The 275,000-nt window shown below is 40.2% G+C and overlaps 12 protein-coding genes across 15 annotated transcripts in view; 5 read left to right on the plus strand and 7 right to left on the minus strand.

Moving 5' to 3' along the window:
• Nucleotides 1–177, minus strand: part of mtnr1c (melatonin receptor 1C) — a 9,378-nt gene extending 9,201 nt beyond the window's left edge. Inside the window, exon 1 of the mRNA XM_068325849.1 lies at nt 1–177. This exon is cut by the window's left edge and continues 304 nt beyond it. The gene's annotated coding sequence lies outside the window, so the exon portion shown is untranslated.
• Nucleotides 178–5,296: 5,119 nt separating this feature from the next.
• On the minus strand, nt 5,297–15,159 carry neurl1b (neuralized E3 ubiquitin protein ligase 1B). The gene is made up of 6 exons (XM_068325848.1): nt 14,881–15,159; nt 11,199–11,443; nt 10,789–11,122; nt 8,549–9,295; nt 7,867–7,992; nt 5,297–6,914 (listed from the first exon to the last, which is right to left on the minus strand). The coding sequence occupies exons 1-6, from the start codon at nt 14,909–14,911 to the stop codon at nt 6,667–6,669; spliced, it is 1,731 nt and encodes a 576-aa protein (XP_068181949.1). The 5' UTR covers nt 14,912–15,159; the 3' UTR covers nt 5,297–6,666.
• Nucleotides 15,160–35,288: 20,129 nt separating this feature from the next.
• Nucleotides 35,289–38,624, minus strand: dusp1 (dual specificity phosphatase 1). Its single transcript, XM_068325323.1, has 4 exons — nt 37,948–38,624; nt 37,533–37,678; nt 37,209–37,428; nt 35,289–36,535 (listed from the first exon to the last, which is right to left on the minus strand). Exons 1-4 carry the CDS (start codon nt 38,354–38,356, stop codon nt 36,180–36,182), a joined length of 1,131 nt encoding a protein of 376 aa, XP_068181424.1. The 5' UTR covers nt 38,357–38,624; the 3' UTR covers nt 35,289–36,179.
• A 3,927-nt stretch (nt 38,625–42,551) lies between these two features.
• On the plus strand, nt 42,552–63,091 carry ergic1 (endoplasmic reticulum-golgi intermediate compartment 1). 2 transcript variants are annotated; one of them, XM_068325658.1, is made up of 10 exons: nt 42,552–42,685; nt 50,592–50,653; nt 54,166–54,238; nt 54,679–54,773; nt 57,550–57,674; nt 58,618–58,722; nt 58,816–58,876; nt 59,616–59,716; nt 60,434–60,556; nt 61,706–63,091. In XM_068325658.1, the coding sequence occupies exons 1-10, from the start codon at nt 42,666–42,668 to the stop codon at nt 61,811–61,813; spliced, it is 873 nt and encodes a 290-aa protein (XP_068181759.1). In that variant the 5' UTR covers nt 42,552–42,665; the 3' UTR covers nt 61,814–63,091. The 2 variants fall into 2 exon arrangements, with proteins under 2 accessions (XP_068181759.1, XP_068181760.1); XM_068325659.1 differs by lacking the exon at nt 42,552–42,685 and adding an exon at nt 42,691–42,773.
• Nucleotides 63,092–63,231: 140 nt separating this feature from the next.
• flt4 (fms related receptor tyrosine kinase 4) lies at nt 63,232–105,761 on the minus strand. 2 transcript variants are annotated; one of them, XM_068325656.1, is made up of 30 exons: nt 105,411–105,761; nt 89,114–89,210; nt 87,403–87,674; nt 85,382–85,506; nt 85,102–85,267; nt 84,001–84,140; nt 83,759–83,930; nt 81,036–81,153; nt 80,691–80,875; nt 79,892–80,057; nt 78,182–78,317; nt 77,474–77,582; nt 76,465–76,824; nt 75,829–75,975; nt 74,896–75,027; nt 74,333–74,439; nt 72,855–72,990; nt 72,278–72,376; nt 71,989–72,102; nt 71,276–71,364; nt 69,460–69,598; nt 69,266–69,360; nt 68,366–68,488; nt 68,106–68,217; nt 67,777–67,876; nt 67,497–67,602; nt 67,288–67,412; nt 65,660–65,780; nt 65,416–65,501; nt 63,232–64,163 (listed from the first exon to the last, which is right to left on the minus strand). In XM_068325656.1, exons 1-30 carry the CDS (start codon nt 105,466–105,468, stop codon nt 63,944–63,946), a joined length of 4,155 nt encoding a protein of 1,384 aa, XP_068181757.1. In that variant the 5' UTR covers nt 105,469–105,761; the 3' UTR covers nt 63,232–63,943. The 2 variants fall into 2 exon arrangements, with proteins under 2 accessions (XP_068181757.1, XP_068181758.1); XM_068325657.1 differs by lacking the exon at nt 105,411–105,761 and adding an exon at nt 103,942–103,962.
• A 5,271-nt stretch (nt 105,762–111,032) lies between these two features.
• Nucleotides 111,033–118,308, minus strand: trim105 (tripartite motif containing 105). The gene is made up of 7 exons (XM_068325831.1): nt 118,231–118,308; nt 117,457–117,772; nt 116,372–116,467; nt 112,886–113,119; nt 112,772–112,785; nt 112,569–112,684; nt 111,033–112,341 (listed from the first exon to the last, which is right to left on the minus strand). The coding sequence occupies exons 2-7, from the start codon at nt 117,736–117,738 to the stop codon at nt 111,782–111,784; spliced, it is 1,302 nt and encodes a 433-aa protein (XP_068181932.1). The 5' UTR covers nt 117,739–117,772; nt 118,231–118,308; the 3' UTR covers nt 111,033–111,781.
• Nucleotides 118,309–119,966: 1,658 nt separating this feature from the next.
• On the plus strand, nt 119,967–128,641 carry npy7r (neuropeptide Y receptor Y7). Of its 2 annotated transcripts, none has more exons than XM_068326073.1 (2): nt 119,967–119,975; nt 125,928–128,641. In XM_068326073.1, the coding sequence occupies exon 2, from the start codon at nt 125,928–125,930 to the stop codon at nt 127,041–127,043; it is 1,116 nt and encodes a 371-aa protein (XP_068182174.1). In that variant the 5' UTR covers nt 119,967–119,975; the 3' UTR covers nt 127,044–128,641. The 2 variants fall into 2 exon arrangements, with proteins under 2 accessions (XP_068182174.1, XP_068182173.1); XM_068326072.1 differs by lacking the exon at nt 119,967–119,975 and adding an exon at nt 123,398–123,442 and having other exon boundaries at nt 125,891–128,641.
• Nucleotides 128,642–130,011: 1,370 nt separating this feature from the next.
• On the plus strand, nt 130,012–134,566 carry prelid1a (PRELI domain containing 1a). Its single transcript, XM_068325681.1, has 6 exons — nt 130,012–130,121; nt 130,515–130,633; nt 132,283–132,508; nt 132,590–132,703; nt 133,381–133,459; nt 133,838–134,566. Exons 2-6 carry the CDS (start codon nt 130,542–130,544, stop codon nt 133,957–133,959), a joined length of 633 nt encoding a protein of 210 aa, XP_068181782.1. The 5' UTR covers nt 130,012–130,121; nt 130,515–130,541; the 3' UTR covers nt 133,960–134,566.
• Nucleotides 134,567–134,862: 296 nt separating this feature from the next.
• Nucleotides 134,863–138,287, minus strand: mxd3 (MAX dimerization protein 3). The gene is made up of 6 exons (XM_068325928.1): nt 138,145–138,287; nt 137,454–137,553; nt 137,244–137,273; nt 136,433–136,547; nt 136,110–136,275; nt 134,863–135,945 (listed from the first exon to the last, which is right to left on the minus strand). Exons 1-6 carry the CDS (start codon nt 138,212–138,214, stop codon nt 135,827–135,829), a joined length of 600 nt encoding a protein of 199 aa, XP_068182029.1. The 5' UTR covers nt 138,215–138,287; the 3' UTR covers nt 134,863–135,826.
• Nucleotides 138,288–139,343: 1,056 nt separating this feature from the next.
• On the plus strand, nt 139,344–151,278 carry fam193b (family with sequence similarity 193 member B). Its single transcript, XM_068325347.1, has 10 exons — nt 139,344–139,604; nt 140,608–140,886; nt 141,904–142,087; nt 145,207–145,425; nt 146,720–147,131; nt 147,249–147,432; nt 147,544–147,777; nt 148,195–149,248; nt 149,342–149,417; nt 149,580–151,278. The coding sequence occupies exons 1-10, from the start codon at nt 139,452–139,454 to the stop codon at nt 149,674–149,676; spliced, it is 2,892 nt and encodes a 963-aa protein (XP_068181448.1). The 5' UTR covers nt 139,344–139,451; the 3' UTR covers nt 149,677–151,278.
• Nucleotides 151,279–151,566: 288 nt separating this feature from the next.
• ddx41 (DEAD (Asp-Glu-Ala-Asp) box polypeptide 41) lies at nt 151,567–157,531 on the plus strand. Its single transcript, XM_068325585.1, has 17 exons — nt 151,567–151,780; nt 152,465–152,560; nt 152,842–152,992; nt 153,121–153,195; nt 153,299–153,359; nt 153,443–153,579; nt 153,663–153,735; nt 153,844–153,997; nt 154,208–154,344; nt 154,533–154,695; nt 154,985–155,116; nt 155,193–155,264; nt 155,356–155,452; nt 156,452–156,601; nt 156,689–156,760; nt 156,888–156,998; nt 157,143–157,531. The coding sequence occupies exons 1-17, from the start codon at nt 151,754–151,756 to the stop codon at nt 157,277–157,279; spliced, it is 1,845 nt and encodes a 614-aa protein (XP_068181686.1). The 5' UTR covers nt 151,567–151,753; the 3' UTR covers nt 157,280–157,531.
• A 4,541-nt stretch (nt 157,532–162,072) lies between these two features.
• Nucleotides 162,073–162,816, minus strand: atoh1b (atonal bHLH transcription factor 1b). The gene has a single exon (XM_068326490.1). The coding sequence runs from the start codon at nt 162,814–162,816 to the stop codon at nt 162,073–162,075; it is 744 nt and encodes a 247-aa protein (XP_068182591.1).
• Nucleotides 162,817–275,000: the final 112,184 nt, after the last annotated feature.

Raw genomic sequence — 275,000 nt, forward strand, 5'->3', positions numbered from 1 at the left:
TTTTTGATGAACGATGCCACACTCCTCCTCCGTCTGCGGAGTGGTAGGAGGAACGCACGAAGCATGACACTGGCATCAAAAGACCAATAGGTTTTACGCGTTGGAGGAATATTTAATTTACAGGTTGATGAAAAAGCCAAGTGATCTTGTTTCTCCCTGCTTAATACGCGGGGTCCTCACCAGTGACCGGGGCTTTTCTTGCGCGTTCCTCCACTGTGCCACACTCCCAGATCAGAGGAGGTGTGAGAGGCGCGTTACGCGTCACGGAAATGTGAGGATGTAAAGCTCATCCACGAACAGTCCCGTGTTGGCTGTCAAGAGCATGCTCTGATATATTGCAGGAAAACAGACTGAATGTTTTATTACAAATCTGTCCGTTAACAAAAACTACCATTCAAACCAAACGTGTGTTTGTGTCCCGACTCTCTTCTCTCTCTACACCAGTTTTCTTATTATCACTTGATCTAAAACTAACCTTTAGAAAGTCTTCCCCAGAAAACTATCTTGTCTTTTTAACAATGTTTATAACGTTATCTGTTAAACAACCTGTCAGCTTTCTTACAGAAGCATCATTAAAACTTGGGAGTTTCACCATTCACATGCATGGAAATGGCGCCTTCACGTGTCCAAGTATAAGAAACGTTAAATGTATAATTTAAAGAGATTCAGTAGGTCTTGTGTTCTTCATTTCTAAAACAGTGCTTTTTCAATGAGGCCATCTGAGTTCAGAGAATATTCTACGCCTTACGTTGCAATAATGCTACCAGAGGGAGCTTCATGTGATGTACAGTATTTGGTTTTATTCCCAATTAGATTCAGGGTTTTGTTTTGTTTTTTTTGTTTTTGTTTGATCTGTAAAAAATGAGGAAAAACATCACACAATGTCCATGACATATCTCAAAGTTATGAGAAAAGTTCTCAATTTTTTTTATTTTGTCTAAGTCCCGGTTATACAACAGCCAATTGTGCCAACTGTGACTAACTGTGTTTGACATTGTTATGTACCTCATAGAACTGACCTGGTTCCTTAATTTTTGTCTTATGTTTGTGTTCAATTTCATTTATTTTTAAATAAAGTCATGTGAAAACTAAAACATCTTAAATGACATACCAACATGTTGCCTGCGGAGGAAGGTTGTTTTCCAAGCAAAATATAATTAAGATGCCATCTTTAATCTGTTGTGTGCACTGTGTGGTTCAGCTGGGCCTGACAGCACTCCTTTGTCTGACGGGACCACAAACTGGACAATTTGCTAAGAGTCTTTGTTTCATTTAACCCAAAAGATAATCTGTTCGATATGGATTCATTCTGAGACGCTTCAGCTAAACTAAAATTACAAGCCTATTGTTGTTTTTCTTTACCAAGCAGTCAAGTTGCATTCCTGTAGACAGTAGACTGCTGTAATGTAATAAAGTATAATAAACACTGTTCTTGGTGAAAACAGATGCGGTAATTACATTAGCATAGATGTTCCACTGAAATATGAAATGTTTTTAATCATGTTGAAAAACAGAGGACTAGAGATTTTAATAGTCAAATACAGCTCAGTAGCAACAAAACCAACAACGACTGCCGAATATCTGCTGGTGTGTAAATCCTTTGACACGAACGAGACACAAATTCCTTTTGGGTGTTTTAGCAAGCTTGGTCAAAAAGGATGTCTTTCAACACAAATACTATAAAACAAATTGTGAAATGGAGATGTTTAACACAACAGTATAGAAGTTACATAATATAACTACAGCTTCAAGGTGGGAGCAAGCATGTCTAAAGGGCCATGTGACAGAGAGCAGAAGACATACCACAGCCGGTGTGCATACACCCATATGCAGCATGAAGCTGACTTCAACCTGCTTAATGGATGCATGCATGAATATCGACATGACCTGATTTGAAAGGAATATTTGCACAAAGTGAGAAAAGTATGTATGGCAGCATAACAGATGTACAATGACTTTGTGAGTTATTTTGTAAACTTAAATCCAATCCAAAGGCTTTCATTCGGCTCTCAGCATGGGACAACACTTGAAAATCTCCTCGACACCTTTGAAGAAATCCTGAGTGGATGAACCGTTTATCGTTACAGGTATAACATACCATGACTGACAAAGAAAATGAGTTCTGAAAAGAGCAACTCCCTCGAATTATACATGTGGCCTGCAGCAATCAGCAGTCCTCACCTCACTTCCTGCTCTGTGGGTGACTGCTTCACCTCCCTGTGGAACCCCTGTGGAGGTTATCAGAGAAAATGAGCCTGGTGGCACACAAACATGCTAAAAAAGGGGTATGAAAAGATGTCAGAAGGTGACGGGGCTTGTGTTTGAGTATTTAGGACTTGCAATTTGTGAAAATACAGACAGAATTGAATATATTTTGTCTCTGTATAAGTTACATATAATCTAGCGTTTCTCATCCAGAAGGGGACAACAAGGGAAAACCTGTAAATAAATCTGCTGTTACTGGTCATTTATTCACTAGTTTAAGTGAAACTAAGTGATGCAACCTTAAATGACCTATTCATTTTCAGATCTTTGACTCTTGCGATGAGTCAGGAATAGGTAGCTAGTCTAGGGTTGTTGAGACAACAGCTGTCCCTGAAGGACAAGCAGCAAAAATAGATCATACATTAATACATTAATCTTTTTTTTAAGAGGAAACTTCAGATGTTACTTTTATCGGTGGGTGGGTGCAGTGCTCGTAAAGTTGTGTGACAAAATCCATGTGACAATCATTAGGGATTGTTGTCGATAATAATTTGGGTCTTACATGTGCGAGTGTTCTTGTTACTCCCCTTTAATCTGCTGGGTACACATTACTACTCATCCTAACATTAGCCTTTAATTAACATTGCATAATAATAACAGGCTAATGAATACACAGAGGTAATTTATTTACCATTCCGTCACCCAGTATCAAACAGATAATGTGCGATCAGCATCAAACAGAAAACGAAGGGCTGGTGATCATTAGCAAGCATCTACAAACTACAGATTTGTTTTATGGGACTGAGAAGAAAAAGTAGTGGTGGTCTCATGGAAAATTGGACATTGGATAATCAGATTGGATTGTTTTTTGTTATGTTTCTTTCAGATTCATCAGATGACTTGCACCAATAAAAGTTGGCAGAATATGTTTGCTGCCAATCATTTCTTTGGGGGGTTTGCAAATCCAATGGATTTACATGTTCGTGTTTGAATTAATATTCAACACAAGGTCTTCAAAGCAAACCGACACTGACAAAATAAGTGGATTTTGTGAAGCTACTCATAACTAAGAGGACTTTTGTCTAATCAGCCTGCATTCACATGCGCCAAACACCACAGAAATTAGTTTGTCATAACCCTATTAGAAATAATTGTCTGGTAAGGTAACAAACTGAAGATAACACAAAACATAAAATAGAGATGAAAACAGTCAGACCTAGTAGACCATCTTAATAGTTCAATCTACTATATCTGAATATGTTTCCAAACAGTTCGGATTTAGAAGAAGTTTGGGCGTCAGATGCACACACACAAACCATTCATGCTCACATCTACACCTACAGGCAATTTCAGAGTCACCAGTTAACCCATATTGCATGGTTTTGGAGGAAGCCACTGGTCCCAGATGTAACCCGCACAGACGGATGAATAGCTTCCTCCACACAGAGAGGCCTGTGTTGCCTTTTAGTAGTGGGCTTTTAAAGTAAGTCCAATAACAGTTAACAGAGTGGGAAACGCTATCGGCTAAAAAAAGTAGTAGTAACCACGTTACATCACTGTCCTTTTTTTTCTCTTTTGCTCTTCTTGTGCTGAACCGAGACAGAATTGCAGGAAAGTGTGTTTGACCGGGGTATGGGCATGTTTTACGACAACAGGGCCAGTAGTTTTTCTATAATCCTGACAAACAGAAACAGAACAACAACCTGGATGGAAAATTGCTTTCACTTACCGATTGAATAAAGTAGTAAATTTTAAATGACATTAAACATAAAAACAGGTAACAGTAATTAACGTTCTGATGTGTTTTGACTTATTAAAAAATGAGTGATTGTCAAAGCAGTGGTTTATGATTTTAAAAAATGCTTGAGGGTCCTGAGTGTGGTCATCATAGCATCTGAGGATACTTTTCATTTTTTTATTTGTCTATAACCTAATGTTTTTCTGCTGCTGCTAATAAAAAAAAGGATGTCAGCCTCCCTTGAAGATGCTGCACCATATACTTTTACAGTTTGGCATGTCGTCTCAACAATTATACATGGATATTTACAAGTACAGTGAAGCACCTTCCTCAAATGATGGCATTCAAATTACCTTCTGGACAGAACACATTGTTTTAATGACTTATATGACATTGAATCTATTCCTAACTGTCAGTCAGTGTAAATGATTTGTCAGTATCTGTGTGTTTCAGTGCGTGATCTCTCACTGTGTGCACCTCAGGTGTTCATTTCCATAACAGCACAGCAAAACAGAGGCCTTTAGGAAATGTAGATGTGCATACACAAGTTAATGACTATAAAGACACTTAAATTATCAGAAATTCCATCCACTCTGCCAGTAATTGCATCATTCCGTTGTGATGACTGCAGGGATCCGGACAGGTTTTAATAGTTGGGACAGGATGAAGACATCCTTGACTGTGCAAAACCAATATGTACAACAACTGTGCCCTACTTTCACCTCCCTGTTGTCTCTTTCATGGTACATTCCTAAACAGAGTAAGGGTTTTCTACTATATATTAAACAAAGAAAAGAAATTATCTTGTCCAAAAAAATACCTTAGAATATTCAAACAGAATAAAAACGTCAGCCAGACTTTCACAGATCACATCCTGCAGCGATCCTGTAGCGACACACAGGACTGGCTGTCAGAGGATCAACATAGCCTACTCAAGTTCCCTCAGTATGTTGCTAAGACCACCTTCAGACATCATCCTGGTGTCACAGACGATGAAGGACATCACCATGCTTGAGCTGACAATGACACAGAAGAGTGCATGGAGGAGGCCTTTAAGCAGAGGCACCGCCCAGTCAGTCCTCCTGTAAGGGAGCACAGCAAGCTATGGAACACAGACAAGAAGTTGATCTTCATCAACCCCCCTGGTTTTGTGCAGAACATACTACAAAGTCTGTCAAAGATTCTGCACCGGCGATGGAAGATCTTGACCGTGTTACGACCCGTCTAAGAAGAGGAAGCAATATAGAAATTACCCAGCTGGATTAATGGTAAAGTATTTTATTAAAGAATAAAAATTGCAGAATTGGTTAACAGAGAAAAAAAAAAGAAAAACAAGCCAAAATGAAAAAGATAACAAAAGAGGACTCACTACGAGTTACAAAAGCCCAACAGCTAAATCAAAAGAATGAGAGAAATAAAATACAGTATTTTCTGCTTGTACTATTCTACTCATGTGGAGAATGGAAAAACTGCACAGCGGTGGTGTTTTACTAGAGTGTGGATCACTCAAGAGGAGGACGCTTAGATCATCAGCCAGTTCTCTATCATCTTGCTGCTCGGCATTGAAGAGAAGATTGAAAGGAGGTGTTTGTGTGGTTCAGGGTATTTAGAGCACAGGAGTGTGGTCAGCCAGCTGGGGAAAACTGGGAAATTCACAAGAAATTCACAAGATTCTTGGATCCTCCAATTTGCACCTTTACAGATGGCCTGAAAGTGGCCATCAAGAGGGTGTCTGGAGGCAGATGGGTCTTGAAGGAGTTGCAGATGCTGATGGGATGGGCCCGGATGATCAAGCCAATAAAATCACGATCTGTGGTCTTGAAGAATCCCAACCATCTCTGAGAAGACGATAGTGAGCTTGGGAAAGGTCTTTGGCAGGGTTGGCTGAGGGATGTCAGATGGTCTGTCCTTCTAAGAAAACTAAAGGATGCTTTGGTAGGTTTGTTACAAAAGTGACAAAAAATAGTAGCCGGGGTTGAAACCTGCTCTGTTTTGTTGCCTCTGTTCTATTTTGTTGGAAAAATGCAGTTTACTTTTTTTTAAAAAGTTGCTCAGCAAAACATCACACAATAACAGCAACTACACGTTTTATTATTTTTCTTTCAATGTGCAAAACCAGATTCTTTATTTAGTACTTTACACACACACTTTTCCTAAAGCACACCACTGAACACACTTAACATACATTTACATCTTTCCACTTACTTCACTTAATCTGTGCCTTTTCCCCCAAAGCATTTGGTGCTGTACATTTAAAATATGGCTAAGATTATTATCATAATTATTTAGACACACACTGTGACAAATCTAAGGCACTAGAAGTAAAAGCCTACAGTCAGCATGTTCTGCTGAAGCTCACATACATCTAGGGCAACAACGGTAAAGACAAAATATATACAGCAGGCTTTTTTGCTCAACGAGTACATCTGACAGAAAGAGACGACATGGAATATAAATTGGGATCATTTGATTCATGTTTCGATTGTTAGACAAAATATACCATTTCCTGTATGCAGACTTTATATATTCATGGGATTCATTACAGTTCTGCACATGAAATCCAGAAATTATATGGCCATAGAAAATATAATATAGGCACAATTATGTCCAGGATTGGCTAAACTCCAGTTGGGACCAAGATCTGTGTCCAACCAACGCCTGAGAATGGAGGACAGGAGACGTCCAGCAGAGGAGCTCACACCACTTTTTTAACACGTGGACCCTCACGGCCGATACGTCTTGATAACATCTTTAATTGGCCTCCTGCAGATTGGACAGCATGCATTGATCTGTCTCTTCAGCTTCAGCCCACAGCTGTTGCACAGACACATGTGTCCACAGGTGTAGATGACGGTGTCCACCTCCTGGTCGAAGCAAATGGTGCATTCTCCGTTTTTGCCAGCAGGTGGCAGCTCTGACGCAGTGACGGTGGGAGAGGTGGGAGGACTGAGAGGGGAGCTGGGAGCAGTCACTGGAGGGAAACAAAGAAAGCGTGTCGGTTTTGATGCACACACCGATTGGTGTTGTTCCTGCTGTTGTTTCAGAAATGATTTCACATCTGCAAAACTGTTCTGGTTTATTATATTATATATCTAATATAAAGACTGCATCTAACTTTCATAAGGGTTTCGTCTGATTGTTCAAAATTAGAGGTTGTCAAATCCTGAGGACGGCCTTGTTAGTGGCCTCCAGACAGATTTATGGGAGGATCAAAGATTTGAAGTGAAAAATATTAAACTACTTTTTACTTATGTTATCAAAAAGAAATCACAACATAACCACAACGTATGTGATTTGGTGAACAGAATAGATCAGACAGCTGTTTTTGGGTGGTTTCACTTAAAATTTTCTGGAGTCAGGAACTCATAATTGCCTCAGGACATATATTTTAACTATTTGGCTCCTCTGTCGAATGTCTGTGATATCGAAAAACATACATGTGATCTCATAGCCACTTAGGAGCCAAGGTAAGCAAGAAATCTAGGGGCTATGAGGGGGCTCCTCTATCCGAGCCTTGTCTGAGGGGACGCCCACAGTCTCAGACAAAGCCTCTGGTCTGCATACAGCAGCAGCAGCAAAATGGTTTAAAAGACCCCACACACAATTTCAGGATGATGTCATCAAGTTAAGCCCCCCCCCCCTTAGACCAAAATCCCATAAATTTACTATTCTTAAACAGAAGAATGTTTAGGTTTTTGCCTTCAAAACACATCCTAGAATGGACAATTATGAGATTTTCTCTTTTGACAAATTGTTGCACCTATTCTTCTCATGTGAAAATGTCTGTTAAAAAATAGCATGAAAACAGTGCAGTTCAACAGAAAACTCTCCCTCTACACCCTGAGAGTATTTCTGTTGCGACCTGCTCAGGGTTTTTGAACACAATGTAACACAAGACAAGCCGTGGACATCTGGAAACCAACCCAGAGAGGATTCAGAGGCCGAGGAGGATCTGTTGATGCTGAACGCCAGGTCTGAGTCGCTGTCATCTACACTGCTGCTATGAGAGGTGCTGGGAGACGTGGAAGGAGGACTGGACTGCAGTGTTCCTGTGTGACAACGATAAATACACACAAACAATCCCAGACAATTAGACTCACATTGGAGGCCTTAGGAAGCAACTGTTTTAGGTAGTTCAAATACAGTATCCTTGAAATGTCCGAAGGAAGACGTTTGTGTTAAATAAAGTTTTACACTTGTTGGATCAGAAACATTTGAGGTCTGAGCTTATGGGGGGGTTGTGTGGGAGTGCTGGAGCCTGTTCTGATAGGTCAAAGCTCTTAATGGGACAGACATGCAGATAGAAACTACTTCAACTGCATTCCTTTAGTGAGGGAAAAATAAGTTGCAGGTGCTGCTTCATCTCAAGAATGAACGATTTATTTCTATCCATAAAATTTAACTCTCCAGTCTGCAGCCAAATGCCATAAGTTAATACTCAGACTGGAAGCGAAAATATGTTTCCTAGATGTTAAACTTCTGCTCAAAGTATTCCATTTGGTATCTCATCTGATCATTAAAATAATTTCACAAAAATATCTTGAGTAATCTGTGGTTTTGTCCATGATATCACACCTGTTTGATTCTAGAAACCCCTTTGATTACCTAATATCCTGAGTCTGTTGACAGCCCCGTGGAGAGAGAAGAAGGCCCACAGGACCTGAGAGGAGTCCACACAGAGCAGCCGGCCGCGTACCACTCCGTTCACCCCGTGGTGCACCTCTCCACTGGGTAGCAGACTGAAGCTGAGTACGTCTCCAGAGCAAGGCATGGGGAAACCCCGGTGTACCACCCAATACTCTTTACGGTCCAGGAGAACCTCAGGGTCTGCTGGCAGGTCTCCAGCGTGTAGATTAGCCGGGTCACAGGACGTTAAACCGAAAGACAATGCCCCAAAGTAGGGCATACCCAAGTGTCCAACTTCCACGTAGAAAGTCTCCCCCGCGCGCAGCGGCCGGTCACTGAACACCAAAGTCCGACTGCTGTCCAGGAAGTGGATGCAGGCAGCGGAGCGATCTGCTGAAAGTATTACATCACACCCGTGGATTGGGTGAAAGTGCAAGTCGTTGTCCAGCGGGGAGGAAAACCCCCGGACCACCCTTGTGAGATTAAATCCAGTGGAGGCAGAGGAGGACGGTGTGGTGGAGGAGGAGGTGGAGGTGGTGGAGCAGCAGGGGATGAACTGCGTGTAGTTACTAAGCTGGAGGTTGGCCATCTTGGCCGCAGCAGCCTGATTGTTCTCCAGCTGATTGTTGCTGTAATTAGCTGAGTCGTGGCTACTCTGGGGCAGGTAGGCGCTCAGACGGGCCGCGCTGAGGCAGCTGGATCCCACACTCTCAGCAAACGAGCTTTCTGCAGTGGAGAAGGTGAACAAAACAGTAATTCAGGTATCATGACCTCTAGGGTCACTTTTTACTCAGCTCCCCCCCTCTGTCCACCGTGTGACCCAACCTTGCAATCCACACCAGACTGACACCAGTGGATGTGATCTTTGTATCATCACGAAACATCATCAGAATGCATGGAAAACGTAGACTCAAAGCAGCCTTTGAGATGCATTTATGCTGCATGTTCGAAGCACATGCTGTCTGCATGTACTACCACTGCCCTTTTTGTGTGCTTCTAATTCTGGAGAACTAATGATTCTTTTCTTGATCAATAAATACTGAAATTTCTAAAATTGTATAAAAATGTCCTAAAGTTTAAGGCAGTATTTTTAATTATTATTTTTTTTGGTAAACCTTTCCGAAACAAAATTTTCTTTCAAAGTAAAAGAATACACAAAATATTCATAATTAAGAAATTGAAAGTAGAAAATTGCTTAAAATTTTTACTTGAAATAAGTTCAAATGAAACCGTACAATTTTTAATTTTTACATCATTTTAAAGATCACTTCGCCAGCAACTCATACACATTACAGGATTCATTATTTGCATACAGCTAGCGTGTATTGTATCACATGTTCCCATCAAGATGATATAACAAATAATAATAAATTTACGATGTGCTATTTGCGACGGTCTGTTATACATTTCATTCCCTTTCTTTCATGTGTGCAGAGCTCACAGTAAAGCTACATGTCTCAGTCTATGAGTCCCTGGTATAAACAAGCCTGCTGTTCGTAGGCCCCTTTGACTTATGATACATTCCTTTATTACTATTTCTAGTGATCCCAGAGCAGCTGAGTGCGCTGGCCCCTCACCAAACCTCCAGGGATGTGCAGCATTGACCAAACATGGCCATAGTGAAGATAAACACACCCAGAGAGAATGAGAAGGAACCAGTGGGAGAGGATGGAAGAGGGGAAAGTGACAAAACTTGTGAAAGAATCAGTATGCGAGGAAAAAGAGGCTTGGAATTAATTGGTCTATGGTCTAGAATCTGTTTATCATGACGGTTCTGGTTCCCTAGACCAGAATCGTCTCATGCAGCAGATGCTCGTCAAGTCATTGAGACACTTTGAGCTACTTAGCGAACTACACCGGCCTCCAGTGCTTCAGATCTTCATCGCACAGCTGCTCTCTGAACCCTTGGGAAGCAGTTTAAATTAGCTGTGAATGTGTTGGCATGATAAAAATATGTTTGAGAACATTCAAGGTTGTCAAAGCCACGGCTAAACACTCTCAAGCTGCACCTTAGAGAAGTCAGAAGCATCCATTACTCAACACTGCATGGGATGTATATGAACTGCAGCACTGGACTGTATACAGTCACGTGACCAGTCTGTTGTGAAATGAACTCCTCTCACTTCCTCTTAAAATATGAGTCAGCTTCTGCTTCTACCTCCCGACTGCGGTCGTAAAAGAACAATACATGTTTCCAACAAACAGATTTAAACGCTCACCAAGGAGTGTGACTTCCTGAGTGATTCCATAGATGTCTATGATGGCCCAGAGTGGACAGCCCATGCTGAGGCCACAGTGGAAGAGGATGGGCTCGCAGTCATTGATGCTGTAGAAAACTCTTCCATGGCGATCAGCCCAGAACGACAACACGTTGTCCTTCAGGGCGAGTCGCTCCGGCAGCGCCTTGGCCCAGTAGCCGGGCCGTGTTACCAGGTCTGGGCAGGCGTATTTGGGGATGTCTGTGGTGACCAGTTCACTGGGGTCCAAACTGGTGAAGCCAAAGCGTAGGGCTCCACTCCAACCAGTGTGCACACCAGTCAGGCGAAGACGCACCTACAGTTAGGGAACAAGTTTAACCTCAGGTATTCTAAATTGTAGCTGTCAAAAGCAGAGAGAGCTGAAAGCGTACCTTCTCATAGAGGTGGACCGGCCTGTGGCTGAAAGTGATGCCGTTACAAAAGCTGTTCTTGCGCGTCGCGCGGCGAAGCTGTCCGTCCAGCCGGATGTTCTTGCCTTTGGCGTGGGGGTGAAAGCGCGGGGAATCCATGTTGACGCTGACAGGAGGGGCAGACGTCCTCCTCTCCACACCGGTCCCATTGTTAGGCAGGGTGTAGAACTGCCTGCTGGCTGCAGGGCGTGGCTGCAGCGTCGCATCTTTGGGTAGAAAAGAAATCCGAGGGTAAAGTATGAATGACTGAACGTGATCAACCAAAGAACACGGATCAGGAACAACAGGGTCCTTGTGTGACCTGGGTCAGAACTCAACAATATTGACACCAGCTGTTGGAAAAACAGGCGAAGGGATCAGCACACAGTAACTTTGTCATGGCAGTTGGTTTAGAGGGCAGAGGCCAGTTATGTAAAGGAGCCCACAGTCTAACACACTTCCTTTCCCACACTGACACCAAGAAACCTCCACGCTCCTCAGAACAACTAGACTAAATGTGCTATTTCACCGTGAAACTGACATTTACAACAGTCCCAAATAATCCTCATTACCACATCCATATGGGACATTTACACAACGCAAATAAAACGAAGGTACAATTTGGACAGCTCACTCTGCCCATTTATATCAATGAGAGTATAAAAAGGTTGCTTAATTTATAGAGAAACAACACAGAGCCGAGGCATGCTAAAAGACGATGCATTACAGGAGAGAAAAACAACAACAAAAAATCTACAGAAAGTCAACAACAGACATAAGTCTGCTTATTTACAGGATATTTGGCCTGCAGCATAAACAAGCCCTAAATAGCTCCTTTCATTCCTCCAGTTATCTTCAGAAGTGGAAAATGAATCACACACAGTCTAGTCAGGAAAGACATTCCCAATTAAAAGGCTTAACCTTTGATCCCATCTTCATAGGAATAAATGCCCTAATTTATTCATAAGCATCAAAAAACCAAAATCAAACGGTCCAGAAATCAAATGAGACAAAGTGAACGCACAGCAGCTAGAATTAGACTCAGATTTTTGGTGGTTTAATATGAAATGACATTAAAGTTGCAGACAGATGTTTGTAATACAGACGACTGAAATACAATATTCAAAAGGAAGTCGTGTTTTGATTCTTCTCAGGAACACCGACGGGCTGCATTTCCGTCTGAAACTCACCGCAATCCGTTTTAGAGACTAACACACTAAATCACTCTACGATACTCTTCCTATATCAGACATTGTTGTTGATCATATACTCAACTGTGTAGCAGGAACATCTGTAACATCTCAGAAGAAGACATACAGACACCCCCCCCCCTTTCCTTTCTAATTTGGGGATTTTGGCTTTTGAGAAACTAAAATATTATTTGGTCAAAGTTTAGGGAGACAAACATCTTGAGATTGAAGCGTACAAACGCCTCGCTGAGAGAGTGATATGTTGGTGCTTTGCTGTTTGAGGACCTACTATGACGACTGATATGGACACTGGCCATTATTAGTTTGAAGACAGTAGAAGTTATGCACTGAAGGCCAGTTTACCATCAAGGTCAGCCCCAGTCTGCCTTGCTCACTGTGTGATAACATGGCTAGGAACATAGCTAGGAATTCAGTTTCATGACAAATAAATGTCACATGGACACAGAGGCGTTTATCAGCTCTATCAATTGGCATTCTCAGAATTATTAAAACTCTTGTAAGCATCTGCAGAGAGAGAGAGAGATCTATTTGTAATATGAAAAAAAAAGAAGATTTTTGATGAATGCAGACAACCGTAACCCAAGATTCTTTCTGATTTTCACAAGTTGAACAAAACCAAAACGCAGGCTTCACCACCTGTTTACTGGTATTAACAGATCAAGGGAAAGGAAGACTGCGGGCAGGTACACATACATGTAGCCAATCTTGTTGAGGTGTGTTTTGTTCAAATACACACCTCCTTTCTGAGACCTTGTGTTATGAGCGCTAAAAAGAAATGTTCCAGATGATCACTTGATGAACCATTCAATTTAAGAGAACGGCAAGTGACAGAGTAGCCCCAAAGACTCCTTCTGGGAATTTTGGTTGGAATGTGATTACAAATCCTGAAACGACCGTGATAGAAGCTGCTGGGGGGGGGAAGGCGAGTTCAAGCAGCTGATCACACAAAGCTCAGCCAGAGAATATCTCTGCTACCACTCAAGATTCACTGCCTGAGATACAGTAGGCTAAAGGGAACGCTATCTCTCCATATCCTTCTTCATGAAAGAAAAAGCACAATTGGGTATAATCATAAGACTCCACAAGCTGTGCCACAGCGTGAGTCCTTTTGAAAGCCTATGTATGTTCATTAGAGTCATCTTTGACCACAAGATGATCTCTCAGGCTTTGTGTTCATCATACTGTAATTTATTTTGCAAGCCACAGATGAGCCTCTGCTGTAATCTTTAAGGAGTTTCAGGTTGGGATTACTTCGTGGAAGTTGAGAGCATTTCGATTCAATCACCTCAGCGACATCCTGTGTTCGTGGCTGCACTGTGGGACCGTGACTGGAGCAATGAAACTGTTCAAAAAATTTTACCCATAGGGATCGATAAAGTAGTGCGATTCTGAATGTAGATGCTCCATTAATGGTAAAACATACAGTGAATGGTAAAAGGGCCCAAACTGGCCCTGGTCCTCTGTGACTGAGAGCCCAAATCCTCCTCCAGCTGGCTCTGGTCGCTGTAGCCACATCATTTAGATAGTTGCTCAGTTGGGGGGCGTGGGCGTGTGACAGACAATGAATCAAAGTGCTATCGGGAATCAATTATAAACCAATGTGCTTTAGGTGTCAGAATGTGAAGTGATCACAATGACAGCTTTATAGGAAAAACTAAGACTGACAGTCTAGTCTATCCCGGAGATAATTCACTGATAATGACCAAACGACTCTGGTGCTTTGCATTATTACTGCAGATAATACAATACAGCCCAGTATCTTATTCTTGTTTCTTTTCAAACTTTTACCTATTGATGAAGAAACATTGCATATGGTTGGACAGGTTGCACATACAAGTGCACAGGAAGCATTTAGTCAAGAAATAACAATGTGAATACGGAGCAAAAGTGTGGCTTAATACAAAGGTTTTGGTCATTTCTTTTTAAATCTAGACACAGGTCCTTTGTCTCCAGAGCGAGAGGTTGTCTCCTACCTGTCACTGAGACTATTACTTTATTATCAAATGTTCTATTTAACCCATCAAACACCAAACCAACGCGTGAATTGAGAATCTTCATTATGGAGGATCTCTAAAAAAAAATATGAATGACTTGATGATGGTTCTGATCGGAAGCCATTCAAATCATCGCCCCTTAATTTCTGCACCCTATTTGTTGTTAAAGGCTACATTACCGCTGATAAATAAACATTACACATTAATAATCACATGAGCGGAGACGCGGCAGGTGATAACGCTCGTTCGGAGTCGCTCCCCGGGAATCACGCTCATCTCCGCCGTGATGGGAGCGCGTCTCTGTAGACAAACCACAAGCAGCCATGTGGCTGCTCTGATGGCTATCTTTCTTTCTTTTCTTTCTTTTCTTTCTTTCACACGGACACACTCGTTCGGGTGCACTAAAAAACAAAAAACAAAAAAAACAACAACTCACAATTGACACATTAATAGCCTCACCTATTAAAGGTTTAGGTGTCGTGTTCCCCATTATATTCAGAGATTTGTCGCTGACAAGTTAAATCCGGATGCAATATTCCTCTGTCCATCCGGGTGTCCTCGGTCTGATGAGTATCTGCCTGGAACCAGTTCACTTGGAGCACCAGCGCTTCCCAAACGCGCTGTATCGCCCAGCTGAAGCGTGGAGACGCTGTTGTTAATGTCAAAGCCCGAGCGGCTGCGCCAGGCAGTCACCTCCGACTGGCGCACAGCAGCCCCCTCCTTCCTCCAGGACGGGCTCCCCTCTGCTCGCCTTTAAAGAAACAGTAAGCGGAGATCCCCCCCCCCCCCCCCTCCAGAGCATCACCGAGCCTCCAAAGCAGTCATTACTGAAGCCCAGTCACCGCTTAGCCTGTGGGAATAACATCAGAGTCGATGCATAGCCCACATGAGGACGACTTTGAGAGCGCAAATGTATGACAAAGGCTCAAAGACACTTCATGGTGTGAAAAAACATAAGTTGTCGTTTTTAACTTAATTATATTTTATCAGTAAGGATTCAGTAGGTGTAAGATATTATTGATCACATCAGAGTCCTCTTTGGTCAGCTCTTTCATCTCTATCTGTTGGTGTAATAGATGAGTGGACAGTTTTGATGAGATTCCATAAGGAAATCCCCTGTTCTCCTGCTCTATCCTCTGCCCTCCCACAGCCTTGACTGCTGGGCTTCTCTCAAGCTGCTTCCTGTCTACTGGACCACAGTGCTCTCTGTGGAGGCCTGGGGGGTTTTGTAGGACTGAGATCATGAGTATAAGGAGTGCCGGGACGCTAACCTATTGTAATGGATCGTAAGCCTGAGTTGGTGTAGCAGCTGTTTGTCAAATAAACTTAAAAAAATTAACTGTTTAAGAAGCAAAGATGCATAAAAAATGTGGATGTTTGCATGTAAACACAGATGTTAGTCCACTTCTGGTTAGCGTATCGTGAGTCAGAGATCTCAGACTGAAGAAAATCCACTTCTGAGTTTCCAGTAACGAAATGGCCATGTACATTCTATTTCAGCTCAACTCAGAAGTCATGTGATGCGTGGCGTATGAGTCAATATAGACTGAAACTAAATATAACCGAAACCAAAAAATATTTATCTTCACTTCATCAATGCTGTTTGTTTTAGCAGGATATGGTGGCTCCTCACATGACCCTCCATTGAATGGTGTTTGGGGTGAAGATCAGCAGATGCAACCCCCCTCCCCTCCCACCCGTGCAAAAACACAAACACACACACAAACACACACACACACACACACACACACACACACACGCACGCACACACACGCACACACACACACACACAAAGAAAGAAAGGAAGCAAGAAAGAAAGAAAGACGTGCCATGGCAGGGGATTAACAGAGGAAGAGAATATGAGGCCACGATGGAGTCTGCAATCAAGCTTTCCCTGTAAACACAGCAGAGCTGCAGTAACAAGTGCGGCTTCCCTTGATTCCTGCTTTACTGACTGAATATGGGGTGTTAATGAAACCACAATGATTGCTGCTCTGAATTTAATCCAAAGACTGGGAACTGCAATTTCAGGATAATTTCCAGCACAGTCATTTGAGACACTATTGGAAATCTGAGGAAATACTCAACACTTCAGAAAACTATTTAAGAAATTATTTTGGGGAAAAGTGTAATTAATAACTCTCTGCCAGTAAAAACTAACAGCATTTTAAAATCTGTAATAATGATATCTTCTCACATTTAACCAGCCAAATCCTCTGATGTCTGCCAGGGCTAATTATGATAGACGCAAGGGAGAAGGACAATGATCAATACAAGTGCATTACTAATGTTACAACAGCGTTTCTCCACCTGTCCTCAGTAGGTTATGCTGTGAAAGTGTGTTAAATGTCAAAAATAGGTTTGAAAACATGTGTTTTGTATCTCTGTGATGATCAGAGAACCATTCTAGTCTGTCAGGGGTGATGAGAGGCTAACACAGATCTAAAGATTACAACTCAGTTTCTTGTTTCAAAGCAAAGAAAGGTTTGAAAAACTGAGTTATATAGAGAATGATGGCAGAACTGCAGTGGTGGCACTTGAAAATTTCTGGTACGTACTCTTTCTTTTTTAAACTTCTCCAAACCATGTCTTATCATTTATTTTGATGAGAAGCCTTGTCAATAACCATATTGAACCGGCCAGCTCCACAAAGGAACACCAGAGCTGAGCTCTGAGGCCACATACAGTAGTTTTTCAGCCAAGGTAAGGATGTCTTCTTCATCGTTTTTTGTTTTATTGTTCAGGGCAATGAGACCTGATGCATAAAAGTGTTCCTCATGTAAGCACATGAATAGGTAAAGTTTCCTTCTCCCCAGAAGGTTCTTAGTTCTTAGTTTAATTCATACAGTTGGCCCAAACCCTTTGCCTGTGATAGCCAGCGGACCACCATGTGTAGCACTAAACTAATATGCGCTGCTCAGCCCGAGTTAATTGACTTGCATACAAAACTTCCTGCACTACAGACTCTCATCATGTGTCACATGTAAATGAACATTGCACTGGGGGTTCAGCAGTCAGACAATGTTATGTCATATGTTCATTTTAATGTAAGACTTTTTTTTTTTTCCAAACAAGACCATGAGTATTTCCTGTGTACTTCATGGAAATCACAGATGACTTGTGGTAGCGTTGTGGTGATTGATTGACCCGCCTTTGGGGTTAAATCCAGAGGATATCACCAAGATAACTTATCAGACTGTTGGTCTATCGAAGCCCTTTGAGTATTTTGTTACTACTGGAATGACCGATCAGCTAACGTAGCACTACACAGCTAACTCAGTGAAGTAGAAAATCTACTGAAAATGTCCTTTTATGTTTGTTTGTTATACTGTAGTATTAAGGGACTATTATGCAGCGTTCATACCCTTTATACGCCTCACTAATAGCAGATACACAATATCTGGTGAGGACACATGCAGATGTGCCGGACCTGACTAATCTTTGGCAAAAGGGTTGATGTAAGGGGAGTTGAGCACTGCATGGTTTTGACTAATCCATTTCCACCATGGCAGCTGTGTCACAATTTCTGTTGTTACAGCTACACTAAAATATGCTTCCGCAAGCCTTTGAGACAAGAATAAAGGAAATGCAGTCATGGAATCCAGTTCATTTCTGATCAGCACTTACCTAACTTGACAGCTTTATAGGACTTTCTCAAGCCTAGTGCATCCCTATGGATAAACCAATTGGGTTGAAGTTCCTTATGCAAATTCAGATACCAATTTTAATTCAGTAACAGGAGCTGCCAGTCATCTCCTGTCGTGGATCATCTTCTTCCATCAACCTGAAATTCAACAGTAGATCATGTATTCATACAGTGGAGCTTTATGGCTGTCTCCTCCCAATTAAGTCAAAACCCCCCCGAACCTCAGCCGTGGGCCCTGGACACTGTTAGCATCGATACGTCAGTCTGATTACTCCGGCAGGATGACAGAAGCAGGACTGCCTCTGGAGGTTGGTGTGAGGACAGACGGACCCGTATTGCTGGATGAGCTTCTCAACTCATGTACAAACAGAATTAACATTTTTTTGCTTCAAGCGTGAACTAATTTTACAACTGCGCATGTTGAGTAAAACTGACATGTGAAAATGATTCAAATGTGATTTACACCAATTAAACTGGGTACAGGACACACGGTATAGCACACTGTATAACAGTTACATGTAATTTTGTTTAATTGGATGCAAATGGTAATGCTTTGCTCTAAAATGAACCATAATGCATGCTGGCCTCATTTTGTGTATCAAGCATCTGTGATGCAGCTATCTCTAGAGGGCCCCTACGGAGAATAAAGTTATTTCCAGAGAAGGAGTGCAGACATGCCTTGTTTGCTCAAGGAAACTTGGCCCACAACACAGCAACTGCTGCCATGCAGAGGAGCACAATGACTGGTCTTTGGACAGCAACGTGTTACTTTTGCAGTATTATTATTCTTAGGCTTCAAAAGCAGCAAAGAAATGCTGAGCAGATGGTTGTTTGTATGCGGTGGTCTCAGTGTCATTGGAGGGCTCCTGTCCAAACCCAAGCCACTGATCTAATGGTTGAAGTGAGTCATACCCACCTTCAATGTGAACACAGCCATCTCCATCAAACACACATGGGCTCACACAATGAACAACATTCATATAACAAAGGTTTTCTGGTCACCCCTTTTTAGATGAAGAATTGTTTTCTACTTGAGGGCATTGGCATCTGCTTTCAATGTGTGCCTCTGTTTTTTCATTGGGTAAACTCTAACGTCATTGAAGTCAAGCACCTGCTTTTCTAAAACACAATGATCATTCAACTTTTAACAAAGCCATGGTACCAGTAAAGTACGTCCCTCCCGTAGATTCTGAGTTGAAAAGTCTTTTCACCAAAGCCGCAGCGTTTAGCATTTGCCCTTAATTGGAGTCATTTTAGGGGGATTCTTGCCATGTGCTCAGTACCCTCACGGATTTTTCTAATTTCCAAAGTCCTCAGATCATTAGACTGAATGCTTTGGCTGTCTGGAGAAGACAAAATACATGCATGCTTGGTTTAGGTTCTGCAATTTGACATTTCAGCAAATTAAAAACATTACGATGTGATTCATTGGCAACAAAGGCTGCTATTGGTATGGGCACAGAACATAGTACTGCAGGAAATAGTTAACTCCTTAATTAATTTGCTTGTTTTAAGAGCCTACTTTTGTTTTCCTAAGACAATTTAAATTCTTAAAATATTAACAGCAAGCAGAGAAGTGGTAAACGTCAGACTTTTGTTAAAGTTATGTCTATATTATTACTACTTGCCTACAAATATCTTTGTCTTTCAGTTTTAATCACATCTCTGACTTTTCCTCTGTGTTTTTTGGATTGAGAAAGGAATACTAAAATCCAATTAGATGGAGAGAAAACTTGGAGTTTAGTCATTCTTTGCAGTGTAATTAATGAAAATTCTTTTTTATATCAATAACAGATATTTGATAAAAGATAAGAAGCACAAGTACAAGAGAAGTTTGTACTTCTCAACCTTTCAAGAATTAGTTGAAATGTGAATATTTTGTCCACTTTAAATGGAGTAAAATATTAGTTTTCTGTGGTACCATTTCAGTGGACAAAATCAGTTAAGCAAAAAATAAATTGACCATAAAATGGATAAAATGTCAATAATTTCCATTGAAGATGCCCTTGTAGAAGACAAATAGGCATCCCCTAATGCTAGAAAATGAATGGACCTCCAACTGTCTCTAAATGGTTAAATATGTCATTGTTTCCTGCTCATTTTTATTGCAGAGGTGCAGTAGTTGTTATAGCTGAGTTGTATAATAAAGCAATTTCAATCTTAGCCACAGTTTTACCATAAACAGATTGCAACTTTGTGTATCCAGTTGCCAGGCTCTTCGTTGAGGTAATTTTAGCTTGTGTGCTTTATAAGTCGTCATCCTAAATGTTAGATTAAACAATACAGGGTCTCTAATTTTCATGGCAATTTTATAATAGCTTGATTTGCAGACTTTGCAGTCCAATTTGTTTCATTCATGTTTTATTGGTCTACTGAGCATAACAGTATTGGTATAACACTGTGATCTGGCAATGTTTTCATTTTTATCACATTTTTGAGGTTTTCCTCGCCCTTTTATATACTTGACAGCAAATAGTACCAGGAAGTGTGGGGTGGATAACAAAAATCCCCAGTAAGAATTTAAAGGGGGATGTTGCGTCCATGTGGCAGAAGCCCATAGTAAAGTTAATGACAGTAATGACAAAGGACAGATACATAGAGTGAGATGTCATGAATCTCTTGGTTCATTTTCCAGTAAAGGATGTTAACTCATGATATTATGTAACAGTCCTTGACATCAAATGACCCCTCCAATTCTAAAACAATGGAAACAGGCAGTGGCACTGAAACAGTTTATCTGGGTATCTTCTCTGCTTGTACTGAGCACTTAAACATATTCCAAGACATCACTAACTGAATGTTGGTCTCAGCTAAAAGCTAAACATCCAGGTTTTGGAGACGAAACGTGAAAAAGAGTTACAGCTCAATGTTGTTTTAGGCCCCTCTGTCAGTGGGAAACATGCTAAAAATGGCCTTTCAATGCATTTAACGAAATGTTCTTACTCCATCTGTTCCATTGTCTTGGTGCTCTCTGCAAAGAGGAGCGGACGCACCACCAAAGGAGATGCAGGAAATACTCTCGGCCCAGAACAACACAGCAAAATTCTTCTATCTATTTGCGTAGTGGCTTCAGATACAAGTGAAGCTTAAGTCTAACGCCAAGTAAATCTAGAGTAATATCTGTTGCACAACCCACATTTAAAAGACTGCATGTGAGGTTAAATTCTTTACCTCTACCAAGCCTGTTCCCTTTTAAAATATTGTTTTTTGATGTGTTTTTTGACTTTGTCAGGGTAGCACGGTGGCATAATGAGTAGCCCTGTCGGCCCAGAGCAAGAAGGTTCCAGGTTTGATTCCTTTCTGTGTAGATTTTGTATGTTCTCCCCATGTCTGTGTGGGTTCCAGGTTCTCTGGCTTCCTCCCACCTCCAAAAACATGTAATTTAGTTGAAATGATCACTCCATAGTCCAAAGCCAGCTGGGATAGGCTTCAGCAACACCTGTGGCCTGCAAGGCAGAAAAGTGAGTATAGTATAGACGATTATGGTCTTCTCGTCTTCAAAATGATGGATGGATGGATAGATGGATGGATGGACTTTGACATATAATTCACTGACACTTCCTTCACTGACACTAGAATTCCCTCGGGTGAAAAAGACAAATCTTGGCAACAACGTTTTGAGTACAGACCTATATTGTTTCTTTCCTGAGCACAGCACTCAAGTATTAAAGACACCAAATTAATATGTTCAAGTTCAAAAATGCCCCTTGTTAAAATTCTGAGTGAATTACAACAGATGCTAATTAGGCCTCTGCTTGGATTCATTTAGCTGTAACTGCTGCTTCTGAGAACAGGGCTGGCCTCACCGGGACTGTTTTTCGCTGGTTCCAATCATAAATCTCATCAAGGACCTTCTTTGTTGTACTTTGAGAACAAGTGTTTGGGTAATATGATTTTTCTTTTGGTGTAGCTCATGAAGCTGTTTTTGTCCATTCCTTTTGTCACTGCTCCGATTGCGTAACATCATTGTAATAAAATTTTATGTTTTATAGCTACGCTGATGACACACAGCTGTTTAGGTCACTTGAGCCTGATGTTCACAATGTCCTTCATTCTCTGACCACTGGGGTGGCAGAAATAAAAAAATGAAATAATAATAATTCTTGAAAATAAATGAGGACCAAACTGAAATACTCCTAGTTGGCCAAAAAGTCAAAAGAGATCGACTCTCTTGCAAACTTCACATCTGTTTCCAAAAGTAAAATGTGAAGTAACATGCCCAGGCATTATTTCAGACTCTAAAACTGATTTATTTTACACATAAGATGTTATTTTACAGCAGCTCTTTGTCACAAAGACATATTGCCAGAGTAAGGCCATTCGTATCCCATCATGCGTTTATTTAAATAGGTTACATTATTTAAAAATCTTTTCACTGGTCTCCAAAAGCAAACAAAAGATAATAATGCTATTGCTCTTTTTTTTTTTTCTGGAAGAGAGCAGTCAGTCTTTATAGTTTTGAAATGTTCCCTTTTCTTCCACCTTTGTCAGTGGTGACTAAACAGCACAAATGACAGTGATCAGGAATAGGATGTCATGGTTGTGTTGTTTGCTCCCTCTCCCTCTCTGCAGTGCTGGAGCGTGGCAGGAGGCGGGTCTGGGCTCGTGGGCAGAGTGTGGTCTCCACACCTGAGCTTCACCAGGCTGGTTACCTGGGGCCTCCGTTCCCCTTTTGTTCAGTGCCAGAACATTTCCAAGTCATACACTACGTGTCTCGCCATGTGGCTGACCTTGTCTCCTGCCACACGTTCCAGCTACTTAGCTTTCGTTCCAGTGATTCTCTTGTTTCTTGGTGAACACGAGTATTCCTCTGAGTAAGGTGATTTTCCGTTGTTACTTTGTTAGCTAGAGTTATTTCTCAATCGGTGATTTTCTGTTGTTACTTTGTTCGTCAAGTTCTTCCCTTGAAGGTGATTTTCTGTTGTTACCTTTTTAGTTTAGCCTTTCCCTAGTGAGTGATTTCCTGATTTTACTTTGTGCTTAATAAACTGTTCACTCTTGTGCTCTGCATGCAGGTTCCTGGCCTTGCTTTTGCTTCGCAGCGCACAACACAGGAAGGTGTTATGGGGGAGAATGTCAAGGTCTTTGTCGTCTTTATTATGACTTCACACAAAAAGGTTTGCTCAGAAAAAGACATTTTTGTGGAGCATTAAAATTTACCAAGTAGCGATATAGATTCTAAATCACTCTACAAAAACAAATGAAAGTGAAAAATGAGAAATAAATGCAAACTGTCCTGTGATCATCATGACAATCTCACAGATGGGTGTAAAACAGTGGATTTCTGTGGTGTATGTTAAACGATAACCTTATGGTTAAGTAGATTCCAAGTAAACCTCTAAACATCATTAGAATTTATGACACAGCTCGAACAGAAAGCGTCCCAAGCAATTAAAAGCTTGTAAGAGTTTGCCTTCAGGCTCCTGAATTTTAACCTGTAAACTGCTCCATCCACCAATCTTTGGAAGATAAGAATCAAGCAGTGTTTTTGGGAGAAGTGTTGAGTGACACAACTCCACAGTTTCTCAATGTTGCTTTCTTGTCATGTGTTGATTATGTAATATAAATGCCTTGCAGTATATTCCTGAGAAGAGACAGCTTACTGTCTTGTTTTTTTTAAATGCACAGAAGCAATTAAAAGGTCATCGACATTCAACTGACACAATATTATTTTTAATTTCCTCTGTAAACGTTTAATTACATCATGAGATCGCTGGAACAAACTATAACAGGAGCCAGCTTGTAAATACTGATTTGTTACTTTCCTAAATTCAGATAATAACCAGTTTAAATCTTCCCCGTGTGCCGCTATAGGAAACCATGTTTACACACAGCTGGCATCCATGGTGATATAAACCTTGACCACAAGAGACTCAACGACCCAGTAAAGGTCCTGGGGTTATGACACAAAATACTTCTGCTATTCTTACCACTCAGTAAGCTAAAGAAGACACTGAAGCCCACTTTAAACAAGCGTGGTCAAACTGTCGGCTCCAAAAAAGACTGAAATGTTTCCACGATGTATATGAAGCTCAGGAACAACAGCCGCCAGCTGTAGTTATATATGGACCACTAGTGTGCGCTCATTTTGTTTCATGCGTCCAAAGAAAGGGCATATAGGGATAGCACAGAGCTCCAGGTACTGTTACATAAGAGCATGCTTCTTTCCAAACCTCTTTCCATTCCTCTGCAGTTGGTATCCTGAAACAGTAACACAGACCCCAGTTGAATTTATGATAGCCCACTGCTTAAATAGCATTCCTTTCAAATGTTTCCTATCAGTTTTGCTTTGTCTACAGACTCATACTATTCAGCTGTCAAAGGTCATGGATATTCTTTTGTTGCTCTTGTCAATGCAGAATTTATTGGCATCCAAATATTAATTGACATCAAAATAATATATCCCCATCTGGTTCGCGTGGTACGGATGATGATTGACGCTTCATATTTTCGTGGGAATAGCGCATTCTCTGTACTCTAGTCAGAATACAGAGAAATATATATGTACTTATGAGCAAATTAAAGCCGAGACAGGAAGACAAAGCAACAATGGTTGTCCATTGGGCAGTACATCGCTGTGAAGGTCGTATGATTGATTCTCTTGGGGTAAAAGTCAGCTCTTTGCCTCGAGCTTGATGCATGACTCACTCATCTGTCATAAAAGACATTCTTGCCAATAGCAGCAATGCGGCCTCTGTAATGACCCGACTGCAGATCTCGTTTAAATTTTAGCAATGACGTTGCTGGACACCATGTAGCAAACTATCAGACATGTCATTTGATATGAGCAGGGGGGAAATCAACTAACATCATGTGATTCGTATGCTGCTTTTCTTGCTAATCCAAATAATTTCAGGAGTTCTTTCAAAACGTTTGTGAAACATAACAGCCTACCTTTACAATCATGCCAGCATTGTATCCGTAGAGCTTGTGTTGTTTCCATTTCAGTTTTCATACTCGGAGCTGGAGTCCTTCTACCTTGGAGCATCTTCCCAATACTCTCAGACAAACGTGACAGCGTTAAGTGAAAGAGATATGACTCCTTTCTGTGCTATGGGCTTTAAACTGAGACATCTTCTCTGCTTCATGGCTGACACAGGTGGGCGTGAGTAATTAGAGAGCAGGTCCTGTTAGTCTTGGTCTCCATGGAAACGGCTGTCATCCATCCTCAGTTCCCACAGAGTAGCTTGAAGCTGAAACACTGATTCCTTGTCTATTTACCTCTCTGTTCTGGATGGATGCCCTTCACTGAGCTTATTTAGGCTTCCTTCATGCTTGCACTTTAAATATTGCTTCAAGATCACTGATCACATCTCATATTCTGACAATATGAAAGTCGGATATAAGAAAAGGAGCCCATCATCGATCACTTTCAAGTAAAGCACAGGTATGTAGCGTTTAGAGAGACAGAAGGGTCTGTAAAAAGGTTTCCCTTCTGCACTGTTTGATCCTATTACTGTCACAAATATGAGGATTGATGTTTAAATAAAGGACATTTTCAGAAAAAGAAGGAACAAAGGGGGAAATTTAACAGTGTTCTCATCTTCTCATTAGATTGCCAGAAGAATAAATGACGTATATGGAGAAACAGCCCTTCCCCATGATGGATTTCCAAGCCCTGCGGCTGCAACTGCACTGGGAAGCAGAGCAGGCCGAGCTCCCTCTGTTTTCTCATGATTCACATTAGCTTGCTTTGGCCAGGCCATGCAGTTCAGCTGGAGTCCAACACTAAAATAAACATAACAGTATATTACATTAAATAAAAAACAGAAAATGTAATTTTCAAGAATTACATGCTTTTTGTTTTTTTTTCTTAACATTGGTGAGGCTTACAAACCTGGGTGAGCACTCAGTGGCGGTCTGATTCATTCTAACTAAAGTCATGTGTGTGAGTAATAGTATTCAGGGAAAAAGATGAAATCTCAATTCAGTACATCCAATCTCAATAAACAACTGAAATATGTCCCTCATTGTGCTGTGCATACTTGTATGCAGCATCTTTTGCATATTGAATACTTGACAATAGTTTCTCCAAAATGATATGCCTGAAATAATATTTGTGTCTGATGCATTTTAGTGCATCAGACACATTTTAATTAAAAGTTCTTGAAACTACATCCACTCAGTTTTCGCAGAAACAGGATTTGCTTTCAAACCGGACAAAATGCTTGTATGTACACGCCTAAAATGAAGGAAAGTGAAACTTTCTTCAGATGATAGATGTGAAACGGCCTTCTGGTGGACACAGAGTACATCATTCTTCACAGTGAAGGTCACCCATGAAATGTAACAATGCCCAAAACACATTTTCAGAGAGCGCTGCCAGTAAGAAACTCAAATGTGACTGATAATTTGTGTGCTGTCAGAGGCTGGATTGGACTCTGCTATCTGGAGGCTCGCTGCTGCATAGGGGGACTACATACCAGACATCAAAGACAACTGGGAGCCAATGGGAGTCCTGTAAGGTGATCTCACATCCAGGACGCTGGGATATGTTACAATGTACAGTATGTGGCCGATATTTTGTAACAGGTAAACACCAGACCTGGCACCAGGTAGGGATTACAGCTCTGAGCTCCTTCTGTGATGAGATGAAAGACAAAGCTGTGGGCACTATAAACACTTCTTTACATTGCTGTCATGCTTGAGGGGAGAAACATCGGGGTCAGTTTCATTGACACACAGTTCACCATTAACTTGTCCATGCTGCGAACTGCTTCCACCCATCTTTTCCCGTTCTCCATGTCCCTCCACTGCCATCAAATCAAACAGCAGCCAAGCCCTTTGTTTTAAACCGCCTTCTTCCAACACCAGTCTGTGAACCTTTATTTATCCTGCTCATTATTTTTTTTCTCTCTCCTTAAAGCTAATCTTGTCTCCTTCCCATTCCCCGGCCCTCTTCCTCTCTCCCTCGCTCTTGTCATGACATTGGCCTGTGACACGTGTGGGAAACTTTTGTGGGGGCCCCGCTCCGAAAAGGACACTGATATACTGAGAGTGCTGGGTGACAGGGCTATTTCTGGAGCTTGTAAATATGAGAACTTCCTTTCCTGAAGCCTATCTCTACCCTAGAGGATTATTAAAAACAAGAAATAATTACATGTTGTGCACTCATTGTCAACACAGCTACTTTCATGAGAGAATTGAGAGTAGATAGAACTGGGTTTTATGTTTTATGAGAGATTTAAGGCTACTTGGGTTTTTACCAACTTCTTCAGACACAGACATCTACAGGTCAAAGGAGCAGTGAATCGAGCTCTCAGTTACAAGCCCCCATTATCCCCATTATCAGGAACGGTTTTTGTGTAAAGTAAAGGTTTGTACACACTTCATGCTGGGAGTTATCTGGGGAGCATCCAGCTCACCGTCCTGAGGACACCCAAACCTTCTGCCCTTGTTTGGGTGTGGGGAGACCATATCTGTAGCTTTGTACAACTGATAAGGGAGATTCATTGTAATCCATACTGATAAGGCCTGGTTTTGGCAAACTATTAAGGAAAGACTAGGAGTTATAAGGTACATTTTTTAACAAGTGGAATAATTTGATTTCAGTTATTTGACAAACAAAATAAACATTTATATCAGCATTCACTGCTAGTCATAGTCGACTGAAATATTATAGGAGACACAGTACTACTGCCTCCATTATTATTACCTCTACGATGACAACTTATAATTACAATATAATAATATAATATATATATATAATTTGCTTATATATATACATACATATGTATAATTACAATAATTGTTATTTCTTATTTATTTATATATAGTAATTATAACAATAGTTGCAAGTATTATTATAAAATTAGAAGTAATTAATACTAATTTAATTTACACTGATTACTCTTATTTAATGAAAATGACCCCATGGAAAAAAAGTCAGCTTGATATTTAATGTTTGTCAAACTTGCATGTTAACCATACTGTATATATGCCGTGATTTCACAAAACATACTACAGAGGTAGGGTTAGAAGGTTGGAAGTTTTTCTTAATGAAATAACCAAGCAAGCAAGGAAACAACCAGTCGATCAATAAATCAATCAACTTTTATTTATAAAGTGCTTAATCACATCAGCAGACATTTCAAAGCACTTTTACTGACAGATAAATCCAATAGAACCAACATTCGGCAAAATGCAAAAAATGTCCAAGGTCATGCACACAGTCACACCTCCAGGATAACATGACGCAGTGGAATAATGAGGGTTTCTGTTGTGATATCGCACCAGTTCTGTGTACAAAAGGCCGACAACTCATGACACAAACACACCTGCTGCTCACAACCACTTCTGCTGACCCACAGCATACACACATCTTATAACACTGTTGCTCCACAGTGTACATTTGGACAATAAATGTTAACATAGAGACAATGAGCACAGCGTCGTGCATTGATTTAATCTGGGGGGAGGGGGGCGGTCCTTGATATTATGTTCAGTCTGGCTAAATTGATCATTGACCTTTTCATGCAAACCAAATCAGTCATGTACTCCTTGATGGCCCTCACACACTTTTTGATGCTCACACGACGAAATGGCGCCACCTAGTGATGGATATTCATATTAACATTCCAGAATGAAAAAAAAGTCATAGATATGGCTTATTACAGAACTGGATTTTTTTACATTACACTCAATCACTTTTTTTTTAAAAAAATTTAAATTGGTGGATCTTATAGGGAAAATATGATCTAGTCATGACTCTAGACCTTAACCTAACAAAAATGACAATGTGGATGAGCATGTAAAGGACACAAAAGGGCAGAAACAGTCAAGATTTGAAAAACACTGCTACTATTGACCCTTCTCAGTGTCATTTCGTCTTGTTCCCATCACTTCACAGGGGTGTGGGAAAGCTATGACATCACCAGAAGCCTCTCTCAGTCACAAAGGGCTTATATATGGGGAGAATGAGAGACAGACATTTCCTGTCTGTCGAAATTAACAAGGTTTCTTTAATACCACATGGAACAACTCAGACACTATCTTAGTTTGAAAGGCTAACGATGCTTAGAGGTTTTGGAGATAAAGTCAGAGAGCCTAGACTGAGATGGTTTGGACATGTCCAGAGGAGATAGTGAATATATTGGTAGAAAGATGCTGAGTTTTGAACTGCCAGGCAGGAGGCCTAGAGGAAGACCAAAGACGAGGTTTATGGATGTCGTAAAAGAGGACATGAAGGTAGTTGGTGTGAGAGAAGAGGATGCAAGAGGATGGCTGGGACTGATGATGTTTTGCTGGACGGTCTGAGGTCAGAGTCCACAGGATCTTCTTCTAGTGAGGGTGCCAAAATAATTCTGGATTTGGTAACCAAAGTCATGTCCCATGATGAACGTCCTACGTATGATGGGAAAAACTTGCTGACAGACAAGTGTTCTTCTAGGTGAATCTACCACATGACATGATAGTGTGTGGCAGGTCATGTGAGGTCTTTTTTGCATGTTTCAAAGCCCCACCAAAATCTTCTCTGACAATGAGGTGTCTCCACTCCAGTCATGAAGCTGTTGGATATACTTAGGGAATGAAGTTGTAGGCCAGCTGCACCACAAGGTCATTTAGTTGCAGCCTACATCATGAATTGGGGGTGAGGAAAGCAGCGCTATACTTTGTTGCTCTGCAGGCCATGAGAGCTTTGGGTATAATCATGTCCCAATCCCAGTGCTGAGGCTCTGCTGCCATTGTCAGGATATTTTGCAGAGTGGCGTGAAATCTTTGAACTTGTGATGGTGGCATAAATGGAGTGGAGTGGACTGTGCACATTTAGTGAAATACTCTGGACACAAAGTTCCATATTACAAATTAATCTAAATACAGTACAAAAATCCCCACTGCACATCTTTTCTGTTTGATGTTGACTTTGGAGAAGTAATTAGTTGTTTAATGAAACAAAGACACCGTTTAAGTATTTAAGGAGCAAAATGACTTACTGATGAGGTCATTAGTGCATCTCGTGACACAAATCAGACAAAACATTGACGTCAGAAGCAAAGTGATCAAACTTCAGGCTATAGTCACTATATGTTAGATGTTTCACATGATAAAAGTAACAGGAAACGACAGAACATGAATCTGAAAATATTCTAATTCACACAAAAAAATCTGTCTGTCTATCTGTCTATCTACCTATCTATCTATCTATCTATCTATCTATCTATCTATCTATCTATCTATCTATCTATCTATCTATCTATCTATCTATCTATCTATCTATCTATCTATCTATCTATCTATCTATCTATCTATCTATCTATCTATCTATCTATCTATCTATCTATCTATCATAATGCACTATGAAAAAGGTCGACTGACTTTGTTGGTTCAAAAATGTCTGTGTCCTTAATTTCCTTTCACATTAATTTCAATATATGAATGTTTTGTCTTTAAAGAAGTTGACTGTCATAATTTCCACACATGAACCACCATCAGTGGCTCAAACCATCACTGGTTTCACTGGTTCCAGTCCGGTCGTCAGCAGTGACTCAAGAACAAACCGGTCAGACATCAGCAGGATGAACCAGGAGGACTGAAGCTCAGCAGGTTTTATCTGTGTTTACTCGATGGACTCTGGTTCCATATCTGTGGACAGCAGACTGTTTGCACTTTGAGCTCCAGTTCTTATATCGTCATCTGGACCCACTTGTGAATGACTGACTGCTTCTCTTCAGCCACACGGACTGTTTCACAGCCTCTTCACTGCCTGATCGATGTAAGGAGCTGCTTCTGGCCTGCTCGTGTTTCCTCCATAAAACAGTATAAATAATTCTAAATGATTAACGATTTTTTTCTACACTAATTAACATTCAAATCTATTTTCTATGTAATACACAGTATCTACCAGAAGGTGGCGCTACTGTCCAAAAAAAAAAGCAAATTCTGGTCAGATGTAACTGGTCCTCAGAAAGTATGTGATCATTTATCATTTGTGTGATGTGTCTGTTAAATTACAGGACTTCTTACATTTGCACATGAAAATAGCAATTAATTGAAAAAGTTATCAATCATCTTTCATGGGTTGATTCTGAACAATCTGTTGGATAAAACTTGACACCACACAAAGGAAAATAATAAATGACAGCCAAGCAAGGATGTTCTTTATTTTTTACCTACGACCATATGCACAATGAGGACATGTCTCATGAAACAGGACCTGGAGCTTGGTTGTCTCTGCTTGGCCAAGATGGATGCATTCATGATCACATCAACAGAGAGCCTGCTTCTTATTAAACAAATCCTGTGAGCTCCTTCAATGTGTTCATCAATGCTGTGTGTTTAATGCAGTATTTTCACTTGATTTAAAGGTTTAAACAGTTCAGAGGTGTGTCTGAAGCAAAACACCAACTAAAAACTCACAAAACTCACAAAAACAACTATCCAGAACTAAAGATCAGAATATTTTAGCAGACTCTTCATCACACGTAATAATGGCATCATATGAGCTCTGATCCTTCTTCTACAAATCATGGGATCTGTTACAGCTTCTATGAAAGTCTTTGTCTGAAAATAGACGTGGGCTTGGATACAGGATGTTCCATGTTACTTTTACTTGGGGCCCTGAAGTTTCTTTCATGCATTACTTCATTACTTCAGCAGCAAAGAGGGGGAATAAAACAAACCCTTTCTTGTTCAGTCTCATGGACACTGTGAACACTCTCTGTGCTGCTGACGCTAGCACGTCACAGCTCACTGTAAAAACCAAAAAATATAAAGTTGGCCCTTTTAATGAATGAAAAGATGTCAGTTCTTTATTTAAAGAAATATTACAAATTACTTCATAACTCAATGGTTTTCAGCTGCCATCCTGCTGTGATTAATGTCTTCTCATATATGTGTTCTTTGGGTGTGACATCATCTACCCTGAGCACAGCGAACGTAGAAGACAGGATGCCAGACATTCCTCGAATACTCCACACAGGATCTTGCTTCTGCTTGTGAACACAACCCTGTGCCTCCAGTGAGTGGAAAAATACAGGCTCTGTTGGGACCTGGTGTAGTGAGTGGGGCTCTGGGGGGGGATGATAGGTGTCCTACTTCTGGATGTCAGTCAAATATTGAATGCATTTCAAAGATTAGGAGCAGTTTAATGTTCTCACTTCTATAATTTTATTTGTTTATTTGATTCATCTAACATCAATTTTTCTCCAATAATGTAATTCTTTTTTATCATAGCACAGCAGAAATCTCTTACCTGGACAGGTGAAAGTATCAAAGACACGCTGAGCAACCCAAGTCATATGACTTGAATTGAAATGCAATAAATGCTAATTTAGTACATAATCTTTAGGGCTGCTTTTGTACATTCCAGGCTGGGTTATTAGAGGAAGGGTGAGGAAAGGACACTCGTCTGAAGCCATACGTAATGTCCTGCATTCCTTAAACTATACAAGTCTTGAGTTATCATGTTGCAGATCTTATCTCACATCCTGTCACACAACTGCGGTTCCTCTGGTTCCTTTTGTCAGCTTTCTGAGAGCTTTGCGCTGGAATGCGACGGCGACTGAATGCTTTGAAACAGGTTCTCTTGCCGTCATACTTTCCATACTTTTCCAAGGATGGGGCACATCGACTGTTTATGATTTTACCAACATGATGTTTGGCATCTGGAAAGAACAGACTGTACTTGAGTCTGTTCTGTTGATTTAGAGGTGAGAACATGCTGGTACAACGCATCAGCCAGAGTACATCAGACAGGCTCACCATCACAGTCATAATCCTCTTATGGATCTACTACAGGTGACGGTTCTGCTGTGACATCAATGTGTGGATTAAATCCATTCACTCAGGATGTGTGTGGATGTGTGTGTGTGTGTGTGTGTGTGTGTGTGTGTGTGTGTGTGTGTGTGTGTGCGTGCGTGCGTGCGTGCGTGCGTGCGTGCATGTGTGTGTGTGTGTGTGTGAGACAGAGAGAGAGAGAGACAGAGAGAGAGAGACAGAGAGAGAGAAAGAGGGACTTAATCCAATTTCAAGGTCTACTATGATGAAGTGTGAGGGTGTAATGACCCAGCATGCTCTCTGACTATCACTTTAATATTCCAGCCTCTCACACAGGAAGTGTGATTAATTCAAAGTCTAAACCTTCTGACCACAGATTCACCACAAATTGAATCAAGAGATTGAATGTTCTTTTGCGCAGCATACACACACAAATGAAACAACCAATATAATGTCAAGATAATATTTCCAAATGTGGAAAATCATTTCAGTATTCAGATCTAAATCAATTTCTACGATAAACAATTATCATGATTTCGATGACATGAACGACCAAGCTTTATACCCCAGACCAGAATGTCACATTCCTTTACAAAGACAATTAATTCATAGCATTTACTTAACTTATTTATTTCAAATGTTTCAATGGAATTTTAAAGACTTTTATTCGAGTCATTCCTCTTTTTTAAATCGAGAATGAGTCACATTTGATTTGATATACGACACATCAGATACTCTTTTGTTTCCTCAGGATCTTGCTAATTTACACTACTTTAAAGTTTTGTCTGTGCTGAGCTGCTAAATGGATCATTCACATGGCAGCAGGGTGGGAAAGTTTTAGGATATGAAAAGAAATACAGACGTAAAATGACAGATGCATCCCAGGACCCAGTCACAGAAATAGCACCTTGGCATTTTTTTCACACTGCATTCACATTGTCTCACACAGACACCTAAATCCCCAACACTTTAATTTTAATGTTAATTTACTCGGTAATTGATTGGAAAGCCTGTTTCCTGCCAGTGGAGCCACAACAGCACATAAAAGCTGCTCACGCAGACACCACAAACAAACACCAGGGAATCTGAAAACACAAAAGGGGCAGTGGGGTTGGTTAGGGGGTGAGCAGCACATTTGTCACAAAAAAAAAACGGAAAAAAAACACAGCTTTGTCTAAGGAGATGGTGAGGAAATGAATGGAGAAGAAGAAAGAATAAACTTTTTAATTAATCCCCCGTAGAGGAAATTATGTGTTGAATCAGCCTTTTATCACAGAGGCATCGTCAGAATTGATGATTTGTCTTATTTTTTTTAAGGAACAAACATCATCTTTGCTGTCAGGTCATTTTAAAAAAGAATACATGAAACTCTTGAAATCAATTTGTTTTTCTAACCCTAAACCTTTAGTAAATGTGTCAGGCAGGTTTTAGAGTGTCATTGACACCACCAGCACCTCTGGAGGAAGTTCTTCTCACACTCCACAGAGGGTCAGAGCCAAGTTTTGGCTAATTTGCAACCCAAACATATTCCCTCCCTTTCACGGCCACCTCTGTCTCCACCTCCTCATTGGTGTGTGAACCAGGGGACACAAGGCCGGTGCTTGACTGAGCCCTGAATGCTCTTTAGTTGTCACACTTTTCCCAAACGCCTTGCAGCTGCTCCTATTGTGGCCACAAAGGGAGGACTCCTTAGCCGATTCTTTGCAGCCTCCTGTTGTTGCCCGGATCTCAGATGGGTTCATAGAGAGGGAGCGTGGCTGGGACAATGGCTGAGGCCATGACATCATGCTTCTTATGTGGTCAAAACCTTTGTGCAGATACACGGTGGGATTCCATTACATGGAGCAGAACACATTGAAGTAGTTTGAAGATATCTTCTTCAGCATTTGATTTTTTTTTTAAAAAGGTTTTGGAGATGCTATATACTTTATTATTCCTCAGATGGGGAATTCTTTTACATTCTAGTATCTAGTATACACATAATAGGCCATTTTAGTGGCATCAAACTGGGAGAAGTTTTGGGGTTTGGTGTCTTGCTCAAAGGCAAAGGGGTTCAAGACTAATTCTTCTCATCTTTGTTATTTGTGATTGTATCACAAACACTGTTAAACACAGATCAATCTGTATCTCTCCCTTGTCTGTTTGTCAGTAAGGCATCTTTGAATAATTTCCCTTTGGGATTATTCAAGAATTCACTCATTTTGAGTTCTTGAAAGAAAACGATAATTTTTAATTAAATAACTTCACAACTTCAAGTGTGAATGTTTGACAGTTTATTTTTTGCTGTTTTGTGCTTTATAACAGGGTCATTTGTAATGTGAAGGTGAACCTGCTTAGTATATTCGTCACTGTGTAGCATTGGCTAATGTGTTTAAAGCTAAGTCTTGGTACCTATGTGCTCACAACAAACACACACACACACACACACACATACAGACACACACACAGTGGTGTAACAGTCAAATCTGTCAGACAATAGCTGAAAAAACGGGAAGTCCATTCAAAATTAATTACAAAAATCCACTGACATTTATTCAGTATAAAAACAGCAACTGTATGCAAAAATAGATACCATAAAGAAATATATTACTTTCGTTCAATAAATATGTCAGAATGCAGTCACTGAAGACTACATGACCCAGGGTTTTAGTTCTGGGGTTCTATCTCTCTCAGCCTGCAGCAAACAGCAGAGACAGAACATGAGGTATTTAATGGTCCATTTCCCCAGAGTGTCAGGATCGTCAAGGCTTCATGATGTCGTTGAAAGGAAGGCATCTGCATTTGATTTGGAAGCCTATTCAACTCTCAAACTGAAAATGAGCATTTCTACGACTACACTGAAAAAGAGGGGGATACATTCATTGTATGTCAAATGAAGGAGTAACTTCCATGTCAGTACAGAAAACAAAAATGGACATTTTAGAGGATAAGTCAATTTTCCTGAGACAACAATGAGCATTCTCTATTTTGTTTTCAGAAAAAAAGCACACAAAAAAAAAAAATTATGATTATCAAAGCGATCGCCTTCATGAAAAGAAGTCATTTTATAAAGATTACTATGATACATCTAACATCCTCTACAGGAGAGACTACCTTTATCAATCATCTCCCAAGTCATCTAGGATAAAAACCGTAGTTGACTGTCACACTTGGAGGCCAACTTCAATATTGCCTGATGGTAGTTAGCAAATCCCCCTTTGAAATGATGAGGCCAACATTCGTAGATTTGGGCCAGCAGCTCGTGGATCAAATGAACTCAACACAAACGTTCCCAATCACATCAAGTGATACCAGTATCAGCATAAATGGATCAGCCATGTGTTGTGCACTGATCTTCTCAGAGTCACTTTGTGTTTTGCAGTCCAAACAAACAAAGTCTGTGCTCCCTGCAGCCACCTCAGCAGCTAGGAGAGGTGGTGATGGGGCTGTGCAGGAATGATAGCTGGCCAGCTGAGGTGTGTACCGGGATGGAGACTGGGAAATTGAACACTGTGCTACTGTTGCCGATGGCCGGACTGCCCGCTTCCGAGGAGCACGTGGAAGAAGCCAGGACCTGGGACTCGAACTGCAGAAGCTGCCCCATGAAGCTGAAGTTGGGGGAGATGATGCTGCGACGCTGCTTGACGAACTCAAAGGCCTCGTCCAGCTTCACGCGGTTGGTTCGCATCAGGTAGGCGAGGCAAATAGTGGCAGAGCGGGAGATGCCTGCCTGGCAGTGCACAAAGACACGACCTCCTTTATTTCGCACCGAGTCTGTGGGAAAGAGACCAGAAAGTACCATTAGTGCACCGGGGGACATCCAACAGGTGAGGAATGTTTGTCAAAAGCAGAGGCTCAAAGCTTCCTGTTACAGGAAGGTAAAAAATACAGAAGTCTTTGACACTTTCAGCTGCTATTTAGATTCAAATAGACTCATTACGACACAGGAACAGAGTTAATAGTGGAGTGGGGTGTGAGCTTGTGGGGGTTATTCCCTTAGGAGGCGGTGTGAATGGACAAAGAAGGGGAACCGGCTCATGCAGGGGGGGTATTGATTTGGGAGGAAGACTGACAGTGAGTGAGGAGAAACTGCCTTTTGTTCAGTAAGAACAAAGAGTGGCTTGGAGGGAGCCATTCAAACCCCAACAGACAACCAACCGCAAAAGTAGTTTAGAGCTGCTGCTTCGCGATTCATTAAAACGGGGACCGTCTCTCATTCTGGGCTCCAGAAGTACTGATGATGTCACCACCATTGTGGTCGAGTGGGAAGCCTGTGCTGTGCCAGCTGGTCCCTTTGGAGGGAACTTCTTAAATTTTAAAACCAGTGGCAGCAGTGATGTGAAAGAAGTAGGAGGTTGGGTGTTTGTGTTGTTTGCCCTCAAATGGTCTATGGGGGGTACCCCCCGGGACGGACACAGTTAGCAGTCGAACTGGTGGAGGCACTCACCAATAAATTCGATGGCTTCGTTGAACCAGGAGCTGATGTCCGCTTTGTGGTTGTCTTCAACTGGGATGCTCTTGTAGAGGAAAGAGTCTTCAAAGTGGTTGGGGCAGTTGGCAGAGACGTTGATGAGAGCAGTGATGCCCAGCATGTCTAGCATGTCTTTTCTGGAAGCGTGGTAGGCGCTGCCCAGGTACAGGAAGGGCAAGATCTCCACAGGACCACCCTGAATGAAACAGAAGACTCATTCAGACAAACCTCCAAAAGCACATCAGGAAACGGTTCAACTGTTGAGTGTTTATTCTGATATAAGTAAATAAATATACAAACCTGATCATACAGAGGAGTGTTACACGGACTACAGCTTGGGTGTGCACTCCCAGGATGGCTGGCGCTCAAAGGCAAACTGAGTCCTTGAGGCGGGGAGGGTTTGGTACACATCTCTGGATACTCTTTGGAAAATGTGTCAAAACCGCCTGATTTGACAGAAACAAAGAAAGAAAGAAGATTAGGTCAGATCACACACACACAAACACATCCATGTTTAAAAAAGCGGGTCCCCAAAAAGGAGACAACTGCTTATGGGGCTATTTTGGAGCAGTGTTTACTCCGGCCCAGCTGGTGCGGTGACAGCTGTAATCCACATTTGTTGGGCCTGGTGTAGTGGTAAAATGATAACGTGTGTGTGAACGGGTGTGTGTGTGTGTGTGTGTGTTCTCATCAAGACGTAACAATTGATGCTTACCCTTCAGAATAATCACCCTGACTCCACTGGGGTCGCGACACAGGGCCGTCACGGCCAGCATCAGCGTCCCGTCTTTCTTCGCCTGGCTTAAGTCCAAACTGCGGTCGTCGAGAAGAACCACGGACTGGTATTCCCCGGACAGCAGCCGATTCCTGGTGTCCTCGTTAGGGACGATGTGTTCGAGTCCCAGGCCCCCCCGGGCTCTTCTGCGCACTATGGTGCTGAAGCGCACGTTAGTGGAGCCCGAAATGTGCGACGAGTTGAAGGCGAGGAAAGAGCGGCAGTCCAGCACGAGGAAGGCCGGCAGCTCGTCCTCCAGCGAGCCGCGGAGGGACGCACAGTCGATGGTGGGAACGTCCATGATGACCATAGTAGAGCGGCGGATTAGACACGATAAATCCAAATACATCAAACTTTTTCTCGGGCAGGGAAAACGGAAAAGTTTACGCTGTCGTGAAAAAGTCTTTTTTTTTTTTTCCCCACCAGAAGTTATTCGTCGCGGACTCGTCCTTTGTTCCTCAGCTGCTTTATCGAGACAAAAACAAAAACAGAAACAAAAAAGTTTTAAAGACTATTTAAGTTGGTCCCGTCTTTTCTTCTGGAGCTTATCTGGCGGCTATGATTCTTCTTTTACAAAAAAAAAATAAAAATAAAAAATTAAAAGTTTCTTAAATTCAAGTGTACGCGGAGAAGATTCTGGCTGGAGCGACTCGACCGGAGGTTATATGTGTCTCACGCTTGTGAATGAGGAGCCAATGACATCAGGAGACCGCCCCGTTTGGCTTGGTGCCAGATCCTGCTGACGTCATCAACCCCCTTCCTCCCCCTCCCCCCTCCCTTTCCCTCTCAGATAGGCGGGGTGAACGCGCGAGCGGGACATTTCTGTACAGACGCACCGCACGTACGCGTCAGATGTTGAGTTTTTCACTGTTTGTTGTTGTGTTGTTGAAAACTTTTGTTTTGCTTCCGTGTTTCACGTGACAGGATCGAATATCTGCATATCAGCAAATTGGTCGTTTCAACAAAAAAAAACAAAAAAAAAATTCCATGATGTTAGTGTTTAATTAAATTAAATGACTGTTTTTGCCTCTTCACCTGAGAGTTGACAAATAACAAGATAATAAGTAAATCTCTGCCATGGGGGCCATAAAAGTTTATTCTTTGTTTTTATTAGTCAGAGGTACATAGTGCTCAATGCCCCGAAAGCAAAGGCTAACCATAAAAGTTAATCACTGTATAGAAATCTGAAGTCCAGTAAATTTCCACATGCTGTGAAACAAAAACACAGGACTGCCAGGAAGACAGATGGAGATCTCCTGACCGTGTCAGCGCTGTTTCATTTGTCACCAAATTGAAACAGATGGACGAGATAGATAGATGGATAGATAGATAGATAGATAGATAGATAGATAGATAGATAGATAAATAGATAGATAGATAGATAGATAGATAGATAGATAGATAGATAGATAGATAGATAGATAGATAGATAGATAGATAGATAGATAGATAGATAGATAGATAGATAGATAGATAGATAGATAGATAGATAGATAGATAGATAGATAGATAGATAGATAGATAGATAGACAGAGAGACAGATAGACAAACAGACAGATTTTTTTTTTTTTTACAACCAAAATTAGAGTACATTTAAAAATATAAACATAATGACAATCACTCTGGGAAATTCACCTCACTAGTTAGTGTGGTTTGCTGACTCAGAGAGGACAATACCGCTACATCATAATGAGGAAGCAGGATGGTCATTGTTGATAGATGGCAAAAGAGGGTGTGTTGAACCTACACAACAAACACACACAAGTTGTTGGGTTGTGAAACGAATGTTTACTCAGCAGATTTAGTATCAGGTATTATTGGGACATCACCCTCCTTTCAAAATCCATACATTACTGCTTTAAGCAGGCAATTGTTATCTCTAAAGTTACATAACTAACAAATTACTTTATTCCATTCCCCTCGGCATCTAGATCATTTGTGACTGAATCTTTATAAAATATCATGCAGTATGTGCTGAGAGTTTCGCACTTGAAAATATCAGGTGGGGGACTACACAACCTGTGACATCATTCGCACTTTGCTGAAACCTAAACCAAGGAGGACTTTCAGCCCAGTGAATCCACATCCACTCTTTTGAGCCAATGCTTTATTTCCAAGAGAAGGACAGAAGATTTGTTGTGAGACAAAGGAAGAGGAGGGAAAGCCTGAGGGAAAGAAAATGAACCAATCACAATGCAGTGCAAAAAAATTCTAACCTCACAGTCTTGTGAGATGAGTCAGCTGTAAGGAACATACCACAAAGAAGAAATGTTACACACTTCACAAGAGAGGAGGGTCAAATAGGTTCCGTAACAGCTTGTTCCCAGACATTTTGTCTTGGTTGTAAAAGAGTCTTTCTTACAGTCATGATGGAAGTAAAGAAGGTTTTGGAAGTTATGACAGAAATATCTTTCCCACATAAAGCAACCCTTTAACATTATTTTCCAGCATGTTCTACAAGGTTATTAAATAATGAACTCCCTATGTCCTATTTTCTATGTTTTCATCTGGTCATTAAATCAGCTAAAAGGGTGATCTGGAAACGAAACTTCTATTTCAGTGACAAAAAAAGAACAAACTTTGTGTGTTTGACTCAATCCTAACGTTTTGGTTTGAAAATAGAGCCTCAGTTGTTGCTATGTTTTTTATAATTATGGTCTGTAACCAGCCATAACTCCCATCCAGAACGGGAAGTGAAACAGAGGATGACAGTGAGGCATTTCCTTCGGTACAGCTCTGCTGTCACTTGCCGTCATGGATGTCTGTTTACTGTCATTGTCATTACGGGCAACAGCTGTAGCAACAGTGGGAAAACACAGAGCCTGTCCTGACTTTGAGAACCAGAACATAGATAAGTAATATTGGTAAAATTATGTTTGGTTTCATGGCAGTGGAGAGACAAAAATAAAGGGAAAGAAACTCGAGTAGCTCGGGGAAAATTTAACCCATGGGGTTTGTGAAGTAAAGAAAAGCCTGTTAATTATGAATATTAAGCCTGCACACAATTGTGAGCTTAGTTAATTTTAGTATAAGTGCAACAAACTATTCCTGGTTACATTATAAAATATTAAGTTAATGTTAAGTTAAGTGTATTTCTTCATTTCTTCTTTGTCTTCCTTCTTTTTCTTCTTTTTCAAGTTAGTCACAAACCTAAAATCTGATTCTGATAAAAGTGCATTACACTGTCAATTACCTGTCACACCAGGTTTCAAAGGAGCAGTTACAAAAACATATGCATTAATAAACACTTTAACATCCAGTATATGTTGTATGGCAGTTGTTATATAAACACATATGATATTCAAGTAGTTTCAATACAAAGTTAGTTAAAAGAAATGCTAAATATTTATTTTGTCATTTATTAGCAATTTAATGGTTTTATTACTATTTGTTATGGTCATGTTGCATCATTTATTGATTAATTCATTTTGCTCATTTCATAAGATATGTGACTTCTAACGATTTTTGATGCATCTTTATGGTACACAGTAAAGAAATAAAACCTGCCTTCAACTGAATAATAGGCTACCCTCATATCCCCTATGAGCCAGAAGAGTTATTGGACAGAAATAAACTAAATATGGTACAAAACGCTTGATTTCTGTTATTGTCCTTGATAAATAAGGTTGATGATGAGTCATTCATCAAACTTAAAATATTTGACTTTCCTCATTAAGTTGGTACTCTGATAATAGAAAACCTGCTTCACAAGTTATAAGTTGCTTGAACTAATTAACTAAGGCAGTATTTTATTTTATTTCATTTTTGGTTTCACTCTGTCAGAAATGCATACAGGGAATTAGTCAGCGTTACAACCACATATAAAATAAATGAAATAAATATTTATTTTAGCCTCAAATGCTTGTGTATGTTTTTAACAAGGAAATTACTTTTTCCACTCATATATCTACACACACATATATACAGGTCCGAGCGCACGCACGCACCCAAACACACACACACACACACACACACACACACACACACACACACACACACACACACACACACACACACACACACACACACACACACACACACACACACACACACACACACACACACACACACACACTTATCATATTTAGGAGCGGGTCATCAAGAGTGAAGAATACACTTCTTGTTTTCCTACTATAAAAGTGGAGATAAAAACACAAGTATGCAATTAAAGTACTAAAAAAAATTTCAAGAAACTTGGTGGGAGAGTGTCAAATATTGTATAAAAATGATGCCATTGATTTTTGGAGTACATCCGGAAAAATTGATTTCATAATAAAATGATGTATGTAATTTATGTAGCGTTATTAAGAAAATTAAATGATTAATAAAGTAACGGTTTACAAAACAACTCAAAGGTTTATGAACATCAAAATTATTATCCTTACTTAAAATATTTATTTATTTTTTTATACTTTCTTTAGTGAACCATTTTCGTTTGTACGTCTCAATGTAATAAACACATTTAAGACAACAGCGCTGTTGGCGGAAGGAGAACGAGAGAAAACAGGAAGTACTTCTCAGCCAATCAGCTTTTGCAAAGCGTCCTAAACTGACGTCAGCCCGGTACCGATGAACAACCGGTAGCATTTCTTGGAGCTGTGTGTTTTGCTGCTGTCCTCCGTTTTTTACGCTAACCCCCCGTGAAACATTCAGACATCATGCCTTTCGATGTGAGGAGGTGAGTAGGGGACTTTCCTTTCCTTTTGTCCGGACCTGAGGGGTCGGGGGCGGAGGAGTTGGTGCTAGGAGCTGGGGATGAATGAACGGTTAGCAAAGCATCTTCTACAAATGAGCGAGTCAGAGTTGGAACGTATGTCTTGAATGAGCTTCAGTGTGTTAGCGGGGAGGGTGTGGTGTTCGGTGGGGGAATGTTCAGGTACCCTCGTGGGCTTTTGTGTTTGGGGAACCCCCTTCTTTGCGCATGTGCGGATTTCTTCGTCCTTAAATTGGCCAGTTCCTCTGGGAACAACAGCGACGAGCCACATTCACCACACTTTAGTCACATAGCTGCGTGTTTCACCAAACAGACGTGAGTTCCTGCTAAGGATGGGTTACTTCTTGCTGGCGTTGATTACGTTTGGACAACTCAACAGGTTCTGAGTCTTGGATCAAATCCCCATTGAAATATGATCTGACACTTAAAATTATAGAGCTCACAGAAAATCAGCTACCGTGAGAGAACGAATCCATGAGACTGAAAACCTTCACATGTTCAAAAGCTGCTGAACTGCATCCTGAAGAAAACCACAATTAGAGAATTGTTGTTTGCCTTGAATAACTATTAAGCAAATAAACTCAGCAATGTGATTCCAAAGTCAAGGAGTTTCATGGCAAGTGGGTCATTATTGTCAGGACCAAACTATAATGGGACTACAGTATTGCTTCTGGGTACAATGACACAATGGGTAAATTGAGCTACCTTGGTAGAGGTTTCCCTTCTAGTTTACAAGTTAAATGTTTAGAGAGAGAATCCCTTGGGCAGACTAGATTAGAAACAAGATTCTCCAACGATATAAGAACAGATCCAAGCATTCAGTATAATGACAAATACTGAGTAAAAACATGCAATGAATGGTAAAAAAAACATGGTGCAAATGCGAGCATTACAGATCAAGTCACTTAGTCCATGACTTGAGCCGCAGGCACAGTGCTAACAATCACGCCTGCAGGGTTGATCAACCCGTCAGTACAGCACACCCTTATCAAAAGGGCAGGATGTTTGCACTCTGCCACCTCATAATGCAACCAGTGACACATTCTCACTCTTAACACAGCCAGTCATTTGACTAACACTACAACAGTATTCCTTACATTTTAAAGAAAAGTATTTTGGAAAAAATAATCTAAAAATGTGGGGCAGCAACTGATGATTATATTCATGATTCATTTGATCTCCGGCTATAATTTCTTTATCATAGATTCCAGCTCAGTAATGCACACTACCCATCAAAAAATCTGTGAATCAAATGTCTTGTGCTGTTCTACAATTTAAGATATTAATTTGCTTTTATAAAAAGCAGACATTCCCATCTGAAAAAAATATTTTACATTCTTCTTTGAAAAAGTAAGTGAACAATGAACCGATCATCAAAATAATTACTGTTGATTGACTGAACAAATGAATGAATGAAATTAATGTTTATTCCAATAACAATTTTTGAAAAGCAGTAGAAAGCATTAGAAAATGCAGTACAGTATACATAAAATCCTGACTCATCTTTGTAGTATTCAACACTAAATCAAATACAGTAATACATTTTAAACAATTGTCCAAAATTTGGCATGAATAAATTTAACCTACCATTAGTATAACCCCTTAGAGTCATCCATGTAATTTTTTAAAATATTATTTTGTGGGGCATTTTTAGACATTTATCTGTAATTTGTTTTAACAGCTTTCAGACCACATATTTACCCCACACATTTAAAATACATGTATTCTTCTGGCCATTTTATTGCTGAGCACATCACTGAGTTACTGACTTCTAATAGATGCCTATTAAAAACAGACATGCAGTAGAAAACTGTGGAATTTTTTACCTTCGGAAATTACTGATAGTTATTATTACTGAAATTTTGATCAATTGAATACGGTTTTTTTTCCCCATAAAATAATAGACAAATACTGTGAGAATCCCTTTATAATTTTCAGTGATTCACGTTATTTCCAATTTTCTAGTTCCAGCTTCTCTCTTGAGAGTTTTTACTTCTTTTCCCTTTTTCGCACAATTTTTTTTTTTTGAGGTTTGACCTGGTGTTCATACAGTAAAGTAATTTGTACATATCAGTCATATCCAGTGATTGCTGCTGTAAGGGATGATCAATTGCAATGCTAGTTAACACACATAACTGTGTTTTTCACTGTGTGACTTTCGATCAGATCACAGCCATGTCATAATTAGAGAGTAAATTTACCACCACACAGGATCTGTTGCAACTCTATCACAGTACATGACCCATGTCTGGTGATCTTGCGAGAGTGTGTGTCATTAGATGACCAAATGGTCATGTCCTGTTTCACTGACTAATTATCCAGATCATGCAAAACCTGCTTCGCAACAGCTGGAATTAGCCTGATAAACCAACCAACACTGTTTTTATGTTTGACTTTCATGATAGAATGCAACTAAAACATTACAATGTCTGTGCACTTTTCTGATTAGGTCATGTCCGATGTTTCATTTTCAGTTGTGGTCGGAGACAACAACTCCCATGATCCCTTGCTACTTATGTTTCTTTTTTCTGTTGATATTGTGGATATAACAAAAGCCTCATAAAGATATAATTTTATTTTTATGGATGTCTCAGTAATTTTTTACAGCTGGATATTGTAGTTTTCAGAAAACATTGTTCAAACAATAGACAGTGATGCTTTAGTGTTTAGTTTGGGGCTGTTATCAGGTGTGGGTTAATACATATTTTGTGTCACAAGGATTTTTTTCAGCAGCAGAGCTGTGAACATATATTGGATTCTTGCAATACTTATCTGGGTCAGACCATTGTTTGTTTTTGACTTTGCAAGGAATCTGCTGAAAAAGTAAAGTACAGAACTCTCAGTGAGCACATACCCGCACCATTGTCGCCAAAACCTGAACAATCAGAATTTATATTCCAGGCTAGGTCTCACCTACCACATGAAATCATTTTAAATGGCTATAAATCTGCATTATTTCTGCCCCAAACTGGTGGCAGTGCTGTATCTCTGCTTGTCTCCATTACTGTACTGTGACCTAATACATATTGCCCTCTCCAAATATATATTTTAATCTCCCAGGATTGCATGTGTGTCCAGTTGCATCAATGGCTGGCTATTTTTATTTTGATGGGCCTATTATTTGTCATGATATTGGACAGATGCTAAAAAGAGATCTCATAATGTTGAGGAAGGTAAAAAAGATCCAGGACAAAACAAACAAACAAACAAACAAACATGGATCATCAAATAACTTCCTCTAGCCCCACATGGTGAAGGTAAATATAGAAGAGTAGTGTAATGGAACACAGCTTAAGCTTGATCCATGCAAATCCCCCACCTCATTAACTTTAACTGGGAACTGGGTACTCCTGTTATAATAGTATAATACGGAAAAAGGATAAAAAGTGATGGCAGCACATGATCTAATCTAATCCTTTATTGATTATTATCCATATGTGTTTATTGTTATTACTGAGATACTGTTAGTGGTACTGATTAGTTTGGTGCTAATTAATTTCCAATGGGATGGCTGTTTTGTAATCTTTAAAAACCAGCTACTGGACATCTGTATGAATGTAATTTTTTTATTACTTATGTGTGGTGCTTCATCTGTCAGTGGACGGCGATCAGCATCTAATAATAAGGGTAACCTCATTCAGAATGACTGAACGGCTGCTCATTTGAACAAATGACTGAGTTAATAACGGAAAGGCTTTATCTCAGCATGTTTCAGATTATGCCATTTATTGACACACGGAGGATTGGTCAAGGCTAACCTGGTGACGTTGATTGTTTGCTGTGGTGTTGACGCGATCATGAGGTTTTAAGAGCCTCAGTGATGATGCTCAATGTCAGTAGATGTCATATCTCGTGTTCATTCCTGCTGATGTGTATCTGCTGCTCCTGAATACTGTATAAACCTATATAAAGAAAGATGTAGGTGTTGCTTATGACTTGATATTCAAGATGATCACGACTTCTCCTCAACTGCCTCTTGTCTGGGGTTTACTCAGCAATGCATAGAAGGGATGACGTGACTCACGATGAGCCACGTGTCAGATGTGGTGTATTTAGCGAGAGCCCTTCCTGAAGAGCAGTCCAGTGGTGTCAGAGATGCACTGGTACACCCTGTACTTCCTGATCACAAAAAAGCTGAGAAGATGGTGTGATAGGAAGTGACGGAGGAAGTGAGAGGGAGAACATGTTGACTGCAATTCAGGAAATTACAAAAAGGTGAATTCTCAAGCGTCAACGTTTATAGTAATGAATACTGAATGTTCTGGAGGAAATTAAGTAAAGCCAGGTTATCATCCAATCTGAAAATAAAAACACCTGACTAGGTCAACAGTGGAGTCTATATAAAAAAACATTCTCAGAAAAAAATCAGACCATTTCAACACCAGTGTTGCAACGCCTTAAAATGTGCTTCCGTAAGAAAACATTCTTTCTTTGAAAACTGAGCAAACATTTTTTTTGTCTTATCTCAGCTTATTTCAACCCATGTTCATTAAAACTAGACCACACTGAACCAAACTACACACTCCCCTTCACTGGACTGCTGGGAGCTGACGTCTTTACACTCCAAACAATTACTTCATGTTATTCAATTCATTTCACTTATATTCTTGTTCATTTCACTTATATCCTTGTACAAACTTTTTTCTATGAGTTTTCACCAGATACAGTATATGCAGTGTATAATTGCTGAACAGGTCAGCGATATTTAGTTCGGCACTCTGCCATCCATCCACTTATTTTCATAAGATGACATTCATTTATTCATCCTAAACTTGTACATTACTCTGAAACTTTGGGCAATTTTGTGGCCCTGTCTGCAACCTTTTTTGCTGCTGTTTATTTTTAATATTCATTTGTTGCTGTATATTCTGTATATATACATACAGAATATAAATATATATAAATATATATGAATATATATATACTGTATAATGTAAATATATTATATTCTGTATATATTCATACAGAATATAAATACAAATAAATATATAAATATAATTCTGTATATAGACATACATAGTGTATATATGTATGTATATATACAGAATATAAATATTTGTTTTTTGTGGATGGTGTGTATTCTTTCTCTTTGCTTCATTTTCTGCTGTAACATCCAAGTTTCCCAATGTAAGAGGAATAAAGTAAATACAGTATGTTAAAACCATTGTTTCTGAAGATTTAGCCAATCTCTACAATTATAGATGCTTGTGTGTGAATATAAATGAAAACAGAAATTACTGTCTGATTATGAAATCTGAGATTACATCTCATTTAGACTCAAGTGTCCTGCCTCTCTCAGCCTGCTGGAACATGAGTGGGCAGTAATACTTAATCCTCCAAAACTTCTGATAGGTTAGTCTCTTTTCTACAGACAAGTCTTCAATTGGTGTCATATAACTTGTGATTTTATGAACTTATATGTTGTGATAATGCTACATAAATTATAAAAACATACAAACGTTCGACATGTTGAGTAATTTCACTTTTTTTTTAACAATGAATCAGGGCTGTTGGATCTCAGACAAAAGTGACGTAGCAAACTTTTTGCTATGAATTTTCACCAGATTTATGCAGTGTGTAATTGCTGAACAGGTCAGCAATATTTAGTACTTCACTCTGCCATCCATCCACTTATTTTCATAAGATGACATTCATTTATTCAGCCTAAACTTGTACATTACTCTGAAACTTTGGGCAATTTGCCTTACAAATTGTACAATGTAATAACCATTTCTATCAATGTTTAAATTTATTAATTTGAAAGATTGGAAAGATAAACAGACTCTTGTTTCAATAAAGCTGCAGCATGATGTATTTGAGTTAATTTACCATGATGTATTGCCTAATTATAAAATGATATGCTGTGGTGCCTTGCAATAAATTAATGTTAATATATTGTGATAATTTACTGCATTGAATTAACTAATACATTTATAGAGTAGTAAAGATAACGTATGTCAACAAGTTGTCAGACTTAACCTGCCATGCTTATCGACCTGCAGTCTAAGGTAGTGGAATAAACCTCAACCTGGGCCTCATTTACTTTGACATATGTGAATGAACAATATTAATGTAAAATAAAACAAATCAACTCAAATATACTGTTTTAACAGCATGTAAATATTTGATTAAATTCATTTAATCATTCATCATCATTTAATTCATTTGATGCTAGTAACACATTTCATGCGAAGTTAAGATGTATATCTGAATTTAGAAATAAAAACACCTTAAAATTTGAATACTTTTTTTGAAATATGCATGGTTTGAAGTGTGCTTGTTTCGCATCATTTACATTCATGGTTTCTACGAAGCTGTATTTTGTTCCTCAATATTAATGATTATTTTTAATCGGTAAAAGCAACAATGCCAGCACCATAACTCTCATGTAACTTGTTCATTACATAACGCAGTGGTCCTCCTCCTCATGGACTGGTGCAATCTTCTGACATCCTCCTGAGGGAGGCTGAGTCAGAGCCATGTAGAAAGACTGATGTGTTCACTCACTCAACCAACTTTACTGGTTCTTAATGAACTTAAGCTCACATTTCACTGCTGGCTAGACTAGAACCTCAGCATACCAGTTACATGGTTCCTGTTATATTGCACCAGCGTTGCACTAGATGTCACTTCTAGCAAGTTCAAAAAGGGAGTGGTGTGTTTTTAAATCCCTTGAGTGTATTAATGTTACATACACTCCTCATTCATTTTGGATTCAAAAAGCAGTGACACGGGTTCTCTTAAGGATAATGATGACGTATTTTCACCAAGGGGAACGTAAACTCACTGCGTTCAGCCATCCTGGTGGAATCATGAAATAAGGGCCGAGGATGGGTGGAGACAACGGCAGGAAGGAGACTATCTCCGTCAACCAGTGTACAAAAGGAAATGTGTTAACCTAGATTCCAGAAGGTATTCTGATCTTGATACTGTAGGACTCCACCCTTGGAGCTCCACCCAGCCCTTCTCTGTGCTGTCTGCCTTAAATATCATGCCAGGTCAGCGTACAGGGTTCTGATGGTAATGGGAGTTTGAGGATGGCGTGAGGTTTAGAGAGGGAGTCAAGGGGAAGGTGGCTGTGGTGTTGAGGATGAAAACAACGGGAGCTGAAGCAAAACAGGAGAAGCAGCAGTTCACGGCCAGACCGGAAGCCCTCCCTTCCACCCCACCCCCCTGCATTGCATCAGCTGTGGTTTTTTACTGGCTGTCCTCGGCCGAAGAAATAGTGAACATACGCGAATGTTCTGGAAATAGAGTGAGAGAAAGCGTGTGGGGTTTATGTGTTAGGGGATGGAGGTTGATGTTGAAATTGTTTTACTGCCCAAAAAGGATATGCAGACGAACTCCTGAGCCTGAGAATAGTTCTGTGTTGAGGTGCAGATGCTTCTTCTCCTCGACTCACTCAACAGACAGCAGCAGTGTTTCATAAGAGGAGAGCAGATATTGTGAGGTGGTCATGATCCTCCTACACGTCTCCTTCACTGATTCATACTTGAACCATTGTGAAAATGTTATGCAGAAGTTTAAGATGAGACTGGCTCTGTAGTCTATAATAATAATCATCAGGATGATCATGACATATAATTAAAAGCTGTTGCAGCAGTTGTTTGCATTCTGGTTTGGGTCCTGTTATTGGTGGGTTTGTTTATATTGGAATTCTGTGTTCAGGTGTGTGTCAGAAGTCATAATTACACAGTGTGTGCGTGTGTGTAGACCCTTTACGTGGAATAGTGGAGGTCCAAAACTAACATTCCACTACTGTTCTGTAATATTGCAAAGCCTTATGGGTACAGCATGTGCTTATTTCATCACGTAGTGTTTTCTTCTTCTCTCACTACCCTCTCCCTTTGTTTGTTTCCTTTTCTTCCAGATTCGATATCTACAGGAAAGTGCCAAAAGATCTCACCCAGCCTACGTACACAGGAGCGTTTAGTGAGTAGTCCCTAAAACACAACAGGCCAAAACTGTTGGGCTTCTCTATTTGGCTGTTCTTTAACATTTGTTTAAACATGTTTCAGTCATATGTTTGTGTTATGAATGTATAGTGAGTGATAAAAATTAGATACTCTAAAGTATATGTCTGAAGTTTTGGGAATCTGTACTCCCATTCTGTCACCCCATACTTTTACAAGGTTTAAAGTTGAAAAAGTTTCCATCTCTGATATCTGTATAAAAGCATCTGCAATTGCTGATGATAGCCATGTTTGTTGATTATGTTCATTGTGTTTTCTGTGAATGAGATACAAGGTAACTGGTTACAGTTAGACAAAACTTTGTTACTGGTCTAAATGAGACTTTTTAGATTCTAAAAGCATCTTATCTTTTTTTTTCATCTTTTTTACGTAACTGATTTTCAGTCATGTCATATCTTAATATGTCAAGTTGTCTGTTCTGTGCTCTCAAACTGCAACAGCTAATTCCACCAGGACGTTAATGGTAGCGATTAGCATACCTGTGAGTTTTACTAGCAGACTTTTCTTTAGAAGATAAGTGGAAAGTGTTGCCAGGTGCTGTTTTGGGAAGTGAATGTGTTGAGGTTTGGGAATGGGAGGTGTGACGCCTGTAATTCAAGTACCTGCCTGTACCAGGATGCAGGTAGGTCATGACAGTCACCTGTTTTGACTCAGGCGCTATGATAAGAATGTTAATAACCATTTTTGTTCATAGCCGCAGGCACAAGAGACACCATCAGCTGAAATGTAAATGCTTTTCTTGTCAGATCTTGTGTTCTCCTACTTGCATCCATAAGTCATTATGTACTCAAGGGCCGTGTTTGATTTTCTTCCCTTGATGAAGTGAAAAACCTGATGACACATTTTTGGCTCCTCGGTGTCTAGTGTTGTCATCAGCTGATGACCAATGAATCAGGGTACGGTGTGGTCAGCTCAACAACCAAGTGATGACAGATTTAGCAAGCGGTGCTGTCATTGAAAAGTGAGCAATTTTAAATAGATTCTAGGCACCATCCTGGATGACAGAGAAGAGAATGAATTTTCTAAAGATATACGCACAGTTTCCACCCATGAGGAAATGTTTGGAAGTTCTTCCTGTATAGATTCAACACCCTTCCTGTCGCCATCCTCTGTCTAGGAGTGAGAGGACTGGGTTTATTGGGTTATTCTGCATAAATGATGTACAAAGCACATAAGCACACTGATTTTTATTCCTTTAAAGACTTTTTTTTAGTGCTCTGATCCCTTAACTTTGCCAACACTTGTGCAATCTAGAGTGTAATCCCCCACCAAGGCAGTACAGATTCCCCGTTATGTCACTGAATCTAAAAAGTCTTTTGACCCTCATGATACATCTCCTTGATCATGAATGCTTAGAATTTGATTTGATTGACTCATTTTTTCACATTATGACTTTGAAATCTTCAAGATCTAGTTCAGTAACATTTTACATTATACCAGTTTTTTTTTACACCAAACCAAATGAGAACAATTTCAGCTGTAAGTTGATCTCATTTCATGTCTATAGGATCACTATTTGTTATCTCTTTGGAGATAATTTTTAGTGAGATCAATTCAGTTCAAGTATTCTGGATGTTGCTTCGATCCAGATCAGACTACGGTGTGCAGTAGATCATTACTTAAATTTGTACTTTTGGCAACATTTATCACCTCCAGATCTAATGGATTGTTTCTTTGGACCACACCCTATCACTCCAAGACAATTTAATTGGAATCCACTCATTATTATTTTTTATTTTTTTTAATTTTATATACTGATTTTAATCCCTGCAGGAAAATTAGTGGCACACTCTACTTTGAATCATGCATATTTTGAGTAACTTTAGCAACATTCAGGAAAACAAAAAAAACAACAAACAAACCAATGCTGGCAAAATCATTAGCTCACAGGTGAGGGTAAAAATGGACTATTGTATAATGATGTGTGTCTTTTGTTAGAGATTCAAACAAACATATCTGTGAGGATGGCAACAAAACTATTCCGTAAAAAAAATCTAATCTATGTGACTAGAACCCAGACTCATTCGCCCTTATTTTAGTTTTTATGTACCAAACTTCAGACTTGCTGAAAAACTGAGACATGTTCTTGTTAGAAGCCATCACCTTCAGCCGTGACAAGTCAACCCACACGTTGTTCAGAGGGAGTCAGAAATGATCACCCCCTCTCTCACAAAGGTCAAATATTTGACCCCGTCTGCTTTTGTTATTATCTACGGCCACATTCCTTTTGACATTACCTTTGCTTTCGCCACAGGGGTCTTCAGAGCCATTCTATCTCGTGGTCATAGCCCGTCAGTCTATTGTTTGACTGCTTTTCTGTTCTCCTGTCTGAGCTGACAGAAAATTGTCAAATTTGGGCCGTGAGCAAAACCCACTTCCTCTCAATTCAAATGAACATACTGAGCCCACTTCACCCCATGTGTGGGCACTAAGAAGAATGAGGCAAAGATGAAATAAAGTGTGAAGTGTGTGTAAACCGCTAGGCTCATCAGAATTTCCACTGCAAAGCTGTGAAGTTTGAAATCAGTGTCAGCCAGTTTTTCTTTTCTAGTAATGATTTTCCAGCGTTGTTCCCTTTGAAGCCTGGGAAGAATTACTGTACAAGTCAGATGAACCTGAATGTATGACCTATGTGTCATAGCGACACTCCCTATTGTTGATTAAACATTACCTCATGTAAAGACTCAACCAACCACAGACTCGGCTGCGATGCTCTACAAACCACAAAGTCACATGACTGTGATGATCCTCGGCGACAGTTGCCACGTAAACACAACTCACCTGCTGACTTGGAGCTTTAGAGCTCTCACCATCCTGGATAGACCACAGTTGCGCTGTCACAGATCAGTTCCTTCCATATTTATCTCAGTAAACACCTGACAACGTTTTATGTGACCCTCTTGCTGATTACTTTGACACATGAAATGAAGCATTCAGCCTGGACCCTTCTCCTTTTAAGCTCAGATTTTATTTTGGCCCAAACTGAACAAAAGCACTTATTATTTGAGGTTAATACTCCAAATTTGGTCCTCTCTTGTCTTTTCAAGAACCATTTTTGGTGCGAATGAGCTCTTTGTATGACTTAGGCTTCATGAGCTCATCTCTCCCAAAGCATATATGCTGTAATGGCTGCCTGTTGTGCTGGTATTTAATGTGTAATTAGTGTAGGAGGGTGTTTAAAAACCTGCGTAATGGCAGCCTTAACACCCTCAGTAAAACATCTATTTAGGGAAATCTTTTATGGCAGCTGCGCTTTCATTAATGTCAATATCTTAGGTCACCCATTCCGAAAGCCTGCAGCTGTCTGGCTCATTTGATTTTCATCATCCCTTGCAATGTTGTCGTAATTTGAGATAAATGTAAAAGAAATGCCAAAACAAGATCAACATGTGGGAAACTGAAAACAAGTATTCCTTCTAACTTTTCTCTCTTTCTCCATCTGTCTCTCTCTCTCTCTCTTTCTGCCCACAGTTTCCATTCTCTGCTGTGTCTTCATCCTCTTCCTGTTCTTGTCGGAGCTGACGGGATTCATCGCCACTGAAATGTAGGTATCACAGCATCAGGTCTCTGAGTATCTGGTAATATCCTGTAGCTACAACACAGTGATCTGGAGGAGACTGCTTTATAGCAACACAGGTGTCTGTGAACAATACGACACACGGCAGTGACTTCATGAAGGCCATTGTGATGTGCTCTTCTCTGCCTGTGTCGTAACAAATGAATCGAGTCGGCTGGCTCACAGGAAACTGGCTTTGTTCATGTTTCAGCCTCTTAGCGATGTTGAAAAGCGATGACAAATAGAAGACATGACAGGAAGGAAATCACTGACAGACACACACAAATCCTTCTTTCCACATGGTTAGAAGATAAATCTGTAGCCATACGAACACAAAGGATGACAGAAAATATGTAATATTTATATTCTTTAAAAGTTTGGTTTCTTTACCATTTTAACCACTTCGTCCTGTTTTCTGTCTTTTGCAGTGTAAATGAACTATATGTGGATGATCCTGATAAAGACAGTGGTGGGAAGATAGAAGTGAGTTTAAACATCAGTTTGCCAAACTTACACTGTGATTGTGAGTATATACATAATATATACATAATATATACATACGACTCTCACATTATTTACACTTGTTGTTTGTATGTTATCTTTGTCATATTGTTTTTAGCAGGGGTACACTAACTCATGTTAGGCGTTGCTTAAATCGAGCAACTGTAAAATTACTGCAAAAACTAAATGTTTTTTCCCCAAATCTAATGGCTGTAGTTTTTATTTAACAAGAATAATCATGTGAACCATTTCAACACTTGACATGTATGATAATAACGATCCCAAATTAGTCAAAGTGCCAAGTTTATTTTTTGAAAACTGTCCTCTGAGCAGAAGACTCACCTCACCTTCCATTAAATATGAAAGTAGAACTTAAAAACCTTGTTTGGCCTCCAATTTAAAGTTTGGTTACAGTTTGGTTGCATGGGGTATTTTTTGTTTTTGTTTTTTTTAGCATTTCTAAACCTGGGTCACAACGCTTACAGCTACTAATGTTTAGATATAAAAATCTGGGTTAAAACTTTGATGAACTACTGTTGGGAAGTAAAAATTACAGTAGTGCTATTATTAAACTAAGTTCTTCTTCTTTTCTTGAATATTTCCTCTTAGTGCTTCCAGAATGATGTAATTTTTGAGACAACTTCTTACATTTTATTTGTCAGTACCACTCATTAATATCGACCCACAGAGAGCCTGTTTACCATGTACTGAACACTGGTGACTCATGAGCTGCACTCGCTAGTGAAGAGACAAAAATAGAAAACAAAGAAAAAGGGAACAGGTCGCTGATTCCTCTGTCCCGTCCTTGGACCAGGACGCTGTTAGAGTTGGAGATGCGGACACTAGGATGGGTAAACAAACCCATCACACGCCATTTATTCCTCTTGACTTCCGTCAGGAACCGTGCCCAATGACAAATCGCACACATAAACAAACGGTATCGGCGAGGCCTCCACAGCACAGAAAACCCACATTCACTGGCCTCGAGTGATATCCTAAAATGGAAATGCTAATAAATGCTTGTGTGAAAAATGAAGCCCAGATCTGTGAGAGAGAGACTCTGGCATGTGGATTCACAGCTGTCCACCATGTGTATAGACAAGCTAGCTCATGGCACGCCTAACAAAGACTCTCCTGCTGTTCCCCCTTAAAGCGCTCAATGTTTGTGTGTATGGTGGATATGTTTATTTGCAGAAATGCATGCCCCTCTTAAACATAAGTCGAAACACATTGTTTTATCCACACTGAAGCTGCATATTACCAGGAGAGTCATTCCCCTTGGTCCCTGCCAGCGAGTTAATTTCGTACATCCGTTTCTGTTTCATTCATATCATCCATCAAAGATTTTACTTTAAGGGCGGAATTCCATCATGGAAAATGTGACATTTCCATCCCTTTTGACTGTTTACCTGCTCAGCAGTGCTGTTCTGAAGTTAAACAGTGTCTCTCTCCACTGACCTTTGCAGGTTGCCCTGTCTTGATTTGTGACTTCATGGAAAACCGTGTGCAATAACCTTATAATAATTTCCCCACCACCATCCTGCATGTGTCCTGAATGTCTTAAAAAGGAGAAACAAGCAGCTCAGACACTCTCACAGTGGCAGACTTAACTTATATTAGCGTGCTGTATTTTGAGATCAGGGCAGATGGGAGGGGTGGGGGGGTGGGGGTCCAATTTGTCTTAAATGTCAAAGGTCAGACGGGTGACATGTGGAGGCTTTAGCATATTCGGCAGGTGTCCATGTCTGTGCTGCCAGCCGACACGGAACAGGTCTGGTCCTGCCGGTGTGCCAATACACGGCATCCTGCAGGGGTGGGTGGGTGTTGGGTGAGGCTTAGAGAGGCTTAGATGGAAAAACACTGGCAGGGAGACAGCAGCAGGCTTGATAGGTGGTCCGTTTGGTCTTTGGATTTACCGTGTGGGTCACTCTCTGCAGGGATCGTCAGAATTCATCTATTCTGTTGTTACTAATAAAAAAAATCAGATTTTAAACAACAGAGCTCCAGCTAATTATTATTGAGTTATTATCGATGAATTAGTTATATCAATAAAAAGTATAAATTCTTTTTATTTTTCTGCCACAGATGTTTGGGTTTCAGACTAATGTATGTGACACTTAAACAGAGGTAGTGTCAGAAACATGATGTATGACAACACACACAGGAAGTCGATCCTTGTCCCAGTATTTGTTTCACGCCGGTGTGATGAGGAAGCGTGGAGCTTCTAGGTCAGATGGACTGACAATGAACTTTACCATGAAGAAACAGACAACTTTCATCCAGCAGTTAGACAGTACCAGAGTTTGTAACGAGGGAGAGTAAAAACAGAATTCAGAATTTCATCAATACTTTCTCACGTCATGATCAGATGTTTTGTCAAACTATTGTTTGACATTTCTGTATGAAATGTTTATCTAATTCATACTCCGTGGTCCATTCATAGTGAGTCCAAGAAGAAGAAAATTAAACATGATGACGACATATTCAATTAACTTGTTTGATTGACAGGCAAACAAAAAGATGTTCAGTTTTTTAATGGTTTAAAAATTTTCCCCTGTACCGGTTCTCTGTGTTAGACCTTTGGGTTTGAATTGTTATTAAAATGTTTTTTTTTGTTTGTGTAGATTTAGATTTGTAATGTTTCAACTGACAAGGATTTATCAATCCTCAAAATTGTTCTAATTTCTGTCCACGAACTGAGTGATTAAGTTTGGAATGAGCTGAGGAAACTATTTTATTTGGATTTTTTTTTTTCCAGTTCATTAAAGCTTTTAATTCTGTCCTGTATTTTTTTACAGTGGTGGGTTTGGACATCCAGGACGAGATGGGCCGTCACGAGGTCGGTCACATAGACAACTCCATGAAGATTCCTTTGAACCAGGGCGCTGGCTGTCGATTCGAGGGGGAGTTCACCATCAACAAAGTAAGTGTGAAGAACATTCCTCACACACTGCAAGAATTCATCCATTTTCTGTCACCGGTTTATCTGCTTTCGCGGGTCACGGGGGACTGGCGCCTATAACAGCTGGCTTGGGGCGCGAGGCGGGGGAAACTCCGGGAGCGACGCTGACTTTCTTTTAAATGTCTCATCCTTTTTAGAGGAAGCCAAAAACCTGTGTGGATTGTGTTTTGTAATTATATTACGACGGGCCGCATAGGAGCCTGAATCGGATGTGTGGTTTATTTCTCTAGGAATTGAGTTAAACACAGAGGGTGTGCCGCTGCTGCAAACTTAAGAACAAAAAAGCCCCCTGACTCCTCCTTCAGACTAAATTGAGTTCTGTTAAATAGTCCATTCTTGATGGACAAAGACCTCCCTTTCTGGAGTTTTTGTGGTTTAATATGCTGCAAAATTCTACTTCTAAATCCCATCAGGGACGTTTTATGAGATTAAAGTCAGGTGACATCAGGTCTTGGTTTCAGGTGGAATAACTTTTAGTCTCAAATAGTGTAGTTTTGTGTTGAGTTTGGAAACAGAAATTGGTTGCATATATCTAATAATGTATTTAAACTGATTTTGTGTTCGTTTATTTCACCAGTAAATTTAAAATGAACAATTTAATTATTTACTTTTACACTGTTAATCTGACTGTACAGTCTGGACCGTGTGAAGCCCATCGGTAAGTTGCATCAGTCTTTCCAGCACATGCAGAATGATTAACCCAGTGGTTGTACATTCAGCACTCTCACTTGTGGAATATTTGGAAACGTGTGAAACGTGTTCAGGTGGGGATGTTGTTCTACCGGAGGCAAGGACCATTTAGTTTCCAACCAACTGTGTGTATTTGGAGCCTGTTACTAGTTAACTAAATTTGCTGCAGTACTCATGGTGTTACTGACGCAAACGTGTGTGTGTATCTCTTCAGGTACCAGGAAACTTCCATGTGTCCACACACAGTGCTACAGCACAGCCCCAGAACCCTGATATGACACACACCATTCATAAGCTGTCCTTTGGAGACAAGTTGCAGGTCAAGTCACACTGAGAACACAAGAAAAGTACACGGATAACATCTTCAGACAGCACTCTTATCTCTGACCTAGTTCCTTTCTTTGTCATGCAGGTACACAAAGTGAAAGCAGCCTTCAATGCATTAGGAGGAGCTGACAGGCTGTCATCTAATCGTATGTATTCACTCTGCACCTGCACTCGTAAACGCTACGTTAGTCATGCTGACTGACATGAAGTGAGACGTCTAATGGGACACATTCAGTCCCAGCCTGTGTTTGAAATCATATCGTTCTATCAGTCTTTGCATCACATGACTCTTAACAGAGCTCCGTGATATGTCCCAGTTTTTAATCACAATACAATTGAACTATACCCCAAAACGCTCTAACATTTCCCAGTGTTTACTTAAGGTAAATGAGACAGCCTTAAAAACTCTGGTTCATCGTTCTTCTTAATTTTAAAGAATAAGAAGTAAACGCAACTGAAGATCACAGATGGATGAGGCAAAAGTTAGCAGCTACTGTGGAGAAAGAGGGGGAACCGGCTGGGCTGAGGAAGAGGAGGGGGATTGACCTCCCACAATGTGTGCTGGCTTGGAAAATTGACCTAAAGCAGCACCTAAATGAAATGCCAATGAAAACTAAACAGAATAAACCATTGATTTATCATCAAAATAATCACAGTAAGTGAATTTAAGTGCAAATGGCACACTGAAATAACATTCATGTTGTATCCTTGCAAAGTTTTGCTAATCACGTTTCCATACAGGCAGACACAAAATCCATATGCTATGCAGCTGAAATGTGCTGCTTGTTGTATGATTAAAATGTTATACACACACACACACACACACACACACACACAAAATTACTAAATTTTTCTCCACTAAAGACACAAACGTTTCTCTTGCAGCGCTGGCCTCTCATGACTACATACTGAAGATTGTTCCGACGGTGTATGAGGACCTCTCAGGCAGCCAGAAGTTCTCCTACCAGTACACGGTGGCCAACAAGGTGCTGCTTCCATCCCTCTGTTCCTCCCCTTATTCCAGTTAGGCCATTCTTTGTCCTGTGTTGTTTTTACACTCATGGAAGAAGCGGGATTATCCCAGCATATGGCCGAGGCTCCGATCTCTGTAGTAACTGATGCACTCACCTGGAAGTGAAAGCTCGCCCCCACTGACTGGAAACACTCCATAGATGTCAACAAACCATAAACACACTTCTTAGAACCGTGCTGACCGGCAGCTGGGTTTGGCGTTTGGTTTAACAACAGCGTAAGTCGGCTGTGAGGGCCTGTGGGAAATTTTCTGAAGTGTCATTGCCAAAGCGCCAAGAAAGTTCTTGCCAAGCCAATCATCAGTGCCGGGATCTGTTGTCATGGTGAATTAAATCATAGTTATGCTCCAGAATTGGAATGAATTTTTGCGGAAATGTGATTTATACACAGTCACTGAATTCCGTGTCGTCACAAAATAACTCGCGTTATTCACTGGAGTTATTCAGCCAACATGAATTTTTGATTAATCATTTATGAGAGAAAGAATTTTTGAGTGAGTCATGAACGCTCCACCTCTAGAGATGACAATTAAGTTGGAGATTTTACTAAATGATTTTTTTTTTTTGATAAGTGGGATTTACTCGCGTAGTGCTGAGTGAATCAATCTGTCACCAGGCACAACTCCAGATCACAGAAATGTGTAACACCCAGTTTCTTTCCATCCCACACAGGAATATGTTGCTTACAGCCACACGGGCAGGATCATCCCGGCCATCTGGTTCCGATACGACCTCAGTCCAATCACAGTCAAGTACACAGAGCGACGACAGCCTCTCTACCGCTTCATCACAACAGTAAGACATCCCCGGGCCATGTCCTGTGTTTTAATCGTAATGCTAACCACATTTTCCCTGCCATTTAAAGACAGAAGAAACAAGCTGCCATTTTAAATTCATGTGAAAATCTTTTTTTTTTGTGTGTGCAAATTTTACACATCCAACTGATAAAGGGTAAAGATAATTTCAAGGTCTCAATTTACCTGATGATTGCAAGGCCTGTATTCACTTTGATTGGTTTCTACCAACTTCAAAAAGAAGAACTTACGTCAATGATTTCTTTCATTAAAAGAAGAAAAAAATCAAGCATATAAGTCCTTTAATTGGCAGATAGATTACTCTGCTCACCTTCAACATTCAGCCATTCAGCTCGCTTTGATTTGATGGCCTGCTTTTTTATTCTGTGCTACCATTAGTTTTCAGAAGAGACAATTGCTAAATCCACTCCATGCCAGCAGCTTAGTGAAGCTTTAAACAGTCCGACAGCAGAGGATGGTAGAGACCGACAATGAGCTAAAATGAGAGCAAAAGTTGAATTTCATTTTCAAATTCACTTCGAATGTTCAAAGTAATGATAACTGTTGGCTTGGCATGTTCACCTCAACAACCCAGTGAGCTAATGTCATTTAACGGAGAATTGAGAAACAAGTCAAACCGGACTCCAAATTACTTAATCTTGCTCTGCGCTAAGATATGAACCAACACTCCTACAGCTTTTAAAGGTTATAATGTGTTAGTTTATTCTATGCACATCATTTCTTGACTGGCTCATTTGTTTGACTCTTTGGAGAAATTCTTGGCTAAGCCTGGACAGGTTCTTCAGGAATGTTTACCTCTGACTGATAATGCAGTCAGGATTAAATCGGCTGCCTAGCTGATGAGCTAAACCGGTATTTGTTTTTTCTGTTGTTTGGACTCATCGTGACTTATGGCATGGGTAGGAGATGACTCTACTTATAGTGTGATTATGAGTCAGAGCTTAAGATTGTGAGTCAAGCTGGAGCACTGCTCTCTTTTCGATTCCAGCACATTCTGATGTGTCAGTGTAATGTGTTGTTATGATTGAACAGGATCAAAAGCAGCCGATATCAAGCCATTTATAACCACAGGGTAAAAAAAACGTAGATTTTAAATAGCAGGACTAACAGGGTGACTTGTTTCCTGTAGATCTGTGCCATCATTGGTGGGACGTTCACCGTGGCAGGAATCATCGACTCCTGTATATTCACCGCTTCGGAGGCCTGGAAGAAGATCCAGATCGGAAAAATGTCCTGAGAACTGCTCCCCATCCTTCCTCGAATCTTATTTATAAGTGGCAAGTTGCTAGCCTGTTAGCTAAATCCAACCCGTGCTGGACCCAGCCTCTTTTTGGACATTATATCACCGTAGCTAATGACGCGGCTCCGACACCTGATCTAACTACCAGGCTACCCGACTGCATCTCGGTTACTGAAGGTCCTCTCCTGCTCCTTCTGCTCCGGTGACCTGTTGGCACTCGCCCATCACGTGTCCGCTTTCTCCTTCTTCAATGTCAGGAGGGAAGATAGAAGTTTAACACTGTGGACGAAGTTCTATGTGCCAAGTTTTAACGACAGTGGGCATTTGAAGGCTGCGTCTGTGGGGTTTTTTTTAAAGAATTGAGCAGAGAAAAAAAATTTTTTTTTACTCCAAAAAAAGTTGAGTAAAAAAAAAAATCAGATCATTTACATTTCTGTGTTAGACACTATTCTTCTCTTACTTGAGTGTTTAAATTGATGTAAATTTGGCCAACCACTGCCAAACTCATGAAGGAAGGCCTTACGGGTTGTAATATGATATTTAGCATTGATCAAAGTGTAATATGTGTAAATTCACACAATCTGTACAATACTTGGTGCCATGTGATATTACTTTTTCCATCCATTGTATTTACTGGCCCACCTGAGGGGATTATCCATTTGTGTGTGTCCCATCTGTTACATTTGCTGCCAGGAAAACCAGAGATTCTAAGTAATAATGATCCTCTCCTTTCAATGCAGCAATCACCTTATTTTTCACTTCATTTCAATATTTCATTGGGTAAGGTAAATGTTCGGTTTCTTTTTTTTCTTTTTTTCTTTTGCTGCGTAAATTGTTAAGATTATGGATGTGTATGGGGAAAACGAGCGGGCTGAGATGTTTTATACCTCTTTTTTTCCCCCCAGTTACATAATTCACCTGTTCGGCTGAGGAGAGTGAATGTCTCAATCCCTCAGAAGTGGACTTTCTACCCTGAAGGTCATCCTTTTCCTGTTATGAGTCATAACAGGAAATGATGACATTACAGAACCTGTAGAACCGTGTGTCCCAGTAAAGGTACCATCGAGTCTTGTTTCTGTTCTAATTCCATTTACAATAGATTTGGTTCACAGCTGTCTCGGCTTAGGGGTAATAAGAATAGCATTTTATATTTCTGGGCGACAAAGGTGCAACAAATCATGTATTTCATAATAAAACAAAGTAGGGAAGATTGTTTCAACAAGTCCAATAAAAGTGAGCTGCTGTCAGAAATAAAATAAAAAAATGGACATTTTACACCTGTCTGGTACCTGAGCCTAATTGTTGTGGTTGTAATTCGTGTATGTGTGAGAAATGAACTTTACACCCAGAGCGCTGCTCGTGTCCCTCAGCTTGCAGCCAGAGTCAACACCCCCCAGGTTGTCATTTGTGATGTGAGCACATATGAGGGTGTTAAGCTCTTACAGTTGTCATCACGCTTACGTCCAGCTCTGATAAGAACCGCTTAGTGTGACTCATTCTCTTGTTCACCCTACATCCCTCGTTTTACCTCCGTCACATATTGCTTGTTCACTGTCGTGCATCCGAGTGTCTCCACCTCCGCCAAATGACACAGACCCACAAATATCCTTGCTCTGTTCATTTGGTCCATTACGTCGACCCTGGCAGAACTTCTGCCTCAATTTTGCTGGAGACCTTAAATTTATCCCAGCGTCACAAATGCATATTTGCTCTAAAACATAAACATAGGAATAGAGACAGCTCAAGCTTAGTCATCAAGAGAGGAGTGAGAAGATACATTTCTTTATTTCTCTCTGTATGAGTCATATTTTGTACAAATGAAGGAAGAATACTCTGTATAAAAGATAAAAAATATAAATGGACAGAAAAAGCTTAGGGATTGCTTTTTGCAGTAATGCTGCCACCCAGTGGCTCATTGAAGGGAAGTCAGTCTGAGGAGACAGCAGCCCCGCAGGACAGAGGAAGGCTGAGTTAACTTCAAGTCATCCTGAACATCTTTATTAATAAATGACTACATGTCAATAATGGTATGTTATAAAAGTCTACACACCTCCCTCAACCTGAGCTGTCCACTTTTTTTTTTTTTTTTAAACCCTTGACATTCTCTCGGGCTGCGTTTTACTGACACTACACGTTGGAGAAGGCCAGGCATGTTGCGTCGGGTGAGGAGAAGAAGTCGCAGAAGCCTTCCTCAGAGAGATGTCCGTATTCGTTGTTGTAGAAGTTCTGCCCTGAAAGCTGGCCGAAGAAGTTGTGAGGCTGTCTGGAGGTTCCAATGCCGACGCTTCGACCCAGAGACCCATGGGAAGCCGTCAGGGGCTCCGTGCTGCTGCTACTGCTGATACGACTGGAGACACACAGCATGTGTATGAGCCATGTTTAACGATCCACATGCAGTTCAGTTTAAACCCATTCATGACACTGTTCTGCTGTAAATACCAAAGAATCTAACCCTCCAGCATTTCTTCCTGTTTCAGTAATGTTTCATTACATGACAGTAACATTACAGTTGTTCCACAAAAATAGTTTTCCTTTTGTGAAATCTGAAGTTAATTTATAGTGATGGCTCTTTTGTGTCTTAAGTGGAAAACAATAAGATCAGGGTTGAGCTCAACGTGGTTTTGGTTATTGTTGTTTTTGCCAGCGTTCGTCTGCTTGTAGGATTAGTCAAAGACATGACGCATTTCACTAGAATTTTTTGAATATAGGAGCAACCACTTCTGTTGGTGATCCAGATCACAGCTGAGCTGCCAGGATGAAGGTTTTTGCTTCTCTTCTTGGGTGAATGAGAATCCACAGCAGCATGTCTTATACTCAGATCACTTCTGATATGTTTTGTATTATAAATTCAGGAGTTCCACAGGTCAGGAATGGACAGGAAGATGCTTTTGACTGGACTTTTCAATCACCGGTCATGATAAAAAAAAAAAGCCCCCACCAAACTCATACTTAATGAGATTCAGAGCAAAGTTTTGAAGGTTGACAGTCCCAGCTGCTGCATTCTTATTTGGTAATTTCAGAGAAACATTTGACAGGAACTTTTTTTAAAATCTGATTTTAAATGGTTATGTCGTATTTGTTATATAAGTATTCTTTTTCATTCTTTGAAGGTCATATAGGATGACATATCTTTAAATCTCCGCCTCGCTCTTCTGGCCCTTAGTCTATTTATATTTCTAATTTGCTTTATCACTTGGGAGCTGCTCTTAAAGATTGATCCTACACGCTGACGTAAATTATAATTAGTTATCCTTTAAAATGTAATGACATCTTTTTGCTTAGTCGAGTGGAGTTGGTGAAAGGCTGATAAATCCGGGTTCACATGACTCAGCTGTGGTTTCCTTACTGAACCCACGCTTAAAGCCAGACTCCGCTAATGCTCACTTCCTTTGTAAATCTGCTATAGTTCTGATGATTATGTGAGGCTGTGAGTCACAATATTCTACAGTTCTAAGAAAGAGTGTTTTCTGATGTTGACCAACATTAACTTTACCAATAGATCTGAAAATTCTCACCTGAACCTAAAGGTCACAGTGAACAATGAGCAAAGACCAAAGCTTCAAAGAATTTCTTCCAACAGAGAGACATGTATGACTAACCTTTTTAAGACAACCCCCCTGTCCTGGTGTTCAATTCTCTCAAATTCTTCAGAAGCCAGAACCATCCCGCTGTCTGTCTGGTTGTCCTGGCGAGAGACATAACGGAATGTCGTGAATTAAGTGCCGCTGGTTGACCCCCAACTATTTCTGGGAACTATACGAGGATAAAATTCCTGAGGCTAAATGCAAAATGTCACCAGATGGGTTATATTTTCAGCTACTAATGAGGAAATGAAGAACTTACTGGAGGAGCTTTCTGCAGCTTCACCTCCAGAGGCAACTCCTCAAACGTCTTCACCCTTGGCTGGCATGTTTTAGACGGTCCCACAAACACGCAGCCGGTGAAGGGCACGCAGTTGTAATACCTGGTGGATTGTATATCAGATCATTATCATCATCATCATCATCATCATCATCATCATCAGATTGAGGCATGTGAGAGCCTCCTCCAGGAGTTAATGAACAAACAGGAAAAAGAGAGCAGACATGAGGAGAGAGGTTCCATTCAGAGGAGACAATCTGGTCTTGAACAGAGAAGATTTCAGGCTGGCGGCTGAGCATGATGAAGATTGCATCAGCAGAATGATTTTCTCTTTACATTCTGTTTCATACAGTGAATTATTAAATAACAAATACACCTGAGCGCAAAATGTGTTTCTGTTATCTCATTAAATATTGAAATTTTCAAAAAATGCAATGTGTGAATTACTGACTGGTAAACTTTTGAGTTTTATTAACTGAGTGAATGAATGATGAATACATTCTGAGGTGGGATTTAACAGAATGTGTTACAACTTAGATGTTCCTCCTATGAGCAGATAAGTGGTCTGATGTCCACACTTGTCATGTGACTCATATTCAGACCTTCAGATCTCAGGAGGAGGGATTTTGACTTCATCATGCCTAAATATGAAGATGGAAGTGAAGACCTCAGAATCTACTAAGACAAATAGAATACAATTAATATTTTACTCACTGACGACATCATCATAGTTCTACAATGATATCATCTGCAGCTCCATTAAAACCTCATAACTGTCCCCAGTTCAGTAGTGTGTGTTACTGCTTGACAGCATGACCTGAACCCTCTGATGTGACGTCACTATCGTTTCACTTTGGGAACATATTTGCGAATGAAAGTCTTCAAATGGAGAAGAAGAGTCTCCCATTGCTATTTATAGGTGTTGATAATAACGATTGAATATCATGAAAACATCTCATCACAGAAAATTAAAACAAAAGTCACCATTCGATTGGGATAGTCCCCAGTGCCCAAAATAATTTCATACAAGAACAAGAAACAGTGAATTTTATATAAAATTCAGATTTCAAGATCAAATTGTTTTACAAAATTTGCAAACTTTCATAAAATATTGAATTCTTTTGACGTGCTGTATGCTATGTAAAACTATCCTACGCTCATCTAAGAATGAGCGTAATTTAGTATATATTTCAAAATAAAGGTTTTACATTCATCAAAATAAGAAGACACATCTTCAATAATACGGTACCAATAAATACAACATTTGTTTCAGAACCAAAGGTGTGACTGACATGAACTTCAAACCGTTCAAATAAGTGGAAGTTAATTGTTTCCACATCTTTAGTATGTGATTCAGCTGACAATTAGTGATGGTGTTAGTGTGTGAGGTCAACACAACGTATGTTGGAGACAGTTCAGCCACATCACACACACACACAGACACAGACACAGACACACACACACACATGGCAACAGTCTCATTTACTGATGTGTTCTGAGTAATAAGATATGTGAATTATTGGTTACACAGACACTATTAGTAAAATATGATCGTAGAAAACAATTTAAGGTTCAGTGTTATCTGAATGTGATGGTGTTCCAGCACACACCTGGCAGGTTGTATGTTACAGGCCAGTCTCAGCTCCTCTTCAGATGGAGGCCGTGATGAAGCTTGTGAGAAACCATCGTCCTCCGAGCTCTGTGAGTGGTTCAGAGGGATGTAGTCCTTTCCATCCTGAGCAGAATTACTTTAAAGATTAAAATATAAAACAAAACAAAAATGAAACTCAGCTGAACTTCGCTCCAGGAGGGAACTCACAGGTAAGCTGTTGTCCTGCAGCAGGTCTCCCAGTATCTGCACCAGGGCGGGGAATGTCGGCCTCCCTTTGGGCTCGCCCTGCCAGCAGGCCAGCATGATCCCGTATCTACCAGCAGAGGGCAGCACCAAGACAACGAAGAGGAAAGTCATCATCTAGCATTGAGCTGGAAGTCTTATTCTACATGTCTGATTCTACATGTCTGTTCCTACATTGTTTTATTATTATTTTTATCTCGTTAAAGAGGCAGATCAGTAAGAGATTGTCAAAGTAAACGCCTACATTTCAGGAGAAGCCGTCTCTGGCGCCCTCATCCTGACTCCTTCTTTCAATCGTTTACAGAATTCTTCATCAATTTGTACTCCTGGATATGGTGATGCACCTAAATGTTTACAAAAGGAGGATGAAGCATTAATGAAGCATTAAGATGTCGACACCCATCATCATTTGCATAACAGCAAAGAAGACGTGCTGTTTTTAAAAGAAACAATTTCCAGCTGCTTTCAGCAGGAAGAGCGATGGATCAGCACTTTAAAAGAGGATGTTTCTGTTAAACTCGGCTCATTTCTTCAGATTTCAGTGACACAAAAGTAAACTGTGTTTGAATTTACCCAGAGAGAAGATTTCCCAGAGGAGAACACCAAATGACCACACGTCACTCTGGCTGGTGTAGACTTTGTCAAAGATGCTCTCAGGAGCCATCCACTTCAGAGGAAGACGAGCCTGAGAGGAACCACCAAAAAAATCGTCACAACATAATCGCATTAAGAGAAATCAAAATTAGTTACATTGTGTCCCTACATCACATGACAATGGATTAAAAAAATTGGAGTATTATCTCCAGACCGTGAGGAGTGTGAGGATGCCGTACATTGCCTTTCCTGACATAGTCAGGGTCCTTGTATATATCTCTAGCCAGGCCAAAGTCACAGATCTTCACAACGTTGTTCTCTGACAGGAGAATGTTCCGGGCTGCCAGGTCCCTGTGGATACACTGAAGATACACACACCACCACAAATAAGTCATTACTGTGTGTGTGTGTGTGTGTGTGTGTGTGTGTGTGTGTGTGTGTGTGTGTGTGTGTGTGTGTGTGTGTGTGTGTGTGTGTGTGTGTGTGTGTGTGTGTGTGTGTGTGTGTATGTGTGGTCTCAGTTTGCCACTGGGACTGGACTTTGTCTCAGCCCAACTGAGTGATGTAGACTCGCTGCAGGAGATCCAACATCCTTCACAGAGCAGAAACTACTTTGACCAGAAGGGCGATGGTTTACATCCAGACAGGATGTTCCAGTCCCACCTGGAAGCTGATTGGTCGCCTCAAGCTGCTTTTGTGGTCACTGATTCAGTTTCATTAATCTAGTGATTACCAATAATGGATTTCTGCCAGAATGTCTTAATACTAGGTTATTCAGTTTTTCATGTTTATTACTTTGTTTTTCCAAATCTCGGAATTTTAAAACTCATATTAAAAATGTTTGTCATTCGAAAGAAACAAAATTTTCTATAATACAATATTTTTTAGGATCACAGGAAATGTAATCATGATTTAAATTTTTAACTTAATTTTAATGTAAATGATATTTATTTTTAAATTTATGTAAATGAAGTATTTTATGTTGAATATTATAAATAATATATTATAAATAAATATGTGAATTTACAATTATCTGAAGGGCTAAGTGGCCCAAACTAGAAGGCGCTCCCTCTTCACCTGACTTCTGGTTACAACTAACATGATGTTCTCTAATTTTCTGTGTGTTTCTGACAGCTGACCTTTCTGGAGGCCAGGAACTCCATCCCACGAGCCACTTGGAAACTGTAGCAAATGAGATCTTCTATCGTCAGAGGAGTTTTCCACAAATCCTCCACTGGGTTGAGAAGATGAGGGAAAGCAGTTAGGGAAGGAATTATTCTCCAGCTGTGGCAAGTCAATGACATAATATACTTTGATGAGTAAAAAGACACACATTTCTCCACAGAGGGATTTTGAGTGGGTACGTTTGATGACGGACTCTGAGGACTGGTGAGCGTGGAGGAGGATCTTTGGTCTATTTGTCCCGCCTCAATCATCCGTCTCACCTGGCTTTGAGTTTTTGGAGAGCGATCCTAAGCAGAGAGACGATTCAACAGTCAATGAAAAATGCATTGAATGTTCAGAAGTTTGGAAGAAGGGGCAGCACGGTGACGCAGTGGGTAGCGCTGTCACCTCACAACCTCCAATATCTGTGAAGATATTTGGTGGACTAATGGACGGACAGACAGACAGACGGACGAACACACAATCACTGACAATTATAATGCATCACCTAATTCTAGAACCTTTTCAGGTTAACCACTGAGATTAACAGTGGACCAAAAAAAATTCATTTCCAATATATGTACAGTATGTTTGCACTGCAATGCTATGGTTTAATAGTCATCTAAAACAGGCGAAACCTGGTCTGCGGGCCAATGATGGCCTGAGGCTGGATTTTATTTTGCTCGTGTGTTTTGATTTAAAATGTGTTCTATGTGGCCGACCATACAGCATACAAATGTATTCTCAGCTCATGGAGGCAGCGTTCCGCAACAGATGTCTGTCAATTGTCATGAACCTTCAAAGAAGAAGACGACTGAACGACAGACCAAACAGAGAACTCTGCAGGAGTTCCCAGCTGACATTTAACTGTCCGAATGAAAGTTGCTCTGACCCTTCGACTGTCATGGCTGCAGCAAGTAAAAAAGAAAAAAAAAAAAAACTGACAAAGAAAGGCTGATGCTTCCAAGAGAGGTGAACTTCGCACTATTTTTTTTCACTGAAAGCTGAAATAACTGTCCGTCTAACCTGTCATGAGAGTGTTTACTTGTCAATGTTAATACTGTTAATACTTGTACATGCTAACACATTGACAAGTGATGCCAGAACCGTTAATACCAAATAGATGATAGACTTGTTGTTGTTTTTTGGTTTACATAATAAAGCATCAGCCTTCAAGGAAAAGACGCGGTAGTGATTCAGCTAGCTGCACACGTCAACTCATTTGCAGAGACTCTTGTCACTGGGAAAGCTCCGCGGGACGCCGTGGTTGTCAATACTTGTGTCCAAAAAAAGTGGTGTACAGTAGCCATGGCATCCTTGGTGAGTTCAAAAACTGCTTTTGCAGCCATCATAAATGATGTGTTGTTAGTCTCCTCTCCCCTCACCGAGGACCCTGTTGAGACTCAACCTCACCTCCAGCTGGAGCTGATGGAGCTTCAGTGTAACAGAAAATGACACGGCCAAACACCTGCAGCTCTCCCGTGTCTTTTAACTAGCAGCTGGGATGAGAGCAAGTTTCCAGACAGGCACACATTTGTGAAGAAAACTCTAACCTTGTTTTGACTTCACATGTTTGTGTGAGCAGACTTTGTCTGTTAGCACCTTGAACAAGACTAAATGACTCCCACCGCCGTGACATTTTAGGCAAGTCTACCGCAGCTCCGCAACCAGACTGAGATCTAGGACATTGATCTGCACTGGAAAATGAATTTCAGGTCAAACGGCACTTGGAAGGGGAAGGGGATTGGAGGGATACGACTGAATACAGCAACACTTGTTTTCTTCAGCCTGTTCTGCAGTTCAATTCACTATGTAAGTGGTATTTTTTGCATTCAATTTATCTGTTCATTTACCCACATTTGGGTGAAGGGGCTCTAACCCTCGCAGCTGACAAGGAATGAGTCCTCTAAAAAAAACCATCCCATAAAGGAATTACAGTAACACCTTTCCAGAGATCACTTCAGATTCTGCAGCGTGTTAGATACCCTGTATGGCAGGAAGAACTCTCTCTTTGCTCGTAGGAAGTTGGAAAGATTCCCAAACTTGCAGTATTCCACAATCACCATTAGTGGACCTGGGAATACAGAAAGTGTCTGTCAGACATGTTATTTGTTCTGTCATAGCATTGATGAATAACTGGCCATTTCTCTGTCATTAAAATGATTTGTCCCTGTTGTCTCAGAGCTTCTCAAAGCATTTTCCTCGTGGTGAGGACTGGTACTCTTCACACCATTCCTGTCTGCGGTTAGCTGCAATGCCAAATTGCTGCTTTCATTTGGAGTAAACATTTTCAGATGTCTGTGCCTCTAAAAATGCACTCTGTATGTCGCAACAAAGCACGGACACGGAATGGCGGGTACAAAAGTTAAAAGGAGAGAAAAAAAGAAAATTTGACATTCTCATTTGGTCTTAAAATATCATGTGGAAACTGCAAAAGTCATACCGCTTCACAAAGCCCACAGCAGAAGTAAATCCTGTGGATGTGTTTCTAAAAAAAAAAGCTGCTAATGTTCAAACTTAATGTCATTTTAACTGGAAAAATCATCTAAGGGCCAATTATTAGACAGTGAAACTGACTCACGGCTGAACACACACACACACACACACACACACACACACACACACACACACACACACACACGCACACACACACACACACACACACACGAAACGTAATGCCAGTTAAACCGGACCTCACCGTTGGGTTTGGTGCAGGCTCCCACCAGGTTCACCACGTTCAGATGGTTGCCGATATGAATCAGTATCTTTAGCTCCGACATCAAGGCCTTATGCTCACTGGCTGTTGCTCCATCTGAAGGAACCCCCACCCCCCAACATAACACCCCAAACACATATTACTTTTTGTTTTTGCATATGTCAAGTCACACACACACACCGTTCTCTAACCGTGCAATGTTTCAGAACAGAGGGTTTTACAACACTCATGCAGCATTCGTGTGCAGCGTTTACACAAAGACCGCTCTCACCCTTCAGCATCTTAACAGCCACTGTGTCCACACCGCTGCTTTTGCCATAGATTGATGCCTCAATTACCTTTCCAAAAGCACCGTGGCCCAAAACCTTTCCTGTCAGAAGACAGAACAGAGACATGACAGGATATCCATACTCATTGACCTATGTAGACCTGGTCTCCCTGGAATACACAAACAGTTGTAGTCAGGAGCAGCTGCAAAATGTAAATGCATCTGGTATGCATAGAGACAACGGGGAGGAATTAGAATCTCAATTGAAGCATTTGGAAACAATGTGTTACCATAAGTTGCTCTAGTGAACAGACGCTTTCCCTCAGGGCCTTTTTTTTGAAAGCTGTGCTGTGAATGAGTGCATATTTAACATTAGTGCTTCACTCTGCAACACGGTTCCTGGCTGGCTGCAGTCCCAATTCATGCCATTAAGGATTCTGGAAATGGAAAACTAATTCACATCCATCCATCTCCCCGCTCTTGTTGCCGCCTGCATATTACCTCATGCAGCCGCCTGGCTCCCATTTGCTAATTTATTCCACCATCCAACCATCCATCCATACACTTCCTGTTGGCTCACCCAATCGGAGTCTGTCCCTGGAGATCTCCCACTGCGAGGAGTCGTATGGAAGGTATTCACACTGCTCATCCAGAGGCACCTCCCCAGGGTCCATGATGATCGACAGATAGCCTGTCTTTATGTCTGCTGGGTTAACCTGAAGGTCAGAGAGGACAGATCTGATGATGTAAGGTCAGAATGTTTGAGCTGGATATGCGTGAATAAGGAATTTCAGCTGATTGTGCACAAAAATCAATCAACAAGCATGAAGGTTAAAATATGAGATGCAATGTGTATTGTTGTGTTTATTTGGATGCATTGTTGCTGGATGGGAGGTGAAGGAAGGGCCCTCATTACGCCGACTCCTGGCAACTCAGACTGGTCCCAGGGAAAATTTAAATTACCTCTGGCTGGAGCAGAACCAGAGCCGATGTGGGAAGTGAGGCAGGATCATCTGATACAATCTGGGCTCAGCTCCAATCACGCGGTTTTCCGCTAAAAAAAGCAGTGGATTGTTTGCTCTGCACTGAAGGTGAGATAATATCTCAAAGGAAGGGGCATAAATAGATTGTGCATGAGCGACAAAAAATGGGAGCATGAGATTGACAAGGAGTTCAGCGGTGCATCTGCTGTAATGTAGTCGGTATTGAACCATTATGGTGAAGAGGGAGCTGATGGGAGGGCTTACAAATCCATCTAAGATCTATATCTGATCTGTGGTCACAAGCCCTAGGCATTTATGGAAAGAATGAGACTGGCTACAGGCTTCCTCCATGGGGTCTAAACTCACTTTCGGTTAGGTATGGATGGATGGATGGATGGATGGATTACAGAAGTGAGATCGTTTACACACCAGCAACTATTTTCTTGCAAAAATGAAGAGGCCTTGTTGTGTACATAAAGGAGACGTTAATGTTACCAAAAGCCTTTCCATTAAAGATACCATTAGCTGAGAGAAAATGTGTCTTTAGATATTATTTTCTTGTGCATACTATCATCAGAATAAATTTACCATCTCTGCCCCTAAAGCCTTCCCAGGGTGTCGTCTAACAACATCACCAGTTTACAAAGTAGATTATTAGATTCCTGCTGATATGCAGTCGTCTCATGCTTCAATCTGTATTGTTTTATGTCAGATACTCTTCAGAAATCAGCTGATTCCACGTCTCGATTGATCTCTGAATCTTTTTGCTAATGACACAATCACAACGTGAACTGCTGCTGAAGTAGTGTATGATCCGATCTAATGTGTGGTAAAATGAAGAGAAGGAAAAAGGATGTTTCAGCCTTATTAAAGTCATATTGTTATTTCGGCCCAGAGCAGGTACCATTAAGTCGCTCCACAGATAAATTACAGACTATTGAAGATCAAACAGGTTTCTCCTCAAAAAATACTGACAGACATATTGTGAGCGAGAGGTTGAAATGTCTCCGTCACAGTCTGAAGGTTTCTCTCACAAACACACACACACATGCAGTGAAAATCTGTGTCCTCTGACCCGCTTCACGTTGCAGAAGATGAGGATGAGTAAGGCCCAGAAGAAAACAGCAATGACACTGGTTCCAATGAGAATGACAACCTCCACGTTGGCCTTGTCACTCGAACCTCGACACAAAAAAGACAAGAAAACATTTCTCCACACAGGTATTTATTAAACTTGCCACTGATTACATTACCCCCTTTGAGCTGCAGGGGGTGCTATATTACAAACCTTCGGTCCCAATGTTCTTGTGAGCTCCTGGCATTAAATCTTCAAGTTCTACTCATGGACTTTAATAGACATTCACTCAGACAAAGCCATTCATCTTGAGAAAAATCTAAGCAATATTGTCATTTGTTATTCACTCTGACAGCCAACAACTTCTGTGGATAATAAAAGCTTAATGAAATCAGCTGCAATAAACAGAGTGAGACGTAAAGGACAATGTGAGCTCCACGGCAGCTGTGTATTCAGGTCAGACTATGCTTTAAAGAAGCATGTTAGTGGTGAGTGGATTGAAGTGTCATATTGATTGTATGCAACAGTCAGTTTGTGTGTGAGTGTGTGAGTCGTTGTCTTACCGATGACACGAACGGAGGCTGATGAGTGGACACAACCACGCTGGTTGCAGGCTGTGCAGGTGTAAAGGCCAGCATCCTCCTCTCTCACCCTCTGGATGCTAAGCGTTCGGTTTGAGTCTTGCAGCTGGACCCCTATAGAGATATACAGGACACAGACACAGACAGACACACAGACACAGACACAGACACAGACACACACACACACACAGACACACACACACACACACACACACACACACCTACAACTCAATACTTCTTTCCCTCTCAGTTCATAAATTCAGCAACTTTCTCATCAACATTTCTTAAATTCTCATCACACCTTTCCAATCCTGGTATTCATCCTGTTGTCCCAAGTGCCGAGCAGCATGTCCCAGTGTTCACTCTGAGTTAAACCAGACCGTTGGCTGTCACTCAGGCCCTTACTGAATTAACCCACCCCTCCTCCCTCCCCCCAATTCTTTCAAAATTTTACACGTGCTGGAAAAGCTAATGAGCCGTATCAATCAGCCTCCAGGGTTTTGTATGTGTGTGTGTGTGTGTGTGTGTGTATGTGTATTCCTGTTACTCGTTCTGCTTGACACATACACACATAAAAAAGTATGAGTGAGTGGGTGGGCTGGTGGGTGGTTCAGTGGGTCACTAAGATGGCTTTTAACAGCTGTGTTGCAACAAAAAAAATGTGACAGCAATTGCCAAAACTTGCCTATATCTGAATTAATGTGATCGTAATGTACATGATTTCTGATCTTTCTATCCATAACGTCAACAGATCCTACTAGAAACCTGGGAAAATAGCAGTCCTACTAAATTAAGACCCAAGGCAGATATGGTCACTTTTAAATATTGTGACTAAAAATGTTGCTGCTGGTCGGTGGTGGGTATCTGCACTGTTGGGTAAATGTGTGCATCATCTGCGTAGGTGTGTTAGTGCACCTGATATTTGATGGAGAGGATGGTTGTCTTTGGACCAGGAGAGCCAGGGCAAAGGTCTTCCCTCCACATCACACTCCATCCGCAAGGATTCAGTCACATTCACCGTCTGGTTGGTGAGGCTGCGTCTATACTGAGGCGCCTCCAGGGCTGCGGAGAGAAGAGAGGCCAAAAAAACGAACAAAAGAAAGGAAGAAATCAACACCCTGACTTCTCTGCATTACTTTGAATGTTGTCTCATATCTGAAGGATAAGAAATGTCCCATTAAAGTGAGCTACATGACCATCCATCCCGCAGGCGATGATGCAATGTTTACAGCACACAACATGAATGAAGCACATTGTTTGTGCATCACAGCCCTGCAGCATCTCAGCTGTGTTTCCTGTCATACATATTGATGCCATGCAAACACCAGGTACCCACTGTATTAACTACAAAATGGTCAGGATGTGTGCATACATTTTATGAGCATATATATACTGTATATATTTATAGGCCTGCAGCATATCAGCAGCATCCCAATGAGAGCAATGTGCATTACTGCCAAAAAGGAATTGAGCTTGTCTTCGCAATTATCTGTGGTTTCAACAACTGCTCTCTGTGCTGGGTAATGTGCATTGTTCTCTTTCATCCCTCACCTCTGACAGAGACGTATCTGAACAGGCACTGCTTTTCCCCACTCCTCCTGCTCTGAGCCTCACACACGTAGTGGCCTTCGTCTTGCAGTCGTATGGAAGACAGGGTGAAGTCAAGGACCCAGCTGTTGGACGGCTCCTGGAAGGAGAGCTGGCCATCAAGGCTGTCAGCGTACAGATGCACGCTCCTGCAGTCCAATTCCTGAGGCTCGCCATGGACATCCCGCAGGGCTTTTGGGTCTATTCGATACCACTGCAGTTGCTCGTAGGTATAATTGTCAGCGCTGCAACACAGAGAGACTTTTTCTTGCTCCAGGGGATTCTCCGAGGGCTGGACGTCCACACTGAAGCCCTCAGGGATGGCTGTGAAGATACAGCGAAGGGCAGCTGAGAGTTTAGGTGGTCTAAAAATTGTACCTTTGATCCGTATGTGAGCTCATTTAAATCCTGTTACATTCACACACATAGATACAGAGGTTTTAATTTTCTTAACATTCAACAGAGATTTCTACTTCTTCTTCTTAAAGGAAGTCGAAAGCTGAATTTCTTATTTCAATGTTAGAGAGAACGTAAGTGTAAATGGCTCCAAATAAAACATATCAAAACTGGAATGGAAGGGAAATAAGATGATCTGAAATAAAAGTCGAATTTCTCAACACAATTTTAAACTAAAGAGAAAAAAAAAAACACTCCAAACTCGGCTTCACACAAACAAATAGAAATACACATTGTCTCCAGACAATGTTGACTTTCTGGATACTCTCAACCCAACTGAATAGGTAAAAACTATTCTCATAGATGGAGGTTGTCTTCAGTCTCCCCATGGCTCACATTATCCTTACAGACATTAATATTAAAGCATACAATACAATAAATATTATCAATAATCATCATTAATGCATATATTGTCTTCAAGCAGGGATTCATTATTGATATGTTAGGTTTCCTGTGCAGATAGATATTTTAAAGCAATTATTTCACAGTTCAGGCTTTACAGGGCGAGCACACTTACTGGTTACATAGAAGTAGATCAGTCGCTCGTCTTTTCCAGCTTTGTTTTCAGCCGAACATTTGTACATGACAGACACACTGGCGTTTCGAATCTGAAGCCTGCTCACGATCTGTGAGGACAGAAAACGTGCTGAGATTTGTATTCATGAGAAAGAAATACGCTCGTAGTTAAAGTCTGCCTTCGTGTGAGCCTATGTGAGTCGACGCGAAACAGATGTTCTGCTGACAGGTCAACAACAAACAGAACTCACCTGCGTGCAACGGAGAAAACATCAGTGGATATTTGCATGATTCTGTGTGTGCACATGTGATTAGATCCTGCTTTGGTTATACATATGTATTCCTGTGTGCAGTGTGTGTGTGTGTGTGTGTGTGTGTGTGTGTGTGTGTGTGTGTGTTTATAGTCACTCCTCGCAGGAAGTCTGCAGAGGATGGCTGTTCTAAATATTTCTACTGTGGAAATGCTTCTTGATTGTCAAATTTTGTTATGGAGCTTAGAAAATGGGACGGTTACATAAAAACATCACAGTTCATGAGTGAGTCCTTTTACATAAATGTCTTCTTCTCTGGTTTATGTTGTCGTCATTGTCGTTCTCCTATAGCAATTGTAATCTTACCATCACGTCATCAAATTTTTATCCGTTGTTCATGATATTCTTTAAAATGTAAACGTTTAGTGGGAAAACTAAATTAAAGACTATTAATGAACCTTTTGCCGACCATCCACCACTTCAGCTGATGGTTCAATGGACTCGACGTCATTCACTGCAATTTCCGCGTTAATGTCCTGCCAGTTCTGACAGTCGTTGATCCCGTCGCTCCGACCCTTCCTGCCCCGTCGGGTCCTGGAGGGAAACACAGATGAATTGGAGACGTCTCTCCTCATTGGCATGCAAAGAAGAGTGGACAGTGGTAGAGAATTCCAAAGCGCATCAAACCTGACATCCTGAGCTTTTATGATTTTTTTTTTTTTTTTAAATTTCATCCACAAAGTGGATCACATTTCAGAGCCAAACACCAACTCGCACCCCAAAGCCGGTGCAATTATGCTAACTGTTCTGGCAGCTAATGGGGAAAATATGGTCTCGGTTTCTCTTTTAACATCCACTGGGTGAACATCATAGCAGAACTAATGAAACATGAAATGAAATTTTTGTTTGTTTGTCATTTTCTCATGGCGACGTATCAATTTTTTCCATCAGCAAACGGCAACAAGGGCCAGTTTCATTTTACTGCCTTCACAGTTCGCTCATCGATCAGCCATAACTGATTATGAGTCTTTATGCTAAGCTATGCTATCGCTCAGCTGTAGCTCGTTCAAGGTTGACATCACCTCTATATCAAACATGTTCATTATTTAACCATGTGTGCTTCATCCACACATGGCAAACAAGACATCCAATAAATTTCTCAAGCTTTTCAAGGACACCCAAAGATGTAATACATTGCATTCAGTCTCCTCCTCAACTACACTTCAGCATACACTTTGTAAAAGTAGCTGTGAGCCAATATTTGTGTTATTTGTCCAACACTGCATGTTAGACCGCTTAAAAATGGAAATTCAATTTTTCTTTATCAGAAAAGGTCACCACAGCCACACCAGTCAGCGCTCATGAAATGTCAAATCAGACCGAACCAGAACCCAACGACTACAGCGTACACTTTTAAAAGGGGTTTGGGCGCCTCCCGTCTACACTCATGTTACACACCCTCAGGAGAAGGTCAAGAAAACAGCAATAACCTCCAATATGAAGCCTTTGAGAAAAATGGACACAGTTGTATATTAGAGGGATATTCAGCAGCCGTGGTCTCAGCATCAAGATGTGAGGGGTAGGAAAGAGAAAGCAGAATTTCTGCCCAGAGAATCTATAACGTTATATTGTGTTGTGAGATTCAGCAAAGACAGGAAGAACCTCAGCACAATGCCTGTAATCTCAGTGTGTGTGCGTCATTGTTCATGTGTACCCTCAAGCATGTGTGTGTTTGATATATGGCATCCTAAAGCGTGTGTGTGTGTGTGTGTGCGTGCGTGCATGGGTGTGTGTGTGTGTATGAGACTGCTGCGTGTCAGCTTATCCATGGCAGCTCAGCTGCAGAGTAACAGGAACATTATTCCTGCGCAGAGGAAGTTGAACATTGAACAGACTCACTTTCCTTTTATCTCTCTTTCCTCTATTTACTTCTCCACCTCCATCATTAGCTCCTTTCATCCACCTCCCCATCTCTCTGTTCGTCATCTCCTCTCTCTCCTCTGCAACCTGGACCAGCAGATAATTCCCCTCTGAACTCTTCATCTTATTTAGTCTTCAAACCAAATCCCATCCTCTTTTTCTGTCATGTTCAGTCAAGCTTTCTTTTTGTTTCTACACTGGTTACACATAGTTTGGCAGGAAAAGCATCAGCTCTGTGTGTTTCTTACTGTTTGCTCTGGGTGCTGCTGAGGACACAGGGGCCCCAGGCCCTCCACTGCCAGCTGACTTTAGGAGCTGGGAGACCATAGGCGGTGCATGTTAGGGTTTGGCTGGTGCCACTGGGGTAGGGGCTGGATGGCTCTGCCACTTCTTTCTCATGTATCTGTGGGGGGACTTGGGGAGAGGTTCAAAAATGGTATTTATGGTCAGAGACATATCCTAGCAGTCTTGTTTGAATGTCTTTGGATATAATTATAGCAGCAGAAAACAGGCAAAATTAATAGAACAAACACATTTTACAAAGATAAAAGCAACAGAATCGATCCTCTGTGTGGGAATATCAGGCCAAAACATAATTTACCTCTGGTAAACATTTTCCACTATGGTTTATAGAGAACAATAGTATTTCTATGTCTAACTTAAAAAAAAGTTTTTCTCTAATCAAAGTGCTCCATTTCATCATATCTCCTCACCTAATTATTAATTTATGCTGTTTTCATTGACTAATTGGTTCCTCTGGAATTCTGCTTCTCGTCATGAATTATCATTACCCTTTAGTGAGTCTTTTGTTTACTGATGCAACATTTCATCTTTTATCTCTATTTTTTTTTATCCGCAAATTCACGGATTAACTTTTGAGTACAGTAGTTATCTATGAAATATTCATCATTATACTTGCACTCTAGCTTCCTTATTCCCGAGTCACTAGAATTTTGTTGCAGGGTTAATGGTAGAACATGAATGTTTTACACACTTAACATCTGGTTTCATGTCCTCTGAGGATGCACGGACACATGGAAAAGTTACCGTTGACAACAAGTGTGATGTTGAGCCTCTTCTCCAGTGCAGTGGCGCTGTTCTTCAGCACAACCATGTAGAGGCCAGAATCCTCCTGACAAACATCTTTAATCTCCAAAGCATGGCTAAGGTGCACCCTAATCCTTTTCAGCCTGAACTCTGGGAAATGGTTTATTGGTTTTCCATTTTTATACCTGGACACAAAGCACACACATATACACAGCTGCTGCAGCAGCGATAGCCGTCTATAGCTCAGACAATCCTCCCCTGAACAAAGCTTTGAATCCATGATGCATCCATGATGTGGAAATGGTCCATTGTGTTTAAAAAATTACCAAAAGGGTCTTTTCTCACCATTGGGTTTCCGGTGTGGGGAACGCCGACACGTTTACGTGCAGTTTGACTGACTTTTGCCTGGCGTTTACCTCCACCACTGGCCCGGTCCTGTAGTTGAGGTTGATAAACGGCTTTTCTGAAGGAACAGACATTCTGTCATTCACGTCACTGGTTGAAGCCTCAAGTCTGAGTCATAAAGCTAAATAAATCTCTGTCAAAAGTTTCAAATACTCAATCCCGGTAGGCTTAAAAGCTGTGAAAATGTCATTTGTAACATGGCGGCTGTACATCAGCATTGGTTAAATGGTGAATCAGGCTCATGTCAACTTGAGCTGGAAAATTCCCACAAACCTCCAGAGACATTCATTGGCTATGCACCTGCTCTTTAGTTAGAGTTTGCTTAACAAATATCTATTTTTTTTCTATGATTCTATTTCTCCAATAAAACCAGATATGCCCTTCAAAATGTCAGCACTGAACATTTGATTTTTTGATGGTTTGATTATCCCCTGAAGCAAGACTTTATCATTTCTCAAGGGAGAAATCTATATGTAAAATTCATACATAATTTATAAGCAATATAAAGCACCCCAGCTCTCCTTAATACATTCTGGGGATCTTCCAATAGAGCCTCTTACCCTCCAGTATGCCTCGTGGTTTGTTAATGTAACCTAGGTTTAAAATGTACACCTTGATTCTCTGCGGGCCTTACTGAGGTCATAGCTCACTGCCACACTGTGCTGCTGTCAAATTACATACAGCCTTCACCAGGATCTCACTATCACGAGCTAAAGATGGTTCCTCTGGTGCCATTGTCTGATAGACCTGAGATTTTAAGCTAAAGTTCTCACACACTTCTGAACGGACTGTTAGGGATTTATTCAGACATTTGTGATGAGATTTTAGCATTTGGATGACTTTTGAACCACTCTCAGCGGTAAAATGTGTCACGCATTCATTAATAAATGCTAGAATGCCAGCAAGTTGTTAGCATGTTGGTGTATTTATAGTCTGTCAAACCATCTCTAGACAGAACTTTAAGGAACATGTGATTCTAATGTAAACTGTTTATTTCTGATTGTCTGTCTGTTTGTCCGGTCGATTGTCGGGCCTCAGATTGAGGAGGAACAATGTGGGTTCCGTCCTGGTCGTGGAACAACGGACCAGCTTTTTACTCTCACAGGGATCCTAGAGGGGGCTTGGGAGTATGCCCATCCAGTCTACATGTGTTTTGTGGACTTGGAGAAGGCGTACGATCGAGTCCCCAGGGATATACTGTGGGTAGTACTGCGGGAGTAGGGGGTGAGGGGGCCTCTCCTCAGGGCCATCCAATCCCTGTACGCCCAAAGTGAGAGCTGCGTTCGGGTTCTCAGCAGTAAGTCGGACTTGTTCTGAGTAGCTGCTGGCCTTCACCAGGGCTGCGCTTTATCACCAATTATGTTCGTGATTTTCACAGTTTGGTGGCCTGAGGATTGCATCACTGCTTTTTGCAGATGATGTGGTCCTGTTTGCGTCATCAGCCTGTGACCTGCAGCGCTCACTGGTCCGGTTTGCAGCCGAGTGTGAAGCGGCGGGGATGAGGATTACCACCTCCAAATCTGAGGCCATGGTCCTCAGCAGGAAACCTGTGGACTGCCTTTTCCGAGTGGGGAATGAGGTCCTTCCACATGTGAAGGAGTTTAAGTATCTTGGGGTCCTGTTCACGAGTGAGGGAACAATGGAGCGTGAGACTGGATGGAGAATTTGGGCCGCAGGAGCAGTATTGCAGTGGCTTTACTGCACTGTTGTCACAAAGAGGGAGCTAAGCCGAGAGGCGAAGCTCTCCATCTACCGTTCAATCTTCGTTCCTACCCTCACCTATGGTCATGAGCAATGGGTCATGACCGAAAGAACGAGAACGCGGATACAAGTGGCTAAAATGGGCTTTCTCAGATGGATAGCTGGTGTCTCCCTTAGAGATAAGGTGAGAAACACTGCTGTTCGCGAGGGGCTCAGAGTAGAGCCGCTGCTCCTTCGCGTGGTGGTTTGGGCATCTGGTGCGGATGCCTCCGGGACGCCTCCCTAGGGAGGAGTTTCTGGTACGTCCAGCTGGGAGGAGACCTCGGGGCAGACCCAGGACCAGGTGGAGGGATTATATCTCAACACTGGCCTGGGAACACCTTGGGATCCCCCAGTCAGAGGTGGTGGATGTGGCCGGGGAAAGGGAAGTTTTGGGGCTCCCTGTTGAAGCTGCTGCCCCCGCGACCCGACTACGGATAACCGTCGGAAGATGGATGGATGGATGTCTGTTTGTCCACAAAACAAGATGTTGGGATTGGATCTTGATGAAATTCTCTGTAGGGTTCTAATTGGGGCGAAGGAAGAGTTCATTAGGTGGATACAGTAGTTAACTTGCTTATCAGCATGAGCATGAATAATACATGCTGTTCCTCCATGTGCAATTGTCTCCACATCCTCATCACAATCTAAATGATACTTCTCATCTGAGAGATTCAAAGTATATATTAAGAAGGGGGGAGTCGGTATGTATTGGGTGACAAGAGGGGCAGAACGATGGTGCAGCCAGCAATACTCAGATCTGCAGAATTGTTACAGGATTTTTTATTGATGCATCCTGTAAAATATTTCCTGTTGTTTAGTTTCCTCTTTTTTGCAGACGTGTGCGCTCTTTTAAAGTTGTGTAGTTATTAATTTCAAAAGGAAATAAAACGCACCAACAAGACAATGTTCATTGTTCTTACCGTAAACTATGACCTGGGTTTGTTGGGTTTGTGTTGAGTCAATGCTGGTCACATTGCAGATGTACGGGCCTGTGTCATTGACATTGACACTCTGGATTGTCAGGGTGCTCACAGCTTCAGTAGCGTGAGACAGGGCTTCACGATGGGGCTTCATATCTGCCCAATTGTTGGTCTAATCAGAATAAATATGTGAGCGTTTATTAAATTTGAACACCATGTGACCCACATTTGATGCTACGCACCAGTTTCCCAGGGTACGACCACTGAATGTCCACTCCGGCATCAAACTCCACCAGCGCTGTGCAGTTTAGGGTGAGAGCCTCCCCCACCATCAGCTCCACTGGGTCCTCAGGATACAGCTTGACATCGTAAACCTGACTTCCTGAGAAAAACGGGGGAGGTAGAAACAGAGGGACAGTGGGAGGGGGACAGTGGGAGAGGTCATGGGGACATCGTCAGCAGTTTTTCCTTCCTCACAGGACCAGAGGAAATTACTTTCCTTTGGACAAGGGAAGCCATCCCACTCAAAAGAAACTGGTTGTCACAAACCTGTCCTGTTTCCATTCATGTGTCAATCTATAAATCAGAATAGGAAATTAAAGTGGGAAGCCGCGTTAAGGATCTGGACACTGGCCAGATTCCAGTATCATATCTCAGCCAGTTTTCCCTGTACTCACTGGAAATGACACGTTGAGGTAAAAAAATCACTGCTGATGTCTGTGCAGCCAACTGTGTTTGCCTGATTGTCGAAACACCCCAATGGCGTTTTGAGTGAAGACTTGCTCTCATTTTCTCCCCTGACTGATGCTGCAGTTACTTCTGGCCCGGCAGCAGTGGTTATGAGTGAATGATCTTACACAATACAACCGGCAGCCTGTGGGTCCTTCAGAGTTCAATCTGAATTGAAAGAAGACCACAGCATTCAAATCCCTCCTATTCATTTTATTTCCCTAAAACTGAATTATCCCAACTCTTCAATTTCTTTAAATCCTATTAGCATGACGGCAAACACCCCTTGAAAAGGGAGCTCTTCCTCCAGGATGTGACATAATTAAATAAAATTCTTCACATTGTCAGTATTAAAGTGTAATTGGCCCACTGTCGTCCAGTGTCACATGCAAAATTGCAGTGACAATGCATGTCAGTGTAAAGGACAACTTTTGATATTCCTGCTACTATCTTTTTTAACAAGTTATTGTCAACATCAAAGTTATTGTCTCACAGTAGCTGGAGCATCAATATTTATCACTGGTTTTACTGCTAAAGATAAGGTTTGCATGATCCCCAACATTTTTCTTGGGGCCCCATAATGCTTTGAAGATGACATAGAAATGTTTTTTAACCTGTGGCATGGATCAGGTAGTTGGCTGACTGATACTCTTTGCCTCCCAGTGTGGCAAAACATGAAACCCCGATGAGCATTGGTGCATTGTCTATGATTTGTCTTGGGATAGACCAGCCATGTTTATTGTCCCATATCAATCCATCAGTCTCCAGAGGCATGGGGTACTAAGATGACACACACACATATAAAATAATCTGGTTAAAATCATTGACAGAGCAGCACTTGACAGCTTGATTTGAATGAATGGAGGAATGACAAATCTTGTGGTGAGTACAAACAGCGTGGAGGGTGACGTTCAGATCAGGCACGGTGACGAGACACGGCACGATGACATTTGTGGAATAGCGTGTGATTAGAATGGTCTCCAGGTCATTTCCTTTCCCGAGGAAGGGCTGGTCAGGGTCTGGGTGAGGAGAGAGACAAAAAGAGGTGATGCTGATATCAGCTGAGAGAAAGATTACTATATGGGGATAATGAGATATTTTACAACCTCATAATGACCCCAAAAAGACACACCGCATACGGAGTTCATCACAATTACATGTAATTCAATGTAATTTGGTCTGTTCCCACACAGAAAACAGCATTAAGAATGGCCATTACATGTTGGCTCAGGGACAGACTGCCGACAGCTTTAATCATCCTGGGCTAAAACACTTCCTATTCTTTTGCTCCAAGCTGCCTTTTAGTGGAATTTCTCCCTCCTGCATTTCTTCCTCACCGCCTTGATGTTTCCCTTTTATTTTCCCAGCTACTGTTGTGAGCGGCTTTGGGAGACATCACAGTTATTGTCTCGCAGGTTATATTATCACTGCAAAACCCTACATTTTCACAGAATAAGTACACGCTACTATAAAAAATCCCTATCTTTCCATTTTCCTGTCCATCCCAGTGAGTTTGGTCAGCCAACAACAGAATTATCGTCTGTCTGCTTCTGTTCTCTTTCCTTTTTTTTTAAAATAAGCCCTCCATTATTTTCCTTTTTTTTTTTTTTTTGCAATACTCAGAGATATGACTTGAACACAAAAAAATAAGTCCGACAGAGAGGCTTACATTTCTGCCTCATGTTTGCACTAAATAAACATAGGTAACAGAAATAATAAGAAACACCTCACACTTTTGGATGGTCACAATAAATCACTCTGGAGGAAATGTCTCACCCAGACAATAAGAGATTGAAATCACCTGAGATATGAGTCTGTGGTGTAGGTGTATAACGTACAAATACACAAAAATATATTAAAAACTGCATTCTACATTCACGTCATGACTTGCAATGTGTGTTTGAGTGTGAAGATAATAGTGCAAAATAAAGTCAAGGAAACGTCTGCCTGTCCGCGTGTGTCCCTTCTCATCTCGTGACTTGCTGGGTGTAATTTCTGGCTTCAATATTCACCTGCTACTGATCAAAAACCTGGTTGGGCAGTGGAAAAAGTTTAGGCAACTTGTCAGGGGGTGATAAACAAAAGTTTCACATGAACAAACTGGTCAGAGGGCGCACGACAATCATCTGTCTCTCCCATTCTCCTCCTCCACTCCTCTTTCTACTTATCTTCAGCAGCACATGGCGGACAAGAAAAGAAACACAGGGTCAGCCTTAAACAGAGGGAGTCAACATGATGGCTCTGAATACTACAAAGTAAGAGCTAGTGAAACTAAAATTCATGCAGCAAAATACTGTCATTGTTTAGGCCTTATCAGAATTTGAATGCCTCATAAGTAGCTGAATTAAAAGAGCTTTGCAGTGAAATGAGAACATTGACAACTTAACATCTTTTCTCTGATTAGAAAATTAAACTGCTGCTCGGTACTGCCTTTATCAACCTTTTAGCATCTCTAATTTCTGAAATGTTAATCCTGCAAACTTCCAGGGTGCTGCTGAGTCAACAGCCCCTCATTATAAAAATGCATGGGATGCTTTCCTGCTGAAGATGCATTCAAACGGAAGATGTTTTTCAGGAGAGTTTCTGCGGTTTTCTTGCGAGCCTCCCAAGGAAAAGGGAAACTAAAGATGAAATGGTCCGATACCTTTTGCCAAAGAGTACTGGTCAGGTGGGCAGGACATGAAACATGCTCTCATAAATTACAGATCTGACAGCATAACAGCTCCACAAACTGCACATTCATTAAAATAAGAAATAGATTTCTGCACCAAATATAAAGTCATGGCTGCAAACAAAAATGTCCAGTTTTCATAAGCTCATATTTTATCTGCTACAATCAATGACAGAAGAGTAGGTCTGAAACATTTTTTGACAAATGCAAAAGTTCAGTGAGGAAAACTTTTAATGCAACTCACCTCTGACAAAGACATAAATGCTAACAGCAGTGGTTCCGATAATGACGGCCCTGACATCTTTGTATTTGCAGTGATAGTAGCCCGTGTCCTTGGCCTGCGCTCTTTTCAGGACCAGCCTCTTGCAGTAAGGCCTCCCAGGCTGCCCCGGACACTCGCTTACCAGGGCAACTCTTTGCCCCGGAGCTCTGGTGGTCCACTGGGCCTCACGGCCAGTCACCTCCTGAGCCACCAGGTCTTGATCAGGCCAGGCCCAGTCCAGGGTGTGTTCTCCCCTGGGGAGACATCAGGTCAGATGACGTGGGAAAGATAAACTGTTATAAAGTATGAGTGCACATTTGGCTGTAAGTGTGTATGTGTGTGTGTGTGTGTGTGTGTGTGTGTGTGTGTGTGTGTGTGTGTGTGTGTGTGTGTGTGTGTGTGTGTGTGTGTGTGTGTATGTGTGTGTGTGTAGTTCGACACACTAAGCCGAAGACATAATGAGGAAGACGGAGTGCAGTCATAATGCTCCCTGTAAACTGATAGCCATGCTTTTACCACCTGCCTTCTCTGTCTGAATGTTCACATTTGCAGACAGTGCCCAAATATGATGACTGGAAAAAGTAGACATCATGCAATGCAATGAAAGCATTCTGTGGGCTATTTTCCAATGACTGTGCATAGCATCTATCAATCTAGAATCTATAAAATTGTACATTGTCATTACAAAGTTGAGTAAAAAATTTACTTTCCCTCTGAGGAGATTCTATGTGCTGCTGACCATGTCAGGATTTAAATGCAAACAATTTTCCAACATCATGGTGAAGGAGTAACGGCTTGGCAGTGGGCAGCGAAGAGTTTTCATAAGGATAAGGATGGCTTTACGAGTAAACATGTTTTCAGTTCAACTCAATCTTGGCTGGTCTCCTAGAATACTAAATAAAACCACATGTCCTTTTCTGATATTTTCATTTTAAGTTAGTTTGATGGACATTTATATACAAAAATGTCACGTTTCTTTATTTCTTTTCCTACATGAAATGGGTGTCTGAGGACACGGGGTGTTATTTGAATTGCAAACTATAATTTAAAGAAATGATAACACCCTCCGGGAGCCGACAGATGATATAATAGATGAAATTATTTTGTCTTGACTGATTTCCACCAGTCCGTCAAACATACAAAACCCACAGTTGTGCCATAATAACAATGCATTAATGGAGACAGATCCAGTATTCCGAGCATTTAATTTAGCAAAAATGTCATACTGTCCTGTGAAATACATTATTACAAGTAAAAGCACATAAAAACGTACGTTCATGTATACTGTTATTTGTTCTGTTACTATTTTCTTCAGGGCTGCAACTTTTGATTATTTTCATGATCATTTACAGTAATCAGTTGTATATTTTCAAACCGCAGTGAGTAATTGTTTGGTCTGTGATGCATCAGTGTTTGTTCTGTGTGGCATTTTAAGAATTTCATTCTCTCTGCTGAGAGAATGAAATACTGGTATCCCTGGAGTTCACTCTACAAAGATGCACTGCGTCTTATAAGGTCATCATAATTTATTAGCACAACGCTGTCAAATAATTGTAATAGTAGCTTGGATGTGTGAAGTGACAAGACATGAACAAATGTATGCCATGCATACACACTTCACCAGATATTACACACTATGAATCTATAAAGTAAGAACTTCACGTCTCCACCCTAGAGGGTCACACACACATACCTGCATGTGATGGTGAGTGTTTCATGGACGGGAATCACGAGGTCGTCTTTGGAGGAGTCAAGGATGGGCGGGGTCATCGAAAAGCCAGTCACCAGACCTGAGAGAACAAGGGAACTGAATTAGATTCATACCAAACCGATCATTCACAAAATAAAGGTTATGATAGAGTTGCTGTCAAGCTGTTAAATCTTCACAATACATCAGGAGTACGAAATGTGACACACCAGCTAGCTGGATAGCACATTGTTTGTCACGTTTACAACCTAGAGGTACGTCTGTAGCCCAGTCACAGAAATCATGGCCCACTCATGAGGCGGCGCTGCTCCCTTCTCTATTAGAGCCACAAGTTCCACTGTTCCATTACTAATGCATTCACTCCACTGGCTTGTGCTTGGAGAATGTTATTACCATCCCCAGTTCCCTTAGGGTGCTATTAGCACTCAGTCAGACTCCACACCTACAGTCTTTCATGTATAAAAGTGTCACTGTGACTTATGACCCACCTGGATATCATTAGAGATGAAAATACACAGAACGACAGAACAGACAGAGGTTGCGTATCGGTGGGAAGGGTTGGGGTTTTTTTTTTTTTTGTATTAAATAAAGCAAATGTTGACCATTATGTCTGAAAGTGATTGCAATACGTGTGAAGTATATGAAGGCTATTTCACAGCCGAGCAAAGTAAACAGGCAAATTTATTCAAGGAAAAATAGAACATCTTAAGACTTGGAGTCAGTACCTTTTACAGTTTAAATAAATAATGTAATCTCTGCAGACTTGGGGTCAGATTGTGTGAACAACAGTTCTGTATGTATCACATATCTTTAACTATGCCTAATTCAGACAACGGACTAAGTAACAGACTTCTGCACCGGCAAAAGAAAAGCAATAACAAGGATTTTGCAGCGGTCAGCCATGACCTGTTGCCAATCAAAATCCAGAGCTCCGAGCAGCTGTAATTCTTGTACACAACCCTCATGTCTCCCACACATCCTGCTGCCCAAGAAGCACAATAGAGCAAGGCTACACTTGTGTAAATATTGCGTTAATTGTTTCTACAGTAAAGGCTGAACCCAGTGGAAGGAGACCGATCAGCGAGGGTTCAGTCCAAACAGAGAGACCCTCAGACAGTGTTCAGGTTAATTAGTTGGCCTTCAGCGCAGAAAAGTAACACTCAGGTTTTAAATGCTCATGGGGCAAGATTGGAAAAAATCTATTTTATTCACAGACTATATACTGTAGAACAGGGAAAAGTCACCCTGACATCTGACACCAACTGGTAGCAACCTGTCAATCATATAGCCACACTCTAAACAACAAAGTTAGTATGAGTGGACCATAACTAACTAAACTAACCTCATTTCTGCATTGAAGAAGACTTGAGGCAGACAAAGAAACTCGTCAGGAACCTGTTTACTAAAGTAATACATAGGGTTTTCTCATTTGATCACTGAATTTGCACCTGAAATCACTGGCATACCCCCACATTGGTCATTAGAAACAATGCAGGTTTAAGGCAGTTCTGGATTGACCACAGTTTTCAGGTTACATTTTAATTGTTTTTCTTGCCAAAATAAAAGCAGAAGCTGCTGATGCTATCCTATCAGTACAGAGCCAGCCACCTATCCTCCTGCATAGCATTCAGCTGTAGTGAATCTGTGTTATGTTTTGCTTTTGGTATGTCAAGTCAGCAATTTTATCATGATTTGTGATAGTTATTCTTATAGCAATATACTATTTTGGGAAATTCATTTATTTTATTTGTTGATTGCGAGATCAATATTTGACTCATATCTAGCATAGAGACATAGACCTTTTTAGTGTGCTTGTTACAAATGTCTGTTGACACTTTTTGAGAGTGTTACTAAGTCTGAGAAAAAAACAAAAACGGTATAATTCATTTTGTGATTCCATAGTAAGCAGAGCGGAAAAGCGGACCCAGAATCCCCTTGCAGCTCCTCATGCCTGTTTGAAACTAACAACTTGAGGCTACATTACTGATTTGAACAGTCAGAGGACTGAGAGTAATGTGCCATGTTCTGCTGCATATATTTTGACTCATAGGTTTTACACAATCCATTGTGAATCTGAAAGTATCAGGAGAGCACATTATTAGTTCTTAAAGTGTTTTTTTTCCCCTCAGTAACTCGTGTTAGATCATCGACTGTACACATTTGAACAGAAATCAAATAATCTACAGTGCTTTGCGAAAGTATTGGCCCCCAAAAAACTTTTCAGGCTTCAAACTTAAAGATAACAAACTCACAATATTTTTCAAGAATCAACATGTGAGACACAATTGTAAACACAATATAAAATGTTGAATAAATTTGGTTCCACTTCACGATTGTGTCTCACATGTTTTTGATTCATGAAAAATGTTTTCAGTTTGTTATCTTTAAGTTTGAAGCATGAAATGTGGCAAAATTTCCAAAAGTTCTTGTGGGGGGGGGGGGCAATACTTTCACAAGGCACTGTACTTCCTAAAATGTTGAATTATTTTCCTGTACCTTATTGTTGTTTGTGTTGTAATGAGATATTGATTCAAATATCCTTTCTCATCACTGGGTTCCTTTGCTGTAAAAGTGAAAGTAATATAATTCATATTAAATTTACATAAATTGACAAAGTAATACTTGTGTAAATCCAAACTGGAATAGCTTGTGTTGATGTGCTGACAGAAAACAATCATGTTGAGGGGCTGAAGTGGGAAGTGGTGGCAATGCATGAATCATTCCCAGCTGGGCTCACAGTGGGGTATTCCTTCCCTTCTCTTTAAAAGATCTTTAACTCTGCCCCAGAGGAGAGGCAAAGTTTCCCCAACATATTGTCTCGGCCAAAATGTGAACCTGCCACCAGACTCAGTCCCATGAACACCCCTCTGCAGCACAACACGGCTTTGAACAGTGGGCCGTGTCTGAGAACATGTGAGAGGATATTCCAGTCAGAACAGCTCATACCTTCACTATTTTAGAAACAGTGAATATCCCTCGAAAGTGCATCTTCCACAACCTTTCCTTTGCATACATGCTGTAGATGTTTCTGTATAGATGGACAGCTCATGTTAGTGCCTGTGGGTGAGGGCGACAGCATAACTATTCAAATGAATGACAAATATATTATGAAAGATGGACTAGGAGAGAAATTCCACTTTCCTGACAAAGTTAAAGCTGCACAAATATGCTATTTTTGTATCTACAAATGATTAAATGGTTATGTTCAATCAACAGTTTTTCTTGAGTATTTTAGACACAGCTTTCTGGCATTTATTTTGGTGACACTCATTGTTTGTCAGTGATGAAACCAGCAAGATACACTATACACTACATATCCAGCATTAAGCATTTCATAGAACATGTTAGCAGAAAGCTCTGCGGTGCACTGGCGTCGTGCCTGGAGTGTCCCCCGCCTCACGCCCTATGCCAGCTGGGATAGGCTCAAGCTCCCTCTGACCTGCTACAGCGGAAGAAAATGAATGAATGAATGAATGTTAGCAGAAAGCTGTTGAACAAAGTGAAGCATTTAGTTGATAATAATCCTATATGTCCCAAAAGGGTTGGTGGAAATCCAAGCAGAGGGGAGGAAGAGTGACCGTTACACTTAGGGGTCTTTTGCACAATAGTGGTTCTTGTATAAAATGGTAAACTTTTATTTGCACTCTGCAGGCTGTTTGTTTAAATGACAAGAGTATATTGGATGTCTTAAAAGGCAAACTTTTGAAAACAGTTCCTTTGTGCAGTCTCTGGCATATGCCAACATTACTATGGGTTTGCTAACTGGCAAAACCCAATTCTTGTGAAGACTGTGATGACACAGCCCACTTCACACATGGCTCTTAGGGTTCCAGCTTAACAAGCACTTGTGCAATTAAAAAACATTTGTATTTCAGCAAAGCTGTTGTTATGCAAAACAAAGTGGACATAAATATTTAATAATTTCCAAAACTCCTCTGTACCTTCCAAATGTCTAAAGGCAATAGTTTCAGAACATCTATATATATGCGATTTATATGACAACTTACTAATGCTTATGCATGCTTCAAGTTACTTCTCCTCAGTGAACAAAGAAATATATTAATGCAGATATACTGTAAATCAATCTGACAAAGCCGGCTTAAATTCAGCTAATTTGTTGCATTAGTTAACAGTTTATCTAATTAACCTCTCAAGGTTGTCTTCTCTTTAATTAACATTCAAAAGGTCTAAAGAAAATATGTCGAGTAGGTAAGTATGAACAGTAACCATGCCAGCAGAAATTTTCTTACAATTATAATACTTTTCAAAGACAAAGACAAATGTCTTATTGATTTTACTCTGAAAGCACTATCTGCAGCATGTACAATGAAATTTCCAAGGTTCTGCATGCACTAGACTAGGCCTTCAGAGCTGTTCAAACAGCACTATTATGTTAGAAATACTTTCATGCATGGTGATGTTGACAGATCTTCCAAGGACAAACTTCGAAGAATAAAATTACGGCGCTGTAAGTGCTACATGTTTAGTATTTGACAGTGCACACAACACCGATTTCAGTCTATCCGTGCTGATGTATAGTGTCATGACTATCACCAAGATGTACAGATGGCTGAGTCTCAGTGATGGATGCTTCCTTCATAATCAGTTAGGAGATCACACACTGACAGACAAGATGCAAATTATCAATCTTTTTGAAATGTCATGCTGCCTGCCGTGGCCCAAGATATGACACATCAAGATACTGGAAATGTGTTTGGTTTACAATAAAGAAACAGATCTTGCTTGGTTTTCTAATATGCTTCAGTACAGTAAGACAGACTGAAATGCTCAGTGCTGTATGGTATTAGCTTAAAATAACTTTGATAACACACAACTGCATGACTTACATGTTTTAATTATTAATTTCTGTCCCCATCACGACCCCATGTTTACCCACTCATTGGCGTTCCTCATAGTAATTAAGATGCAAACCAATTGTTTGACATAGAAGCCTTACATCCTCTTGCCAGCAGGCGGTGCTATCACTGAAATCGTAAGGAGACTTATAGATGATATTTTTATCTAACACTACAGTTTGTTAAACTTTTGAATGTGAATAGTGTCATTAGATCAACTTCAGTGTTCATGGCAAAATAAAAAATTTGCTCCATTTCAGTTGACAAGTCATCCTCATTATGTCATCCTCGAGATGTTGAGATGGCCCTGCGAAAAGCTGATATCTTATCAGAGGTGTACCCCCCCTCTCACTCGTAGCCAGCCCAGAATAAGCAGCTACAGATGAAAATAGAGAAAATGGATGTACCTGTATCTGTATCAGATCTGTATCAGATCAGAATGCTTATGTGTCGGTTTTGGTGAGTAGCATCCCTGATCTTTCAACACTACCTACCTTTTTGATGACAAAATAGAACACTCATTGCACAGCTGTTTTATGAAAACAGATTAACATTCATGCTTCAAGGTATTATAGCTTTAAGGTCAATGTATTCAATAGAGCAACAAAGAGCACATCATGGTATGACATTTTTTCCCCAATTGTCACAGAGTGGAGTTACAACCGCAACAGAATCACCCAAGTTCAGATGGATCAGTCTTCAGTGACATACGATGGATAGACAGGTGTCTTAAGACACGTAAAGTTCAGGTCTGACTCAACCATGGGAAGTAGTCTTGGTTACAAGTTCTTGCTTCGTGTCAAATGTCAGTATGCTGTGGACCCACAACCCCAAAGGAGCTCAGTTGAAAGTTTAACTTACTAATAATTAAACTCTCTCATTTCACGGTAAATATACCATGATTCTGTGAGCTCAGCACTTCCTACAGTCTGTTTCCATTAAAAACCACATTACTTGTCAAAATGTTGCCTCTTTTATGACTCATTTGTCTTCCGAAGTGCTGATCTCACAACAACTACAGGAGGTGCTGTAAAGTCATATCTTAGTATGTGCTGGATTACACATGGCTGCAGGCCAAACCAGCCCCCGACTGCTCCGCTGCGACCGATCGAAGAAAGGTAGGAAGAGTCCATTTCTCTGCCTTACTGCAGGTGATTCTATCTACATGGGAGCTGATCGCTTTCCTCCCCACATTTCACATTGAGGAAAACACTGCGCCTGAAGTCAATGTCTTCCATATGGATGCGTGTATAATGTATACATCATGTTTCTAAACCAAGATGTGGAGGATGTTCGCTATTCAGCTACGTACATGGTTTGAAAAAATATATAATCCAATCACTAACTGTTTACATTCTGTCAAATATAATTCAGAGAACACGTTGCTCCAATATAGAGCTATATGGAGGGAGCGCCAAAGTAAAACCAAACACGTCAATTAATACAAGTTCATAGCTGATAGCGTATCTTGTCATGACAATAAACACGTCAACCCAGGAGAACCTTTCATGCTGTGTTTCATTACAGATTGTTATGACTGTTGTCACTCAGTTAGCTCATTTATCTTCCCGGGTATTAAACAGAGCAGTTGAAAAATGGTGAGCAGTGAAGTTCGTAGGTAGACAGTGAGTAAGCAGTGCTGCAGCTTTACACTAAGACTCTGCTTGTCTTCAGTACACAAAGCTGCAGCTTACATCAGAGAACGACTGACTAATCGCTCTCTGAGGATGCTACGAGTTTAGTAAAACAAAGTTGATGCGTGTTGTCATAGCTCGTACATCACCAGCCATTTTTAAAGACACCCAAAAAGGATATTTTTTTAAACAGACATTAATGGAAGATAATGGTTGCTTGGTATTCAAGAAGCCATTCAAAACCTTCAGATGCAAATGTAAATTATGTGTGGTTTGATGAAAATGAGGTAAAGCATACAAAATCACTGGCACGACCCTTCAGTCAAATAATTCATGTAGACTTTTCTGGTGGTAATAGCATCTGACAGATAGAAATTTATCCAGTTGTCATAATAGCTGATTGACAACCTCGTTACAAAACGTGGGACAGACAGCCAAAAAATATTGGTGCCTGGTTCCTCTCTTTTCCCAAAGATTCCGACTGGTGGAGCAGAGATAAGCAACAGCTTTGGGTGATTAGCCTCAGCCAACAACATGCAAACACATTTTAACTTAAAATATTAAAAATAATTTTTTTTCCAAAGTGGATTTCATTCTGTTATAGCAGAATTTCTCAAGACATAAACAAACAAGCTGAGATTTTTAAGATTCTCCAACAGATAAATGACCCCATTGAGAGTCTGTGACGATAAGACATTCATCATGCAGCCAATTTTCTTGGTTTACAACACTTGAAATTACTTATCAATCTTGTGATTCGGCTGATTGCATTTACATTATCTGCAGCTTTTATAACTGGGACTGTCAAAAATAATTCAATAATTACAGAGCAGTACTTTTTACCTGCAGTCTTTTGACACTGCTCCTTCAAAATGTCACTTTGAGTGATATTTGTAAAAACAGAGGAAATGATATGTGCTGGGTGAAACCTAAAAGGCTGCTCTGGCTGTCAGAGATGCCAACAATGTGACAGTGGTCAAACCGAGTTGGTTCCACGAGACTCATAGGTTCGCACAGCTGCTGGTTCTGCCCTTTCTGTTCTGCATGCCTCTGACATGATGGAAGTGCCAGATGTACGTGAGCTAAGTGTGAGAAGTCAGAATATATCAGGGACAATTGTGCCTGTTAGCTCAACATGTGAATCAGGTCACGCTTTGATGTGTCAGCCTCACATACCTGGTTGACAGGGAGGAAAGATGCACGACTGGTTTACTTGTAAACTTAAATTTGCAAATGGCATGACGGGTATTTCGGTCCCAAAGGTCAGAATACAAACAGTTGGGCAACAGGGTGCTGTAGAACGTAATGAAAAAGATCATGCTGAAAAGAATGCATAGGTATTTTTACAAGTTGCATCTAAACAGCACTGAAGCCAAGTGAAATACCATGAATACAGCTACGATATCCCCTTTTTTATTGCCATATTGTGGTAATAATTTGACATTATAAGGAAGCATAATTCTTTTATTTCTTGCTGTTAAATATCTGGAGTGTTAGAAGATGGCTCCAGCTGCATTTAGACAGAGCCAAGCTTACTGATTTCCCCTTATTAGGGTCTTTCCACAGTCTGCCTGCTGCTGTCACTGATGGCTAGAGGTGTGTGTGTCCAGAGAGCCTATGATATTTTAAATAATTCCACTTCACAGGCTTCTTAGGTACTGAAAAGTACGAGGGACGAGGGCTTCTACTGTAAAGTTGGACATACTTGTTTTGTGAGGAGTAATGGCAAAATGAACAGCAAAATTGCTCACGTGGGAGTTCAGATGTATACAATATACAGTTATTCTAGAGCCTGTTTGCACTGATCTTATCCTCTGCTGATCTCTTTCCTGCTCATAGCAGTGGTTCCCGTCACAGTCAGACTACAGACACCGAAAAGTAGCTTTCATTAGCAGCCTAAGCCAGTTAAAAATGTAAAGCTTCTCTGACATGCAGACAGATACATGGCAGGCAGGATCTGGGGCACGGCGACAGGAGCTCCTCTCTTTATGGGTAACACACAGCAAACATTAAGCCTGATGTGAAAGGCAGCACAATGTGCTTCATTGCTAGCAAATTTCCTGTTTTCTTTTTATTGTTCACGCTTCTCCCACTTCCCTTATTCATGGACAGTGGAGATGTTGTCATTAAGGTTTCCTCACTCCTGTCTAGTTTAGTCTCTGATGAGTCACATGACAGGAACAGGAAAACAGAAACTTTGTGTAAACAGAAAAATCATTTCTCAGAGTCTCGGTTTGGGCAAAACGGAGGCATGTGGTATACTTTAACAAACATAACAAACAAATAAATACTTTTCCCTGGTTTTCACACAACATAAAGTGACTGTATTTGGACACCTTTGGTGAACATATGAACATGCAGTCTGGGAAGCCTTTTTTTTTTAAATTTGTAAGCAGAAGAGATGGTTGCATGCAATTTCTTGTAAATCTAAGTCAAGCTTCAAGTTTTTATGGCTGTAAAGATGCCATCCAGTCTACTTAGATCATTACATAAGAAGTAAGGAATTCAAAGCACGTACCATAACATCACTCCTTTATCTACAATCTTCCTTCAGGTTTAACACTGAGCACAGATGCAGATGATGGTACCAGATTGGATGATTATGCGACCGACCATGTGACCAGTCATGGCAAAGGAAGCACTTTAAGTGGACAAGTGTAGCAAACGCTAATTCATCTTTTCAGAATGGTTAACAACATATGCATGCTTTCTAAGTGCCAATAGGTGCAATAGGAGCAGAAAGTGGAATAAAGGACTGTCTGGAGCAGCGGAAGATTGATTTTCTCTCTTTCTGCAAATGCAATACAGCTCAGGACCTTCCAATGACTTACTGAGCAAAGACAAAACAGCAGTAATGTCACCTCTCAGTTAGCCTCGAGGTTAGACCCAATTGTCACTGCTTTGTTGTGATTGAGTGAATTTCTGTGTGAAATGTTCTTATCTCACTCACACACACACACACACACACACACACACACACACACACACACATATCTCACATGTCTGTGGTTTCAGCCCAATGAATCCTGGCATTGTCATCTTGGAATGTGTTCGGTCAAGTCAGGTCTAGGTGCAGAAACCGTACGTGTTCAAAGAATGAGGTCAGTTGATTACCTGAATATACTGAATGTACATGTTATTCCATCAATGGATTTTTTTTTCCCCATTATCACCAGCATATTCCAAGATGACAATACCAGGATTCAATGGGCTGAAATTGTGTAAGAGTGGTTCGAGGAGAATGAGACATCATTTTCACACGTGGATTGGCCAACAGAGTCCAGACCTGAACCCCACAGAGAATCTTTAGGGTGTACTAGAGATGGCTTTGCCCAGCAGTTAGTTCCCACCACCATCAATGCAAAATCTTGATGAAAACATAATGCATCACTGGATGGAAATAACACCTGTGATACAGCAGTAACTTACTGAAAATAATGTCAAAGGGAATCAATGCCATAATCAAAAATAAAGGCAGTCCAACAAAATCTGAGTGTGTGACTTTTCTTTCGGTGGTGCCTTTTTTTTGTCAAGGCAGTGCATTATTTGGTTGATTTTTGGGACGTTTTACTGATTGACATTCTGTTGAAAAAATCATTCTTCATCATGTTATTATTGAAATTTCATTGAATCTAATATAAGTGAAAAATAAGATTTTTGTTTAAAAAAATGTACTACTGATTTCTAACAAAAACCGTTCGAATGATTTATCATGTAGCCTTTCCTAAAGCATTTACTTTGATTAAGTGGATGTGGTGATAGAAGCATCAAGACATGGAATTATTTCTAATTCGCAAATCTATTTTGATCAAAAATTGTTTGTAGTCTGGTAGCCAGGACTCAGGCCCAATTAAAGTTTGAGAATAGGATGATATTTTTTTGACTTTAATGCCTCCAATCATTATCTTTACTGTGATTAAACTGTAAGACTCTGAGCACCAGCTATCCTTCAGACAGAACAAGCTACCCGATGACTTTGCTCACATTTGAACCAGGTCAGAAGCCTGACCAGAACCTCAGGACTACTCCAGGCCTCCAGCAAAGCTTCCCCAATCTTCACCTGGGCAAAGTTCACTAACACAACACATCACAATATGATTCAGTGTCAAAGTTTTAATTATTGCACTGCTGTCTCATTTTTCTCAAGGATTACACGTGGTGAGTGGTGAATGGCAGGTTGTCTCTGTGTGCTGCCTAGAGACCTATCCAGTTTGCAGCCCACTGCCTGCCTCATGTCAGCTGGTATCGCCTTCGGCAATGGATAAGCACTTACAGAAAATGGAAGAGCTTTTTGTACTGTCACACACAGAAGGTGTTGTTATGGTAACCATTAAGGAAAAAAATGAAGGAAACGTTGATCACTGTTGCTTAATTGAAAGCATGTGAGAGTAATAAGAGAGAAAAATCTATAAAATTAGTTTTCCTCTGCTAAACTTTCAATGTTAATATATTATTTTCATTTGAATTTGAATATTTTTTATTGCTGTAATTTGACTGTTTTTGTGCGCTTTGAGGAGCTGTTGACAGAGGATAGGAGAGATGGGCAAAATCATATCTTAAATAAAGCACCAACTTGGCAGTGTGCAGAGGAGAATGAGGATGTAATTTGTGTACAGCAGCTCAGACTGACTGCATGAACTGAAGTTGAATGACAAGAAAAACAAATATGTAACTGGAGCAGAATTTCTTTTTTTTTTTTTGCGTTGGTCTTGAGAATAAAAAGAAACATGAAGCGGCAGCACAGCTAGTTATTACATTGACCTTGTATCTGGCAAAGGGCCAAAGCAAAGGCTGTCTGAAATAGCCCTCCATGTCCGGTGAAGGACGGGAGGCCATGCAGGCCATCATGCAGACCTGCTCTCTGGATGTGGAGTCTGCCAGCCACAGGGCACAACAAACTCCTACTATCTCACTCTCTCTCTGGAAGAAATAAAGTCTGCTTCCTCTGTCATGCGGACACAAGGCCGGGACAAAGCCAGGCGACAGACTGACTGGCAGCCCCGCTTTGATTTCATTGTTACTGCAGAGGAGGATGACATGCGCCACGTCCCTGTCCCCTCCACTATTTGGGGGAGTTCGGCTTTTCCAACATCCTGCCAGGGGAGGGATGCAAAATTTAGGATGCGGTGACAAGCCATCTGGATCCACTTCCTATGTTTAAAACCTGTGTCCCTGACTAAATCTTCCTGTACCTGCCTCACAGGCACACCGGACAACTCAAGCGCTTCCTCTGTGGTGCTTCTTTTTCTATTCTTTTTTTTTGTGTGCATGTCATCAAATTTATTGCTGTAAAATGGTTTCTCTATAGCTGAGAATGGAACCAAGTATATTCTGGTAATCATTATGTCCTGGCGACTGCAGAGAAATGTGTAAAATATCCATTTTGAAGGTCTGCAAATGCCAAAAATGAGCAGTCCATGCCTGCTGCAATCATTTTACACTGAAGACCCATGCTGCAACTGTTCAGAGGCCAAACTTTGACGACCCATATGAGTCCTCCTATAGCCTAATTCTTTGAGATTCAGACCATTAACAAGCCTCTGATGCTGTCAGAGATGCCTAACCTGACTCAATGATGCAAAATAGGAAGTGCCCGATCAATAATTTTGGTGCTAAACGCTTTAAAAGTGAGAGTGAAGCTGGCAATTTCCTCAGTCTTGGCCAATGGACACCTTCCTATGAACCCAAAGTGACCTCAATAGGAAGGAGAGAGGTATTTCATGTCCCCACACCCACATGCCTGCCTGAGGAATAATTTGAACATAACAGTGATGGCCACTATTATTAAGCTGATAGGACCTCTGACTGAAGCCTGTCTCCAAGCAACTCTTGCCCAGTGCTGTTGTAACGTGCTGTGACCGTGTCGCAGGATCTAGCTTCTGCCTTCAGCACATGTGTGGAGACTGATCAATAGAAGCAAGAGAAAGCAGCTTCCTCTCTCCCTCTCTTCCCCCATAACCATCACAACCACTGACCACCATGTCTGTCGACAGTAAAAGTCTTACAATTTTAAGTTTCATGTAATTAGCCTTCAATTGTCAGAACCGTGAGATCAAAACCAATCCATGTGTTAGAAGTTGCGAACAAAGCATGTCAAACAGTCATTATGATCATGTTTTATCTTCACAAGAGCAGTTATTATTTGCTCTTCCAGGTAAAAGCACTTAAATGACAATTGCACACACTTGTATCCCTGGGTTAATTTAGTCACTGAGCTATAGCACTCGGCAACAAAATAATTAGAGACTGTCTTTACTATAAGCCCTCCAGGTTGCAGTTCAAAATTTAAGCCAAAGCAGTAACACATGACAGAAAGAAGGCAAAGAGGAAGAAAATTAAAATGTTAAACCTCCCTTAAATCCTGACGGTTCCCAGCGCAGGAGAGGGTTGTGAGAGTGCAAAAATGGATCAAAGCAAAAGCCTGCTGTGGCTCACATTTCACTTTCACAGTAGGGATACTGAGAGATAACGCCGCACAACGGCTCTGAAAGTGCTTGTCTAAACTTTTATTTTGGCAATTGTTCTTTTATATGCAGTAGTTAGACTTGGGTGCCTATTGGCACTGAAAGTAATTAAGAAAAATGATGAGTAATTACACACGATTTTCTATTTTCATGGTGGGTACAAGCAATAAGATGACCTTCCCTCTTTGGTATTATGTTAGACTGAGAGGCCATGGCTCCTGAGAATTTATAAAGACACAACTGGACATTGATATGACTCTCCACCAGTTGGCAAGAGAAAAGGGTCTGAAATTCCAGCTCTCTATTTCATTCTTTACACACCCTTTTGTGTCAACATTAAAACTATGAATGTGTTGACAGCCTATGGGCTCAAAATGTGCAGATTTATCCTCCCATTTATTAAAAAGATAAATAAGTGTTACTTAAGCGGAGCCTGATTGGAATGTTAATAAAGATTTGCGGGCATTTTGCCACAAACCAAAAAGCAGGGCATGTTTTCACATGATGGTGCCAGACAAAGTATCATGATGAAACTGATCACCGAAGGTTGTTCAACTGATTCCTGGAGGAACACAAATATCTGCTGAAAACGTTACGGCATCCTATTCATTTAATTAAAATATTTCATTTGGGATCAGAGATATTCACATCTCTGAATCATCCATGCAATTAGCATGCTTCAAAACTGGGTGCAGAAATCTTGAGGGAAATTTAAAAACACAAATGCCACAAATGTTTTTTTTATCAGCTATCTAACACCAACTGAGACACATAGTTGGCTTTTGCTACAGATTCCTAGTGTTGAAAGAGCTTATCTCTTAGCCTGAGTCATATTTCTGATGTTTTAAAATGAGGAGAAACTGAATGACCAGACATACAAATGCTCCTGGGTCCTTGCTGCTCCATGCCAGTGATGAGTGAGGCATCAGACTCCTTATTTATTTGTACTTTACTGCAAAAAGCTTCCCACACAGCACAGCAGCAGCATTCCTCTCTCATCAGAGTTTCCCTCCAGCTGATAGAAAAAGATATTCAAGGACGGAGACCAAGAGCCCACTCCTCAGTCCAGAGGCTGAATCCTGAGACCAGTGCTAAGAAGAGGGGGATATCGATGGTTGAGATAACTCAACCTCTAAAATAACAGCCAGAGATGGGAGTTAGATTTCTGGGATGATCTGATCAAACGGAGGTATGCGTACAGAAAACAGTCACTAGGAGTAATATCAACTCTCATCTCGCTCAAAAAACATCATCATTCATTGCTTTCACATGTGGTTTCTTTGACTGATGGGCTTCATGGAGAAGAATCAATCATCAATCAGTGATTCATATTGATGTCAGTGGTATCCTTAACCAGCAGACCTGCACCAAAGCAGAATTATTTAAAGGGGGTTTATTTATGCGTGTTATACATGTTTAGTAAGTAACATTACTTTAGTAACTAACATAACATAAACCGGGCTATGGGCTATGAGGTGTATCTATAACAGTCTCTCCCTAAGCTTATAATAATGGGAAACAAGAATCTAAATGACATAAAATGTCATTTTTAAGTCACAAAGTTATATTGTCTTGATAACTATGGTGATGAATACAGATTATTTTCCTATTAAGTATTCAAAATATCAGTTATTTAGACATTTTTCAAACAAGACCTTAATCACTGGCTAGATTGCTCAGTGAAATCATCAGTGAACTGATGCGTGTGAGGTCTGTGCCAACTTGTGTTTTGTTTTACTTTAATCAGAGAAATGGATTAAACATAACACATTTTGCAGCAATTCTACATTCCAAGCACACCAAGACTGATGTTCAACCCTTCACGTTATTAGAAACCAGAACACGGGCTGCTTCCTCACCTCCACGTCTTCATGTGGCAATCGGTCTCACAGGCAAACGCTTTGAGGTTGTAATTGAAAATGTAGGTCTCTGATACATGGCCGGTGATTTCTCCTGCCTCCAGGAAAGTTCTGAGATATTATGCCTCTGCTGACAATCAGCAAAGAGAGATGGATTCCCCGTGTGGTTCAGCTAACGGCGCTGCAAATCAACAGATAACGCCACACATGTTTGTGCGATGACAGAAGTATTAGACAGAGGTGTACAATTACACATTGTGGAGTTATCCAAAGCTGCTATTCGGGTTCCCTCTTTGTTTTGAATAATAAGAGGAGAGTGATTTCAATCTCAACTTTTGCCAAACACAATTTGTCACATGTAAAATCTACCATGACCAAGAGATGATCACTGAGGGCAGTGATTCCCTTGAAATGGACTCTGTGAGCCCATTAGTTCTCCTTGCTTACTGAAGGAGACAGAGCAACGATTCATTTGTTCCTACAAATGTATGGATCCCACCCAGCACAGCTCTGTGATACTCATGTGAGGAACAAGAGCAATCCCTCTAAATATTTGGGTAGCCATATGGCCAATGCCCCTCACAATACTATTCTGTGTTCATTTTGAACAGCTGTCGAATGGCAATCAGACAGAAATCTCAACATATAGACTTGGTCCTCAGCCACGCTCCCAACATATAATCGATCAGATGGTCATGATTCATGTAAAAGAATTCAGAGCAAGCATGCTTGAGCTTCAGCCCGTTTTGATCTCAAGTTTGTGAAATCTGGACCTCACAGTTTATAAAAAGCAGCACATGTGGAGGCAGATTGCTGAGAGAGTAACCCTGAAATTCTTGAAAGGGGGTGGCTTTGTCCGATGACCTTCATCCGTCTACAAAATGAGATGACATGAATAAAGCCCTCAGAGATTTGAAGGGATCTGACCTCCCACATCCTCCTCCTCATGTCAGTCTGCTGAGGGTCTGTCAGCTCTCCTCCCACGCCGCCTTCTCAAAAATGTTATCAACATGCGTAATTCCTGATGTGTCACTCACACTGTACTACTGGATTTATTCACTTGTTATGTTCTATTATCAATGAACATTTGCATCCATGCACAACAATCCTATCTCAGCGCCAATCTTCACGCAAACTTAGAGACTCCGACTGGGTGCCTTATTAAGCGGAGGCAAACTTTCAATCACAGGTAACGAGTGATAAATAGTGCGCTTGTGGCTCAACTTGGTTAAAATACATTGGGGAGCGCTGCACAAGACGAGGGATTCAACGCTTTCGAGTTAGTGACTCAAGTCAAAGTTTTATAATGATGCAGAAACATGGCAAATTAATTTTAATATGCACATGGCTTCAACTTAAACTTCTCACGAGTTAAACTCCAGTCGTTTATTCACAAGGAGTCTCTTCCTTTTCCATCATAAAAAGTTGCGCGCTTCAAACTTTCACGCTGGTCGCAGGAGTTTCCTCACCTGAGGCGCACGCTATTCCAATCCAGGTCCGACAGAAAAAACTCAAGTCTGTCTTCATCTCCAGATCCAGGAGGGCAGAAAACCTGAGCGATGGTTCTTCTTATAATCGTTAGTTTTTTAATGCGGGCGGAGAAGTTTGAATGGACGTCCGTGGATGCAGGAGTGGGGGAAAAAAAAAAAAAAAACCCTGTCAGGTGAACCTCCGGCCAATCGATGCCTGATCTGCGGTCAGCTCAGAGAGGGCAGAGCCGCGCTGAGGAAGAGGAGGGAAAAACAGGTTTTTTCCCCCACGTTTTGTCAGGAGGATGCACGGAGACTGAATGGGGTTTACAATGATTTCCTTTTCCTTTGGTCGTGACTGTAGTGTACACACACCCATCTATCCAGTTCATAAAACAAGCTGAATTAGAGGGGGGTGTGTTTGTGTGTGAGTGGGTGGGTGTGGGGTGTGAGGGGAGGAGAGTGCTGTCTCCCTAACATCACTGCCTAATAATGCCTTCTCTCAAGATCCCACTCGTTTAAACATCATCATCATATCATCATCATCGTCATCATCATCATAAATAAATTAAATTAAATTAATACAATAAAGGATTTAAGATGCACCATGTGTCTACCTGAAAATTTTATGGGATATTTTGTTCCTTATTAACTTTTCATTCATGGTTCAGTTAGAAACCAAAAACAAAGACAGAACTAAAAAACAACACTATAAAACCCACTGATTTGTCAGGTGACATGTCTGAGCTGTGCAGCATTTTACATAAGCAGTTATAACTGCTTACCCCACCAACATATCTCACAGCAGTAACCCTTCTCATCATGGATGGTCTCGGCCTCCGTGTGACGTCATCCTGTGGGATGGATGCCCACTCCTCATTCAGAGCTTCCTGGAGTTGCTGCTGTCTCTACGGACAATCAACCAACCCCACAGGTTTACAGTGGGTTTAGGTTAGAGGACAGCTGTACTGAACTGAAAACACACACTACTTCAGTCATGGAAAGTCCATCATGACTCCTATTTTGGCAAGGATGGACGCCGTGGTCTCTGTAATGGCAGTCGGATGGAAGCCTTCCCGAGGAAAAACAGCCAAATGTCCTGATTGTCATTAATACGGTCGAGCCAGGAACGAATATTCTGTCTGTTGTTTGTCTGCATTAAACTAGTATATTTGTATTTAAGACAACTAAAAAAGATAATGTAGTTCAAGTTGACAAAACTTGATGACATTCATCATAGTTTGGGGTTGTCTTTTTTGGGGGGGGGGGTGCATTTTTAAGTCCTTGAGTATATAATACGAATCATATAAACCCAATGATTAGAAAATCAATGTTTCTTTGTAGTGCTTGTGGGCTTGCATTTATTGCTCCCATGGAAAAAGTTTAGTGTTGATTTTATTTCATTGATTTTTCAAGGAATTCTAATCCCTCCTGACCTTGCAAAAGGCAGCAGGTAATTCTCATATTGGGGATAAAGCAACTTTCCAAATGAGGTGGACACAAAGCACATAAAGAATGACACAGCCTCATGAGTATTAATAGAAGAAGAATAAATAGGTATTTTTTTTCCTTTGGTAAGCTCTGTTTAATCCACAGAACAATAAATCTACCACGAGTCTTCAGATACTATAATGGAATGCAATTTATCTGTTCAGGTCAAAAGTCAACCATTAATTTGAGTTAAGGAAAGTTATCTTTTGTGCTTATGAATACAAATTCTTCTTACTAAAGCTGAACAGAGGTGTCTTGGGAGAATCTCCCCAAAAAGTCTCTAATTACTTTCCAAATAATTGCATAGAATAATCCTCTAAGACTAAAGGGAGTTCTCCCATTCGTTTTCAAGCCCTGTTAACCGCATCCACCCACACACTTAGCCTCCTTAGGGAGTCACCAGAGTGGACAAAAATCATGTACTATGAGCTCAACATGCCCATACTGAGCCAGGTTTTATTTTACAGGGAGGGATTCTGAAAATTGAAAACCCGTGTACCGTATACACTCAGAAATGAAACATCTGAGGGAGCAACAGGTGTGCAGATGGAGCTGCTGAATACACATACGCACACCTACACACACCTACACACACACACACACACACACACACACACACACACACACACACACACACACACACACACACACACACACACACAAACACACACACACACACACACACACACACACACACACACACACACACACAAACACACACACAGAGTTTAAATGCAATTTTGAAACAGCCTCCAGTCAGAAGCTAAAAAGTCCATTCAAGGCAGTAGCTGAAATCAATCCAAGACAGACACGTCTGTTTTTTCAAATTCCATAGAATTGCTGTAAAATCAATAATGTGCTTTATCTTGATCTGTACTTACATGTATATCAATTTTAGCAACATTAATGGAAGCTGCTTCAAGAGTCATCACTGTAAATCATCAGTCTCACCTCACAGCTGTCGATTACATGTATGAGAAAAAGTATTGTTTTTCTCCATCTGATTGTTATCGTCAACGACTTCTGGGCCACTGAGAACCGGAATTCAGAAGTGTGTGCAATAACAGGAGTCAAAGTATCATTACATGTTATTACGGGCATGTGTTTCCCACCAGATCCCTTACGGCAGTCCAGCTCTTTGACCTTACAACAGAATGTTGTGATTGAATGGTTGTAATTAACGCTCTCCTGGTTTCAGCCTGACAGCGCTGTCAGCTTCAGGGGAAAATAAACACACTGAATCCTGTTCATAGTTTGGAAAAAACAATGCCCATGCGGTATAAAACAGACGTCTACGACTGTATAAAACAGAGAATGTCAGATGACTTGCGTGGCCAATGAGATAATAATAAAACGGCACACTAAAGCAATCAGAAAAGCCATTCAGATTCAAGTGAGCGAAAACAATGAACCCCATTCAGGATAGAATGATCGCCCCCGCTGTTTCAGGTGAAAAAGTTTCACTACATAATTTTTGCTGGATGCAGAGGGGCAACCGACGACTCAAGGACCTGTCCTTGAACAGTCCATCCAGGTCCATCCTCAGGTCAGGAAACACATTACAGATCATGGTACTCACAGGAAGGATGTGGGGCCTGTAGTCACTGAGGTCCATGCCCATGGGTCCATCAGTGTTCTGCAGTCCGGCTGCTTTGAAGTAGCTCTTCAAGACATGCTCACTGTTTGGTTTTGATGTAGGCGCCAAAATTCCTCCTTGGTTTTAGGTCATGTTCACAGCCAGCCTGACCAGAGGGAGGGGAGCTGTTCACATAAAAAATATATACCATTCAGCCATAAAGTTAATGCCTGGGTGTGACGCAGCTGGCCAACAGAACTTCTTCTATAATGCCTGAACATTCTGTTCAATCATGAAAATAAAAATGCCAAAACTAGACATTTTCTGTGGAACCATCTTCCAGTCTCAGTCAAAACAATGTCTCGACAAAACAATGTCATTTTTGATTAAGTTTATAATTAAAACTGTATTAGACTAACCCAAAAATGATGCTACCTTGGATTAGGATATCCCCTACTTCCCATGAAGCAGTGAGCATTTCTCTCGCTTCCCAGAATGAACCAACAACAATGTTTGTTTGTTTTTTGCTTTAATGGTTTTTAGGTTGGGGTCTGGGGATCCTTTAGGGCCCCTAGGGAAACTACCAAGTGATGTATCCATGAAAAGACAAACGACAATGACAGATTTCTGTTGTGTGGCTGTTGTGGCTCTTTGTTCAACAGTTTCATAAATTTTGTATAGTGAAATATTTTCATCAGATTTTTGTCTAATTTGCTTTTTTTGTGTTCTTATTATGAAAAAGGAAATACAGTATTGCCCTAAAAAATATAAGTCCACTACAATGGCCAGTAGCTTAGCTGTGCTGTGGACTGAGGCTGTCGGACTCTGGCGCTCTTTGGTCCTTGTGCATAGGGCACCTTCTTGTGCTGTGATGATCAGTCCGGCCTTTCTTAAAATTACACTAAGAATCCAAAGAAACCAGACCAATATTTAAAGACCTGCAGGTCTCACTTGTCTCAGTTGAGATCAGCATTCATAACACCACAGTAAGAAAGAGACTGTGCAACAATGGCATCCATGAAAGAGCTCCAAGGTGAAACCACTGTTGTGATATATACACAAAGGCTCATGTCACATTTGCAACAGAACAATGATCTGATACACACCAGCAAATCTATGTCTGAAAGAAAGCTGTGAAACTGAGGAGATTTAGTCAAAGTCTGGACTTAAATCAGATTGAGATGTTGTGGCATGACCCTGAACAGGCAGTCCAGGCTCCAGTGTTTCTGAATTGAAGTAATTTTGCAAAGAAGAGTGAAACAAATTCATCCACAGTGATGTAAAAGACTCTTTGCCAGTTATGGCAAATGTGTGAATGCAGATGCTGCTGCCGAGAGCTTTATAACCAGTTATTAGGGGAAGGGAGCAATTACTTTTTTCACATGGCTGATTTTCAATCACTTTTCACCTCAATATAAAAGCTTCATTTTATGTTCACTCACATTTTATTTTCCTTGAAGAAGTTTTTCTTTGATGAATTCTATTTTATATATGTATAGCCTTTTCAAGCAGAAATCATCTTTGACAGAAGCTCTACCTTTAAAAATGTATTCACCAGAAACTCTTGAGCAACATGGGTGCTTTGTTTGTTGTGTTTAATGCCCAGCACTATACACAAGCACTGTACCATTATCTGCCTTTTATATTGACAGTACCACCTTAATTGTTGAAGCTGTATTCAAGGACTTGAGTGGCAGTGGCATGTGTTGTAATGCCCGTCATAGTGTCTTCCATCTTGTACTCATATAAAACTCCTCTTATCATATAAAACTCACAGTGCTTTGACTCCTGCTTGTTGTCTCCTAAAATGCCTGAAGGAGCATCCATTTGCTATTTGCTATGTTTGTTGGAATGGTAGAGCTTATTTTACTTGGCAATAGCTGCCTGTCTGTTGTTCATGAGAGTACTCAGGATGGATTAAAATTGTAGGACAAAAAACATTTCAGCAAATAGCTAAAAGATGCTTAAAGTTGTAACTAAAAGTTGCTTATACTTGCTCTTAAGAAAAACGTCTCTGACGATTCATAGCGATTGAAGTAACTTTCATTTTACCAGCTTATAAAACAAAAATTTTAATTGAACAAAAATATGGTAATGTCACATTTCAACGAAAAAGTTTAGTGTCTGACTAGAGCCACTCCATTTATCTCAGTTTGCTAAGTGTTACAAAAGCACTAATTTCATGTAGTTGCTGTACAGGAAAACGGTGGACCCCCCTCTGTTGCCGTCCATCATGCCACCTTTCCAAAGTGCAGCAGAGGAAGCAGCATCCTGCTTCAGCATACCCACGAGAGGTGTGAGCAACCCAGAAGAATCCCCACTGTCACACTGTTTATCTGACCTTTCACCTGAACAGAGGAAACAGGACATCAGGGCGCAAGTGTGTCTGCAAAGATAACCAAGTCTGCCAGTTCTTGCTCTTTAAGTGTCAGAGTTGGCTCATGCATTTATAAGTGTTCATAGCTGTGCAATGTGCTTTGATGATGCTTCATAACAAACGTCATCATTTTACTTGAGGTCAGTGTCACAGCTGCAGAAATGGACCAAAGACAATGTGTTATAAGAAAGTGATTTGGTTTATTGTTTACATCAGCAGTTTGGGTCTTTATCGGGAAAGGTTACACATATCTCACATGCAATGACAGAAAAGTAAAAATGTTCCAGCAAACAGCATTTGAGTTATTATACTTAGTGATGAAAACAAAAATGACGATGAAAATGAAATTACAAACAAAGAAAAAAGACCTACAAACTCAGAAGATGCTGTAAAGCTTCACGTAGACACTAATCTCTCTGATCAGGTGAAAACCTCTAATATAATAGTTAACTTTGTACAAAACATGATTCAATTAAATATCAAACATCAAAGTAAATGAATTCAGAAGTGATTCCAAAAAATCTCCTTCAAACCAGCATAAAAAAGAAATGATGAGAAATAATTGTTTATGATATTCTATGAAATGAGAACCACGTCAGTCTATTATGTTTGACAGGTATGGCTGATCCAGCTCATCACAATAGATTTCACTTTCACTACATTCAACCCAAATGTTTGAAGGTTCATTTTGTATGTTTCTGCCTATTTCTCCTGTGTAAAATGAATGAGTTTGGTGAATAGAGCAATGTCCACAGCATTTCTTACGTGATTCAGATGAAAAATGAAAGCGTCTGGAAAAACATGGAAAATATGAGATATACTTTTTTAAACTCATTGTGATGCTAACAGTGTGGTTTTCTATAAGGCGAAGGCTGAGCCATTGTTGCCTCAGTGAGCGGTTAGCTTACATACATGATTGCTCCCGTTCTAGTCAGAAAAACGAACAGTGGAGTAGTGGAGAAGTCTGATCGGCTGAGGTTTATGATTCCCATCACTAATACACGGGCTGAAGAAGGGGAACACCTTGCCCCTCGGCCCGTTAGAGAACGAGTAGAGCAGAGTCATGTCCTCAACGTTGTAAAAAGATACTCTCCTCTCCTCACAGTCTAAGAAAACCCCGAGTCGTTGAGGTGAACAGCTTAGATGCAGCCGCGTCCAGGGCTGAGTGCCAGCAAAGTACTCATTCCCATTGCGCATCCGAAGCGTCCAATATCCACTGTCAGGGCTCAGTTTGATCCGAGCCTGCCGGTCTACGGTCTCAGAGGCCACACCTAGATCCCATTTTGGTTTGGAGCCCACTTCTACCTCCCAGTAGTGGCGACCTGACTGGAAACCCTGGGCGGCCACGATGTTGACACACTGGAGGAAACGCTTGTTATGCTCCACATGTGGAATCACAACATCACACTCCACTGCCATGGTTTTGTCCCTGGAGACGTAGATGCTTGGGTGTGCAGAGTCAACATCGAAAGTCAGTGGGGAGGGACCTGGAGGTGGAGCAATTTAAGTACATCAGTGATAATATCTTTGATTATATGATTTAACAGTTATATTTTCAGTTGAATAATGGTGTTATTAATGTCATTCTCTTACCACTTCCTTTATTTCATGTAATACTTCTTAATTACTTCCTAATAACTCTCACTATTGAGGCAGAAACAGTTTCCAGCTGAAATCTTTTGAGTTTAATGAAGCACATTCAAGGGAAAATTACCTGGCTTGAGAAACTTGACCATTTTTTTCCATGTGATGTATTGTAATGGGGCTATGTACTTGTTGCTGAAGGCATCAATATCAAACTCCTGGGAAAATTCAACTTGAACAGATGGTCTGTCAAATACAAAACAAATTATCAGCAAAAATGAAAAGGTGTGAAAATGACATTTGATCATTCATCATGCTGAAGTGAGCACTTACCTTAGAGATGGGAGCTGAAAAGAAGGAAATTAAAATGAAAACAAATTAGGTAAGACTGTGTGTTGTATTTCATTTCAGATACGACCTAACTGTTCCTTCTAGCAGTGCCCTTACCTCGGTTAATACAACGTTGTTAGAGACAGTGCTAGCTTGCTGCAACACTTTGATATTGGCCTCCAGTTCCCGCATAGCCAGCTCGATGGACTCCAGGTGGTGATGTACTTTGTGCATTTCCTCCTTCTGCTCTCTCCTTAATTGCTCCAGCACATAGGTCTCCTCATCGTGCAGGATCTGATGAAGAGCTCTGAATTCTCCTTCTACACGAGCCTGCAGATCCGCTCCAACTCTCTGCAACAGGAAGAAACGCTAAAGTTTGGGGGCATATTCTCGAAAGCTTTGTTCAGATTCTTTAATGGTGACACAGCAAAGAGACTATTTTACCACTGACTTTCTGATCAGATTATTTGACTTTGTTACACAATCAGTCCAAAAAATTAATTGAGAGATTAATTGAATACAATACCTAAAGTAAACAATAAAGCAGTACTTTTCCATTCAGAAAAAGAAGCATAAAGGTTGGAAGCACCACGCAAAAAAGGAAGGGATACAGTATTTTAGTCATATCAATCCTTTCCGTACACAGCAATGATCAGTATCATTTTCTCTCGTTTTAATTAGTAAGTATTAGAATAGTTCATCATTCACTGTGGTGGTATTCAGCCTCCTATTTCACACAGAATCCCTACAGACAGAGATGGGAGACATGAAGCAGGAAGACATGTGGTGAAGATTAAGAGGGATGAATCTGAAGCCACGCTGTTGGGAGAGGACTCTTGACCCTACAGCTCACAACATTCAAATCTACTTTCTACTGCACATGAAATCAATCAACAGTTGTTCACCAGTGTTCGTGTCTGATTTTATAGTGATAGTACTATGACATTATTTTTGGACTTTCATGTTCTGAAAGTCTGCCTCACTCGGTGTTGTGAACTTCAATGATTTTCTTATCTCACTGCGTTTTCCTCCGTGGATCAATTTGATGTTTGACCTCTCTTAAGAATATTGTGAAAACACACTTATCTTGCCTACCTGAACTTCTCAAGAGGCCATGAGCTACTAGGCCAACAACAGGCCCAAAAATATGTATATGTTATACCACCTATGAAATATTAATGACTTTGACTATGTTGACAGCCCTGTGTTGCTGCAAAAGTATCGAAAAAGAACACACATTTCATTGGCTGCTTGATTGTTCGAGTGTGTTGGACTGGAGTGAAACATCTTATTCATAACAAAACTTTGCTCAGCACAGTACTTTTCTGCTTAGAATCAGAATCAGAATCAGAATCAGAATCAGAATCATGCCGAGGGGTCATTGCTTTATTGTGACAGTTGCAGAACAGAAAAAGTAAGAGCAAGAATGGATAATTAGAATTAAGAAACAAGTCAGTCACCGGCTGCAACATCCCGCGACACCGCCAAATTCAAAATTTTACCCTGACCTACTTGCACAGGTCAAAGATCAAAGCTAGTGCTCAGACCTACCGTCAATGATCAAAGCAGTGGCTTTGATCTACGGTCTTACTCATACTGGCCTTCTCCCTTGTCTTTCTATCTTATCCAGTTCCTGAGTGTACAAAAGTTGAAATTTGACCATGAAATACTTTCTAAAGATCAAGGTCATCATCTCATTTTCATTCCCCCGAGTAATGTGCTTTTTGTTTCATCTTTCTATCTGCAATGATTGTGAAGATATTCGGTGGACGAACGGATGAACACATGAACACTGACAATTACAATACATCACCGCTTTGAAGCGAGATACAAAACGAAAAAAAAGAAAATTGAGATTAGAGACACCGGTATATAGAATAACTACATCAATAAACTAGACATGCAGCTAAATCCACTGAAGCATGACACTGTTAAGTCTAGGAGAATAATCCTCTGACAAAGGGATCCTGCGAGGTCACATTATGTTTGATAGTGGCCACCCATCATGCTTGCTCACAAGTTAATTAAAAAGCTTAAATTTGCCATTTTGTGTCCATGGAGTTTGATAACATTTACATATAAATATGAAATGTCCCTGTGCATTCTTTGTGCTCTGACAGACAATAAAATAAAAAGTAGTCCATAGCAGTCATCAATTTGGGGAAGGAAGTGACACATGACATGAAGAGACATAGAAAAAGAAGGAGAGGGGGTGATGGACATAATATGGGAGGAAGAGGAGGTATTGCCCAGATAAATCAGCAAAGAGACTGGTCGCACTCAAACAATGGAGGTCTGATATTTATGTTCTTTGGTACAGTGCTATAGGCTCAATTATATTTACAATTACAGTTTGTCTATTTTCTGTATAGCACATATTCCTATGTTTGTGAACTGTTTGTTGCACTTTTCTGTAATTCAAATCCAAATGATACAAAATAAAACACAAAAATAGATAAGGTTTATACAATTTCATCTAACTATTTTTCATGCGCTTTGGCAGGGATGATGATTGAGGGGTCACCGATGAAGGGACAGTAGACAAATACAACGCAATATTTAACTTGATTCTCATCCTTTACTGCTCCACAATTTATGCTGCTGACTACCAATGTGATTTTCAAGCTAACATCTGGTTTTTGCTTTTCAAGAGTCTTAAAATTCAGGTCATAGAAATCCAAATTTGTTCATGGGGGCTTGTTCGTGAAACCTGCCCAAGTAAGCAGGACCTGAGTAGCCCTCAGACCCTGTAAACATCTATGAAATCATTGGCTTCCTTTAGTGGCTATAACCTCTTCCAGTGTCATAGTGTGCAATAAATGCAGATTATGGAGTCATCCTGTCCCAAATGCATACTAAAACTTAAGTGTCTGCTCTTGCCACTGGGCATTTAAAGACTTCTAGAGAAACATTGACCGATTGGTCAGTTTCACTTGAGCCGGTGTTGAGCCGGATTGTGATCTTCTATAGTCCTTTATTGGAAACATCCCTGTTATGTGAAGTGAAAAATTATGTACATTATTGCCAAGTGTTTCATAAAAGTTCCAAATAACAAATAAAATTACACTGGAGTCATAGTGGTAATGAAGCTACACTTCACACGCATCAAAGATCTATGTGTCAACAAACTAAAGGCTGTTTAAGCAGTGACTAATTTGCTGTTGACATTCAGCACAGCACGGACAAAACAGCACTGACGACTGTTTTTTAGTTTCATTTTCTAGTTCTGTCTGTGCAGTCTGTCACATCATATAAATTGATCCTTCAATTGATTAACCAACCTAAACTCAAAGGGCTTGGTTGAATATACCAAAGATCTTTCTTTTGATTCAGATCTGACAGAATCATTCTTATGCAAATGTGAGAAATACGGAGGAGCAAGGGTTCAATTTCACATAGTGGATCCAGAGCTTAGATAGGCAGTTATGGCCCCACATCCAGGACCATTACACTTTACATTTCAAAGCACAAAATATCACTTACAGCATCTGCAAACACCCCTGAATGTGCACACTGACATACTGCAAACAGCCATTACAGAGAGACATGAGAATTCTTATCTGTAAAGTGCTGCTACCCTTCGAGTTCCCCACTAGAGTGTACCTTTATGGTATCCATCTTGTCTTTGTCTCTGCGAATACTGTTGACTAAATCCTCCTTCTTCAGATAATGGTCCTCCAGGGAGTCTTTCAGTTGTTTCTGTACAGCAACATGCAGAACAAATCAGAGTAAGAGCAGAAATCAGTCGAACACTTGTAAACAACGGTCACAATGCCCATTACTGAGCGACCAAAAACACCCAGCTTTGCAATAAACGCCACAATCTCATTATGTCTGTTGTCTGATTAAAAAAAAAAAAAGAAAAGACAATCTGTTACGATTTCCAGGAGTCTGGCTGTGGCAGTGAGGGTACCAGGCCTCTAGTATTGAACAGGACATGATCACACCCAGGCAAGCAATAGTCCTGGACTCAAAAGAATGTTAAAACCAGGACTTGCTGTTTTTACATTCCAGCTTTTGTATGGACTAAACACACAGGCTATCACGTGTTAATCAGTAAGCCTGACAGGTGCATTTTATGACCTTTGCTCAGAGCTATACTAGCTGTTTCCTCCTGTTCTTATTCTGGAAGCAAAACAAAGTTCCTCTACCTCATATCTACAAAAAATGTCTTTTGATCCAACATGTGAAGTAGAGAATAAACCTACCGTCCCAATTTACTGATTTAAAAACAACCCTACTAAACACAGTGAACAAAAATCTGAATCAGTATGTGTAGAACTTCATGACAAATTTATTAAAGAATTTTGACATTTGCATTATATTCACAATTACGGGCTTTATTATACTGGCAGAGTATTTTGATTTTCCTTAAACAAGGTCATATTGTATAAAAGGGAGTGAAGAGTTTACTTTGCCCTGAGCAGTTCAAGAAAGATATGTTCAAGATGGGACAACAGTCAAAAATAAACACAGATGTCGACTGAAACAAAGACTACAATACACATGCACTTCATATAACTTAGAGGATACGGAAAGCTCATTTGTAATCGAACGGTTTACTTTGGAGCATGAGATTATTTGTAAAAGATTGTCAAATTGTTAATAACGGGTTCCAGATGACGAAGAGTTGAAGCATAGAGGGCAGTGCAGGTTCGTGTATAAACACACTTGAGGAATGAACTCACCTCCAGGTTCTGGATGTACGTGTCTGAAGTGGTGACCCTGACCTTCTCCACCATGGCTGTGACGAGGTAGTTGACTTGAAAGTGCTTGGATCTGAACTCTGTGCGACACTGTGGGCAGGTAACGGGACCCTGGGTTCCCCTCCAGTAGCGAGAGATGCAGGCTTTGCAGAAGTGGTGCATGCAGGCCAGCATGACGGGCTCCTGGAACAGGTCGCAGCAGATGACACAGGTCAGGTCCTCTCTCAGGCTGCCTTTGGAGGACGTGGCAGGGGCAGCAGCCATGGCTTTGGGTAGCTCCTTTCCAAAGTTTGCCACACTGAGGAAGCAAAAAAAAAAAACAAGCTTGAGTCTGACAGAGATAAACACTCCCTCTATGAAGACAGGGTTCAAAGGCAAACGTCCAGTACATTTATACTACATGTACTTTGTTTCATGAGTCATATTAGCTAAATGCAGCTCCAAGGAGAGGATCGTGTACCTCCATGACAAATCTATAAAAATAACCCCTCAGAAGTGCTAAGAACCTGCTGTACTTCATGTGTGACCGGGGAGAGCAGAAGGCATCAGGTTTTCACGTCACGGGACTCTATAAAGCCGATTTTCAGCGGTCAGAGTTCTGTTTGGGTTCTACCTCCACTGCTAACATTAGCTACATGGAACAGCCAGTGAATAACATGTTTATATACGACATGAAATCACACAAATTGAAAACTCTGACGCGGCGACATTTAATAAACATTCAGTTGAAGAAGTTGTTTACTTTGTTGGACCTACGTTGCCTGTTGTTCGGTGGAGTGTGTGTCCGAGTACAGTACATGAGTATCCCTCTGTGTGATTCCCAAGCTCCTGGACCGGGACGTAGAGCGCATGCGTTAACTACCAGCAGACCTGTGATTGGTCAACGGGAGGGGGGCGTGGACCGGTCGGTTGTCGTCTGGACTCAAAAGAGACTGTTTTCTGAAATCAATTGATGATTCCAAAAAAATATTAATGAAGAAAATTTAAGTTAAAACTAAATCTATAGTTAATCCCCAGTACTATCAAATAAAAGTAGTTTGAATTAATGCAGCTTAAACCTTATAATAAACTTTTTAATCTTGAAGGCTGTTAACTAGGCTTTAACTGTAACTGTGATGATATTCTGAAGCTGTTGTGCACTTCTCTTGGCTCTGCTCTATTAGGAGAAAATTATGACAGAATCTTTACAACATTATGGATAAAACTATTGTTTAAAGATGTTCTTTTCTCTATAACAAGCTGTACTTTGTCTGTCAGAAAGTAACAATGAAGGAAATTTTAGTAAGTGCCCTATTAATCTCCTCAGACCCAAAAGTAGTATGGTTCGCCTGAATATTATATTCTCACTCTTTGTATTTCATTTTCTCTATAAATGCATGCTTTTGGAATTAATATTTTGTTTTGTTGCTAGGTTTAAAAAATGTTCCTGCTTTTCTCCTTCACTTTGCCAAGAACACGATAATGCACATCTGTATTTTTCTTGGTTCCACAACTGGAAGTTTATAGAACCAAACGTTTTTTGTAACTAAAAATGATATGATGGATTGTGATTTTCTCTAACAGTTCAATTAAATTGTGTACAGATTATCCATCTTTAAGAGTATATACCTGATTGAAAATGCTTTTAAAGAATGACTTGTTTCAAGATCAGAATGATAGTGGAGAAGGACCAATATCCTTTTCAGTAAAAGATGTGACGTGACAGTTTTGTGTTTATATAACACCAGTGGACGTCAAAGAGAGATTTTCAAGAGAGGTAAAAGCATCAATGCTACACAAGATGAGATGTCCTGATTTAGATTGTTTCACCAGTATTGAAAGGGTGTACTTTATTCTCTGCTCGCCTGCCTGTGGCAAACTTTCTTGTGGCAAACTTTCTACCTGACCTTGATGATGTATTAAAGTTTAATTAAAAAGTTAAAGACATATTATGCAACTATTTTCATGAGTTGAATAACATTGTGTAAAAACTGTAGTGCACCTGTAACAGGAAATCACACAGAGAATGCACCGCTTTGCTATTATCCTTAAACTTAAACAAAATCCTTTATTTTCTATAATGAGGAGATCATCAGTTATTATATCATTGCGGCCATGACATAGCACACATTATGGTGATGTCACCTTGATGACAGGTGATGCTGTATGGATCAGAAACATGGAGGACCACTAAACTCATAACGCAAAGACTGCAAACGCTCATCAATACCTGCCTAAGAAGAATCCTTCATCTGGTGGAAAGGCAAAGTAACCAATGTGGACCGTGGAAAAGAACAAACCAGGAACCCATTGGCATACAAATCTGGAAGAGAAAGTGGAGTTGGATCAGCCATACCCTCAGAAAACCCACAACAAACATTACCCGACAAGCCCTGAAATGGAACCCCCAAGGAAAAAGGAAACAAGTTCGCCCCAGGAACAGTTGAAGAAGAAGCGTTGAAGCAGAAATAGCAGAGAGTGGGCTGAACTGGGGAGACCTCGAAAGAACACCTACAAACCAAGTGAAATGTAGAGCGTTTGTCAACGGCCTGTGCATCCTAGAGGAGCAAAGGGCTTAAGTCAAGTAAGTCACCTTGATGACACTGTTCTGTCTCATGTAAAATTATTTTGCTTCTCTCCTTGTCCCAAAAGCCTGACTCCGACTGTTTGGAATATTTATCTGTAGAAGTTTAGAATTCACCAGCTAAAATATGGATTCCTATAATATCCACCGATCTCATTTTGTCTGGACGTTGATTTTACCTTTGACAGCTATAATAAGACTTTTTAATTACTTTATCGATTTATATTGCCATATAATGATGATAGTTTCTCTCCCTTCCCTGTTACTATGCTGAAATGTTGCCCCACCAAATACAAATTGTGTTTTCATCACTTATAATCAAAGCATGATCATGATGAAAATTTTCCATGCCTAGGTTGGTTTACATGGATTTGTCTGTTATAAATAATTTTCATGACATTAGCTAAAGTAGAACAAAAAGTGAATATACAAACTATGTCAAAATATTGAAGAAGGAAAGGGATCAGAATTCACATTCCTACCATCTGCCTCAAAATTGCATATAAATATATTCTTTATCAAAATCCAGGCACTACATTTAAGATATGTTGCAACAGAAATGAACAAGTCAATGAGGGCTCCTCCATCTCTAGTCTTTCATACGAACTTGTTTATTTCAAATTCCACACACCACATATTGATGACCTGTGCTTTTGTTAATTAGTCTCTTTCATGTTGTTAAAAGCTCAAAATATCAGGAAGCAGCACTGAGAACAAAACCTCGATATCCTCACTAAGAGTAAGAACCCTGCTGGTAGCTTTTAAATTAGGGCTTAATGGGACATTTAATTTGTATGTCTCCTAGGACACATTATTGATGGATATAACTCTAACAGAGATTTAGCATCAGAAGTGGGACATTTCTTCCCCTAAGATCCATCAACCTCGTGTAAGATAAAATAAAAGTTAACCAGGAGGGTGACTGAAGTATCCTACATAAATATTAATCTCAGAAATCCAATTTGTCAACTTCCACAACAGGACTGTCCATCTTTTAAAATCAATATTTTGAGTCATTGAAGAATTAAAGGCTGTTACCTGGATCAAACCACCACATCTCCCACTCAAGTGAATCTGTGTCAAAAACCCTGAGAGTTAAAGTAGGAAGGAGGAGGCAGGAATGGGATTATTCAGTGTGGCTGTCCACACACACACACACACACACACACACACACACACACACACACACACACACACACACACACACACACACACACACACACACACACACACACACACACACACACACACACACACACACACACACACACACACGGGATAAGCTCTGATAAATAACTTGGGTTGTGTGTGCTCTACCCACAGTTTGGTGGCTGTGAGATGTGAGGACTCCTCTGAGGACATTCTTTGAATGACTAGGTGATTGGAATTTACATTCTCAGTGAAGCTTGACAGAAGCAGCAATCAGATGGAGAATTATGTCCTGAATGCAGGGGAATCCTACAAAGCTCACTCATTTGTTAGATATACTTTAGTGTGAGCACGGGTAAACATGTGAAAGGATTAAAAATCTTAGTCCGACAGTAAAACCAGTGCTTAATTTAAAACTGGCACTGCATATTAGAAAAATCTCCTTCATGGTCACACCATGAAACAAAACATCCTTACCATTTTTCAGAAGCCGTAGGAGATGAGCAAACAAGGCTGAAAGAGCTGTCAACCTTGACTGCTGAGCGACCCAGTGCACATGGAGGCTGGGGGAGGCTCAAAATAAATTGAGGTTTAAAGGCAACTAGCCCCAATCAATAAGGGTCAGTCAATCAGTACTCCCAAATATTGCATCATCAAATACAATCCCACCAGTTTGATTCACAGATCTCATAAAATGCTGCTTCCTGATTGACAAAACTGAGCTGAACTGTTAGTGACAGTGACAAGATCTTTCAGTAGCTCTGGGGAAATGCAAAGGATTACGCTCAATTCATGAAATCCTGCTGGTATCAAAATCAGAAACAAGTCTCTAAATGGGTGCAGTATACAGCTCCTTTGTTGAATTCACTTAACAAAGACGGCTGCCACAAATACATGTAAACAATCCATTAGCTTCCAGGTTTCTTGTGTATTTTCGCAAGTTTTATCGTATAATTTTTCATGTGTGAAAAAGGATACATTATTTCATGTACAAATGAATAGTCTAAGGAAATGTCTTTTCACAGTTACGATAATTATTGACCCAGTATAATAAAATCTCATTCTTAATAAACCCCATTATAAGTTAAAACAGTCAAGTGATTGTTGAAGTTAGAGCAATAAAATACTGACTCAATTCACAACAAAACTCCAATTTAATGCACTATATTTCAGCAATTTTTAATAATCTGGCACCACAAATGTCTCTTGCACATGTCCACCGTTCAAGATAAAATTACAACCTATTCTCCAAGAACTTAATTTATTGTGTATATGATTCAGGATCCAATGAAGGTCACATTGATTGGAATATGCTTTAAATGGCTCTGCCTCAATTTAGCACAAGATTGGTGCACATGACTATACATCACCAAAGCAAGTTCACAATGACAACCCATCAAAAATGTTCTATTAAAATAGATTTTAGCAATATGTGATTTCATTGTTGATAAGGCGGCACGGTGGCGCAGTCGCCGCACAACAAGGCGGTTTCGGGTTCGAGTCCCGCTCTGTGCAGAGTTTGCATGTCCTCCCCGTGTCTGCGTGGGTTCTCCCACCTCCAAAAACATGCGCCTCAGGTTAATTGGCCGGTTAGGCTCCAGCTCCCCGCGACCTGCGCAAGCAGAGGAAGCAGGTTTTAAAAAATGAATGAATGAACATGTGATAAGAGAGGAACTCAGGACTGAGTCGTGACAGGGAATCATATTGATCGGTTTGACTTTCAGAAAAACAATTATATGAAACCCAGTTTTATGTTTTCTCGTTTCATTGTTGGTCACAGTTACGTTCACACATACAGTAATGTGATCAAATGAAGCAAAAATGAAGGATTTACTTTTCAGTCCTACAACAATGAAAAGTTTCTTCATGGCTGAGAGGCAGAAAGCGCAAAGTCTATTTGAAAATACAATGAATTATAAACTGAGATAAAACAAAATGTCATAAACTGAGTGACGTTAATCTGCGCTCGCACTTTCAAGGGTAATCTTTGTTTATTTGATGAAACTTGTTTACTGGGTAACACAATGGAATTGAAACAATCGAGCCTCTCAGAAAACATTATCTATAGACGCAATCCATGCGAACATCTCCTGGAACAGACGCTGAATTCTATGGAGCTGCCTCAAGAACGCACAGTCGCGCCATAGGATGCGCACTCGAGGCTACAGCTTGGGAGGAGCTTCGGGAATTTTTCTCCCTTGTTTAACGCCACTCACGATTGAACGCTCGTTTGCAAAAGGAGATTTTGTGGGAAAGGTGAGTGCATTAATGTGTGATTTTATGTGGACTTTTTTATGATCATTGCTTAATTATTTAGTGATAAAAATGGAAGATAAAACAAATTGGCTTTGTAACTTATACTTGTTGAAACTATCATACGTGCGTAATTTGGTTATGAGAGCAAAATTTAATTAACAGGATGAACAAATGGACAATTTACGTAGCACGGGAGATTTTTATGGGGTGCAAGCAAACGTTTTGCACCTGTGAAGTCGGTTGAATGTACTTTGGTAACTCCCTTGGAGATATTTCAATGCGCACTTGTCATTAAGTTAAATAGCGACAAATTACGCACGAGTGAAACATCAATGCATCTTTGATTGTGAATTGGGTATTTCATCATAATTAGTTCACTAGAATCTGATTGTATTGGACCTGTTTATTTCAGCAGGTGTACGATAGTAGATCCTTTCAAGACTGCTTTGACAAATTACTGACGTGAGGTGCACGTCGCCGGGAGTGTGTGTCTTATAAATCCCTATTGCCTAGGGCTGTCGGCACGGAGAGTTCCTGCAGGCTGCACATGTTTCATTTAGGTGTTATGTCACACAGTTGTTGTCATGACCATGTCATGACGATGGTCCCTATAGATTCAAAAATACCGTGTCATCGCGTGTGTGTGTGTGTGTGTGTGTGTGTGTGTGTGTGTGTGTGTGTGTGTGTGTGTGTGTGTGTGTGTGTGTGTGTGTATGAATGACAAGGTGTTGGTGTCCAATAAATTAGTAGATATAGTAGTATGTATATACAGTATTTATATGTACAGTATATCCATACATACATATATACAAAGTATGTATGTATATATATAGTCTTTTTCTTCTTTTCATATATATATATATATATATATGTACGCACACACACAAAATAAATGTATGCATATATACAGACAAATATGCACACACACACACACACACACACACACACACACACACATACACACACACACACACACACACACGAATGACGTTTTTTTTGAATCAATAGAAATTATTGGCATAACATGGTCCTGGCATCCACAGTGTGACATAACCCATAAATGAAACGCGTGCCGCCAGCAGGTATACCCCTCTGAACATATATTCTTTCTCTGGAAAAATATGTTTCACATAAACCCAGAAAAATCATCACTTTTTTCTCCAAAACAAATTAAACCAAAGGAAGATGAGTTTTTTGAAAGCCTCTGATTGAATCAAATGGTACCAATGCAATTAGCATGATTCTGTTTAATGAGGTTGCAGAATAGTCAGACGTTAAAGAGTATTTTCTATAGATGCTGTACAGACAAAATAATCTCTATTTATCCTATTAATTCAGCAGGAGATATTACACTCTGGTAAATTGACTGAAAATCAACTAAACTTCAGCAAGTAGAATAATGAAAAGAGAGGATTTTTTGGGCAGGATTCCGGCATGACACACAATATTCCTTTCATGAGGCAGACTCTGTACGAAAGTAGACTGCAGCTCTAATGACGCACCTTTAAACCAGCTGACTTCTGCTGATCACATTGCTTTCTCCATAAGTTTCCTTTACCCTTTATAATAGTCCAGGTGTTCATGCCCCTTTGGAAAATTACATCCTATAACCAAATGATTGTGACAAAGCCATGTGCAATGACATTTTATTTTATATTGACGTAGCTACCAATGAGGTCTGGCTTCTTCATGGACACATATAGAACTACTTTTGTGCTAATAATCATCCTGTATTGAAGTATGTTTTTCCTTTTTGCTTAGATTTTCAGAGCACTCGCTTCTTCAACACAATCTTGGGTAATTGTCTTATAATTAGGTTGCAGTCTTTGCAGTATTATCTTCAGTGTTGCACGGTATCATTTCCTCAAGTCGAATACTAAATGACTTTAATAGAACATTAGAACATTTACAATGCAATCAATACTTTCCAGGTGATATGTAGAGATTAATGAAGCAGCTGTGTATCAGTTCGGTTTAGTCAAACTCATTACAGGTTGGATTGAACATTGCTATCGCAGGTCAGATCCTGAAAATAACAGACATGTTTTTAAGCCCACTTGCAATGAATGTGTTGGATGGATTGCCCATAGTTCAATTTTTTCAATGACATGTTTTTATATTGATGTATTATGTAAAGAGAGGAAGAGAACCTGCCAGGAGATATTTAAATTAATGATTTAATTAATCAATTGTAAGTTCTAGCAGCAGTAGCTTTGGTTTAGTCAGGGATTCAAGTGAACAGGTGGAAGTCTGACAGTGGGAGGCCAGTGGGGATGACGTTCTAGTCAAGCATCAGCTACTTATAATGGTTGATTGATAGAAGGAATGCTTCATGGGGAGTGGTTGCACGACACATTAACAGGAAATACAGATGTTGTGAAATCTAAATGTAAAATTGTACAAACATGTGCCAAGAAGTAATTCTATTTAATATTTTTACCTCCTCAGGCATCAGCCAAGCCTTGATCTGTCATCTCCTGCTAAGATGAGCCCACCGGACTCATGCAACAGCAGCAGTGAAGGTGAGGCTGCCGAAACCAACCCCTGGTTTCTTCTGAACGACAGCATGGGTTTATACTCTCCTGGTTTCCACACTGACATCACCAAGCACCTCGGAGTCCAGGCCACGCTTATCACCGCATACTCCCTCATCATCCTGCTGGGGCTGGTGGGCAATGCTCTGGTCATATACATGATTATTCGCTACAGAAACATGAGAACAGTGACCAACTTCTTCATAGCCAACCTGGCGGTGGCAGACCTCCTGGTTGACACTCTTTGCTTGCCCTTCACTCTGGTTTACACTCTGTTAGACGAATGGAAGTTTGGGGCTGTGCTGTGTCACATGGTGCCCTTTGCCCAGGCCCTGAGTGTGCATGTTTCCATCCTGACCTTGACTGTCATCGCTCTGGACCGTTACCGTTGCATCGTCTTCCATCTTGGCCGGCGCCTAACTTGGCACTCCAGCTTCCTCATCATGGCAGCCACCTGGACTTTGTCCGCCGTCCTGGCAGCCCCCATGGCCATCTTCAGAGAGTACCGCTACGAAGAGATCCCCTCCATCAACCTGCGTATCGCCGTCTGCTCTGAGAATTGGCCCCATGGGACTAGTAGGGATGGAGTTATTTACAGTTTCTCTATGCTGCTGTTGCAGTACATCATTCCTTTAGCCATCATCAGCTATGCTTACATCTGCATCTGGGTTAAACTGAAGAATCACATCAGCCCGTCCAGCCGAAATGACAGTATCAGTCGCCGCAAAAAGGCCACCAAGATGTTGGCTCTGGTGGTTGTGGTGTTTGCAATCTGCTGGTTGCCATTCCATGTGATTCAGCTGGCCAGCGATTTGGATCTGGCACTCAGGCTGAAGGAGTATAAATTCATTTACACAGTGTTCCATATCATAGCCATGTGCTCGACATTCACCAATCCCGTTCTTTATGGGTGGATGAATAAAAACTACAGGAATGGCTTCCTGATGGTCTTCCGCTGCGAGGACAAGCCTGAGTCTTTCCACCCAGAGGGCTCCTTCAGGACACGTTCCTTGAGAAGGCTGACACTGAACGGTCGTAACGGCGGACACCCTCCAACTGCTGTATGAGAGTAATACAAATTGAAAGCCTGTAGGATATAACTGAACACAGTGAACACACTTGTGGTTTCTGGCGCTTGCGGTTCAAACGCATCCCTGTGGCTTGAATGAGTTTGAGTATCTACTGCGTGCCACTGGACAAGACTCAAAGTGTTGCATGCAAATTGCTTTATTTAAGGTTATTCTTTCATTTGTGAATGGTACTTGTGAAATACATGTGCTGCTTAAGATATATGTATGTGGGGTGTTGATTAACTTTACAAAGTATTGTGTTTCTTGTTAATGCAGAACTCCTGATGTTAAATAGTGCTTAATTAATGATGCGCACCATTGCACACACGGCCTAACTGAGGTTATTAATGTCTCCATCATCACTGAAGGGAAGGAGTTAATTGTAGCAGTGAGAACAAATGTAATTGTTGACTCTTTTTGTTCTGTTTGCTAGATACTTCAAACATTTTGATTAATTCCACTGAGTTAATCTAAATGTTGTGTTTTTATTTAATTCAAGTATACTTGCAGGCCTCTGTGTCATAAAGAATGGAAATGAAAACCATTGACATGCCTGAAGTGTGATCAACAAGTTCTTGATGTCTTCATTACTGAAGGTGGGCAGCTGTTTTAGGATGTTAAAAGGGATTTGGAAAAGCAAGTGATTCTTCACTCAGCTGTTAAAGAGTCCTTAGTGGTTTTCTAATAATGAACAATTATTGAGGAACATAAATCAACCACAGACACTCAGGTAACACATTTTAAGCCACCGGTGTGCACCTAACTCCCAGAGCTGATTTGACCACAAGGACACATTGTGTTCTGTTCCTCCATCATAATCATAGCCTTAGCTTGGCTGTGAATTTCCCAGTCTGGAATCATTAAAGTATGCCTTAGTAAAGTATATCTACCTAAAGCTTTACACTATAATTGAATTGGGATAAGTGTAAAAATAATGCCTATCAGATTGTATCAGATGTAAAGCTGAAACTATATTGATCACAGACAGTTTATTAAGAAAATTTAAACTTTTGGGTGTAACCGTGTCTGAATGTGTTTTTTCCCATCCAAACATTAGGGTCGTACAGGAAGGGTAATCTTGAACCTAACAGAAAATCTGTTAGGTTCAAGATTCTGTTAGGTTCAAGATTAAGACGAAGCACCGTATTTATTTCATCAGAGAAAACTGAGGCTAATCCAACAAAAAACTTAAAGATAACATGATAAAATTAAAAAGGAGTCAGAATACTGTCCAATAAAGAATTTCGTGAACACATGGCCTACAAAGTGTGAGTCATTTTACTACAGAGAAAATATGTTCTCTGTATTACTTGTACTTGAAACCCACATTTCCTGACTGAGGCTGTATTGCTTATGTTTTCAAGACAAGCGTTGAGCTTGATTGTATGGCATAAAATCAAGTAACATCAATGTTTGAAGGTTCGACTGAGGGGAACAATAGAAAGAAAGATAATCCATCAAATCCTGAGTGTGTTTTCATGCAGGACACTGTAGGCCTTCACCATATTAAAGGTGTGCCTCACAATTGTTCTGGCAAATTTCTCGTTTTCTTAATTCAAATTCACACCAAGAAGCATTTATGTGAAAGAACAAAGAAATACCATTCTTAAAACTGATATTAATGAGTTTGATTGACATTTCCTTCAGTGCAAAAAGATTTTTGAGATACTGTATATATACTGTATATATATATTAAAAAGTATTCTGCCACCTTCCTTGACTCGCATATGATGTCGGTCCACTTTTTACAGCTATAACGGCTTTAGCTCTTCTGGGAATGCTGTCCACATGGTGTAGGAGTGTGTTTATGGGATTTTTCGACCATTCTTCCAGAAGCGCGTTTGTGAGGTCACACACTGATGTTGGTCTAGAAAGCCTGGCTCTCAGTCTTCACTGTAATTCAAAGGTGTTCTAGGTCAGGGCTCTGTGCAGGCCAATAAAGTTCATCCACACCACACTTGCTTTGTGCACTGCATTCATGTTGGAAGAGGAAGGGGCTGTTCCAGCAAAACTGGGAGCATGGAATTGTCCAAAATGTCTTTCACTGGAATTAAGGGGCAAATCCAGCCCCACAAAAAGAACCACGCACTATAATCCCCCGTCCACCAAACTTTACGCTTGGCACAATGCAGTCTAACAAGTATCGTTCTCCTGGCAACCACTAAACCGATTCTTCACTCCAGAGTGCTTCTCCATTGCTCTAGAGTCCACTGCATCCGAAGCTCTGCATTGCACTTCGTGATATATGGCTGAGATGCAGCTGCCTGGCTATGGAAACCCAATCCATGAAGCTCTCTACACAATGTTCTTGAGCTAATCTGAAGACCTCATAAAATCGGGAGGATATAGCGATTGACTCTACAAAAAGTTGCCGACCTGTTTTCACTACATGTCTCAGCATTTTTTGACCCCACTCCATCAATTTAGGTGGCCTACCACTTTATGGCTGAATTGCTGTCGTTCCCACATCAATTTTTTTAGAATAAAGCTGACTGTGAAATATTTAGGAGCGAGAAAATGTCACTACTGAATTTGTTGCACAGATGGCTTCCTATCACAGTTCCACGCTGGAATTCACTGAGGTCCTGAGAGAGACCCATTCTGTCACAGATGTTTGTTAAAGCAGTCTGCATTCCAAAGTGCTTTGATTTTATACATCAGTGGCCATGAAAGTGATCGGAACACCCAATCTGATTAATTGGATGGGTAAGCAAATACTTTTAGAATATGATGTGCATGTATAAAATTAAAACAGAAAATATTCCAAATATGTTTTCACAATCGCACAATATCAATTTAATTAATATTTCCCAATAAAAATGATTTTATGGCCATTAAAAACAGGTTTATTTTGCCAAATGACCCCCTCATTTTCAGAGAAACTTTGCAGTCAGGTGCTGCCCTCTAGTGTTCAGAGTTGATATTGCATATGCACCACCTACCGGAAGTGTCGTCTGCAGTTGACCTTCTCTCCAGTCCGAACCACGTTTGACGTGGTTCACGGGGGAACGGGCGCTGAAGTTCATCCCGACAGATAATGCACATTCGTTCACTGCGAATGACGTCGTCATACAGGTAACAATATCTGCTTTGGAAACGAAAACACCTGTTTATCGATTGAATATCTCCTCAATAAATGGGTATATTAATGTTCCGCCATTGATTCTTGACTACATGCTAACGCTAGTTTATGCTATCCAGAAAATGCAGGAACGCTTACGTGACAAACGTGACAGTAGCAGTTTATGGTATACAGTTTAAAATATTCCTCACGTACATTAAACCCCGTGTTTCTCCTTAGCTATATCAGGGGTAAACGTGATTATTTTGTGTGATTTTGTGCTGCTAAGACCGACAACTGTCACGTTTAGCCCTAATCCGTTAGATGTCCATTACGCCTGTGCCTGGAGTCCCGGTGGTTTTATTCTCAGGTTGAAGACAAACACATGTTTTGTGCTGCCTCCACAGGGACTGCCCGAGTAAACACAGGGAACAATGGTGAAGTATTTCTGCGGTGCAGATCTGCTCAAAGGCACCTGGGACCAAGTCTGTGTTGCTTTCTGGCAGCGGTATCCGAATCCTTACAGGTGAGATCGGTGACTGCAGTCAGAAGCGAGGCTCAGCACTTGTGCATTTAGATTGTTAATCAGTATTGTAAAATTATTGACTGTATCTTAATCAAGAACTTTACAAATACTTCATTATGTACCTCATTTGAGAGGATCCTTCAGTTCTGGATGAGAGTACAAACGCCTAAAGAGAAATTTCTACGAGTCCAGTGGATTGATTTATACGTCTTTAATAATCACTAGTTTCATGACACATTCATTTGAATTGGGATTTTTATTTCTTGTTTTTTTTAAAAATCCTTTATCCTCTTTTTCCCTTATTTGACGGTCTTGTTTTAATGTCTATTGTCACAAAGATTAGGAATGAATGAAGTACTGTACAACTATCCATACACGTGTCATGATAGTGGGGGAAACATGTCATTCTGTTCAGACATGCTGCGAACTGTAAACCACTAAGAACTCTTCAATACTATTGGGTTTTTTACGTGAAGTATGCCTGAGTGGTGGTTTTTTGTATTTTGGGATTTCTATCAGTTATTTTTTGTTGTTGTATTGTTCTTTGAGTATTAAATTTTTGTCTATTGAATACATATTCACCAAGTTGTTAGGGGCCTTTTGTTCATTAGAAACGTTTAACTGTTTTTATTTTGTTATTATTGCCTCACCAACATATTCATGTTGTTAAGAAAAGGGTGGTTTATTATTTTTCCAGCTCAATATTTGTTTCATAGATGTCATATAGACATCTATGATTATATGTTTGTGATTATATGTTTGTACAGCAAAACCTTGAGATACGTGTTGAAAGTCAAATATTCTGCATTTAAAATACCTAAAGTCATTTTAATTTAAAAAACAACAAACATGTTTTCATCAACCAGCAGATATGCGTACTTTACCTGTGCATAATTAATTATATATGTTACATAAACAATACAGTTTGAAAAGAAATGCAGAAGTCACAAGAACACACGAGCTACGTCTTTACTCCATGAACGAGATCCGGTCTCAGCGGATGTTGTATCCATCTGGTAACTAGTGGTGGTGTCCTGAAGCACGGCTCGAATCTCAGATTTTCACTCGTATGTCGAACAAAAATATGGAGAGAGCGACAGCTCGTATCTCAAAAAACTTGTATGTCCGTGAGCTCGTATCTCAAGGTACTGCTGTATCTGCTAATGCTGTTTTAAACTACAGTGCATTTAGACAGTGATTGTGATAAGTGGATGTTGATAAATATATTAAATTTTATGTCTTTTGCTAATTGACTTTTTCCAAGATAAAAAAAAAACCTCAGGATGGGCTGTTGAATTGACTATTAAATGAGTTTTAGTGGCTTTTCCATTGGCAGCAATCAAACAAGTGAATCTCTACAAAAGGAAAAGGAATCGCCCCCTCAGTCATTTCCCGATGGCTCCATCGTTCAGTCTGAAGTTGTTAGTTCAGTTTTTTACTGCGCCAGCAGTCGCTGCTTTTACATCAAAATAGTTTTTCTCATATATTGAAAACGTGTAATGGGTCTTTCTTCCAAACCGTTGGCATCATGTACACTAATTGGTGTGATTTAATTTAAGAAAATAAATGACAGAAGAATTTGTAATGAACATGAGCATTACTGCTGACACTTGTGTATTTGTTTTTGATTTTTTCCTGTTTTCCTACAGTAACCATGTTTTGACTGAAGACATCATTTTCCGAGAAGTTACTCCAACCAACTGCCTCATTTCCAGACGTTTGTTGACCAAAACTAGTCGAGCTCCTCGCTGGATGGAGCGCTACCTTCCGAAGCACATGGCCAGTTCAGCATACATCATCGAGGATTCCATTGTGGACCCTCAGAAAAGGACCATGACTACTTTCACCTGGAACATCAGCCACGCTCGCCTCATGGTACCAGTGTCTGCTTCAACAAGCACATAACTAGACGGTAATCAAAAACATGGCCTCATGATGCTTTGCTTTTGTTTCCAGTCTGTGGAAGAGAGGTGCAAGTACCGTATTAACCCTGAAAACTGCAGCTTTACGGAGATAAAAAGAGAGGCCTGGATTTCTTCCAACGTCTTTGGGCTCAGCCGAGCTATTCAGGTCAGTAGAGTAAAGGGGAGCGCTGCAATCTGCAGCTACCCTGGAAGAGCTGTGTGTGTTGTTTAATAGTGAAACATGACCCCCCCCCCCACCTCCACCACGCTGCAGTCAGTAACATAAGGCACAGTGTTTGACCAACCAGCTTTAGAACATAGATTGGACGTGGGCCATGTGTCCTCATCAAAACATTCCATAAGACCAACATTCTAATTTGCAAATTTGTCATCATATATTGTTTGTTCTCTTTCCATGTTGATAATTCCTCATTTAAGATTTAATTATTACTCTCTGGGGAAATTCTTTTTACATCTTAGTACATATTGTTACATATATACACACACACAAAGGGCCTACAGACCTGTGGAGTGATGGGTAACCACGTAGCAGCGCCCTGGAAGTAGTTTTTGGGATGTGGTGCCTTGTCAGTCCACACTGGACTAAACCCGGTTCACTGGCCAGGTCCCTGAGATCTGAACTCTTGCTACACATTTCAAAAGAATAAATTAGCAATCACCCACATACTGTATCTCACATACTGTATGTCTAATGCACGACAAAAAAAAAGCAGATTCTTAGATTTGCACAATAGCAGGCTTTATATTATATAGAATAGAGTACATGAGACAGAAGTGTGTGTAAACATGTTTTATTGTTGACTTTGTGTCTTCTCTCACCAGGAATTTGGTCTCGCGAGGTTTAAGACCAGCGTCACAAAGACCATGAAAGGATTTGACTTTGTGCTGGCCAGAATGCAAGGTACGCTGTCAGGAATGATGACATCAGTTTGTGTGGCAGAAGCTTCTTTCACTAAATAGACAGAAACAGAGACCACCTGCACTGTTCCTGTCAAAGCAATATATTCACTATGACGAAGGAACGACCAGGAAGCACACGTGTTCTGCTGCTCGTGGTGCTGAAGATTAGAAGTACTGTATTTTTCATCTGCGTGACTTCACTCTAAATACTTTGACTTCTAAAAGCTGAGAAGTATTTGGAGTGAATGAAGTGAAGCCAGACTTTAGTTACTGTTTATTACACTTCTTAGGGCTCTAGATTTTTAACACATTTTCTTGAACTAAAGAAGTATCCCAGTCTTCCAACTGATATTATAACTGCTGTGTTTTATTGTTGTAGGTGACACTCCATCACGAACCTTAGCAGAAACGGCTACGGAGCGAGCGAGAGAGACGGCACTGGCTGCCAAGGAGAAAGCCAAAGATCTCGCCTCGCACGCCCAGAAAAAGCAATATGTCTGAGCTGCAGAGATGTTCAGTTCTTCTGCCACCGATGTTGGAGCAGATTTTTATCCTCACTACCCTCACTCATTGTTCAGCAGGGGATAGGCAAACCGATCCCGGACATGGGTAGACACCGTCAGGAAGCATCCAACCGAAGTGGTGGGTGGACCATAAAAGGCCTGAGCTGGGTTCAAGAGCCTTCCAACCTCCATGCTTGAATTACACTGAAATCTAAACTTTGATTGTGGATCATCTCAGTTTTTACAACAGATAGGGATCTCAAAAAAGAAATGGGTGACTTGGATCTGAGTGCCAAACAATGGCAAGAGCACTTAACCAGTAATGATAGTTTGTCAGACCTTGGTACCAATTAAGATTACTCGGGCACGACTGAAACATCTCATCTTGCTCCAAGTTGAATTTCATAACCTGATATATTTTTGGCAGTCATAACTTCTTATAGAAGTTAGGATTCTGATATCATCCTAAGACTTGTTTGCAAAAGATTTGTCTTTATCTAAAGTCAGGATATGTTTAGAGGTAAAAATGACACTTTTAATGCAACAATGTGCTCTTGTTCCAGCAATTAAAAATATCCTTGTCAATAAACGGACAGCTTTTGTTACCATCATTCTGTGGTGTCTGTGATTATTTGGGAGATGGGACACAAGGACGTTTGTGTAATTTTAGTCAAGACTGAATTATCTATGAACTAAAAAAAAATTCTTAAAGTTGTCCCTGTCTGAATAACACCCGAGTCCAGATTGTCAACACATGTGAGTGAATGCCATCAAAATCTATTCAGAACTTTGTGAGCAATCCTAACAACCAATACCGTAAAACCATGATTGTCTCAGTGGAAATGACAAATGGAAAATATAGAAAATATTTATTCAATTAAAAAAAAAGCTTACACCAGTATAAAAATGCTACATAATATTACTGGGTGGGGAGAGATGAATGCATACATAATAAGATAGTAAGGCATCTTGCATATACATAAGGGAAAGAAAAAAAGCACCTTCGATTATTAAATACATAGCAATGATTATGATACGTAAATGTAAAAAGCAGACGTGACCATAACATTAGCAGTTAATTAAACTGTACATGTGATTGAGTTTCTCTTAATGCCAGCATCACATTTCTTGTCCTTGATTACACATCAGCTTGTGCACAAACACACCAAATGAATATTTGGCACAATTTCTTAATCGCAAGACACAAATGTGCAAATATGACCGGTTATTAGCTGTTTGGTTTTCTTTATGATATACCCACAATCTTTTTTTTAGACATAGCAAGTGCAATGTGTGGAAAACTTGTGCAACAGATGAATAAGATAAAAAAACAAAACAACATGAGTGATCTTACAGAACAGGACAATAACAAAAATTTAAAAAAAGGCACAGATTACTGTTTAAGTGCCTGCTACGCATGACATGACTGACATGTGAACTTGGTGCTGAGGAAAGCCGGTGGAGAATGCTAAACCCAATCTGATTTGAAGGCAGAATTCAGCCTAGCCACGCTGTAGTGAAGAATAAGTTAAGGGTTTTGAATGAAGAGCCTCGAAGGGTGAATAATAAGAGCAGATTGCATGACTGACGCCTCATGGATTTGGAAACGACTGATACCAAAAATATATGTGTAATGTTAAATCCACCCCAGCCCCAGTGACTTTAACTGCTATTCAGTGCATATTGACACAGCTTGTAGTATTACCATTTAGCTCGTGGTCTGACATGAAAAATTAATACAAAAATGTGTTCATTTGTACAGTAACAACTCTGTCCTCTTCCTCTGTATCCTTGTTTTTTTTGGAATGTTTTCTCCTCCTGTCCACCTGGTGACATTGAATGCATTATAGCGGGTTCTACTGGCGTCATAGCCAAGCTTTGTCCATGCTGGAGTAACAGTGGTCTGCCTCGGTGTGTGGAATTCTCAGTCCGTCAGAGTCCACACAGTCAAACACAATGCTCTCCACATCAACCTCCACGTCCTCTGTAACAATGAAACCATCAAAGCATTAGGAGAGGTAAATACAACACTAACACAATGACTAAAAACATCACCATGTGCCAGGTTGTTCTTTTTGCAGCAAGCGCTGCACCAAATCAATGCAACTGTGCGCGAGTCAGTGCTGATCTTGTGTCGGAGTGACCTACCCCTGTCCGAGTCGGATCTTTCCGATGACATGGTCGACCCCTGGCTGTCGTTCCTCATCCTCTCCGAGCCCCTCTGCAGCTGCTCCAGCCGAACCCTCAGCTCTCTCTGCTCCCAGCGCAGGCGGCCCTTAAGCTGCTCTGCACGCTCGTCCTGCTCCTGCAGCTTCTAACAGGACAGAATCAAGAGACCAAACTGTCACCACAGCCAATCAGAGAAATCAAAGAAAACCCACATTAGAATATCGAGAAGATGCTGTGGATTTATTTATGTCCTGGCAACAGTGTGAAGCATTTCTATCATATCAGTGAGACTTAGTGTCTACCTTTATGTGAAGCTGGGCTCGCCTCAGCAGGTTGAGGGTGGTGTTCCTCATGGAGTCAGATGACAGCGGGACCTGCTTCTTGAGCTGCTCCAGACAGTGTCTCAGCTGAGCCCGTCTATAAAGCACACGGAGCAAAAATCAATACCTTTTCATTCCAAATAGAAATAACAGGATATCTATTTGTTGCTCACTCTTTCAAAAAAAAATTGCTCTGTATTTTGCTATGACAGACACAATGGTTACAAATTTATCATGCCAGTCTGGGAATACAGGAGAATATAGCTGGGCTTCTGCTAGCCATTCGCCACGTTGCCATAGAAGAAGTAAATTCCATATGGCTACAAGATTTCCAGCTTGTGTAGCCACAGTGGTGTTCTTATTTTAAGGAAAAAAACGGCTAAAACGTACAACTTCTTTGGACTCGCAAAAATCACTATAATAGTAATGGATTGGGACACAACTTCCACAGTCAGTAACCATATATGCATATATTACTATTTAGGGACTTTCAACATTTGCTTTTTTTCCATTCCACTGCTATGAGTTTCTCTGGCATGACTTACAACACTTTTAGGGTTCTTTTAACTTTGTGCGTACATCCCTGTACAGGTTGAAATATATTTTGAGAATTTCGAGCCTTTTATTTATTTTGAAAACGAACCTATTTCTCAGTTATGTATTGAGCAACCTTTGCAATTGACAATGACAACTTGAATAAATTCTAATAAGAATTTATCCATTTAATCCAGCCACAGTGGGGGGATCCTAAGGCTTTCATTCTTATTGTATATTATTACAAAATCTTCATTACCTGTTCTTCTCCAGCTCGTTGTGAACCGACCTGCAATTACAGAAAGGCTGTTTAGCTGTAAAATGACAGAAACTGATGCTTCAGACAAACAGCAGCAGTTTGTGATGCGTTCATATTTAATATCCATCCACTCATCCATCTCCTGGAACTTATTACATCAAAACTATGTCAAACTTTACAATTTCATTCTCTCTTGTGTGCTGTGTTCACCTATTGCCAACAGCAGATAACTTCTTCATCTTTTGTTTGCTTCTCTTGTCAGAGAGATCCGGACTGAGAGGCTGGACTGAGGCGTATCCATGTTCAGCCTCTGTGCAGGAAAAAAAAAATACACATCTATATTAGAAAATAGCCTCTCCATAATGGTTCGACTTTTCATTCTCGTTGGCCATCATCAACGTGCTACAGATTAACATACAGAACAAACTTTTCATGAAACTACACGACAGAAATAGGACCCCTGTCATCAGCTGGACGCTCCGTTTTTGGTTTTGGCGCCATCACACACACCCTATTCGCACTTATGAAACTAATCTCTGTAGCCTCAAAAGAAATGCTCATCACAACGCCAACAATGTGAAGCTGCCGTCGGTTCTGTCTCACTTTCATCCGTCTCATCGAGCGCTCAAAGCGGCTCCGGCTCATTTTCAAATCGGACCAGATTGGCGCCTTTGAGTACAATGATGAGCCCGATATGTAGGTCACTGAGTCAAAGAGAAAGATCGCCAAAAATAACCTACTCGCAAAAATCTCGATGGTTTTTTCGTGCATTTGCACTGGATTATGTTTGGGTATTGCGCGCATGCATCCTCTGTTTACTAATATTATATTTTGCATTTTGTTGTTTAAACAATAACCAACTTCTTCCCTTGTAGGTTGACAGTAATCCCCGAAGACTTACCTCGTTCTCTTCTCTCCAGAAATTCAGCAGCCCGAAGAAGAACCTGGATATTGCAAACGTGTCCTTCCATTGTTGTTTTTTTAAATCCAAAAACAAACAAAAAACCGTGGTAAACAATCTAAAGCGGAGTGTCAGGACCCTGAAGGAGATGGGGCTGTCTGTGCTACGTGCTCAATAGACAGGACTAGAAACACAGATGCAACCTTCAGGTGCTCCACACAAGCTCGGAAGTTTAAGACTGCAAAAGACAGGCGGTTTTGAATGTCAATATTTGACAAAGTTCACATTCTAAATAATGTACTACATCATTTATTTATGTTAGAAGGGTAATTAAATGGATGAAATATCAATACGTAAAATATAAATGTCAGAATTTCTCGTACAGCTACGTTTGTTTGTTAATATGAAAACATCCTAATAGTTGTGTGAACCTATGCAAAGTACCAAAATAATTTCCTTTTTTCTAAGCTAAATTTATTATTTATCTATGTCAAAGCACTATTTACTTTTCGTCCGTGTTCTAATTTGTCCACACCTGTCGATGTATTTGGTTAGATTTGCAATTATCCAAAGACTTGAACGCGTCAGCGTGTAACATAAAACGTCATCCTCGGAACGGTTCAACCCATACCTCCTCTTTGCTGACAGCGCCGACATTTCTCAAACCTTTATTGCATGATTTTTACCCATTAGTTTAGGACGTAATTGCAAACGGTTTTCAAAAGGGTCATATGTAACAAATTGCATTGATGTTTTTATTTATTTAACAACTATGTTGCTATATCACTCTTTTTTTTAACATTGGTTACCTTATATTAATGTCGGAAAAGAAAACACCTTACACATTTACGTTATTTCTCGTATACATGGAATACTATTTCAGTAAACCATAATCATAAGGGCTGATAAGGTAATTTTATATGTAAATATTTTGTGAACTTGCAGTGATTTTCTTAACATATTTGTAATCTGAAATAATCTATTTAATGTTAGTTTGCATAGGCACATCGTAAATTTGCGTTTGAAGAAGTTCGGGGTGAGGGTTGCCCTTACTAAATATGGCGCTACGTGGCTTCAGTGGACGCATGACATTTCAGTGATGATCAGCTTGCAACAGCGACGCCTCGTTGCCAGTAGTATCTTTAACCTATGAACTCCAGAGTGTACCAGTCATCCGCCATATTGGCTGTTGTCTTGACTGGAGAGGATAGAGAACATTTTGAGGACCGAGAAGGAACGAAAGTGTGCTCTCAGAATTTCTGAAACTGGTGCAAACTTGGACAAAGCCCATTATAAACGCCGTTGTAATGGCTAGGAAGAAAAGCAAGCAGCAAGGGGTTACCCAGAAGGAGCTAGCGCCTGGACAGCAGACCGCACCGAAGAGCCCAGTCTCTAGCAGCGATGTAGCAGGCGGTGGAGATGCTGGGCTGGATAGGCTCCCCACTACCAGGGCGAACCAGGTACGTTAGCTAGCAGCGAGCCAATGGCTGTTTCTATAATAGACGAGTTAGCCCCGAGCTAGCACCTTTTTGCTAATTCAAGCATCCTACCTAGGGCTGTTATTTTTTTTTTAGCATGAACCTGCACAGATGAAGTTCCATGGAGTCTCTTAGCGACTGAAGGTTATTTTCGTGCGAATTTGACATGCTTTAGTAGACGTGGATGTAGAGATCTAATGTCGTTTAAAATGTAATTATACGAATAATGTGCAGAACTTCACTGGCGGCGTTGCGGCGATGTGCACGTTGTTGATCATATCCTTGGGCAGACAGGTGACATTGGATGACAGGTCGTCCCATTCCGAGCGTTTACAACTCCTCATCTATCCTTAGCCAGAAGGCTAGCCGGGCTAGCATCTCCAGCTAGCGTGCTTCAAGCGTGTATTCCGCCTAACGTTACACTTACACCGCAGGAAATGCTCAGCCAGCAGAGCCTACCCAGTTATTAACTCATTAGCTTACCTAGTTAGCTCAGAGACATAACGGTCTCGTAATCATGATCGCTTTCTCTAGACGTGGGTTGAGTTGTTTACTTAATTTTATGGATTTTTATCTTGCAGAACCAGTCCCCCTTTGGAGAGTGACATGAGTAATGTCAAAAGTTTCATTGAAGAGTCAAATTGTGGTTCGTAGTGGAATTTCAGGGTAGCTGCTGAAGCTCTTGACCGCTGTGGCCTCAGGCATATGCTGATGTTCCACCTGACCTCTGACTGCTGCTTACAGCTGTTTGTTTTAGTGATGGATTCATTCAAATGTTTAATTGTAGGAGGTTTTTGCATCACTTAAGTATTAGACTGTATTAATTTATCCAAATGCAATAGTTTTTTTTTAAATCTTGTGCTACGTTCCCATCACTCTTTTTTTTAAATTTTTGCAAAATTAGATGTCACAGATCACAGTTTGACTGGTAATCACAGTGGCCTATACTACTAACCTGTCTTCTTTGTCCTGTCTCTGTGCCTAGCCTATGCACAACTGCTGCCTCTTGTGCCACCGGGAATTCAAGGACTGGGGGGCGAGCTCTGTAAATGGACTTGCAGCGGGGCATGGAACCAAATTGGCTGATGCCGTACCTGCACTCTCCCAGGCCTTATTGAGGGAGGTGCCAGGGCGTAAGCTTGCCGATGCAGTGCCCTCTCTGTCTCAGTCCCTGCTGGGAGAGGTGCCTCTGTGGATTTGTCAGAGCTGCTGCAAGACTGTGGAAGAGGAAGAGAGACGGAGCACCCAGGAGCAGCCCACCCCGGTAAATAAAAGTCGACTGATTTGGGTCATGTGTCTACATCCTTTTTTTGTATCATCTTTTTAACTGCGTTTTAGTGATATGTTCCCCCCCATCAGCTGAGGTTACCTTATTGTCATTCATTATGCATTTGCATGAGCTCAGTCACTCGATAAATTTGTTTTAAGTGCTAAATGTAAAGTTTATTATAGTGGACTGTTCAGGTTCAGTCCATTTTTGTGGGAAATGTGTCTCAGGAGCTTGTACGTTTAATTTCTTGTTTATTTTTATTTATCTTTACATGGATGACAAACTGAAGCCACAGTTGAGTAGTAGTTCCTCCTCTCGACTCGTCATAGTATTCGTCATTTTGGTTTTCTACACGTCAGTTTCCGTTACGGGATGGTGTAGTACATATTCAGGGTAGCTGGATGCGATCTAAATCTGCAAGAGCAAAGTTTTGAATGCGATACATGGTTTGCCCCCTTCTAATATTTTCTTCTCTGTTTAGGACTGGAGCATCTGCATTTCTTTGATATTACAGGCACAAAACAGAAGTTGCAGCTGCTTAAGTGCCTTTTTATTTTGAGTATTGTGGCCATAGATTTCTGTTCAGCAGGGTATTCATTGTGTGTGAGGAATTAACCAAGCAGTAGTATGTAGTGTTTCAAATGACCTTTCAGAACCTGGCTTAGTGTTAGGTCATGTTTCCCTAAATGAAAACCAAATAATGGGAGCTGAGTAGAGCTAATATTTCACAATGGAAATGGGGAATTTGAAGACTTACTGTATGATCAAAGTAAATTTAGTAGATGAACACAATATACAAGATATTATACAAAACAAACAGGGATATTTGGGAGTTAGTCTATGTTTTAGGATATGTTTGTGTGTTGTGTGTCCATAATTCAATGTGTTGCAAGGATATTGGTGGAAAGTTTGGTGCAAAAAATTTAAACCTGTGAGAACAGCCCTGAGACTAACCTACTGGGTTCCATTGTTTGTTTAGTACTTGCTTTTTTTGTTTGTTTGTTTATTCAGGTACCATTGTCACACTCTTCCTCCTGTAAGTCTCAGAGCTGTGGGAACGGTTACCCGGAGCAAAGTATTGTGGATTGGGACCCAAGTTCCTTCCTGTCAGCCCACAAACTGTCTGGTCTCTGGAACTCAGCCCACACCAATGGAGGAGAACATTGCAACCACAGTTCTTCACACTCACAACAAGGTGTGTCATCACAGGGTTAAAAACCAGCTGCAGAATCATTTAATAGAAGCGAAAGTCATTGCTGAACTCTTGAAAAATGTTTCATGCTGTGTTTCAAGTTTTTGTTTTATGAAATGGTCACAAATGGAGCTGGTTTGTTGGCTTACTGTAGCGTACCGTACCCTCGGTGGTTCACAGTGAACAACATTATCAATGGTGGAACAGGGTTTTAAGATAGTATTAACTGTATAAACAGCCTCACTGAGATTGTGGTGTTGAAAGAAAAGCAAAATAATTTGCACATAAGATTCCGTTTACAATTACTAAAAAAGGAAAAGAAAGAAGAAAAAAAAGGGGTTTAATAAAAATTTTGGTTTTGTGGAAAAAAATGAAACTCTAACTCAAGTGAAAATATGATTGAAAATTTCTCAAAAGCTGTACAGCTCCTGGTTTGAGAAGACATTAGGCAGAAAAGGGAACAGAACATTTCAAAAATGTCATCGTTATTTAGAAATAAATGGAATGCTGTTTTCCTTTGAACAACATTTCAAGTTGTTTCTTTTTAACCACCTTCTTGAATAATAATAATATCAGAATAATAATAATGATATCAGACTTTTATAGGATTGTGTTTATTTCATTTTATGAATTTTTTAATTATAGACAGAGTAAGGATAACACAATGTGTAACCATAAAATGTTATATAACTGAATCACGTTGGCACCAGTGGTGGAAGAATGATCACATCCTTAATAGGATATAATTTGAGGTGATGCTCATTGAACAGACAATGTGGAAATTGCTGCGGGGGATGAAGAAAATTAATTCAATAATGTGTGTTATTAATTTCTTAGCAAAGGCATCAGCAATACAAAATAATCCTATGGGAGGGAATGCATACACATACTTGTGTCCTTTCACTCTAATGTACAAGCAGACTGAAATAAAAGATTTGTCTGTTTTGGTTGACAAACCTGTATATACTGGTTTGATCCCCGAAGGGAAATTAAGAACGCACACTCTAGCTACTGATTCAAACGCATGCATACATATATATTTGTGAGTACAGGCCCCTGTATCACACACACACACACACACAAGGGGGCCTGTAGGCATGCAGGGGAGGTAGAGTGGCAGGCAGCTCCTTCTTGGTGCGCCTCAAATGAGCAATTGAAGAAAATGAAGAAACCTGCCAATTTTGATAATTTTTGTGCCGTGATGAGTGTTTGTTGTTAGGAATTCAAGAATGAGTGACACAGTTGACCTAACAGGAATACAGGCTGGATGTCCCCCAAGACAATTCCTATTTGGTATCCATCCTTGGTCATCCTGCTCTGTTTTTGATTTCTTACTTTCTGAGAGGATTGGGATGAGTGATATCTGTCTCACTTCCCTTTCGTTGTCTTTGCTGCTTGTGTGTCAGTAGCTCTTAATGTCTTTCTCAACAAGCAGTCCAGAAGTTTTGGAGATTCTTTAAAGGGAAGCGAGTGAGACAAACATGGACATGTCCTACAGAGGCGAGCTGTGACCAAATAGCTATTGCTTAGAGAATAGTGGATAGGTGTTATGACCAAGAGCAGTAACGTGACTCTTCTCATGCACATTCGTCTGTCTAAATGCCTTGAATTATTCTGCCAACATTTAGATGAACTTGGTTCAGCTGTAACGGTTTTATCAGCTGAAGTCTTTTAAAGCAAGAAGCTGTTTCATTATTCTGCTAAACATTTTCAGCCAGGTACACTACACCTGTAATTCATTACAATGAAATTTATAATCATACACTGACAATCAAAAGGATTCCTTGGTAAGAAATGGTAAGCTCATATGGATTTTTTTCTTGGAACAGCAATTACTTAATAAACCTTAAATAGATTTTTAAGATATGGTTTCATGAAGAACGTGTCATTGCATATAATGGCACGATCAGAATAACTGCAGTGATAAATATAAAGAGATGCTGGGCACAGTTTTACATAATGAAATAGTATTAATACAGTTGTACTCTAAAACTATAATTTGAAGGCACAGAAGTTAGAATTTTATCCTTCTCCCTCTAGGAAAAGATTTCTTAAATTTGAAGTAGAAAAGGGAAGCTGAATTACAGCCACTAAAAAAACAGCTTTTGTCCTACAGATATAAAATATTTAAGAAATACATCTAATGTGCTGCAGTAGAAGTTTGTATGTATAAGTCTAGGCAGGAACATTTCCAATCCCCAGAGCTGATAGTTTGATATTTAGCCAAAGTAAACATGGATCATCAGAGAGCACAGGAATACTAAATTGTGCAAGTTGTTTCTCTGTGTGTCTTTTTATCATCTAGGTTACTTTTGTTTTGCACAAGTAAAGTTGGTTGGACAGGTTGGAGGCAAATGATTTGATATGCCTTAGTGTGTGTTTAAATGTTGATGACTACATGCATTGGTAAAAGTTATTGACTGATTGACATGAGTGGTATCAATTTGGTGAAAGGTTCTCAATGTTGGTTTTCAGATATTTCTGGCAAATTGCATTTTTGGACCTTCAGTGCTAAAAATTTTTAAATATTGCACTGACATTGAAAAGTTCAAATGCCCAGTGGTATATTTTTTAGACAAAACCTAAGCATCAGTCCAAAAATTTTGTGTTTAATTACCAGTGCTTTTGTAGGCAGTTATCTACTTAATAACTGGAAATGTGTATTCCCAAAAACCTACCATTAATGGAATTAGGGCCAATCAATGATTAGTTAATGTTGATGCAGTAGGGGGTTGTACCCTCCAATGAATACAAATAATAAGCAGGGTAACATGCTTTTATGATTGACATCATGACAACAGCAGCACCTGAGTAAATCCATGAGTTTAGATCAGAGCTGCATCTAACTGCGTGGGTGTGTTTTACAATTACAGATAAAGTCACTGTTCAGGTAGATATTCAGCAGGTAATTATCATTGTCGGGATAAAAAGATTATAATATTCATCCCTCGCTATTATAAATCTTTTCCTAAAACGAAGCTGTTAGCTTTAGTGTTAGCAATAATTTTAGACAGTAAGACTCAGAGAAGGAATACTGACCCTGGATTGTAACAGTTGTCATGTTGTCCAAAATCCAACACCACTTCTTTTCAAACTCATGAAAGCATTTATTATGTCTCCAGGAGTAACAGCGGGGTCAATCTGTCACGAGAAAAGAGGACTTCATGAAGCGCCTGGGAAATCTGCTAAAACCTCAGGGGCCAAAGTTTGTCCCTACAGTCACCCATCATCCCAGAGTTCCAGTGGATCTTCTGCTGGGAACCCCCTGTCTACCTCAGCAGATTTTTGTAAGACCACTCCCAAGCACTTCAAGACCATGTGCCGTCGACCAACGCCACCAGGTGATGTTTCTGTTGAATCTAGTGCTAAAAAACATTTTGTTCGACCTGCAGCGTGAAACTTTTTCACACTCTGGCAGTAAAAAAAACACATCTGTAGGCTGTTCTGTCACTTCGCATCTGCTTCAACTCTGCCAAACCAGTCGTTACCAGTTGACACAAATCACATTGTTAGAGATGTGTCAGTGCACTGGTCACGTTGGACTTGCAGATGTTTACATTGCAATGACATTATGGGGGTGGCAGTTCCTCAGTGGTAGAGCAGACGGTAGAGCGGGTCGTCCAGTGTTCCAAGATCGGCGGTTTGATTCTTGCTCCCGCCCCAAAAACACCCGGTGTGTCAGTGGGAGGTGTCAGCTCACCTCCGGAGCACTGCCGAGGCGCCCTTGAGCAAGGCGCTGTCCCCTTTACAAGTTACTCTTTGGAGGCGCACCACGAAGGAGCTGCCTGCTGCTCTACCTCACCTGCATGCCAGCAGGGCGTGTGTGTGTGTGTTATGGCCTAGTACACAATATAGAGATGCATGTAAACTACTAACCTGTGTGTAGAGTGGAGTCGTAATTTCCCCTCAGTGATTAATATAGTTAATAAAATTGAATTTAAGAAAAAAATATTGTTAATACTATATATTTTACATTGTGCAGAATTTGATTTATCAAGATTAATGTTTCAAATTTACTGAATCAGTGTTAATCAGTTTTACAGTGGTTAAGGTTTACATATTAAAAGCAAATAAGATTTATCTGACAAATTGCAATTGTGAGTAGTCTTACCCACTGCCCCGCCACAAAGTGGGTGAGGATATATGAATGGTTGAAGTCCATCCATGTCTCGCTTTAAAAAGAACACATTTTCTCTAAAGCATTTTCAAATTAAACTTTGTAGAGAGAGATTTGATATTTACTGGAGACTGAATTTTCAAATTATAATGAATGTGTCTTCTTGCTAATTTTACTAATTATTTAGGCTAGACACTTTGCTCTAATGAGCAAGACAAATTTAACAAAATGTATTAAATTGCACAAGCTCATATTTTGACGGCAAACATTCTTACTACAGTAAATAGAATTTCCAAGATTGTGTTCATATTGTTTCAAATTTACCTTCCAAAGAAACTTAAATTATCCATAAAAGTGCACCAGTTTATTACAAGTTTGGTATTTACGTAATTGGTAAATAGAAGAGCTACTTTAATGTCTTCACAAAACTATTACTGTAACAAAAATCAGATTGATGCTCTGTGTGAAAAATGTGTGAGTGTGAAGATTCACGTCATGTTATGTCTTTCATTGTCCAGGTGAAGCCTTTCACCCCGCTGATCACCATCAACACACAGATCTGTCGGTACCTCCCAACAGTCCCACCGGCCTCTCTTCCCAGCATTCCTCACTCCTGCCCCCAAAGCCAAACTCTGGGCAGCATGCCCATGTAACCTCCTCATCTGGGACTGGTGGTGCAGCCCACACACCTTTCACCCCCCTGGTACCAAACCTCCATGGACCCACAACCAAACTCAGTTCTCCCAGTCCAGACAGCCAGACATCTGCTCATAAGCCCAGCCCATGTAAAAACTCTCACATTCCTGCAGTGAACACACAACACAGCAAACTAGGGACGTCTGTCTTGGGCTGTAACCACCCTTGTAATGGACACAATGCAGGAACAGTTGGCACTTCAAACGTGAGCCATCTGACAGCTGGGGCCTGCAGGTTAGAGCTCATTGTTGCTTCTCTTGATTGCATGAAATTGAGAAACCATTAATTTAGCCATGTTCTTATGGGGGGTTAATGTGAATTCTGTCTTTTTTTTTTCTTTTATATTTTTAGGGACCAGGCTTGTAAGGGGCACAAAATGACAAATGGGTCATCATGTCACCCCTCATCTGAGCTGGACGAGGGAGAAGATGAAGACAGCAGCTCTGAGAGGAGCTCTTGTGCATCATCTTCTACCAATCAGAAGGATGGGAAGTACTGCGACTGCTGCTACTGCGAGTTCTTTGGACACAATGCGGTACTTACATTTCTAAAATTATTGTCTACTTTTTTCTTTCACTTTTCTTACATACTTTGGGGGGAAAAATGATATTAACAAACAGTATTGCTCTATATTATTTGATCCCAGCCTCCAGCTGCACCAACGAGCCGTAATTATGCTGAGATCCGAGAGAAGCTCCGCTCACGTTTGACCCGGCGCAAAGAAGAACTGCCTCAGCGTCAAGATTCAGAACTACCAGTCATGGGGGCGATTGACAACCGAGACGTAGATGAGCTGCTTGACTTCATAAACAGTTCTGAACCCAAACCTGTCAACAGTGCCAAGGCTGCAAAAAGGGCACGGCACAAACAAAAGAAGAAGGTGTGGTTTCTAAACGATTTTCTTGTTTCGCGGTGTATAAGGCTGGGTGTAATAAAGCTTGACACTTCACACTCGGATACAGATACCCAGACAATCAGCACTTTGATAGGCTTATAATTTGGCTTAAGTACAGCTCTGATTTAGTGTTACGAGAGCAAACAGTAAAGTTACTATCAAGGAGATAAAATTAGAAGCAGTAACACTAGATGGCACTGATGCATCATTTTGTCTTTCTAATATAGGTTGAATTTTTAAATTTCCGATGCTTAATTCAAGGTCATTGCTTTTATCAGGAAAAAAAACTGTTAATATTAAATGTATTCAATCTCATGAAAGCCTTGGTTGTAACCATTTGAGAACAGAACTACATGTGTACATATGTTCAAACTATTCAGGCCTCTGTAATTTCTGTTTCAGGAAAAAGCTCAGCAGGGCAACATGGGTGCTGCAGGCAGTGACCCTCACTCTAATCCATCTGAGCCTATCGATGAACCCATGCCTGATGGTTCAGAGGCCAGTCGGTTGCTTGACTGGCCTCAACTGGAGCTTGAGCGAGTCAACAGTTTTCTCACCAGTCGGCTGGAAGAGATAAAAAACACCATCAAAGACTCAATCCGGGCCTCATTTAGTTTGTATGACCTCAATCTGGATGTCAATGACTTCCCAAAGAAGGCAGCGACATTGGAGGGTAACCATTTACTGTCTCATCTCAATGGGTCCTCTGACTTGCAGCAGATAGATCTTGATCTGGCCCCTCTTTCACTTGGAACCTTTAAGAACCACTTGGACCTGGTTAATGGATGGGAGGACACAGCTCCTGTGTCACCCCCTAATAATACCAGTACAGCATCGGGGGTACCTGCTGGGTCTAAAGACATCCAGCAGTTGCACACAACTCCAAGTGTCTCAAAGCTTAGAAGGGTTTGGTCCCCAGAAAGATGCACTTCCATCGGATCAGATAGTTTGCCACATGTTCCAGCTCAAGATACTGCTAAGTCGAAGGAAGACGCGCCTGATCCCAAAAGCACTACAGTTGGGAACAGTGGTGCAAAGTCAAAGAAGAATAAAAAGCAGCAACAAAGACAGGAGCAATCTGTGTCAGAACAAAATTCTAACAAACCCACCAAAGCTGCCTCTGGGAATGAAACACAGAAACCCAGTGAATCTAAAGAAATAGCTTGTAATGCCTCAAAAGCTGGGAACAAGCACTCCCAGCCCTGTGCAGAAAACCAGAGAAATTGGCCTAAGAAAGCCGAGGAGGGTAGATCATCCAAACATCCAGCAAATGGAGTGAATGGCAGTCTGTCAAATGCACAAAGGGGGAAAACTGACCAAGAAACACGAGGTCGGTCTGAGGTGGATACAGAAAACAATGTTCACCCCACCATCTCAGCAAATGGACAACAGCAACCATCCAAGGGGAAAAATAAGAAGAGCAAGAATAAGGGAGAAAAATCCAGCAGTGCTATCGGTACATTAAAATATCTTTACCACGGTATACCAAATCTGAAATTACTTGTTTGTTGTTTGTTTGTTAAATGTTTTAAACTTTTTTATTCCTTAGATGATGTATTTCTTCCTAAAGATGGGGATCCAACAGAAATGGATGAAATTGATCGGGAAGTGGAATACTTTAAAAGGTACGGTGAATATAGCTTGATATTTGTGATTTAACATGATAAAATTTTAATTTGTAAAATTTCTTATGATAAAATGCACTGTTGTATTGATTGACATTAACTGAGTCACAGACTGGTTTATTTGTTGGGTCTTCTGTTATTTGTCTCTCTTGTTTTCTGTAGGTTTTGCCTTGATTCCGCAAAACAAACACGTCAGAAGGTAGCAGTGAATTGGTCCAACTTCAGCCTCAAAAAGGTTCCTTCCAATGCAGCTCAATAACTTGGATGAGTGCCAGAAAAACTCCACACCACAAACTCTTCCAGTAGAGTCATATTTGGCCTGAGGCCTTCTCTCATTCCCTCATTTGTTCTCTTCCTTACTAAGCCAAGGGACCTTGGTTCAAAATACTCACATTCAGAAGACTGAAACACAACTTGTGGCTGACAAGCCAGGGGTCATTTTCAAGGGCACTTCTACCCTTTGCTATTGTTGCAATGTTCACTAAATGAGAGATGCAAAAATTATGAAAAAAACGTCTGTTGAATCCACTGCATCCATGTGCTGAAGTATGTAGTATGTAAACAAATACCTTACATGTAATAAATGTTTTTATCACAAAGCTGAGAAATTTTAACGTTGTTAAAATTCTGAATTTCAATTACCTCAGTTTGATGTTCGATCTTCACATTCTGCATTGATAGTTTTCTGCCTGTGACAACAATGCCAGCTGACACCAGAACCTGTTTGATACTGTACAACTGTCTCGATCCCAAAATGAAATTAATGGAGCAGCACCTGAGCCCTCCAATTTGCTCCGTTCGAATATGGCAATAATTTCTCTGATGTTATTGATGAGCAGGGCATTTGGTGGTTGTGGCTCTCCTCAATTAGAATAGTATTTATTTGTGATCCTTAAGTTATTTAGGGATCAGTGATGGAAGTCTGAGACAAACTTGACCTACCTGCTATAGTTATCGACTTGTATGGCGTGAAACCAAGTTTTGTGACTTTTGGCACTACTAACTTCACCTTTTGGTAAACTATCACTTGATGGATTATCAACATGATTCACAGAATGTATCTTTAAAAAATACAATTCGAAGTAAATGTCCATTCACAAAAAAGTCCCCATGCATGACCTGTAGTACATAAATACCTACAAACTCCTACAATCCTGTTTTACACAAAGATAAATTATTCTTTTGCTTCAATATCAATCCTCCCTTGGTGTTAGTGTTATTGCAAAAGATACCCAAAGTCATCTTTCTCAGCTGTTGTCATAAATCCATTGCATTTTTTTTAATTCCACAATGTTCAACTGTTTATATCCCAACAGTGACAGGCACATCAGTATCCAACATTCGTTTTAGCTTGGAAACCATCACACAGTTTGCAGTTCGTTTTAATGCTTGTGCATATTGGGTGAATTTTTGAGCCCTTGTTGTGCAATTCTGGTGGTTGTGTGAGGTTAATTTCAACCATACTACCCTTTCCCCTGTACTGTGACCTTGGTAGCTCCTTGTACCTCACCTAGTCCACCTGAAGTCCTCATCTTGGTAGACTTTGGATGAGAAATATCAGTGAATTGATATCTTGAGACAAGGATCCTGAGATTTTCACAAGAACCCGTGTTTTTAGTTAATGGCTTTCACTGACCTGATTGATATCTTCATTGAAATGGTGCTGAGATTTTTGTTTTCACATAACATCTCTGATGCTTTCCAGAGTGTATTCAATTAGATAAAAGTATCTTAATGTTTCGAATGTAGATTTATACTATATCGATAATAGCCAAGTGTATGTTGGCTTGTTTCTTTTTTTAAGGTTCACTTTTGATACTGTGAAAAATCTTTCGACCAGAAAGATTAAAAACAATACAATTTTGACAAAATTGAAGTGTGGTGTTTGCTTTCTACTATTGTTCACGACCTGATTCTCTAACTCGATCCGCGGTTTAGAATCGTTTGGACGCAGCGTAGGGATGAGGTTTAGCCCTTCGGTGTTCCGTACGGTATCGCTGTGATTACAGCGTATGGATAAGGTTTGGCCCTTCCGGTGTTCCGTACGGTATCGCTGTGAATACAGCGTATGAATAAGGTTTGGCCCTTCCGGTGTTCCGTACGGTATCGCTGTGATTACAGCGTATGGGTAAGGTTTGGCCCTTCCGGTGTTCCGTATGGTATCGCTGTGAATACAGCGTATGAATAAGGTTTGGCCCTTCCGTCGTTCCGTACGTTAGCGGTGGTGGCTATGCTGTAGTAATAGCAGTATCGTGAATAGCGATTGTATCGACGTACGTCGAATATTTGGCCAGTGATCAACTGATATTTAGAACGTTATTGTATTCGGCAACAAAATGGAAGCGGACAGTAAACCAAAAAAGGTAATTGTAGCCTTTTCTACCGTGAAATTTGTTACCACACTAGCTAACGTTAGCTAAGTACTCATTTTCAGTCGAAGCGAATAGCAGTCAATAAACTAGGTCATTCAAACGACTGAGTGTTTGATCTGCGATGTTTTTGTACAAAATGCAAATTCAGTACAAACGTATTGAGCACATTTTTTAAAAACCTTTTGATTAAAAGTAACACACAGATTCTGGATCGGAATTTATCACATTATTGGTGATGGATATACATTCAAGTTATTGGTCCACAAAGAAAAGTACATTCTGGCGTAAATCCCATCTCAATGTAGCACAACTGTGTATTCTACACGAATCTACAGAGAACATTAAATACAGCTCTTCTGCCTGTTTAACACAACAAACAGGCAGTGAATCATGCATAGTGGCTATATTATCCAATCCACTTTATATAGCACAATTTAAGTAAACACAAGGTTTCCAAAGTTATAATCCATATTATCCATTATGGTATTATAACAGATTATTTATTAATCCATACTCTGTTGCTAATTTAAAATTATAAAATTTGTCTAAACTTAAAATAAGCTCAAGATAATTATCACCTTTGGAATTGACATTTTTGTCATTTCTGGTTACACTACATTGTTATCTGTAGTGGTGAAAACAAAAAGTAATGCTACTAATTATTTGTCCGTACAGAGATCCCATGAGAAGGATGAAAACTCTGTCTCTGAAGGATCAGAAGATGAAGATTATGTTCCGTATGTGCCAGTCAAAATAAGAAAACAACAAATGGTGAGTTAATATGTACAGTTAGTTTAGAATGCAACAAAATATATACACCAATGTCTTATTGGAGACAAAAATGTATTAAATTGATCTAGAATGATGGATAGAATGACCACTAGCTTCACATCAGTGTAAGAGCAGAACCTGTCCTCATATTATCTCTTATAAAATGAGCCCAGTAAGTTCCACATAGTTGGAGAAATATTTGGATTCAGGAGCAAAGTGGTTTTCAAAAGCATTTAAAATGTTTTAATTGAATTAAATTTTTATATCATTGTGCCTCACAGCTACAGAAGATGTTGCGTTTGCGAGGAAAGGTAGTGGATGAGGAGCAGAAGGACAGTGGGGAGGAGCAGCGGGATGAAGATGAGGGCCTGGGTCCTCGATCCAATGTCAGTCTTCTCGACCAGCATCAGCACCTCAAGGAAAAAGCAGAAGGTATCCGGTTCCGTTCCTCAGATTACAGCCTCTTGAATTTTTTTCACACTGCAATTTACTATACATATTCTCATCATACTTCTCATTTATATACTCAAGATGGTTCTGTGATGTTTTTACCTCTACAGCTCGTAAGGAGTCTGCAAAGGAAAAGCAGCTGAAAGAAGAAGAGAAGATTCTAGAGAGTGTTGCAGAGGGCAGAGGTAAAAAATTATACTGCTGTTAAGTTCCTGTGAATCCATGTTGAATTCATCATCACATTGACTTTGATAAAGTAGATGTTAAATACTAATTCTCCTCTGTCAGCTCTCATGTCTGTGAAGGAAATGGCGAAAGGTATTATATACGATGATCCGATTAAAACAAGGTAGGTTCTTTACTAACAAATTCTATAAAGTAAAGATTTTCAGCTTGTAATGTATTTTATTATAACATGGATTTGCCTTAAAGTTGGACGGCACCACGTTACATCCTGAATATGCCAGAGACCCGACATGAGCGTGTCAGGAAGAAGTTTCACATCCTGGTTGATGGAGAGGTCATCCCTTATCCAATCAAAAGCTTCAGGGAAATGAAATTTCCACCAGGTTACAACACACTCTGTCTCCCATACATGAACAACACACTGTTCGATCCGACACAGCAACACATCTGTTTACTTGTCTTGCAGCAATTCTAAAGGGTTTGAAAAAGAAGGGCATTGTTCATCCTACACCAATTCAAATCCAAGGCATCCCCACAGTGTAAGTTCAGTAAATGGACACAAAAGTATTTGATGCACATCTTTTATAAGATATGTGATGCATATTAAGTCCATTTAAACCGCTGAACATGAGCAAACATGTCTGCAGTCTTTCAGGTCGTGACATGATTGGCATAGCCTTCACCGGTTCTGGAAAGACTCTGGTCTTCACTCTGCCCATCATTATGTTTTCTCTGGAGCAGGAGAAAAGGCTGCCTTTCTATAAGAGAGAGGGACCATATGGACTCGTCATCTGTCCTTCAGTAAGACACACAAGAAAATCCTATTAATGTATCACGTCTGTTTTGTAGCTATGACAAGACATTGTTGGTATTCTAGAAAGGGATTTTCGTGTCAATTATGATAATTTTACAATATACTTTACTGCTCACATTTAAGACGGATGGTATTCATTGTTAACAACTTTTCTCTGCTAACTCCATAACTGACTTTATAACTTAATTTTCCTTCAGCGAGAGTTGGCCCGACAGACTCATGGGATCATTGAGTACTACTGCAAGCTGCTAGAGGAAGAGGGAGCTCCTCAGCTGCGCACTGCCCTTTGCATTGGGGGAATGTCTGTCAAGGAGCAGATGGAAGTAGTAAAACAGTAAGTAACCGCGAAGAAGAAAAAGTCTGCTCTTGTCTGTTATCTATAATTTCAATTTGAACTTGGGTCAAGAACAGTAAAATTCCATTGTTAAAAGTTCCAGACACGATGCTTCACAGAGAGCTGCAAATAAAGTGCAGTGTTTGAACTAACTTTCCATTTGAAACTGTCTTTTCTCTCCGTTACAGTGGTGTCCACATGATGGTTGCTACCCCTGGCAGACTGATGGACTTGCTTCAGAAGAAGATGGTGAGTCTGGACATTTGCCGCTACTTGGCTCTGGACGAGGCTGATAGGATGATTGACATGGGCTTTGAGGAAGACATCAGAACCATCTTCTCCTACTTCAAGGTGACGTCCTTCTCTGCAGCAGGAGTATAAATTCAGCGCAGTGAGGGTTTTATTTCTCCTCCATTTTTAATGTCATGGTCTCAAAGCCATGAGCCAGACTTATATATATACAAACCTGGTTTGGTAACATACTCAATGTTAGTCCATTTTCTCCCCAGCCTGTGCAGGCCAGTTCTTGATATTTTCCCACTTGATTTTTGTTGAAAGAACCAAGGCTGGGTAATGTTATCGAGAGTTGTTGTGGCTACCAGATATAAGATATTAAATGATTTCATATGCTCTTTTGCAGGGACAAAGACAAACCCTGCTCTTCAGTGCCACCATGCCCAAGAAGATCCAGAACTTTGCTAAAAGTGCGCTGGTCAAACCCATCACAATCAACGTGGGCAGGGCCGGTGCTGCTAGCTTGGATGTGATCCAGGTATGTTATGATTTCACTCAGCAAACTCACCAATGTGCAAAAAATGATGTGAATAGTGAATATTTTGTGTGTGCAGGAAGTGGAATACGTCAAAGAGGAGGCCAAGATGGTATATCTGCTTGAGTGTCTCCAGAAAACACCGCCTCCCGTCAGTACTTTCACATTTTATGATATCGACTAGTATCAAATGACAGTATCTCATGTGTCTCATATCTGTCAATCAATACTTGTATTGACAGGTGCTGATATTTGCTGAGAAGAAAGCTGATGTTGATGCAATCCATGAGTATCTGCTGCTTAAAGGAATTGAGGCAGTGGCTATCCATGGAGGGAAAGGTACACAAAGGCTGTTTTCTAATAGCAATCCATATATAGTCAGACGTTATGCTGAAGATAAATAAAAAATAAAAAAAATAAAAACTAATTTACTAATCCACCCATGTAGTGTAGTTGATCGTCATAACCAGCAGATGGCACCCTGTTAACAAATGTCAATATTTGTACAGTAATGCCTTGTTACTCGCAGTCAATGCGTTCCAGGACCACTCGTGAAAAATGAAATTCCGCGATATAGCGACAAATCATTTATTTTATTATTTATGGTAATTTAAATATTTATGACCTCTCCCCATAGTGGTATTAAATCATCTTATATCTGTATTACCTTTTCCCACACTTATAGACTGTTCAAAGCACTTTTGTGTTTCACAGAAGTGCGCTGCATTCTGTAAGCCTTGGAACGCAGCGCACCTCCAGATGCTGTCAGCCAATAGCATGGGCGTACCGTATCACATGACTACCAACTAAAAATCCGCAATGTAGTGAAGCTGTGCATCTTGAAGTGCGAAGAAGCAAGGGAATACTATATCTGCAAAATGTTGGCAATACAGCAGACACTTAACTCCTTGGCTGCCAGCACTTTGTTACAATTGACCTCCTTCAGCGGATGTTCTCTGACGTTCCGGACATTGATCGGTGTTTTCTTTTTGTTCTTGATCGATCGCAATATGCCTTGCTCAGAGTGACGCCATGTTCACTCATGGGTGATAGCTGACATATGCAAACTTTTTTTCATCGTAAGTTTTCGTAACTTCTCCATCCGCCTGATTTGCCATCCTCTGTTCCCATAACTGGAACAGTCAGCATGACGTTAAACTCCATGATTAGAAAACCGATTTTCACTGACAAACTCCACCAGACTGTCCCCTAGCTCTCCTCATGGAAAAACGTAATTAACTGACTGGCAGCCAGTTAGTTAATTGTGGTATCATGTACTTAACATCGTCTTGTAAAGCTCTGCTTCTGTAATTTTTGTTCTTTTAAATGTTTTTACAGATCAGGAGGAAAGAACAAAAGCCATAGAGGCATTCAAAGCAGGAAAGAAAGAGGTGTTAGTTGCCACAGATGTTGCCTCTAAAGGTCTGGATTTCCCTGCTATACAGCATGTAGTGAATTATGACATGCCAGAAGAGATAGAAAACTATGGTAAGAGTCTGGGTATCATCACTTTTCTAAAATTGGTTAAGGCTGTTATTGTGATTCAAACTGAGTTTCACAATTTCCTTGTTTCAGTTCATAGAATTGGAAGAACTGGACGATCAGGAAAGACCGGTATTGCAACTACATTCATCAATAAAGGCTGTGGTGAGAAATAATTATTAAGATAAAAAACCTAATAACGTTTTTGTGACAGTGATTTTCATAATAGTTGCAGTGCGTTTAAGAGAATCTAGGCAGCTTATCTCCGTGTTAACCATGTCTTCTCTCATAGATGAGTCTGTGCTGATGGACCTCAAAGCGCTGCTAGTTGAAGCCAAGCAGAAGGTTCCTCCTGTCCTCCTGGTTCTCCAAACAGGAGATGACACCATGCTGGACATTGGAGGTTCGTCAAGTCTAGTTCATGTTTAGCTACATTCTTAAAGTTCAGGTGTTCCTCTGATCTGATGTGATCGTCTCACATTCACAGAAGGGAAGAAAAAGTGCTTGTGATCCCTTTCTAACACGCCTGCTTCTTGTGTTTCCACAGGAGAGAGGGGCTGTACATTTTGTGGTGGTCTTGGTCATCGTATTACAGACTGTCCTAAACTGGAGGCAGTGCAGACCAAGCAGGTCACCAACATTGGACGGAAAGACTACCTGGCTCATAGTTCAATGGACTTCTAAAAGAGCTTTTCATACATGGGCAGGTCCTCCAAAGGGAAATGAATGGAACAGAGACACGTCTGAGAAAACAGTGCATCATTGTACAGAGGAAGTGTATTTTGATCATTAACTAACATAATTTGAAGATCTGTCAGAATACATGGTTTTTTTATTTTATTCCATCTTTTTGCCCAAATTTTGTCATTCATTTGTAAGGTATATGTTTTTGTAAATTTTTGATACTGGAATTGTAAATAAAACATCTTTATCTGTGTTGATCTCCTGTGTTCTTCCTGAAAAAGAAAAGGTATAAGCCCAGTTTCGGTGGCTAATAAGTCGCTGAAATCTACAGACGAATGTAAAAGGAAGTTGGACTAAAAAAGGGCATGTTATAGTGTTAGGTTAGTGCCCCTACCACTTCAAGGTAGGGGCAGTGTATCTTCAGGGGGTGAAGTTTAGAAAGGTAAATCTCAAGAGTTCCAAATCTGGAATATTTGAAAAAAGTAAATGTTTATTTCAAGTCCATGTGACCTATTAAGTTAGACGCAAACACAGTTTGCACCGTACATATTTGTCTGAGGTTCTCACCTGACTTGGAACAAATTCCATCAAGTCTGTGTGCAAATACTGATCAATTCATGACAATATATTGAATAAGGCTGCAGTCCAAGAGTAACACCAATGATAACAAAACTGACCATTTTCATAGTGCTGTAAATCAAAGAGAATTTCATGTGGAGTATGTTACACCTGTGTGGCATAGATTGAACTTGTTTCTAGTGAATTTAAGAAGCCACGCATCTTCAGACCGCTTGTAGGGTCGCTGTTTTCAACCCTTCACAATTATATTGAGTGGAACCGACAACTACAAATTAACAGAAGTAAGCAATCTTCATACTCCATTAAGTTGAATTGTTCCTTAAATGCAAGTTGAAGCTTGTAGCCTTAGTTGAATTCTCTTCCACACAATTTAAGTAAGAAGAAATGACATACTATGAGTTAAGGTGGTATTATTGTACAGGTTACTATGGAGATGATTTTGTTTGACCAAATCTTGCAGAAAGGACACATATTTTCAGGAGCTGCAGCACTGCTTCCTCTCTGTCTGCTCTCAGGGCTTACCCTCAAAGATGTAAAGAAAGAGAAACTGATCCCATTTATTACCTTTATCCAAGATACTTGGTGATTCATAAGGTCCTTAGAATACAGAACCTCATAGAATATGGGCACCATCTCAAATCCTGCTGCTTCTGATCACCCTTCTAACAAATACTACATTTAGAAGCAAATACAGCACCTTGTCACTTTTTATACCGAGCGCTGGTTTTTGATGAAGGTAGATGTGATTTGTGTAACATTAGAAACACATGCTGTGTTTGTTAATGTGAAACCATAACATATCAGATCCATTCATTCATTCATCACTTTTTTAATCTCCACCTCTTATACCTGCAACAGAAAATGTGGCAAAAAGTTTGAATGTTGATTTTCAAACCCAGCTCTGGGGGGATTGGGAGGTTGGAATTCTTCACTGCACACAACAAAATTACTGTTACAGTCAACAGTCAGAAAACATAAGAAAAGCAGTGTGTTTGAGGGACTGCTTCAGTGTTGCCCTGGCTCTGGATGAGTCGTGCCCTCCTGAACCCATGGCCTTCTGCATAAACACCTTCCATCCATCCATCCATCCATCCATCCATTTTCTGCTGCTGTATCTGCCGTAGCGGGTCACCGTTCAGTGCAAATACACTCTGACCTTTCCAGCGAGCCAGGACTGGCTCAGTGCCCCCTGCCTCCTGGCCTTTCAGGTATCACACATCTCTTGTTGGTAGCCTTCCCTTTCTCTTGTATCCAAAGGATTGTTTTCAGGAAATTTGGGAAAGGTTGGGATAAATCTTACTCACAATCAGAGATACATATGACAATGAGGAAGTTAAGATCATATCTGTAACTTCTGTCATTTCACTTCTCTAATTCTTGCACTTGCACAAGCTCAGTTCTTCCTTGCATCTTGCTTCTGTAGTGTCATAAAACAGTGATAAGAGGACAGTGTACACTCCATGTACTGTTTACTGGGCCACTGTGTAAACAGAAAGATCCTGGAGGACAAACACAGAAAGGGGCTTTTGACAGAGGAAATAACTTGATGATGGAGGACAATGACCTATACACATCTTGGAAACCTGGTAATGCTCCCTTACTTGCAAAAATAGCTGAACAGTCAGTAAGCAATCATAAAAAAAAACCCTAATGAGGTTGTCATTAACGGCATTAACTGTTGTCTGCACTACTGTGGTCTGATGTGTTGGACTTAAGGACAGAGATTTACGGACAAAAATCTGTTTTAATATTCATTAAATACTGAATGTGCAATTTGCTTCTTGCTTGACCATAATTTGTTTGCGTTTACTTTTATATAAAAATCTCATCGTTCTTTGGAATAATTCTAAAAGTAAAGTTGGAGTAATTCTAAAAGTAAAGTACAAACACTGTGTATATATATATGTGTGTGTATGTATGTGTGTGTATGTATATATATATATATATATATATATATATATATATATATATATATATATATATATATATATATATATATATATATATATATATACAGATTAATAAAGAGAAGGTAGGATTTTCAATCATAATTTTTGTTTGTGACAATTTCTTTGCTGTGCATTTTCTGTTTATTTTATTAAAAAGCAAAATTCTTCTGTCCTCTCATGTGTATTTCCATCTTCTCTTCCAAACCAGTACCAGGTAACTGTCCAGAGCACCGAGGCATCCAGAGTAGGCTGGGGAGTTTCTGGTGTCCCTAAAGAAACAGGTTGTGATGCTGATCGCAGTCAGTACCAGTCATATCATCTCCCGCTGACCATACAACTCGTACGCAAATTTGGACAGGTTGAGGTAAGGTACTTCATTTCCTCTAATGTGAAAGGACACAAAAACAAACTGCATTCTTGAGTTCATGACAAACATGTTACACTTTTCCTTACTGACTGTTTGGGGAGAACTCTCAGTGTCTGTCAGCTTATTGATTAACATGTTACAGTATATCTAATTTATTCATTCTACAACTAAACATATAAGAGGAAAGCTGTGGGTTTGCTGTCCCCTCGGTCCGAACAAGACACATTTTCTCCAGCCAATAGTCTCTGTAGTAAAGTAAGTTGAAGAGCAGGGGGCTCCGGCAAGTTGGAAGTTAAAATACTCAACCCCTGTTTTTGTTTTCAGTTTTAGAAACGTATGTATTTTATCAAACCAGACAGGAATGGTTGAATTACAACGTACAGTATGTATCCTCTATAAATGAGTGTTGTGAGTCTATTATTTTCACGCTTTGACTTTGGCAGAAATTGAACCAGAATGGTACAATATGCAGTCCAAGTTACTTTCAGATTTACTTTCTATTTTCCATGTTTTTATGTTTATATGTAAATCTACCCAAATCATCTGCTGGTAGCTGCTCTCCAGATATAGAGTAACATTAATCTTTTCAGATGCACTTCCCCCTAATTAAGTCAGACTATTCCTCTAAGATCTGTATTAATGGCTGTGATTACAGGGTAGATTCAACATCGAAGCAGGCCGCCACTGTGAGTCAGGAGAGGGAGTGTTCATCTTTCTGTTCAGGCACGGTCCCCGGTCCTCCGCCGGGTCCTCCGCGGAATGTCCACACGACATCACTCATTGATCAGTCAACTGGTAACGCTCCGACCACAACCAACCAGTCCACTGGTTCCCCAGCAGATGTTTCTGCTGAAACAGAGGGTAAGTCTGTCAACCACTACCCTACTATTAATGACAATGACCCGCTGGAGGTAAAGCAGCCATCTGTTGTCAAACCTTATTTTACCCAAAGCAATGAGGCCACAAGCGAGGAAGATGAGGAAGACAAAGACAGGTGTCGTCCCCCGGCACCTCAGCCTCCACGCTGCACACTTTGACAATTTGTTTCCTGCCTCCATGCATGGCACAAAGCACATGAGAAGTAATGGATGAGAAGAAAGAGATGGAGGCCATGGAGACCCATAGAAACCGCTGGAAGTTTTAAACACACGCTGGCAGAAATGATTTCCAACCAAAGTTACAGCTCTCTCTTCCCTCTGGAGTGAATAGTCCCAGTTTGTCCAAGATTATTGGGGTATTTTCAGTATGATGTCATCATTATTGATAAACTGAATGAACATCCGACTATTGGACCTTTTTATCTTGGAAATATGTTTCCAAGATAGGAGCTTATAAAACATCTTTACTGGGTTAAAACTTAATTCTTGTACTTTATGTATTTTCTTCAAATTTCCATCAAAAATTCTCCACACTTCAATCCACTCAGGTTCTATCAAATCGTTCAGGTTTTTTTTTTGGCACAGTTAAAATTGTGGGGAAAAAAAAGAGAAAAACAAGAAGAAAACAAGCAAATACATATGAGGAGTATATCTTTATTGTTACAAAACAATCCTCATAAAAATAGCTATACATAAATATTAAAATATGTTTAATTTAAAACAAACATCACTAAGGACACTGCAGATGCTTTCATGATGTTCAGGCCATAAAGTGCATTAAGAGGCCTGTAGGAGTTCATCGTGGCCTCACAGGAAGTAAAAATCAGTGTTTTTATGTATTTGACTTGCTTTCCAGTCAGCAGTGCAAAATCTGTAATTAACAATGGCATGAGGATAAAAAGAACCGTGTCATCATGTGTTCACCACTTGTACAAGCTGGGGGGGGGGGCCCCAAATATTTGGTTTTTCCACGTCCTCTGTTTTACACCCTTCGGAGAAGTCAGTCTCGTCAGTGATGCTCTATTTGTGACTTTCCTCCATGTCGCTGAAGTGGGAGGATTCCCCGTCGCTGCTGCTGGAAGTTACTGTCGACAAATTAGAGCCCAAGTCAGACGTGGATCCGAGGATTAAAAGATGACCCACGGAGGCGCAGGGGTCCCGCTGTTCTCCGCTCAGCGGGTCTGGGGGCTGCGCGGCGGGCACCGGTCGGAGACTGTGAATCAGACTCATCCTGGGGGGTTTGTCAGCTGAACCTGGTAGGGGGCTCATGCACTCAGAATGAACCACACCGGCAAGGAGGTCGGACAGTTCGGTGATGTAAATCTGTGCCATTTGGAGGGTGTCATACTTGGACAACTTTCTCTCATTTTCCAGGGAGGGGATGACGCTCCTCAGCTCGTCAAAGGCTTTATTCAGGCCGTGCATCCTCCGCCTCTCCCTGGCGTTGGCAGCTACGCGCCTGTGTTTGTGGGGGCCAAAGTGGCTCGTCTTGTCTCCTTCTGCTGCCGTGTCTTTCTCTGTGACCCCTGCATCGGACACCCTGTCAGAAGGTTTACCCACCGCCCCCAGTTTCTCAAGCGAGAGGCCCGCTTCTGCCGCCGCCGCCGCCGCCGCCGCGCCGTGGACGTCCGTTCTGGAGAACGCGTGAAGAGAATCGGATGAAATCCACGTCTTAGAGTGGATGTGGGCCAGACTGCGCTGCTGCAGCAAAGTGAAATCCTCCGGGTAGTCCGTCCAGCTTGAAATGTCCGCTTTTGCTGTCATCCCTGTGCGTGTCTAGGGTGGTTCACAGCAGAGAAAGGACGCACAGAAGACTGTGGCTGATGCGCACGTCTCTGGAGTGAGTTGCGCCGCGACAGCATTTTATACCGTCTCCCGTGGGTCACCTGGGTGTCACTCCCAGCAGATCTGACAGCTCTGCAGGCCGAGGAGGCAGCAGCCAATCGGACCATCGCCTCTGACCCTGTCAAGGAACAATCAGACAAAGCACGACCCTATTCTTCCATTGTGCTCTGTATCTCAATCACTACGCTGTTATTATCCTCAGAGGAGCAGAAAGTTTTAATCATGTAAGAGCGTGGCGTGTATGTTATAAGGAAGTAAAGACTTCATTCATCATGAAACCCTTTCTTGAACAAAAGCAAGAAGAACGATCGTCTGTTCCTTTATCTTTATTAGTCTTTATTGGACTCCCGACTTGTCTGATGCGGTTCACTCCTAAATTCATCTTTTTTCCCATAAGTTATTCCCTTTTTTCCAAGTTTTTTTCCTCTCAATTTAGTGTGCATATAGAAGTATGTGTCACCTATAATTTGCTGTGTTCATCGATTTCGGTCAAATATTTTCGAATACTGATTCTTCATCACCATCATTATCACCTTACTTCTCCACCGCTGCTCCAGAAAATTAATCCGGATGTTTTTATTCTTTTTTTTTTTTTCCATGCGTAACAGAAGTGGTTGTGGCCCTGTCCGGGGGCCTCTAGCAGTGGGATTTGCTCACGAACACACAGTAAAAATGTGGACAATCTTTCGCGGATTATTTGCAGAAGAATAATAAAACGAACAGGTGGAAAGCAAGGCAGGGGACACACCTGTCCACGGCAGAACCGAGATAACTGATAAGTTGTCTGTGGTCGATTTATGACTCATCAGCAGGAAACGATGATCAAAACACGCAGAAATCATATTGCAAAGCGCAATGATGACGATGATGCTGATGATGAAGAGGGGTTTCTTTTTCTTCAATTTTTTTTATTTATTTATTGTGATTATTATTCACTCGGGATCCTGTGCCTATCAGCTGTTGTCCCCTGGCACCGCACAAACACACACTAGCACACACTAACACACCTCTCTGTGTCACCCACGTCTCCCATATGCCACGCTGACACTCGCTGCTTTGACACGTGATAATTCGTCGTTTGGTCGTCAATTACAAGAGAGGAACCGGGACGGACGCGTCCGGCGGGAGAGCTGACATGTCGCGATTATGGTGACTTGGATTCATTTGGCATTCAGTGCCCTTCATTCTTTCTCACTTCTCTCTGTGTGTGTGTGTGTGAGTGTATTTTGTGTGTGTGTAAAGAAAATCACCGTGCCCTGCCTCGCTGCCAGCAGTTTAATGAGGCCTGGTCTTAGTTGAATAAATCGGCACGCTCTCCATCCCGGGGTGTCCATTCATTTTTGGACTCCATGAATATTTCATTCCTTCAGCCTCACTGCCAGAGCAACAGCCTGCAGCCCTGCGAGAAGGCTTAAAAAATTCTAGCACACCTCCCATCTGGTGCGGGGCGTGAGCTGGGGGAGGCCGAGGAGGTGTGGGGAACATTTCTAAGGTTAACTTCAGTGACCTCCTGCAACAGAAGAGAGAGAGATGGATGTGTCCCACCAGACAGGGAGGGAGGAGAACACAACATGATCCAACTTTCAATTGTCTGCAGCCCCCCCCCCCCCATCAAACAAGTAAAAGTCAGTGAGTCAACTGTAAGTAAATGTTAGTTATTACAGCAGGGGTGGAAGAAGTGTTTGAAAGACTGCTGAACACGATGTCTGCATAAAATCACCTGTAAAGCGCACAGGTAAGTCCTCAACCTACCAACTCAATTGGTTACAAGAGGTTGTTCGTAAGAAAAATTGTTTGTAAATTGTTATTTATTAAATTGTGATCTACAGTATAATCACCGTTTGAGGTCATTTAGATACCATCATTACTGTAAATACGGAAGTACTGTACTATTCCCTAAAACGTGCCAGAAACAATTCATGGCCATAATAACAACACATTTTAAAATAAAATACTGTAGTAGTGTAATGTAACTTAAACATCTCTACATCTGATGAATTAATTCTATCCTCAGGTGTTGTAAAGACTGAGTCAAGCTTTAATCCACTGAGGTATTCCACTGCACTCAGTGAATGACACACTGATGCGCTTCCTGGTCATCAAAAGTCCGTCTCACGCCCAAACCAGCTGGGATCGGCTCCAGCTCCCCTTGACCAGCTACGGCGGATACAGCGGAAGAAGATCAATGAATGAATAATTTAAAATAACAGGCAGTTTGTGACCGAGTTTTCTTACAGGTATCCTGTAGTCTACATTGCTGACACTAACTTTCAACCTGACAGGAATTGTCTGCAGTCTCGATGTTTATGAAAGTCCCCATGCACATAAATGTAATGTGTGTTTGTTCTCTGCTCAGAAGTTCACAGAGAAGTGGGTAAAATTACTATTATTACTACTACATTTTCTACCTTGTTGATACAATTTTAGTAACATCTGATTCTTCTAGTTATGTAGCTAAATCCTTCAGGCGCTGGTGTAACATGCATGGTATTGATTTACTTTGCATGTGTCTCAAGTAGTGGGTCCATGTAAACTACATACATTTTGTTAGATGTAATTTACATGATTAATGTATTTCAATAATAAATCCATTTCAGGCTGAGGTTTAATTAAGAGCATATGAACATCATACAGTGTTCAATGATTCAAAACTCCCTACATTTTAAATTAATTATAAACTCATTTGATAATTCACTCAAGGCTTTAATTTCAAGCTGTACTTCAGTGACTAATATTTAACACATGGAAAAATAATTTGCTACAACAACCTTCTTCTTTTCCTTTCGGCTTTTCCCTTCAGGGGTTGCCACAGAGAATCAGTTGCCTCCATCTAACCCCGTCTTCTGCTTCCTCTTCTCTTACACCAACTACCTTCATGTCCTCTTTCACTACATCCATAAACCTCCTAGGCTTCCTGCCTGGCAATTCAAAACTCAGCATCCTTCTACCAATATATTCACTATCTCTCCTCTGGACATGTCCAAACCATCTCAGTCTGGCCTCTCTCACTTTATCTCCAAAACCTCTAACATGTGCTGTCCCTCTGATGTACTCATTCCTGACCCTATCCTTCCTGGTCACTCCCAAAGAGAACCTCAGCATCTTCATCTCTGCTACCTCCAGCTCTGCGTCCTGTCTTTTCCTTAGTGACACTGTCTCTAGACCAAACAACATCGCTGGTCTCACCAGTTTTGTACACCTTTCCTTTCCTTCTCATTCACACACATGTACTTTGTCTTACTGCGGCTAACCGTCTTTCCTCTCCTTTCCAGGACAAACCTCCACCTCTCTAGCTTCTCCTCCACCTGTTCCCTGCTCTCACTACAGATCACAATGTCATCTGCAAACATCATAGTCCATGGAGATTCCTGTCTAACCTCGTCTGTCAGCCTGTCCATCACCATAGCGAACAAGAAGGGGCTCAGAGCTGATCCCTGATGCAGTCCCACCTCCACCTTGAACTCCTCTGTCACACCTATAGCACACCTCACCACTGTCTTACAGTCCTCATACATGTCCTGCACCGCTCTAACATACTTCTCTGCCACTCCAGACTTCCTCATACAATACCACAGTTCCTCTCTGGGCACCCTGTCATAAGCTTTCTCCAGATCTACAAAAACACAATGCAGCTCCCTCTGGCCTTCTCTGTACTTCTCTATCAACATCTAGCTTCCACTACTCTTTCCCATAACTTCATTGTATGGCTCATCAGCTTTATTCCTCTAGTTTCCACAACTCTGCACATCTCCGTTGTTCTTAAAAATGGGCACCAGAACACTTCTCCTCCATTCTTCAGGCATCTTCTCACTATCTAAGATCCTGTTGAACAACCCAGTCAGAAACTCTACTGCCACCTCTCCTAGACACTTCCAAACCTCTACAGGTATATCATCAGGACCGACTGCTTTTCCACTCTTCATCCTCTTCAATGCCCTCCTCACTTCATCCTGACTAATCTTTGCTACTTCCTGGTCCACAACAGTCACCTCTTCTAGTCTTTGTTCTCTCTCATTTTCCAAGTTCATCAACTCTTCAAAGTACTCTTTCTATCTTCCCATCACACTACTGGCACCTGTCAATAGACTTCCATCCCTATCCTTAATCACCCTGACCTGCTATGTCCTTCCCATCTCTGTCTCGCCAACCTGTATGTAATGTGATAAAACAATATTTTCCATTTTTAATTGTGAACTCATTGACAGTATATACAAAAGTATTATATATGCATATACAGTACAAAATATATAATCTTTATTTTTACTGAAAACTAGCAGCCGTCTAGGCAAAAACACTTAATACATCTCCATGGTTTTAGTAACTGTTTTTGCTCTTCCATTTTTTGGTCATCTCAATCATTTAAACTCGAACATCAAATCATCCCTGAACTTTTGAGAAACAACATGCAGCTGACCGTGACTAAATACACTACTGCTTCAGGTAAATATAATCCTACCTTTTCAAATGTTTGCCTTATTTTTTTATTTGTTTGACTTATTGATGATCATTGTGTATGATAACCTCACAGGGAACGGATTTCATTATAATGTTAGTCATATATTAGGTTCTATCTTTTCTTTTTAAAGCGCAAAGGTCATGCAAACAAAACGAACAGAGTGAGTAGCAAGATGGTAGGCAGGTTTATCAAGTTATCAGGATGAATTTATTGAGTTAAACCAATAAGTGAGGAACTTGGATGAGATCTTGGGTTAAACACATTAAGATACCTCTGGATAAGTATGGACTACTGCAGCAGAAAAATACCAACGACCTGTGTGTCATTCGCCTTTCCTTGTAAACTCATGGTTACAGCTGTTCACTTTGCTAATAGCTGTAACCTTTGTACCTGTCAGTCATGTTATATTTATTTCATTTTATATTCATTATTTGCAATGTCAGGTTTCAAATAAAGGCATGACACCCAAAACAACAAACCAGAACAAAATACCTTTGCAACATTTCAGCTATGGCCTCTAATGCTTTCACCAACCAAGCGTACCATAGAAAAGTGCAGTTGCCAGATGACGCTGGTGATAGAAGCTGGCATTGGTCCCAATATTGTTTCCTGACTATTAACTATTCAAACCTTAAATACAACCAGCCAACCACAGCAGAACCTAAGATGTTACATCACAAACTGATAGCATGCATGTTGCAGCAGGTGTGTGAATGTTTATGAGCTGATAATGAAAGTGTCTTGTTGTTTGAATTTTAGTATATGAAGCTGCTCTGATAGTGAAATTAAAGCAGTTCTCATTTCACCCCTGAGGGCTTTAGGATTCTAAATCATCCCTGGAGAAACTCAGTTGGGAAACCATTATCCTAAGCAATCTTTAATTAATTCTATTGTAGTTGAGAGGGTTTAGTTTGAAGCGTCTGTTTCATTGTCCACATGTTCAGTGCATGACAGCCCATAATATATAATGCATCAATACAAACCACACAGGCTTCAGACGTAAGCGTATACAGTAACTTTATGGTTTATGGTAGGTTGCTTGCAAAAGGGCAATTTTGTTGATTACAAGGGAAATATGATGCTTATTATACTCATTTAATACATACAATTTTAATTAAACTAGCGGGACCCATTTAAGTTGCACAGATTTTGTTAGATGTCATTTAAACAATTAATGAGTATAACTTTATTGAAATGTATTTTAATAATAAATTCAGTTTATTTAAGGTTTAATTAAAGAAAACATTATAAACATTATACAGTGTTATATGACGAAAACCTCCCTCCATGCATGAATTATAAGCTCTGCTATTATTCCACTCTTTTCTACTCTCTACTCTTCTACAGGTTCAAAATAAAATAAAATTAGACATTAAAATTTAATTGATTTTTTTGACAATAATTATAGAAGTACTAATAAATCAAAAACAACAGACATTGCAGGTGTTTTCATCCAAATAAAGAGCTGTTTTTGATCCACTGCATCATCTGAGTGATTCAACCTTTCTTGACAATCTTTTAAAAACGTTTTTTTTTGGTTTTTTTTTACAAGTCATCCTTCAGTTGCTCTGACCTGCTGTTCAGTGGTACCAATATGTCTTGGCCATAGAGTTTTTATTTAAATATAGACTTCAACCTTAAAAACTAAATTTATGGAGTTTGGCGGCATTTAAACAAAACAAAATATCCTTCACAATAATGAAGGATGTCATGTAGGGGGTTGGATAATATTGAGACTGCATTAAGAGGAACGTTTATTTAGTACGAAATTTTGGAAACAAACATAAATTAGGAATTGTAATGCAACAGGTTACAATATTAGATATTCTCTATGCCTCCTTGTAACCCATCCACACCAAACCAGTGGGTGTCCTCAGACCGCTCCTTACTGGTGCCTGGTGTCTATCTAGTATTGTAATAAAGATTCTTTAATTTCCTAACAATGGAGTGTCTCATTGTTTTCTACAGAACCATCCATCAGGAACAGTGAACCTCTTGATGTTAGGAGCAGTCTCCGCTGTAATTACCCTCATTCAGCCAAAGCTACCGGAGGTTGAGCTACTGAGCAAAGAAAGACGCAAATTTAGTCCAAATGAGGACAATTAACAGCCTCATTAATCTGGAAAAGGGGAAATAATATTCTAGTTACAGTAGCGGTTCATTAAGTAAATGCAATGTGGTGAATGGCTCGTTGATGAACTCAGAGGGACTGAGGAACGCGTCACTGAGGTGACGTGACGTCACGGACACGCTAGTTTACCTCACTGCAGGCTGTTTACGCGTGTTATCGCGAGAACACCCAAACGCCTCTACCTTCACACGTGCAGAGAGAAACATCGCGATGCCTGGATTGTCCACACAGCAAATCTTTTTTTTAACACTTGGTGCGGGTGATAGACGGGCCCCCAGGGTTAGGGGTGCACTCACCGTGACGGTACACAAAGCAGGATTTTAAAGTTCCTCTGGCACCGTTAATCATGCATGATATTCGACACATTGTACGTCACTCTTTACAAAATAATAAAAATAAATTGATGCCATGTAGTTCGAAAATTTACACTTCACATACAGAGCATTATATTTTACTCCATTACATGTATCTCAAACTTAAATGTTACAATTTTTGATTAAAAATATATGATCAACCACTAAGATGATCATAAATTATATAACTACCATATTGCTTAGAAATGAGGCCATTCTGGTCTGTATATCTTCAAAAAAATTTGAGGTCCAGAAATGATAATCAAAAAATCTATTTAAAAAACAGAGATAGGGACACAAGTGGTTTCGTTTGACATGCAAATTACAAAACTGAAATACAAAACGTTGTTCCCTCCAATGCTTAAGTGGAATAGTGAAATTTAGAATGAGGATTTAATGTTTTAATGGTCTAATGATATAATTTTAGTGTTCTAATGACAGACTGACTGACTAATAATATAATGTGTTCTAATGACAAATCTATTGACACAATTTTTAGTGTTCTAATGATCCATCGATCTTCTAATCACCGCTTTATTCGCCGTCGCGGGTCACGGGTTGCTGGAGTCTATTAGGGCTTAGGGCATTGGGCGGGGGAAACTCTGGGCCTGATGCCAGTGCACAGTGGAGCCACAAGTAGCCACAGACAACCACACACACACACACACTCACACTACGGGCAATTTGGAAAGGCCAGTCAACCTGAAGCGCATGTTTTTGGAGGTGGGAGAACCCGGAGAGAACCCACGCAGACACGGGGAGAACATGCAAACTCCGCACAGAGCGGGACGCGAACCCAGAACCGCATTGCTGTGTGGCGACAGTGCTACCCATTCTGCCAATGTGCCGCCCTGTTCTAATAATAGATTGTTTAATGTTCTAATGACAAAATGTTAAAGTTACAATGATATAATGTTTAGTGTTCTAATGATAAGATGTTCAGTGTTCTCTTGAGATCCATTTGTGGAACAAAAATCAAATTACCAACAGACATAGAGATAGTTTAATAATTTACTGTCTTTCAGCTAGAAGTAAATATCCCTGTTTTAAGTTTTGAATCCAGAGTGTTCTGCACTGGTATTATTCTCCGTTGCCATGGGCATACTTTTCTATTCTGTGCAACTGAGGTAAAATTAGCAGAGCAATGCAAACTTGGTGTTTAAGCACTTGATTGATTTGAAAAGAGAAGAGCGTGTTTTCACAGATCATTTGTGGGTTCTCCTTTACGTATATAAAAATGAAGTTTCAAGTGAGCTGTTTTCTTGTACCAGCACACCATATGGCAGACCAGCTAACGTGGAATGGGTAGTATGGACCTATTCCTTCAAAGGGAGAAGAAAGACCTCCAGATATTTGAGCCTCAGGGACTACACTGCTCAGCAGTACATAAATCAATACAGTGTGTAATGGATGCTCAAGCGTTTCTTCCCATGATAACGTATTTACATGACATTTATATATCGACCGTTAAGGAATATAAAAACAGCTACAATAGCACTTAATTTTTTATACTCACAGAGGATTAAGGGCGGCACGGTAGCGCAGTGGTTAGCGCTGTCGCCTCACAACACGGCGGACCCGGGTTTGAGTCCCGCTCTTTGTGTCTGCGTGGGTTCTCTCCGGGTTCTCTGGCTTCCTCCCACCTCCAAAAGCATGTGCTTCAGGTGATTGGCCTTTCCACATTGCCCGTAGGAATGAGTGTGTGTGTGCATGGTTGTATGTCTTTGTGTGTGGCTCCGCGGTGCACTGGCGTCGTGCCCGGAGTGTCCCCTGCCTCACGCCCTATGCCGCCAAGATAGGCTCAGGCTCCCTGTGACCCGCTGTGGCAGATATAGCGGTTGGTAATGACTGACTGACAAAGGATTAGTATTTGACAGAATAGCACAGAGATCTTACAGTAATTATTAACTTCACTGCATGCAATTAAAAAGACAAGATAAAAACATATATAGATTGGAACCTGAAAGGAAACCGCTTTTCACTATTTCAACCCAACTAAAGTCATTATAAACGTGAGAAGTTCATTTCTGATTGCTGTTCACAGAGTGTTGGAGTGATGGTGCCATCTGGTGATTAAACCTCCACTTTGTGGCGCTGAACAAATGGATTGGATTAAATCTTTAGATGTTTCTAGTACTTTTGCTTCCATATTCGTGCAAATCAGGCCCACAAAATGTTGACAGTCCAACATTAAAGTGCCAACCTCAAAAGATATCACAGAAGTTAATGCACAAACAATCAGAGCAGCATTTCTTATTCTAAGTGTTACATATCATTTATTATAGCGCTCTTTATATTGCATCACATTGCATCATGTTTGGACTTGAAATTTTCATCTAAGAGTAAAACACTAGAGATATATTCCATATAATGGTTGAGTGTCAAACAGAATAACCACTGTTATTGCTCATGTCGCTACTGCTTGTTTTGGTTATTATATTATGGGATGCTATTCAATTTCATTTTTACTCACCGTTGCTGAATTGAACTGAGTTCAGTTTGACAGATTTTGACTGGAACAGTGAAATTATAGCATCTCGTACTGTATATATCAATTTATTATCACTATGAGAACTTTATGTTTTTACCTGCATGAATCGAAATAAATAGGTGTAATGTTACAGGAGACCACCAGAGGGAGACGACACAACATACGTCCATATTATGAACCAAAGTCGCGATCTCACTAAAATTAGAGCTTTTTTATTTTCTCATCAATTGTACCCATATCACACCTTCACAAATCCCAACTAGTAAAAGGATTATTTACAATCTATTTGCTAGGGTTAAATCCTGCAGGAGAAAGACAGTTGTCTGTATGAGGGATCTCTGGAGACCCTGGCAATGTTCAGCAATCCAAAAGCTATTTACTGTGAGGATAAAGATGTGTATCTTACCATAATAAGACCTTGCTCAGTTCACTGGGGATTACATCCCCTATGCTATGGGCCCCAGCAAGATGTGATCGTATCCTCAGTCCAGTAGCTGCAACTCTGAACCTTTTTTCTTGGAAAAGAAAAACCCAACAAACGAACAAATAAACGAACAAATAAACAAACAAATAAACAAAAAAAAACCCCACACAGATTCTTTTGTGACTCATAAAAATGACTCATCAGTATTCTCCTGGCATTTACCTTTCCATTATTATTATTATAAATGATAATAATGATCAGAGGGCCATTGTCACGTCAGTGTCACACAGCTATCAGTAGAGGGCAGTAGTACTCTGTGTTGCGCTGTTGTATTGAAACAGCATGTGGGTGTTCAGCTGAGACGAGCAACACTTTGTCCACTGACCTCTTTGACCTTGCAGGCTGAATTAAAACATGCTGCATAGCCAGAGCTTTTATGAAGTTATGTAGACATCGCCAAATCATGCAAGGCTGCTTTCAATGATTGATCTTCTAAAAGTGCATGACCTTCAATGTCTCTGGTGCCAGTGAAGTCACTGAACTGCCTTGAAAATGATGGCGGACTCGTCACATCTTTCTTCTGTCATCCTGTCTGACTTGATTGCCTCCCCTCGTATATTATACACTGAGATGTTTCGAAATTTTAGAGAGTTTGCAGACAGTCTCCGTTGTGGCAGGAGAGCAATGATGAATGAGATGAAAGAGATGAGTTATGGCTGTATTCATCATAGTCAGAGGGTTAGCTAACAAGATTATTTCATAAGACCAACTAGTTACCATCACAACCAACTTAAATTCAAATCAATTATGATTTACAATCCTTCTTCTTTGGCAGTGAAGATTTCTCATAACTTTCAGCATGGTTAATTAATGTAACAGGATTGGGAATCATGGATGTCTCAGTCTGAAATGACACATTGATGACAGCTATCCTCAGCAAAAGGGTTCATTTTCATAATTTGTGGTATTGAATTATAAGCAGCCGGGTTATATTTGGGTATTTGATCTACACGTGTCTGTATTGGAGAAAAAAATGAAAAAGAGAAAAGAGCCTTGAGCATTTACAAGGTGACAGTGAGGAAGCACGTCCGGCCACATGAAGGGGCATGTATAAATAACCCCTCATTATGAAAAGAGCAATTTTCTGCACCTGCCTTCTAATTATTCCCATGATGGCACTTTGAATTGGTGTGATCTTACCTTTTAAAGCACAAACTTTAGATGGAGGGTGGTGGTAATGGTGGTGGTGGGGGTGATAGAAGGGTGGTAAGGAGAGAAAAATTAAGGAAGGCATAGGGCGGAGACTGCTGATGGTGAACAGCATCTACGGATGAATGGAGCTGATTCATGGTCTAATCCCTTGAGTGATTTCCATTTGTAATGTGGACTGACAGGGGTGCCAAAGGATTAGTAAAGGTAGTCCTGACTCCCTTATGTGCTCCATCCCTGTCCATCCCTGCTACCTACTTACCAGCTGACCCACTCTTAAAAGATAAAATGTTGATGCCATAAATCTTAGAATTTATCTGGGACACATGTAAGCCCAGAGGCTACAATGAACAGAAATTATTAGTACCTTGTCCTTCATTGTGATTTTTCAGTCTGCAAAGTGCAAGTAAGGGGTGGCGGGGGTAGGTGGCATAGGTGAGCATCTTGGCTGGGGTGAGCAGTGAAAAGAGATGGATGAGACCAGCTCGATAGGTGAGAGTTGAAAAAGAGTGGGAGACCAGTAGGAGCAGGAAAGTGTTGTCAAAGGGAGGTATAAAGGATGCTTTATTCCTGTGGTAGTTAATTCATTTGTAAACATGAACCCCCCACTGTAGTTTGAATAGCAGCCAGAGATCACTTATAAACCAAATCATTTACCGGTACACTATGCTGCTGCTCTGCTGTAACAACAAAGAGACCACAAAGCTGTTTTCCTTATTCATTCCCAAAAGAAACATTTTGTATCAGGGACCTGCTGTGCTCACATTTGTGGCAGATAACAGGGCAAATTTTTTTTGTATGATTTATTTGGTTGGAGATGGTAAACTGACAACAGCGGTGTTCTCTGGATGTCCTAAACATCTTGCTCTGTGCTCCCAAAGTCAATATCAATAACTACAGGTAGGTTAAAAACTAGCACTCACACCAACACACTACACACACAAACACACAACACCTACCTTTTAAAAACAAAACAAAACCCCGCTTTGTATGAAGCATTCATTCACCTTTTCTGAAAACACAAAATAGAATTTCTCGATTTATTTCCCTGAATGCCAAGAAGAAAATGCGGACTTTTGGTACCCCTCTCATATTAGCACAACACTATGTAAATGGAGGCACAGATAGTTAACTTAGTGCTACAGGTAGAAGTGGAGAAGTGGCAAGTCTTTCTAAGTTTGAAAGTGTGACCTGAAAAGCACAAAAGTATTTAACAAATAATAATGTGTCTTATTTGTTAAAGACACATCTAAGGAGCTGTGCACACCTTGTTGTTTCTAGCTGTTTCCTAGTGTTTCCAGTCTACGCTATACTAACCACTGGTTGTCTATGAAACTATAGTTATCTTTAGACATAATGGTGTTTTTGATCTTGGCAAGAAAGTGAAAAAAAAAGAAAGAAGTATTTTCATAAGTGTCGAACTATTCAATATTTCTTACAGACTTTTTCCAGATATTTTTAAATTACAATTTTGAATGTAACACGAGTCATCATATTGCCTAACCCCCGTAAGCAAATTAGCGTAGTACATATCCTCCTTTCCTTTTATTGACTTAGTCCAGTGTAAAGTTTTAGCTATATAGAGCAGCCTCATGTAAATTAATTGGACCATGGAAGGAAAAAGTCAAAACATTAAAAGGAACAATTACTCATTAGGGTGATTGTAAAGTGTGGCAAAGCAAGAATGTAGAGTCTAATACAGATAGGCCCTGGACAGAATGTCCACCCTAGAGACTAACCTAAAGAATATGTTTCTGTGAGGATAAAAATAGAGTACAATCCCAAAAAAACCCCAACAAATCTTGTCATGGTTAAGACATCTGAATTCAGTAAAGACATTTACTTTATGTAGCAGAAACTACAACATTTTGAACAAATGTGCGTTGCCCAGGAATCAAACCCAGGTCACAAGAATGGGAATCTTAGATGACCATTACAATGGCAACGCATTTGTGAGATGTACCAGAAAATCAGTAATTGTGGATGAATGGATGGACAGACATACAGAGACCTATGTCCCTTTCCTTCCTTTCAGCCTTTGTGGTTAAAGGCTGTTACAGTCTCAAATATCTGTTTGTTGTTTGAGTTTACTGAGATTCCATGATACCAACTGATAGGGGTTTTGTTTCTTTACATTTCAAGACATCAACGGCCATTTTTTCCCCCCCAAGTGAAAAATAAATTTTAAATTTTATTATCTTATATGTGCCACAACAAAAAGACTGGATTGAGCCTGTCACCCACATGAAGGATCATGTACAAGATAAGCAACCAAACCTAAGGAGAGAACCACAACAAAAAAACATTACTTCAGATATAAAAAGAGTATCTGCTGATATCTGTGGGGCATCAGTAAACAAGAAGTGAAGAAACGCTGAAATCGGGGCTCTATTGTTGCTGTGGGCAAAGCTTGTTTTCCCTCACTCTCATTCACTAACTCATTCTCACACACATTCTCCAACATAAAGTGTCCACAGTCAAAAACATAAGTGAATTCTACCTGATTGTAAATTTGTGTTAACTTTGACAGCCAATGTCAGGCTCTAAGCTTGCCCAGCAGTGAGCCACATCCCTGTGATGAGTAAAGAATGGTCATTAAAGAAAAAGACCAGGGAGTTGCTGGTGAAAGTAGAGCCCAACATGCCTGGCAAGGTCAGGAACAATGCTCCCTGGCAGGAATCTCTGTGAGGAATGGCAATGTCAGTCAGAGACCTCCTTCACCCCTTTGGACCTGTCAATTTGCCAGTGATAATTAATCTCTCTCTGGTTAAATATAAAGATTGTAAATCACAGCATGATCCCGCACCATTAGGGAACCTTCATCTGTCAGCTACAGACCTTGGTTAATGGCCCTTTGTGAGCAGAGCACTGGCTGAGGCAGCGTACCAGCCACCTACTGGTTCTACTCATCATTTATTTCTTGTGGAGTTCTCAACATAATGACTTATTATAATAGACAAACTTTTATTAAATGAATGGAGCATGACCTCTTTTTATTCAACTTACATTATGGACAACTTAATGATCATTGATGTTCATTACATATGTTTAAAACATGAACTACTACAACTAATGTTGAAGTAATTATTCATAGCTTTCAATCAGTTTTTAAAGAAGGCCTTATCCATATCATCCTTATTTCTTGACATTCACTGTGTCTGTAAGCTATCTACTGTTTATGTGAGACTAGACCTTTAATTAATGCAAACTCAGCAAGACAGTAAACACATCTTCAGTGTCTCAGAGTTCACATTAGCCTCTTGACTCTACTGTAGCACTTGATTGGTCCATAAGTGTCTCCTGCAAAACAACAAGGAGGATTAAAATTACACTGAAGCTGACCCACAGAAGATTTAAGATTGTCTCAATGGATCAAATAATTTCTGATTAATAAGGATTATATAATGTGTAGCTCATGCCAGCAACTCTGCTTTCTTTGCCTTTTCAGTGCCATACAACTCTGGAATTTGAATACATTTTTGAAAGTAACTGGTATGAGGTCCTGGTCTTCTGTCCTAGCATCTTTGCTATTCTTTCAGTAGAAAGGCAGATCATCATTGCAGTATATGCAGTATCTTTCATTTTTGTCTAAACTTCCAGCTGGAAGCTTTTTATAACTGCTCAACACACCTGGGGTTGTCTTCTCACCTTCGTTTGCACGTTTTAGGGATATAGCCAGGAAATATGAACAGAAACTGGAGTCAAACTGATCTGATTTACTACTACTACTAAAATTGTACTTAAAATTCATCAGCAATAATAAATATATCATTATAAGTGATGCATAAATAATAATTAGTCATAATGAAGAACTTTGGAACTGCACAGAATAATAAAGGTGAATCAATTCACGTTAAAAATACAGTACAGTACAATACACAGGCATAATTCACTTACAGTTGTATCAAAGCGCACGCACACACACACACACACACACACACACACACACACACACACACACACACACACACACACACACACACACACACACACACACACACACACACAAGCAATTTTAAAAAAAAAAAATACAAAAACTGGGGCTGTTTTGGTTTTTAAATTAAATTTTTTTTTTAGATTAATCCAGTGCATCTCAATTTTGTTAAGCCCCCCTCTTTGGTGTGTGTGCGTGTGTGTGTGTATACGTGGGTGTGTGTGTGCGTATGTGATTGTGTGTGTTTGTGTTTATACACATGTGTGTATTCAGTAAGTGTGTGCTTGTGTGTGTGTGTGTGTGTGCGCGCACATGCGGACGTGTGCTCAGTGAAAAGGGCCCTACACAATAACAGAGGACTACTTACTCCCTGCTCTAACTGTTGGACTTCATGTGGTTTTTTTGTCTTTCCTGTTGTCGTCATCTGCAGCATTTTGTCCTTCTTTTATCCACATCTCTGTGAACTTCTGAGCAGGGAACGAAGGCCCACTGGTTCATTGACAGCGATGAAAAGATGTCAGACATCCGCATTATTTCATATTCATGTTCCCTTGTACAAACTAAATGATGTACGGGGTCTCCCGGGGAAAATTGGTGATGAGGTGTAAGGAGGAACCAATGATTTTCGGTTAGGTTTCTGCCTGGAAGCATTAACAGTTTTCTTACTGCTGAAATCGGAATATTTTGCTGTTTGATGTCAGCTATTGGTCAGTTAACTGAGAAACTTAATGGAAATAAAACAGAGTAATCAAACATAAAGCAGCATGTTGGACTTTTGATCAGTGCGTCATTCATTTAAGTGCTGTGGAATTCCTATGTAGATTTAAGCTTGGCTTAGTTTCTACACCCCTGAGGATAAAATTCATTCAACAGAGGTAGAGATGTAAAAACCAGAAGGGGTATGATTCCCCCATCACCCCCACCAAATTGCACCCTGTATATATCTGAATGAAACACAAACCAGCATCAGAGCAGCTGTTTTGACTCCAAACAGTTTGGTTTTTATCTCACATTGACAGTTGCAACATGAACTCAACAGCGAATATGTGAGGCATGATAGGTTATGGAATGAAATACAGAACGCTTCAAGCATCGACACAGCCTGTTCATGGTCAGCACTGATGGATAATGAGTATAAAGTATATTCAATGGGCAGAGTATTGACTGTGTTTGTCCTTCACTTTAACACACCTCTCTGAACATCCTTGTAAGCATAGAGTCAAGCTTTTAATTGCTTGTACACAGCCCTGTGACGCACTTCACAGTGATCATTATCTAATGGTTGCTTTCTGCTCAGCATCTTTATTAAAAAAACAAACTGCCTTACATCCCTTTGGACACAGCATTATATCAACCAAAATAAAGTTGTTTGTGTATGTGCTTGTAGGAGGTAAACTCTGAGATGGTCTTTGAATGAGCTGCTAGCTTGTGTGCCGTCGTGTTTGTTAAATGCTTTGTTGGAAGTCAGACACTCAGCTTCCCAGGCTGCACTCAACACTACCGATTGTATCCTTAAGTCATGAGGCTGTTTCATGCTGGGCCCCCATGGGTGAGGGAGGAATGACAGGATGGCAGAAGAGGCAAACAAATGTGAGCACACAAACAAACACACACAGAGTCACCTTTAAAGTGTGTGAGAGCTCCCTGATGCCAGTGCTACCATACTGCATGACTAATGCAGCCCTCCAGTCACTGTTTCTTCTCGCTCAGTCCCCGAGAGCTGAATTAATTGGCTGTCATCATGGTAGCTCTCACTCTTCTATGGACACGCACACACACACACACACACACACACACACACACACACACACACACACACGTACACACACGTACACACACACACACACACACACACACACACACACACACACACACACACACACACACACACACACACACACACACACACACATGCACGCACGCATGTGCACGAAATGATCAAGACAAATAAACCAAGCCAACATGGCATTTCAGTGACAGGTAACCATGAACACTTTGTGCAGCATTCGATGATGGATTCGCACTTTGGGGTTCCCATCAAACAAACAGACCACCTCCTGAAATGCACAAAATAAGGCCACTAGATGGTAACGTTTAAATTGCTGAATACACTAAGTTTAATGTATATTTACAAACCACTAATGTTTCTCATCAAAACGTTCCACAAATTGCTACCAGATCATGTTCTCAGTGTTTTGAGATGGGAAGCATCATTTAATGCCATGGGCCAAGTTATGAACACCTGAGCTACTGGTTTGTCTACAATTAAAAATTAAACTGAGGAACTAGTTAATAAGTGATCTTTAGAAGTTTTTTTTATTTCTCTCACTTTGGACTTGTCATGCTAAGCTAAGCTAATCATCACCTGGCTGTTACACTTTCATGCAATCAAGTCAAAGAGCATTATGATGCTTTAAATAACTACTGTTGTCATGTTTCATATTTGCAGCGACTTGCTAACACCTGAAACCTGCTAACATGCAAACAGTGTAGCCCGAGATTTCTTTTCCTGCATTTTGTTTCAATAAAGTATTGGATTTTCTTTCATAACAGGTGATGATGGTTTTACAGTCATGTTGCAATGACATGAGAAGTCTGTCCTCATTTTCACCAGATGGAAGATGCTGTAGGTGTCTGAAATCCCCAAATTCTCAGACTCTGAAATTGCAGTTCTCATGTACTGTACTGAACTGTTCCTTTGACTTTTCTTCTCTGGAGCAATATCACAGTAATACAAACCAGCTTATGTTGAATATGTTTATTAATAGACCCATAGATATCAGTGATGGATGATATCACCCAGTTGCCTCTTTGCATACAGCACAATGAACAGATAATAAAATCTCTTTCATTTGAACGGTTTTGCCTTCCAGTTTTAGGCCACTTAAAAGAAAAAGACCTGCCTCTCCCCCCTTACTTGTGAATCCCTTGAACCACTAACAACATTTGTGTTTCCCAACTGTTCGCTCAAACTGAAATAATAATAGAGTGTCATAGTGACCCTCTGCCTTTGCATAAAACTGTTAGTAGTCATGCAGTATAATATCCTGTTTGTCTGTAAGCGATTTTCTTTTAAAGGATTTCATTTTCGTCTGAGGGATGATTATCAGTTTAATATGGAAGCAGAAACAGATCTCATCAGACAGTGACCAGGATGTGTTGTGATCTGTACATCATCCCAGACAGAGGGGGCTTTATCTTTTAATGACCTCAGACGTGTTTTACTCACGTTTGTGAGGGGAGGTCTGCGGAGGAGGGATCACTGTGCCTGTCTCTTGGTCCTTAGAGCTTTTCCTCTCTGTAAGACTCCAGATGTTGCTGTCTGCTCATTTAGGATGAGGCTGAGCAGTCATGTGTGAGAGAGGTGCTCCACAACAGGATTTGAATTTAAAGTAAAGCTCTGTCATGGCTCCTTACATTTTCATGTATTTGAAGCTATTTACCAAATTATCAGTATCATTGTCAGTTATTAAGTTGTGATGAACCTTAAGACAATCACTGCTTGTGTTGCTTGATTAGCGACGGCAGCTTAAATAGGTCTTATATTTTCATTGTTGAATAGCTGAATACACTAAATTATATATATTGTCTCCCACCAAAAACACTTGAGACTAAAATACACTCTGGGTTTGCCATATAATCTACACTGGGTTAGATTTGTTTGAAATGTAGTCAACAAACAATATTACTTAGTAATTGCATGCTAGGTATTTGCATAATCCAATGGTTTAAAGAAATGTAGTATAATCAAGTAACATTTGCATCATATACTAAAAACAGATACTGCCACAAATATTTGAATTCTACAATTATGCAGAAACATATGTAATGGTTATACAGTTTTTATAGTTAGCATTACAATCTGTCAGGTCAAATGTACCTTACAAAAACAGTACTTATATCTACAACAAGTTCAGATCTTGGTTGAAAATATTTTTTATAATAAAGAAATATAAATTAATTTTAATTCTGTCATACATTATTCTAAATCTTGCTTCTAAAGTTGCTGATATGGAACAGTGATTTAAGTGGATGTTTTTGTATTCACTTGTGTAACATGCGAGCTTAATGCTGAAAATAATATCAACTAACATTTTCACACTGCATTTGTTGCAGGCCCTAGGTGGCCGGGACAAACATTCAGACAATGTTGTCCTGTTAAACAGGAGAAAGAAGCACACAGAACGTTGTTGTTGTTATCAGACTGGTTGCTCTCTTTAGAATGAGGGGTGAGCTTCCTATCTGCAGGTAACTTCTTCTTACCAAAGTGGAAGATAAGTGAAAACGCCCCTATACTGCCCCCTACTGTCCCAGGTAAATTCCTATTAATTACAGACACATTGACAAGTGACAGCTCCCAAAATGAATTCAAAACACAAAATAAAATAAATAAAACAACACAAAAATGTGACTACATTCTAGGTGTGTCACACAATAAACCTCACAAAACCCAAGGTCTTCTTTGACAAGATTCATTCATTCATTTATTTTCCTAATCCGCACAGAGACGTAGATAAACACGCACCTGATAAGTATAAGAAATGATAAATAATTTCCAAATTTCCTCAAAGGGTGGGTCTGTCTGTCTGTCTGTCTGTCTGTCTGTCTGTCTGTCTGTCTGTCTGTCTGTCTGTCTGTCTGTCTGTCTGTCTGTCTGTCTGTCTGTCTATCTATCTACAGATGAGATATTTCAGTCTGAAACTTTTGCCATTAAAAGCATGTTTTCCACAAGACATTTCACCTACAGCTGTGTTTACGTTTGCCTTTAGTTTCCAGGTAACATTGACTCAGCTTCAGGTAGAACTGGAGCCCGATGCCTTGCACAAGGATCCTTTAGCCGTTACGTTGGAATGGAGGACACTGGACCGACATCTAACTTTCACTATCCTAACGAACTGGCAGGCACAGCACACCAAGCTCCAAGTGGCAGAGATCAAATGGACCATACCGGTAATTGGGAGGTCTCTTTACCTCTTTGCCAAATCACCATCTCTCCTGTGTCACTATGTACTAATCCACTTATTTCTGAAAATGATCATGGAGGGTGTTGATAACACTTGAGTGAAATCTAATCATAAAACATAATCTTGTTATCCTGGTAGGTGACAAATGAAAATCCTTCTCATGTGCCAAGAAAATCATCTCTGCTTTCTATTTGTGTGACCTAGTGGAAGATTCAAGGTGCTTTGAGGATGAGCATGATGTATTGTTGTGTCTTAGTTGTGAGAGGCAGAAAAATAATATCACATTAACACTTGATTTCCATTTTTCATAAATAATTTCTTTTCAGTTCCATTTTCAGGAACATATTTCATTCTTCAGCATAACTGAAGACTATATAACACCAGTAATACTGCTTACCTCTAAATTATGATTTAGTGTTGAAATGAAACATGAAACATATCTGAGATATGCCCTCTGGAAATGTTTATACAACAGTACAGTGTGCTCACACAGCCTGACAAGCAGCTATTTCTGTTCCATTATCATCCACAACACAACCTTCCAACATGTCTGCTGAATGAGTTTAAATATTTATTTTACTGCTATATGTGCAGCAGCATCCTTGCTATATGCAAGTCAGTGTAGATACTTATTCACACTGTTACAGGAGACAGATTGTAAGAATTTAAGATAAATAATGAATGGTGGGTTATTTTCACACCATTTTGTTGACAGTGGTTTCCTCACAAATCAAAATTTATGGCCTTCATAATTAATAGTGATGACTCCACTTCTGTCTGTTTAGCCTTTGTTAGGGCAAAACAAAATGAAAGGTTGACATTTCTCAGATTATTTCCGATTGATCTTGCACATCCCACTGAGAAGCTGCAAATAAGAAAGGGCAACTAGCTTTTCTTTTGAATGTGTGGACATCCACGGGATTTGCCATTCAGCAAAGTGCAAACCGACAAGAAAAAGTCTCATTAAATCTGTGTTTTGCTACAGAGCAGAGGGAGACACGCACGCACACATACACACACACACGCACGCACGCACGCACGCACGCACACACATACTGTATATAACATGGAAAAGTCATTGCTCATTTAATTTGAATTGGTATTAGTTATTTTATTTAATAGTTATTTGATTGCATTAATCTTTATTTGTCATATGATGTCATTATTCAGTCAAATTTCATGTGAAAATTAATCTGACATTTGACCAAAGCATAGTGGCAGATATCTACACAGTCCCAGGTTTGAATCCTTTTACCACACTTTGCTGTGAGGAGTTTGTATGTTCTCCCCGTGTCTGTGTGGGTTTTCTTCAGGTTCTCCAGCTTCCTCCCACCACCAAAAGTAATATATTTTTTGCCAGCACTGTTATCCCCCATTGTTTTGTAGCCTGTAGTGCTGTTGCCTCAAAGCAAAATTGGTCTGATATCAATGCCTTTCTGTGTGGAGTTCTGTGTGTAAGTTCTCACCATGTCTGTGTGGTTCTCTCTGGGTTCTCCAGCTTCCTCCTACCTCTGAAAGCATGCAGCTGAGGTGAATTTATCACTCCACATTAAATTATCCATAGGTGTGAGTGTGTGTGTGTGTGTGTGTGTGTGACTGGTTGCTTGTCTTTTGTGTGGCCTCGCAATGAGCTGGCATCTTATCTGGGGTGTACCCCACCTTTTGCTCATAGTCATCTATGATAGACTTCCGCAGACCTGTGATAAGCAGCTGCTGGGACGACTGAAATTGTCTCAGCTACAAGAAAATGGATGGATAAATGGATGGATGGATGGATGGATGGATGGATGGATGGATGGATGGAGGGATGGATGGATGGACGGACAAATGGACGGATGGATGGATGGATGGATGGATGGATGGATGGAATGGGCCTCAAAAGTCTGCCATGTGTAAATCCAAACTAATAATTTGGGTGTAAGGGAAAAACCTAGTGTACAAGTGAGACAAGTCAAATCAAGTCCAGTTTATTCATAAAATGCTTTGAAAAGCTATTGGGTCAGACGGAAGCGCCTCACTACCCTCAGTCTAGAAGCTAGTGGAAAGATGCTAGCACAGGTGTGATGGTGCCTCACTTCCACTGCCAGTACTGCACCAGCAGATTTCCACATCAGGTGGCAGGTGTGACACAGATAGCTGGCTGCTTCCCAAGTTATTTGGAACGGTTACATCAAGGTGTGGCTTTTGTAATTGGATTTACTACCAAATGTCTAATGCACGAGGAAATAGAGCCATTAGGTAGACTGATGGTTGGGAAGAAGTTAATTGTAGGGCCTGACAAAACATGCTCTTCAACTGCAGAAATGACGGGGATCCTAAATGTGTGGGAGCATGTCTATACAGTATGAGCAAGGGACACAAAGGTATTTGGGACAGCAGGGAGGGAGGGACAGTTGAGTGATTGTAGCCAGGTAGTGGAAAGTTAGATTAAATGTTGTGGAAATTTTACTGTTTTTATTAACTGTTCTAATCCCAGAGGTGAAATTAAGAATCCACTCTACACACAGGTTAGTGGGTACATGCATACTGTATATAATGTGTACAGACCCGTAACACACACACACACACACACACACACACACACACACACACACACACACACACACACACACACACACACACACACACACACACACACGCCTGTGGGCATGCAGGTGAGGGGGAGGTAGAGCGGCAGGCAGCTCCTTCATGGTACGCCTCCAGTGAGCAACTTGTAAAGGGGATGACGGATGACACCTTGCTCAAGGGCGCCTCAGCAGTGCTCGAGAGGTTAGCTGACACCTCCCCCTGTCAGCTCACACTCCGAGGTGATTGGGCGGGAGCGGGAGTCGAACCGCCGATCTTGAAGCATTGGATGACCCGCTCTACCGCTGCTCTACTCGGCAGTGGCTCAATTTGTGTAGTTTCTTCAACGAATTGCTGATAATTGATAGTTTATTGTCATGTCAAACTTTTTTCTGCTTTCTGTCCTCTTTCCTGCATTGTGTCCTCAGAGGAAGTAGACTTGGAGGTGAGTTTGGTTTTTCTGAATTCGAGTAGGGCAAGAACATTAGAGATGTCTACACAGCTTGAATTAGACCAGGTTATTAACTCCTCTGTGCTCAGGCAGGAGTAACAAGCTCCAAGTTAGCGAGATAGAGAGGAAGCTATAAAGCGCAGGAGACCTTGTTAGCTGACAGTTGGTTTATTGTACGGGAATAAGAGACAAGTAATTTAAGTTTGGGAACACTATGAAACGAGGTGGAAACCTATTCCACATATGACCTGAGATTTCCTCCTCAGCCAGAGAGAAAAAGGTCAGCCACAGTGTAAAAAACAAATTTAATGTGAGGGTGGGCTAGAAAAAACCCTGCACAACAATAAAAGAGTCCACAATACCGACAAATTCAGTGGTGACGACACTGGATGAGACATGAAAATGAATCACCGCAGATAAAGCATTTGTCATGATTTATAACAAGTTAAGATATAAACACAGAGAACTGAGGAAGGACACATCCAACAGTACAACACAGTCAAACATCAAACCCAGAGTAATCATCATTAATGAGCCCAACAAATCAGACGTAAATGTGACAATGTCTGAAAATGATAGCTAAGCCACCACCTTAGCCACGGGCATCAGGGGAAAGAAACAGTTCTGTTGATGTGGGAGCAGGTCGGTCTGCTGCTCTGACTACTTTACTCTGAAGCTGTGCTGTTATAAGGCAGCAGATGCTATTGAGGCTTCATTGTCTTGTTGAAATAAGCAGTGACTTTTTAGAAAAGTACATGATCTAGGTGGCAGCATGTTCTGTTCCAAGATGTTTATGCAATAATTGTTTCTGAAAAAGATGCGCAAGTAACTAATACCAAGGGTGCGTACACACCCCTATACCATCGATTATTGCACTTCACTAACAAACTGGATGCTCTTTTTTCTCTCTAGCCCTGAGGACATGACATCCACGATTTCTAAAAACTTTTTGTAACGTGGATACTTTTCGGATACTTTTCCTCTTTATGTTCATCCATCGCATTTGAGCTCAGGTTCAAAGAAGACAGGTGAAAGATTCTGTTAGGAACGGAGGGAGTTTAAGGAGGTTGAGAATATCATACTCTTCTCCAGATAGATGTTGTATTTAGGAGGAACACAATAGGAGCAACTGTCTTTCATATTACAAGCACCAACCAGGGGCCAGTGATGAGATGGAGTGGAGCAGACAAGTGCATTCGTCTTTGTACCAAGTTGCACTAAGGAATCATGAAGGACTGCAGAACATGATGCTCTAGAGGATAGGGAGCATCATGCAGCTTCAGCAGCAGGCTGAAGAGCAGTATCAACAGGCATGATTGGGCAATGGATCTGGTATGATTTGGATAATTTTGCTTCTAGCTGTGTAACATTATTTGGCAAGGGACACAGCTGGACGCAAAGGCAAGCAGAGCCAGTGATTGGAGATGCAGGGGCTGGAGAGAAAAGGGAGGCCAGAATGGGGTTAAAACTACATGAAGTGTTTAGTAACAAGTTACAAAGGCAGTGGCAACTAACAGGAAGATCAGAGACAGTTCAGCAAGAAAAGTTGTATGAAGTATTTTGTGGCTCCAGAGGGAACTGTACAAAGGCTATTAAATGTCTTCAAGTGGAGTGTCTATGGAGACAGTGTCAGCTGTGGCTCAAGACTACACGTTTGAACAGTAACTGTAGTCTGCTCCTCAGCCACGCTTGAGTTGAGGGACCAGAGGTGTCACTAACTGCAGCTTATATAACTCATTCATTGTTGATTATCTAAGCACAAGATTCCTCAGGGTGAAGGATGTAGAACTAAAAATCTGATATTGTTTATGTGTATTGTTGTAACTCAAGCTTGCTTTTCAGGATTTCCTCATTTCTTTCCTTCGTAAACAGGCTGAAACATAATTGAAATACACACTTTAAATAATTAATAGATACGTGGCAAGAGTAGCACTGTGTAATCATTCAAGTGCTCTTTGGTGAGAGGATGAAACATTCACTGTTAACCAGGAGACGCCAGCCAAAGAAAGTGTCTTGCCAAGACACAGCAACGAGATTAAAAAGCCTCCATTAAATGGTTCGTTCAAAGAGGAAACACGCTCCAGCTGCTGGCCTGCATCCAGTCAAAGAACTAGGCCACTGCACCGGCCAGCGTTTGGTGAATTCAACTTATTAGAGACTTTTAAAGATACTGGTAACTGTGGCATTATTAGCAACATCAACAGTGATTTATTACTGTTCGCTCGTTGATGTAGTGGTGGGCAGTCCCTTCATTTGCTTTCTTCTGCTGCCTTGTCATTTAAAAATTTAATTCTCTATTCATCTGTCCAACTTTTAAGAACAAGAATTTACCCACTAGCCTTCCAAACATAGGTGGACCATTCTGTTACTTACGCCCACAGTGTATTAAAATGCCAAGCAAGGAAATCATAATGAGTTTCTGAATCATGGGCACTGACCAAATGTGGGAAGCTGCAATTGCAATTTCCATTTTAATTTTCAGACTCAGAGAAATTATGCCGTCTCTGCTCTATGCTAATATGCAATGTGTCATTTTTTGGAGTGCTGATCTAAGATATTGTTTTACTGTAATTAAAATCTATGCTTGAATGATTCCTAGCTTTAATTTATAGAGTCAATCTGAACAACTGTGCCAAAGTATACTTTTATGGGATTCATGGTTTACGGTTGCCATAGAATTTCAAACAGGATGTGAGGTATTGATTTATCTGGAAGTGTTGGAGAAAACTTTCCTGGTTGCTCATGTCATAGGGCTTCTGGACCGAACGACAAGGCAAGAACCTGTACTCAAGACAAAACAAAACAAAACAAAACAAAACAAAACACAAAGACGCCAGCAGGGACCTGCATGCTGGCTGTTGTGTTTCTGAGGGGAGAATTTTGTTGTTTCCACATACAGTCCTGCTTTCACTCTTGTCTCTTTAGATGCTACTCTAAAGAAAATTGCTCTCACATGAAAATAGCACGCCATTCTTTTGTTCCTTCAATAAAAGATGTAACAGCTGCCTCTCAGAGAGTGAATTCTTAATGAGGCTTGGCATTGCCCTCCGCTGTCAGATCCCCCAATGACCTCTGCGTCTCCTGCTTCCTACCTCTGATTCCTCCCCTCCCCCTCCCCTCGGTCACTCTTCCACTTCTCTCCTCTGTCTCCCTTGACTCTTTAAGACGAGCCCCTTGTTTTGGGCGTGTTGACAGCACTTTCTCACTTAGATGCAACCAGAAGGAAGCTGATGTGCGTAGAAGCACCCCGGCATGTGATGGCACCTCACCTCTGTTCTCAGCAGAATACACAGGAGTGCTTAATGTGGAAAGAAAATAAAATAGAGCAGATGCTCCACAAAAAATACTCAACAATTATTGCTGCACTGCTGGAGATGTGATGTGTTTGTGTCATGGCACTGATGTTAAGACTGAGGTTCTCGGTGTGCAGGTGGTCCCACTCCTGATTGCTGCTGTCAACCTGATTGCCACAGATCAGCAGCAGGTGATGCCGGGGGAACACGTCAAATCCCAAATCCCAAGCGTACGACCGCCTGAACCTTATAGTCAGGGCAAATTCAGAGGCAATTCCCATGCTGAATAAATGATTCATCCCTGTAAAAAAATGTTTAAAAAAGGTGAAGAAAAAAATAATGAAGAATATAAGAGGTATATCAGCATGTGGCCAACAGGAGGATATGATTATTGAATGACTGCACCATACATTTCCTAACATACAACGCGAAACAAGGAGGTATGAGCATGCAAGGGGGAGCAGTGCAGCAGAGCTGGGAAGATGTGACAGAATCAGGGGATGTGTGAAAAGGGAGGAAACCAGGCTGCGATAAGATATTTAGGCCAGGTTGTTTTTTTTAATTTTTATTTTTTTTATCACTTGCACAACATGCAGCATGTCTGCTAGCTTGGACATCCAGCTGCTGCTATCCTCATGGGTAGCACAACTGCACTGAAATTATGCTGTGACTCCTGATGCAGAACATTCTATTATTTTCCCAAAGCACCAATACAATTATTCAGTGTCCCAAATGAGCAGACTCACAAATTCTATGGTTGTTCTAGCATTTTCCTGGCTTTTACTAACTAGGGCTGAGGGACTGAATCAGCACCATTGGCAAGAAATCATAGGTGATTATGAGTGTTTGGACATCCAATTTTTTAGATTTAGAGTTTTGCCCCTTAATAGGTAAAAGGTTTCAGCTGGACTACAGTAAAGAATCACCAGGCTTATGTACAACAACTAGGCTCCATTTTTATAATAATAGCACAATAATAAAATCAATAAAACCACTTTCCGTTTTGAAGATACATTTTATTTGATGCATTAATCCAGCTAGTGGCCAACATTGCTTTCTCTTCTGTGCCAACTGAGCAGATGGATTTTCTAAATATTTCAGCAAACGCTGTTTTTCCAATCTATGTTTCCCTGGCAACGCATCTAAACAAGGAATGGTCTCCCAGACAACAGGCCTGAAGTACCGTAAATGTCTCAGAGTGTGTGCGCCTTTGGGTTTCGTATGTTCATAGAGGTGACAGAAAAGGGGGGAAGGACTGTAATGTGCATGGCATTTCATATTACATGTTGCCTGTCTAGATTTATCTATTTACTGTACTGCATAATGCACACTCAGCAATGGAAATGTAAAAGAATAGCAGGATTATATGTTAAATCAGGGCTTTGCTTTCACAATTCTGTTAACCACAATTTTTTTTCCAAGAAAAGGAATGTACTGAGAGATGCCAGCTGGATCCTTTTCATCTTCAAAACAATGCTGTCTCCATGAAACAAATAGTAATTTAGCCAGAGATGGACTAGAATATGCTGCTCTGGCTGAAAATCCACTTACAGAGTCAAACATGTATTCTTCTGTCTGCCAGTGACCCATCCTCACTTCTGTTTGTATACATCAGCTGACACAATCTCTGTTTTGCTGAAAATATCTTCATCTCTTCCTGCCCACTGTAACGTATCGGTAGTTATTGCAAAGAATCATTGCCGTGGCTGACTCAGAGGAAGACAATGCCGCTAAAAGTCTAGTTCTGAGCATTGTTTGCATCAGGGCATTATCTCTCCTCCCGGCAGACTCGTGTGTGAATCCATGAAGCCATCTACTCGACAGAGAGGTCAATAGAAAGGGTGAGTGCCTTTGCACGTTCATTAAAACAATGAAAGACAGAGAAGATTAAAGCCCTTGGTGGCCTCTCTCTGCATTAGCACCACAGTTCTCACTGGATAATAAATAATAAAAGAAATGGTTGAATGAAATCAAACAGAGCTACATGAATAGAGGTTTGTGCTTTCTTCACAAAAAATAATTTATTTGATTTATTTACTCAATAAGAGAATTGTTCCATGAACCAAAAGGGAGGACACTTTTCTCCAAACATGAGTGGAAGCCGAGTCTCTCATATACCTTCCTGTAGCACTTCAGTTTGGATTAGAGAGCAGTGAGGTGGAAAACCTTAGACACACATCCCACTGATACCCAACCTCTCCAGCCATTCTTACGATAGGTTTCTTCAACAATAGTTATACATATTTAATGGCTGAATTGGACGGTTGTTGCAAGAAAAATATTACATTTCAACATCTCATATACTGTATGTGTGATGAGTACGTAGTGGTGTCAGCACTCAAAGATTCACCATTGTATAACATTTAAGAGTAAAAGGACTGTAAAGGAAAAATATAGCACAAATAAATATGTTTTTAAGTTATGTTACAATATAAGAATACCTGAATGAAGCACTTAAATTCAGGACATCTTTAAAACTTTGATATATTGCATTCAATTTTAAAAATAAATTACATTTAATGTATTAAATTAAAGAACACATGCTGAACATTGCTGCTGCGAAGACTAAATTCAAGGTGAAGTTAAGACTAATTACCAAGCGTTTCCACAAAATTCATAAGCAATATTTGCAAATGGTGCCTTTCTGCTCAATAACTCAATAAAAAAATTTGATCATTGTCGAAAGTCTGTCTAATTTATAATCTTACAATAGTGAATTTCCCACACATTTCCCATACAAACACTGCCACATCTTACAAAGCTGAAAATACGCTTTTAAAATGATCTCTTTCAAAAGAGTAATACCAAATCCTATACATTCAAAATCTAATCATGATTAACACATTAGCTGTTTTTGTTGGAGTTGTAATTGTTGTTATCATGTGTAGTGTATGTGTGAGCAGAGAATTGTAAATCTCTGGTGACACATTTGCAGGAAAGATGGATTAGATTCAACAACATTCTGTAGGAACTCTCCAGTTTTTGGCAGCCAGTGATGATTGATTTTCTTTACTTGAATGCATCATCAAGAAGAGTTGTCAAAAGTGGTGCCAACTTACAAATAATACTTAATGAAGTAAAGCATTAAAAACCACTGATATCCTTTAAAAATACCCAACTGGAACATAGAGTTAACTTGTGCGACATTGAGAAGACTCTAATGACAGCTATAAGTTGAAGTTCTTCATTACAGGGAACCAAAAACCAGTTTTTCATTCATTCATTCATTCATTCATTCATTCATTCATTCATTCATTCATTCATTCATTCATTCATTCATTTTTACAACAGCTTCCTCCACTGTGGCGTGTCGTGGGGAGCTGGAGCCTATCCCAACTGACTGAGGGCGTGAGGTGGGGGAAAATCCGGATGCGGAGCCACACAGAGACGCAGACAAACACGCACAAACTCATGCCTACGGTCAATTTGGGACCAGCTAATTTAACCTGAAGTGCATGTTTTTAGAGGTGGGAGGAAGCTGAAGAACCCAGCGAGAACCCAAGCAGGCACAGGGAGAACATTCAAACTCCGCTGAGAGTGGGATGCGAACCCGGAACTGCCTTGCTGTGCATTGACATCGCTACCCACTGCGCCACCATGCCACCCAAACTTTCATAAATCCCATTAATTGTAATGAATTACGCTGCACTTTAGACCACTGAAAATGGCGATAGAGGAAGTCCCTTTGCAGCAAATTCCCCAGGATTCTGTGAGCATTCATATAGCTGTACAGGTGGTAATCTCAGCAGAGCAATGTCTGTGACCACGACATCTGTCAGTTCAGTTTGCGGTGCATCTGGTCCGTGCTGCACTGAAGCCAGCTTCTCTCAATATTGACAGACTTTTTACGTCCTCAGCTCCCACCCTCCATTCTACACACAACACTTCCCCTCACCAGAGCCAAGCAGCATAAATTAAATCAAGCTTAAATAAGATATATCTTCATCTCGGTATGCAGGAATAGACTGATCCTTGCAGCAGCACACTGACATTTCCCACAGTCCACAGGACATCTCTGAAGGATTACCTCAGTTGGAGTGGGCTGCATTGGCTAGCCCACGACGACCCACTCTATATATAGGCATGGCAGGCACCTCACTGAGGAACCTGTGGAGAGAAGTGAAATGAGTATAAATTGTGGGTGTCAATTCCAGAGAGGAAAGCTGGCCATCTATAAGAAAAAAGATGTATGAGTGCATGAGAGGGGGTAATTCCACTCCTCTGCCAAGAGAGGACATGGAGAAGATGACATTCCCTCTTATGGCCTGTGACAGGACTTTCAACTCTGTTCTTGTTTCTTCAGCACTTTTATCCCTCTCCATCTCTTTGCTCTCACTTCAGTTTTTCTTGTTTGCTTCCTTAATTTCTCACAAATATCCAGACTTTAGCCGCTGACAGCTGAGACAGTCAGACACGTGTACGTGCAAACACCTACCTGTTGATTTGCATCTGATTTGTGTGCCGCCGAGCCATTGTTTCTCCATCTTAGAGAGCAAAGGGGGCGATGAACCATCAATCAATCACTGAGACAAAAGCAACACCTTCCTCAGCAGGCATGGATGCTATTTGTGGGGTGACTCACCACATTCTCAAGGTCGCTTCAAACTGACAGCTGTACCAATGCAAATGTTGAACATCTTTTGATGCGACCTTTACAAATTTGTTTAATGAGGAATCAATTTTCACATCTCCTTTCTTTTTTTTTTCTTTTATGCAGAAGGGCAACATGGCATTTTGTAGGAAGGGAATAAGGTAGGCTGTCCCTCAGGCATATTAACAGCAGGCAGTTCAGCTCCATGGGAGCAATAATCAGACAGAGAAGGAGAGCTGCTCACCCTGAGAACAGGCAGTAAGAAGCAGCTCACTGAGCGGAATGACTCACAGACAGGGCCATTCAGACGCACACGATGATGGCTGCAGCCTGCCTCTTTCACAACAACACCAGGCTGCTGGGCTTGAACGGATAGACTCCCCTGATGCTAATGTGTCGTAGCCTAATGTTGTGGAAACAGATGGAACTCAGTCATCAGGGCTGAATGAAATAGTGGAGAGCGAGAGGTGGAAAACATGCTTTGGAGAGTGAGTGATCTCATCAGAACATCAGAAAGATCAAATACGTCAGGTCGGCTGCTTTTAAGTTTGGCCGCTTGGACAGAGGAAATATGAATAAAACATCAGGAATGTCTGAAGTAAGGTGGCTGCCAACCAAATGGGAGGTTTGGAATTTCTAAGCAAAACATTTATTCATGAACAGCCTGGTGAATACAAAATATTGTTTAAAGAAGGAGAGCGGCTCTGACAGAAATAGTGAAATACAATTGATGAATCGCAGCATTATTGATTGGTTAAATACGGGGATTTATCTGCCATTGACTGAAAAGCATATAAATCATCATCATCATTTCTATTCTGTATGTTAACAGCCAATAAGAGAAAAATGTTAACCCTAGAGGATGTCATCTTAGCTAAAGAATGCATTTGACCTTCTTACCCTTTCATAATAACTCACAAAAGATGATCAAGTCTTTTTAAATGGGTTCATGAAATCTCAGACTTCACCCAGCTGGGGAAGAGCATATTGATCCTGCTGTGGGGAGGAAATCCTACATCACATTGCCAGTTCAGATTAATCACTGCATGCGCCTTATGACATTTTTTTTAGCATAATGGAAGCGATGACACTCGCTCTGAGAGAAGTTTGGAATTGCAGTCAGTGAACTATTCCTCAAAGTCAGAAAACAAGCACGAGAAACATAAATGAAAACATGGTAACTGGTCACTTCAAAGAAGAAAAATCTAAAAGATTTTCAAAAGTTTCTTGCCTCTATTTCATCTCGGTATGTGTCTGGTGAATAATAGGCAATCTGTGTCAATGGATGTTCAAGCGGTGTTCAGTGAGTGGCAAATTATTTTCATTCTGACAAAATCAACCATCATTGCCTGTGACAAACATCTTTAAATGACCTCCTGGCTCAGTTGGGTCATACAGCAAATCAATGGCTTGTAACATCCATGCAAGATAATTTTCAGGATATTGCCTCTACTAAAGGCAAAAACAGAGAAGAGAGAGAGAGAGAGAGAGAGAGAGAGAGAGAAAAAAAAAGTCACTTTTGTTTCATGAGGACGTGTCCCACAACAATCATGATTGACATCAGACGTGAACAACTCGAGGTGTGAATCTGTCAGCACTGATCCACTCTAAGCCCGGGCAGAATAAGATGGGGATTGGAGCAGCTAGGAGTCCATATGGGGGTGATGTCTTCGATGTGACATTGTAGGATATGGCAGGCTTCTTTTCTCTCACAGACAGCCAGAATTTATGGAAATGGAATCCGAGCGTAGAGATGGATAGGAGATGATCATTGTCTGTCCCATGCAGCAATCAGGTGAAACCCTGCAGGGTGGAATTTAAAGCAAATGTGCCCTATAAATCTCCAGATTTCCCTGGGCCACCTAATGAAAACTAATAGACAGACTGTGAAAGAAGCCATCCATCCTGCTAGTTTCTCCGTCCAATAACGGGTTAGGCGCCTGTTGGTGGATAGGGGAGGCTATAAAGTGTTTACATGCAAGTTTCTCTGGGGGGCAGTGATGTTAAAATTAAACAAGCAAAAACCAAAACTTCTTTAACTATTAATGTCACCTAAATATAGACACAGTTCACAGCCTGTGTTAAATGTGGGGTTTATTTGCTATTTAACATACTATGGCAAGAAAGCCTGAGGAGAGTGATGCTATAGTGTACAGTAGTCTGCCACCATTATTAATACAAACTCTATTGTTTTCCACAACAGATTAATTAGTAACTCAAATCCAACAACAACAACAACAACAACAACAACAACAACAACAACAATAACAATAATAATAATAATAATAATAATAATAATAATGATGATGATGATGATGATGATGATTATTATTATAATTATTATAATCTATTTATCCTGTATTGGCAATTACTTGCTGGCAGGCATTGATCCTGGGGGTGGGGTGGGGGTTGGGCACAACTGAAATGTTCACAAATAGGATACGACTTTGATTTTTCACCTCATTTCACTCTCAGCTGTCAAATAGGTTTCTGCTCAGGTGACATCTCCTTCGCCACGATGAGCAAAAATGTGGAACGGTACAGAAATGAGGCAGCTGCTGCCCCACATGCCAGACATCATCACCCTCCCCGGTCTCCTGTGACTCAACATCACTGACAGCAACAATTACAAAAACAAAAGCTGCAGCCACGCAAATGATGCGGTGTACCTGTCTGATGCCTCCCCATGCTGTTCTCTACTTCTGTAGCCGCGGCCCATTCATCTCTGATAGATCAGTGTCCTGGCCATCCAGTGAAGACGTGTTCATGCACCGCCATCCTCTCCTCCAAGGAGCTCCATTAGTGCTGCAGACAAATAGATTGTAGTACTAGTATGGGACCTCTTATAGTAATGAAAAGGCTGTAAGAACAAGACTGTAGTCTGTCTTTCCTGACAAGCTTTCATTACAACATTCAAACAACCGTAAATGATGTCTTGTTAGAAATATTTACACAGAAATGAGTTCTCTGTACTGCAGAATGAATGTAACAAGGAACATGTCCAAACAGAGTTCTAGGTGTTGTAGGTGTATATTCCACATCATAACGTGGCTACAGCTTCGAAATGCTGTCAGACGGTGTCTGTCGGGGGGGGGGGGGGGCATACATCAGCAACAAATGGCTATATCCAGTTAAACCCAAACCCCCCATGCAGTCTGACCACATACAATAAATAAGATAAGTGTCTCGTTCTGTAACTCTATCCTGTCACCACTCTCCACCATCTCTCATCCTGAATCCCAAGAGGGGTTCAAGCAGGATTTGGGAGCATATCCTACGTTAGTCACCGGTGCCGATGATAAACTAGCTGGAGCTGCAGGAGCAGGCCATAGATTTTTTTGGCCATTAGGGACAGCTCTGCAACAGTATCTACAATGACTCGTGAGAACATATCTGACTTTTATCTATGATTGACTAGCTTGTCTGTAAAGGACACCAGCAAAGTGCTTCCATGCATGAGAGGGATTATTAGTGAAATCGAGACACTCACTTCACTAACGTGTTGTGTGTTTCAGGAGCCTACACAAATATATCCTGTAGGTAAAGCAAAGACATTTATAGAGTGATTTTTTATTAATCTCCGTTAAGGAGATTAATAAAAAATAATAAAAGTTGATCTTCTTCTTCATACAACCTCAGAGATTCTGTCTGCGGTCACCGGAACAGGTCATTTTCAAACCTGTTAGCTGTGTCTCAAGGTTTACATACCACCTGCCTGGCTTGTATTCTGACCAGATCTGCCCCACTTGGTGATGAATACTATCTCAATGAGACAGCTGGGTACTGGTAACTACCCTCCAATGTTTCATCAACTGGGATTCATGTGTTATTCATCTTCCTGGGCTGCTGGCCGGTGGCCATGCAATGACTGTTGATTACTGCAGTTGAACGCTGAATTGGGATTTTCACACCGGTAAATTCTGGTGTTCATTATTCCTCATACATCCCCAAGCAAGGCACAAAAGCTTGGGTTTAAATCAAATGAATAACAATAATAATACGACGACATCCTCAGGAAAGAGAGCTGGCTTATAATCAAATTATAATCAAATTCTTGTGGCGTTTAAAAAGAATTATAAAACTCTACTCAATAATTTAAAAAGAAAATATGATATTACCAGTCCTTGTTTATAAATTCGCCAACCATCAGTGCACACTTTTTGCCCCAGAGAAAAAAAGGCTGGTCCTCCAGTCACAGAAGTCAGAGAGAACCGGCAGACGCAATATTAAAAAGGAAAAGCTACTTGCTGCTTCTGCAATATAAGTGTAAATATGGGCACCTTAGAACAGCTGGGTGATGAATAATGGAGGCCGGCTAGCCTTGATATTCATGGGAGGGGGGAACATTCTGCCACTCAAAAGCAGAGAAAGGAAGTTCACAACCTTGTGGTGTACTTCTCTTTTCCTCTGTCGATTTGCACGATCTGCCGTCAGACACTGGTCAGAAGTGAGACAGCAGCACTAATGCTGCCGGATCCTGTGGGCCTTTGGTGGAATTCACTTGTCTTTTTTTATGCCATTTTCCCCCAACAGATGCATCTAAAATGCTGCTGGGGTGGAATCTGTTGCAGTTTGTAGCAATAAATACATAGACGGCTTACTGCCTTCGCCACCGAGCACTGAGAATAAGAACAGCTTCGGGCTGTGAGACTAAACAGAGGGGTCATTCTGCAATGACAGTGCTGATCAAAATGAAAAGCCCCGACAGCCAGTATCAACCACACTTGGAGGAACTCAAAGAGGAAAAACATGTTTCTTCATACTCTTGCATCTTAAAGCCTTATAAATTGTCTGATATAGATTTTTTTTTTTCCATTAACTGATTACCGTCTCTATTCTGAATTACTGCAGTGCTGAGTGGGCTCGCTGAGCCAGTAGGGTCAGTTGTCTCATTAGCCAGTAGTTAGTGGGGCTTTACTGAAGGGTACACACAGAATGAGTATAGATGACGTCAGATCAGATGCTGTTGATAGTAGCCATAGAGTTTACCGTAGAGAAAGGCTCAAACAGAGCCTGTTTGAAAATGTGTTGTCTGTGTTATCAAATTTCCAAGATGTCATGATTAAAAGGAGAAAACTCAGCCAGATTGCAGCATGTATCCACAACTCCAAGGCAAAGGCATCTCTTGCTGAAATACACCACATACTGCTTTAACAGGTATTGACACAAAAACTAAAGTCAATATAGTGGAGGAAAAAACAACAACAACAACCCCCCCCACCACCACCACCTCCCAGCTGCAAAGAGTTCTAATTTACTTTTGTGGTGTACTTACTCTTAATGAGGCTTCCTCATTTACTGCTGCATCTAGAACAATTTCTGGTAAAGACAAGGTGCCAATTTCTTCATTTTCACCTTTGAGCCAGGAGAGAATGCAGTAACCAGAGTAAGTACAGACACAACCATAAGTACCTTAGAAACAGTATATATAACAGTCAATGTCAATGAACCTTTGTTCAACTGTACTTGCTTCCAGTATTAAGCTTTTCTTTAACATTTAAAAAGACATCTACTGATTTGTACTGATAGCTGCAAGCTGTAAGATTTACCTATATGGATAAAGTAAATGCATTTATGAAGTTTATACAAATTGTATTACATTAGTGGAGGTTATAATGAAGTTGTAGTTATTCACAAATGCCATCCTGAACACTGAGCTAGCACATCAAATTCTAGCTGACAGAAGAAAGGAGTCATTTTTATGCCATTAGCCCTGGAGTACTCTTTTGGAAGTTTTCTTGGTTAATTTGGAATTCAGCAGAGTGAATATTTCCACCAAGGCACTAGAGTTAATGTATGTGCTGCTTTCAGGGTTCTCACATTATTAAAAAGTGAAAAACAGAAAAAAATGTTGATCCACCTTTTTATCTGAATGTGTTCCAAAATTCAATGATTCCTTCTTGGGGACACTTTAGAGGTTTGAGAGTCATTAATTCCTTTTCCATTATCCCAGCTTCTCTACCCTTTCTTATTCTCAATTTATTTTTCTTGTGCCATCAGTAAAATCTTTGAAATGTTCCATGTCAATTTAGCCAAGACTACATAGAAATATTTGTTGTCAACCATTTGTATGTGGATGAACATGTAGTTTGTGCTTTTTTTTTTCAGGTGCATTAAAAAGAAATGTATTGGAAATTTGGTAATATAATGATTAACACATCATTGAATACATTTTTTGTAAACGCAAAACAAAAACAAAAAAACAGCACGTATTTAATTCAAAGAGGAATTCATGAATAGTCCACCAATCTTCACATGGAATGTGAAAAAAATTGTAATGTGGAAAAATTCCTGAGTCTGTCGTTTTATCCATATTCTCTCTGAAATTGGTTGGGGTCTTTGCTGGTTCATGCACAACTCTACCATGTTTTCACAATATCCATTTCAAATGCCTGATCTCATAAAGTAAATGAAAGTTCTAAAAAATCCTAAATATACTGCTACATTTTAGTGGACACAGCCTTGTGTCACTGTGTGAAGGGATGGTTGATTATAAATTCATTATAAAGGTACTGACCATCAAATTAAAATTAGGTGACAAAAAACCCTTCACCATGTATAAATTAGGTTCTTTAATTTAAATGTTCATCCATCTCTTATATGCATTTGTTTCATCACATATTCATCATCAATCTGGGCCATTACTTTTATCCAATTCCTTCATGTCATGGCAGTGCATAAATTGCTTTTCCCCCCTGTTTCATCATTTCAAAAACTGTTGTGACAGTAGCAAAAATAAGTTTTACATGAGTTGTGCAGTTATTGCGTTTGCTGGTGTTGAAGTGACTCTGGGCTGTTATTGTGAATTGCTAGAAGAGCATAAAATGTAACGTCCCATAGCGGCTGACACATTTGAATACAGTGAAGCGATAAACAGAGAAATCATGCATGAATAAGCTTGCTTACCAATCTGCTGTGTGTATTAGCCAAAACATCCATATGTTAAAGTTTGCTGAGTCTAATGAACATCCCGCTTTTACTGATGGTCCCATTGTTATATGTAGGAATTTGCATAAACTCCACTTAGATTAAGTTTGCCTCCAGTAAAACATCTCCTCTCTTCCTCTTCACATTGGCTGCTATGGTAATAACATCATCTCATGTACGGGTTTGTATTTTGAGAAGAGTTAAGGACAGTTTGTCTTGAAATCACTTTTTTTTACACAAATTGAGGGCAGTGGAGCAGAAAGCGGGCGTGTTTCCTCCACTGCTTTTGCTCTGTGTCGCATCATCATTATGTTTCACAAAATTTTCTGCTGAGACAGGAACTTGTCGAGTGTTTTTATGTTCTGGGGGTGGTTGATGTGGAGGGGGGAAGAGGGGGAAAGAAACAGGGAGTTAATAGTTTGAAGCCTGTGACAGTGGTAGGAAGGTTTTACAAAACATCAGGGCAGCATTCAGAGATAAAAACAGATATACGACTCTATCAGGTACTCAGAGCAGCTGTTCTTTGATATGTTCCAAAAATCCCTTGATGTCTACAGCGGTACTCCCCTCTCTTCTCTTCCCCCGTAATGACAGCGTGAAATGTTCTGGGAATGTTAAACCTGGGCTGGTTAGGTCACGTTCTGTGGTTATCAAGTTATAATTAATTTAATGATTTAATTGAAATAATCTCCACTGAACAGAGTGGAGTGACTTACATAGAAATGAAATAAAGAGGGGGGTCGAGGGGGGGGAGGGGGACTTGGCTGTTCAGCGGCTACCTCCCCTGGATGGTGTGGTGGCTTTGGGCTACTTGCTGGCCTCGGTTCTGCGGGGCTGGCCCTCTGTGGCCCCGCGGCCGGGAATGGTGGAACGGGGCATGCATCGCCTTCATTCCCTGCTGTGGTGCCATGGTTTCGCGTCTCTTGTTGTTGTCGCGGGGCAGGTTGGTGGCTTGGGCCATTTGCCGGTTGGTCATCGGTAGCTTTGATGGTTGCCGGATGCCGGCTGTGATGCTGGTCCCCCTTACGGCCCTGTTCATGTGGGCCGGGCCCACACCAGATTGCCTCCTAATGTTCAGTTCACATATCTCACGCTACAGAATACATAATAACCTTTAAGCACATATAGGGCACAGTTAGGGCTTTGGGAATGGATGGGTGCGGGGGCAGTGGGCTTGGTTGTGGGGCGAATTGCAGTGCTCTAGGGCGCTGCATCCTCAACATATACACCTCACTTGTCCCCCCCATCCTCCAATTTTAATGCCCCTTGACCCATGCCCCTTGGGCCTGTCCCGTGCGCCCTGGCGGTGGCGGCTGGATACTTTTGGCTGATAGGGTTGGGGGTTCTCAGCTAGCGTGGCCCTGTTGGGTTCTAGTAGCCTATCTGGACATTGGTTTCCATCACATATGCATATTGGTTCAGGGCTTGCCAGCTACTGTCGAGTCCAATTATTGAGAACCACTGGATCCCGTCAGAATGTGATGAGTCTCACTTCAGACATCACAATCTAATGCCCTCTATCTTCCTCCTACACCGTTTTCTTCTGGTGGCCTATTCTATACTGTCAGGACCTCCACTAATCTGATGTTTTATAACACTGGTATTAAGGTATCAGAAACCTCTTTCACTCCAACAGCTCTGCCTGTCTATCCATTACCTTGTTTGTGTTTTCTCTCCCTGTCTCCTTTTGCTTTCCCCCTTAACACACAGAGGTGCAGTACTTACCTCTCTGGCTCACGATAGGACATTTTAATAAAGACTGACAATTTAGTTCCCAGAGAGGACTGATGATGGTCACATGCACGAATTAAAATATACAAAAGATTTTGCTGCAAGACTAAAATAAGCATTGATCTCACAAACAGTTGACCCCCTTTTATGGGGTTAAACTATGAGAATACATGCAGACAAGACAAAAAAAAGAAATAAAGAGAAATCAGTTTTCTAGAAAACTTAATTTTGTTTGTCTGTATCACTAAGGTTTGTTTGTCTCTATACATGACCTTATGATATATTTATTCTACAACTAAACTTTATTCACTTGCATTGTCTATGCATTTTTCTTCTTCTTTGCAGTGCATTCAGCTCTCAAGGCCACAGAACTGTACTGTAAACATGCTCAATATGGAGCTCATGGTTCATTCATAACTACTGAGATGGTAAATGTAAGTATATGATGATAATGCAAAATTGTAAAAACAATTGTTGAAGATTGTTGAAAAATTGGAGGGATGAGAATGCAGATGAAATTCATCAATACAGTATATGCTTCATTTCATTTATTTGTAATTCAGCCTGGCTTATAGCCGTTAACTCTCTTTAGTCTGCACCAACTCTACTATGAAGAATGTGGAGACACTGAAGCTTTGAACACAGGACATGTTGTTTCTATATTCCTTTGACACCTGAGTTTATTGACACACTGTACAGATGATGATTGGAATGGCTAAAGCAGGCATGCTTTCATTGCTGCGGCAATGTGATAGTACTCTACTTGAAATCGACTACATTATTATACTTACCTCCTCACTTTCCACAAACAACACCGCCCCACACACACACAATAAAAAATAGAAATACATGAAAATAGCAGTCTTCCCAATCAGGGCGCGAAATTGCACCCATTTTGGTCGCATATGGGCCCAAATTTTTATCAGTGCGACTATTAAATATATTTGGGAGCACCGGTGCGACTAGGGAAAAAAATCTGGTGTGCCTTTTTTTGTGAGACCGCGGTCCTGCGGTCCTGCCAGGAAACAATGAGAGCGCAGCTACGGCTGCTCTCCTGGGCAAGGGAGAGAGGAGCAACGGAGATGGACGGAGCGTCTCTATCGTTCCGTCATTGCCTTGCTTTTGGGTAGATGCTCCTAAAGTCTTTGCTGGTGCTACTAACTTCTAAATTTGGGAGCACCAGTGCTACCAAGAAAAAAAGTTAATTTCGAGCCCTGCTAATGGTCACACAGTGCAAGTATCTATGCACATTTATTTTACTTATTACCTGTGTGACCTGTGTGGACCCAGTGCTTCGAAATCTGCTTCAACTATTACACTCTTCTATTCAATTTCACTATTTCATTTTCATTTATTGTGTCAGTTTCCTTATCACAAAAAACAAACTTCAAGATGCTCCTGGATACGTTGACAATCATACAAGTTTCTATTCTGACCACCAGTTTCAATTACTTCATCTCTACGAGTTGTTCCCTTGTCATTTTGCCTTTGCATTTAAAAACCTCCTATAGTGTTCCTTCTTCCATCTACCCTCATCACAAGAAGCACCTCTGAATGGAAAGCCTAACAGCATGTCGCTGCTGAGAGAGGAGAGGAGAGAGAGAGGCAAGAGAGAGAGAGACAGACAGACAGACAGACAGACAGACAGACAGACAGACAGACAGACAGACAGACAGATAGAGACTGAGGGAGGGTAGAGGACTACGGTGCCTAATACACAGCAACAGTGGTTGCCAACCTTTTTTGTGGTTTATTTTCAGAGTGGCCTTTAAAGTGAGGCTGATAAATACAACAAAAGAAAATGGTACGACCAGCATAAAAACTTGTTATTCTAAATTCATTAATAAATATGAATCCAATGTGTATGCAACTTTATTAGTAGCATCCTCGTGACATTGCACTAATGTTTGTTTTTTGTTCATTTTGCTAGCGTTTCGATTTAGCGGCAATGTATTCTATGTTAGTGGCAGGAGCGGCCTCTTTAAGAAGGTAGTCATGTGACCGAGGCAAGCATCTTACATCAATAGTGACTCCTAGACAGATGTGGAGGAGAGAATCGGGTAATTTTCCAAAACAAAACATTGTTCAGAATCAGATGATGAATAACATGGAAATAATATAAGTTATGTATTCCTTCTGTGGGGTCCGGGATCAAACGACCAACGGACCAGTACCAGGGCCTGGAGATTGGGGACCATTGCACGAGAACAATGAATCGCAATCTCAGCAAACAATCTCCAGAAAAGATTATTTTTCATGACAGAGAAGGTGGACAATCAGGTGGAAGGAAAGAAGAAGCAAACACAAAAATTGTAGGTAGAAAGATGGAGAAAGATGGTCTCTCTCACACACAAACACACAAATACACACACACACACACACACACACACACACACACACACACACACACACACACACACACAAACAAAACAACAAAATTCCTAGCACAGCTGAATGGAAGCACATTTGCCAATTTCTTGCTTAATTCGTTTCTCCATTTGCTCAAATGCATGAGGAATTCAGTTAATTTCATAAAGCATCACAATAATGTGCCTAATCAAAATAAATGAATCCACCAAACCAAATCATTACTTTTTAATACAAAAACACAGTCCTGCAATTTGGCATGGTACTTTTTAATAACGGTGATATTCCCAGTAAATAAAAAGACATTCTCAATTATCATCAGCTCAGGCCTTCAAGTGGGGCAGACAACTCACTACTAAAGCTGCTCCTGCAACAAATTTAATAAGCATGATCTGCATCTATGCCATGAAACAGATAGCACACAGTAGACTCAGACATTCAAAGTACTGTAGAGTATGGAATTGGATTTTAATCACCCAGGTATTGGTGATTCTGAGAAAAATCAAAAAGATTTTGGAAGGTATTTCTGTTTTCACATAGATTCTGAATTGTGAAATTCTGAATTTATGACAATAAGTTGATTATAGCAAACTGTTTTTCCTCAAGTTCAGGGCAGACAACCAACATTTAAAACTGTCACAACTGTGAGAAAAGCAACAGCTAGTGATGGCATGATGTAGAACACAAGGCAAGAAGAACAAGAGAACATGTACTCAGAATTAAAGATGTGTTCTCCAAAACAACTCCAGCTTGTCACACACACACACGCACGCACGCACGCACGCACGCACGCACACACACACACACACACACACACACACACACACACACAAACACACTTTATAGAGTAAACATATATGTTAATGTGTTCATCATACCTAGCAACAAGGAAATAATAATGCACCGAAATGTTACATTTAATGTAGAATTTCTATATACGAAAAATATAGGGCATCAATAACAAGACATTATTTTGCAATATGTTATAAATAAAGTATTGAGTTCACCAACACCAAAATCAGTTCTTCTAAATCTTCAGTTAAAAATTGTCTTTGGACAGACTCAATGCATGTTACAATTGCTCAAAGCAAATTTCCAAAGGTTTGGATTGACAGCTTTATATATAAATCATGATTGGATAAGGACCCCAAAATGAAAATCAATCTGTGTGAATTATCCGCAGTATGGGATATTTATAAAGAAAACATTTTTAAAAATTGTAATAACACAAATTGCGTAGTGATATAAAGGTCTGGTTCACTGAGAAATATGGGAAAAAAATGGAAAATAAAACTATACAAGGACCATGATTGCAGATAAATTAAAACATAAGGAGAGAGGAAACAACCCCAAGAAAGCTTTATCAGGAATACGCTTGTTAGCATTTGCTACACTTTTCATATAATACATGTGCTAAAGAGTATGCTTACAGAAAACCATAACTGGACAGAATGAAAGATTTCAATTTTCTAAATCACAATGAGTGACACAAAATTATGAGCCAAGATTGAAATGGCAATATACAGTATTTTGACGGTTTGTCCGAAGTATTTATGTGATAAAAGACTTGCTGACTTAAAACATGAATGCAATACATACAATGGGTACCACTTATCGACATAAAAAGCAGATGATGCCTGTCGTTTCAGTTGTTCATGAGTAGTTATTAAGTCAAAAGACCAGCAGCAGCAGTCATTTCTCAACTTAAAAGAGTAAACAAGAATTGTTAGACTCGTCTAGGCTGAAGCGGAAATCCCTGTCAGATTCAGCATTATCTCATCCTCCTACTCATTAGAGTATTTAGGTAATAATAATGTTAGCTGAATGTTACGTCATTCACAACACTGTTATGTTTGTACTATAATGTGTCATTATTTTGTCTGTGTGGTGCAAATGTTTCAACGTAATTCGACTGAATCTTTAGGACAAAACAATGCTGGTGCACACATCACACAAAGACACTGGGTGGAAACAGTCTTAATAAGGTCAATAGCACGGTCAAAAAAAGAAGAAGAAGAAACAGTGTCAGAAATATCTGTTTATTTATATATTAATGCAATTTATTTTAACAGCAAATTTTAGCTTCAAACTACTTACATCTGTAAGTCCTCAACACATTCAGATGAAACAGTTTGATTCCTACCATAGTACTGAAAAATAAGAAAAGGTCAGAGCCTGAACACAATATCACACAACACAGATAAAAATGGAAAGCAGCTCAGGTCCTTCATTTCACTGTACATACCTGTGGATTGTATCAATGATTGAAGGAGGAGCAATGTATAGTTTCCCCTACAATTTAAAGGTAATTTTCATTTACTTACATTCAGGACTGTGGTATTATTTAAAGATAAACTGTAGAATTTGAACTCTACATTGCATTTAAAGATATTTCTGGTTTAGCTGAATATTTGCCTGCTGAGCCCCATTAATCAGCGTGAGTGATGAGTGCATTTTAAATCTTTAATTAAAAACAGTTTGCTTTCTGTTCTCCACTGATTTGACACCCACATCTCCATTCTCCATATACCTTCTCAATAAATACTGCCATGTGCTCCCAAGGAGCAGTTAAAATACAAATATGTTTTGTATTGTGATATTAAAGAAAAGATGGTGATAGTGATAATAAAACAATGTCTGGGATTCACCATAACATTTCTTACATATATAGTATAACACTTAACTTTCTTCCCCAACCCAAACCATTTCTTTCATCATCTCCTCATATTACACTAGCTACTTGATTTTACTCATGGAGGGTTAATTACATCCCACAAAGGGGATGTATTGTAATTGTGAGTGTTTGTGTGTTCGTCCGACCGTCTATCCGTTTGTCTGTTCGTTCGTTAGTCCACCAAATATCTTCACAATCGTTGCAGTAAGAAAGATGAAACAAAAAACACATTACTTGGGCGGCAAAGGGGAAGAAAATTAGATGATGACCTGGACCTTGAGAAAACTAGGTCAAGGTCAAATTTCAACTTTTGTACATTCAGGAACTGGATAAGATAGATGTACGAGGGATAAAGCCAATGTGAGTAAGACTGAGGATCAATGCTGGTTCTTTGTAGCTCGTGCTCTGATCTACCTGTGCTTTGATTTTGATTACCCTGACCTACCCTGAAAGTAGGTCAGAGTGTCGCAGGATATTGCAGTCTCGGACTGCCTTGTTGAATATGAATATATTTTAACCACTCACTGGTCTCCCTTTTTAATATTTTTAATATTAAACCCTTTTTTAATATTTTATTCCAGCCTATTTTCTAACTTTGTTTTCTTATCTGTATTTGTTTTATATTCACAATTTTAAGTTATAATGGTGCAAAAAATGTGCTGGCAGGTGAGAAAATATTCCTTTCTGGACACTGTACAGTGGCAGGTTCAGATGATTTTTTTTGTTTTGAACAAATTACTAATGATGTCTTCCATTAGTAATTTACAATGGTAACATCCTTGTAAAGGTTAAAGCAGTCATAGTCCTGAACACCAGTCTAATTTATGAAACCTGCAAAGAAGTGATGATGGATGGAGAATGTCTGGACTTGGTAATGATATTGACAGTTGTGTCCTCACGCTTGTCCATAAGTCTTATACAAGTTTTTATTATCAATTTATATTTTATATAAAACTTTATTTTAGTGCTTCAGTCTTTGCTTCCTGTGTCTGTGAACACATGAGTCATACAGTGTGGTGCTTCTGAAAAGAGCCAGAAACCTAGGCATGAGATGTAGCTCTACTGATATGGTTGTGATTTACCTGTGAGAGACATCCTGCCTTGCAGCAGTTATTTAACTTTCTGACCAGGCTGGTCACATTGATGAAACAGGCTTTGAAGCTACTTAAATAGAAATCAGTATAAGCAACTGAAAGATTTCTCCCATGAGAATAAAACAGATACTGTTTGTGTTGTTCTGTCAAGCAAGTTAATCAGAAAGTTGTTTTCTAACTAATTAAATAAATGTAATTCTTTTCTCTGAAGCTAGCTGGTTATATTTGCCTCTTTGACATCCGTTTACTTTGGCTAATTACCCTACTCAGCTTGTCTGCATCATTTTGGCAACTCAACAGGAAAAGCACGATTGTTATACATATCAAAATTTATGTTATTAGCATAGACAATTTATACCTCCCTTTATTATGTAGACTGAATGTATTGTGATAGTTGACAAGAATGGAAACGTGTCCTTGTGCTAAAGTAGTAAAAGAGATGTGGCTTCTCTGAGAGAACAATACCCTGCACTTCATGGAGGCCTTCTCATCCATATATTTAGAACTGTGTGATGGAAGAAGTCAAAGAACACTACTGTGTTATAGAGACTTTATTTACATTCAACAATTAGACTCATATGTATTTAAAGCAGCTGATGTGTAGGACACAAAGGCAACAACAACAACGCAGCCTATCCATTGGTTTATTTGTTTTATAATATGTCAGTAAAATATTATGAAGAACTGATTGGAATCTTATTTTTCAAACAACAGGTCATACATTAGCTATACTCTTCCTTCTTTATGAAACTAAAACATTTTTAATACTTATTCAAAATTATTTATTATCATTCAAAATAAATTTGTCTTTAATGTAGCCGCAATAGGGCACAAGCCAGTGTCTTATTGTGCCGGTCCCAAGCCTGGATAAATACAGAGGGTTGTGGCAGGAAGGGCATCTGATGTAAAACTTTTGCCAAATCAAACATTTGAATCAAATCTATGACTTCCACGACGGATCGGTCTAAGCCCGGGTTAACAACGACCGCCATCAGCGCTGTTGACCTACAGGGCGCCGGTGGAAATTGGATCACTGTTAGTCGAAGAAGGAGAGGAGGAAAGTGTGTTCGCAAGAAGAAAGAGAAGAGGAACGCCAAGAGTATAGGACTAAGAGTAGGGATGTTGAATGTTGGAACTGTGACAGGAAAAGGTAGAGAGTTGGTTGACATGATGTGGAGGAAGGTAGACATACTGTGTGTCCAGGAGACCAGGTGGAAAGGTAGCAAGGCTAGAAGGTAGAAGCTAGAAGGAGCAGGGTTCAAGTTATTCTATCATGGTGTAGATGGGAAGAGAAATGGAGTAGGAGTTATCTTGAAGGAGGAGTTTGTTAGGAATGTCCTGGAGGTAAAGAGAGTGTCGGATAGAGTGATGAGTCTGAAGCTAGAAATAGAAGGTGTGATGTTCAATGTTGTTAGTGGGTATGTTAGTGGGTATGTTAGTGGGTATACATGTAGGATGTGAGCTGGAGGAGAAGGAGAAATTCTGGTTGGACTTGGATGAAGTGATGCTGATCATACCTAAAAGTGAGAGAGAGTTGTCATTGGTGCAGACTAAAATTGGACATGTTGGTGCAGGTAACAGAGGTGATGAGGAAGTGATGGGCAGGTTTGGTATCCAGAAGAGGACAGATGGTAGTTGACTTTACAAAAAGGATGGAAATGGCTATAGTGAATACTTTCTTCCAGAAGAGGCAGGCACATAGGGTGACCTATAAGAGTGGAGGTAGGAGCACACAGGTAGACTACATCTTGTGTAGATGGTGTAACCTGAAGGAGATCAGTGACTGCAAAGTAGTGGTAGGCGAGAGTGTAGCCAAACAGCATAGGATGGTGGTGTGTAGGATGACTCTGGTGGTGAGGAAGATGAACATGTGGTATCTATTGCTTCGTCTGTCCACTCCTGGAAGAGGGGTCCCTCCTCTGCAGTCTTCCTGAGGTCTTCCTGAGGTTTCTCCCATCCATTTTTCCCCCTGTTAAAAGGGTTTTGGGGGGAGTTGTTCCTTATCTGATGCGAGGGTTGCACTGCTTGCAGTGCACAAAGGTCAGAGGGACATCGTCCATGTGCAGATTGTAAAGCCCTTTGAGACATTGTTTGTGAATCTGGGCTATATAAAAATAAACTTGAAACTTGAAGAGGGCAAAGGCAGAGCAGAAGATGAAATGGTGGAAGCTAAAAAAGGAAGAGTGTTGCATGACTTTTAGGAAGGAGTTAAGACAGGCTCTGGGTGGCAAGGAGGTGCTTCCAGATGACTGGACAACTACAGCTAATGTGATCAGGGGGACAGGTAGGAGAGTACTTGGTGTGTCATCTGGAAGGAAAGTAGATAAGGAGACTTGGTGGTGGAATGAGGAGGTACAGGAGTGTATACAGAGAAAGAGGTTAGCTAAGAGGAAGTGGGAGACTGAGAGGACTGAGGAGAGTAGACAGGAGTACAGGGAGATGCAGCGTAAGGTGAAGGTAGAGGTAGCAAAGGCCAAACAAGGGGCTTATGATGACTTGTATGCTAGGTTGGACAGTAAGGAGGGAGAGACTGATCTATACAGGCTGGCAAGACAGAGAGACAGAGATGGGAAGGACGTGCAGCAGGTTAGAGTGATTAAGGATAGGGATGGAAGTCTATTGACAGGTGCCAGTAGTGTGATGGGAAGATGGAAAGAGTACTTTGAAGAGTTGATGAACTTGGAAAATGAGAGAGAACAAAGACTAGAAGAGGTGACTGTTGTGGACCAGGAAGTAGCAAAGATTAGTCAGGATGAAGTGAGGAGGGCACTGAAGAGGATGAAGAGTGGAAAGGCAGTCGGTCCTGATGATATACCTGTAGAGGTTTGGAAGTGTCTAGGAGAGGTGGCAGTAGAGTTACTGACTGGGTTGTTCAACAGGATCTTAGATAGTGAGAAGATGCCTGAAGAATGGAAGAGAAGTGTGCTGGTGCCCATTTTTAAGAACAAGGCAGATGTGCAGAGTTGTGTCTAACCTCATCTGTCAGCCTGTCCATCACTATAGCCAACAAGAAGGGGCTCAGAGCTGATCCCTGACACAGTCCCACCTCCACCTTGAACTCCTCTGTCACACCTACAGCACACCTCAACACTGTCTTACAGTCCTCATACATGTTCTGCACCGCTCAAACATACTTTTCTGCCACTCCAGACTTCTTCATACAATACCACAGTTCCTCTCTGGGCACCCTGTCATCAGCTTTCTCCAGATCTACTAAAACACAATACAGCTCTGTTTGGCCTTTTATGTACTTCTCTATCAACATCCTCAAAGCAAATACTGCATCTGTAGTACTCTTTTTTGGCATGAAACCATACTGCTGCTCACAAATGTTCACTTCTGCCCTTAGTCTAGCTTCCACTACTCTTTCCCATAACTTCATTGTATGGCTCATCATGAGGGAGGATATGAATGTAGTTGGTGTGAGAGAAGAGGATGCAAAGGACAAGGCTAGATGGAGGCAATTGATTCGCTCTGGCGACCCCTGAAGGGAAAAGCCGAAACGAAAACAAAAAGACAGGATCGTACTTAACACAACTGCTCACCACCACAAAGGTAAAATTTCTTATCTTTATTATTCTTATGCTTTAACTGTAATGTGCTTTTTATTTTAGTTTACTGTATTCAATAATTTTTCATTTAATTTGGTTCCATTGCCTATGGTACGAGTTACGGTACCATATACTTCTGTCCAAGAGACGACGGTAACTCGTACCTTAGGCTTACTTGATTATGTTGATGTTTTTTTTCTTTCTTTCTCCTGTTTGCTTCTTTCTACGGAGCCCCTAAGGTACGGAGCCCCTAAGGTGACATGGAGAAGAAAAAAAATCTATGGAGAGAAAAATGTTTTTTTTCTCCACGTCACCTTAGGGGCTCCGTACCTTAGGGGCTCTGTATCTTTCTTTTGCATTTCTTTGATATGTTTTATTACTATACAATTTGATATATAAATGACATTATGGAATAACATATAGTACGCGGACACAGTGGCAGAAAATGGATATATATTATGTTGGGAAAAAGGTAGTTTTCTAGCGTCTTGGAATGGATTAAGACCATTTACATTATTTGTAATGGGAAAAAATGTATTTGGAATTCGAACAAATCGGTATTCGAACAGTCTTACGGAACAAATTGTGGTCGGAAACCGAGGTTTGCCAGTAATCTGTTGCAGTAGTGGGTCAAAAGACATTTCCTCATCTAAGGCAGGGTAAGTAAAGCTGCTTAAGTATTATTTCCTTGCTAAATACTGCTTTGAAACTTCAATATGAATGAATATACTATACAAATTTGACCAGATGTTTGCTATCTGCATCAAGGTCCTGGGTCTCCTCCTGACCCAACACGTCACCCTTGGCCCCTTTCCCAACCCTGGACTCAAAATCAAGTTGTCACTAATCAAACAAAGATTAGTGCTGAAACAGCAAAGCTCATACCTACACTCTCTGGATTAACAGGACGCTCCAGAATTACACTCTCCCGTCCCAATCTGTCTCATCGTCAACAGAATCATCAAGTAGATCTCAGAATGCAAACCAGAGATTCTCTGTTTCTAACAAAGTTAAGAAACAGATACAGACAGGTATGGTGAAGGTTTTTGATTTTACAGTAATATGAGTGTGTCTAGGGCGGCATGGTGGCGCATTTGTTAGCGCTGTCGCCTCACAACACGGCAGACCCGGGTTCGAGTCCAGCTCTGTGCGGAGTTTGCATGCTCTCCCGGTGTCTGCGTGGGTTCTCTCCAGGTTCTCCGGCTTCCTCCCACCTCCAAAAGCATGCGCTTCAGGTTGATTGGCCGGTCCCAAATTGCCCGTAGGAGTGAGTGTGTGTGTGTGAGTGGTTGTATGTCTTTGTGTGTGGCTCTGCGGTGCACTGGTGTCGTAGCGGCAGCGGATGTAGCGGTGGTAATATGAAAATGACTGACTGACTGTTGCAGTAAACATTTGTTTTCATTTCATTAATGAAAAAGATATCAGACCAAATAAAATGAATGAAATGCATTTCTATTTTATCATTAGAAATTAAAGTTATATTGAACCCCTATAACTTATGATTTTATATTTAAACGATTACCTGATGTATTAGCTATATCAAGTGAACTCTTTATTTCTTTATAAATTAGAGATGCATTTAATGAGAGTAAAAAAATATTATCAGTGTTTTTTAACAGCGTTGTGGTAACTACAGCTCTTAAGTAAATACAGTCCTTTTCATGCTAAATCTTTTGAAGAAGCTTTTCACCTTAAAATAGAGATTCTAATTAAGCAATGTACCGTATTTTTCGCACTATAAGGCGCACCTAAAAGCCAAAAATTTTCTCATAAACCCGTAGTGCGCCTTATAATCCGGTGCATTTTAGATATGGATTAATATTCATATTAATATTGGTCAAAATCACGATCGCTGAAAAAAAGCCGCCAGTCATGCCGCACTCCGCCACCAGAGGAGCCCCCTCACAAGCCACTCGGGCCCATGCTCCCTAACAACGGTAGTCAAGGGGCGTCACCGAAGTCCCAGCTCTGCCTGAGCTGCTCTGACGGTAGAGCAGACTGTAGGAGCACCGGTGATTACGTAGCAAAACATAAGGAACTTTCAACAATTCTATTGACAAAGTTTGACTGACTGACTGATCTCAGTATTTCCTAACTATCTGGCGTCGGAAATAACTCACTTTAAACTTAATTGGTCTAAAAAATACCATTGTGCTGTCATCTGGAATCTAGTGACGGTCCATTCTATTAGTCTGTGGAAACACACGGAGAAACTGGCATAAAGGTGAATGAAAGACCCTCAAAGCTGAACTTCCAGCCTTTTCTGAAATTTCAAGAGCAGAGTCACTACTAGACAAAGGTGCCAACGGGTGTGCTGCAATTGATTTACAAATGTAGTTGATAGCTCTGGGCAGGCGGCGGAGGGACGCATTCAGGCTTGTGATTCACAGCAGGGGGGGCCACCGACGTTAAAGTCAGTTCTAGGAGTAAAACAGCGTCATATTTGCCAGTAAATTAGCAGCCTGACATTAAAAACTCGGACACACAGCAGCAAATAGCTGCACCTCACTTCCGACTGGGCTACCGATCGATCGAAACAATATTTAATTATTAAACGAAGACAAACGTCGGAGCTTAAATATCTGCTTCGAACTTCAGATCAAGAAATAATCCGCTCTGTTCACACCGACTGCACTCGTAATGAATTTAACCAGTTTTTAATGTTAGGTTATTTAATATGTGTGTTGACTTCTTTCTAAGATGGCAAAGTGATCAAGTGATCAGGTTTCCTTGATGAGGCTCAGAATTGCTAATTGACATAACAATAGGGACCATTCAAAGGTACTCAGGAAGTCATGAATGCAATCATGACTGGCAGAGCAGCGCGGCTCCATCTAGTGGACGGATTGCGCAACTACAGCCGCTGCAGTTTATCAAATATTTTTATTTTATTTTATTGTGTACGTCTTATAATCCGGTGCACCTTGTATATGAAATAAATTATAAAACAAACAACTTAATGAGGGTGCGCCTTATAGTCCAGTGCGCCTTATAGTGCGGAAAATACTGTACATGTATACCTCAAACTTGTACTTGCACTCAGCTGCAGCTCCTGCAGCCCTGCTTGACATTTACAGACTGACATTGACTTGTTTTGCCTTCTCCTTTCCTGTGCTATAGACCCACTGAGACTTGTGCCATAAGTAACCTATACAGCACAGCATGTCAACTCACAAGTGACTGCCACAAATATCAGACGATCCGGATGAGACACTTTATCACATTTCATTGCTTTTCAAACGTATTCTAAGACAGGCACAATGTAATTTATTATTTATACTCTCAAAGCCACCTTATCCATCTCTGCCAATGGGGAGGTTAAAAATAAACAATTCATGTAGGACTTTTTAGCGCAGATCATGGGTAATGCTTTAAGCAGACTGACATAGACATAATGTGCATGTGACATACAGTGTAGTGCATGTCTGTACATATACTCTAATTAACAGACTGAAAAATATTGATTTTTCATTTCTTGCATGAGCAAATAAGTATATTTTCCTAAAGTATTAATTTCCCTAGTCTGATACAGAAATGGAAAATGAAATAGTTTAGTCGCATTTGATCTGTGTGTTGTCTGTGTCTTTATTTAAACAAATTACGTTTTCAGAAAGCAATGGGTCCGGGTTACAGGACAAGGTTACCTTGTCTTGCTGCTTGCCATGGAGAAAGTAGCCTGCTAGGACAAAGCAATTCAGAATTTTATTATCATTCAAATTAGAACATATAGAGGGGCTTCTATCCGATTCGTGAAATAATGGGAGTCATTTATCTAGGTCTCACCGACCTTTCATTTCCCATTCATGTCTTATTAGTGGAGCATACATCATCATCCTGCCATAATTAAAAAGAGAAAATCAAATTGATTGTGGTGAAAAAGTGCATGCGGGTAGTGATTGGAAAGAGCTGTGTGTTCTTTGTACCCTCATTTATGTAGCAGATTTTAAGTGGCCTTTACTGTGTTGATTTTCTTTCGCAATTTAGTTTCTTGTTCACATAGAAGCCCAAAAGGGACACTAACCAGGCATCAAAGGTGCTTATCAGCTCAGGGCTAGCCACTGCAATAATCAGAACAAAAGCATGTTAGGAGCTGGGTGATTAATGCACCATGAGACTGAAGGTTTCCTCACACACATTAATCTTTATTTTAGCTTTATTAAAATGAACGTAACAATCTTAGTTACACGTTTTTACAAATTTTGCACAAGTTCACAAAATGCCATCAGTCAACATGGGGCTTAGGTACTATCATGGAGTTTGCCATTGGTCAGACCACTCTCCAGAAAAAGCATTTGTATTGGGGTTTTTTTTTTTTTATACCTGCAATGTTTATCTAGTTAAGGTACATTGGGAAATGACACATTAAAATGCATGTTTAATTAGAATTGAGGTTCTTCAAGTCCCCGAGTACAATAAATAAATTATAGTCTATGCACAAGTGGTTATATGGACCAAGCATCTGTGATTTAAATGATCAGTGATGCAATTAAAGTTACTCACTAACTTTGTCTAGATTCCAAGTCTAGACACACAAAAATCTTTTTGCTTATAGCCAAAATCAATAACTAGAGTACAACAAATAGTACTCTCCTGGCCATTTCAACTTAAACAATTTGAACATGAGAAGAATCAGAGCGAAATACGTAGTAGTGAAGTTACTGAAAGTTAAAAAAAAGTTGCAGACAATGGCGATCGATCGATCCGTAATGCAGGCGCGTTCCAATGGCCAAGAAAATAAACGCATGTGAACGCACGGGGGAGGCCAGTGTTGATTGGTCAGCTCAGAGGGGGGAGGGAGATCTTGAAGGCTCAGAGGGGGGAGGTGGGAGGAGAGACGGAGCTGAGAACTACGCCCCATGAAAACAGACCTTCACAAAGCGGAGGAGGTTTTATCAATATTCACTGAAAGATATTGAGGACCACAGATCACTTTGAGGCAAGACATTTCAAATACAGTGTAGTTGGACATCTGGCAGCTGAATGACATCAATTAAAAAAAGCATAATATGGGACCTTTTATATAGCCAGAATTCAAATATAAAATGTCAAATGATAGTATTTAAGATTTGTACACAATGTACGATATTGATATACAAATATATTACAGTAAGTGGATGTCATCATCTTTGCCTATTGCTGCTGGCGAATGACTGGGATGGAGCAGGATTTGAGATCCGTGAGATTATTGGGCCAGCCACTATACCACCTAAACGACAGCTGCTGTCTGCCTGCCTGCCTGTATACCTGTCTGTCTGTCTGTCTGTCTGTCTGTCTGTCTGTCTGTCTGTCTGTCTGTCTGTCTGTCTGTCTGTCTGTCTGTCTGTCTGTCTGTCTGTCTGTCTGTCTGTCTGTCTGTCTGTCTGTCTGTCTGTCTCTCTCTCTGTCTGATCAAAAGTGTAAAGTGATGTTGCTTTGGTGCTGGTGTTGCTAAAAAGACAGCTTTTCTAACTCAATGGCTACGACACACCAGTGTGATCACTGAGTGAAAACAAGATGAACTGAATATAGGAGGATGGTATTATCACTCCGATCATGTTTACAGGAATCTACAATGCATTCACCGTCAACAAATAATGATAGCAACTAAAGAGAGAGTGGTTTACAAGTCATTACTCTGAAGTTCATTGAGCACAGCTCAATCATGCATCTTCTGTCTTCTCTATTCAAAGCTTTCAATTCACCAGGGGTCTACCCAGTAGAAGATAAATGGGGTGAGAGGTACTCTCAAAGTAGCCCTAATGAGAAATCTGTGGGAGATGCTCATCTTTTATCTGCAAAATAGAACAAAACAATCCTCCCCAAAGCCCTCTTAAATGCTAATTGAATAGAAATGCAGTGCCTCAGGCATGTTGTTGTCAACTCATTTGGGCAGTGATTTGTCTCAATCCGTCCTAGGATTCAAACTTTTGGCATGCTTTCAATAAACTGCTCAATGTGCCATTGAAATTCAATTCCAGAAATCCAAATGCCTCATTGCCAGGCCCACTGTACACTTGAAGTGATCACAGTTACTCTTTTTCAGGAGATTTGTTATTTGAAATAACAAACTTTGCTAAATCATTATCATATTCTGTTCCCTATGATATATTTCTCTACTTTTAAGAAACCCACCTGCACACATGTCCAGTGGCTTTGGGATTTAAGTAACCGCACATTTAAACCATATTTAATCACAATGCTGTTTCATAGAGAAATGGATTCTCCAAGAAACATAACAAAATCTTATCTCACTGCTGCACTAATAGAAATGATGGATAACATGGGAGCCTGAGACGACTGGAGACAATTGGATTTCACCCACATTATGTAATTCAAACGTTGCTGGGAGACTAAGCTGGAGTCTAAGGTTTCTTCATGACTTCGCTCCACACGGGAGGTTTATTAAGAAGCTACAACCCCGCTATGACCGAAACAGAAGCTCTGCTTTGACCTATGGCAGAGCAAAAAGAAGCATGATATATTTTCACTGCATTTCAATTCAAGCAACACTGAGTAAATGTATGACTGCTTTATTTCCGATTTTCTACATGTCGGAAATGAACCCTGTAAGATACACATAGGGACTCACGGATGTTTTATTATGAACAGGCTAGACAGTTGTGATGCTCTCCTTTCTGATAGATCAGAGATTTCAATGAATCAATGACTGACAAAATGACAAAATTCTGTTGCACAAGAATGACCGAAACTTAAATGTGATACCTGAAAGTCTCTGTATTGGGTACTTGTTAGTTTTAAGGTTTTTAAAATTATTTTATTAGTTCATTACATTGTACTGTGTGTCTCATAAATGCTTCCCATGTAAGAGGCAGTGAGGCCCTAAGATCCTCTCTTTCTTTTCTTTGAGCTGTTCCTCAAAGTACAAATAAAGCATTTGGTAATCCTTTCAGATATTCACACATCCAACCACAAGAGAAGCTACTATACAGAGGAATAAAGCTGATGAGCCATACAATGAAGTTATGGGAGAGAGTAGTGGAAGCTAGACTAAGGGCAGAAGTGAGCATTTGTGAGCAGCAGTATGGTTTCATGCCAAAAAAGAGTACTACAGATGCAGTATTTGCTCTGAGGATGTTGATAGAGAAGTACAGAGAAGGCCAGAGGGAGCTGTATTGTGTTTTTGTAGATCTGGAGAAAGCTTATGACAGGGTGCCCAGAGAGGAACTGTGGTATTGTATGAGGAAGTCTGGAGTGGCAGAGAAGTATGTTAGAGCAGTGCAGGACATGTATGAGGACTGTAAGACAGTGGTGAGGTGTGCTGTAGGTGTGACAGAGGAGTTCAAGGTGGAGGTGGGACTGCATCAGGGATCAGCTCTGAGCCCCTTCTTGTTCGCTATGGTGATGGATAGGCTGACAGACGAGGTTAGACAGGAATCTCCATGGACTATGATGTTTGCAGATGACATTGTGATCTGCAGTGAGAGCAGGGAACAGGTGGAGGAGAAGCTAGAGAGGTGGAGGTTTGTCCTGGAAAGGAGAGGAATGAAGGTTAGCCGCAGTAAGACAGAGTACATGTGTGTGAATGAGAGGGACCCAAGTGGAAGAGTGAGGTCACAGGGAGAAGAGATCAAGAAGGTGGAGGATTTTAAGTACTTAGGGTCAACAGTCCAGAGCAATGGAGAGTGTGGAAAAGAGGTGAAGAAGTGTGTACAGGCAGGATGGTATGGGTGGAGGAAAGTGTCAGGTGTGATGTGTGATAGAAGAGTTTCAGCTAAAATGAAAGGAAAGGTGTACAAAACTGTGGTGAGACCAGCGATGTTGTTTGGTCTACAGACAGTGCCACTGAAGAAAAGACAGGAGACAGAGCTGGAGGTAGCAGAGATGAAGATGCTGAGGTTCTCTCTGGGAGTGACCAGGAAGGATAGGATCAGGAATGAGTACATCAGAGGGACAGCACATGTTAGAGGTTTTGGAGATAAAGTCAGAGAGGCCAGACTGAGATGGTTTGGACATGTCCAGAGGAGAGATAGTGAATATATTGGTAGAAGGATGCTGAGTTTTGAACTGCCAGGCAGGAGGCCTAGAGGAAGACCAAAGAGGAGGTTTATGGATGTAATGAGGGAAGACATGAAGGTAGTTGGTGTGAGAGAAGAGGATTCAAAGGACAGGGCTAGATGGAGGAAATTGATTCGCTGTGGTGACCCCTGAAGGGAAAAGCCGAAAGGAAAAGAAGATTTTTTTGATTTTTGCAAAAACACTTTAATCTCATTCAAACATTTTGCAGTTTTACATTAGATGAAAGCATTTAAGTGCCTCAGAACATCTTTTCCAAACAAACTTCAATCACATTTAACATTTAGAACATTAAGAACATTTAGAACATTTTACAAATTTTCATCAGATGAAATTTCAAAAACACTAAACACTCAAAAACATTAAACACCAAGAAACAAAGGGAAATACAATATAAGAATTAGTGCATTATAACAGGAAGTTTGCAAAAGTGAGGTGGTCATCAACTAAAGTGCATAGGACATGGAAAAGAAGAAGAAGAAGAACCACAAGAGAAGCTACTAGAAGGGTTTGAAAGCTGTTGAAAGCATTCATATTTGTAAATTTAAACTCAAAAACCCTTTATTCAGTATGGGTTCTGTGTGTCGAATTTTATAAATTTACTGTTTATACTCTTTATCATCACATTATATTGTTCTATAACCAAGTGCATTAATACCAAGTCTACCTAAGGGAACACAAAAACAATAGGCATTGATTCATTGAGTTCATAACAGTTGCATTCATGAAAAACAATGACATAATCACACGAGCAATTGATGACTAATGCATCAAACAGCAATGTTGAAAACACTTGCATTAAACATTTTGAGGTAGAAAGGTGATTCGACAGCATTGCCACATCACAGTGTGTTTGCAAAAAACACCATGAAGGCTGGGTCCTCCCAGAGGCATCATGACCACATATGCAAAGTTGTGTAACATTCCGTATACTTGGTTGTTGAGTAGCACACAGCTGGTTTTAGCCCTCGACACACTGCCGTAGGACAGTTTTATTAAGGCATGGTTCTTCCATTGTTCCTCCTCAGAGAGGAGCTGTTTGGTGAAGCTATTTCAAAGTCTTTCACATTCTGCTGCTTTCATCCATTCATCTCTGACTGCAACCTGCTACTGGTCAGTGCTGCTAAATGTTCTGCAGACCCATCTGGCCTTGATATATGGCAATGTACTACATTCTGAATGGGATTAAAATCTGGTGACTGAGCAAGCCAAAGCATCACAGGCAGAGAATATCACTCAAATCATGACTGTTACCATGTGTGCTGTTGCACCATCAGCTATGAAAATGACCTCTGGTCTTTCATTTACACCACAAAAACACAGGAAGCAGACCTTTTTGCCCTTCTGTAACTTTTGGTGCTCTTTCGCATTGATACAGATTTCACATCAACCCAGCTCACCATTACCAGATGCCACAAACAACCCCCATAACCAATTCAAGCAAATCCTTCGTCTTTCAACGAGGTGGAAAGGCCTTCTGGGTGGATATTTTTACCTAACCTATGAAGATGGAGTTCTGGAGAATCAGAAATTGACTTTTTATTTTCATTTTATTGATATTTTTTCCTCATCAAAACAGTAGAAATGTCAGGCACTCTTACACAGACACCATTGCCTGTTTTTTCTTTTTTTACTCAAAGAAACTGCACAAAACTTGTTGAAAAGAAGCCATCTCTTTTTTTCCTCACATCTTCAAAATAATTGTAATATTTCATTTAATGGTCGGCGTGTAATTCTTTGGAGATGCACAGACCTTCAGAGGTGAGCCTACATGTCTACTGACTTGTGCTCCTGAATGAAAAGCTGGAAGGACTTTTCATGCTACATAAATGCTGGAGTTTGCCAAACTACTTTCTGGATAGTGTCAAGCTATTTCCAGCTCTTGTGAGAATTAGATTTTTACTTGCTCAGTGTGTTCACTGATGAGGAAACATCTGCTATAAAGAGGTCTCTCACCAGCACTTCAACGTCAAAACATGATGGTGATAGTGAATTTGACTGCAATCCAGCACACACATTAATATTTGACTTGAGCCACTAACCTAACATTTTCTGTGATTTATTTTGAATGATTGTGGCATGATTTTCATTATTACATCTTACCGGGAACAACAGATTGCTGGCAAATTGTTTGCTTACGATGACTCACGCTCCAGAAGAAACGAGGGCTCTGTCTTTCGCCGACTATCTGACTACAGGTCAGTGATCAGGCAATGCATGACAATACGTTTATGTTAAGGATTGATAAACTATCACCAATGATGTTTCTATTTGAAGCAGAGACCTGGTTCAATTCAAAATGCCCAAAGTCCCCAGCAACAGACAAAGGCATTTAGTAAACTGTTGATCATAGATTAACATTTTATGGACTAAGAGTAACAATCTCCAAAAACATCACATTTGAGATACAACTTTAAATGAATCATGATGCCGCTACCCACACACATACAAAAAAATAATGACTTCAAATCTCCATGCTACATATTTAATGTTTATTGTGAGAATGAGCTCCCACTGATTTTCTGTCTGAATAGTAGTAAACCCATAAAGTGGTGATCTCCATAAAGGTGCATATGAAGATGAAGGTGTGTTTTGCAAGAAGATGACAACATCCCACAAATGAGACATCATAACAATGTAACAAGCTGGTTTTCAAAACTGGAAGCACCAGACGTAAAAACATTGTTAAGCTGCTGCTGCAGTTACTATGCACGGATCATCACAAAATCATGCTGTTTGATGCATTAATCATCACAAATATGTGTTATATGATTTACATTGAGAAATATGATTTACCCAAGTGCATGTACTGTATGTATAGATTTAAAATACATGTTCCCATTCACACAACTCTTTTAAAAATGACAGACTACATGTAACATATAAATATATATTTAAGTTTTAATCTGTGCTTTTTCAAAACTTTACATTTAATGCACATCTGTGAACACTTTGAACATGTATCCATAAGTTCATGCATAAAAATTGTTATGAAGTTATTTTAATAAAAAACATTATTAAGTATCTTTGAGATATCTTTTAATTGATGATAAAATGGGTAGCATCTCTGTTGAGCAGAGCATGCCAACTTTCATTTGAATCCTCACCCGGCTCCCTCTTGTTCTTTTTAAATTCATCTACCACCTCTGAAGTTCAGTTTCAGTCCAGCAGTTCCTCTCAGTGTGGGGTGACAGACTAGGTTAATTGCTGAATTTTGATTGTCAGGCCATAACAGATGAATGTGGAGGAGGAAAGTATGGCTTGAACAGATAACACATTGCCATCTTTCCTCATGGCAGGGCGGTGTGGCATATTGTATCAGAGAAGAAATTTTAATCAGAGGTATGTAATGTCATCTGTCTACATAATATGGATGAGTAAGAGTAGTAGATGACTTCTCTCCAACTGAACAAATACTCCATGTGCTGTATGTGTGACAGGTTATGGCGTAAACAAATCAAAATGATCTCATTCACTCACCCCATAGTTAATTTACAATACAAGGGCAATTTCATCATTCCTTGTTAATGTTGTTAATACTGTTAATGTTGTTTGTTCATATGAGAAGTTTCATTATTTCATAATATACTGGTAATGCCTTAGAGCAGGGCTTTGAACCAGAATTTTTTGCCCATCAGTTTGTTCCGAACAGAAACGGAATTATAACGTTTCCGCTGTTGCGTTCCACCCATAAACTGACGTTCCTGAACCGGTTAGAACAAAAAATATATTTTCTGAACTGGTTAATAACGTTCCTTGTAAATATAAATATGTAGGTACCGTATTTTGCACACCATAAGGCGCGCTTAAAAGCCAGATTGGCCATTTTCCACCGACATGGGATGTAATACCTCACTACGTAGGCCTGCAGCGATAGACCAATTAGAGAACATAAAGCGAGGGAACCTGTGGCACACCTCCGGTAGGTACCAGTATACAGTATATGCCGGTACTGTACCACAGGTATGCTGCTTAATCATATTTATTTGGCTAAAGACCCCGACAATGGCGTCAGCAAAGAGACACACGTACAACATCCCTGGAGGATTAACGAAAGAACTCTAACCGCTGGACATTGGTGTAATGGGAGTGATGGGTAAGAGACGGTGAACACACGTTTACCAGGACTGGAGGCAGTGACGAGCAAGTTACGCCACAATATGTGCATGGATTATGGATACCTGGACTAATGTATAAGCTTCGACTTTTGTCCGATCTTTCGTAAAAGCCTGCAGCATTACTGGGCAGCCACCCAGAAAGGAGACGGTCAGCGATAGTGAAATTGCCGAGCTATTAAATGCAGATAAGGACTTTGAAGGATTTAGCACAGATTTATCAAAAAATAAAGAAATAAAAACATATTTGAAAACAATATCGGTGTATTTTTTGAATTTTAAATATGTTGTACAACACAGTTCAACCACAGTCACCTTTTTGCTTCCGTTAGCAAGCATGAACTGAACAATAAGGTGTGCCATGTGTAAAAGTACAGAAATAAACTCCGTCATTTAGACTGCGCCTCTTTGTACAATGAGCCGAATGGTGCGCAAAATACAATAACTTAAGGACGTTTAAATTGGCAACTAAAGCAATTAGTTTATATACTATAGACTATAATTATAGATATATCCCTACCCTACAGTAAACAGTACCACAGCACTATACCACTGCTTTATGAAAGTTATATCACTGTAATTAAGGCTTATGCCTCCTACTTAGACACTACATGAAATAAGACAAGAATAACTTCCACCATGTCATTTATTGCTGAACAACAGATCTTCATTGTTCTTCTCCCATAGCTCAATATTGCTACTAAGCGCTGGCAGTACGGGAACACAGTGCTCTGAAAATGACTGCAGCCAATGAGTTCATGTCTAAATCATACATTTTTAAGATTGACATACTGCACTGTTTACCTGTTATGAATAAATGGTGACTGGGAGAGTGCCCTTTTCTTAACTGCTGCTGATAGCCGCTACTTCTCTCCGCTCTCATCCCCCGTCGCGTGAATGACAGGAGGTGAAACATGTGATCAAATATTTTTTTGAAGAACAGAAAAAAAAACTGGCATTAACCGGTTTACAATTATTTTCTGTTCCAATTCTGTTCCGGAACATTAAAAAATATAGTTTTCAGTTTCATTTTCGTTCCATGAACCGGGTCAAAGCCCTGAGTTTTGCTGAGTTTTGAACTGCCAGGCAGGAGGCCTAGAGGAAAACCAAAGAGGAGGTTTATGAATGTAGTGAAAGAGGACATGAAGGTAGTTGGTGTGAGAGAAGAGGATGCAGAAGACAGGGTTAGATGGAGGGAACGGATTCGCTGTGGCGACCCCTGAAGGGAAAAGCCGAAAGGAAAAGAAGATGTGTGATTTTAGTTGGTAAAAATTACATATTTTCTGTTGTGTTATTGTTGAAAGAGTTTCTTGTAATAAGGTTTAAGCTCCGCGGTGCACTGGCACCGCGGAGCCAGTGCACCGCGGAGCCTGTGCACTACCTCAACCTCAAAACTACCACAGATATAATTTCTAATGATATCTGTGGTAGTTATTGAATGTACTATTGTTACTGTTAAATATAAGTAAATTTTGTATGTATTATGTGCAAAATGGTTCAATATACCAAGTGACCGACAGCTGTGTGTGGTTTTCCCCAGTTTTCTCTCACTACCATTTCCCTATATAGGGGCACAACATATATGTTATTATCATTATGTTGAAATTTAACAATTTTCTGTTTACATTGGTCAGATGGATTGAAAGTGTCTCCTCTAATATATGACCACAGATTTAAAACAAAACAAACAAACAAACAAACAAAAACAAACACAGCACAGCGCAACATAATCAATGGTTTTTGACCATAAATATTGTGATTCATATTTTGTGTTTCATATGATTATCTAATAATTAGAAGAATTGGAAAGATATTTGTTGCAGTTTAAAGAAATAATTTCAGTTTCTTTTTTCTTTTATTGCCATCACAAGCACTTAAAGCAGTCATAGATTCCTGCTGCTTGAATCAAAATGACCAGCAGATCATCCAGCATTAAATCTGAGCAGATTTTCATTCACTCCCCTTGTGCTGGTGATATTTTTCCTCATTTAAGCATTTTCTTGGCACTAAATGACAACAAGCAAGTACACATCAATGAAGATAACAGTATTGTTTTCAATACACATCAGATTCATTCTGCTAGTAAGATGGATTTAACTTGCTGCTACCTGTCAGGCGCGGCATGACAACCATTTTCAAGGGATTTTCCACTGGTTGACGAACCAAGAAGAGGAATATTACATCACGTCATTGCAGGATTGGACATTACTTTTTGTTGTTGCTGATGTGTAAGCCCTGTCTAAGCTCTCGTTATGTTTAATGGTGTAAGTTATTGCCTGCCCGGAGCATTGTAACTCACGGGACGCAGACCATTTATAGACCCTTCACTTCCCATACAGGCTGAGGCCTGTTTCTCTAGCAAGCAGGGGATAACACAATAGAAATATTTTTCAGTGTGCTGCACAGCGATATCTGAATTTCACATGTTCACCCTGGGAAATACTGATTTGAATTTTTGTGTGTGTTGTGTATCACACTGATTTTCACTCTCAGCTTTTCAAACAAGCATTGTTTATCGAGTAATCTGGAAGGATTCACTGTATTGGAAGGATCGTTTCAGGGGTCAACCCATTATCCTTACTAATGTGCTGTGAGATTGGAAGATAATTGATATTGCATGCTAATTGATAGAAGTGTGGAGCACAGTACAAGCATTTAGCAGCCTTTACATATTGTCAACATGGATACTAGGGTGGAGCCGGGTACTCCTTTCAGACGAGTATCTGGTACAGATAAAGCATTTTTGACAAATACAAGTATGTGACGAGTAAAACTCTTCAACACTTGTGCTCGTTCTGAAGGAAAATCCTCATAACCAGCGGTCCCCAATATTTTTTGCACCACAGACCGGTTTCATCTAAGACAATATTTTCACGGACCGGCCTTCAGTAATCATTAATGACGCCAGGACAGTTGTAGTCTAATAACAAATCATCCGCAGTGGTTTTATGTAAAATGCTGATATCACATGCAATAAACAACCTTTTTGTCATGGACCGATAATCAACATCTCTGTAAACAAGATAATTATAAGAAATAATTATTTTAAAAACTCGATTCAAGTGACTGCACTGATGAGCTTTATTTTGAAATATAGTGACTTACAATCAGTGCATTACTGATCATTTCCAATAAAAGGATGGACAAGTCAATCAAATAATAATAATTACAATAATGAGAATTAATGGTTGGGGACCGCTGATTTCGGGGTAAGGGGAGACAATGACACCTGAAGTGTGACGTCCGGTCTACTCCGCAATTTGGTTTTCTTTATGGTCACTGCAGAAAATCCCACTTCACAAGGACAGGAGGTTTGAAATGGAAACAGGGTTTTCGATACTTTTTGGGCGATCTCAGGATAATCTTCCTTGACTTCAATCCAGAACACTGGCGCAGTTGTGGGTGCTTAATTTAGGGGTAATGGGGTAACCTCTCACATTACCGAGACCTGTCAAGCGGGACAGACGCATGCATTCGTCTGTGTGTCATTCTGCATAGAAGTCACTTTTCAAAATAAAACACCTTTGGACTGGTAATCAATAATTTAAAAAAAGAAATTCAAGCATTCTGTGCCGCCCGGTACATAATGTCTTGCGACCCAGTACCGGGTCGTGACCCGTTGGTTGGGGACCACTGACATAGACGGATGTAACAGAGAATCTTTGCTCTTAGTTATACACTTTCACACTTCAGTTCAAATTAATAATTCATATACAGTACTGTATAGATATTTTAACTGTTTTAACACACACACACACACACACACACACCCATACATACACACACACACACACACACACACACACACACACACACACACACACACACACACACACACACACACACACACACACACTTGCTCTCTCAATCTCTCTCGCTCTACAAATAAAAAAAAAATTAAAAGATGAAAAAAATTGGAAAGCTGTGTGGAGTATGCAAATTCTTGTTCAAGCATTCTATTGAATCTGTTGTATTCATTAATGCACTGAATGTTCTGAGGTCATAAAAACTTGTTCTGTAAATATTTCCTTTACTATTGTGATCAAAACCATTGAATCTCAATTCTGAGGCTTTTCTGCATATATTCATTCAGACACGTAAGAATATTCATGTTTTGAGTTCATAGAAAAACTTGTTTCTTTAAAGAGTTCTCTTACTTTTGTGATCAAAAACATAGATTAGAATCTCAATTTTGAGGCTGTTCTGTAAATAGTTTTAAAATAAAACAATAAACATAACAACTTCTGATCAATTCATATCAATTTCAGATTTAAAATAATGTAGTGATTTAAGCCACACCCATTTCCGGTCAAACCACACCCCCATTCTGGTTTAAGTCCCGCCCATTCCGAGTACAGATACAGTTACGGACAATTTAGATGGTTGAACAGATACAGATAGTGGTGTACTCGCTCATTCCTAATGGACACCATTACCAGGGTGCTCTGCCTGCTGAAAAAAAAGTGAGTGTAGTTTAACACCAAGCCAGTTCCATGTATAAGAACAGAGTTTTAAATCCAAGTCAAGATTTAAAACTCTTTTATTCCATTGGATCATGCAGGTTGACCAACCAGGTGAGCATCGGCAAAGCAGCTACAATAGCATCACGGCTGTAACAGCTGATGTGTACCATTCCTCCCTCTCTGCTTAATGGATTGATGCTGTAGGAAGAATCAACTTTCTTGCAGCAACAGTTGCAGAAAGGAAGCATCAATATTTGATTAACACTTCCTAGGCCACAATCTTCCACTCACAGATTAGATCCAGTGCCACAAAGCATAACCTCCCAAGCAGGGAAAGGATTTTAATCAGGAAGGAGCGACTACCTTCGCTGTTTATTCTTTGTCATAATGAGCATCAGCAGCCCAGGACCAGGTACAAGCAGAGGCCAACACTATTTGAAATGAGGCTGCTTTAACAGAGCAGCCTGGAAACAGACACGCTAGTCTCCACCCGGGCGACTTTCAAGTAACAGGCCCACAGCCTGGATGAAGACTAGATTTATGTTATTTTGAGGTTTAGTTCTGTAGCTGTTGAGAACTTCACACACTGCCAAGTCATATGTGCTTGCTTGTGTTCTTCAAGAGCCAATTTAACTTGCCCCACTTTGTGGAGAGTGGTGTTACTTTGCCACTGTGTCTATGTACAATACAAAGACTTTGGATCTGATAGAAAGACAGAGGGACAATGAAAGAGATCAGGTTTGTACACCAGCGTCCACTTCGACCATTGTCTCTGCACAGTTGCTGCCTAATTGCTTTCTTTGTCCTTGCCCCATTTACTAACATAAAGATATATTTACATATAATCACACACACCACTTGGTGATTACTAGCCTCCATGCCATAATCAGAACACGTTTAAGATAGCTGGTGCTGCTGTTACAATCTGTATTATACTGTTGAAGAGCAGTTCTCTGTGATTGTTGGTGCATGTTGTGTAGGTCCCTGCTCAGATTCACACATTATTTTCCATATACTGACAGGATGCTGAGTTTTGAACTGCAAGGCTGGAGAACCAGAGGAAGACCAAAGAGGAGGTTTATGGATGTAGTGAAAGAGGACATGAAGGTAGTTGGTGTGTGTAAAGAGGATGCAGAACACAGGGTCAGATGGAGGCAACTGATTCGCTGTGGCGACCCCTGAAGGGAAAAGACGAAGACCATGTGAACACCATTCCCCTTGATGCTCTATAAACTCATTGGTTATTAAGTCCACTACTTACAGCATGTATTCATATTAACAATGTATTTACATTAATGATCTCTGTTCGTAAGTATAAACCTGAAGATAACCAAACCTCGTCCAATGCAGCTTAGAGAAGCCCTGGGCTAAGACTCATTTGGTTCAATCTGTTTTTCCCTCTATTGTTATGTGTTTATGATTTATGTGCATATGATATTCTGACCTCCTCCTGCTGTGAAATGAGGTGATGCTGTTATCCCAGTGAGAACCTGAGGGGAGAGCACAATCAGCAAAGCAGCTGCAGTAGAAAAATCATGGCATGATGTAAAATGAATTAAGCATCATTATGAAAAATAAACCCATGTGAAATACTGAAAAAAAAGGATATGATTGATATATTATGCTGTTTCTAATGAAAGCTAACAGCAGCAATGTTTCAATGTTTACATTTTTTTAAATATTTGACCTGTCTGACCTGTTGCCTTGAAAGACAGGCCAGACAGGTCCAAATTATCCATTGTCATGTTGATTAAATATCTATTTATCTCTGAATAGTCTTAACCCTTAAATATTGAGCTGTTTAATCTTAATTTGGACTACTTCAGCTTGAGTGTAACTGACATTCATGGAAATACTTTGGATCCAAGTGTTTAGTTAAGTTTCTTTAGGTCATGATTTATCCTTCAATGCTTACTTGCTTTCTTTGCACAAATTCTTAAACTCTTTAAAAGATTTACATTTAAAAATAAAGAAATGTTGTTTTGCCATTGTAGATAAAAACTAAAAGTAAATAAAACCACTTATACATTAAGTTATAGGAACAATATGGTAAAGGTCAACATGGTAAAGGAATTTTTTGCAAAGAAGCTACAAACATTAGTAGGTTAGAATGTTTTGGAAAGACGCTCAGTGATTTGCAAAAACTCCAAAGCAACTAAGAACAACTGCAGATGTAGCTTAATGTTTGTCCCTTCGGCAGTGACTCAAATAGATTGACAGAGAAGACCCTCTTAATCCCCCATGATACTAACACATCTCTTTGGGTTATGGCCCCACGCTGTCTTTGTTCTCTTCAAACAATGCAGTGGAAATCACTCATCTTCAGTCACTGATTCACTTCTTAGTCATGTTCTTGGCTTTTTCACCTTTCTTGTTATCAACGTCAGAACTCCAGTGAGTTTAAACTTGTAACTTGAAAGGACACTTTAATTATGCTCACTGGCAAACATCCAAGCACGCAACGCATTTAAATTATGTCTCCAGCATCATTTCCTTCTTATCGTTTTGGCAAAGTCATAGAAAGAAGACTGGTCAGTTTTTGTGGAGTAAATCAGACTGTAGATAAATTTTGGATAAAGATTTTATGCTTTATGACATCATCAGCTGACTTAGCCTTTGATTACATTATGTTAAGTGTGAACTTAACGTAACAATCGCCACTTTGTCCCTAGGCCTCTGTAAGAACAGTTTGGTCAGTTGGTTTTTGTGTTTTATTTTTGGTTGTGTAGGACTGAGTAATAAAGTAGGTATAAGTTGTTGTTGCAGCTGGGTTAGCTCATACGACAGAGACAGGAAGTTGGCTCATGAAAGCGGCGACAGGGAGAGAGTTAATTATTCCTGGTGTTTTGTGTCTGACTGATTGATCTCCCTTACAGCGTGCTGGACTTGGACATCTGTTAAAGCTGCAAAGCATATTTATGCGTGTGTGAATTGCAAAGCTCTAAATTAAGTACTAAGTATCATATGTCAGAAATAACGCCTGATTCTAAACACCATAGCTGTGCTCTTGAGAATCACAACACTTAGTTTTCTAGAAGTTCATTTTTTTAGTCCTTTCTGTTTATTAGGTCTATCCTCAAGAATTGTTTGTGCACATGTATTTGTGTTTATGTGTGTGTGTGTGTGTGTGTGTGTGTATGTGTGTGTATACATCTGTTTATTTATGTGTGTGCATACATATATGTGTTTATGTGTGTGTGTATGTGCATGTGTATGGGGTTTTATGTGTGCACGCATATTACGTGTGTGTATGTGTGCGTGTGTGTGTGTGTGTGTGTGTGTGTGTGTGTGTGTGTGTGTGTGTGTGTGTGTGTGTGCATATGCATGTATGTTTGTATATGTTCTGTTTAGACATATGTTTTTGTGTTGAAGTTTCTGTGTGCATGCGCATTTATGTTTGCTTTGACTGAATTAATTTCCATACTGGAAAAACCCTGAAGTAGTTGTTACCCCAGCCAGGGCCAGTTTCTGTTTCTAGTTGTTCCAATGAAGTGATGTCAGTTCAGCAACGATGAGCTTGTCATCTGAAGGGTTTTCTAAATATGAAAATGCAAAGAGTAAACACTTAATTTTTGCACACTGGGGGTTCTTTGCTGATGTGATAAAAACACAAACACGCGCACACACACACACACACACACACACACACACACACACACACACACACACACACACACACACACACACACACACACACACACGCACACACACACACACACATCATCATCATCACTATTTCTCATCACTATTTTACTGGATAGTTGAACATTGTTAATTATCAACATATGATACTTTAATTTGCCACAGTAATGGTTATAATTAATCATTAGAATGTGTGAATGGCTTTTATCCTGCAAAGCATATTTTAAGAAAATTAAAAGTACTCCACAAACTTCGGTTAAATTAATTGCACCAAGTTATGGTGACGGTCTGCGTCTAGAAGAGGGACACAGCCCTAGGCAGAGTAGAATGGAGCCCCTCCCCTGGATAACTCGTTGAGGCCAGTTTGCTTCAGGTCTGGTAGATTAGGGGGAGACCTGACTACTTTTTTGCAGGTAAGGGAAATTTGGAAACAGTTGCTGCACTTTATTAATTAGCATATAATTAATTGTATGTTGTGGAAGGTAACTCATCTCATTTTATATAGTGTAGTGTGCAGCTGTATCTACTTGGTCCAGTGTGGATGTTCTGTAGCCTCATGCTGAAGAGTTAGCCCAATGATATTATTATTCTATTAGATATCACCTCTCCCCTGCATGTTTTTAGACAACTTCTTTGTCTATATTACATTTTAATTAAAAACAGAAAATAAAGTAACATTCAGGTATTCTACTGCAACATTTATTCAATTATTATGCAATTCATTCGAGGTAGATAGATAGATAGATAGATAGATAGATAGATAGATAGATAGATAGGTAGATAGGTAGATAGGTAGATAGATAGATAGATAGATAGATAGATAGATAGATAGATAGATAGATAGATAGATAGATAGATAGATAGATAGATAGATAGATAGATAGATAGATAGATAGATAGATAGATAGATAGATAGAGCAGCCTCAATGTTTGTTATGACTGTTAGGAGACAAGATGCTGCACATGACATTCTGCTACCTCAGTTTCCATGGCTACCACCACCTGATTAGACATGAAGTCATGCACGTGCCCTCTGGATTGTGACAGCAAGATTGCCTGGATGACATCTCTCCAAGAAACTGCACTACTTAGAGAACAATGAGGAGAGAGCTTTCACAATGGTGCTACTCAGCCTGTAAACATGTACTCGTCTCACAGCCTGTTTAATTCTTTCAACCACCCGGTGACATACAGATTGATTGTCGGTCTATCCTTTCAGTCTCTCACTTTGGTTGGCAATCAAATGTTTGACAATCTGGGGAAGTAATCGACTTTTCCCCTCTATCTTTATTCCCTATTTAAATCCTTTATTCGCTTTTCACATTCACTGGCTTCATTCCCTGTTCCCTCTGCTCAGCATGCATGAAGTGGACAGCACAGAGGAGCCGAGAGATCCATAATCCCCCTAAAGGAGAGAAGTGGATGGCTTTAATGATTTAAATCTTGTCAGTGAACACCTTCTCTGATTTGAAATGAGAAATTTGAAGGGCTGTTGGAATAAGCTCAAAACAGGGCCACACTCACTACACTCACAATCCCCTCAATCAATGGTCATTGACTGCAGCAAGTAGGTGCTTAATCATTTTTAATTAGAGATAATCAGACATTTTGTCCATTCTAGTTACAAAAGGGCAAAACCGAGGTCTGGAAAGTTCAAAGTTCTGAATTTGACATTATGACTCCATTTTCTTTAATTTGATGACATTATTAATCCAAGATTTTTTCCCTGCACCAAGCAGATAAGACAGTACCGACTAACCATGAATTATTACGTCTTGAAAAGAAGAAAACGGATGTTACCGTTATCATTGGAAGTGTATTTTGCTGAGGCAACAACAGTGACAAAACTGAAATGAACAGAGCAAGACTGAGTGAAGTTTTGCAGTCTAAATGTTCATTTGAGTCTGGGCTGGGTGTGGCGATGCAGCCTCACTCACTGGTGCTATCTCTTAGTAATGAGGCCCTGTGAAGCCACGGCTCTCACCCCTCACTGGGCCCTCATACATCATTAATGTTCTCACGTCATAGTCCTGATAATTACCAGGGACATGAATGTCACCTCAGTTGCGCTTCTTCAACTGAGGATGACAGCACAAGTCCTTTGGCCTGCCAGACGGACCATGAGGCTGTTGCATCTCACGCATTCCTCACACACACACACACACACACACACACACACACACACACACACACACACACACACACACACACACACACACACACACACACACACACACACACACACACACACACACACACACACACACACACACACACACACACTTCAAGCTTTGAAAAAGCAAACATACTGATTTTACCCAAAATGAACCATCTGTATTGTCTTATTATTCCCAAAACACATGGGATGCTTGACTCCTTTGACTTTTTCCAACAGATTGCTGCTCTCTTTGCTTAAAGGCTTAGTTCACACAAATTACCAACTGTCCATTTACAAAATGTGGTATGAAGATAGGTTTTTTTCTCTCTCACTTTTCCACGTCAGGTGAAAGGAGATCAAGCCCACTTTTTTCATGCTGAATGAGTGTTCATCTTCACTACTGATTGATGTGTTTGATGCCAGGACGGATGCGCAGCAAGGCAGATTGCAACTGACATGCATGAGACTGATGTTTCTGTGCCATCAAATCTGTCAACATTTTTGTTTTTATGACAAACTGTAGAATATTTCCCTTTAAATTTGGAGCAATTCAATGACAGCAGTAGAATTGTTTTTTCCTTACTGCATTCTATAATTACAGTGTATCATTTAAACGAATATACAGCTTATTAACAACAAAAATGTACAATATAAAACTACTTTTTTTGTTATGCATCTGTTTAGGATAGGATAGGATTTAAACTGCATTAAATATGAATTATGGATCATGTATTTACTGACACTTGACAAATGTTACTGTAATACTAAAATGATGAATCAAATGTGTTTATAAAGCACCACTATAGTCTGACTGGCTGTTCAAAGAACTTTAGAACAAAAGCATTCACGCAGTCTGATTACCATTCAGGCAAATCACCACCTCCTCATCAGGAGCGACAGTCGTTCACGTACAATGAAAATTGTAGACAGCAGGGGCCAGGATCAAACTATTCAAACATCTTCTGCTGTATTAGAACAGAATAAAAGAAGAATGACACAAAAATCACCTGAGTTGAAATGGAAGAATATTTAATGAAATTAATCAGGAGGAAACTATATATTTGTGAGATATAGTGTTTCCAAAAAAAAAAGATGTGAGAAAATTTCACATTCATTCAAATTTCAAATAATTTAACAGCAACATTTTTTGAACAAAGTGCTTTTTCAAATAGATGATCCACAGAGTACAAAAACAACAGCTTTTCATTAAAACTAATTATTTGGTTGAAGGAGATATGGCAATGAATGTATAAAGGAATACTTATTTGATGTCATAAACACAAAAATAAACACAACAAATATTGTTTCCTATATTCCTGTGCTAGCAATAGAAACCTCGGCTATAAATACAAAAAGGACTGAAATGACAGTGAAGGTTTGTACCATCTAAAAAAGAGTGCCTGATGTCCTGTATGATGAGAGAACACAGACAGAAGATAACAAATAAGAGCCATTTGAATAGGAAGTGCTTTCTGTGTAAAGTCTGCTTATTGAATCTGAATTTTTTCCTTGAAACGTCTTAAACCGCAAACATATTTTAGTGTCAGGGAGAGAGACACTAATTCTAGCTGTCAAACTCCACCTGTGACTGAACAGATGTTTGCACCTACTTCAGTATTTCTGCACTTCTGTGCCTCCCCTCTGGTGCAGACACATGCACACACGTGAATAGGCACCACACACACACACACACACACACACACACAGACACACACACACACACACACACACACACACACACACACACACACACACACACACACACACACAACTGAGATGCAGACGTGCTCTAGGTTTTTCCTGAGCCCTCATTTGGCCCATTACACTGACCTAACCAATTGTAGAGGCCATCCAAAAGCTTCTTACAGAGAATGTAACATCCCCATCATTCCAAGCTCTCTGGAGAGATATTCAGCAAGCTCCCCCAACCCCAGTGATGGGACAGTTTAGCTTTAAATGAGCCTGTTTTGCCTCAACACATTTCTTCCCCCATATCTTCCGGGGCTGTGGGTTTTATTGATCACTGTTTTCCCAGGGGTGTTGGTGCCAGGATTGGGGCACTCAGCAGCAGCTGGTTGGGCTGCTGATGGTTGTTAGCCCTGCTGGCTGCTCTGTTCTGGGCTTTGAGTGGTGCCAGGCTCAGCAGTTACCCTGCTCCCCAACAGCCCTGTCTGAGGACGCTTGTTAGGAAGCAGCCTGAAATAGAAGAGAAAAATTTCCAGTCCCAGTGCACCACTTCCCTCTCTACATGCTTGGCTGATTTAGCTGGCAATCTTGCACAGGGATACCAGGTCCCTAGAATGGAGGGATTAGGTAGCTGTGTGTTGTGTGTGTACGCTCAGGTGTTTGTGTTTGTGAGTGTCAAATTTGGGCTCACCTCGGTCTCATCTTAAAATGAGGCTCGGTTGTCTTGTTTACCTACACACGTTTTGATTCCAAGCAGCCTGCTGGGATTTACCCCAGGATGGGTGACCATGGGGGTGTCTGAAGGTTAGTCATTGCCCATGCTTTGCCTTTCTGCTTCCTCACCACAACAAATCTTACCTGCATGGTTAGAAGCTCTGCACACTTGCATTTGTCATTGCTTTTACTGGATCATATCCAGCATGGTTTGTCTTCATTGCCATCCTTCCTGTTTTCTAAGTTAGACAAACAATAGGTTTTAATTCAGCATGACTGGTCAAGCTAGTTATGTGTTGGACATGTTCCACTTCATCAAGGGTAATAATGGATTAAATTATTTTCCAGCTGACAGGTAACTTAAATGTTGACCAATTAATTTATTGTACCATGGGTCTCTGCCAGCTGCCTCATTAAACAACAGCATCATTGTGTTGGCCAGTATAATAATGGTTTCCCACCACATGTGGCCACAGACACTTCTAATATTACGGAATGCACCTGGCAGCTCTGGGCTCTGGTGGTGCAAATCTCTACACAAACAGCCAGTCAATCGATGCTCAAAAAAGCACATGGACACACACTGACACACCAAATACCAGCAGCATCCATCAGGATACTTTCAATTCAGATCACTGAGCATCAAACACTTCATGCTACCTCTACCTTTCATCTTGCTTTATTTAATTCTGCTAGAAGTCATCACTGAGTTCACTAGCTTCTTGATAAAAGCAAGTCAGAGTTGTAGTTGTTGTAGATCATGATTCAATATTACAATAAATTATTGTATATATACTGTACAGTATATATTGTATAGTTATTCTTACATTTTTAAACTGTTCATCAACATTTTTTAACTGCAGCTTCCACATCATGTCCAAGTGTTGGAAGGCAGTGATATGCGCTGTTGTTGCAATTGCAATTTTTTTCATTTTTATTTTATCATTTGAAAATAGCAACCTGTATTTGGAACCTTATTAGCTTTGAAAGACCAATAACAAAAGACTTGATAAATCCGACACTAAAAGTTTGTCAGGTTTTACAACATTTTCAGGTGTCAGTGTGCCCCCTGTTAGTCATAATACTCCTCCTTATGAAGCCACACAAACTCCAGTTAATGTCATCCTTAATCAGTCAGAGCTTCCTGGAGTTACCTGTGAGAATGTGGAAGATGTTCACGCTGCTGAACCCACTAAACAGGTGCCACAGGTTCTTAATGGGGTTTAGGTCGGAGCTCATCATTGGTCACTTTAGAACGCTCATTCTGCCTCCAGCATGCCAGCGGAGCGATTGCGGTCATGTTTCCACAGCTGTAGCATCCAGACACCACTTTCTCCTCAGTCTCCACAATTTTCTTATGAGGGCATGTTGATTTCAAAGTGAAGTACTTATTGGCTGCTTTGATGAATGGATCTTGATAATTTTTAATTAATTTTGTTGTGTATGCTTGAGACAACAACTCTAAAATCAAGCATGCACAAACGTATGTTGAGAACCATAGTAATACTGCCCTGCTTTTACATGTATAGTAAATTTTCAGAGAGAAGAAACTTCTTCAAATTGACCATAAATGATTGGTATGTTTATAAATGAAATGAAATAAAATAAGACATAAGGAGATGGGAGCAATGCTGATTTATACAAAACAAACTCCTCATACAGAAGATAGAATACGAGTTAATTGCTTGGTCACTTGCTCTTTTGATAATTTAAACCATTATTGGCCTCCATTAATTATTTATACAGAGAAATTGGACTTAGTAAAAAAATCTTTCGTTAAAACATTTATGCTGGAACAGCCTCCCCATTCCTTATTTCATGTTGATTTAAAGCCTGTACCGACATTGAATACATTTGCATACATACAAACATGAACTCATATATTCAGGGTATAATATTAGGTGGATTATTATATATCCATTAAAACTGACAATTAACCACTAATGCTGATATAGTATGTTCACACAGCAATAAACAAACTAGAAGGACACCTGGAGAGGAAATATCTCTGCCAGGGCTGCAAATGTTTCCTAAATGTGTAGCTTGATCCAGATCTGATACAGAATCACCTCGTTTCTGCCATGTTAAGTTCTCTTGGCGTCATTTTCAGTGCATTTTGTACAGATAAAAATTGTTAGTAGCTTTTATGCTGTTAGAGCACACTTTTAAAATTTAGCTGTATTTTAATCCACATTAAAGCCTGGTAGTCATCCAGAGTACCATGTGGCATGTGGTACCATCGCCAAAAAGTTTGGGGAAAAATAAAATCTAAAATCAAAAACGAACACCATTGCAGACTTCTGCTATTCATCAGTTCTTCCTGTGGGTTTCTGGAGTGCTTATAACCAAATAATATTTGAGCATTGACTCTGTGCAGCTGGGGGATTTTTGCAGTTTCAGGTATTCTAAGGTGTAAAACTTACTGTCATAGAGAGAAAAAGCTGCATCCTAATTTCTTATTAATTGTACAGAACATTCTATAATTTTTGAGTGCACTGTTTCTAATCATGTTAAACAGAAAATAAATGTCACTGTGCTTCGACAAAATAATAATACTTCACAAGAAGTATGACCCTCTCATTTTTGGGAGTCCTTCTTCAATTGTCTCATCCTTACTTATATTTTTTTCTCCTCCTTAGGCCACTATTCTTAAAATAGTTTACATCATTAATACCCTCAGTGATTTTGGCATGAATTCCAATGTTGAGTGGGCTGCTATTAAAGCACAGGGAGCTAACCCACCATTTACTGTCCATTAAGTGAAGCTTCACTGCACTGAAGTTAGCCCCCAGAGAAGTAACTTAAGAGAGCAAAATGTGTTTTTTTCACTGAACTTTATTTCATCTCAATATCAAAATCCTTTGTTTTGAATTCTCAACTGACTTTAGCACTTGCAGAAAAAACTACAAATTAACTCTACTCAAACCACAGATTTTTATGAATAAACATTGTGTTTTATCTGCATCAGCTCATCTCTGTCCTGTTTTCATTCTCCTGCATCAGAGATGTCACACACTCAAGCATCAGTACCGGGTTTCACCACAAATTTGTTATTGTCTTTATTAAGGAAATCACAGTTTTGTACTTTGTCTTTATACATTGTCAGAAACAAACCATTTCAATGGTTGCCTTCCCCTAGCATCAAAATAAAATAAAGGAAACCCCTCATATTATTGATAATAGATAAGTCACATCATGTCAGGAAAGGGGCTCGTAAATCAGCAGTCAGTGGTTTCTGGACAAAGACTGTCCTGCTATGCCCTCGACTCCAGTTTCCAAAGTTCTCTGCTCATATCACTTTCTTGCTTAAAAAGTAGAAACAGCTATTTGGTCCTTATGGGCTGAGATTTTTAAAAAATACCATCACATCTGTCATATTCAGTTTTTATGAGGGCCTGCTTTAGCTGGTTTTATTAACTGCATTGAGGAGACTGATGCACCTCTCTATCACTACTCCACCTGCTCCCAAAAAGGAGTGAAATTAATTAAATTCTGGATGAGACAAAGGCTTAGGACATAAAGGGCTGCTGTTAGCATTTTTCTAGCCCATTGATTTCTTGTTACTACTGCACATTATGTCCCCCCGAACCCTCATAAATCAATTCATACCCTATTGTCCTTTTCAGCAGGCTCTCTTCAATGTTGGCTCTAATATGGCCGAGGTGACAGTAATCTATTGTTTCAGTTTAAAGCACAGTGCTGCACCTCAGACCCATGGTCACAAGAGCCAGCAGGATGTATATGCTGCCTGCGGGGACCAGGATAGTGAGCAGAAGCTGACATGCAGGGGTTGAGCTCTGCAGTACAGGGAATCCATCCGTGTGTGTGACAGAGATGCAGTACCACAATATAAATTTGAGCAACTTAAAACACCTGTATGTAAGGCATAGAAATGGAACAAACATGTGAGAGAGAGAAATTCCCTGAGTAAATCCTCAGATGAATCATTCGGTGCTAAATAAAAAGTGAGTCTCCGCTGCATTCTTTCCTGGGGCTGCAGGAGTTTGGATCAATACATGGATTGAAAATTAAGCATGTAAATATAGAATTTTTCTCTTTGCTGCACTTTATAGCTTGAGTTGTAACTTAATGCAGTATGTCTTATATAATATGTTCCATTAGGTTGAGATTTATTTTTCCAATTTGGTTTATTAAAAATGCTCTTCCGGAGTGGAACTTCCATTCACTTAACAACAAGGTAAAGGTGGTAATAATAATAACATATTAATTAAAAACTAAGCAAAGCCAGAATAGAATACACAAAATGATCAGTTGCAAGATTAGCTTGAAACTAAAATGTGACTACACTGGTTAATTTGAATTATATGTTTTCTGGCAGTTTTCTTAAGTATTGTTTGTAACATTGTATGCATTATGGATTTCTCAAATTTACATTTTATTGAACTCAGCAGAGTCGACTCTGGTTTGCAGACGGTGAGGTGGACGTGGGAGAAAAGCAGAGAAGAGAAAAACAAAAGCCTTTTCTTTGGGCAGGATTGTTTACAGTTGGGTATAATAATCAGATTCTGGATCAATATCAACTGGTTGGTGGACTGACCTAAAGTAAACCGGTGAAGCAGCTAGTTAAATACCAGAGCCTGCTACGAAATCATTAAACAACACTGGCTGGTTGCATCAGCCACATACCATGCATTAACTTTTCAAACCTATAAAGGTATGAAGGTTCATGCAAAATTACTATTAGCTGCAAAATTAACCTATTTAGAATCATCAAACTTTAAGGTTAATAGTAATCATATGCTGTCATTGTTGACAGCATATTTAGCTGTCAACAAAGTTTTAAAAAAACCCAGAAAACCAATAAAGCAGAGTCAAATAGATATACAGCACTCAAAATGAAGCCTGCCACACCACTAACAGACATGTGCCATAAATGTTCTGTTTTCAGACAGCAATCAATTTTCCAAATTCTGACCAATCAATCTTTCAGCAGATATAATTTAATTTGAAGGTGGTGTGTATCCTTCTGTAGCAAAAACCTGCCTTCTTCTGTCAGGATTCATTTTCTATGCATAAGTAATGATGTAAAATGCCCAGCCAGCTGACAGGCTGGCATTCATCCTCATAAGAGAGCTTGTACTTTCCTCTCACATCTCGTGCATGCAGTGCAGTTTGATCTCTTGATAACGATGGCTAGTCAGGTCTTCGAGCTGCTTGGGTGCAATAGCCTGGAGACAGGGTGTGGGAAGGTGCCGCAGAGCTCTGAGAGGTCAGACGGGGCCAACAGGAGCTTGATGACAGCCTCCGGCTATGGCCACAGGCTCTCCTGTAAAGGTCATCCTCATCTGACCGTGCAACCCATCAACCCCCATCATGTCATAGCTTGTCAAGACATCTTGGCCTTTTTCCCATTACAGCAACCTATGTAGTTAATATTCATATGCATGATCTTCAAAATACAGCTGTACATACTGCTGGTGCATCTACGTTTTCATCAGTGATGTTGCAGCACTCATCACAAGTTTCAGTCAAGTTATGTCACACATTTTTAGTGGCAGTGAGCTTTGAAACAATTGTTATGTCTGAATCTTTTTTTGATGTCACTCTCTTAAGAAAATGTATTTGTTCATGTCAGTAATTTGCAGTTCTGAAATTTACAGCTGGTAGTTTTTGTGACTCTGGGAGGAAAAAATAAGCTGCAGCCCCTTCTACATAAGGCTCCTTGGCTGTTTGTGCAGCAGGACACGCCATCATACATGTGTCCAGCCACACTTTTCTCTTGAGTGGACAAATGACTGTTATGTGTGAAGCACCCCCCCACCCCCACCCCCCGTCTCTCAGATCCTTGCTCACTATACAGGGAAGACAACCTTGGCCAATGATTGCCATTGGCAAGCATTGTGTGACATAAACAGAGACAGAAGGACCTTTAAGTTATGGTAGATAGAAATAGGTTATTGGAAAAGTAAATTACAACTGGAGTAATGATTGGAGAGCAGAGAACATCACAGATTAATAATGATCAAAGATGTGAAAGGAGCATAAGATTCACTACAGATTCCATTACTACCTATAGGACACACTTCTATTTGGGACACAGTGATGGTGTGAAACCTGTCTGTGATCAAATGTACCGCAAGTTATACAAACTTTTTGAGGAAATGAAGCCATGCCTTTAGTCCCGAAGTTTGATTTAGTGCTGCTGGTGCACAATAAAGCAAATAGCCATAAACTACTGTCTCCAGCTGCAACAAGCACCTGTTGTAACAATACCAATGCAGCAGAGAGAGCTGTCTGTCACATCATTACCATCTGAGCTAATGAGATGTATTCTTCTTCATAACAGATGTCTAAACTCAAGACTAAATATATAATCGCAGTGACCCCAGGTAGGTGTAAATGCTGTGATACAAATGTTTCTGAAGCAGTGAATTGGTGCCAATGGCACTGAATGATCTGTTTCTGCCTATCGTCATCTCCCCACCTATATATTTGAATAAACTCACTAGAAAACCTCACGCTGTCACGGTTTTTAACTCCACCTGTCAAGCAAACGCCCAACCAATCACTGCGTATCTGCCAGAAGGAATCGCATGAACAATATGGCGTATGGCATCGGGCAGTGAGGCTTTTGTTGCAGCTACGCCTTTCGTCCACACGGCAATGCAGGTATCCCAGACAAAAACGCTGGCCAAAGTGAAGTTTTTTGAAAACTGTGGGCCGGCGTTGTCTTGTGCACACTGTAACCAAAACTTTTTCTATCCGGGGGCGTCTCCCCGCTGTGACATTAGTGTGTGTGACCCGTGTTTACATGTACACACAGAATGGACGGAGTTAAAACCGGCTATTTTTTGTTGTTAAACAGCTCCACGTCGAAAACGCATTGATAAACATGCTTTACACTTTAGTATTTATTCTTCTGTTTCTGTCTTTATGAGTCATAAAGTTCATTCATTCATCTTCTAACCCACTTAATCCGCAAACGCAGGTCGCGGGGGAGCCGGCGCTTATCCCGGCAGTCTCAGGGTGTTAGGCGGGGGACACTCCGGGCACGCCAGTGCACCGCGGAGCCACATAGAAACAAACAATCATTCACACACACTCACTCCTACGGTCAATTTGGGACCGGCCAATCAACCTGAAGCGCATGCTTTTGGAGGTGGGAGGAAGCCGAGCCATAAAGTTGATATATTTATTTATTCATTCATTCATCATTCATTCATGTTCCTTGCCAATGTATATTTAATATTTGATGGTTTATTACTATGAGGTAAAAGGCTGAAATGTGCAATGGTTTGAGCCTCATCCTTTTTTGCATCCCGCTTCAAAGTGGTAATGTATTATGATTGTCAGTCGTCGTGTGTTCGTTAGTTTGTTTGTTTGTCCGTTAGTTCGTTTGTTCTTTTGTCCACCAAATATCTTCAAAACTGTTGCAGATAGAAATATGAAACAAAAAACACATTACTCGGGCGGCAAAGGGGATAAAAACAAGATGATTATCTTGACCTTGAGAAAAGTAGGCCATGGTCAAATTTCAACTTTTGTACACTCAGGAACCGGATTAGGTAGAAAGACGAGGGAGAAGGCTTTGATCTATTAAAGTAGATCAGAGCACTAGCTTTGATCTTTGACCTATGCAAGTAGGTCAGGGTAAAATTTTGACTTCAGGGGTGTTGCAGGATCTTGCAGTCTGTGACTGCCTTGGTTCTAGTTATGAATTTTAGTCATAAGAGAGGGTTAATTGCTGTTAATCCTCTATATCACAAAGATCAAAATGACATTTTTTTGAAGACAAAAAAATACAAATGCATGGATGTTTTTGAGTTTGTCTGTTGAGTAGCACGTTAAACATCACAAATAAAATGTAAGTCTAAGTTTACCATTACTACTGACCCATTTTTCTTATTTTTTATTTCCTCAGGAAGCAGGATGGCACGTTTCACTGAGTACAATTTCTTTAAAAGTAAAAAGATATTTTTCAAAGCTATATGTCAATCCGAACGCATGTGCTTCCTGCCTTTGTCACCACCCCGCAGATGTTTCATGTGAAAGCAATTTCTATTTCAGGCATCCTAGGAGTCAGGCTAATTTATCCAGCTGGAGAGAAAGAGTCAGCATGAGCAAAGGACATAAGGTTAAGCAGATAATGTGTTCACAACAGGACCGAGCTGTTCTCATCCATTGCTCCTCACTGTTGTTCTTATCCTTGTTTTCTTTGTTTTCATTTTCCCCCAATTTCTTTACGCTGCTGTGCTGTCAGTGCTGGTCACTGATTGGGGCAAGGCTAAGATCACCGTGGCCAAGGGCACTGTCAACACTAATGCATTCAGGGCAGTCCTCCATGCTTTTTCAGGTGTGTCGCAGGCTGCAGCATCAGCAGATTGTAATCAAATCCAGGCTGGTATTAAAAGATGAACTTGACACTTGACTCTGTCAAAAGAAAATAGTTTGTATATCGTGTGATTGTGGACCAGTCCTCACAGATCTCCCTGCCTCTTTTCACTATATTCAATGTGGATCACACAATGATGGAGTCATTATCAATCCTTTAATCTGGGTCAGGCTGTTGAAATGTTGTTGCCTCATTTCCACCAGTGACTGGATGAAAATAAAACATGACAGTACAAAAACCATTGTCATGAATGTGGGGAAACAGTACATGTGTATCTCTAAGACAGTCTCTGCACCTGATTTGCCAACATTCATATTTATTCCCTGACTTTTTCCTCAAAATCACGTTGAGATGAGTCAGTCATGCAGCGATATGTGAAACTGGCCTTGAATCTGTCACTGATGCTCAGTAAAATAGTGTTGAGTATCCATCCAAGCTTTCATTCATGCATTAATTCAGATGCACAGTGTCACCGCAAAGGGAGAAACTGAATTCAGAGGAAAATCAATATGATAAACTGCTACTTGTTTTGTCCTTAAATTGTTTCAGTTTGGAAATCAATATTGGAGCCAGAGCCATTCATCACCGTTTGAGAGAAGTGGGCACCCTGCGGGAAAATATTAGGGCCTCCGTGTGGAGCAGAAAAAAAAAAGAGAATGGAATGGGTGTCAGACAGACGTGGGTGAGAACACAGGGAAGCTTATGGCAGACAGGGAGAGGAATAAGGAATGAAGACAGAGAGCAAGAGAAAGAGTGGGAAGAGGAGAATTGTGAGCTGCTTCTGTGTTTCCATCCTCCCCCTCTCTTTCTCTAAGAAGGATATAGGATGTACAGGGATTTATCAGACTCTGACAGACACAATAAAAAATAACCTTCCTGGTGTGGGGCCTGCTCAAATTAATACAGTACAGCAGGCGACGCCTGAGCCGGGTCATTAGGGGTTGCTGACAGCGTCATTAAGACAATGGGAGATTACAGTGCTTACATGTTATGATGTGCCAATGTGGACTCCGCTTTGTACCTCAGCTGACCTTTGATGAGCATCATCATGACATTAAATCAGGATGGAAGGTAAAACGAAGTGATGAGATGCTGCAAGTGTTTAATATGAAAACAACATTGCCCTTTATGGCTGTGGCTTATCGCTGTTCACTATGTGGAAAACAATTTTACCAGAATTTGCTTGAATCGGTGTTGACAACTTTCTATTTAATAATTGAAATTGTGACTCAAGTATGTGATTTGCATTTAAAACATGCAAAATGCCTCCATGTCTCCATCCATTCAAACTGTGTGTTAAATCTGAATGTGTTATAGATTGTGGATGCTGTAAAATTAGATTTCACTGCCTGGCTGATTGTCTTCACAGTAGCAACACTAAATCTCAGATGGTTAAAGAGAAAGGGAAATGTGATGTGAATTTAAATAGTTTTTTAGTAAATGAGTGTGAATTTTGTACTTGGTTTGACCTTTCATCCGGCAGTTAATGAGAGTAACTTTTGACAGCTAAAGCCCAATCAGATTACCTTGTACACAGACCAATGTTTCACTCATCATCAGCTTCTAATTTAGAGAGAATATAATTTTGTATCCATGTTGATATGTGCATATAAACATAGAGATTAAACTGCAGTAACAAACTGGTTAAAGTAGCTCAAACTGCCATCAAGCAAAGTATCTGCCTCACTTAAACCTGAGAACAGTGTGTTGTTAACAACCTGTGCTTACACCTACACAAGTCATATTTTAACACTGCATATTCCATGCAAGCATCAAAAATTCATATGTTTTTCCCCTGGCCTTGAATTGACAGAATACATATACAAATATACGTATTGAAATTGTGAAATCGTGTATGAAATTAACACATTAAATTCACACACAGAGTGCAGCACGTGAATTGATAATTTGACTATTGACTATTTCTAGTAACCTGTGCCGGCTTTTATTTCTCAATCTCGATTTGGAAGAGAAATGTGCGAAAGTACAACCGGCCATGAAATTAGGGATGTGGTGCTGCTGGTTTAAAAATGTTTAAAAAAAATATCAATCTTCAATTGTGTCTGTTGGGGTGCTCTCATTACTGCTGCCACAGTGTATGTAGCTGTAGGCACATTCAGCACAGCATCACAGGTTACAAGAAAGTGATTCAAGATCAGAACGACCAGGGACGACACCAAGGTCACCACTAATCAAACATGTGGAAAGTGTCAGAGCATAACAACCACAATATAACACACACACACACACACACACACACACACACACACACACACACACACACACTCACACACACACACACACACACACACACACACACACGCACGCACTATCTATAGCTGGCTACAAGTGAGAGTGAGATGTGTTGCCGACACATCGTTGACACACACCCTTCAGACTTGTAAATATCTGTAGATATACTGTAGTTTGATACTTTGGCTTTAGAGAGTCTACAGATATGCTAGAGCAGGGGTTCTTAACCATATAATGAGTGTGATCACTCACTGAACCCTTCTTTAGTACAAAAAAAACCCTTTTTTTCTCCAAATTTAAGACGTATGTATATAGGTCATTTCATGAACTCACATGAAATGACCTACCTGCAAATCAGTGTGACTTCTGCTGTTATTATTGAGAGACCAGTCGAGATATGCATGGCTTCACCTTGGTAAGTGCTACTCTGATGTCATTTTCACAGCAAAGTCTGTTTCTGTTGTTTTCCATGCAGCTTAAGGAAGTGTTCCTTTATTTTTGTCAGTGCGAGACTAGAGTTGCTCAACTTGACATTGCAAATCATGCAGAACGCTGACTCCCCTCACGTTCTGTTATACAGTACATGATTCACGTTGCACATACTTGTCCGACCACTTTCTTTTTTTTGCTCAACATAGTTACTATGAATTAAAATATTAAGAAAGTAATCAGATAACGGACCATCATGACAGAAGAGGTAAGATCTTAAGCCTGAGCCCAAGTCCAAGCCGGCTCAAAATGTCAATAATTACATTCGGGTCGGGTCGGCCCCTCCTTGAGTCGCCACCTTATTGTGGTGGAGGGGTTTGTGTGTCCCAATGATCCTAGGAGCTAAGTTGTCTGGGGCTTTGTGCCCCTGGCAGGGTCACCCATGCCAAACAGGTCCTAGGTGAGGGACCAGACAAAGGACGACTCACAGACCCCTCATGATGAATAAAAACAATGGACCACGTTTTCCCTTGCCCAAACGCGGGCCACCGGGGCCCCCCTCTGGAGCCAGGCCTAGAGGTGGGGCTCAAAGGCGAACGCCTGCTGACCAGGCCTGCACCCATGGGGCCCGGTCGGGTGCAGCCCGAAAGGACAATGTGGGTCCCCCTTCCAATGGGCTCACCACCTGTAGGAGGGGCCATAGGGATCGGGTACATTGTCAGCTAGGCGGTGGCCGAAGGCAGGGACCTTGGCGATCCGATCCTCAGCTACAGAAGCTGGCTCTTGGGACGTGGAATGTCACCTCTCTGGCAGGGAAGGTGATTGGGAGGAACGCCCCCCCCGATCAGAACCCGAGTGGTGTTCAGTTATTGGACTTCTGTGCTTGTCACGGACTGTCCATAACGAACACTATGTTCAGACATAAGGGTGTCCATATGTGCACTTGGCACCAGGACACCCTAGGCCGCAGTTCCATGATCGACTGTGTAGATAGATGGATGGATGGATGGATGGATGGCTGGATGGATGGATGGATGGATGGATGGATGGATGGATGGATGGATGGATGGATGGATGGATGGATAGATAGATAGATAGATAGATAGATAGATAGATAGATAGATAGATAGATAGATAGATAGATAGATAGATAGATAGATAGATAGATAGATAGATAGATAGAAAGATAGATAGATAGATAGATAGATAGATAGATAGATAAAAACATAAAATTAGATAGATAAACACTATAAAATTAAAATATAAACAGCATAAAATTAAAAAAATATAACAGTATCAAATTAAAACATAAACAATATAAAATTAAAATATAAACAGTATAAAATTAAAATACAAACAGTATAAAATTAAAATATAAACAGTATAAAATTAAAATACAAACAGTATAAAATTAAATTAAAATATAAAACAGTATAAAATTAAAAAACATAAACGGTATAAAATTAAATTAAATTAAATCCATTCAACCTGTAGCACAGGTAGGCTAATCGATGTAGCATCACGTGATCTCCTGCAACCAGTCATGGCTAAGGGGGGCGTGCCACAACAAATTGACACAATGTGTCAAACGTACACAGTGATTCGTGTATGTTAGGTACGATGTGTCGGGTGTTTTGTCTTGACCTCGGTCTCAAACCCCTGAGACTGATTCACCGAACCCCTAGGGTTCGATCAAACCCAGGTTAAGAACCACTGTGCAAGAGGCTTTGGGAAGCTGAAATTAGGCTACTTGCAAACAGCAGCATGCTAACATGCACATGTTGTAGACAACTTGGCATCTGACACCCCAGTAAAAATCTAACCTTTTTGATGCTAATTTAGGATGTAACAGACTCAAAAACCTACCCACAGAAATATAATCATATTCTGTTGCCTGTAAACTAGATGAAATTGATGTGCTGTTAACCTGAGATACATTCACAGCCACTGGATTCATGCCTCTGTGCATATGAATTGTGTGTATTATTGTGCGTATTATTTATTAAGTTAAAAATTATTTTTGAGGTCTCACATTTTATCCAATCCATCCAATATTTACGAATACAGCCGAAACATCGACTTCATGGCTTTGCCAGCTCATCACTCGGTTCAGCGGAGTCATTATGTTTCATTGACATATGGGAATACAGTACGTGAATTAAATAGCTTGTTGTCTGAGTTGTCTACATGCAGATTTATATGATAAGGATGTGGTTTTTGTGTGGATTTGTGTGAAGCATTGACAAGATATCATTACAAGATACTGGCAGGATGATCTAGTGTTTCTTCCCTGGTGTCATTGTGTCAGATTCTGTCTGATTCAAGCATTCAGCATTGTCGTTCTGTGCATCTGTCACTGCAGCTTTGTCTGGCAGGTGATGAATAAAACACTGAGGTGGAGTGTTCACCTTATTGTAAAGCACTGATCATGGAGTTCATTGGATCAGTGAGAGTAAACAAGATTTCTTATCAGCATCTCTTCAGTTTTTCTGTGCGATGAGTGCTGAAAAAAAAATCAATTTTGTATCAATGCGGTTTTGAACGATTCAGGAGAATGTGAGCGCTCTAGTTGACACCCATTCAACAAAATCAATCAAAAACTTATATTTTATGATGACATGTTTTAGTAATCCGCTGCTGCTTGATAAAATATTGAAGGCAGAGGTGTGTTGGTGTTGACTTTGATCACTGTGGGTCTCATCTGTGTTCTGCAGTTCCATCTCTCCATCAGCCTGGATCAAAGCACACAGCAACATGTGTTTCAGGCCAGAAATTCCCCCAGAACGCTTGTTCATTCTCCTTGTTCTGCTTAGCTATAACAATGATGACTCTTTACAATTCAGGGTGCTGCCTGGCCCTCATTAATTTATTTATTAGCCTGCCACATGCTACATCTCACCCCAAAGAGGAACAACTGTTGTGCACACATTGACGGCAAAACTCAAGCACTGATTTGTGACATAAGTCGATGGACCAGCAGAAACGAGAGATTCCACACAGAAAAATTAACTATGTAGATTGTAAATCGTTGTTGGAGAGCTGTTTTGTTAGAATGAGACTTAGATAGTAAGATTTAAAGGACATCAACAATACAAAAAATACTCAGTGAAAAAAACTGTTGATATTTGTGAGAGAAAAATAATACAGATTTGAATTTTTTTTCAGCTCTGCCAAAGAGATAAAAAGGAATTTTGATGATGTATCAGAATGCACAATGACCATGATATTCAAAGAATTAAATTCAAATGTCATAACTAAACTGCACCATAAAATAACCCAATCATGCATTTTCCTCATTATGTCTCCCGCTGTAGCCTATCCTAGCTGACATTCAGTGGGAGTTTGAAAATCCCCTGGGCATGTCATCAGTTCATCACAGAGTGTACAAACATCCAACCTTATGTATGTACACAGATGATTTGAAGTCACTGATTCACCTGATTCACCTACAGACCTAAACCAGAAAACCTGGAGGGAACCAACACAATCAAACTCCAAACACACAGCGGAGCCACACAACTGCTCCAGCAGTGTAATCTAATCCAGTGCAGATGTCAGGTCTCTGGTGTTTTATATGTCCATCTGGTTGCTTTAGTGTAATTGTTCCTTTTAGAAGCTTTTGCAAAATTATGGTTTTAGACTGACTCTCAGTTTTACTCCACTTTTAGTTTGAGTATGAAAACATGATGACTTCTAAAAACACTAAAGCTGAATTTGACATGGGTGGATGGATGGATGGATGGATGGATGGATGGAAGGATTGATGGAAGGATGGATGGAACGATGGATGAATGGATATAATTAAAAAATAGAATTTGCTCACAACAGTTGTCCTGTTTTTCCACAGTTCTTCCATTCTGAATATACGTGCTTTTGTAAGTTATTAGTTATTATGGCGTCACTTCAAGTGGGTTCAGTGTAAATACATTTTATTAAAATAATCCAAGCAGAATTTTCGCTTCGATATAAACTAATTCAATATTCCATTGCTGTATGTGAAAAGCACAAATGTTCCAGACAAAAATTAATGACAGTTTGCAGATATGGATGTCATAAGCTTAAAGTCTAAGTATGTAGCCCAAACAATTGAATAATTGATTTCTTACTTTTATACATATTATGAAAGAGAAACACCAATAGGCATGAGAAACAGAAACACAAAAACTGGCACAAGTAGATTTACGTATCAAAGTGGGAAAAATAAATGACAATGGCAATGAATGTGGGTGCATTTATGATGGTGCAACATACGTTACAGTAGACAGTTGGATGTGTTTGAATACATTTTATTTAATATGATCATCAATGAGATCATTTTCACAAAACAGTTTATGTCAAGAACAGAAAAGTAACTCCCAAACCTAAGCCATTAAGTAATGTAAGTGCCAGATTTTATTTATCAAACCTACTCCTTTTTTAATTTCTTAGGACGTAACAGACAAAGCAGGAAAGACCTCCACCACTGTTCCTGACACAGAACAGTCAGAACACTCTGTCCAGTCTTCACCTGCAGAAATGAATTTGAAGTCCAGGAAGCAAAATTTCCCATGCATTTTTAATGCTTACTATTAGTCTTGTGTTATTTTGATTGATTTTCCCCTTTTTTGCTTTTTTGTTTAGCAGCAAGATTTGATTTGCCTGTTTGAAGCTAAGCCATGAAAAGAAGGTCAAAAATTTAGTTTGAATTTCCAACAGTAATAGGCCTCCTTTTTTAAAAAAAACAATACATTACCTTTAGTTATTGACAAACTGAAACCATAATCCCTGGCCTCATTGTCAGCAAATGTATGACAGACAAATATTGGTGAAAATCCCTTTCAAGTCAGGATGGTCCTGAACTCACAGAGAAAATGGGGTGACAGACGGAGAGAAGAAGAAGAACAACAGCAACAATAACAAGAACCAAGGCAATCAGAGACTGCAACATCCCACGAAAGGTAGGTCATGGTACCCTCAAAGTAGTTCCTGACAAGTGCATAGCTTTGACCTTTCAGGGTAGGTCAAAACTATGCACTTGCTTTGATCTGTGGTCTTAAACTGGCCTTCTCCCTCGTCTTTCTATCTTATCCGGTTCCTTAGTGTACAAAAGTTGAAATTTGACCTTGGCCTAGTTTTCTCAAGGTCAAGGTCATCATCTAATTTTCATCCCCTATGCTGCCTGAGTAATGTACTTTTTGTTTCATCTTTATATCTGCAACGGTTGCGAAGATATCTGGTGGACTAACGGACGGATGAACGAACGAACAGACGGACACATGAACACTGACAATTATCATACATCACTGCTTTGAAGCGGGATGTAATAACTTGTGCAATATGAATATGATTAATGAATAAAAATTGCAAAGGTGTCTAAAATGACTACGATTTATCATTGGTAACATTTACAACTTCATCTTTAGGAGCAGCTGATGCAGGATGAGGGCGCTGGGGTCCCATGCTGTGAAAAACTGCACGAGGCTGAAACATCGACACAAACACTCAATTAGCATCTGCATAGCAGAGCTGTGTTGTTGTGTAGTTCCACAATTCACTGAGCAGAGGTGGCTGACCGAGATGCTGGGTAGCAATCCTCTGTGAGGCACCTGGGTGCTACCAACTTGTGCAGCATCGCTGTCTTGAGAGAGTCCAACCACAGGAGCAGATGATGCAGCGGCTGCAGGATGAATGCATTGGGGTCCCGTGCTTCGAATTGCTGCAAAAGGAGTCAACAGAAAGACTCAATTAGCTGCCATATACAGCAGCTGAGCTGTCCTTTTCTTTATTCACTGAGTGGAGGTGACTTCAACCTCATCAAGCTGTGCAAAGCTGTGCAAAGAAACATTTGAGGTGCTCAGAGTGCTCTAGTATCATTGTGTAACCTTCATTGAGGCCAGCTGTAATACTAATTCAGCAGTTTTTACATTACATAAGAGTCGGTGCCAACACAAATTAAAACACAAATTAAAGTCAAACTATTCAACACCATTCATTGATCATTCAGTTCGTCAGTGGTTCAGTCGACTGTCATCTGAGTCTCAACTATCATGAATAAAATCAGATTAGAGTTTTGTCAGTGATGTTTTCTTCTATTGATTCAATAGAAATATATTTGAGGACAATCATCTCATCCAATTTGCTTTGCGTGTCCAAACTCTGGAAAACGGTTGAGATGAAAAACGTCTGCGGAGATGGAGATGTAAGCGAGAGTGATTCTCTCCGCTCGTTCAAAGTGTGGACTACCATCCAGGTGGCCTTCTCATAGCGTCTGGATGAAATTGGATGGTTTCTTGCTGGGGTTGAAGACGAGTGACAGGTGGCTGTGCACCCAAGCTTGAAGGACAGTCAGTCTTCTCAATCCACTCCCTGACTCCAGCTTTCTTCTCATGTGCCCCTTTCCCCTGATCTGATCAGGAATATCTCACAACATCATCTCTTATTTATGGCTGGATATGAAGAGCAATATTTCAATCTCACTGGGCAGTTGTGATATTTCAGTAGAAGCATCCGACTGCTCTAATTTCAAGTAGAATAAATAAACAATTATATGTTTCATATAAGCTATATATAAGTGATACTGATACTGCACTTCCGGGCATGATGTTATTTGTTTTTTTCATTTGCACGTTTGTATGGCACATCTATTCCAGTGAAGTATTGAGATTTGCTTATGTTGAGCTTCACAAGATTTTTTATTTTTAATAAAGGTCACAGAGGTCATAATGTGCAAAATTCTCCAGAGTGTAGTTATGAGCAAGAACACTAAAGAAGGGAGACTCTGATCTGTGATGACATGTTGATGTACAGCTTGGAGCTACTTTACTGAACATGAATGGGAGGCTGGCATTGTTTGCTAATACAATGTTTGCCAGAAGTTTCACATCCAAGCGAGTTTATTATTAATAGTGCAATAACTTTCACAGAAGAAAATGTACCCTGTTCCCAGGAAATAATTCAGAGAGCTGCTGTGGACACTTTTTCCATTAAGTGGAATCCATCTCTATGGAAACATTAGAGACACACTTGTATACAATTCCACACAGGATGTTTATTGAAGCAAAAGAACAACTGCAGACAACCACACACTTGTCACATAGCCTGAACAGGTCGTCTTCAGCCAATAAAAGAAGGAGATGAATCTGCGTCCAGGTTGCTATGACTTCTCCAGACCTCTGGGAGTTACCGAGCTACCGAAGAGGAAAAACACACCACATGCAAATGTTTCATCATGATCACTCTGCCATATCAGATGAGGCTGTTAACATACACAAAACCATTCTTCCTCTATCGCGTGCTAATATTGTACAAATGAGTCCTTCAGCATTGTATTTCTTCAAAGAAACATGGAATAGAAGAATGGATTCATCTGTTTCCTCTGTCATCTTTGTTCTTAATTTGCTCTGCATATTGGGAGGGTAAACTATCTCACAATTGTATTCTATTCATGGAAAAATAAAGGAAAAGATACAGAAATAATTAATGAATAAAACCCCCAGGGGGGGATTTTAAATCTACATAATATCAAACTGTTGCTTTTTCTTTTTTAATAACAAGGTGTATTGGGTTCTGTGATGAATTTCTTGCATGCCTAATTACTGAGATATGAATTATCTTTCGTCCTTTGCAATTTAGTAAATAAATCCTGAGGGAGCTCATTTGAAGCAGGAAATAGGCCAAATTATAAGAGAAACCACCGTGTGAACAAAGTTCCATTGGGGAAATATGTAACCAAATCAGTCATGTAATGGAGAAAATCAAAGCGCCACACAACCTTGTTTACTCACATGATGATAGCTTGCAATTTTTGTTGTCAGACAGGGAGATAACCAGGCAACAGCTATAATGCTTGTCTTCAAATCATAGTTGAATGAACGTCTAAAAGGGGAGATTAAGTGTAATTGAATAATAACATAGATGATGCGTCTAGGTAAGAGAGCAAAGGGTAAAGCTTATATTTTTGTGAGGACTCATGAAGCAGAGAGAAGGGTAAGAACGTCAGGGACAGAGAGAGACCCAAGAAGGATAGAGGAGAGACGGCAAACAAAGGAGACCTATATTTGGTTATTAGGGGTTCTTCTGAGCAGGCAATGGACAGCCCTGCAGGTACTCCTCTCCCTGGGCTGAGACCACTCCTGACAGACTGCAGTAATTTACATTGACAAAGCTGTCAGAGGAGAGGTGGTCTCCCGCATGGTGATGGATGCCAACCTAGGAGGAAGAGGAGAAAGAGAGAAAAGAAGTGGAGGGGATTCGGGAGGTAAGTTCAGAGGAAAGGCAGATATCCGAACTTCTATTTGTGCTTTTTGAATAATAAGGAACACACACACAGTAATAATGCTATGAGTAATACAATAAGACAATATCAACTTTGTAAAAGAGATCAAAAGCACTTCTCTGAAAGTCCAGAACTTTTGTCCCCCCTAATGCTATTGATGGAGAGCTCTCTGATAATTGAACCCTTGCAGCAAAGTGAAATATGAGACACACCAGATCATATCAATATTTTATGTGTCTTTCTGTCTTCCACATTGGGTTAGTGAAATAACAAAATAAACGAACAGAGCAGTGAGAGAAGAAGGAAAAAGATAACTTCATACCCTCCTTGCTTTTCTGTACTGACTTCCTCAGGAAAGTGGTGCTGACGCTGCATCTCTGGAGGCAGGTGTAGTGTGGTGTCAAGGGCCCCCGGTGAGCAGCTCCTCACTCCTGTCACCTCTACTAACACCGGCCCCCGTCAGCAGGGGCCGACGCCAGCTCTGCAGCCTCTCACCACTCCTGTCACCTGTCCTCACACAGGCCAAGGTGACTTTGTTTCCTCCTGATGGAAAAATGACAGCTACTGCTGCTACCATGCCAGAAAGAGTCAGGGAGCGACCACTTGGCTTCTCTTGCTATTTTTTTTTATTTCTCTTTTTTGTCTTTCACTCCATAACGACTTCACACTGAACATTGTGTGGGTGCATTGTCATTCTTTCTGCAGAATTAGGTTGTTTAGGTTGTGAAGGCAGCAAAGTCTGTCGTATAATTTATATGTCCAGTATAACCTTCAGACAAAAGCAAGTAAAAAGAGAAATGTATGCGCTTTATTTATATTATTTTATTTTATGAAAGTCCCTGCAGCAACTGCATAACAATCAAATGCTCTTACTTCTCCATGGATATAAAACTTCCCTGAATCATTTTAAATCATGTAGGTATGAAGCACTAATGCAGCAGTCAAAAAACACAACTAGACTGGATTATCCAGCAATGACATTTCTCACATTCCTCTCCAGCTGCACAAGGAATCAAAAAGTCAGGCCAAGCCAATCAGCAGAAGAACACAGCACATCAGTGGTAGTGCTATATCAGACCACCTGCTGGTAAACAATGAATTTCCATACGTGACACAGCACACAGGGGTTTATAAAGTCACATTCTGTGTCCACTAGATGACCCTACCTCTACATTATTGACTTTGTCAAAATTGTCATTTCCTCTTGCCAGCAGATGGCGCTATCATTTTGTTACTTCCTGTTTCCTGACAAATGATCCGAATTCACCACGGATCCATGGCCATGTTTTTCAAGTTATCTGAATACCTTTCAGGCCACTGTTGGAAGGGTTTCTCAAAATACAACATATGTAAATAATTTACAAAATGTGTCAAATTTGCTCTGTTAATTTTAAAAGTCCTGTTGGGTTTGCATCATAGGTCCAACAGACATTTTTGTCAGTCTTGAGACCAAAATGGATTTTTACAGAAGTTTACATTTTTAGGTGAAACACAAAACCTTGGGCTGCTTCTTTTTCCTTGAGGGCGAATTGCAGACCCAGTCCTTTGATCATAAACACGTCCGATTTCTTTTAATTGGCTCAGTCAGGAATATGATGATGCATGTAAATGTAGTAGGGCCAGGTGGACAACATTTTATTTTAGTTCCCCAGCACATGTTTTTCTTGCAATCCAAATCTAACTTGAATCTCTTCTTTCCAGGCTAATTTCTTCCCTCAGTAGTAGCTGCTAGATTGCTGTGCTGTCACTGTTAGTTGGGCTGATGTACACCGATATAGATCCCATTCAATAGATTCCACTTCTAGGAGGCTGGAATTTACAGCCAGGCATAATTCCTATCCCACAGTTACTTTCAGGCAATGAAAAGTAATTAGAGCCTATTAGACACATTTCTTCAACTAGCAAAGTGTCCCTCTCCCTATTTGCATTACACTGCTTCTTTAAAATCTCCACAATCTCCATCGCCAGTAGGGATTTTCTTAGGCACTAAGATCTGAATTATCTCACTTGACATGCTAGCTGTGAATTAAACATGATACTAGCTTGGGAATTGGTGGAGTAAATAGTGAGATTTTCCATGTTTAGGGTGAAAGTGTTGAAAATGTTTCATTTGAATTACAGATCGCTCTGCGAGCATTGTGGCATAACTGAAGTGAGAGCAGTCCTATTTGGTGAAATGTAAATGACACACAATGCAGCATACATTAGTGATGTAACACATCCTGGAATTGAAGCTGCTTATTTCACCTTTGAGTGTTCTGACTCTGTTTTCATAGCGACTGATTTGTCTGCTCTTTTCCTGTTGCTCTGTAGATTGCATCCTGAGCTTCTGAGCGGCCCGCATGAAAAATGTCTGCTGTCAACACGCTGTGTCTCCTGGACAATGGCTGCTGAAATCCTATTTGAGCTTTTTTTTAATGGGTAACAGTGACTAAAAAACCTGATGAAATGGAACTGTTGTGGTGAGTGTTCGCACATCAAACAATGGGAGGATAAGAAGAAAGACTGTAGTGAATGACAGAAAATATTTCCATGTTTTCCATTCCCTTGAGCATTGGAAAGATGTTGCGCTGGGGACTCAAACTGTGATAAAAGGAGAGAAACAAGATATCAAAGCATGCTGTCCACCTTCTGTCATCTCTCACATTTATCATGAGATGAACCTGTCAAATAGAAGTTGCTTCGGTCAATTATTGCCATCATCTGTTTCCAGCAGGAGACAATATAAGAATAGTGGCCATCTGCCGTGATACAGATAGAATTATAGCTCATGTAAGTGGATGTTCTCTTTGGAAGTTGCCTTGGTCATAGCTTGAAACAAACTTTTGAAGTTTTCAACTCGGAAATTGGAAATGAAGGTCTGCAGCTATGGCTCTTTGAAAATCATTTAGACACTTAGCCCAAACAGATCTGTTAGCTGTAGATGGAAATTTCATTTGGACCGCACCACTATCATCTCACACTTTCTACATTTCGCTGTCTCGCTCTCTCTCCCTCTTTCTCTCTGTCTGTCTCTCTCTCTCTCTCTCTCTCTCTCTCTCTCTCTCTCTCTCTCTCTCACACACACACACACACACACACACACACACACACACACACACACACACACACACACACTCACTCCTATATGATGTACTGCTGGGGTGAGAGATACAGTACCTCCAGCAGCCTCCTGTTGACTCGCTTAGCATCTGACACTGCTCATTTTTCTGGACTCCATGCATGCCGACATGTACCGTACAGCTAGAACTACAAGTTGTTCATATTTCCACCTCATTTCCAAGATCTTTCACACCAAGTCTGGTTTTGGTGCTGACGACATCCTAATTTAACCAGAAACATGAAACATAACATCTGCTAAGCCGACTGTCCTGACTGCTGGGGTCGCACAGACTTGAAGATGTTTTTTGGTAGTTATTATTTTCTCAACGTCAGCGCTCTTCTTTCGGTCAGATCTGTATCATCTTTGCAGTGACAGTAATATAACGGTGCAGAAAGACACCTATTGTTCACTGATGTGTCATTTTATATTTTGTACACAGTGTGTTCAATCTCACAGGTGTACGTACACATGAGCAAACAGTTGTGAGAGAGACGTTTTCACCACACATCTGTTTTCACATTTCATTGTGTTGGTCTGTTTGTGAACCCAGTGACAGCTTTCACACAGAGGATATTAATTTATTCAGTAATAGAATAGCACAACATTAGCAGTATTTGTCATTGTTGCAAAGCTTCCTTTGAGGACTTTTTTTAAATAATGGTGTTTCCCTATGATAACCTCCTTAAATTTTCAGGTTGAAAAAAATCAATTTGTTTTGCATAACAAACAGCTTTTCTTTGGTTTCCTACTAATTAGTTCAGAATTGTGCAGACAATGCTGTTCTCCGACTTTGAAATAGTAAATTAGAGCATAAGGACCTTAAAGATTAATCGCTATTTCATCTACCACGAATTCTTCATTTTCCACGTAACATAATGGTTGCTCCTATAGTATGCTGCCATTAACGCTTTATCTTTTACTGCGTTCTTTATTCCAGAGGACTGATGGGTGCATTTCCTCTATTTTTTTCTCTTCTCTGTCTCATTTATGAGTTTAAAACCCGGAGCTGGATTTCAAGCATTCCTTTGTTCACTGTTCATTTGGATGGCAGACGTTACTGGCTTGTCCCTCTAAGCAGTGAAGCAGCTCATGGCAAGCATCCTCGGAAAAAGATATTCTGCTCTGCTTAGCAGGTTCATGAATACTGAATGGCATTGTAAAGATCAAACAGAGTGAACATGTTGTTTGAGCAAGCATGCTGGAGAGGAGTGAGACTGACACTCTGACACTTGAAATTGTGTCATTATTACTGTGTAATTAAGGCTGGAGGGAAATATTTATTAAAATTACACTCCGTGATGAGCTTACTGTTGTTAAACATTTTGTTTAGTAATGCTAAGATTTACATTGTAATGTAAATACAAACCACTTTATTTAATCCATCATCACTGTGAAGGTTTAGATTTATATAAGCCCAGCCGACTGTCCCCCCCCCCTCGCTATACTCTAAATGTATATTTCTGGGCCTGGCTCCCAAATTGCTCTATCTTGTTTTCTTCTAACTTTTGAAAAACCTTAATAGAACCAGATTAAAGCTCATTCGATATATTTTTACTTCCATCTGGTATCTTGGATTCAGTAGCCATATTCTCCTTTAGAGGGAGTGCTGTGCCTGCCACATTTCTCCTTGATAAGAAAGGAATGGTTTGAAGAAAACAGCAACAACACAAATAAAGGCACTTGGACCTGTCTGTTGCCCTGTGCTTGGCTGTCGCCTCTCTTTGTCCTTCATCTGTTTAGAATCCTTGGATCTGCTTTTGGTAAATGAGGTTCATGACCCTGGCTCCCTGCATCACCAACCTCCCACATACTTCCTTCATGGTTGAGGGGGAGAGACTGGTACTCAGATGGAACGCACTCTCAGCACATGGTTTCGTAATTACACACTGGAAACCAATCAGCCTGAACACTGCTTCTTAATTAGCAGAACAAAACAATAGTGCATGGATTGTAGGACCCTGGAGGTCACACGCTCCCCTCAGGTATCCCACAGAGGCGGCTTTGAAAAGTCTCGGCCCTTTAAGAATCAGGCAGACAGGCTCACAGTGATCACAGATGCATCTCTGCATGGAAAAAAAAAATTGCCATGTGCACCCGATGAGCCATATCTCACTGAATGCAGCTGAGATATGCTTTAATGGTGCAACTGCCTCACAGTGAGAATGGATGAGTATTGGGTCATTCCTGCAGGAGCAGAAGGAGAAGAGAGGTCAACTAATCCATTCTAATCAAGGCTACAGCAGCAACATGTACGGCATTCATTAGCAAGCAGGAAAAGGAGAGCTGCTCCATGACAAACAACTTGTCCATAATTAGCATGTAGAGGATCCTACGGTGAGCAGTCTGTGATAGGGGTCAAGACAAACCTTCCCTCTGTTTGATTGTTAAAATCAAAGCGCTTTACGTCAGATAACAGCAGCTCTAAATCCAGACAGTTTGAAAAATGCTTTTGGATTTCCTTGCACATTTGATATTTACAAGGGTTTTCATGGTGTCTCGTAATGCCGGATATATGCTTGCAACAATTCTTTCTGAAATAACACCTGTACCACTTTGACAAAGCTCCTTTCCATTTTCTGTCCACAGTCTCATCATAAACATTCTCAAAAATGCCAGCAAAGTATTTGAGATAAAGAATTCTTGAGTAATGTAAATAATGTAGGCAATAGAATTGGTGTAACTCCTGCTGCTGCCGTCTGACATGCTTCTAGGGAGTTGCTCTATTCTCTCCCATTAACAGATAGGTAGAGGGTGCTGGTAATAGTTTTTTTCATGTCTATTAATGTCTCTCTCCAGAGCCAGCAGTTACATGCTGTGTCATTAAAGGTCAGAGCAAATTGGATCCTCAAATGAAGACAGAAAAAAAAGCAAGTCCTCTTAATAGCTTGCGTAAGGATGCCAATAAATGCTCTGATTATTATTAATGATTTTTCTTTCCTTGTATTGATTAAGTCCTGTCTTGGGTGATCTTCCAGAGCAAATAACTGTGAAAAAAGAGAGAATTATTTTGTATGTGTTTCTTCATTTTGCTCATAAATCTATAGTGTTACTGCATGTACTGTTTCTCTGTGCTGCACAAGTAAATGTTCCAAGCAGAGTAATGGAATCTCCAACTGTGCATGTCTTATAAGAAATAATGAAAGAAAGGAAGCAGACCAAGGCTTTGCATGACAGTAGTGTGCTATTTAATTTCTAGAGGATAGTAGTTACGTTCACAGTTTGAACCATATTCATACACTGAGATGATTCTATGTGGTCAGTATTTGATAAATATCAAAATGGACAGCATGAATGGGATTTTATTTTCAAAGCAAACGCTGTATTTACACATAGATAGGGCTGTGGATCAGTGGATATACAAATGTTACTGATAGTGGTTTACAGACATTTCAAAACTTTACACCTATGTTTTTGTAAACCTGAACTAGGATAAAGAAAGGGTTACAAAATAGCAGTATAATCTAATGTGAATACAGTGCGCCCTCGCGCATCAGCTCTCGCAATTTCACCTCATCGCAGATTTTTGGTAGGCAGTCACGTGATATCGTACGCGCATTCTATTGGCTGACGGCATCCGGAAGTGTGCTTTGTTCGGTGAGTCTCGGACTTACGTGACACACAAAAGTGCTTTAAACGGTCGATAAGAGTGTGGGAAAAGGTAGTACAGACAGAAGGTGGTTTAATATCAGTATGGGGACGGTTCATAAATGTTAAAATTGCCATAAATAATAAGATGATTAGTTTGTCGTTCTATCGCAGAATTCGTTAATTGCGTGTTATTGCTGGAACGCAGGAATAACACGCAAGGAGGAGGAGCGAGGGCACACTGTATATCAATGAAGTACTAACTGAATGTTGATGTTAGAAGTGAAATCAGAGAGCTACAATTTTACAAGCAACAAAGACCTCAAATGTTTCTGTTTTTTTATGACATGAATAATAAATTTTTAACGTGAATCATTTGACTTTCTTTTAATCTTTCACCAAGCACAAAACACCTCAACTTAAAAAAACACAGATGAATAGATGCAGACATGAGCTGCTAGTGTGATGTTCCGTGATGTGTTGTGTTGTCTGATTTTGCACCAACTTCCTTTTTCCTTTCATTTGTTTTTTGACTTGTGTGTATGCTTCGCATGTGCTGTCAGCTTGATGTTTCCTTAATTACCTCGTGCAATGTTTATTTGCATGTGTTTTCTTAAGTCGCAATGTGCTGAGCTTTCTCTGTTATGATTAAGATAAGTGTTAAAGGAACAATTCTTGGTGGAGACGGCGTTTATTAAATACTAAACAAATATCTCCATCCTTGTATGCATGTGCTTCTAAGAAACGCCATACAGTATTTATGGGATACAGAAGCATTAATGGGAAATTAGGCATTAATGAAAGTATTTGTTTTGTGGATTATTGTAAAATTTCCTCAAAATCAAAATTCCCTTTTTTTACTCAAGCACACTGAATCATCACATGTGACATGTACTCGATCTTTGATTTTCATTTTCAATTATTATCACTTGTCTTTGTTAATCTCATAACGGGGCTGCAGGGGCTCAGCGGTAGAGTAGACGTCTTATGACCAGACATTGCCCAGACATCAGTGGTTCGATTCCCACTCCCACCAGACATCCGACATCCTCAGAGTGTGAGCTGACTGTGGGAGGTGTCAGCTCACCTCCCGGCTGCCGCCAAGGCGCCCCTGAGCAAGGCGCCACCCCCCTACAAGCTGCTCAATTGGGGTGCCACCTGAATTCACTGCCGGTCACTCTGCCTCCCCATGTACTGTTGTGTTTACTAACTGCAGGCTCGCAGGCCCGTTGTGTATTTCAGGGGCCTGCACAAAATTTTGAGTCTAACACAAAAAGACATGTATAGAGTGTACAGTAAACAGTCATTTAGAGGATTAATAAAGTGGATCTTCTTTTTCTTCTAACAAATAAAGAGCTCCCTCCCCCGTCGGCCCTGCAGAAAAAAGAAAAAATACCACTACAGTACACTTACAGCCCTTTGCAGTCTCCCAAATAACTTTTTTGATGTAGATGCTCAGTATCAGCTCCCAAATGCTCAAACCAAAGAAATGAAATGATCTTCTGTCAATAACTGGTGCATCTGAGATGTAATATTGCTGAAACTAGACAACAGCCTATAACCACTAGAGAAGGTCTTATAATAATTAGTCAAGAAGACAACGACATTTCCAAAGCCGGTTGGCTGTCATCACTTCACGAGAGGCTGGAAAGTCTAATACAAAGTAATACTCACGGAACCTTTGACGACAAGAAAACACTTCTTGCCCCTCCCCATCATTCCTCTGCCACAGTGACTGTCGAGCTGATATTTCAGTTTCTGTTATGTGACATTTGGCTGACTGAACAAAGGTGTCTGGGGCAGCTGTCAGAGATGGCTGAGCAGGTGCAGGGAGGGCAGGAAATATAGAAGGAGCAAAAACAGAGGAGTAAGAGGCATTCAAACAGACACAGAAGAGGAATGAACAGATAGTAGCTGAGCTGGAGAGATTGAGGCAAACGAGGAGCAAAAAAAAAGAGAAAAAGAATTGCTACATCCACCTTATCACAGCATTCTGCAGTTCTCTAAATGTCTCTTTTCAAGAGGTGCTAGAGTGCGCACATTAACTCACACGGTGTCTTTGTTCGGGCTCCTGTTGGTTCTGCAGGTGAATTACACCACGCCACCACATGCCCAACTGAGCCCTGGAGCACCACCAGCACCACTGACAATCCACTAACTGTGGATTTATTTTCTAATCAGAGTAATTAAATACATTTTTTTGTAAGAAACCATCAAAGAAAATCAGACAGACAGTGGATGTTATGTGCATCACAGATCCATCCATCCATTATTCACAATTGTGGTCCAGAGTCATTCTACATATGTTCGTCTAGATTACATAGACCAGGGGTGTCAAAGTCATTTCCACTGAGGGCCACACCAGCATAATAGCTGTCCTCAAAGGGCCAAATGTAACTTATAAATGTAACTCAATGTAATGTAAAAATAAATGCAACTACTCCTTAATGTTAAATAACTGTGAAGTGTTTAACTTTACATTGAGTTACATTTAGTAGTAAAGTTACAAACATAAAAGTTACACAGAAAAAAAATGTGTTTTTCCCTTTCTCTGTTATAACATAAATTCTTTTAATTTGTCAGGTTATGAAACCCACATAACTCCATCAATCAGATAGATAGGTAGATAGATACATTCTTTCAAGTTTGATAGTTTGATCAAGGATCAAACTATCAAACTGAATATAGAAAAATAATATCAAACACAAGTTAGGACATTAACCTTTGTTCAAAACATTTTTGTCAGTGGTACAGTTGGCTTAATTACTGCATTGTAGGAAATGTAGTGTTGCTCAAAGCACACTTGTGATCTATTTATTTTTAGACACATAAAATGATGTGACGGGCCATGTTTGGCCCCCAGGGCCCTGAGTTTGGCACATTTGACATAGACGAACATACGTAAAATAGCAATAGTGTGTGCTATTTTTAAGCAGTCTAGGTAGTTCAACATAGATGACATCAACCATCATGGTGAAGAGCAGGGTTTCGGGAAACTCCATGAACTCCACTTGAACAACAATGGAGATTTGTCCTGACAATTAACCAACAGTTACCATGGAAATTGGGGAATGGATATACTAACCCCAGTTTGCTTTATGAAAGGGGCCTGTTCTTTTATAATTGTTTCGATTTAGGGACATAAAGAAAAAGGTAGCAAGACTTCTTCGGATGCGCTCATGTGTGACCTATAAGCATAAACACTTCTGTTTGATAAACTGGCGTGATGTTTCATCCCTTGCCTACTTAAAATGGCCCATCTGAAAGTTGTTATGCAATGATAACCTTGAAGTCCAGTGTGTTAATAGTTCAGTCTGCCGATGCAATCGGGTAGGAACGTGACGTACATAAAATTTTTGCATTAGATAAAAAAAAAAGTGGAGCCAAATGCATTGGTGAAATTTTAATGATGTGAATTTCTAGGACGACATGCGAGCTCGTGAGTGACCTTGTACACTGTGACACCTTTAACTGTTAATTTATGTAATTGTCAGCAGCCTGCAAAGTACCACAGTTATCAGTTTGTACTCAATAATAAATAAATAAAAATCTTTTTACAAAAAAATTAAGCTTCTGATTACACTTGTGTCAGACTACTGAAGCACACTTGTTTTTGTTTTTGTCTTCGTCACAAGAAAATAAACCGCTGTGTCCGACGAAGCCGAAATGGCTCCGTGTGTGTGGGAGAAATGAATGCGAAGACAAAGGCTGCTTCGGTGTTACGGTCCAGCCATCCGGGCAGATGCTGGCTTCGTGAGTTCGGTCCTGGTGAATAAAGCATCGGGGTTCCCCACACGACAACGTGAGGTCCGTCACAACCAAAGAATATAAACCGCTAGGTTTGACGAAGCCAAAACGGATTCAAAAGTGAGAGACATGGACAAATGTGTGGGAGAAGGTGGTGTGCAGGGAGTGGCTGGTGTTGTTCGTGATGGCCCTGAATTTAGACATGGTCCTGCTCTCCAGAAGCGTCTCCACAGACTCAAGGCTCAGCCCGAACACTGAGCCCGCTCTGCGGATGAGTCTGTTCAGACGGTCAATATCTCTTTTCCTGGCCCCACCACCCCAACACACAATGGCGTATGACAGCACACTGGAGACTACAGACTGATAGAACATGAGAAGGAGCTTAGGACAGATGTTGAAGGAGGCCAGCCTCCTCAGGAAGTACATCCTGCTCTGCCCCTTCTTGTCAAACAGTTCGAGTTGAGTGACCATACGCCGGAAGCGTGACAGTGTGAGGTTTTCAAGTGAGCCTATTCAAATATATAGGTGGGGAGATTATTATTATTATATTAATATTTTATTACATTTTTTTAGCATATTTTACATTTCAGTTTACAACAATACTTTGCATGGAATACAGACTTTTTCAGTGTACGGTACTTGTTGCTTTAGATAAGTGTGAGTACACTTTTAACTCCAGCGCTTTATCAGTTAAACATCACCAAAAAATCACAGTACCAAACAGAAACAAGCCAACATGTAGTCTACCAACACAAATTATACATTCAATTATACATGTACCAATTATATTTAATTGTAAATGAAATAAATTACACTTCCAGAGTATCTGTAGATGTTATGGGAACAAAGAGTCCATTTCTGAAGTAGATTGAGAAGTAAGTAAGTAAATTTGATTTTGTAATTTTAATGTTTCCCTGTCACGTGACACACTTTTGGTAGATGTGAATCAGTAAGAATGGTACAATGAAAAATCAAAAGCATGTTTTTGGTAACATGAAAAGACCATAAATCTGAAGGATGGTGAGGCATTCAAACAAATTTGTTGGGTTTTCCTTGCAGCTGGTCTTGCTTTTGTTAGGGACTGAGATTGGTGGTTGTTTATTCATTGTTTTTCTAGCTTTATAAACATTCTTTCTAACAGGATAGTCTGCGGTTAGTTTTTCCTCTAACGGAAAGGGTATGGCATTCACCATGTGTAATCACATCATTAAAATGTTGAACTTTCTAGCTTCAACTCAAATATAAACTCAGAGCACAAATATGAAAATGAGGCAGGTTTTTCTCCCTAAAAATGCAGTGTTTCAAAAACAGAACGAAACTAGAAAAAGAATAATGTGTTTAAACTTTAGATGGTCAAAAACACATAACATCAATGTTCAAAACAGTTTTAGGACCCTCGTTAGAGTGTCTGTGCATGCTGTGTTCCTGCTGGAAGCTCCAGCAACAATCTTGTCAAAGTTTCACAAGATGAATGCATGATATGTAACTGAGGCCATGTCCACACGGAGCCGGATCTTTTCGAAAACGCAACTTTTTTCACCCCGCATAGAAAACACCCCGCTGTCCACACGACAGCATTTTCCAAAAAATCTCCATCCACACGTAACCACAGAAGTGCGTTGATCAACACGTTGATAAGCAGAACAACTCCGAGAACGACAGGAGAGAGCACCGGGACGTGTGGAAATTCACTGTGTTCCTCCAGGAGGACGACCTCCATCACAGAGTTCCCTCACCAGCAGGCAGCGCATCCTGGTCTAACCCAGAACTGGCGTTGGCGTCTTTGGCGAGGAAGGTGAATGAATGAATAAATAAATAAATAAATAAAATTTTTGACTCATAAAGAAAGAAACAGACGAACAAATATCCAACTGTCAAGCATGTTCATCAACTTTGACGTGGAGCTGTTATACGTCAGAAAATAGCTGGTTTTAACTCCGTCCATTCTGTGTGTAGACACGGGTCACACACACTAACGTCACAGCGGTTTTCGTCGCATGGAGACGCCCCCCGCATTGAAAAAGTTGCGGATACAGGGTCCACACGACATTGCAGACCTGGCGTTTTCGTTTTGGATATCTGCATTGTCATGTGGACGGAAGGCGTAACCGCAACAAAAAACTTCGGAAAGATACGGCTTCGCGTAGACGTGGCCTTAGTGACATAAAAACTACACTTTGTTGTGCACTTTCAGTGGCATGGCTGCCAGCAGAGTAGTCCGGTTAGCTGGAATAAGATAAATCCCATTGCCTTTCCTGACTGTCCTTTCCTGATTGTCTCTTTTGGGTGGTTTGGAGTAAGTTCTTTAAACAGCTATTCAACAGGATGTTAAATTTGATTTCACTGTTTCCATTAGAGAGTACTGAACTTTTTTTTAGGATTTTAGGACCATGAAGTCAAAATTTCACAATGTTCAGTAAATAATTTTCTGTGGTGCTATTTTGTTTATTTCTGTCATCATTTGTTTTTCTAACCCGCTTAATCCGCTAACGCAGGTCGCGGGGGAGCCGGTGCCTATCCCGGCAGGCTCAGGGCGCGAGGTGGGGGACACTCCGGGCACGACGCCAGTGTACCGTGGAGCCACATAGAGACAAACAATCACTCACACACATACTCACTTCTACGGTCAATTTGGGACCGGCAGATCAACCTGAAGTGCATGCTTTTGGAGGTGGGAGGAAGCCGGAGAACCCGGAGAGAACCCATGTAGACAAGGGGAGAGCATGCAAACTCCGCACAGAGCGGAGAGCGGGACTCGAACCCGGGTCCACCGTGTTGTGAGGCGGCAGCGCTAACCACTGCGCCACTGTGACGCCCTGTTTATTTCTGATTCACTTATATAGCCAATTAAAATTTTGTGTCATGCTCATAGAGCGAAATCATTCAACAGAAACACTGCAGGATCATGACACACATGTAATATATGTAAACACCATATCTGAGTACAGTATCAATAAAAGAAAATGTACATCAGAGAACATGTCTTCCGATCTGAGGTTTGTAAGGTTTGTCTCTCATCTGCATCCAAATCTCTGTGATGCAGGAAAAAGTCTAGAAAACTTTTAAGGATCTAGAGACTTTGTCATAGTTCTGAAGACAAACGAATCTTGAGAGACATTTTCACATTGCACAGAGAATTACACTGTGTCCATACAGAAAAGTATGTGCTGTGTGTGTGTGTGTGTGTGTGTGTGTGTGTGTACTGTGTGTATATATATATATATATATATATATATATATATATATATATATATATATATATATATATATATATATATATATATATATATATATATATATATACGTGCATCCTTGCATCATTGACGTTCATTTTTTGACAGGGACGCACAATCTTCAGACAGCGTGTGTCCCTGGGATGCAAGCTTTAAATGCACTTTCATCCAACAAAAATATAAACAGTTTTTCCATTTCTCTACCAAAATTTTGAACCCGGAACTTGTCATAATGTTTTGATCTCGTGTGAGAAACTTGCGCGACTTTCTCTGTCACGAGACTCACCTGCGTGATTCTTTTTCATTCATTCATTTATTCATTCTCTACCACTTCATTCGCTGCGTAGCTCCATGGTGCACTGGCGTCGCGCCTGGAATTCCCCCTGCCTCACGCCCTCAGTAAGCTGGGATGGGTTCCAGCTTCAAGCGACCTGCGTGATTCTGCCTAATTAAAATCGACCAAACGGCAACGCGATGTTTGCTCGTTTTACACACTGAAGTAAGAGCGAGGAGTTATCCTTATGCTTGGAGAGTCCTGTTGGGTTTCTCTGTCTGTTAAATTGCTTAGAAATGTCTGCTGATGTGATTAAGTGCTATACAAATAAAGGTAGATTGATTATCACCATGCCTCCGAAAAAGATGTAAAAGCTGGAGAAAAACCAACTGACAATGACAAAAAAAAGTTAAAGAACAAAAAAAGACAGACGCTACTGACAAATATTACTGAAATTTGTATGGAGAATGCTGTTTCACTGTGATGCAGTGTCCACAGCAGAATACAGTGTATGAATTAAAGGCAAAGAAAACTGAGCGAAAAGCAAAAGTGGAAAAAAAAACCTGTATTACATATGGCAGCGTAGAGCTGCCAGACCAAGAAAATAAAAACCGGGACGTATCACGTTATTTCGTGATACGTATCACGTTATTTCGTGATAGTATCTCGTTATTTCGTGATACGTATCACGTTATTTTGTGATAGTATCACGAAATAACGTGATATGACTTTTTCAAAGTGGTTTCATTTACTGTCTGCTGGCCATCAGTAAATCATGGCTCCTTTACATGATGCCATTGAATTATATTTCATGCTTGGCTTGAGAAATGGTGAGATTTTACAGTTATTGGGCTCCGTGGATGAAATTTATATAAGCATGCGTACCCTAAGACGACATTTGAAAAAGATGGGGCTATACCGGAGGAAAAACGAGTCGGACCCTCTTGAGGTAGCGTCGTTCCTCATTGATGAGCTGGAGGGACACGGCCGGCTGCATGGATACAAGCTCCATCATCTCAACATAACATTCATTCATTCATTCATTCATTCATTCATTCATTCATCTTCTAAACCGCTTAATCCGCAAACGCAGGTCGCGGGGTCAACATAACATCTTATCACGAAATAATGTGATACGTATCACGAAATAACGTGATACTATCACGAAATAACGAGATACGTCCCGGTTTTTGTTTTCTTGGTCTGGCAGCTCTACGCTTCCGTAATTACATCTTTCTTGATTTCTAAAACTGTTGTTTTACAAGACTACCAGTCTTTATCATTTTGTGAAAACTAATATATAATTTTACTCTTTTTTTTCTTTTTCTTAAAAAGTTATTATGTTGTTATTAATAAAATAATTTTAATTTAACAGTTTGTTTAGTTTTTATATTGTACTATTGGCAAAACTCAACCCTTGTGTACGGCTTATACTGTATATTCTGTTATCACTTTTGGGATGCATGAATGTCATTTTACGATGCACAATTTTTTCTTGAAGCGCATCCCAGGGATGCACTACTTTCTTGAGGAGAAATAAGCTCTGATATACAGTAGTATAGTGCATAGCAATTATGTGGTACCAGTGAAATAAACTGCAAATTATTTTTAATGAAGAGTGATTGGTGCAAGTTTCTGTTAAACACAGGTTGACAGAAATGCAGGCAGTTCTGATTCAAACAAATGAAAACAAAATCAAAGTACAATTACTGTAATGTCTCCATTACTCTCAGCAGAAAACAGGATCAGCCTTTTTTACAAGTGATATTCACATCTCTATGAAAGCTTCCACCTATGATGACTTGTTCCAACACATCAATTAATAGAATTTCTCTGAGAATGTAAAATAAAAATCAAGATAAATGTAATTCGTACTGGCATTCTGTCATTTGTTTTAGTACATCAGTCAAAGTGATACAAGAAACGAGAAAATTAATTGTACTTTTGGATCATTGAAAAAGGTTTAAGCACCACAGAACAAATTTTTATTACATGAATGAACCCATTGTAAAGAATTGTGGACCTTTTTACTAATGGTTAATAGATACATTCCCAGAAAATATAATTTTATTGTATTTGAAAGACTGTATTAAAATTTACATAATGGGTTCCTCTTCCATCTTATTCTGGCAGCCAAAAATTCTGTCCTTTGCATATTGTGTATGTACATACGATTTAATTCAGCTCATTCATTAATGCTTTCCTCTTGGTGTGTTACAGCTATCAGAGGCAATGCATGTTGTCTTATTACAAGTAAAACCTTTTACTGCAACCTATAAATGCCACACGTCTGATGAATTCAGAAGGGCTGATCTAAATGGCAGAATGTGAGTTCTACGTTAACATTAGATTGAGACAACATTTTAAACACAAGTGGATATAGCTGTGATTCTTATGAGTGTGCCGATTAGATAACAACATTTAAACATTATGTTATTGTCTTTATATGTGCCCTATTGCCATTAAATTAATACAAATGTAATCTGTTTCATGATTTTCACCATGATGGAAAAGCAAATCAGTTCAGTTTGTGATGCACAGGGGATTATTCTCTTATTGCTGAGTGCATTAAGCACATTTGATTGATAATGCTCAAATATTTTATTTAAGAAAGGCTTTGAATCTATCAATTTAAATATCTGGGATATTTCACACTGTAGTAGTTGTACTTCTAAAAACGGATTTGTATGCTTCTATCATTGCAAGTTAGTAATACTTAGTAATACTTAGTAACACAGAATCAGTCATTTGATTCTGTGATATTTCTGAGCTACCATCCACAAACAGCGCATATCTTAACCCATAGAGATAATGAGACTCTCATTGATGAAGGTGATCATGTGCTGAATGCTCAACTATCAGATGTAGGTGTAGCCACAACGCGAACATAATGAGCTGCAGACTGGAATGAAATCTGTCAAGTCTTGCTGCTCTTCAAAATAGTTGAGCAACAGAATGTTGATTTGTTCTTGTAAATATGTTGCTGAATTTATCTTTTAGCTCAAAGCATTACAGACTTCTCATTGTTTGGTGTTAATCAGGTGGTTGAACAATAACACTTTTACTGATGACTCTATTCTACATAATGGCAGTTGTAGTTCTTGGTGACATAAGCTCTGGACTTGACATTTAAAGTTATATTCAAATGAAGTCACAAAAAATGTTGAGATCTGATATGGGAAGTCATTCTCAAAGAGTCATCAGAAGATGCTGAATCCTCCACTCTCACATACTGTAGGTTATAGAACAAATGCATCAGTACATAACACATCCCCATTCCTTTGGTGAGCTTAGAGCAGTGCATATCGTTTTGGACACATGCTATGGAAGAGATGATCACCCCTTAGAGTCACCTTAAAATCATCTTTGCATGAAAACATCATAAGCTAGATTTGCAGAAATTGCAGATATCAAAAGGCACAACTTGTCCTGAGCTGAGCTCACCCATGGCGGCTCTTTATTTCAGACTGCATTAAAATCCCCTCACATGTTCAAACCACACAATTGCTACACTCAGTCATTAATTTTTTTCATGCTGATTTTGTTCTGTGCAGAGATGCAGTTTTTCATTTTTGAATTTACAGTTGCATTCATTTTGAGGGTTTTGAACATCAAAATCAAATAATCTGAAACCTGTGCTGAATCTTGATGACTATACAGAAGGAAGCATTATTGACAAGACGTCTGTAATGTCCTATACGTAAAAATAGAAGATGAATGTAAAGAACTGAATTTCATTAAGTCTACTTCTGTACTGGTCTTTAAAGAGATGTTTTGTACAGTTTGTGGAAGAGAGTTGGGATTCAACCGTAGGTTGGATTTGTCGCTTTTCTCTGTGAAAGCGGTGCCTTTGGACTGAACACAGAAATCAAATGAGTAAGATCAATTGTTAGAATGTGTTAAGCAGAAATTCTATACATGCGTAAAGAAGGAATAAAGTAGTCAACCATATATTTATGTAGAGCCTGTTTTGTGCAGTGAGTACAGCCAGCTAGGGATTGACCAAAGGATGGATGAGTTCCAAATGCATCTGTTACTGTTTGTTCAAGGATGGATGTCAGTGATGACATTAACTCATCTTACAGAGCTGGCACGAGAGTAGTGGACAATTTACTTTGTTTGCATGTCTTTGTGTTTACAATATCATATATGTTTTGGATCAGGTGTGATCTTTGTGAGGCGATGAATGGGGAAAACAGTCCAAACAGACACTTAAACACATTAGGACCTTGTTTCATTGTGCTGGATCTTAAAAAATATTGCAAAATATGCTAAATATGTTCTTTGTGTTTATGGTAGCAATGACAATTTACTCTCAGTCTGCTATGCAGAATATGTTTGTCTCTTTTCAAGTGTCAACTTTTGTGTTTGAACTGGCTGGATTTATGGGTTCAGCCTGGGGAGTGTATTTCACTGGTTGGTCCCAACATAACTTCCTGCCTCTAAAAACACCTGATTTTCAGCAGCTATTTTCTTTCTGCTTTTATTGTCCATGTTTTTTGTTTATTTGCATGTTCCACTCAGAGTCAGCACAGATTATTTTGTTCATCAATTTGATCTTGGATTTTCATCAGTTATGTTGTTTCATATTAAGGTCACAATTTCAGTGTTTTGTATTAATAAAGTGTTAAATTTTAATTGCAATTCAGTGGTCATACTTTGACAACCATAACATTTCACTTCAATACCATATAATGTCATCTGACTATTAATCAGTCTGGCCATTAAAATGATTTCAAATACACAATCCTGGTTGATTACTTTGTATGTAAATGTGGTTAATCTTGTGATTATGAAGATGGACGATACAATGATGACACTGTGATAAAGGTCCAGTCTCATAAAATCCCATCTGTTATTATTATAAACTCCTGG

This window comes from Antennarius striatus, chromosome 10, assembly GCF_040054535.1.
Source record: "Antennarius striatus isolate MH-2024 chromosome 10, ASM4005453v1, whole genome shotgun sequence".
Classification (NCBI taxonomy): domain Eukaryota; kingdom Metazoa; phylum Chordata; class Actinopteri; order Lophiiformes; family Antennariidae; genus Antennarius; species Antennarius striatus.

Coding starts and splice junctions, on each gene's coding strand:
- neurl1b (XM_068325848.1), bottom strand. CDS start 14,911: ATGGGGAACACGACACCTAAACCTTTAATAG. Junction 7,993..8,548: donor CAACAGACTCAGGATATTAG/GTAATCAAAGGG, acceptor GTTGTCACACAG/GAACACTGCAGTCCAGTCCT. Junction 6,915..7,866: donor GGCCTCTGAATCCTCTCTGG/GTTGGTTTCCAG, acceptor GTTTCCCTCCAG/TGACTGCTCCCAGCTCCCCT.
- dusp1 (XM_068325323.1), bottom strand. CDS start 38,356: ATGTATTTGGATTTATCGTGTCTAATCCGCCGCTCTACTATGGTCATC. Junction 37,679..37,947: donor CAGGGTGATTATTCTGAAGG/GTAAGCATCAAT, acceptor CTGTCAAATCAG/GCGGTTTTGACACATTTTCC. Junction 37,429..37,532: donor ACACTCCTCTGTATGATCAG/GTTTGTATATTT, acceptor TGTTTCATTCAG/GGTGGTCCTGTGGAGATCTT.
- ergic1 (XM_068325658.1), top strand. CDS start 42,666: ATGCCTTTCGATGTGAGGAG. Junction 42,686..50,591: donor ATGCCTTTCGATGTGAGGAG/GTGAGTAGGGGA, acceptor CTTTTCTTCCAG/ATTCGATATCTACAGGAAAG. Junction 60,557..61,705: donor TCTACCGCTTCATCACAACA/GTAAGACATCCC, acceptor TGTTTCCTGTAG/ATCTGTGCCATCATTGGTGG.
- flt4 (XM_068325656.1), bottom strand. CDS start 105,468: ATGAAGACAGACTTGAGTTTTTTCTGTCGGACCTGGATTGGAATAGCG. Junction 68,489..69,265: donor AGTTCCTGGCCTCCAGAAAG/GTCAGCTGTCAG, acceptor GTGTATCTTCAG/TGTATCCACAGGGACCTGGC. Junction 65,781..67,287: donor TGTAACATACAACCTGCCAG/GTGTGTGCTGGA, acceptor ACAATCCACCAG/GTATTACAACTGCGTGCCCT.
- trim105 (XM_068325831.1), bottom strand. CDS start 117,738: ATGGCTGCTGCCCCTGCCACGTCCTCCAAAGGCAGCCTGAGAGAGGAC. Junction 116,468..117,456: donor CGTACATCCAGAACCTGGAG/GTGAGTTCATTC, acceptor GTTGCTGTACAG/AAACAACTGAAAGACTCCCT. Junction 113,120..116,371: donor ACAAGATGGATACCATAAAG/GTACACTCTAGT, acceptor TTCCTGTTGCAG/AGAGTTGGAGCGGATCTGCA.
- npy7r (XM_068326073.1), top strand. CDS start 125,928: ATGAGCCCACCGGACTCATGCAACAGCAGCAGTGAAGGTGAGGCTGCC.
- prelid1a (XM_068325681.1), top strand. CDS start 130,542: ATGGTGAAGTATTTCTGCGGTGCAGATCTGCTCAAAGGCACCTGGGAC. Junction 132,704..133,380: donor GGCTCAGCCGAGCTATTCAG/GTCAGTAGAGTA, acceptor TTCTCTCACCAG/GAATTTGGTCTCGCGAGGTT. Junction 133,460..133,837: donor TGTGCTGGCCAGAATGCAAG/GTACGCTGTCAG, acceptor TTATTGTTGTAG/GTGACACTCCATCACGAACC.
- mxd3 (XM_068325928.1), bottom strand. CDS start 138,214: ATGGAAGGACACGTTTGCAATATCCAGGTTCTTCTTCGGGCTGCTGAA. Junction 136,548..137,243: donor AACGAGCTGGAGAAGAACAG/GTAATGAAGATT, acceptor TGTGCTTTATAG/ACGGGCTCAGCTGAGACACT. Junction 136,276..136,432: donor GAGCCCAGCTTCACATAAAG/GTAGACACTAAG, acceptor CTGTCCTGTTAG/AAGCTGCAGGAGCAGGACGA.
- fam193b (XM_068325347.1), top strand. CDS start 139,452: ATGGCTAGGAAGAAAAGCAAGCAGCAAGGGGTTACCCAGAAGGAGCTA. Junction 140,887..141,903: donor CCCAGGAGCAGCCCACCCCG/GTAAATAAAAGT, acceptor TTGTTTATTCAG/GTACCATTGTCACACTCTTC. Junction 147,132..147,248: donor CTGACAGCTGGGGCCTGCAG/GTTAGAGCTCAT, acceptor TTATATTTTTAG/GGACCAGGCTTGTAAGGGGC.
- ddx41 (XM_068325585.1), top strand. CDS start 151,754: ATGGAAGCGGACAGTAAACCAAAAAAG. Junction 153,580..153,662: donor GGAAATGAAATTTCCACCAG/GTTACAACACAC, acceptor CTTGTCTTGCAG/CAATTCTAAAGGGTTTGAAA. Junction 153,998..154,207: donor GACTCGTCATCTGTCCTTCA/GTAAGACACACA, acceptor ATTTTCCTTCAG/CGAGAGTTGGCCCGACAGAC.
- atoh1b (XM_068326490.1), bottom strand. CDS start 162,816: ATGACAGCAAAAGCGGACATTTCAAGCTGGACGGACTACCCGGAGGAT.